Source organism: Microtus oregoni, unplaced genomic scaffold, assembly GCF_018167655.1.
Source record: "Microtus oregoni isolate MIOR12 unplaced genomic scaffold, Mior012 000014F_ref0000157, whole genome shotgun sequence".
In the NCBI taxonomy this organism is placed as follows: domain Eukaryota; kingdom Metazoa; phylum Chordata; class Mammalia; order Rodentia; family Cricetidae; genus Microtus; species Microtus oregoni.
In genome coordinates this window covers 18536171-18779963 of record NW_024543073.1, presented here as the reverse complement: position 1 = coordinate 18779963, position 243793 = coordinate 18536171, and the positions used below count along the sequence as shown (strand labels likewise).

General features: G+C 41.1%; 3 protein-coding genes and 1 pseudogene across 4 annotated transcripts; 3 read left to right on the top strand and 1 right to left on the bottom strand.

Moving 5' to 3' along the window:
* Window positions 1–671: 671 nt before the first annotated feature.
* Ankrd31 (ankyrin repeat domain 31) lies at window positions 672–165597 on the top strand. The gene is made up of 27 exons (XM_041663201.1): window positions 672–775; window positions 9619–9692; window positions 21906–22021; window positions 33581–33626; window positions 35906–35908; window positions 57435–57503; window positions 65164–65207; window positions 70083–70670; window positions 73060–73337; window positions 73875–73951; window positions 81951–82106; window positions 90024–90166; window positions 93665–93809; window positions 94080–94132; window positions 94669–94838; window positions 94893–96142; window positions 96647–96817; window positions 104132–104269; window positions 105057–105199; window positions 112862–113024; window positions 115676–115791; window positions 124356–124443; window positions 130761–130857; window positions 138035–138950; window positions 146688–146828; window positions 153373–153475; window positions 165452–165597. The coding sequence occupies exons 1-27, from the start codon at window positions 672–674 to the stop codon at window positions 165595–165597; spliced, it is 5538 nt and encodes a 1845-aa protein (XP_041519135.1).
* LOC121455813 (RAD51-associated protein 1-like) lies at window positions 27005–28051 on the top strand. The gene has a single exon (XM_041663504.1). The coding sequence runs from the start codon at window positions 27056–27058 to the stop codon at window positions 28049–28051; it is 996 nt and encodes a 331-aa protein (XP_041519438.1). The 5' UTR covers window positions 27005–27055.
* On the bottom strand, window positions 28428–28969 carry LOC121455814 (annotated as a pseudogene).
* Window positions 165598–188444: 22847 nt separating the features above from the next.
* On the top strand, window positions 188445–217245 carry Gcnt4 (glucosaminyl (N-acetyl) transferase 4). Of its 2 annotated transcripts, none has more exons than XM_041663165.1 (3): window positions 188445–188625; window positions 203562–203678; window positions 213441–217245. In XM_041663165.1, the coding sequence occupies exon 3, from the start codon at window positions 213442–213444 to the stop codon at window positions 214849–214851; it is 1410 nt and encodes a 469-aa protein (XP_041519099.1). In that variant the 5' UTR covers window positions 188445–188625; window positions 203562–203678; window position 213441; the 3' UTR covers window positions 214852–217245. The 2 variants fall into 2 exon arrangements, with proteins under 2 accessions (XP_041519099.1, XP_041519098.1); XM_041663164.1 differs by lacking the exon at window positions 188445–188625 and adding an exon at window positions 188865–188998.
* Window positions 217246–243793: the final 26548 nt, after the last annotated feature.

Below are 243793 nucleotides of genomic sequence, written 5' to 3'. Positions count from 1 at the left end.
TGGATCTGAAAACCTTTGATAAACATTTCTTTTACCTATTTAGGGCAACACTAAGGGAGGCTGCATCAAAGGAATTAAGAAGTAAGGAGCCTGCAAAGACTGCAAAGCCTTCTGCGTCTAAGATTACATCCTGGCTTCAAAATGTTCTGGAGCCATGGCCGCTGGGACGTGCAGGGAGTGTAGAGAACTGAGTCAGAGTCTCTAGCAAATGAGCAAACCAGCCTCGGGGACTGGCTATGGTGGACCAGAAACTCAGCGCCAACCAGCGCGTTCTTTGAAGAGCGGCTTTATTCCTCCTAGGAGTTGGGGAGGAGCCTCGGGAGCTTGGGGCGGGGACTGACGACCGGGGAGGAGCTTTGGGGGTTAGGGGCGGGGCTTAGGAGTCAGAGGCGGAGCCTCGGGCGGGGGCGGGGCGGGCCCCTGGGATTGCACGCTGACGCGTGGCTCGCGGCTGCGCTCTGCTGGCGCGCGCAAGCTCGAGCGCCGGTTAGCCCGTGCGTCGACGACGACGCTGCGCGTGCGGCGTTTGGCATCAGCGGCCCGGAGGGGCTTTTCCTCTTGGCTCTAGTTTTGTTGTTTTAAACTCCCTACCGCGAAAAGCAAGCAAAAGGCGTGCGGATAAAGGGAAACTAGAGGAGGAGATTACTATAACCCTCGAGTGAGGGGCGAAGATGGAGAAAGGTGCCCAGGCTTCAGAGTGTGACAGTGATGAAACAGTGATTGAGGGGTCGGTGACAGAGAACGAACTGGAAGATGAGGAGCTGCCCTGGAGAAGGTGACCGCCATTAGGGCTAGAACTCTTGCACCGCTGTCGTCGGGCTAGGCTTTCTATAGGTTTGAGTGGAAATGGCCGCCAGTAGGCGCCTTGGGGGACAACCGTGTTAAGAATTTACAAATATCTGGAAACAAAATGATGGTAGTGGTTTTATGGCAAAAAAAAAAAAAAAAAAAAAAAAACCTCCCTTGCACTGGGGCTAAGTACTTTGGACAAGGACCCCTTAACCTGAACTTATCTCTGGCCGAAGGGATAGTTCTTAGAATTTCTTTTAAGAACTCTAACGGGGAAATAGGTTTGTATCAAACTGAAACGTGTTATGAGAATAAGAAAGTACGGGGCTGGAGAGTGAATGGGTGGTTAAGAGGACCCAGGTTCAATTCCCAGCACCCACAGACAGCTCACGACTGTCTGTAACGCCAGTTCCAGGGAACCTGACACCCTCATGGAGACACACATGCAGGCAAAACACCACCGCACATAAAAAGTAGAAATACTTTGTTTTTTTAAAAAAAAGAATAAAAAATATTTCAGCTTATCAGAACCTTTCTTGAACATATCCTCAGTGTTAGGTGCAGGAACAAAAAGGTTGGAAAAAATGAGGCCACTACCTTTGAGAAACCTAGGCCTGGAGAACCATTTGAACAGCTAACTTCATAATAATGTGTGGAGTCTAAGTGTGTGGGTTTAGCAGGCCAGAGGAACTCCTACCTCAGGCAATGTAGCTGTTTATCAGAGTTTACTATGGTTGACTTCTGAGTAGAAGCTTGAAGGTGACATAGGAGTTTGCCATGTGACGAAAAGGTACTCCAGGGTAAGGAAGCTGAGGTATGTAGGTGTAGAGAGGTGGAACATAGCATCGAGTTATTCATTTTGAGATATATAGGCAGTTATATCTTTCAGAATTGTGGAATGGGCGTGGAGTGATAAGAGGGGATCCAGGTGAGGTTAACCTTGGTAGGATGCTTTCGCAGTTTTAAGTGGAGGAATATCCTAGTCAGATTTCTGTTTACCCTGCGTGCATTAGACTAAGGCTTTACATTTTCATGTGCTGTTGAGTCACCTGGATCCTGTTAAATTGTAGATTCCTGTAGTGATACAAAGGAGTTTTGCTTTCTTTTATGTTGGATTTGTTTAACTCTGTGAAGTTGTGCTACTTTGCCTGTCTAAAACACCCGATCCGTCAAATAAAGAGCTGACCGGCTAGTAGCTAGGCAGGAGAAAGTACAGGCAAGACTGGCAGGCAGAGAGAATAAATATGAGAAATCTGGAAAGAAGAGAGATCTAGGCTTGAGAGGAGGAGACCTCCAGGGTCCAGCTATACAGCAAGCCCCTTAGTAAGAAGTAATGAAAGGTATTTAGGATAAAGATAAAAGCCCAGAGGCAAAAGGTAGACAGGATAATATAAGTTAAGAAAAGTTGGCTAGAAATAAGTCAAACTAAGGCCTGGCATTCCTAAGAAAGAAAAAGCCTCAGTATGATTTATTCGCCCCCAAAGTGCCAAAGAGAAAACAGTAAGAAAAACCAACTATAGATTCCAGTTCAGGACTTGAGGTTGTAGGTTAAGATCCTGTATTTATAATGCGTGTCCATTTAAAGCTCTTACTGTAGTGCCCGAGTCGTGGAGACTCCAAGAAGACCACCAGAGACTCAGACTCACCAAAATGCAAGAAGCAAGGTTTAATTCTGTGGTACAAATTGTGATAGGCTCCTCATCTCGCACTCTGACGCAGCAGGGGCCAGAGGAGGTGGCCCACTGTTCTTAGGTAGGGTTTATAAAGGCAGAAAACCACAAATCCATTGTTATGGGCCTAAAGGGTACAGGTGATTCTCTGATTGGTTCCAGTCTAGGGAATTTCCCGCTCTGCTGCTATAAACCTTGGGGCCTAGCACAAAATGGAGTTGATTTTGTCCCTTCTTCCCCATCCCCTTCTTTTTTTTTTTGTTTTTTTGTTTTTCGAGATAGGGTTTCTCTGTGGCTTTGGAGCCTGTCCTGGAACTAGCTCTATAGACCAGGCTGGTCTCGAACTCACAGAGATCCGCCTACCTCTGCCTCCCGAGTGCTGGGATTAAAGGCGTGCGCCACCATCGCCCGGCTTCCCCATCCCCTTCTTGTAGATTGACCCAAACATGGGTCTTTTATAGTTAGCTCATAGGTATCTTCTGTCCTGAGGGGTCTATAGTTCTGAGAGTGCTGCACCATAAGTTGGATGGTCCCCAATCATTCCTTCATAAATTGGACTAGTCTATTGAGTGTACATGGTCTGAAAGTCAGCAGTAACAGCAAGATAACCAGGGGTCCTGTCAGAGTAGAGATGAAAGTAGTTAACCAGGGTTTAAACCATCCTTGGTTGGCTTCCCTTTCTCTCTTTCTCTTTTTAAGACCCTCCCACACATTGGCCATGATATCCCTTAGAAGTTTCAAATGGTCTACATAGAAACAGCATTCTTCTTCCAGGGCTGCACAGTCCTCCCTGCTGTAAAAGGATTAGGTCCAGTCCCCTTCTGTTTTGTAAAACCATTTCAGCTGGTGAGGAGAGGGAATGCTGCGAGTGGGAGGCTGAGGTCTCTAGGCGTTCTATGTCAACATCTATAGCTTCTCTCAAAGCAGAGTAATGTTCACTTTGGGACAGAAGAGAGGCAGTTCCTGTCCCCAACCCTGCGAGGCTTGCTCCCAGGAGGATGCTGAGTGTAAGGGTGCTCATGGGCTCCCTTTTTATTCTAGTCAGACCAGCATCCTGCCCCACTCTATCTAGGAGACCTTGGTAGTCATGGTAAAGGAGCCGGGGTACCAGTCTGATGAGGACACAGTATCCTTTGGAGTCCTTTAGAACTATAGTGTGTACACAAGGAGTTAACCTAGAGGAGCACGCCCACCAGGTGTCATTGTGGGGATTAGGTGCCTTGCAGTGGTTGTGATGGGGATGAGTTGAATTGCAAAGAAAAGCTTGGCAGTGGGAACTTTACCTATGCAAAGCCCTTGTCCTGTTACCTGTTCCAGGGTTAGAGTGTGTTGTGAATACCAGCAACATTCATCAGACTTCGCCACTTCTCGAATAAGGCCTGGACAGCAATTCTCTCATAATAAGGGGGAGCCACGTCTTAACAGAGCCAACAAGAGTTGGTTAGGGTTGGCCTTGAGGAGTTTAGAACCACATAAGTCTTAGTCAGAAGCTCCAGGAGGGGATGCTGTTCTGGCACCGAAGGCTTGGTAATAGCTAAAGCATCTGGGGCCCATGTTTTAGGTGCAAGTGTGGTTAGAGTTAGCGCTGAGGCACGAGTCTCTTTGTGGGTGAGGAAGTAGGATTTGGGTTCAATGCCTTATTGGGGCCTATTATTGCTGGTTTTATTAGCTCTATCTTAAGTCGAATTACAAGGGTGGTCGGGGCATGTTCCCCATATCTGTAGTATATTACACTCCAGTGTAGGCCTGATGACCGTCATGTGTCCCATCCTCCCTCACAGTGAAAGTAATCTTATCTGGTCTAGGTCACCTGTCCTGCAGGGTTTGTCAGGCTAAGGAAGAGGGGGGACACATACCAGATAGGTCTTATATATTTAAAAGTGACTAAGTCTGGTCTACTTACAGACCATCTCCATTCCCTATTATTAGAGGTGACACAGTCCCGACTTTTGCAGAAGGAGAATTCTAGGTCTCCACACTGTTTCTATTCCTGATGTGACCTGGGCACATCTAAAAACCATACTTCCTGGCCTCCGCCTAGCCTCCTGCTCTATAGATGTGGTTCAGGTCACAGAAGCAGAAATCTAGGTCAGGCGACAAGGTGTTCAGTGGGGCCGCACGGGTAGTCTGGTACAGAGTTTTGTATGATTCTCCATCCTCAAGAACCCAAGTCAGTTTAAAGGGTACGTGGGGGTTGACTTCTTTAGCAGGAGCAGAGGGAACCAGCATCAACATCAACAGGATCAGGAACGATGCTTGAGCCAGACCTTAGGGGGTTTGTGGGGTGTTTGGATGCCTCCCAGGTCTCGCTTCGATAGTCCTCTTGTAGGCGAAGGGATCACTGGGTGGGCATGTGAATAATGGACCCAAGAGGCGATGTCATCCACCTTGAGGGCTGTTGGTGTTGTCAGAACAACCACGTAGGGCCCATTCTATCTTGACTCCAGCAATTTTGGGTGATGCCTCCGGATAAAACCCCAATCTCAAAAAACAAAACAAAACAAAACAAAACAAAACAAAACAAAAAAAAAACCAATCTCCAGGCCTGAATTTAGGAGGGGTTGGAACAGAGGTGGGTTCATAAATCGCCCTAAGCTTAGGCCATATGGTTTTATGAACCGATTGGAGCCGCTGCATGGCGTTGAACAAGTCCTGATCATCTAAGTCAGCAGTCAGGTCAGTTTGTAAGCTAGGAATCATGGGGGGAGAGTGCCCACACATAATTTCAAAAGGGGTCAGACCCATTTGATAGGGGCATTTCTGACTCTAAAAAGGGCAAAGGGATGGAGAGTTGCCCAGCCAGTGCCAATCTCCAAGGCCAGTTTAGTCAAGGTCTCTTTTAGGGTTCTGTTCCTTTCTACCTGCCCTGAGCTCTGGGGGTCTATATGCACAATGAAGTTTCCAGTCAGCCCCCAGTATAGTGGCTAGTCCCTGCTTACCTGAGAGATGACGGCAGGGTCATCATCTGACCCTGTCATGACTGGGAACCCACGCCTAAGCAAGATTTCTTCAATAGCTTCTTTGCCACCACCGTGGCTGTTTTGTGCTTGGTGGGGAACGCTTCAGTCCACCCTGAAAAAATATCTATAAACACTAAGAGATATTTGTATCCAAATTTTCCAGGTTTGATTTCAGTAACGTCTACATCCCAGCACGTACCTGTTCTGGAATGTCAGAGTTCTCCACTGACATGCTCCTAGGTTGGAGGGGGTGCTCACCACATTTGTCAGCTGGCATGTCTGGCTTTGTGTCACTATCTGTTCAATAATCTGGCCACCATCTTGAATTTTGACCTGAACCCTTCACAATAGGTCCTGCATTCTACGTGTTCCCAAGTGTGAGGAGTGGTGTATTTTTTCAGTATCTCGTGTCCCAGTCTTTGGGCAGGATGACTCTCCCATCAGCAGTTTTCCGCCATTCCTCTATTCGCTGACCATGGGGAGAGTGTGTATCCAGCTAGATCTTCAGGTGTGGAGTGGGGGATCTGTGCCAGGCCCCTGGCTCCTGGGTCACTTAAAGTCACCATAGCCCTGGGGGCTGAAGCCACCTCTTTTGCTGTTTTAGCAGCCAGATTGTTTCCCAGTTGTATTGTTCTGGAGCCTTTTTGGTGTCGGGGCAGTGTATTATTGCCAACTTTGTGGGCCCCTGCAATGCTTGTAGGAGATCCAGAATCTCCTGTTTGTTTTTAATAGTTTTTCCTTCTGCTGTTAGCAACCCCTTCTCCTGGTAGATAGCCCTGTGGATGTGGGCTGTGGCAAAGGCATACCTGCTGTCTGTGTAGATGTTTAGCTTTTTGTCTTTCCCCATCTTTAAGGCTTTTGGAAGGGCTATTAACTCTGCCTTTTGTGCTGAATGTGGCCACTTCTGAAATCAAAGGTTACAGACAAACAAAAGACAGGGAAAGCTCTGTAACTCACCCCCCTAGCTGACTTAAACCTTTGGGATCTTGGGGTCTCTGGGGAACCTGGGACGAGCCCCCAAATGTAGTGCCCAAGTCGCGGAGACCCCAAGAAGACCACCAGAGATACAAACTCAATGAAATGAAAAAAGCAAGGTTTAATCCTGTAGTACAAATCACGATAGGCACCTCTCTCACACACTGATGCAGCAGGGGCCAGAGGAGGTGCCCCACCATTCTTAGACAGGGTTTATAAAGGCAGAAAACCACAGATCTATTGTTTTTGGCATAAAGGGTACGGGTGATTCTCTGATTCACTCCAGTCTAGGGGACTCTCCACTCTGCTGATAATCAACCCCAGAGCAGCTGGGCTGCAGTCTAGGGAACTTCCCGCCTCCTGATATCTACCTTGGGGCCTAGCACAAAATGCAGTTGGTTTTGTCCCTTCATTACTAATGAAGCAAGGACTCCCTTCTGCTAAGCCAGGTTGGAGAGCTTAGGTTTAGGACCAATTACAGACTGGGATGATGAGAGAGAGACCAGGTAGTGTAGTGGGGATGGCTGGAATAGTACACCTTTGTAAAATCTCAGCACGCGTTTGGTAGGAGATGCTGACTGATGAGGTGTGGGGGCACTGAGTGAAGGCTGTAACGAATAATATCCAGATTGCTGCTGCTGCTTCTCCTCCCTCTTTCTCTCCTCTCTGCTTCATTCATCTTCTAGGGTCTCACTTTATAGCCCAGGCTAGCCTTAAGTTCACAATGACTCTGCTGAGATTATATATGTGCACCATCACTCTCATTTTTAAAATGTATACACAAGAAGTATTTACTCTTGTTGGAACACAGGTAATATTTTAATAAATGCATGGAGTTTCATAATCTGCCATCCTAAAAAGTGGCTTGTGTTGTCTCTTAACTGGCTGTGTTGCCCCCATCTCTTTGGATTATTGTTCTCTAACGTGAACTATTTTTTCACCTCCCATCCTTTTTCTTATCTTGGATTCTCAGCAGTATCATTATGATATTTTCCGTTTATTTGTTTTCAGTCATCCAAGCTTCTTGAAGATGTAAATGCACTCACTCTATTTAGGAAGTTTTCTCTATCATGGTTTCTTTAAATAGTCTTTTCCTATCCTAATCCAATTTCCTTTTTAAAGTTATTGTATATGTATGTGAGCGAATGATATCTGTGTGGGTGCATTTGCTGTGGCAGATGTGTGGAAGCTGGAGGACAATTCTTGGAGTCCATCTTTCCCTTGTGCCTTTACTTGGGTTCTGGAGATGGAATTCAGGGTCGGCAGGCTTATGTTGCTGGCACTTTGACTTGCTGAGCTATTTTGCCAGCTCCAGTATATTTTCTTTCACTCTCTTTTTGATGTGCATTTGATCTTGATATATGGTTTCTCAAATCTCTGAACTTCTATTCTTTTTTTTTTTATCCTGGAGAATCAGACCATATAGTTTTTCATACTTTATCTTTAGGTTTATTCACACCCCCCACTTAAAAAAAAAACAAGGTGTTTCTGTCTTCCATATGCTGGCTTTGAGCACAAGGTGCTCCGGCATTAGCCCCCAGCACTCGCATTATGTATATTGAATACCTCACTTGACAGAACTAGCCTGAAAGGTAGGACACACTAGCACTGTATTCATGTGGTGATCAAGATAACCTGCGGGAAGGTTGGAGCCAGGAAGAAAGCATAGGAGACATAGGCTTAACTAGTCACTTTAGTATTAATATTAACAGACATAGACATAAATAGCTCACAGAATAACTGTTTTGATTGAGATATACACCAAAATAGGGTTCTACCTCTGATGAAGATAGAATGTTGTCAAACACTGTTTTGGGGCCATTATGTTGAAAGCATGTTTTAATTAGATATTTTTAACTGAATTAAAAGCTCAATATGATGTTAGAACTTGATTGCTAAAGTTTTTATACATATAAATTAAAACCTTTATTGTAATAAAAATTCATTATACTTTTAATAACCAGTGAAAAATTGTTTCAAATATCCAATCCTATTTTAACCTGAAAAACTGCGTTTTCGTTCAGTGTGTTAAATTCCTTCCCTTTTTAATGGCTAATACTTTTCAGTGTCTCATCTTTCTAAAATTAAGTTATAGTTCATTTTTAAATACCTCATACATGGAGTATTTGTGATTTTGGTTTTATTGTTTTGTTTTTCGAGACAAGGTTTCTCTGTAGCTTTGGAACTTGTCCTGGAACTACCTCTATAGACCAGGGTAGCCCTTGAACTCACAGAGATCTGCCTGCCTCTGCCTCCTGAGTGCTGAAATTAAAGGTATGTGCCACCACCACCCAGCTATGAATTTGGTTTTTAAAAACAGGGTCTCACTGTTATTTCAGACTGGCTAAAATATAACTCACTGCATAGCCCAGGCTAACTCAGACCTCTCAGAGCTCTGCCTACATTAGTCTCTCAAGTGCTGGGATTACAAGCGTGAGCCATAACTTAGTAGCTGATTTTTGGTGATTGACTTTTTTGAAGTTTGTCATATAGTTAAAAGGAATTTAATTCAATCAGAGGAATGAAAAAGTCCTTCATATTTTTTTTTCTTGTCTCAAGAATTTTTTTTGAAAACTCTCCTTTGGTGCTTACTAGTTTGAAATGGCACTTCCTAAAAAAAAAAAAAGCGTTTGTGTATGTGCATGTGTATGTATTGATGTGTATGCACCCGTAGAAGCCTAGGAGGGCCTAGTCTGCTCTGCAGCACTAGTCCTGGGTACGTGCTGCTGGATAGTATAAGAAGCAAATCATGGACAGCAAGCCAGTAAGCAGCACTCCTCGGTGGTCGCTGCTTCCATTTTTGCTTCCAGGGTCTTGTCTTTCTTGAGTTCCTGCCCTGACTTCCTTTGACCATGGACTATGATGTGGAAGTACAAGCTGAAGTAAATCCTTTCTTACAAAACTGCATTGGGTTATGGTATTTTATCACAGCAATAACCAAGATAATCCTAACTAAGACAATTAAGTGCTATTAGTATTCTGTTTCTTGTCCCCCTAAATCAAACATAATGACAAAATAGTAAAAATTAATATGACTAGTGAGCATTTTTCTTCTTGGATGAATTCTATTTTAAAGTTAATGTTTCTGAATTAGTAGTTTGAAATATAAATATTTATGGTAGTATAAAAGAATTTTAGCAATCTGAGTTTTACTAAAAATGATAAAATATTATTATATTTGGAAATATCTTACTAATCTGTATTTTCTGTTTTGCATTTGAAAGGTTGCTCTTGAATCGAGACCCGTCTTTTAAATCTGAGTTCTGTCTTCATTCTGCTGAGAATGGAATGTGGAAAGGTGAGAAACCTTTTACTAGATGTTGTCAGTGTCCCAAGTATTATCATTCTGTTAACTCCTTATTTTATGTTACTCTTCTTCATTAATGTCGCACAACTTCTTACATAGATTTATGACAGATCCTAAGATCCCTTAAAATCTGGAATGGGAATAGCAGTGGGAACTGTAGCTTCCAGGGGCCATGTAGGGCTCCTAGAAAAGGTGCAAAGCATTGGAGTGGACCTGGACTGCTCTCCTCATCATCTTATAATCTCTAGCTTCACTCTAAAACCTATTTTTAAAAGGTTGTAAGAGTACAAGATAACATTTAAAAATTTTCCATGGTTTATTATTTATTTTTAAAGCTTAGAACACAGTGTTAGGAATTTTCCTAATACAAGCTCTCTGCCTATGCAAATTCCCAATCAAGCCAAATCAAAACAAACCAAAATTAAGAAATATCCAGGTTTAATGGGATTCCTGAACTCCCCGGGGGGGGGAACCAGGAGGCCATGAACTTGACCACCAGGAGGAAGGAAAAGGAACCATGTGATCCTCTATTGGGAGTTTACTTAAATACTCTGTGGGAGTGGTCCTGATCCCCCCAGCGAGGGGTCAGGACCTGGCATGCTGGGATTTGGAGTCCAGACCAATACAACTCTCAGGCCTGGGGTCTACCCTCCCAACTTAACACACAGAGTAATGAATTCCTTTATGGCATTTTCATACATATATGTTATTAAAGTTCTTATTTAATCCCCCATCACTAAGACACATGTGTATGTGTGTGTACAGATATACATGTGTGTTTGAGTATACATGCCTATGTATATGCATGTATTTGGAAGGACAACTGCGGTGAGCTCCTTGATCAGCAGGAAGGAACAGCCACCAGACGAGGATTCTTCTCAAATCACGCTTTATTGGAGCCTATTGGTTGTAGGGAGAGCAGAAAGCAAGGGGCAAGGGGCTCTGAACTATAGCTGCTTATATAGGGAGTCTGCCTAGCAACTTTTGATACTTTGATACTTTAACTATTTTTCTGGAGACCCACCGGCAGGAAAGAAAGCAGGGGAACATCCCTGCCAATTACAGACCAGATGTTCCCCTGCCGGTCAGGGGAAGTGTGGGCAGCTAGATCACAACAACTCACCCTGATTTCCGGTGGAAGAACTGCAACCCTAATATGGAGTTATCTATCAAGCGAGGCTGGGGCCAAATGCCATCTTGTAATGGCAGCTATTCAAATCAGCTCCCAGCAGACAACTTCATGTGTCATCTCTCAGGCATACACCTTTTTTCTCCTGGAACTTATCAAGTTACACTGCTTGTCACCAGGGAATCCTCCTGTTGAGACTCTTGTGTCCCAGCATGTGGTCTGTTTTAGAGAAAGTTCCATGGGCTGCTGAGAAGAATGTGTATTCTTTAGTGTTAAGTGTCCTGTAAATACCTGTTAGGTCTGTTTGATTTATGATGTGATTTAACTACAGAGTTCTATTTAGTTTTTTTCCCAAATTACCTGTCACTGGTGAAGGTCGGAGTATTGAATACCCCACTCTCACTGTGCTGTAATCGATCTGTGGTCTTAAGTCTAATAGGGTTTCTTTTATGAATTGAGTGATCCTGTTTGGTGCATATATGTTTAGGGTTCTAATATCCTGCTGTTTTCCTTGTAATGAGTATAGAGTGTCTCTCCCATCTTTTCTTTTTTAAAGAAATCTTATTGATTTTTATTGAGCTCTACATTTTTCTCTGCTCCCCTCCCTGCCTCTCCCCTCACCTTCAACCCTCTCCCAAGATCCCCATGCACCCAATTTACTCAGGAGATCTTGTCTTTTTCTACTTCCCATGTAGATTAGATCTATGTATGTCTCTTTTAGGGTCCTCATTGTTGTCTAGGTTCTCAGGGATTGTGATTTGTAGGCTGATTTTGTTTTCTTTATGTTTGAAAACCACTTATGAGTAAGTACATGTGATAATTGTTTTTCTTTGTCTGGGTTACCTCACTCAAAATGATGTTTTCTAGCTCATTCCATTTGCCTGCAAAATTCAGGAAAGGCACCAAAGCTAGAGAGAAACCTTGTCTTGAAAACAACAACAACAAAAAACAAAAATTTATTAGATCTTGTTTTCTGATCTAATCTGTTAGTCTTTGTGTGTTGGGGGATTGAGACCGTTGATATTAAGCATTACTGAGCTGCATGTGTTATTCCTGACGTTTGTTACCACCCTTGTTCTGGAAATGTTGTTTCCTGTGTCTTCCTGAGCATGCTCTTCGATCTTCAGGTCTAAGCATTCCTTTCTGTATCCTATGGTGATCATAGTTTTTTTAAAATCTTGAAAGTTTTCATTTTCCTTCCACTATGACCAGAAGTTTTTCTGGGTTATATTTGTGCTCTTTAATAACTTGCAGAACATTGGTCCAATTTCTTCAGGCTTTCGGTCTCCATTGAAAAATCAGTTGTTAATTCTGATGGGCCTGTCTTTCTATGGGACCTGAGCTTCCTCTCTTGGTGCTTTCAGTATCTTTTCTTTGTTCTGTCACTTAGTGGTTTTTTTTTAAAGATTTATTTATTTATTATGTATGTATGTATACCTGCACACCAGAAGAACTCACTAAATGTAAGCTACCATTTGGTTGTTGGGAATTGAACCCAGGTCTTCTGGAAGAGCACCCAGTGCTCTTTGCCTCTGAGCCATCTCTCCAGCCCCCACTTAGTGTTTTGATACGGTGTGGGGAGTGTGTTTCCTGGTTCTGTTAGGTATTCTGTATGCCCCTTGGACCAATGGGCATTTCTTTTCCTTATAGTAAGGAAGTTTATGTTTTGTTGAAAATATTTTCTGTGCATTTGATCTCAGCCCCTTATTCCATTCTTCTTTTTCTATTATTAATAGATTTGGTCTTTTTATAGTGTTCCTGACTTCCTGCAAGTTTCATTCTCAGGTGGATTGTGTGTGTGTGTGTGTCTGTCTGTGTAATTCAGCATTCTCTCCAATCCAGTTCCTCTGTCTTCAAGATCTGATGTTCTCTCTTCTGTTTGATCTGATGTATCCAGTGAATCTTTACTCTTTAATTTTTGTTTGAATTTCCTAATTTTTTATTTCAAGTTTTATTTTATTTTGGCTTTTCTTTTTTTTTAAATTTCATTTTCATATATTGAGTTGATTTTGTTATTCATCTATTTATGTTTTATTTCCAGCATTTATTTGATCTTGCTTATTATTGCTATTTTGAAATCACTTTCTTGTATGTCATCTAAGTCACTTTTCTTTGGGGACATTACTATGTGAGAATCATTTTTGGAGGAGACCTATATTTTTGTTTATTCGTACTTTTGCATTTGCAATGGGAATTAGGTCATTGGTAATGTTTCTTGGTATGAGAATCTAGTTTCTCTGTTTACTGAGTGTTGGAGGTATATTTCCTCTTGCCCCCAACTTTTCAGAGGTTTGATCAACTGTGTGGGCCTTGGGGTCTTAGGAATGCCTTTAGGCAATTCATTGTTAATGGTCAATGGGGTATCAGAAGTAGACCCAGTCCAGGTTGAGCTAAGGAAGGTTTCTAAGCAGGATCAGACTTGATTCCCACAGCTAGTCTTCAGGAGCCTGGGGGAGGTGTTTAAAGCTTTTCCTCAGGCAGCCTGTGATGGATCCCTCCATTTTGAGAAAACTTATGCCTGCTGAGGACTTTCTTTCTGTGTCGTTTTTTTAAAAAATCATGATTCTATTTCCTTTAATTTTCCTGCAAATACAAAATTTGATTTTTTATTGATATTTTGACATGCATTTAATTAATTTTTTTTAAATTTATTTATTTATTAAGGATTTCTGCCTCCTCCCCGCCACCTCCCATTTCCCTCCCCCTCCCCCAATCAAGTTCCCCTCCATCATCTGCTTGAAGAGCAATCAGGGTTCCCTGACCAGTGGGAAGTCCAAGGACCGCCCACCTCTATCCAGGTCTAGTAAGGTGAGCATCCAAACTGCCTAGGCTCCCCCAAAGCCAGTACGTGCAGTAGGATCAAAAACCTATTGCCATTGTTCTTAAGTTCTCAGTAGTCCTCATTGTCCGCTATGTTCAGCAAGTCCGGTTTTATCCCATGCTTTTTCAGACCCAGTTGGTGAGTTCCCAATAGAACATCCCCATTGTCTCAGTGTGTGGGTGCACCCCTCGCAGTCCTGAGTTCCTTGCTCGTGCTCTCTCTCCTTCTGCTCCTGATTTGGATCTAGAGATTTCAGTCCTGTGCTCCAATGTGGGTCTCTGTCTCTGTCTCCTTTCATCGCCTGATGAAGGTTAATATTCAGGAGGATGCCTCTGTGTTTGTCTTTGGATTCACCTTCTTATTTAGCTTCTCTAGGAACATGAATTATAAGCTCAATATCCTTTATTTATGGCTAGAAACCAAATATGAGTGAGTACATCCCATGTTCCTCTTTTTGGGTCTGGCTTACCTCACTCAGGATAGTGTTTTCTATTTCCATCCATTTGTATGCAAAATTCAAAAAGTCCTTGTTTTTTACTGCTGAGTAATACTCTAATATGTATATAATCCATACTTTCTTCATCCATTCTTCCGTTGAAGGGCATCTAGGTTGTTTCCAGGTTCTAGCTATTACAAACAATGCTGCTATGAACATAGTTGAGCATATACTTTTGTTGTATGATAGGGCCTCTCTTGGGTATATTCCCAAGAGTGGTATTGCTGGGTCCAGGAATAGGTTTATCCAGAATTTCCTGAGAAACCGCCACACTGCTTTCCAGAGTGGTGGCACAAGTTTGCATTCCCACCAGCAATGGGTGAGTGTACCCCTTTCTCCACAACCTCTCCAGCAAAGGCTATCATTGGTGTTTTTTATTTTAGCCATTCTGACAGGTGTAAGATGGTATTATAAAGTTGTCTTGATTTGCATTTCCCTGATCGCTAAGGAAGTTGAGCATGACCTTAAGTGTCTTTTGGCCATTTGAAGTTCTTCTGTTGAGAATTCTCTGTTCAGCTCAGTGCCCCATTTTATAATTGGGTTGATTAGCCTTTTACGGTCTAGTTTCTTGAGTTCTTTATATATTTTGGAGATCAGACCTTTGTCAGTTGCGGGGTTGGTGAAGATCTTCTCCCAGTAAGTGGGTTGCCTTTTTGTCTTAGTGACAGTGTCCTTTGCTTTACAGAAGCTTCTCAGTTTCAAGAGGTCCCATTTATTCAATGATGCCCTTAATGTCTGTGCTGCTGGGATTATACGTAGGAAGTGGTCTGCTGTGCCCATGTGCTGTAGAGTACTTCCCACTTTCTCTTCTATCAGGTTCAGTGTGTTCAGACTGATATTGAGGTCTTTAATCCATTTGGACTTGAGTTTTGTGCATGGTGATAGATATGGATCTATTTTCATTCTTCTACAGATTGACATCCAGTTTTGCCAGCACAATTTTTTGAAGATGCTCTCTTTTTTCCATTTTATACTTTTAGCTCCTTTATCGAAAATCAGGTGTTCATAGGTTTGTGGGTTAAAGTCAGGGTCTTCTATTCGATTCCATTGGTGGACTTCTCTGTTTTTATGCCAATACCAAGCTGTTTTCAATACTTTAGCTCTGTAATAGAGTTTGAAGTCAGGGATGGTAATGCCTCCAGACAATCCTTTATTGTATAAGATTGTTTTGGCTATCCTGGGTTTTTTGTTTTTCCATATAAAGTTGATTATTATCTTCTCCAGATCTGTGAGGAATTTTGATGGGATTTTGATGGGGATTGCATTGAATCTATAGATTGCTTTTGGTAGAATTGCCATTTTTACTATGTTGATCCTCCCAATCCAAGAGCAAGGGAGGTCCTTCCATTTTCTGGTGTCCTCTTCAATTTCTTTCTTCAAAGACTTATAGTTCTTGTCAAATAGATCTTTCACTTCCTTGGTCAGAGTTACCCCAAGATATTTTATGCTATTTGTGGCTATCGTGAAAGGTGATGCGTCTCTGATTTCCCTCTCTGCTTCTTTATCCTTAGTGTATAGGAAGGCAACTGACTTTTTGGAGTTGATCTTGTATCCTGCCACATTATTAAAGGTGTTTATCAGCTGTAGGAGTTCTTTGGTAGAATTTTTTGGGGTCGCTTATGTATACTATCATATCATCTGCAAATAATGAAAGCTTAACTTCTTCCTTTCCAATACGAATCCCCTTGATCTCCTTATGTTGTCTTATTGCTATTGCTAGAACTTCAAGCACTATATTGAAGAGGTATGGAGAGAGTGGACATCCTTGTCGTGTTCCTGATTTTAGTGGGATGGCTTTGAGTTTGTCCGTTTAATTTAATGTTAGCTGTTGGCTTGCTGTAAATAGCTTTTATTATATTTAGGTAGGACCCTTGTATCCCTATTCTCTCCAAGACCTTTATCATAAAGGGGTGTTGAATTTTGTCGAATGCTTTTTCAGCATCTAATGAAATGATCATATGGTTTTTTCTTTCAGTTTATTTATATAGTGGATTACATTGATAGATTTGTGTATGTTGAACCAGCCCTGCATCTCTGGGATGAAGCCTACTTGATCATAATGGATAATTTTTCTAATGTGTTCTTGGATTCGGTTTGCCAGTATTTTATTGAGAATTTTTGCATAGATATTTATGAGTGAGATAGGCCTGTAATTCTCTTTCTTGGTTGGGTCTTTGTGTGGTTTTGGTATCAGGGTAATTGTAGCTTCATAAAAGGAATTTGGCAATGACTCTTCTGTTTCTATATTGTGAAATACATTAAGGAGTATAGGTATTAGTTCTTCTTGGAAGTTCTGGTAGAATTCTGCATTGAAACCATCTGGTCCTGGGCTTTTTTTCGAAGGGAGATTTTTGATAACCAATTCTAATTCTTCGCAAGTAACAGGTCTATTTAGATCATTCACCTGGTCTTGGTTTAGCTTTGGTATATGATACTTATTTTAAAAAATGTCCATTTCTTTTGTATTTTCCAGTTTTGTGGCATACAGGCTTTTGTAGTAAGATCTAATGATTCTCTGAAATTCCTCTGTGTCTGTGGTCATGTCCCCCTTTTCATTTCTGATCTTATTTATTTGCGTGTTCTCTCTCTGTCGTTTAATTAGTTTGGATAGGGGTTTGTCGATCTTGTTGATTTTCTCCAAGAACCAGCTTTTTGTTTCATTGATTCTTTGGACTGTTTTCTGTGTTTCTATTTTGTTGATTTCCGCACTCAGTTTTATTATTTCCAGTCTTCTACTTCTCTTGGGCGCGTCTGCTTCTTTTTTTTTCCAGAGCTTTCAGGTGTGTTGTTAAGTCCCCAATGTATGCATTCTCCGTTTTTTTTTTAAGTGCGCACTTAGTGCTATGAACTTTCCTCTTAGCACTGCTTTCATTGTGTCCCATAGGTTTGAGTATGTTGTCTCTTTATTTTCATTAAATTCAAGGAAGACTTTAATTTCTTTCTTAATTTCTTCCTTGACCCAGGTGTGGTTCAGTAGCTGACTGTGCAGTTTCCATGAGTTTGTCGGCTTTCTGTGGGTAGCATTGTTGTTGCCTTCTAACTTTAATCCGTGGTGATCAGATAGGACACAGGTGGACACTGATATTTTTTTGTATCTGTGGAGGTTTCCTTTGTTTCCAAGTATGTGGTCAATTTTTGAGAAGGTTCCATGAGCTGCAGAGAAGAAGGTATATTCTTTCCTATTTGGGTGGAATGTTCTATAGATGTCTGTTAAGTCCATTTGCTTCATTACCTCCAATAATTCTCTTAATTCTCTATTAGGTTTCTGTCTGATTGACCTGTCCCTTGGAGAGAGAGGTGTGTTGAAGTCTCCTACTACTAGTGTGTGTGGTTTGATGTCTGCCTTGAGTTCTAGTAATATTTCTTTTACATAAGTGGGTGCTTTTATATTAGGGGCGTAGATATTCAAGATTGAGATGTCATCCTGATGAATTGTTCCTGTTATGAGTATAAAGTGACCATCTCGGTCTCTTCTGATTGATTTTAGTTTGTAGTCAGTTTTGTTAGAAATTAGTATGGCCACACCTGCTTTTTTCTTAGGACCATTTGCTTGAAACACCTTTTCCCAACCCTTTACTCTGAGTAGGTGCCTCTCTTTGTGGTTGAGATGTGTTTCTTGCAAACAGCAGAATGTTGGATCCTGTTTTCGTATCCAATCTCTTAGCCTGTGCCTTTTTATAGGTGAATTGAGCCCATTAATATTAAGTGATATTAATGACCAGTGGTTGTTTACTCTGGTTATTCTTATTGCTTTTGGTAGTAGAGATTGTGTGTCTCCCTTCTTTGAGATGTGCTGGTGAAGGGTCACTAGATGCCTGAGTTATTGTAGGCAGTATTGGCAGTGTTGGATTCCTTGGGTTGCGATTTTCCTCCTGTTACTTTCTGTAGGGCTGGATTTGTGGCTACGTATTGTTTAAATTTGTTCTTATCCTGGAATGTCTTGTTTTCTCCATTGATAGTGAACGATAGCTTGGCTGGGTATAGTAGTTTGGGTTTGCATCCATGGTCTCTTAGCTTCTGCAGTACATCTATCCAGCACCTTCTGGCTTTCATGGTTTCCATAGAGAAGTCAGGTGTAAGTCTGTTCGGTTTACCTTTATAAGTTACTTGCCCTTTTTCCTTTGCAGCTCTTAATATTCTTTCTTTAACCTGTATATTTTGTGTTTTGATTATTATATGGCAAGGAGATGTTTTTCTTTGATCCAGTCTGTTTGGTGTTCTGTATGCTTCTTGAATATTTAAATGAGTATCTTTCTTTATGCTGGGAAAGTGTTCTTTCATAATTTTGTTAAAAATATTTTCTGGGCCTTTGAGCTGTGACTCTTCTCCTTCTTCTATTCCTATTATTCATAGCTTTGGTCTTTTTATTGTGTCCCATATTTCCTGAATGTTTTGTGTTGAGAATTTGTTGGCTTTGCTGTTTTCTTTGATCTGTTCGTTTATTTTCTCTATGGTGTCCTCAGAATCTGAGATTCTTTCTTCCATCTCTTGTATTCTATTGATTATGCTTGTTTCTGTAGACTCTGCTCGTTGACCTAGATTTTCCATATCCAGCTGGTCCTCAGTTTGTATTTTCTTCCTTGCCTTCATTTCAGTTTTCAATTCCTGAACTGTTTCCATTACCTGTTTGATCGTTTTTTCTTGGTTTCCCAGGGTATCATGTACGTATTTACTCATTTCTTCAAACTTTTTGTTATACTTCTCATCCATTTCTATAAGGGCGTTTTTTACATGTTGTTTAAGGGACTCTATTGCTTTCATAAAGTCAGTTTTTTCCACTTCTTCTGTGTTAGGTTGTTCAAATACTTCTGTTGTAAGATCATTGGGTTCTGGTGTTTTCATGTTGTTTTTCAGATTATTGGGTGAATTCTTGCCTTTGCGCCTGCCCATCTCCTTCTATTGATCCTATCTAATAGGTCTTTTAAAAACCGGATCAGGTTTCCCTGCTGGCCAAGGTCTCCACTTACAAAATGCCCTCACTCTGTTTCCTGGTTCCTGCCGCCGGCCAAGAACCCTCTCACCCCTCCGAAGGGTCTTCAGGACAGGATCAGGCTCCCCGTTTGCCAGTGACCTCGCCAACTAAAGGCCTACCTTTTTGATTTAATTGTAGTAGGGCGATCTGCTCTCATTATTGCAGGCCCGTCCCCGCCGCTTGCGTCTGCCTCCGCGCTGGTCCCCCAAAGCCTCTTCCTGATTGCGGTGCCTTTCCGCCGCGTCTCCAAAATTTGATTTTTATTTATGAATTCATGACATTGCATCGTGTATGCACCGCATTTTCTTCATCTCTTGACATGGAGGCTGTTTCTGCTCCTGGCTGTTGTTAGTAGGGCAGAGGTAAGTGTGGATGTATAAGTAACACTATGCTTTGTTGACGTAGAGTCCTTTGAGTATATGCTTAGGAGTGCGATAGTTGTGTCATATAGTAGTTCTACGTTTATTTGTTTGTTTGTTTTATGAGATAGGGTTTCTCTGTAGCTTTGGATCCTGTCCTGGAACTCGTTCTGTAGACCAGGCTGGCCTCAAACTCACATAACTCCTCCTGCCTCTGCCTCCTGAGTGCTGGGATTAAAGGCATACACCACCACTGCCCGGCTTCTACTTTTATTTTTTTATTTTATTTTATTTTTTTTTTTTTGATTTTTCGAGACAGGGTTTCTCCGTAGCTTTTGGTTCCTGTCCTGGAACTAGCTCTTGTAGACCAGGCTGGTCTCGAACTCACAGAGATCTGCCTGCCTCTGCCTCCCGAGTGCTGGGATTAAAGGCGTGCGCCACCACCGCCCGGCTCTACTTTTATTTTTTAAGGAACATCCATGGTGACTAAAAGTTTACATTACTACCAGTAGTGTATAAGGGTTCCTTTTTTTCAGATTCTCACCAGTATTTGACATTTGCTTTCTTGATGATATTATTACAACTAGGGTGAGATGGAACTCAGCAGTTTTAATTTGCACGTCTATGGCAGCTAAAGATGTTGAACATTTATTTCAAATATTTATTGGCTCTCTATGTTTGTTCTATTGAGAATTGTCTTATCCAGTTCATCAGTACTTTTTTGTTTGTTTGTTTGTTTTTTGTTTTTTTGAGACAGGGCCTCGCTGTGTAGCTCTGGCTATCTTGGAACTCACTCTGTAAACCAGGCTGGCTGAAATCTAGTAACAGAAATCCACCTGCCTCTCCCTCCTAAGTCCTGAGTTTAAAGGCATCTGTCACCATATCTAATTAGATGATTTTTCTTGGTGTTTGAATATACTTTATATACTCTAGATATCAGTTCTATATCTGATATGTGACAGAGATGTTTTTCCTAGTCTCTAGGTGGTCTTCACATGATGGTCATTGTTTCCTTTGATTTTCAAAAGCTTTTTATTTTCATGTAATCTTGTTTGACTATTTTTGAGATTATTTCTTGTGCTGTTTGTGTCCTTTATCGACAAATCACTTCTTATGCCTATATCTTGAAGTATTTTTTTTTCTAGAAATTTCAGCTTTAGGTCCTACATTGAGATATTTAATCAGTTTTGAAGTGAGTTTTTACATAGGCTGAGTGATAGGCTGTGGTATCTCTTTTTTAAACTTCATTTATTTGTGCCTCTGTGTGTCTTTGTGTGTATATATACATATGCCCATATATATTGGAGGATAGCCTTGGATCTCATTTATGAAATGCTGTCTGCATTTCAGACTAGATCTCTCATTAGCTTGGATCTCACTTATTGGCTAAACTGGCTGTCTAGTAAGCCCAGAGATCATCTTGTCTCTACCTCTGCAGTGCTGGGATTATAAGCATGTGCCGTTACACTCAGCATTTTGACATGTGTTTTAGGGCCAAACTCAAGTCCGTGTGCTTTTGGAGTGAATAAGTGCTCTACTAGCTGAGCTGTATCTCTAGCCTGCTTTCGTTTTTCTATGCTTAATAAAGGTAGAGTATTTTTGCATATGGGAAAAAGAAGAGTTCTAATTTTATTTTTTTCAAGTAGTAAACTAATTGTCCCAATATGATTTACTGAGTATTCCATTTTATTCTGTTTAAAACACTATGATCCTGATCTATTAAATTAATTTATAAATTGCTGTGTGTGTGTCAGAGGACAACTGTGAGAGCTCGTTCTTCCTTCCACCATGTGTGCCCTAGGGGTTGAACTTCGGTGGTCTACCTTGGCAGGATACAATTTTACCCACTAAGCCATCTTACTGTGGGCTATGATATATTAAATTTCTATGTGCATGTATGCAAATTAATATGTGTGATTATTTCTGTGTCATTAATATATTAGTATATTAAGATCTTAGTGCATTTGTGAGAAATCATGTAATTACTTCTGAGGCAGCTTTTTATGTTGAATGACAAGGTGTGTCTTAGCTTGGGCTGCTTTAACAAAATGACAAAAAGTTCTTTATTCATCAAGACATTTCCCCAGTTCTAGGATATAAAATTTTCTATACATACTCATTGCATTCCTTCAACCCGAGGCCAAGAAATAATCAAGCATTGTTATGTTCAGTGCAGCATGACCACCTACTAAAAAATAATAACCACTATTGACATATGAAAGTCACAGTTAAGAAACCATGATACATAATCTTTTGGACTGTGAACCCAGGCCTCTCTTATGCTAAACATTTACTTTGCCATTTAATAATATATAACATTAGTCCCTTGAGAAATGTTATTTTACTATATTTATAAAATTCTTAATTCATCTAAAAGTAGAATAATAAAATTAGTGCAAGTGATTGATTAATTATATTTCGTTACAGGCATGCCTTCTCCTGAGATCAAGCTTGGGCTCAAATTCCTTTCCAGAAAGGACTCAGAAGAGCAAAAGAATAAAAACAAGGTGATGCCAACTCTTAGTGAGGACCTGGTGTTGCAGGTACGTTGATGTTATTTGAACATATACCTGTCAAAAGCTGGGGCTGCTAGCTAAGAAATTACTAATTATAAGGTTTTGTTGTCTATTACTGTTTGTTTCTCTTCCTTTGTTCAGTTATACCTTTAAAAAGCAATCATTCAATTTCTTTGTTGCAAATTTGATGAAGGACACTGATTTTAGGACAGGTAATTAAAATATTTCCCTTTTTATTCTACCAGTTTTCTTTTCCAGTGGAGATAAGGTAGTAAAATAACAGAGGTTAGACATAGGATATAATAATTATGATTTTCATTTCAATTTTGTATCAGTTCATTTTAAAGTTTGTGAAGGAAATACCAGTCTATGTGGTGTAATTTGAGATAAGCAGCGATAAAGACCCACTGTTGTCTTGTATATGTGTGTGTGTGTGTGTGTGTGCAGATAGTCTAAGAGTTATTTGCTTCTCCTCAGTGCAAAGCTATTGGGGAAAGTAGGGGATGATTTAGTTAGCACTTTGGCTTGATTAAGTGAGCCAGCCAGGGATACCTAGCTACAAAGTCTTAAAGAATTGAAAAGCTACATATAAGATCTTACTTTGTAGTCCAGGTTTGCCTGGGACTCGTTAAGTAGCTCAGGTTGGCCTTGAATTTGGAAGTCTTCCTGCCTCTTTTCTCCCTCCTTCCCTCCCTCCTTCCCTCCCTCCCTCCCTCCCTCCCTCCCTTTCTTCTTTCTTTTTAAAGCAAAACAGGCTTATTGGAACAACTTGAACCAAGTACATGTGTATTGTCCAGGCACAGATAGCTGACGGTGAGAGAAGGAGCACTGCATGGAGGGTTTCTGAAGTCTGGGTGGTTATTAAGGTCTTTTTACTTGGAGTTGAAGTGGGCTAGCTTTAGATTCCTAAAAGACATCTCTTCCACACAGGGCAGGAGTTTTTATCTTAGATGGTCAGCCTGGGTCTATCATGGCACCATTTTGCCTAATGGAACTGTTAATGGGCGTTAACAGACCTAGAGATTACTCATTGCAGGGAGTTTTTGCTTTTAAAGAACAGTGAGCCAACACACACATTTCTCACTGCTGGAAAAATACCTGACCTGTGCAGTTTAAGAAAGAAAGGTTTATTCTGGCTTACCGCTAATGAGATCCTTACAACATGGTGGGGAAGCTGCCTCTGCCTCTTAAGTGCTGGGATTGCAAATAGGAGCTACCTCACCTGACTCCCCCCCCCCCACACACACACACTCAGAGAGAGAGGGGGGCATGCACATGCGTTTGTGTGCGAGTTTACTCGCACTTGGGTATGTGTACATTGAAAGTCAAAGTTTGACGGTTATTTTTGTTAGTCCCTTGCCACTATGTTTTTTGAGTGAATCTGGAATTAACTGATTCTGACAGACTGACTGGCCAACAAGCCTCAGGGATCTTTCTGTTTCTGCCTCTCCAGCACTGTCTTACAGTTGGAGACCACCACGTCTGGCTCTCATGTGGACGCTGAGGATGGAGCTCAGGTCCTCATGCTTGCAGAACAAGCACTGTACTGGCTAGACCCTCTCCCTAGTCCCCACCCATATGTTTTAATAGCAGGAATGGCAGGAATTCCAGAGGTGACTGAAGATTTATTTAATACCACACATAGGAAGGTTTATTTCATAAAGTATCGTTGATAAAAGGAGAAAATTCAATGCCAATTTTTTTTCCTTGAAACTGAGATAACTATATTTGGCTTCTGATAATCTGTTTAAATTTTTCTTTTGAAATTTCTGAGTTAAGAAGAAACAGTTTTTTAGCTAGCTTTTGAACTGAAATAAGAAGTGTGTATGCATGTATGACTATATATTCATATATATGTATGTTTCCATTCTCCTGTGGTTCTGGGGATTGAACCCTTACTCTTAGCAGGTGAGTACTTTAACAGTAAGCTATGTTAATAGCCCTTCAGAAAAATTTTCTGTTTATTTTTAAGCACTTACAGTGTGATTTTGTGTCAGGCTCTCACTTGCACCTTAGAATATGGATTTGAGTCTTTGATTATCATAGTACTTAGAGTAGTTTTTAAAAATACAATTACCAGACCTGTACTGAGTAGGAAACGTCCAATGTTGTCGCCTCCTAAGTAAATTCCAGTAATCAGCAATTTGGGCACAGTTGCCTTAGATGCTTCCGAGTTAGTGGATGTGCCTTTCAGAGGTTATCATTAGATAGTCAATTAGATATGTTCATTTTAAAATCAGGTTGTGAAAGATAAATGAGTAATTAACATTTGTCCCTCTTTTTAAAAAATTTTCAAAATTTCATTGGAAAACTAGAAACTTTTTATCTTTTCCTTATACCTCCGTTTGTTTGGGGCTACAGTGAAAGGTAGACAGTGTAATGACCTATTTAAATATCTGTAGCACATTTTAGTAAATCATTTTCTAAACTGACATATGTTGCTACTTTCATCCAGCTTTGTTTTTGTTCTATCAAAAGAAGCCTTTAAAATTTGATTGTCTGAGAGGAATTTAGTGTGTCAGAAATAAAAACATGGAGGGACCTGAAAAGATGCTTTCCCAGAGTTATTTAAAAGAAAACATACTATTTTAATAAATTGAATCAGACTTCTAAGTAAATTCTACCTAAGAAATCAAGTGCCAGGTGGCAGTGTCACAGGAGACTGTGGCTGTCATCCAGTGTTATAAGAGAGCAGACCAGGAAGGAAGATCTGTGGTGGGATTCGTACCATGCTCCTCAGTAGCTCTTTCCCATTGCTTTGTGCTTGGCATTGGAATAACCCTGTCTAATCTTAATATTGCTATATGACAAGCAGTTTATGTTCACTTTTTATCATTATGAAAAAATGCCTGAGAAAATGAAAGCAAAATATTTACTTTGGTTAACAGTTTCAGAGAATTCATTCCAGCATTCTGGCTCCATTCCTATAGACCTCATGACAGGGAGCATAGGTACAGTGGAGCTGCTCTTCCTCATGACGGCTGAGAAAGAGCGAGAGTAGAAGGGGGGCAAGGACAGGCTGACAGAACACAGGAAGAGCCAAATGCACTACTCAAAGGGATGGACTGCTTCCCTACAATAGGCCTACCTCCTAAGTTTCCACTACTTCCAGTAGTGCTACCAGCTGGTACCAAGCCTGCAACCTGTGAGGAGGGGAGCACCATTCCTGGTGCAAATCATGACACTGTCTTACATTCTTACATGCCTAAATTCTTGTTTGTTTGAAGAATTTAGTGATATGTCTAGAGAGAAAATTGGGAACATAGGTATCTATCAGAATAGTTGGCATGATAGTCAAGTACTAGGTATCTAGGTATCCTAGGCCAGTAGGTATCCAGGTAGTTGTGTAAATGAGGGTGGTTTGGATAAGACCAGCATATATATATGTCCTTTTTAATCTATATCCCTGTGCATGCTGAGTAACTGTCATTGAGCTGTATCCACATCCTCAGTATTTAAATGTGTGCACTTGAGTAAAGATGTCTGTGTTCTCCATATTATCTATGGGCTGCATCAAAAAGCCTGGTTTGAAGAAAGATGTCTACTTTTCCCAGAAAGAGAGAATGGTTCAGTTGACTGCCTTTGGACTTTATCAACACTGTTAGTTTGTTTATTTTAATTCATTGATTGATTATGTAATATGTGTATTTGTGGGCACATGCAAATTTGTTTTTGTTTGTTGGTTCTAACACATCATCTGCATTGTCAGCTCTCCTAGTTTCTCTGCTATGTCATTAATTCTTTAGGTCTCAAGCCCAACAATTTGCACTGCAGATTTGGACATAATTTCTATAATCATGGGTTTCAACTCTTTACAATAAACTATTTATTTATTCATTTGTCCTTTGGGGTCTGTTTTTCTGAGTGACCCTAACTAATTGCAGTGGGTAGCATTAATCTCATAATCCTTTTCTTGGTCATTTGTAAAAGATGCTTGCTTGATAAGAAATGATTATTCAGTCCTGCAGTTATTACCAGCAGGGCAGGTCTCCACATCTCCTCTTTGAAATACAGCTCAGTATTCAAGCAGGATGAATCCAAATTGAAGCCTTCCTCCTTCCGCTTCAAAAAACTGTTTCTTTAGTTTATGTGTAAATATGTATACAGAGGCCAGAACTGGAGTTGAAGGGGGCTGTGAGCCATAATGTGGGTGATGGAAACGGAACTGGTCCTCTGCAAGAACAGCAAGTGCTTTTTCTTCTGAGCAGTCTCTCCAGTCCATCCTCCTTCCTCTTTTATGCATACATGGAGGTGGAATCGGTTAACTTGAATCCCAAAAGGAATGTAGAAAGGGCACTGAATAGATCAACACTTGCTTGATAACATTTAATCGAAAGGAATTAGCAAGGTCAAGGAGAGGAATTTTTTTCCTTTTCTTTTCCTTTTTCCTCTTTTCTCTCATCCCTTCTTTTGCCTTTTTTCCTTCTCTTTCTTTCTTTTGTCTTTTTAAGCTCCAGTGAGCAGGTAGCAAGCAACCTTTCCTACCATCTGCCACTTTGAGGTAAAAATGCTGAGGTGCCCAAGTACGGGTGAGTTTTCAAAGCTCAGGGCACAGGGAACACTTTGACTCTACTGGGATGATCACTAAAATACTATTGGTGTCCCTTTTCTGATTCAGGAGCTCATTCTGATTTAATTCTTACAGTTCTGGAGTTGTCCTTGCGGAACTTTTGGTGGTTTAGAAGTATTTCTGGGAAGTAGTGTGATTAAAACAGGGCTTAGGACTTGGCCCAACTTGAGCCAAGAAAGTTCTAATTCAATCACTTTGTGTTTAAGTTATTCTTAAATACTAATAAGTGAAATGTCAAGCAACTCTTTCAGCATTTGTTAGTACTGAAGTAATGTATAGATGGTACTTTATGTATTATCTGTATGACAGCCCCTAATGAGCAGTCATGTGTATATGTAGAATAATTTAATATTTTTAAATTGTATAAACAAAACTAGGCTCCTTAGTCCAAGAGAAGTATGTGTTAAGGAAATGTTATCAATAATTTATAAGTAGGCCAGCGCCGCTCGTCTGCGCCCGGACGCTACAGCTCTAGGGTGAGGAAGGGCACCATGGTGCGCCCTAGCAGAAATAAAAAACCAGTCAATTACTCACAGTTTGAGGACTCTGGTGGTGACTCTGATGATGATTTTATTGAGGCAACCATGCCTAGAAACAAAAAATCCAAAACTTTGCCAAAGGAGTTAAAGCAAGACAAACCAAAACCTAACTTGAAGACTCTCCAGAAAGAAGACATCCTACCAGCGAAAGCCCCTAAAAAAAGGATGGCTTTAGATGACAAGGTCTTCCAGCGAGGCCTAGAAGTTGCCCTGGCTTTATCTGTGAAGGAACTTCCAACAGTCAGCAACCAAGTGCAGAACTCTCAAGAAAAACGCACTGACAAGCAAGGTGATAGGAAAACAGAAATGACGGATAAGTCTCCTGCTGTCTCTAACTGCAGTGTAACCAGTGATAATTCAGAAGATTTAGACAAGATGATGGAGGAGGGGGACTCTGGCAGTGTTGAAGGGGAAAGGAAAACATCAAAATCTGAGGCTCAGCGGAGTAGGGTGCCTTTGGAAAGCAGCAGTGCTGGTGACACTGAGCTGGACAGCGCCACTGGTGAAGATTCAGAAAATGATTCTAATTTTGAGGAGAGTGAAGGAAGTGATGAGGACTTTGCAGTGAGGAAAGGTAAAGCCAGAGAAAAGAAGAAGAAAGCAGTGCAGAGAAAAGCCGTGGTAGAGAAAGAAAAGCAATCAAAACAAAAAAAGGAGACCTCAGGTGTGGCTCCAGCTGCCATCAAGTCACGATCTCCATCCTTACCCGAGGCAGTTGGACTTTCTTCAGAGGCCGTTAGGAAACCAGCAAAGATGTGCAGCCCTTCAGCTGAAGGCAAGAGGCCCAAGTGGGTCCCCCCAGCCGCCTCCGGAAGCAGAAACTCCAACAGTAGCCCACTGGCAGGAGCACCCACCAAGTCCCCAAGTCAGAGCCTCCGCTTGGGCCTCTCCAGACTAGCACCAGTTCAGTGTTTGCACCCAAATGCCACAAGTAGCCAAGTGCGGTAGCAGGAAAGAACCCATGGGACCCTTGGTCCTGCAAGCCGGTTGTTGTGTTCAACTTGTACGTGGAGGAGCCCTTTATTGAGTCCAACAAAGGATCTCTGCCTGTTTTGTGATTCTTTTTTTTTTCCTTTTAAAGTATTTTTAAGAAAAAAAAGGCAGGGCCTTGGAAGTTTTGGTTTTTTTCCTCCCTTGTTGCAAATTCCTGTTGTGGTGGTTTTGGTGGGTTGATGAAGAGTGCATGTCGTCTGTGGGTGGCACTGCCCGCTGTGGGCGGGCGGGGCCTGCTCCTCTACTCGAAGGTGACCACGTTTAAATTCTGAGATGGGAAGTGGAGGGTGAACAGATGGCGGCGGCCTTAGTTTAGCTTTTCCTTTGCTGTCTAGTCATCCTCGTCAGTCTTCTGCTTCTTGGTGTCAGCATCATCATCCTCATCGTCTTCAGCTACCTGCTGCCCGTAGGAGCCTCAGCTTCCTCATCATCATCTTCATCTTCCTCCTCACCATCACCTCCTCCTCCTCTTCCTCCCCACCTTCTTCCTCTTCTTCATCTACCTCATTGTGGGCCTCCTGCCCCCCATTTTCCTCCTTAGCATTGCCATTGGCAGGTGCATCTCTTTCATTCTCTGCCTCCTCCACAACTTCTTTCTTCTCCTTCAAGTTCTTGGTGGTGGTCTCGGAACTGGTATCCACAGCCACGTCTGATATGGTGGGGTACTCTGGTGATCCGCTGCAGCGAGGGCAAGAGGAATCGAGTTTGAGGACTCTGGTGACAGAGTTGCCAGAGTCCTCCATGGAGGAGGAGGAGGTGGGCCACAAAGGCGGCTGCAGCGGGCGCCGAGCAGGACCGGGAACAATGTCCTGTTTGTGATTCTGGTCTCAAAGCTTTTCTGTCTTTTAGCAAAGGGTTCTTGGGGCTCCTCATGCCACTCCTGGCACATCTGTAGTTTCATGGTATGTCTCCCAGCTCTGTCTGGTGTACAGCACCCTAACTGAATTGTTCAGAGCGTCTGGCAAGTGGGCATCTGGGCTCCTTCAGGAAGGATTTCTAAAATTTTTCTCACCTCCATGTTTCTTTAGGTTGTTACTAGCTTGCTGTTTATCCAGGTCTTCCTTTGTAAGAATTCTTGTGTACATACTAAAATGATGACTATACTGTAGCATGTGTCCCCTACATGGGAACAGATGGTTATCTACAGCAGATAGAATTTAAAAGCACTTTATGAACTTTCATTGTCAAAATTTAAATAAAAATGGAAATGTTAAAAAAAATAATTTATAAGTAAAACACTGGATATTTGTTATGAGTAATCTGCTTTAGTGCATGTGAAAGTAGTTTATGTTAGATACTAAGTTTTCATAGAGAACCAAGGTGTTTGTTCTGATTTTTTTGTTTGTTTGTTTGTTTTTCCTGGCTTCTTTGCCAATCTCAGTAATCCATCTGAAGAGCTGAAGAGAGTGATAACACAATAAAGAGTAATTTCTTTAAAGACATAAACAGATTTGGTTCTTTTTAGATCCTCCAAATTGATTAAGTTAGCCTAATCTCTCACATCGTACTTTCAAAAAATAAAATAGTAAGACACCTATATAGTTTAATGTCTGGTCAAAATATGAAGATGTAGGAGCTAGAAAAAAATGTAGTCATGTATATAAAAGAGATAGATAGCAATTCAGGTCTCTTATGAAAAAAAGATGATGAAAGTGTGTTCTTCAGTTTATTAACTGATCAATGAGTAACACCAGCCACCATTGTATTAGTGTCTTTAGCTCTTGAGTGGAGTTGTGTCTTGTGGAGAAGGAAATGAAGGAAACAACTAGCTGTCTTTGTAATTACTTCATGTGAAAATGATCATGAGTAGTTGCCCTCCATAGGAAAGTTCACTGGCCTTTTATGAAGATAAGTGAAATGGGCAAGATAGTCATTTGATTGAATTGTTTTATGGAGATGCAGATATATTGTTACAGAAACCTTAATCTAGTTTCTGCAGGCCCATCAGGGACGCTATTTCTCTGGCCTGTGTGGAGGCCCAGCATTCTAAACTACTCAAAACATAAGTGCTCATCCAGATTGGGCTGGCATCTGGCGTACAACCAGCACGAGGAAGGGGGGCTCACCTTAACCCATGCTGAAGAGATAAGCAGGATACTGAATTATTTTAATGAAATACTATACTTTTCCTTCTCAGAATTTGCACTTCCTGGTACGGGCCCTGTGAGCTTCCATGTAGTTTGTCTGAGTCTGTCTGACTCAGAACAGTGTAACTTTACTTCTGTCTTTTTCTCTCAGCCCCTAAGTATGCTTTATTTATTTGTTTGTGTTAAGTTTAAATCCCAGTTAATGGAGATCTGCGATCACTGATGTAATAAGCCAATCCACCTGAATTAATAAATCCAAGTTTATTCTGAGTACAGCATTCCTAGGTGACCCTAGGAAAAGTTGAGGAGACCACCAGGGGAAACCATGAGGTGGGGGCTTCTTATGCCCTGTGGGGATCGAGCCACCAATGGTGGGCCTTCTGGAAGGGGGTAGGGGTTTGGGGATGGGGGGATTGGGGGGTAGGGTGTGGAGTAATGCCCCCTGAAGATGGAGCTCTCACCTGAACATTCCAGACTCATGGATGCCAGGAGCTGGGGTGACGCCTCCACCCAAACATTCCGGACTCTTTGGATACTTGGCTACCAGGGGCTATGGTGAAGCCTTCACCCAGACAGTTGTTTGTTTGTTTTTGTGCTCTAAGCTCTCTTGCTCCTCTAAAAGTTCCTTTTATGCTGTGTGGGTGACCTCTATGCCAACGTATTTAAAACATGACTCTACCCCCACTCCATGCTCTGATCAGCTGCTGAGATTTACAGCTTGTCTACCCTAGGGTTTTTCTTTAAATGCTAATAATTTTTTTCAAGTTTCCATTTGAGTCATTCTTAAATTATTTTATTAATGAGACTAAGAACTACAAGAAGGGACTCTAATTTACTCAATAGCAGTGCTTAGACGTATGTAGGTCCATTCTTAGTAAACTGATTCTGGGGTGAGGCTAGTTTCCTTTTATAACCTTTGAGTCTCTGAGTTTTATAAAGCCTGCGTAGAAGGATATACATATACATGGGACATGGGTGGGTAACTCCCATGTCTGTAGACTCCATAATTAGTGAATAGAATGAACATTAATTGGAGAAGATGAGGTGATTTATTTTCAAATTTTGAAATATTTATATTATTTGAAGTAATAGATGGTCATAGGACAAGGGAGAAAAGATTTTATTTTGATCCCCTTTGGCTAGCTATAGTATGCTTATAATTGTATTTGTTATCTCAAAAAATTTTTAAGGTATTTTGTTGTTGTTGTTGTTTTGTTTTTCAAGACACTGTTTCTCTGTAGCATTGGAGCCTGTCCTGGAACTCACTCTGTAGATCAGGCTGGCCTTGAACTCACAGAGATCCGCTGATCTCTGCCTCCTGAGTGCTGAGATTAAAGACATATGCCACCACCACCTGGCTTATTCACTTTATTTTTAAATTACAATGGTGTAGGAGGTTCTTCTATGTGTTGCTTTCATTGGTTGAATAAAAAAAACTACCTTAGCCTTTTAATAGGGCAGAACATAGGTAGGTGGAGTAGACTAAACTGAATGCTGGGAAGAAGGACAGAGTGGTAGACGCCATGAAGTTCCTGCCTGAGACTGACGCTGGTTAGGCTCTTTCCCAGTAAGCCATGACCTCGTGGTGCTATACAGATTATTAGAAATGGGTTGAATCAAGATGTGAGAGTTAGCCAATAATAGGCTAGAGATAATGGGCCAGGCAGTAATTTAATTAATACAGTTTCTGTGTGGTTATTTCGGGGGTTATTTTGGGTGGCCGGGACGACAAAGCAGGCCTGCTCCTCATATAACATTATAATACTACATAATTTCCTCCCTTCCCTGAGGAGGACTGTTTATCTTTCTTTCAGCATTCCTCAGTTGCCTATAGTTCTTTGTCAATGGTGGGGCACCATGACATTTTCCCTTTCCATGCTATGCATCTATTGGTCTATTTCTTTGGGTCTTCTTTAGACACCAGTATTGTTGATGTATCGTAAGTGAAGCATTCCTACCATTTCTAGGAGATATAATCTCACAGCAGCTTTCCTGGTCCTCTGGCTCTTACAGTCTTTCTGTTATCTCTTCTGTGATGTTCCCCAAGCCTTAGGTGCAAGAGCTGTGTTGTAGATGTGTGGATTGTGACTGAGCACCCCACTGTCAATTTGTTTCTCTATATTTTAATCAATTGTGCTTTCTGTGTTGGTCTTCTTTGGTTGCAAAGAGAAGTTTCTTTGAAGAGGGTTGAAAGTTACACTTTTTTATGGTTATAAGGATAGATATTTAGAATGCAGTTAGGAATTAGGCTGGTTTTATAAAGTGGTAGTACTAGGTTCTCTTCTAAGATCTATGACCTCACTATCCATAGGTGGTTGACTAGGTTTTCACTGTCAGGCATGTTTTCTTTCCTGTTAAGTGGCCTTAAGTTCAGTTAGAGAGCTGTTGGTTACCACTGGTACTTCAGGGCCACTCTTGCACCCCTAGGCCTTCCTGTTATGCTGTTATGCATTGTAGTTCATAAGCATTGCACTAGGTAAGACTGTTGGTTGCTTCCTACCTTGGAAGCTTCCATTGCCCCTCCTGATACTATGCAAACTTGTCCTTAGGGAAGAGGCTTTTAGGTCAGATTCAGTTTAGATCCTCCAGGTCTTATGTCTGAAGTACATGGTGTCTTCAGCAATAGGAACTTACCACCAGCCCCTCGGAGACAACCAAGGGCAGCAGTAATAGTCTCTCTATATAGTTGTGAAAGTCTCTTGAGCTCCCCTGACCTACAACTCCAAAGAAGATTTCCTGTGCCTGGTTTTGGAGTTTTTGTTAGATAGTTTGTGGGTTTTGGGCAGAGTATTATCAGCCCAAGTAGCAGAACTTTAGCTAGATATGCACTGAACATTAATTGGAGACTCTCATATACCATGATTTATATGTGTTTGTGTGCTTTTTCTAAAAAAATAGGATTGTATTGTTCTGTTGTTAAAATGTTTGTATATTAAGGCCAGTGCTTTATTCTCAGAAAGCTGTATCTATAGATCGTAGAAATAGGCAGGGGACTCCCAGAGCAATTTTTAAAAAAATATTTTTTTGACGATGACACCATATTTAAGGCAAGGTTCTTTTGAAAGTGAGCAAGGCAAATATACTGTGAAACCTTAAACTGAAAAATTGTATCAGTGAATTTTATCTTTTTTTGAACAGAATGCAGTAGCTTCAGTTTTTCTGGTCTGATATGAGAATAAAAGAAACTGCTGATCATTTAATGTACAGAAGGAGGCATATAAAGGAGATTCTGAAGGAAGAAAATATAAGGAGAAATGATATAACTATATTAAGATCTCAAAAAGAAAAAATGAGGAGCTAAGAAACACTTAAGAATTCTCTGGAATGCTTCACTTTTGGTTTGTTTCATTATTATTCCTTAGTTTGGAAAATAAAACCTACTCTTTCCCCCCCTTAGGATCCTCAAGATGAAGCAACACAAAATCAAGTTCTGTTACAGTTAAGTACAATGACTTATGGCTTCTTTATATTATAGGGTATTTATTTTGTTACTGTTTGGAGAGCTGAATCTGTTTTTATAGGACTTAAAATTATATATTCTGGAATGTTAGTGGGGTAAATAATAGATTGTTTTATAAGCATTCAAGATAAATTTAATTTAATATGAAAACTTAGAGTAAAATAACTTTTTTCTGTCTGCTAATTGTATTTAAAAAGTGAATTTATAACATAGCATAAAGGAAGATCTTGTAGAGTCTTTGGTGTAACAAAACTTTATACTCCTACGGTTCTTGAAAAACAGTGGTTCTCAAAATACAGCTTGCAAACTCCCTGGTAGTTCCTGAGATTCTCTTAAGAGCTATTTTATTAATAATACTAACATATTTGACTCTTTCTGTGGGGTTTACATTTGCACCAACAGTAACCAAGGAACCAAGGCAGCCGTGGCAGACAGTACTTGTAATCATCTTGTTTTTAACTGCTGTGTGCTAATTGTAAAAAGGAAATAATGTTAATTTTACTGAAGAATGTGTTTAAGGAATATAGGTAGGAAAGGAAGGGTGAAGGAGTTTGGGGAGACATCTCTTCTGGGAAGTGACCTTCCAGTGTGGCTGCTTTGAGGCAACAGACATTCTTTTGTACATTGTTCTTCATTTTCTCTGCCCTCCAGTGGCCCTGGAATTTGGTGTAGATGAAAGTCATATCAGTGTGATGGTAGAGTTTTATGTACATTGCTTGATTAAGATAGCAGGTCTGGACCAATCAGAACATCAGGCCTTGCCCCCAACTCAGGAAGACATCTGCTGCGCAGGTGTAGGTAACATCAATCAAAAGAACAGGTACAGGTCACACCAATCAGAAGATCAGAGACCCTCTGATGCAACAAAGGCCAAGATCTACTAGAAGACCAGTCCCCAACTTGTACAGAGACTCCCTATTAGTTCAGAGGTCATACCAGCCACCAGAAATCTGTGTCACAAAGACCAGAGAGGAAAGAGAAACCAAGGAACAAGATACCCATACAACAAAGACAATTAAGAAATCAGCACCTAGACCTATAACCATCCTAAACCCAGATGCCTAAACACCAGTGTAAGACTACAGTCAACAACAACCAGGTCAATATGACACCACCAGAGCCCAGCTATCCTAAGACAGCAAGACCTGAAGAAAGCAACCTTACAGACAACTACCATGGGAGCCCCTTCTGCTCCTTCAGCAAATAGCCTTTAAAATACCAGTCAACTTGGGTTTAGTCTCTTATACTAGAAATGCAGCTGTAAAACCTGCACTTGCTCTCTTGCTTCCTGCTCTCACTTCCAGCTGCTAGACTCTGTTCCTATTCCCCATTTGTGCAGAGGACTGTGATCCTAGGACAGTGATCTGTGAGTCTCCTTTTATAAATAACCCTTTATTATACAAATTCTGAACTAGTGTGGGATTATTTTGTAACTTTTGCCATCATATGGTGCCTGAACATGGGGACCAGACCACACTTTTTGGGATTGATCTGCCAGCTGCATGGTACATTGGGCACTGACTCCCGCCCACTACTCTAGTTGGCCCTCAGACACAGCAGGCTACTGCTTAGCACTCCTTGGCTCACGCCCCCATGCTACCTCTCTGTGTGTTACACACCAGCCCACACACTGCTGCCTGCGATCCCCGCAGTGTATACAGTCCACAACTCATATTGACGAAAAACTTTGTTTTTTTTTACTCCCTTGAGCCTCAACTCTCAGAATCGTTTGATCAGCTTAATAACTGCTCTTAATTTATTAGATAAAGCATATTTTTTAGTACCTAAGTAAGCAACATGTGTTGTTCGCTGCTGCTAGTGTCTCTCAGCCACATGGCTGCAACTGTGATACCTGCTGGCCCATAACGATTATTACACCTACTCCAATTCATTGTAGTTACTTTATGACAGGTAAGACCTGACAAACTACAAAAAAATGACTTATAGCATCCAGGAGTTCAGTAATTAGTTTGCTTGTACTGTGGAAGGTGTTGTGCAAGACTTACACTATTTTCCTTCCCTTTATTTGATTCTAGGAATTAGCTTTGCTTTCAAGATTATCTCATTAAAAAATGGTTCAATACTATGGAGAGGGATAGCATCAGTTTGACAAAATTATCTGAAAGAATTTGTGCTGTTGAATCTAACTATCAAAATCTGTTGTAAAGTTATGATATGTCCAAGGATAAGACATTATCTTAAATGTATAAGTTTCATACCTTAGAACAGAACACTGGACAGGAGATTCAGACTTTTAAAAAGCCAGTAGTAAAAAGATTCGAAAATATTGAGGAATTTATTGAAATGATGAGCAGAGACAGAAGATACAAGGACAGGATTTAGCCTCATCAGTATGTGCCAGACCCCTAGATGACTTACATGGAGTTTCAAGTGCATATCTGGTAATTTCCTCAGAAAAACCATCTGGCACACAATACCCTAAGGTAGTCAAAGAATATGCATGGGAACCAATACATATGAGTGATTTAAAAGAAATAAAGCAAGCAATAGTTTCTTATGGGCTACATTTACCTTTTGTCAGGGAAATGGTGAAAACGTGGGCTTCAAGTACTAAGCTACCTCACACGATTGGCTTGGCAAGGGTCATTACTCTGATCCTCAGGAACAGGCTCACTATGACGAATGCACCTTGTCCCTATGCAGCACAGCAACTTTAAATGCTTGGGACAGGATTCAAAGACTGAGTCATATATTAGAGTTAAACAGGGCCAGAGAGAACCCTTTACTGACTTCTTACAAAGATTAACTAAGGCTGTACAATTAGGAGTGACAGACCCTGAAACTAGATGTATACTAATTGAATTCTTGGCTTTTGAAAATGCCAACTTAGAATGTAAGAAGATCTTGGGTCTGTAAAAGTCAGATCAGCACCCATAGATGAATGGATCTTGCATACAATGAATGTTCAAACATTTGACTATAATACTGAAGCTTGGGTAGGAGATGCAATTTCCAATGGAATGAGGAGACAACAAAATGCCAAACGTTTTAATTGTGGAAGAATAGGGCATTTAAGAAGGGACAGTAGACAAGGAATTCCTAGGAATAATGTCTCCTCTAGGAATGACAAGAATAGGAGGACTTAGCCTTCTGGTATATGTAGGAGGTATAGCAAAGGCTAGCATTGGACTAATGAATCTAGGTCAAAAAGAGACAGACAAGGTAACCCGATACCACCAGGAAACTCTTTGGGGTGCCTCTCGCAGGCCCTGATGTTAAATAAGGCCCAGTCATTCCCAGTCACTATGGACAACATGTCTCACCAGGAAAATTAAACAGTCCAGTGCCTACTGTAAAAAACTATACTGTTCTGGATGATGGAATAGACCTGGGGGATGAGTCAAAAATTCCAGTAGGAAATAGGAAATGTATATTTTAGCAGACTTCTATAAATGATCAAAGACCAAAGCTAAGAGTGCGTAGAAGTGACACTGTAATTGAGGGATTACTAGACACAGGTGCAGATATGACTATCATTACTCCAGAATCTTGGCATCCAGATTAGCCTCTTCAAGTTGCAGATATTCAATTCCTAGGAATTAGAACCCTATTTCAAGTAAAACAAAGCACGAGGTGGGTCGAATGCATAGGGCCAGAAGAACAGAAAGGAAGGCTGAGGCCATATGTAACTAATATTGCAGTGAATTTATGGGACCGTGACATATTGGAGCAATGGAATACCCAGGTTAACATTCCTGCAGTCGCCAAAACTCATGTTTCTGGGAAGGATATTATATAATATTATAAATAAAGGTCACCAGCCATTCAGGCTGTACAAGAGCACAAAGCAGTTAGCAAACCTTCAGAGGTACTAACAGCCTTGCCTTTAAAATGGTTAACTGAGAAACCCATATGGGTTAAAAAAAAATGGCCTTTAATGGAAGACAAACTGCAGGCTTTAGAGCAGCTGGTACAGGAGCAATTAGATGCTCACCATATTGAAGAATCAGCCCGCCCTTGGAATTCTCCTGTATTAGTTGTTAAAAATAAATCTGGAAAATGGAGAATGGTGACAGATCCAAGAGCTATCAAGAAGGTTATCCAACCTATCGGCCCTCTACAGTCTGGAATTCCTCTGCCTTCTCTATTATCAAAAGGATGGCTTCTCATAGTTATTAATTTAAAGGATTATTTCTTCATTTATACCTTTACAAGGAAAGGATCAAGAAAATTTGCTTTCACAGTGCATAGTTATAATAATTCTCAGCCTAGTAGGAGTTACCAGTGGACTATCTTCCAACGGGGCATGCTCAGTAGTCCCACCCTGTGCTAAATCAGCCGTTGGAAATAATATGTAAGCAGTTTCCTAAGTCTATAATCTACCATTACATGGATGACATTTTGTTTTTTGACTCAAATTCAGATACTTTAGAATGTTTGAAGAAGTGAAAAAAGTTTTACCTAAATGGGGATTACAAATTGCTCCTGAAAAAAATACATAGAGGAGATTTTGACAATTACCTAGGTTACAAAATAGGTTTTCAGAAAATTAGAACACAAAAGGCACAAATTTGGAGAGACCAATTGTGATCTCTTAATGACTTTCAAAAATTGTTAGGAGATATTTCCAGTCAACGACTGGCTGTTGGGATAACACTTGACCTCATAGTTCATTTAAACAAGACCTTAGATGGTGACAAAGACTTACATAGTCTCAGAGAATTAACAGCTGAAGTGGAAAAAGAATTGATGGTCATTTAAGAGAAACTGTAGGAGGCACATGTAGATAGAGTAAATCCAAATCTTAATTGTATTCTTGTCATATTGCTTTCCAGAACTTCCCCTACAGGAATTTTAATGCAGAGAGAAGATATTATCTTAGAATGGATCTTTTTTTATCACATAAACCAAGTTAAAAAAATTAAAACTTATGTGAAAAAGTCTTTGGATCAATTATAAAAGGAAAATTGAGATTTCATCAGCTAGCAGGAATAGACCCAGCAGAGATTATAGTTTCTTTTACTGCTGGTGAAATTAAAAAATTAAGAGAAGACAATGAATCTTGGCAAAGAGCTTGTGCTAATTTTATGGGAGAAATTAATAGCAATTATCCCAAAAGTGATAGAACTAACCTCATAAAGAGAACACCTTAAATTCTTCCCTGAATTGTACGTGATGTACCAATAACTGGAGCCCATACATTTTATACAGATGCAAATAAATCAGGAAAGGCAGGTTACAGATCAGAAGAATTAAATAAGGTGAAACAAAGCTCTTATAATTCTGTCCAAAAGGCAGAATTATATGTTATTCTCATGGTACTAAAGGATTTTAAAGAACCTTTTAATATAGTTACTGATTAGTAGTATGCAGAAAGAATAGTCTGGCATATTGAAACTGCTGAGTTTATACCAGATGATACAGAATTGACTTTATTATTCATTCAGGTTCAAGATATAATCAGGACTAGGCTTTGTCCCATATATATAACATACATCCAATCCCATATGGGTCTGCCAGGTCCTCTAGCACAAGGTAATGCAGAAATTGATCGATTATTGATTGGAAGTGTGCTAAAGGCATCACGATTTCATAAGAAACATCGTATCAATAGAAAATGTTTAAAGAGCTTTCTATTACATGGCAACAAGCTAAGGAGATTATAAAGAGATGTCGTACTTGCTCTTTTTATAGTCAAACACCATTACCAGCAGGGACTACCCAAAAGGGTACTCAAATGAATGAGATCTGGCAGATGGATGTGTTCCACTTTACAGAATTTGGAAAATTAAAATTAAAACATGTACACCGCACCATTGACACTTATTCAGGTTTTCAATGGGCAACTGCCTTGAACTCAGAAAAGGCTGATTTAGTAACCACACATTTATTAGAAGTTATGGCCATCATGGGTATACCTGCACAAATAAAGACATAATTATCCAGCATATGTGTCTGTTAAATCCATTTGAGTCATAACATCTGTTAGTTCCCTTATTTCTCTGTTAATTTTTTGTCTGATAGATGTCTAGTGGTGAGAATGGGGTGTTGAAAGTCTCCCACTATTAGTGTGTGAGGTTTAATGTGTGATTTAAGCTTTAGTAGTGCTTCTTTTACATATGAGGGTACCTTTGTATTTGGGGCATAAACGTCCAGTATTAAGATTTCTTCTTGATGGATTTTTTTCCTGTGACTAATATGAAATCTCCTTTGTTTCTTGCGATTGATTTTAGTTTGAAGTCTATTTTATTACGTATTAGGATAGCTATACCAGCTTGTTTCTTAAGTCCATTTAATTGGAAAAATTTTTCTCAACCCTTTACTCTGAGGCAATGTCTGTCTTTGAGGTTGAAGAATGTTTCTTATATGCAGCAGAAGAATGGATTCTGTTATCATATTCAATCTGTTATCCAATCTGTGTCTTTTTATAGGTGAGTTGAGTCCATTTATATTAAGGGATATTAATGACCAGTGATAACTAGTTCCTGTTATTTTAGTTTTCATTGTTGATGATGTTATTATATGTACTTTTTCCTTTCTGTGGGATTTGCTGCTGTGAGATCATCTAGTGTCTGCAGTAGGAAGGCTGCTTGTTGGTTCCGGCCACTTAGCCCTGAAATAATCTCATAGAAACTGTATTAATTAAATCACTACTTGGTCCATTAGCTCTAGCTTCATATTGAATAACTCCTACATCTTAATTTAACCCATCTCCATTAATCTGTGCATCACCACAAGATTGTGGCCTACCAGCAAAATTTCAGCGCATCTGTCTCTGGTGGTGGCTCCATAGCTTCTCTCTGACTCTGCCTTCTCTCTCCCAGCATTCAGCTTAATTTTCTCTGCCTACCTAAATTCTGCCCTGCTTTAGGTCCAAAGCGGTTTCTTTATTCATTAATGGTAATCACAGCATACAGAGTGAAATCCCACATCAATTGTCTGTGTTTTGTGGATGTAGCTAACTTCCTTGGGTTGGAGTTTTCCTTCTAGTACTTTGTATAGGGCTGGGTTTGTGGCTAGGTATTGGTTAAATCTGTTTCTGTCATGGAATATCTTTTTTTTTTTGTACATCTGTGGTGATTGAAAGTTTTGCTGGGTATAGTAGTCTGGGCTGGCATCTGTGGTTACTTAATGTCTGCATAATGCTTGACCAGGACCTTCTGGCTTTGGTTGTTTCTTGAGAAGTCAGGTATGATTCTGCTAGGTCTGCTTTTATATCTTACTTAGCTGATGGGGGAGTGTCATATATCAATCTGTTGATTTCATTGGTTAAGCAATAAAGAAACTGCTTGGCCCTCGTAGGTTAAAACAGGTGGGAAGAGTAAACAGAACAGAATGCTGGGAGAAAGAAGCTGAGTCGAGGAGTCGCCATGATTCTCCCACTCCAGGCAGACGCAGGTTAAGATCATTCCTGGTAAGCCAGCTTGTGGGCTACAGCAGATTATTAGAAATGGGCTAGTCCAGGTGCGAGAGCTATCCTAGAAGAGGCTAGATAGAAATGGGCCAAGCAGTGTTTAAAAGAATACAGTTTCCATGTAATTATTTCGGGTAAAGCTACCGGGTGGCGGGACAGAGCCCGCCACACCTATTTCAACACTTAGCCTTTTTCCTTTGCAACTCTTAATATCCCTTCTTTATTCTGTATATTTAGTGTTTTGATTATTATGTGGCAAGTGGACTTTTTGGTGTCTGTTTGGTGTTTTGTAAGCTTCTTGTATCTTTATATCCATATCTTTCTTTAGGTTGGGAAAGTTTTCTTCTATGATTTTGAGTTGGACTTCTCCTTCTATCCCTATTATTAAGTTTGATCTTTTCATGGTGTCCCATATTTCCTGGCTATTTTGTGTTAAGTTTTGTTAGATTTAATGTTTTCTTTTACTGATGAGTCTATTTACTATATTGTATCATCAGTGCTTGAGATTATCTCTTCCATCTCTTGTATTGTCCTTTTATGCTTGTGTCTGTGGTTCTTGATTGTTTTCTCATATTTTTCATTACCATAATTCTCTTGGTTTGTGTTTTCTTTATTGTTTCTATTTTTGTTTTCAAGTCATGTATCATTTTTTTCATCTGTTTGATTGCTTTTTCTTGGTTTTCTTTCAGAGATTTATTGATATCTTCCATTTTTTTGAGGGAATTCTTCATTTCCTCTTTAAAGGCCTCAAACATTCTCCTAAAGTTATTTTTTAGGTCATTTTCTTCTGCTTTATCTATTTTTGTGTGTTCAAGTCTTGCTGTTGTAGAGCCACTTGTTTTTGTTGATGACCTGTTGCTCTTTGTGGTTTTGAGTGTGTTCTCACCTTGTCTACCCATCTTTTTCTCTGATTGGTGTAGTTAGGGCTGTGTCTCTGGTGATCAGTCTTCCAGGTGCCAGTGGATCCAAAGCTCACATGGTTGCTCCTCATGGTGTAATCAGGGCCATGTTTCCCGGAGGTTGCTCTGTGCTCCCAGGGGTAGCTCTGCATTCCTGGAGGTTGTTCGGGCCTGCTCCTATGGAGTTTGCTTGCTTGGGCCTGTTCCCTTGGAGGTTGTTGACTCACTCCTGGTCCCAAAGAGGTCTCTGGCTCAGGCCTGCTCCCTTGGAGGTCCATATACCCTTTCCCACAGAGATCTCTGTCTCAGGCCTGTTCCTTCAGAGGTTCCTGACTAGCACCCAGTCCTGCAAAGGTCTCTGGCTCAGGCCTGGTCCCTTGCCAGTTACTCTCTTTTTGTCTTGCAAACTCTTAAGAGACCATGTATGCCAGCCCAGACTACTATACCCAGCAAAACTTTGAATCACCATTGCTGGAGAAAAGAGAATTTCATGACAAAGCCAAATTTAAATAATGTATATCTATAAATCTATCTCTACAGAAGGTACCAGAAGAAAAACTCCAACCCAAGGTAGTTAACTGTACCCATGAAAGCACAGGCAATAAATAATCGCACACCAGCAAAAGCTAAGAAATTGGGACACACACACACACACACACACCCTCTACCACCACCACCACCAACAATAACAATAATAAAATAACAGGAATTAGCAATCATTGGTCATTAATGTCTCTTGATATCAGTGAACTCCATTTGGCAGTAAAAAGACACAAGCAATAGAATGGATGTCAATGCAGGATTTATCCTTCTGCTGTATATGGGAAACACACCTTAACATCAAAGATAGACATTACCTCAGAATAAAGTGTTGGAAAAAGGTTTTCCAAGAAAATGGACCTAAGAAGTAAGCTGGTGTAGCTATTCTAATCTCTAACAAAATGGACTTGAAACTGAAATTAAACAAAAAAGATGGAGAAGGACATTTCATTTTCATCAAAGGAAAAATCCACCAAGATGACATCTCATTTCTCAACATCCGTGCCTCAAATGCAAGGGCACCCACATTTGTAAAAGGAACATTACTAAAGCTTAAATTGCACATCAAACCTCCCCAACTCTCACCAGTGGATAGGTTATCCAGACAAAAACTAAACAGAGAAATAATAAAGCTAACAGGTGTTATGAACCACATGAACCCAATAGATATCTACAGAACTTTTCACCCAGACACAAAAGAATATATCTTCTTCTCAGAACCTCACAAACATTCTCCAAAATTGACTGCATACCTGGGCACAAAGTAAGTTTCAACAGATACAAGAAATTTGAAATAACTCTATGTATTCTATCAGACCACCACAAATTAAAGCTGGCTCTCTGAAGGGGACTCCTGCACAGCGGTGGCTCCCTTCCTGACCCCAGATTAGGTACAAACCATACCCACACCTGTTTTTACAGGTATATCCTTTTTTATTGGGGGGATTTTTCTTTTTTGGGGGACAGGATTTCTCTGTAGTTTTCGGGCCTGTCCTGGAACTAGCTCTTGTAGACCAGGCTGGCCTCGAACTCACAGAGATCCGTCTGCCTCTGCCTCCTGAGTTCTGGATTAAAGGTGTGCGCCACCACTGCCTGGCAAGATATCCTTTATTAAGCATAGAGAAAAAGTTTTCTGATTCAGGTAGAAAACCAGTAGCAAATGACCTTGCAGGTGTAATTCTAAGAGGAGAAGAAGGGGAGGTTTGTGTTAGAATGGGGTAGGGTATGATGATAAAGGAGATAGAGGACTAGGGAGAAAGGGACGGGGACACAGGAAGGAGGGAAGGGATATTTGTCCTGTATAGTGGTATTTTATTTATGCTTTAATAAATAAAGCTTACCTGAAGATCAGAGGGTAAAAGTAAGCCACTAGAGGTCAGGCAGTGGTGCCACACACCTTTAATCCCAGGATTTGGGAGATAGAATCAGAGGGAACTCTGAGTTCAAAGGCACACTGTGCTACACAGGATCAGTGCAGAAACAGATTCAGGTAGTCGTGGCTCACACCTTTAATTCCAATACTAGGAGTCACACACATTTAATCCCAGAACTAATGGGGATTATAAAATAAGAGGAGACAGAGGCTCAGGACTCAATCTGCCTATGCCCAGCCTTGGTAGAGGTAAGACTTTCCTAGTGGCTTGGCTGTTTTGCTTTCCTGATCTTCAGCTTGAACCCCAATATCTGTCTCTAGGTTTTTATAATTCGTGCTACAATCTTGAAGAAACAAATTGAAGAGATCTCATATTAGTAATTTAAGAGCACACCAGGAAGCTCTAGAACAAAAAGAAGCAAACACACCCAAGAAGATTAGATGGCAAGATATAATTAAACTGAAGATTGAAATCAATAAAATAGAAATAAAGAGAACAATACAAAGAATCGATGAAATAGGGTTGGTTCTTTATCAACAAGATACACAAACCCTTATCTAAACTAATTAAAAGACAGAAACAGTATTCTAATTAACAAAGTAAGAAACAAAAAGGGGGATATAGCAACAGATACAGAGGAAAATCCAAGAATCATTAGGCCATAATTCAAAAACCTGTATTTCATAAGATTGGAAAATCTAAAAGAAATGGACAATTTTCTTGATAGATACCACTTATCAAAGTTAAATCAAGATCAGATAAACAACTTAAATAGACCTATAATCCCTAAGGAAACAGAAATAGTCATTAAAAGTCTCCCAACCAAAGAAAGGCCAGGGTCAGATGGTTTTAGTACAGAATTCTACCAGACTTTCAAAGGAGAGCTAATACCAATACTCCTTAAATTATTATACAAAATAGAACCCAAAGGAATATTGCCAAATATATTTTATGAGGCCACAGTCACACTGATACCCAAACCACACAAAGCTTCAACAAAGAGAAATACAGACCAATTTCCCTCATGAACATTAATGCAAAAGTACCCAATAAAATACTAGCAAACTGAATCTAAGAATACATCAAAAATATCATCCATCATGATCAAGTAGGTTTTATTCCAGAGATGCAGGGATGGTTTGACATATGAAAATTGTGTCAATTTAATCTACCATATAAACAAATTGAAAGAAAAAAACCCCACATGATCATCTTTTTAGATGCTGAAAAAGCCTTTTACAAAATCCACCAACACCCCTTCATGATTAAAGTCATAGAGAGATTAGGGATGCAAGGGTCATATCTAAACATAATAAAGGCAAATTATAGAAAATTTGTGTATGTAGCCAATATCAAATAAATGAAGAAAAACTCAAAGCAGTACCACTGAAATCAGGGACAAAATAAGACTGTACACTCTCTCCATACCTATTCAGTATAGTGCTTGAAGTTCTAGTTAGAGCAATGCGACAACTAAAGGCGATCAAAGGGGGTACAAATTGGAAAGAAAGAAGTCAAGTATTGCTATATGCAGATGATATAATAGTACACATAAATGATCCCAAAAATTCTACCAGGAAATTTCAGCAGATAAACATCTTTAGCAAAGTGACTGGCTGCAAGATTAATTTAAAAAAATGAATAGCCCTCTTATGTATAAATAATAAATGGCTGAGAAAGAAGTCAGGGAAGCAACATACTTCCCAATAGCCACAGATAATATAAAATAGTTTGTTGGTTAGTAACTCTAACAAAGCAAATGAAAGATCTGTGTGATTAAAAACTTAAAGTCTTTGAAGAAGGAAATCGGAGAAGATAACAGAAGATGGAAAGATCTCTCATGCTTATGGATCAGCAAGATTAATATTGTAAAAATGGCCTTTCTATCAAAACAATCTACAGATTCAGATCAATCCCCATCAAAATTCCAACACATTTCTTTATAGAACTTGAAAGACCAAAACTTAATTTCATATGGAAAAGCAAAAAACCCAAGGTAGCTAAAACAATTTTATACAATAAAAGAACTTCCAGAGATATCACCATCCCTGATTTCAAGCTTTACTACAGAGCTGTAGTAATTAAAACTGCATGATATTGGCATAAAAGTAGACACATTGGTCAATGGAATCAAATCAAAGACCCAGTCATAAATCCAAACACCTCTGGACGACTCTTGATTCTTGATAAAGAAGTCAATAATATGCAATGGAAAAAAGAAAGCATCTTTAACAAATGGTGTTGGTCTATTTTGATGTCTGCATGTTGTAGAATGCAAGTAGATCTATATCTGTTGCTATTCACAACCTTCAAGAGTATCAAAGATCTCAACATAAAACCACATACATTGAACCTGATAGAAGAGAAAGTGGGAAATAGCCTTGAACCCATTGGTACAGAAGACAATTTCCTGAACAGAAACCAATAATGCAGTCCCTAAGATTACTAAATGGGACCTCATGAAACTGAAAAACTTCTGTAAGGCAAAGGACACTGTCAGTAGGACAAAAAGGCAACTCACAGAATGGGAAAAGTTTTCACCAAGTCTACAAATGACAGAGGGCTAATATCCAAAATATGAAGAACTCAAGAAACTGGACATCATCAAGCTAAATAATCCAATTAAAAATGGAATACCGACAGAGAAATCTTGTCTCGAAAAACCAAAATAAAATAAAATAAAATGGAATACCGATCTAAAGAGACTTCTCAACAGAGGACTCCCAAATGGCTGAGATATGCTTAAAGAAATTTTCAGTGTTCTTAGCAATCAGGATAATAAAAGTTAAATTGACTTAGATTTCATGTTATACCTGCCAGAATGGCTAATATCAAAAACACAAGTGACAGCTCATGCTGAGTAGGATGTTGAGTAAGGGGAACACTCTTCCATTGCTGGTGCGAGTGAAAATTTGGAAATCAATGTGGCAGTTTCTCAGAAAATTGGGAATTAATCTACCTCAAGACCCAGCTATACCACTTCTGGAATATACCTAAAGTGTGCTTTACCACACCACATGGACACTGTGTTCATAGCAGCTTTACTCAAAATAGCCAGAAACTGGAGACAAGCCAGATATCCCTAATTCAAAGAATGGGTAAAAGGAAATGGTATATTTACACAATGGAGTGTATCTCTTAGCTGTAAAAACAATGATATGAAATTTGCAGACAAATGGATAGAACTAGAAAAACATCATCTGTAGTGAGGTAACCCAGACCCAGAAAGACAAACAATGGTGTGTACTCACTTATAAGTAGACAATGACTGTAAAGTAAAAGATAGTCATGCTGCAGTCCACGGATCCAGTGAGGCTAAATAACAAGGAGGGCTTAAGGGGTGATGTTAAGCATCTCCCTGAGAAGGGGAAATAGATTTTGTGGGTTGCCTGGGTATAGTTGGGATTGGGAAGAACAGGAATAAAATGTGTCTAGAAGGAAAAAAATACTGGGAGATATTACTGGAATTGGGAAGCATTTCGAGGTTGAGGTAGAAACCTAGTGCAATGAAAACTCCCTGGAATCTACAAGAGTAACCCTAGCAACAGCTCCTAGTAATGGAGGACATGGAGCCTGAACTCTATAACCCCACAAGGCTTCGAGTGGAGGGATTGGGACACTAACTCAGTCACAAATGGTTGACCTACAGTCTTTCCTTCCTGCATATTGTTTTGGAACTGGAGCATGGGTGAATTATCATCAAAGAAAGCAGGGAGACTTCATCCAGCAACTGATGGGAGCAGATGCAGAATCCTACAGCCAAACATTAGGTGGAGCTCAGGGAGTCCTGCAGAGGAGGGGGAGGAAGAAGCAGAGGAATCAGAGGGGTCAAAGACACCATGAGAACATGGCCCACAGAATCAACTGAGACTCACAAGGGCTTCAGAGATCAGGGAAACAGCAGGGATCTGACCTAGGTGTTCTGCGTCTATATTATGACTGAGTAGCTTGGTGTTATTGTGGGACTTCTAATAGTGGGAGCAGAGGTGGTCTCTGGCTCTTTTGCCTGCTTGTGGAACCCTTTCCTTCTACTGGGTTCCCTTATCCATCCTTGATGTAATGATATGTGACTTGTCTTATTGTAGCATTTTATGCCATATTTGATTAATGTCCCTGAGAGACCTGTTCTTTTCTGAAAGAAGACAGAGGGTGAGATCTTGGGAAGAGAGGATAGATAGGGGGAGGAGGCTCTGGAGAGGGGAGGAAGGGGAAACTGCAGTCAGGATGTAATATATGAGAGAAGAATAAAAAAGAAAAGAATGTGTTTGATGAAATAGAAAAGATGCTGGGTTTTATGAAGTATCTACTTTTAAGTGTGTATCTTTTCAGTATTCTATGTGATAAAACGAGAATGTGAAGCAGTCAGGAGAGAAGCGCAAGTGCAGTTGCTTTAGTTGTAAACAACATAAAATCCACTCAAAAAATCAAAAGAATAATTGACAAGCCAGTTATTCACAATTGATTATATTGCTCAGTGGTTCAGAGTGCATACAACTCTTTCAAAGAACCCACATTCAATTCCTAGCACCTGTCTTGGACTGCCCATGTCTGCCTGTAAAGACAGATTCAAGAGATCTGACTTCTCTGACCTTTGTAGGGATTGGCACTCATGTACATACTCAAACACAAATACATACACATAATAAGAAGTAACTATTTTAATACTGAATAAAATAAGCTAATCATTTCAATAAAACAACTCTGATGTTGCTAATGAAAAACAAGCACAAATTTTTTATCTTTTTCATGAAAATTCCATGCACATATACAATGTGTCTTGGTCATACTCACCCCTCAGTCCTACTCCCTCCAGGATTCCCTACGCTTCTCCCTCCCAACTTCATGCCCTCTGTTTATAATTTAAAAAACTAACTAACCCACTGAGTCCATTAGTGCTGCCCATATGCGTGTGTGTGGGGTCAGCAACTGGGACATGGACAACCTTCCAGTGTCCACACTCTTGAAGAAAAGTGACTCTCTCTCCCAGAGCCATTGCCTGCCAATAACTCTAACTGGGGATGAGACTTCAGTAGCCCTTCCTCCCTCTGTGCTAGAATTTTAAACCGTCTTGATCTTGTGTACGTAACCACTGTTGTTGTGGGTTCATATGTGTGGCAGCCATTTCATATCCAAAGGACATCATTTCAGTGTTGATATTCCCTGAGCCTTTGTGGGGTACACTGATATAGATATTGCATCCATGGCTGAGTGTTGGTAGTTGCTTCTTCCCAATTTTGAACATTATGGTGTGGGACAATTCTGTCAATAAACACTGATTGGCCAATTGCCAGGCATGAAGTATAGGCAGGACAACCAGACAGGAAGTAGAGGCAGATCCATGAGAACAGGAGAATTCTGGGAAGGAGGAAGCCCATTCCTCCCTAGTCCTTTCCAGACATGGAAGAAGCAAGATATGACCTGCCCTGCTGAAAAAGGTACCAAGCCATGTGGCTAACATATACTAGAATAATGGGTTAATATAAGTTATAAGAGTTAATAAGAAGCCTAAGATAATGGGCCAGTCAGTTTATAACTTATGTAGACCTCTGTGTGATTTTCTTTGGGACCTTACTGGCTGTGGGAACTGGGCAGGACAGAAACCCCAACAAGCAGACCCTCATATTACAATTGTACCCTGGCATTAACTGTTACCGACTGTGATGCGAAGCTTCAATTTTAGAAAATGTGTATCATCTTTTTTCTTGATCTTGATGACTTAAGCTTTTCTGATGGAACTACTGGTAAAATTAATGACAATTTTTTTTTTGGTATTTTGTAATGAGATGTGTCAGATTTACATGACTTAATGAGTCTGCTCTGGTTTGCTTTCTGTTGCTGTGATAGTAAACTCTGACCAAAAGCATCTTGGAGAGGAAGGGGTTTATCTCACACTTCCAGGTCACAGTCATCAGAGGGCATTTGGGGCAGGAGCTCAAGGCAAGAACCTGAACCAGGGAACTAACTGGGGACATTGCCCTGGACACCTGGGAGCCACTCTAGGTTCAAGTCTCTTATCAACCCTAAGGTGGTTCCCTTAATTAAGTTATGTGATTCCCTGCTCCTCTATCCAACCTTGTTTTATCCCCAATCATCCCGTTTCCCCAAGTTCCCCCCCATCCTCCCCTTCTCACTTTTCTCTCCCCTTCTCCCCTTACCCCCATCCCACCCCACCCCCAAGATCCCAATTTTTTGCCCAGCAATCTTGTCTATTTCCCATAGCAGGGATAATAACTATATGTTTTTCTTTGGGTTCACCTTCTTATTTAGCTTCTTTAAGATCACAAATTATAAACTCAGTGACCTTTATTTATGGCTAGAAACCAATTATGAGTGAGTACATCCCATGATCCTCTTTTTGGGTCTGGGTTACCTCACTCAGGATAGTGTTTTCTATTTCCATCCATTGTTCTGGCTTTGTGGGAGCCTAGCCAGTTTGGATGTTCACCTTCCTAGACCTGGATGGAGGGGGGAGGACCTTGGACTTTCCCCCACAGGGCAGGGAACCCTGACTGCTCTTCGGACTGGGGAGGGAGGGGGAGAGAAGGGGGAGGGGGAGAGGGGCGAGAGGAGGGGGAGGGAAATGGGAGGCTGGGAGGAGGCAGAAATTTTTTTTTTCAATTAAAAAAAAAAAGAACGTGAACCAGAAACCATGAAGGAATGCTGCTTGCTCTTTGGCTCACTCACAGGCTTGTGATTCGGTAGCTTTCTTATGCAGCCCACGACATCCTGCTTAAGAATTGATGGGTCACTGTAGGCTGGGCACTCGTATATCAGTTAAGACCAAACAACCCCTCACAGATGTGGCCACAGCCAGTTTGATCTGGACTATCCCTAAGTTGAGACTCCCTCTTAAATCTGAATTGTGTAAGTTGACATATGAAGCTAAGTAGGACAAATATTAATGCATAATGTTATAGAATCATGCACAAATAGCTGATGTGGTCAAAGTGTAAGGTGGCCCAAATCAGTTGTAGTGTAGAACAAAAGGTTCATTGTCTTTCACTTTCTACATTTAAGTAATTTTTAAGAACCTTATCGTTGGTGGTGCGACAACTGTTGGAGGAATGAGGAGGAGTGGTGGATGGGTGGTTTCCTTGCCATGAATTGCAGCAGGTACTGGTTCAGTTCAGGAAGGGTTCATTCAGAGAGAGCACAGTGATACACACTACTAGTTCCAGAACAAGTTCTCCTGGAGGACGAGATTGATGGGCAGCATTTTGATATCTGGACTCTGAATAACGTTTATGCAGAAGCAGAGAATCTTGCAAGTCAGTTGTATCCTGAGGCCGTTTGGCTTGTTTAATACTATTTACTATCATCTTATGCATGCAAATTCACTATGTTTGAGGGTGTTCTGAAGAAAGCCAAATACATTCAAGAACAAAGGTTCTACTTCCACATTAAACTTACAATTTCAAGCCATTTTCTCCCATTTCTATGATCTCAAGATTTTAATTTGTGTCCTTTGTATTTTAGGGGTTTGACAGTGCTGTGTTTAAGAGAAAGTTAAGAAATATAAGTAATGGCTGATGCAGTTAAAGTTTAATTTTTAAAGACATTGTAAATGCTAATACTGAATTTAATCTTTCAGATTAATTTGTTTCTGGGCCTTTTAGTTATTTAGTAAATCTCATAGATTTCTGTAATAGTTTAATTGTATAAACTTCATTTGTTACTGTAAAGCCTGTGGTAGTCTCTCTGTCTTTTAAACTTATTGTGATATCTGCTGAAATAGTAGCACAACAGTAAAGCCTTTCTAAGCAGAAAAGAATCTTACTATTTGTAGAAGTAGTATAACCTATTAATACTTGCTAACATCATTTAATAATTTATTTTGTAACAGTTGTATAAACTTCGTTTGTTACTTTGAAGCCTATAGTAGTCTCTCTGTCTTTTAAACTTATTGTAATATCTGCTGAAATATTAACACAACAGTAAAGCTTTTCTAAACAGAAAAGAATCTTACTACTTGTAGAAGTAGTATAACCTCTTAATTCTAGATAACATCTATTAATAGCATCCATGATTACCCTAAGGTCACTAGAACATTCTTCAGTTTTTAAGATACCACTTAAGATACCCACTTAGACGTGGTCTCTTATAGTATAAATGCAACCATAAAGCTTGCCTCTCTATTGGCCTCAGTTCCTCTTCTCCCCTTTATGCAGAAGACTGTGATCTGTGAGTCTACCCACCCCTAAATGAATAACCATTTATTATACTCAATTCTGTGATAGTGTGAGATTACTTTATAGCATCCATCTTCATGGAATTATTACTGTCATTTAAAATTTAACAAATAAAAAATTTAAATTTCTATATTTAAATATAAATCTATATAAGCCACATAAATAAGTTCTTTGGGATCCTCAAGAGTGTAAGAATTCAAATATCCAAAATTTTGAGAACTATTATTATAAATAATAATTTTACTCAAATAGAATGTATTTCATTTATAGAAGTAAAAAAAAAGGCTAAGAAAGACTAATACACCATATAACCTAGTGCTTAGAGAAATGCTTTTAACATTTTGGAACATCTTATTTTATGTTGTGTGTGTGTGTATATATATATTATATATATAATATATATATGAATATACATATATTCATATGTTTTTGTTAAATTTTCCATAGAGATGGGATCATTTTACGGATGTGTTTTTAAATTTTCAGTCAACACTTTATCATAGTTATTTTCTCATATTGATATTTAGCATGCATTTTTAAAATTTCACAAATAAAATGGTGTCTGTTTGCTTTTGTTTTAAAAGAGATACACAAAATTATTTACCATGTAATACAATTAAAGTGCTTTTCAGCATGTTATACTTTATTGTCTAACTTATGATTTGCTGAATCATTAATTTAGATTGAACATTTATCTTGTTTGTAGTCTTGCTTAACAAAACTAGTTTTAATATTTAGGAGAGGCTTTTGTGTATTCAGGCTGTGTCTTAACACTTTTAATATAATTCTCGTAATTAGAGAAGAAAGTTCTTTTGATTCAAACTTTTATTTTGTCTTCAATTAGCTTATTCTCAAATTGGACATTCTTTATCAACCTCATAGAAATCGTCATCTGTTTTAAGAGCTTAGTCTACATTTCAGCATAACTTCTATTGACCACACTCAGTTTGGACAGAAGAAAATGCTGTGTTTGTTATTTGCTTAGGATTTGGATAGCTATGCCCAATACATTAAAAACTCTGGTTAAAATCCTGAAGCATGAGGACTTTTTATTTTGAATAGGAAAATGCCTTTATTGCATTTATGCAGTAAGGTATTCTGAAAAGTGAAATAGTTGGCTGATTGCTTTTGTCAGTGAGCTTTTTTTTCATTCTTATATGGATATTACTTTTATTACTATTATTATTTTTTTTTTAAATAATTTTTTTATTAAGAAAAGAAGAAAAAAAAACATAAACAAAAAACAAGTTTCCACCTCCTCCCAGCCTCCCATTTCCCTCCCCCTCCTCCCACCCTTCTCCCCCTCCTCCCACCCTTCTACCCCTCCCCCCACTCCTCTCCCCCTCCCTCTCCAGTCCACAGAGCAGTCCAGGTTCCCTGCCCTGTGGTAAGTCCTAGGTCCTCCCCCCTCCGTCCATATCTAGGAAGGTGAACATCCAAACTGGCTAGGCTTCCACAAAGCCAGCACATTAAGTAGGATCAAAACCCCGTGCCATTGTCCTTGGCGTCTCATCAGCCCTCATTGTTCGCCATGTTCAGAGAGTCCGGTTTTATCCCATGCTTTTTCGGTCACAGTCCAGCTGGCCTTGGTGAGCTCCCAGTAGATCAGCTCCACTGTCTCAGTGGGTGGGTGCACGCCTCGTGGTCCCGACTTCTTTGCTCATGTTCTCCCTCCTTCTGCTCCTCATTGGGACCTTGGGAGCTCAGTCCAGTGCTCCAGTGTGGGTCTCTCTCTCTGTCTCCATCCATCACCAGATGAAGGTTCTATGATGATATGCAAGATATTCGTCAGTATTGCTCTCGGATAGGGTCATTTCAGGTTCCCAATCCTCAGCTACCCAAGGAACTAACTGGGAACCTCATGTTGGGCACTTGGGAGCCCCTCTAGGGTCAAATCTCTTGCTCACCCTAAAGTGGTTCCCTTAACTAAGAATTGTGTTTCCGTGCTCCCCTATCCACCTTTCCTTTATCCCAATTCTCCTGATTCCCCAAATCCCCCCTCCTTCCCTTCTACCTTTTCTCTCCCCATCTCCCCTTACCCCCATCCCACCCCACCCCCAAGATCCTAATTTTCTCCCCGGCAATTGGGTCTACTTCCCTTAGCCAAGAGGATAACTATATGTTTTTCCTTGGGTTCACCTTCTTACTTAGCTTCTTTAGGTTCACCTATTGTAGACTCCGTGGCGCTAATTTATGGCTAGAAACCAATTATGAGCGAGTACATCCCATGTTCATCTTTTTGGGTCTGGGACACCTCACTCAGGATAGTGTTTTCTATTTCCATCCATTTGCCTGCAAAATTCGAGAAGTCATTGTTTTTTACCGCAGCGTAGTACTCTAGCGTGTATATATTCCATACTTTCTTCATCCATTCTTCCATTGAAGGGCATCTAGGTTGTTTCCAGGTTCTGGCTATTACAAATAATACAGCTATGAACATAGTTGAACAAATGCTTTTGTCATATGATAGAGCATCTCTTGGGTATATTCCCAGGAGTTTACTATTATTATTATTACAAATTTTCACCTCCTCTCCTCCTCCCATTTCCCTCCCCCCTCCCCATTCCCCCTCCCCATTCCCCCTCCCCCTCCCTCTTCAGTTCAAAGAGCAGTCAGGGTTCCCTGCCCTGTGGGAAATCCAAGGTCCTGCCCCCTCTATCCAGGTCTAGGAAGGTGAGGATCCAAACAGACTAGGCTCCCACAAAGCCAGTACGTGGAGTAGAATCAAAACCCAGTGCCATTGTCCTTGGCTTCTCAGTCAGCCCTCCATGCCAACCACATTCAGAGAGTCCGATTTGTTCACATGCTCCATCAGTCCCAGTCCAGCTGGCCTTGGTGAATTCCCATTAGATGGGCCCCACCATCACAGTTGGTGGGTGCAACCCTCACGGCCCTGACTTTCTTGCTCATGTTCTCTCTCCTTCTGCTCCTCATTTGGACCTTGGGAGCTCAGTCCAGTGCTCCAGTGTGGGTCTCTGTCTCTATCTCCATCCATCGCCAGATGAAGGTTCTATGGTGATATGCAAGATATTCATCAGAGTGGCTATAGTATAGGGCCAGTTCAGGTGCCCTCTCCTCAGCTGCTCAAGGAACAAGCTGGGGACATCTCCTTGGACACCTGGGAACCTCTCTGAGTCAAGTCTCTTGCCAACACTAAAATGGCTCCCTTAATTAAGATATATACTTCCCTGCTCCCATATCCACCCCTCCTCCATCCCAACTGTCCCATTCCCCCAATCTCCCCATCCACCCGTTCTCACTTCTCTCTCCCCATCTCCCCTTACCCCCGGCCCACTCCCACCCCCAAGCTCTCAATGTTTGCCTGGAAATCTTGTCTACTTCCAATATCCAGGAGGATAACTACATTTGGGGGGGGGCTCACCTTCCTATTTAGCTTCTCTAGGATCGTGAATTATAGGCTCAATGTCCTTTATTTATGGCTAGAATCCACTAATGAGTGAGTACATACCATATTCATCTTTTGGGGTGTGGGTTACCTGACTCAAGATAGTGTTCTCTATTTCCATCCATTTGCATGCAAAATTCAAGATTTTTTTTTTTTAACCACTGAGTAGTACTCTAATGCGTATATATATATTCCACACTTTCTTTATCCATTCTTCCATTGAGGGGCATCTAGGTTGTCTCCGGGTTCTGGCTATTACAAATAATGCTGCTATGAACATATATGAACAAATGCTTTTGTAGTATGATAGGGCATCTCTTGGGTATATTCCCAGGAGTGGTATTGCTGGATCCTGGAGTAGGTTGATCCCGAATTTCCTGAGAAACTGCCACACTGATTTCCAAAGTGGTTGCACAAGTTTGTATTCCCACCAGCAATGGATGAGTGTTCCCTTTATTCCACATCCTCTCGAGCAAAGGCTATCATTGGTGTTTTTGATTTTAGCCATTCTGACAGTTGTAAGATAGTATCTCATAGTTGTTTTGATTTACATTTCCCTGATTGCTAAGGAGGTTGAGCATGACCTTAAGTGTCTTTTGGCCATTTGAAATTCTTCAGTTGAGAATTTTCTGTTCAGATCCGTACCCCATTTTTTAATTGGGTTAATCAACATTTTAAAGTCTAGTTTCTTGAGTTCTTTATATATTTTGGAGATCAGACCTTTGTCAGTTGCGGGGTTGGTGAAGATCTTCTCCCAATCAGTAGGTTGCCTTTTTGTCTCAATGACAGTGTCCTTTGCTTTACAGAAGCTTCTCAGTTTTAGGAGGTCCCATTTATTTAATGTTGCCCTTATTGTCTGTGCTACAGGGGTTATGCATAGGAAGTGGTCTCCTGTGCCCATATGTTGTAGACTATTTCCCACTTTCTCCTCTATCAGGTTCAATGTGTTCAGATTGATATTGAGATCTTTAATCCATTTGGACTTGAAGTTCTAGCAATAGCAATAAGACAACATCAGGAGATCAAGGGGATTCGAATCGGAAAGGAAGAAGTCAAACTTTGGTTATTTGCAGATGATATGATAGTGTACATTAGTGACCCCCAAACCTCTACCAAAGAACTCCTACAGCTGATAAATAACTTCAGTGAAGTGGCAGGCTACAAGATCAACTCAAAAAAATCAGTAGCCCTCCTATACACAAAGGACAGAGAAGCAGAGAGGGAATTCAGAGAAACTTCACCTTTTACGATAGCCACAAATAGCATAAAGTATCTTGTGGTAACTCTAACCAAGGAAGTGAAAGATCTATTTGACAAGAACTTTAAGGCACTAAAGAAAGAAATTGAAGAAGACACCAGAAAATGGAAAGACCTCCCATGCTCTTGAATGAGTAGGATCAACATAGTAAAAATGGCAATTCTACCAAAGGCAATCTATAAATTCAACGCAATCCCCATTAAAATCCCAATAAAATTCTTCACAGACCTTGAGAGAACAATAATAAACTTTATTTGTCAGTGAGCTTTTAATACCCAAAGTAGAGGATCAAAATTGCAGATTACACATGACCTTTATTTCAAGATTTTCTGTTCCCCACCTTTAAACTAACTGTGAAAATTAAAAGCAAATATCTGAGAAATCTCTCTCGTGCCTCCCACATGTATCTAAAGAACAATACCAGACTCTTGTTGTGTTTGAAGGTAGCTGAGTCACATCATTTAGAACCATTTTCTTTGGTCTGCCACCCTTATTTGGTAGTCAGTCACCTCTCAAGTCACTTTCAAACCTGAATGTAGTTAAGATTGTTCATGCCACCGAATTTATCCGTTAGCCTTTTTAGCGCACTCCTATTTTGGATTTACTTTAACAAATTGATAGTAATTGCAATATATATATATATATATATATATATATATATATATATATATATAATAGAATGGTATAACCAATTATTTTTCCATTTAAAAGTCTGTTTTTTATTAATTAGTTAATTTTTTTATAACTAGAGAAGAATTCCCAGCATTCTCCCTGCTGTTTCCTCACCCTGAATTTTCCTGGAGCCACCAGAAGACTGGAGGTATGCTTTCATGAGCATCGGTGCGTAAGAGCGTCTTTCCTCACCAGTAGAAGACCACCTGGATATGGATTTGTTTACAACTAGGCTTGTGTAGCATGCATTTCAAGTATGAAATTAAGTTGTTGCTGACCTTTGATGGTGATTAAACTGCCCATTGGAGAAACAAGGCAGTTGCAGCAGTATCTGTTGTTACAAATGTCTACTTTTCACTTCTGATTTTGAGGATTCATAGTTGAGAAAAATAATCGCTTGTCTCCTCATGACCTTGTTAAAATGTATTTATGCCTCACGTAGACCCAGTTCACTAATTTTTTTTTCCTTTTCAGTGTTGCGATATTTTGTCTAGTGACTTCCTCAGAGTGAATATTTTGCCTACTGTTCCACAGTGGAGTAAACATGCATAGTGGTCAGTGACACCTTGTGCTATAACAGATGTACACAAGGGTATGATAAAAACTGCTAAAGTTTATAAACTTCTGTATTATCTTACTATTTCTGCTATTACCTACCCATACATGTACTTCTAGTACATCTATTTAATCCATGTTATTTTTTATTTCTCTAATTAACATTTATTGAATGATGTGTGAATGTTATGGGTGTATGAATTCTAAATACAGGATTACTTATCTGTCTTGAAACATGAAGATAACAAGATATATCTGAAACATGCCATTGCTTAGAAGCAAGGACTTTTCAGAATCTCTGTGGACAGTGCTGAGACCCTAGTCTATTCTTGTTTCTTCTAGCCAAGCTGTCACTATTTAAATACAGGGGAGAAAACAGTGACTTTTGTTGGGAGCAGTGAGACCCCAGATCCTGAATTTCTTGTAATCCCCTGATTTGAGTGCCTACAGCTGCTCTGAGCATGAGACCTTCAGGAGTTCCTGATGGCAGGAGAGTGGTTTCTGGTGGGTTTGGCTGGGGCGTGGCTATCTCTATATAATCTGTCCCTAAACAATAAAGGGGGCATTCTTGGGGAACTCAAGGATGACCTGTGTCGCTGTCTCTCTGTCTGTGTGTGTCTGTGTATTTTAACCTCCAGCCCCCTTGCCCGAAGCTCACGAACTGGGTGCCAGTGCATAGAGCACAGACACAGGGGCGCGGTGTGCGTGGCAGATTTTAGTGCATGGAAGTGTATTTTTTTAAAAAGTGCATAATAACACTCAAAAATGTTAAATGTACAAATGTTTGTCTCAAGACAAAAGTGAGTATAATAAGACCCTTTAAGTTTTCCGTGACTTGAAAGTAGGGACCTGTTAATACATGTGTAGTTTTTCTTTTTCATCTTTTACTTCTTTGCTTAGGTATTGAATCCAGAGCCTCATATATCCTAGCCAGGCATTGAATTACATTCCAACCCCTTTTGTTTCTTTATTGAATATATATATGCTCATAAAGCATAATACATTTTTGGTTATCGCTATAAGTAGAAAAAGAAGAGACCTGAGCATGTCAGGAAGTCTTGAAGAAAGTATAAATTATACCCAGAAAGGGAAAGGCCAGATAGATAGCACCAGTGTTGAAACACAAGATTATGTAAGCAGTAAAGCCTAGCCATGCCCCAAGGTAAGGAGACTTTGCCACAGTCTGCATCCTCTACTGATAGGAAGTAAAAGCTTTAAACAAGCCTGCTTTGTCATTATCAGATGCTGATAGAAAGTGTGAATTTGCACTAATATTAGCAGGTCAGTATATAATAACAAGAGGCGCTTTTCTAACACTGACCAAGTAAAACTTCTAGATTCTGAGACAATATGCTTAGTTATAAAGAAAATCCTTGTGAAGTTCAAACTGTTATAAGCCAAACTAGAAAGTGGAATATTCAGGTTCAAATCCTCTTGAGAGTCCCATGCCCCAGCAAAAGAGTCGATAGTCAGGACCCCAGACTCTGAGGCACAGTTGTCAAAGACATTTGTTTTGTGTCTGATGCAGTTTCTATAAGCCTTGAAGTTATCAAAATAAGTATGTAATATTTATGATGATAAAACATAGAATTACGCCGGGCGGTGGTGGCGAACGCCTTTAATCCCAGCACTCGGGAGGCAGAGGCAGGCGGATCTCTGTGAGTTCGAGGCCAGCCTGGTCTACAAAGGGAGTTCCAGGACAGGCTCCAAAGCTACAGAGAAACCCTGTCTCGAAAAACCAAAAAAAAAAAAAAACAAAAACAAAACAAAAAACATAGAATTAGCTGGCTGGACTCAATGTAGGAGATCCTAAGTTTTTAGCAGCGTTCAAAGCATCATAATCCAGAGTTAAACATATTCTGTTTCCTGTATCAGACATGACCAGGGTATTGGCTTTGGCCTCATCAGTGTTGTAGAGGAATGATTTCCAACCCAGGGATCAAATGACCCTTTCACAGATGTCATATATCAGACATCTGGCATTCAGATATTTATATTACAATTCATAACAGTTGCGAAATTACAGTTATAAAGCAGCAACAAAATTTTATGGTTGGGGGTTGTCACAACATGAACCGTATTGAAAGGTCGCAGCGTTAGTAAGATTGAGAACCACTGTTGTTGAGCTTCATAGCCTATTTGATCATGCACAGTAAACACAAGTGTGGTGTTCCTGTCTGCATGGCAGAATCAGTGATCAGAAAAACTCGATAGCTTAATAATCAAGCTTATTTTCTCTAAGATGGCTGCTCTGAGGAAGTTCAGAGTTCCTCTCTTATACACCCTTTGAGGTACACGTGGTTAGGTCCCACCCCCTGACTACTCCAAGGACTGTAAGGGCCATTTCCAGTGCCCTAAGATGCAGGTGGTCAAGTTCCACCCTGCAAGGAAAAAAACCAGGGTCAGGCTACAGAATCCCACCAATTCCAGGCCTTTCTGGAAATCATATATAAAGGTTTCTGCCTACGCTGCCCCCATGAAGCCCTCCATCTGTGTTGACCACAAGAAATCCTGTATAAAGCCTGCCTCCTCAGTTCTTTGCTGTTTCTCTCTGAGCAGAGGCAGTTACCCTCCTGTGTCTTTCCTAATAAATCTCTTGTGTGAGGTTTGTTGTGTGGTGTGATTTTGTTGTATTCCTTGGCTCCTGACTTGCAGGATACCAGGATAACACTTAAACTCCCTAGCTATAGTATCTCATGTCACTAGAAGGTGGCTGATGGGTGGTGAGTGGACTTTGGTGGGGGGATGGTGTATGCCTTTCAATGCTACCTTCTTGACCTTCAAAGTCTTGGCTTTGGTACTGGTCTTTCCTCTTCCTTCTCCTCTTCTTCCTCTTCTTCCTCCTCCTCCCCACTCCTTTTTTGTGTCCTCTTGGTAAAAGAGTTCAAAATAAATATTACTTTAATATTAACAAATTCCAGCAACATAAATAAATAAGAGTGAATCATATTAACATTGTTGCATCAGAATTTGTTGGAGATAATTGATGTTTTGAAACCATTGTATAAGATGTTTACTGTTGGGCTCAGTGGGCAAAGTGTTTGTTTAAGTATGGGAACCTGAGTTTGATCCCCAAAAACCCTGTAAAAAAGGTCTGTTTGGAAGTGGAGAGCTTGGTAGTGGTAAACAGCACTAGATGCTCTTCCATAGTACCTAGGTTTAATTCCCATCACCCACATAATGGCTCATAACCATCTGTAACTCTCGTTACAGGGAGATCTGATACTTCTTCTGGCCTCGGCATGCTCCAGGCATGTACATGGTATACAGACATGCATGAAGAATATCCATACTTATGGAAAACAAACAAAGCTGGATTTGGCACATGCTTTAATTCCAGTGTTGAGGAAGTGTTCATAGTGAATCTTTGGGGCTCACTGGCTATTCGGCCCAGCCTACTTTATTAGCTCCTGGTCTCAAAAAACAGGTAGATGACTTCTAAGGATTGAGGGGCTCACTGACCATCCAGTCTAGTCTACTTTATGAGTTCCTGGTCGCAAAAACAAGGTATATAGCTCCTAAGAATTGACATTCTGGGTCGACTCTAGTTCTCAAAGGCATGTGCACTCACATGCAACCCTATGAACATGCATGCCCTCTAACAAGTTTAAAAGTTCAATGTTGTAAAATATTTAATTCTGTTAAATTTGTAGTTTTCATTTTCCAAAGAAATCTCAGTTTGTAATCAACGTTTAAATGATGAAGAGGCAATAATTTTCAGGTTTTCATGCATTAGATACATGTGTGTGTATGTATGTACATGTGTGTTCGTACATGCATGTTGAGGTTAGAGGTTGCTAGCAGGTGTCTTATCAGTAACTGTTTGCCTTATGTTGGAGACTGGGCCAATCACAGAATGTAGGAACTTGCAGGTTTGGCTAGATGGTCTAGCAAGCAAGCCCCAGGAACCTCCCTATCTGCAACCAGCTTTTATGTAGAAGCCAGGAATCAAACTTAGGTCCTCATGTTTCTGTAACAAGTACTTCACTGACTGAGATATAGTCCCAGCCCCTCAAACCATATTATTTCCTTAAAATACCTGTTTTTCAATAAGATAATAAAATTACTATATGATAATTAGTTTCTCAAGCTTATGAAATTATCATAAAATAATAATCTTTATGATGAGACTGTTAGACAATATGAAGAAATATGTCTTTTTATTTTTTCTCTATTATTTTTGTTGAGTTACCTTTATTATTATTATTCAAAGGAATTATACACGATTTTTCAGTATTTTTTCTAATTCTAACTCCCAAGGATCTGAACATTTAAACAGACAAAAGAAAAATGCACCCTCCCTTTAAAGATAATTAAATCTGTGTTTCATTCATTAGAATTAACATTTAAATTTTTTTCACATATGACTTTTATTGTTTCTATATCTTGATTTTTTTAATTAATTTATTTATTAAAGATTTCTGCCTCCTCCCCGCCACCGCCTCCCATTTCCCTCCCCCTTCCCCAATCAACTCCCCATCCCTCATCAGCCCGAGGAGCAATCAGGGTTCCCTGACCTGTGGGAAGTCCAAGGACCACCCACCTCCATCCAGGTCTAGTAAGGTGAGCATCCAAACAGCCTAGGCTCCCCCAAAGCCAGTACGTGCAGTAGGGTCAAAAACCCAGTGCCATTGTTCTTGAGTTCTCAGTAGTCCTCATTGTCCGCTATGTTCAGCGAGTCCGGTTTTATCCCATGCTTTTTCAGACCCGGGCCAGCTGGCCTTGGTGAGTTCCCGATAAAACATCCCCATTGTCTCAGTATGTGGGTGCACCCCTTGCGGTCCTGAGTTCCTTGCTCGTTAACATTTAAATTTTTATGGGTACAGATGCTTTGCCTGCATGTTTGTGCCACATACATGCAGTACCTGTAGACGCCAGCAGAGGGCGTCAGATGCCTGGCTACTGGAGTTACAGATGGTTGTGAACCACCTTGCAGGAGCTGCCTTGGGTTCTCTTAAAGAGCTGTCAGTGCTCTTAATCACTGAGTTGTCTCTCCAGCCCCAGTGTTGATCATTTTAATGACTTAAGACACTTATCATTGCTGCTTGAAAGGACAGGTTCTAAAAGAACAATAAAATTAAATAGGTTTTTTTTTCCTGATACTCCTGTGAAGAAGTTGAATATCATGATTTTGACCTTCTTTTAAAGCTTTTATTTGTTTGTTTGTTTTTATGTGTATGGGTATTTTGCCTGCATGTATGTCTGTACCTTGTGTGCCTGGTGGCCATGGAGGCCAGAAGAGGGTGTCAGCTGTACTAGGACTGTAGTTACAGATAGATGTGAACTGCCCTGTCAGTGCTAGAAACTGAACCTGCATCCTCTAGAATTTTTACTTCCTTGATTTTTGTACTTTCATTATCAAATGTCGGGGTGAAATGACAAACCGAAGACTAAAACACCTGAAACAACCCCTCCCACATTATCTGCGCACACTACCCCCCAAAACTTGACATTTTTGAATGGTGTAATGTTCAGCAGGTATGTTTATGTTTAGTTTCTTTTCTGTAAACCTGTGTTGCCTGCAAGGATGCATGCTAAGATTCAGCAGATAATGACTTCCTGTTTTTTGTTAGCTGTGGAGATTTATTTATAATCAAAGGAGACCAAGAGAAAAACTCAATACTATTAGAAGCATCAGTAAGCTGTAAATTCTATATCAGATTACCACGCACTGCGCCACTGTGTCTGTGCTCTGTGCGCTAGAACCCAGTTCGTGAGCTTCGGGCAAGGGGCTGGAGGTTGAGAATACAGACGCAGAGACAAACCGACACACAGACCTTCTTACACTGATAACAAAACCCCAAGAATGCTCCCTTTATTGTGTTCAGGGGCAGATTATATAGAGATAGCCACACCCCAGCCAAACCCACCAGAAACCACTCTCCTGCCATCAGGAACTCCTGAAGGTCTCGTGCTCAGAGCAGCTGTAGGCACTCACTCAGATCAGGGGATTACAAGAAATTCAGGATCTGGGGTCTCACTGCTCCCAACTATTAGAAGCATCAGTAAGTTGTAAATTCTATATCAGATTACTTGTGTCTGGATGATAAAATAAAGGTCGAAGACAGAAGGGATGTGGAGTAGGAGCTTCACCCTTTTCTTGATCTTTCCTCAACCTAACTTGGTGTGAATTGCTTTGATCCGGCTCCTCTTAGAGGAAGTAGGCTGAGAACAGATCATAGAGTTGAAATCAGAGGCTAGATGAGCTCCCTGATTCCTCTCAGCACTACATGAGGTGTTCACATCCAACTCCAGATAGCTTATTCATTTCAGCTCTATCCGGAGGAGATGATGTAGTTATAAATTCTTTGTGTGTAATTATAAGAACTTAGACTAATGCAACAGAAATAGGTTTGTTTCTAGCTAAATTAATTTCAAGTAGTTGCAATTCTGCTTGGACTGTCATTGTTTACCACTCTAATTGGTGGTTAAACTGAGAGAGTGGAGTCTAAAAGTGGGATGGACTGAGGTCTCGTGTAATAGCCAACTTTATTCAGAGCACCAGCAGTTTGTACCTGGGGGTTAAGAAAGGTCACAGGAGGAAAGTTCTCATGAGTTCAAGCTGTGCACACAAGGACAAGCCACACATGGAAAAGCATGCTTTTCCAAAGAGGCATATAAACAAACTATAGCCAGTTGTAATGAATAATCTGAAGTAAACTCACTGTTTTCTGCTACACCTCGGAGGGGCACGAAAGCATATTTGAAGAACAATTCTGTGTTTTTGAAGAAACAGACGTCACAAACTGTTGTCTTGTTTTCTCTCAGGCACTCATAATTCTTCTCAAACTAATGCGTTCTTGGACTCTATTCTGATACCATGTAATTTTTTCTTTTTCTCATTTTAGAATTTTATTTTATTTTGGAAATGAAAACTGAAAGTGTCTGATGTAACTCTGGTTAGCTGAACTCACTGAGTAGCCTGGGATGACTTTGAACTTCTGAGCCCTCTCCTGAGTGCTGGAATATGAGCTGACACTGCCATTCCAATTTAAGGGGTAATAGGGCTAGAACCAGGAGACAGTCTGCCAGCTAAGCTACAACCCCAGCCCAAGAAATGAAGAATTTTATTATTTTCTAAATAATAATAAGTTTATAGCAATAGATGGATATATTTATAAAATCTTTGCTGTGTCTGTTGAATCATTTAAGAAAGCTCAACTTTTATTATTATAAAATGCTGATTGAGAAGGATATACTTTGTGGTTTAATAAAGCTATAATAAATATATATATATATATATATTGTTCTAGGTCCTGAAGTTGAAAATGGTGAAAATTTACCACATCCAGGAAAGGTTGGTTTATATAGCCAAGATTGACGGTGTAGATTGTGGATTTAGATTTTAAACATCACGTTGATTAAAGTTTCATACTCATTTAGACTGCCTGCTAGGCAGTAATCTGACTAAATCACATCATTAACTAGAAACCTATTTATTTCATATTTTTTGAAATTATAATTACATTATTTCTCCTTCGTTTTCCTCCCTTTAACCTCTCCCATGCACTCCACTTACTTTCTTTCAAATTCATGGCATCTTTGTTAAAAAAAAAATTGTTTTACATTATGTGTGCAGGTCTGTAGTCCCAACACTCCAAAGTTCAAAGTTCTAAGTCATATGTGTATATTCCTGTGTATATATTCCTAAATGTATAAATATAGCTTGCTCAGTTCGTATAATGTAACCTATAGGTATATGACTTCAGAGATAACCACCCTGGGAAAGGCCATTTCTTCCACTGTCAGCCTTCCCCAGTTGTCTGTAGTGCCTTGTTTAGGGTTGAGGCCCCACAAACTGCCCCCCTTCCATGTTAACATACTCAGTAATGTCATCATTGTTCAGGTCTTCTTGATAAGAATTCATGCGTGTGGACTCTGACATTTCTAGGAGACACAGTCTCACAGAAAACTTCTGTTGCTCTGGCTTTTATAATCTTTCTGTCCGCTCTTCTGCAGTGATCCATGAGCCTTAAGTGCAGGAGTTGTCTTGTAGACCTATTGGTTGGAGCTGGGTACACGCGATCTCTTGTTGACTGCTATTTGATTAATTTTGTTTTTTAACTTTTTCCTCTGTTGCAAAAGAAATTTCTTTGATGAGGGGTGAGAATTAGATGTATAAGTTAAATATTTAGAATATAGTTATGAATTATTCTGGTTTAGTGAAGTGGAAGTTGTAGGTTCTCATATAAGATCCTCAGTAGCTATAGGTAGTTGGCTAGGTTTCCAGTACCAGGCATGGTTTCCCTCTTGTCTTATGTCCCACCAGAGAACTGTTGGTTACTACCAAGGCATGAGTGCCACTACTGCACCCTTAGGATTATTGTGCCGTACTGGTCATTGTTGTGGTTCATAGGGATCATCGCTGGGTAGGACTGCTAGTTCCTTCCATGCTTTATAATTTTACATGATGCCATTTAGTACCATGAAAGAAAGTCCCCAGGGAGGAAAAATATTGTCTAAAAATCTATTCATATATTTATTCTTCCTTGTCTTTAATAATTTTGTAATTTTCTGATCTGTGTTTCTTACCCACTACGACAAGTCTCTTATTCTTTTTGTGTAGAAGTGTACATATGCCTATGATGGGACATTGTTTTTAATGTCAACCTCATTTCTTTAATATTTCAAGCTTGCTTTCTCACTGTCCTGTTGCTAATGTTTACCAAGGTGTAACATGTGGGCCTTTTTGTTGGGGTTTCTGTCTTGCCCAGTTCCCACAGCTGATTAGCCCCAAAGAATCACACAGAAGTCTACATTAGATATAAACTGATTGGCCCATTAGCTCAGAACTCTTATTAGCTCTTATCACTTATTCTTGTCTATGTTAGCCACAGGGCTCAGTACCTTTTTCAGCGGGGCAGGTCACATCCTGCTTCTTTGGTGGTCTGGGCAGGACTGGGGAGGAATGGGCTTCCTCCTTCCCAGTGTTCTCCTCTTCTCATTTCCCCGCCTCTACTTCCTATCTGGTTGTCCTGCCTATACTTCCTGCCTGGCCAATCAACGTTTATTTAAAACATGATTGACAGAATACAGACAATTCTCCCGCACCACCAAGGGCCCTGCTTTGTCTTTGTTTTCCATCTGGTGCTGTGAACTGGCTCTGCCCACAGTGGACTCATACTCTCCTTCAGGATATCAAATAGTAATAGACCTTCCCAGACCCACCCTATCTTACCTGACCATATCATTTCAGCTATATCTTCTATATATGCAGTTACCAAGTTTTTCTGCTGAAGTTAGGAGCCAGAAGGCAGGGAAGTTGGCATAAAATTTAGACTGGATATGACTTCAAGGGTAACTCTTGTTTACATCTGTAGTGCACGGAGAGGTGGATGTTGCAAAGAGTTGCTGTGAGGACCACAGCAGCAATGACTTCTGGCCTGGCTGGCACCTAGTCATGTTGGAATAAATAACTTGTCCTTTCCCTGCTTCACAAATCATTCACTTATGTCTCACCTCCTTCCTTGTTTTTGGGTCTGTGTCTGGTGACTGGTAATAGTGGCCAAATTGCTTCTTCTCTGATACTTATTTTTCCCTGGATATGTCAATATTTCCTAATAGAGCATCTGAAAAATATTTAATGAAATGGTTGGAGAGCATTGTGTCAGATATTTATATATTTAAAAAATTTGTAGGAAAGTAACTTGTTTGATTTTGTCTCACCAAATAATTTCAGCAAAGTCAGGAAGCTCTCTGTTGCCTGTTCTTCCCTGAGGGTTAGTGACTCTTGCATATGAGGTTTTGTGGGACTGTTGCTAGGTACACCTTCATATCTTGAATTTTATAAACATAAAAGGATTTTTAATAGCAGGGAACCCTTTAGATGTGACTCAGTGAGTAAGATACAGATCTTAGATTTCTTCTAATTTATCTTAGAAGAAAATTATAGTTAGTATTACAGATAAATAAAGGCATTTTCTTAGGCTCTATATGCTACAGATAGGGGATAAATAGTGGCAGATAGAATATGTTATTTTTTTTACTTCTTTTATTCAATTTAGAACAAATTATTAGTAGGCTTAGGAGACGATAATCTATCCTTCCAGAGAGGTAGTGGAGTTGTGGGGAATAGTCAAAATGATAGAAAACTATAAATTTCAATACCTGTAATATATGTTGTTTTCCTAAGTTGCACAGCAGTTGATCTGGATAGCAACTTTGAGAGGGATTCTAATATTTTGGCACTGAAAACGAGCACCTTTGAAAATAACGTACTGGGAAAGTAGGGTTTGTATTTTTCTGTTTAACAAAAATCCAGAGTTGGGACTCATAAAATTTCGTAGAATTGTTCCTTTATTTGTTGGCAGAGACCACTAGTTCGTTCCCAGCACACACATACTATAATAATCAAAATAATCACACAGAAACTATAATATTCGAAAAACTGTTTGGTCAGTAGCTTAAGTATATTTCTAGCTAAAACTAACCCATTTCCATTAATATGTGCATCACCATGAGGTTGTGGCCTACTGGCTTCTCCTTGACTCTGCCTACTCTCTCTCTATATTTCTTCCAGCCTGGTTATATTCTGTTAAGCCATTGGCTGAAAGCAGCTTCTTTATTAGCCGATGGCAATAAAACATATTCACAGCATACATCACCTCCCCTTTTCTGTCTTAATAAAAAGGAAGGGTTTAACTTTAACACAGCAAGATTACATATAACAAAACAGATATCAAGCAAGAATTATAGTTAAAATATTTATATCTACTTTATCTTTTGTCATAACTAAGGAAAACTTTAACTGTTCTACTCCATCAAAGACTCTAGAAGTATATAATATTAACTAAGTAAACAGGAAGTGCATTGTAAACAACTTCTAAAACTCTAGAATTGACAGAGACATCTTGCTTCCTGGACAATGTTCTTCTGTAACATTGGGGCACCCATCTTCAGCCTACAGGCCCATAGCGTCCAGCAGACTATTCCATGAAGCAAGAAATTTCAAAGACATTTCCACCTATATTGTCAGTTTGTCAGTCACATTTTTTGTGTGTCCTGCAGGATGTCTAGCAAACTCTTTCATGAAGCAGGAACCCTGAAGGACATCTCACCTTTAGGCAAGTCCATCAGTTATTTCTCTGTGGGTCCTGCATGTCCAGTTCATACAGCATAACATCAAGCAGTTCAGGCAAGAGTAGTTTCTTACCCAAATGGCTAGCAAACTCGATAAGGAGCCTCTTTAATGCCCATCATCCTCTTGAAGTAGATTGTTGCTGCCAGAAGCAGATGTGTCTTACTGTCATGAAAAGGCTTAAAACATTTTAAATGCCATACTCTGTAGTCTTTGAAAGATCTGAAGACTATCTATCCATCTGAAATACATCTCTGTGCATCTAGAAAACCTAACTAAGATGACCACAAGCTTGACTATTATAGATGACTCTCTATTAACCTATATTTCTTAATTATACATTACATTTTAAAATGAGCTGCACAAACTCAATACCTTAATCAAGAGCAGAAATATACATATAATAAAATTGGTATCTATAGACCAAGATCCATACCAGTGCAAAGTATCCATCTCTATAGCATATCAACCTTTAAATAGAAACAAACGATTTAAATTGTCATTTAGGGAATTTAGGTGTCGTTCTCGTCAAACTGCTTCCTGCTTTTTGTTAGTTGGAGTAATTTTTGGGGGTGTTCACGATGACCTTTCAGGGGGTCGTGGTCCATCAAACCACATTAGTCTGGAATGAATCCATAGGTTCTCATCTTTTGTGGAAACAAAAGAAGAACCTCTTTTCCAAAGAAACAAATCCTTATACCCAAATTTTGAAGTTGAGATATCTTAAAAATATGTATATTGATTTATCTTAGCAACCCATACAATGAAATGTCTCTCTGTACTTAGCTCATTCACAATCAATAAATTTAAAGAAAACAGAATAATATACATAATCCAGACTCTCTGTGTATATTCTGTCTTTATGTGGCTTATTTTTCTTTATTTCTATTACTTTTTCTACAAGTTTACTCTGTCTCTTTAAAGACTTTGTTTTATTTTTTAAAACAATTTACTTCTTTTTATAACTTTCATTTATAGTGAGAAGTTTTATTTATGGATGAGGGTAGACAGTTGGTAAAAATAAATTACTGACAAAATGAGTTATAAAACTAATTTTTAATTTTAAATGTTGCTTGTGTTTTCTGTAATACACAGGAACTAAGTGAAAACACAGATTCCCCTGAAATTAGTCTTCTCTCTGGTACTTCACTTATGGCATCTGATTTGGTTACACCAAAGGAGAAATCATTTGCAAAGCCAGTGAAGACCTTAGCTGTACCAAATACATTTTTTGAGCCTGAACAGGAAGTAACACTGACCATGACATCTAAAGAAACCAAAGATGAAGAAAGCTCTCTTGAAACATTTGTGTCTGCTTTAGAAAGATTACTAGAATCACCAGAAGGCACCCAAGAAGAAACACTGCTTGAAATAGCGAATGATTTCAATCCTCAAGAATTGAAGAACCCATTGAGCAACTCCTTGAGTTCTGTGTCAGTCCCTTTGAATGCCTTGTCAGCATGTTGTAGAGATGTACTAGAAAACACGAAGAATGATGGTGCGTTGCCTGCTGAATTGCTGGCAACCATCAACATGCTACCAGGTGACAATGTAGAACCTGGACCTGTAGGACCCATCTGTCAAGGACAAGAGAAAAGCAGCAGTGTTAGTGGTGGAAACGGATGTTTAGAAGTGCAACCTACCATGTCTCAGATAGATGAAGACTGCACACAAATAGTACAGGTGAATTCAGTCTTTTCTACCCTACCATATAAACAGTTCAGGTTATCCTAGTTGTGGGACAACATCTGTTAGTAGGACAAGTGGATGTGCACAGTATAAGTATATAGGTATAATTTTTGGAGTGTTTGGGAACAGTTGTCATTGTATTAAGTTTAAATCATCTCACCAAATACCAACATCTGGAAGATATTGTGTAACTTTCACACATAGATTGCTTTTTTTAGAAGTGCTGGGTAGAGTTTACAGGGGATTAAGTTAAAATTGTTTCTTCCCCAACATACATAAAAGGCATATTGTTAGTTTTTTATTATATAGGAAAGTATTTATTACCAGAAATTTCCCTGTTGTTTAGAATACTCTGTTAACTGAATTCAGAGTAGATACAGAACACTGTAGTTGGACAGAGTAATTTGGGCTTCTAATGTGGGATGGAGGAAGAAGTAAGCCTTTGCTAAGCCCTGTTTGCCTTTAGTATCTGAGTGGATTGCCAGACATAGCTCGTAGCTTTAGAATTCCTACAGCATTATGCCCAGAGGCCCTACAGATGTGCAACAGGAGCCAAGTTCCCTTTTCGTGTTTGTATTCTTATTATTATAAAGTTACAGGCAACTGTGTTGATGTATACTTGAAATGCCAGCACTGGAGAGGCTGAGGCAGCAGAATCAGTTCAGGAGTTCAAGGTTAGCATGTGACCATAGCAACACCCTGTTTCAGATGAACCAAAACCGAAAGAACACATCAAACATGGAAGATTATATAACAGTATGATAACAAAGTTCCCCCAAAATATAATTTCTAAATATTGTTAACAGTTTGGTGTAGCTTTAATTACTTCTAGTCCATGTAAATTTATTTTATTCAAATGAAACTGTATAATGCAAGTTGCTTTGCAACTTATTTTTTAAATCTAATGCATGTTGCTTTTTTTTAGTGTCAGGAAATGTAGCACTTTTCAATCTTTTAGGTTACTAAATGACATAAATGCATTATAAAAATAATTTATTGCTATAGTTTAATCAATTCATAATAATGGAAGCTTAGTTACCCTTTTTATTTAATCTTGGCAATTAACAAAATATTCCATATATATCCCCAGGAAGATTTAGAGAAAACTTGAGTGTATGTTGCAGCATACAAACCTAGAGTAATACTGATGTAATCCTGTTTGCAAATTTCAGATAGACATTATAGGTTTAGGAAAGCAAACAAACAAAAAAAAAGGCCAGATACCTTTGATCCCAGAACTCTGGAGGCAGTGGCAGGTGGATCTCTGTGAGTTCAGCCTGGTCTATAGAGGAAGTTCCAGAACAACCAAGGTTACACAGGGAGATCCTGTCTCCAAAAACTGACCCCCCCCCACCAAAAAGAGAAAAACTCAGAAAATGACACATTAATCATGGAGTGTTAAAGGTAATTAAACATTTACATGTTCTAGGATAAAGAGAAGGTGTTGTTTTTTTAAAAAATACTGCAAGATCCCCGCAGCAGTAGGCAGCAGAAATGTTGTAGGTCCCAAATGGTGGTAGTGGGCCATGTGGTGGCAGGCAGCGGGCTCTGGGAGCAACCAGTCCCAGGCAGAGATGGCTGCCTGTCCCCGAGCAGTGGCTGGTCCCAGGCAGGGAGACACATGGCAGGCTGGCAGGAGACAGAGACATGGATAGACATGACATGCAGGGTGAGGTTGAATATTTATTCAGGGGGTTATGGAGGAGGAAGGGTGAAGAGGTGGGGCAGAGAGAGAGGGAGAGAGAGAGAGGTGGAAAAAGAGACAGAGAAGGGGGATGCGAAGAAGTGGGGAGAGAGGTAGAAGCAAAGCTGCCTCTCGGAGAGGAAGATGGAAAAGAGAGCGAGCTCAGGCCAGAGCTGAAGATCAGCCTGCCTCAGCTGATGGGGGAGGGAGTGGGTGTGGCTTATCTCTTAAAGAGACAGAAAACCATAACAGAAGGGCTGTGAGTAAATGTAGAATGTTCTTATGTGGGTGTCTTATTCCAAACAACTTACTTCCTGCCAAATTAATGCACCAAAAGTGATCTTATATTTTCCTGTGAATTTTAAAGTTAAATATTGATGAAAATAATTTTAAAGTCTTTTCACTACCTCCTCTCCCCCAGGTCTCTCTATGAAGTCCAGGCGGCCTCAAACTCAGTTCTCCTGCCTTAGTTTTCTAAGTAGTGGATTATAGACATGCATTACCAAGACTAGCTGCTTATGTGTTTTCATAAGCTTAAAATCTACGTTGTTCTTTCAAAATACAATTGTAGCATTATGTTCATATATGCTTGTGAGAATTGGCACACTTTAATCTCAAAGACAATTTTATCAGAGAAGATAAATTTAATTTTTTGGTTTAATGTTATAATTATTTATGGATATGTGTATGTCTTTATAGACTATAGAAGACCCAAAACCATTTAGATTGCAAACAAGGACTCATGAAAATACCACGTCTTATGAGCAACTAAATGATAAGGGAAATTCAGATACCGTGAACAATACCTCTGTCCAGGAAACACCCCAAGTACTCAGAAGATCATCTAGACTGGAAAAACTGAAAGCAAGCAGAGATGTGGCACATACAGATGTGTTGAAAATGCCAGAAAGTATTTCATCAAAACCACTTAGTTGTGAGGATCAAGTACATAACATACTTGCAACTGAGAATTTCAGGTGTGTTGTTACATTGTATCTTGCTCACCAGATATTCTGCAAATCTAATCGATAATTGGGTGCTGGAGGATGTTAGAGGCAGTGTCAACTTACCCCTAAGTAAAAAGCATTTTTCTATTGCTGTTTTTAATTTTGCAATTTTTAATCAGTCCCCCACTACATAGCAGGTTCCTTCACCCCTCACACTCCTGCGGAGAGCCTCCCTCCTTCCCATATGCGGTGAATAGAGTGGATAGTGACATGTCAGCTTGGGAGTGGAGTGCAGGAGCCTGAGAATCCTCATATTTGTAGGGAACTACACTGAAAGTAACTAAAAGACTGGCATGGGCTTGGCTCTCACGGGGGTATCTATAGCTCACTTAAGGCCCCATCCCATGTTTAAGTTGCTTTGTCAGTTGAGAATAACTCAGTAACTATGTTTGGTTTTCAATAGTTGTCAAAGTTTTATGTGATTCTCCATGACTGCTTATAAAAATTGCAATTATTTAATAAGTCAATTTTTTAAAGAATGCAGGGTTCTGTCTTAAAGACTGACAGTAAGAGGAAGAATATGCATTTATCCAGATTCAAGAGTGAACAGAGAAAGAAAAATGAACAACTTAAAATAAAAAATGGTGAGACATTTTTTGAATATTTTTTTCATTTCTTTACATAGCTTATAGAAACAAATTGAAGTAGAACAATTTATAATATTACCTCAGTTTTATTGATGAGTTAACCATTTTAGTGATGGTAAGTAAGACTTTACCTACTAGCACACATAACTTCTTAGTAGCATAAATGGGATTTGAAATTAAATGGCTGCCAGGGTAGTATTGATTTCTATACTTTCCACTATAGAGAACAGCTAGATGATAATTTCATATTTGATTATATGGCTAACACAGCAAAAGACTGACATTGCATGAGAGGGCAAATTGCTGTTTCTATATAAACTGTAAGATTGAATTAAAAAGTTGTGTTACAATCAGGGTGGTGGTGGCGCACACCTTTAATCCCAGCACTTGGGAGGCAGAGGTAAGCAGATATCTGTGAGTTCAAGGCCATCCTGATCTACAAGATCTAGTTCCAGGACAAGCTCCAAAGCTGCAGAAAAATTTTGTCTTGAAAAAAAAAAGCTCTATTACAATAAAATAATATAGAAACTCAGTTAAAAGTCATAGTGAACTTGACAGAATTGAAATATGGGCAATAGATTGCATCTGCTTGAATTTTCTGAATCTGAAAATATTTTTTTTTTTTTGATTTTCGAGACAGGATTTCTCTGTAGCTTTTTTTTGTTTCCTGTCCTGGAACTAGCTCTTCTAGACCAGGCTGGCCTCGAACTCACAGATATCTGCCTGCCTCTGCCGTGGTGAAAATAATACTTTTAATTGTATAAGAGAATGTTTATATTTTTAGAAAATGCATATTAAGTATTAGTTATAAAATGTACGGTATCTAAAAGTTACAAACTATCATCCCATCTGTATATGCACAACAGATAAATAGGTAGGTAGATATACAGATATAGATAGATAGATAATAGATAGGATAGATGAAAATGATTTAAAATTGTGAGAAAATGTTACCATTGACTCCTTTGCTTATTTTTCTTTTCTACTCAGATCAAACTCAGGGCTTCACACATGCTAGGCAAGCACTCCACCACTAGGCTATATCCTTAGACCCTTTATTCTTTTTACATACTTTTTCTGAGAGCCTGAAATTATTTCAAAATAAAGTATAAAAAAATTGAATAAACTGAAAAATCTAGTGTCTCATATATTAACTAGATAAGCAATATAGAATACAATTTTATATAATTATAATTATATAGAATTATAATAATTATAATACTATAAAAATAAGGAAAATACATCTGTGACAATAAAACTTGTCACACCTGTACAAAGAGGGTTTAAAACAAAAAGGTGACTTGAACAAATGGAAACAAGAGACTAGTTCTCAGTTAGATTTCAAACTTAAGAAATCTCTCTCAGTTACTTAATAAGTGCATGGGATCTCAATCAAAAGTAGGTTTGGAACCTGGGGAGGTAATTCAAACAGTAAGTGCTTGCCAAGCGAATACAATGGCCTGAGTTTAATTTCCAGCACTGTGGTGGTATGAGTGGTCCTCACAGCCTCATATATTGAATGTTGATTCACCAGGGAGTGGAACTGTTGGAAGGATTAGAAGGATTAGGAAAAGTGACCTTGTTTGAATAGGTACAGCTGTGTTGGAGGAAGTGTGTTGATGGGGTGGGCTTTGAGGTTTCAGATGCCCATGGCAGGCACAGTCCTCCACCTCCACTTGAGGGTCAAGATGTAGCTCTCACCTGCTGCTCCAGTGCCTTGGATGTATGTTGCCATGCTTCATGATCATAATGAACTAGGCCTCTGAAATTGGAGTCCCCAATTAAATGCTTGGTTTTATAAGTGTTGTCTTATTCATAGTATCTCTTCACAGCAATACAGTAGTGACTAAGACAAACACATTAATAAAGAGAGAAACAGCGGCACATTCTTGTAATCCTAGCACTTGAGGAGGCAGGGAAGGAAGATTTGTATGTATTGGTGGCCAGCTAGATTTGTCAAATCCATGAGAAATCAGTGAGAAACCCTGTCCCAAGACTGAGTGATTGAGCAAGGACCCTTGACATTGACCTCTGTCTGGCCTCCATACACACCTATATCTGCTCATATATCACACTTGCATACACACCCACATAAAACCATATGTGTGTGTGTGTGTGCACACACACACATGTATGTATGCATTGCATGCATATGAGTATGTTGGTATGCATGCCTGTGCATGCAGAAGCCAGAGCAGGACACTGGGTGCCTTGCTTCACCATTGTCCATATTTCCTGAGACAGAACCCTCACTGGTCTGGAAGTTTGCTATTTCACTAGACTGGATGGCTACCAGATTACCTTCTCTTGCCTCCTACTGCTAGGGTTTCTGCCTTGTGCAGCTCTGCCTGTCTTTTTACATGGGTGCTAAGGATTTGATCTTAGGTTTTCATGACTGCAGAACAAGTACTCTTCCCCGTTGAATAATCTCCCTAGTCCTCCATATACAGAGTTCTGTCTGCTTGTTTATTTTCTATTATTTTAACAGGGCTGGAGGGTAGCTATGAGATCACTACAAAATGACACTAAGTTTCAGGTAGAAAAGTAAGTATAAAAAAACTAGCAAAAATATTCAGAAAAATTAAAGCAGAGCTAGTGTAAGAATTTGTTCTGTGTAAATCATAATATTTTAGAAAACCACTGAAATTAAAGTAATTTGTCATGGCATAGGACCAACAGATAAATCAGTGAAATAGAAAAGAGGTTTTAGATTTGGAAAGCAGATACAATGGAAATATGAGGATAATGAGTGATAACAACCATTCATATCTCAAAGTGTTGGCAAGAACTAAGCATTACATATAATATCCCCCCATTCAAATTGAATTTCTGGCTGGTCAGAGGTTTAAATGAAAACATTCTGGAAGAGAACAGATGTAAATCTTTTTAACATCTTAATATTGAAAAGTCCAAAAGCCTTTTAAATAATTATTCAAACAAAAACTAAGGTATAAGGAAAAAGAATGATAATACTTACTATATACATTTAAACATTTGTCGAAATACATTCTAAAGAAGACACAACGTGAAACAGAACTGCTAGTGATGTGACACAATGCTTTAAGTGCACTCATAGGGAAGAAACTCCTGTGAAACAGTAAGAACAAAGAAGAAGGGTGTCTGTGGCCTTGATGATGGTACTCTTCACACGTCTATTCTGTCTCTAAACTCACTGAGTTGTATACGGTTTAAATAGTGCAATTTTTAATGTCAAAATATTAATACCTAAATCTTTACTGTTGATACTGGCTTTAAATTCGAAAATTACTCACTACAACTTAGATTAACAATCTCAAAAGAAAAACTTATACAGATCGTTTTAACAGATGTAAAGAGGGCATTGGATAACATCAAACCCTCACTTCTAGTCGGAATTTCAGGAAACAAGGATAGAAGAGTTTCCTCAACCTGACACAGGCGTGTACGAAAACCCTATGACTAGTCTAATCATTGATAAGATAATAAATGCTTTCCCTCTGTCTTGCTTAGGGTTTCTGTTGCTGGGACAAAGCTCCATGATCAAAAGCAACTTTGGGAGGGGGTTTCTGCTTTGTTTTGTTTTCTTATGAACAAATTTCAAGTCACAATCTTCACCACCAAGGGAAGTCAGGGCAGAAACTCAAGGCAGGGACCTGGAATCAGGAACTGAAGCATATAAGCCTTGGAGAAACTCTGTTTACTGTTTTGTTCCCCATGGCTTGTTCAGCCTGCTGTCTTAGGCAATTCAGGACCACCTACCCAGGGGCAGGACCACCCACAGTGAGCTGGAATCTCCTGTATCACTCATTAGTCCAGAAAATGCTCCCACAGATTTGCTCACAGGGTAATCTGGTGGTGGCATTTTCTCAACTGAGATTCCCTCTTCTCAAATGACTCCAGCTTGTGTCAAGTCAATAAAAAAGTAAATAGCCAGAATATCACCTAATACCACTAATAAAAGTATCTATTCTCACTATTTCTTTAGAACATTGTGAAGTTTTAGCTAGTTATTATGTAGAAAAACAAAAAGCAGTAATATTAAGAGTGGATTTAGTCACAAACACAATTATGTATGTCAACAATTTGATGGAATCTATGATAAAAGCTACCTTACCTCTGAAACTGTAAGCCAAAATAAGCTGTTCTTTCTTAAGTTGCTTTTGGTTATGGTGTTTTATCATAGCAACAGGAAAGCAACTAATATATCTACTGTCATTTAATTCAGGGAAGTTTGTAGGGTACAAAATATGCAAATATCCTTATATACTATAGCAATAAATAAAGTGAAATTTGAAAACCACCATTATAATAGCAAAATGTGTATTTAGAAATGAATTTTATTAAAAAACGTCAAATCACTAAAACTTACCAAAACAAAAAAAGACAAAGAAATCAAAGAAAATTTGATGAACAGAAGAGAACTATTATTAAAGTGCTGCTTTTCAAATTTGTGGTTTGTATAAAATCCTAGTCAAAACCCATGCAGAGACTCTTTTGTCTTTTCTTTCCCCCACCCCCATGTCTGGCACATGCACACATGCACAGGTTTAGGCAGAGGAAAAAGGTGCACATGTCAAGGCCAGGGGACAGCCTCTCACTGGCCTGGAACTTGCCGAAGAAAGCTAAGTTGGCTAGCTAGGAAGCCGTTAGGAGCCCTGGTCTCTGTCTTGGATCTAACTCAGGTTCTTATGCTTGCTAGGCAAGCACTGCTGACTGAGTCATCACTCCAGCCTTCTCTCCACTCCATTCCCCTTCCTCCCTCATCTCTCTCTTTTCCTTTCTTTTTATAAGATTACTATTAGTCAATTTATTTTTAAATGCAAAGGACCTACAACAGCAAAGTGACTGGAAATAAAATTTGAGAGCTATTCTGATCAAGCTTTAGGAATTTTGTAGCTATCATAATAAAAAATAGCATGACCCTGGTATCAGTAGGAAAATAGGTCAAGGAAATTAAATACAGTCTGGAAATAAACATGCAAAACTGCTTTTCTGAAGTGAAAAGACAATGTGGAAAATGAGTCAATATTCATATGCAACAAAATATTTCTACTTGTGTGTTTTAAAAGTAGTGTTGAATTTTACTTTGGCTGACAAGTTACGTGAAGATTAACTTTTCAGTATAAAGATTTTGAATTTTTTTTTTTTTCGAGACAGGGTTTCTCTGTGTCTTTGGAGCCTGTCCTGGAACTAGCTCTGTAGACCAGGCTGGTCTCAAATTCACGGAGATCCGCCTGCCTCTGCCTCCCGAGTGCTGGGATTAAAGGCGTGCGCCACCATCGCCCGGCTCAGTATAAAGATTTTGAAAGGCATGTGTAGTGTTGGGCCCTGAAGAAGGGAGGTCATGAGAAATGACCATTCTGGGGTCCCTTAAATGCCCTGGATGTTCAGCAAGGTCTGTATACTCAGACTCCTAGGAATGCAAATGTCTCCTAGCCCTGTGTGAGAGCTGGCGATTCTCTACTTACTCATTAGTTGTTCTTGCTTAGCCTTATGGAAGAGGCCCCTCTTTGTGTTTATGTGGGCTATATGCATGTCTCTGTGCAGGTATGCCTGTCTGTGTGTATGCACGTGGAGACCAGATGCTGATGTATGTATCTATTCCTATTGTTCCCCGCGTTATTTTTTCACTTACTTTGAGGTTTTTGTTTCTGATAACCAACTAGCTAGTCTGTACCTCCCCACCTCTGGGGTCAGGCACATCCTGCTGTGCCTGGCCTTTATATGGGTGCTGGGGATCCAAACTCATGTTCTCACACTTGCTTAGCAAGCACTGTACTCATTGAGCCATCTCCCCAGCCTAAGATTACTCTTATATGCGAGCAATTTACTTAACCAATGACTCAAGGACACCCATGTAGATTTTTGATACCTTTTCTTTATTTCCTCTTCTGTGGTATCCCACTTGTCACATCAAGTTCTAGATACAACTGTCTCACCAAACTCTGATTCTGTTTCTAAGATTAATGGGATTACCTTACTTTGTAACACCCTTCCGCTGTACCAATATTCTCTGAAAGTTCATCTGAACAAAAGTCATAGGGACCTTGGGGCTCACTGCATTCATTTCTCTACATGCAGGGTCATAGATCTAAATTGCCAATTTTCTTATGGTGTAGGAGGCCCTTCTGTTTATGTGTTGCTTTCATTGGTTAATCAATAAAGAAACAGCTTTGGCCTGATAGGGCAGAACTTAGGTAGGCAGAGAAGACAGAACTGAATGCTGGGAGGAAGAAAGCACAGTCAGAGAGCCGCATGGAGCTGCTGGGTCAGACATGCTGAATCTTTCCTGGTAAGCCATGACCTCTTGGTGATAAACAGATTATTAGAAATGGGTTAAATCAAGATGTGAGAGTTAGCCAATAAGAGGCTAGAGATAATGGGCCAGGCAATGATTTAATTAATATAATTTCTATGTGGTTCTTTCAGGTGTAAGCTAGCCAGGCGGCCGGAACAAACAAAGGGCACTCTCTCTATCAACATTTGGCGCCCAATGTGGCCAACTAACTCCATGTAAAACTTATGTAAGAGGGCTTAAAAAGGAATTCTAGGAAGAACAGCCAGTGCTCTTAACCGCCGAGCCATCTCTCCAGCCCCAAGATTGAGCGTGTAGCACATAAACCCTTTTTATCTGAATTACAGCCAAATCTGCTATGCAGAGCACTGTGGAGCTGGAAACATTTCTGTGTATGGCGGCAGGAATCCGCCATGCTCTCCTGCCTGCCTGGGCCTAGTAGACTGATCCGCCATCTTCCCAGGCAGGAAAAGCCAAGCCATGGGCATGTTCTCGACCCCAAGTGGGAACAGAAACACCCCGGGTCCACAAATGCCATTGAAATGCTTAATAATTGGCATTTGTACTGGCAGCACATCCCAGGAAGCGACATTTTAAAACCACGCGGCATTTTTCCTGCTACGGCACTGAGTCAGGAAAATTTCTGGGTGCCATTCTGTAACAGAAGGAGTGGGCTACTTGTCATCCCAGCCACCCAGTTTTTTTACACCCAAAATAACCACACAAACTGTATTCATTAAAACACTGCTTGGTCCATTAGCTTAGGCTTCTTATTAACTCTTATATTTTATATTAGCCCATTATTCTAGTATGTGTTAGCCACCTGGTTCAGTACCTTTTTTAGTAGGGCAGGTCACATTCTGCTTTTTCAGTGTCTGGATAGGACTGGGGAGGAGAGCTTCCTTCTTCCCAGAATACTCCTGTTCTCCTTGCCCCACCTCTACTTCCTGTCTGGTTGTCTCGCCTATACTTCCTGCCTGACTACTGGCCAATCAGCATTTATTTAAAACATAATTGACAGAATACAGAATTGTCCTACACCAGATTATTTTGGATTCTAGATTTAGAGGGTGCAGTCCATGGATGATTGGACCTGTAATAATGGCAGAAGCACCTGGGGGACAAATCTGCTTATGTTATGAGCAGAAAGCATAAGAGAAGGTCTCCTTTGCCAATATACCTCCAGTAACCTGACTTCCTCTTAGTAGACCCAACCTCTTAAAAGCTCTACTATCTCCTAGTAACTAAAAAACTAAGCTTTTACCTCATGGACCTGCAGAGACATGCAGATAGATAATATAGCAGACAGTAAATAATTCTAGATTTAAGTAATCCTTTGCTTAGAATTTTTAAGAAAATCTGGCATCTTTTATGAGCACTTTTGTAAGGTTTTAATCAATGTGTATCATGAGTTTTAGTTTACTACAAATATTTTAAAACTAACACATCTTTACATTTTTTATATTTAGATAAAATTACAGTAAGGCTAATGGATAAAATACTCTTTAATAATGTAATACACCCACTTTTAATATTGACTAGATTAATCATAGTCTGTCCCCCGCCCTCTGCCCCATTTTGACAAAGGGTTTCTCTGTGTAGCCCTGGCTGTCCTGGAACTCACTTTATAGACCAGGTTGTCCTTGAATTTAGATCCACCTGCCCCTGCCTCCTGGGTGCTGGGATTAAAGGTGTGCACCTTTGTTCTTTCTCTCATTTTAGGAAAAGGGAAGATGAATAAAATGTGTCCTTGTAGTATAAACCGGAGAAACGTTTTTGGAGAGAATTTACTGTATAAAGCTGCTCTCCATAATGATGTTGATCTGGTTCGCTGTTGCATAAAAAATGGTGGAAATGTCAATCAGCTGAGTTATGCTGGTAAGTCAACCCACAGTTGTCTAGGGAGCCATCTGCAGTCTCAGCTGAACTGCCCACATGAGAGTATGACAAAGTGAGCCGAAGGCAGTATGCTCTCCAGTAACTTTCTGGCTCCTCATTATTTCTCAAGGAAGAGAATTAGTTGAGTGGTGGAAGAACACTGCATTTCTGATTAAAGATGTCAGGTAGGCCGTGTGCAGTGCATTATGCAGAAGGAAGGCTGGTTCCTGGTGCTCACTTTACATTATACAGAAGGAAGGCTGGTTCCTGGTGCTCACTTTATAAGAGCACTAATGTGAGACTTAACCTTGAATGGAGGTAAGAGGAGACCAAAACTGGAAGTAACTAATGTTAACCAAATCTCAAGGGAAAATTTGTAGTAATGGCAGGGATACAGAAGGTGTAAGACCAGGGAAACAGGCAAAATAGAATATGAGGTAGCAGGTGGATAGATTACTAAGGAAGGAAGCAGTCTTTCCTTGTGGCCGGTTCTGCAGTACTTTCTTCTGTGGAGAATCTTACATGTTTTCTAGATAGGACTGATTGTAAAGATAACTTGTGTGTTAGTGTATAAAGATACTTATGTGAACAACAGTGGGCCAGTCTGCGGGTGCTTTGGAGTATCTATACTTTTCCTTTAGCCTCTAGATTGCCTATTTATCAAACAGTGCAAAATCTCTGGTGCATAAATGATGGCATAGTGCAACCCATGGTTGAGCAGGTACTGCTCCAGTACTTAGAATATGAAGGCCTGATTTTGCAATGTGGTCATAGTTTAAAATGATTTTTGAAATGATTGATTTTTATTTAGATTGATTGATTCAGTGTGCATGTATGCATGAGCGTGGGTGTGCATGCACACTGTAGCAGCACATGTGTGGACATGAGAGGAAAATTTGTGAAAGTCAGTTCTCTCCTTCTACTCTGTGGGATCCCTGGATTGAACTCAGGTTATCAAGGTTAGCAGCAAGCACCTTTATCTGCTGAACTGTCTCCCTAGCCCTTAAATCATACACTTAGATTAATAACTAAGATTCTATAAACCTTACTCTTCTGCTTGCAAGAGATTTACTCTTTAAATTTTTTTAATTAACTAGCCAATTTTCCCAGCTTATTCAGAGTTTCCCTGCCTCTTCTCCCAGTCTCTTCCCTCATCCTCCTCCCACCATCCACTCCTCCTTTCTCTTCATAAAAGCGCAGGTCTCCCATGTATATCAGGCAGCCATGGCATACAAAGTTACAGCAAGACTAGGCATCTCTTCTCCTATTAAGGCTGGATAAGGCAACCCAGTAGGAGGAAAGGGTCCCAAAATCAGGTAAAAGAGTCAGAGATAGTCCCTGCTTCCACTGTTAGGAAGGAGACCAAGCCACACAAGGAGACCAAGCCACACAACTGTAACCTATGTGCAGAGGGTCCAGGTCAGTCCCATGCAAGTTCTCTGGTTGGTGGTTCAGTCTCTTTGAGTCACCATAAGCCCAGGTCATTTGACTCTGTGTGCTTTTCCATGGTGTTCTTGGCCCCTCTGACATTCATAATCCATCCTTCCCCTCTTGTACAGGATTTCCAGAGGTTCACTAAATGTTTGACAGTGGGTCTCTGTATCTATATCCATCAGGTGCTGGTTGAAGCCTCTCTGATGGCAGGTGGACTAGGCACCAGACTATGCGCATAGCAGAATATCATTAGAGATAATTTCATGGACTTGTCTTTTGTCAGTTGTATTTGATTCTATCCTGGATCTCTGGACTGCCCAGCCTCTGAGCCCCGACCCTCACATTTACTCTCTTGATTTTTAAGGGATTTGTAGTCCTTCTTCAGTACTTAGTGTTTCTTGAGTTCAAAAGTATCTCTACATGCAGCCAGATTTGACTCTATGAGTTTCCAATTACGTCTTAATGTATTTTTTCATTCCCCCTTTTCTTGGGACAGTGTTAACAACCTTTCTGGCTGTTCCCTATGTATCTTCAGCCAGTTTCCTCACTTCCCCAGGCACTTCCATGACCTTCCTGAATTAATTGTCATTATTTTATTTTCCAAGCTTCTCAGACTCTTATTATTCATCTTTCCTCTCTGTTGTGCATCATACCTCTGTTTTTATTGTTTGCTGGCATTTTTTTTTAGAGTCAGAGAACAGTGTTTCCACAAAGTAGTCAACAAGTCATTTTCATCAGAAATTAACTACATCTGTTTAAAAATACTAATCTCTCTCTCCTCTCCTCCCCCTCGTGTGTGTGTGTGGAACACACAAATCTGTAGTTTAGCAAGTTGATCAGACTATGTTTATCTTATAAAACAAGAGCTATTAACACAACATGATGGAAATCAATGTTGAGTGCCTTAAAACGAAACTGCCTACCATGTGCTTAGGAATGTAGATGTCACAGGTAGTGTCTGTTTGTTGGTGCTTCTGGGCGTGACTGTCACAGCAGAATAGGAAAGGTGTATGCCACCTTCTGAGAACTTTTAAAGGTAGATCTGCTCTGTTGGGCCATTATTTTGGTTTAGTTGGTTATACTATTCCTGGCAGCAAGGATGAAGTGTTTGTTGGAACCTGTTGGCCAACAGCTCAACTGTCTAGATACTGTAAACTTTGTTTGGTAGCAAGAGATGGCCAGTTGAAATTCTGCTTTGCCCATTATTTGGCAATTTCATATAGATTGTCTTTATAGATGTATATATTTTAGGAACTTTCTACTCTGTTAGGTTTACATACTAACCCTCAAATGGCCTTTAATTTTAACTACTTCTTAGTGTAGGAGATTTTTCTGCCTCTGTGTTGCTTTCATTGGTTGAATAAAGAAACTGCCTTGGCCTTTTGATAGGGCAACACTTAGGTAGGCGGAGTAGACAGAACTGAATGCTGGGAAGAAGGGCAGATGGAGAGCTGCCATGGAGCTGCCAGTTCAGATGTGCTGAATCTTTCCTGGTAAGCCATGACCTCGTGGTGTTATACAGATTATTAGAAATGGGTTAAATCAAGATGTGAGAGTTAGGTGAGCATCCAAACTGCCTAGGCTCCCACAAAGCCAGTACGTGCAGTAGGATCAAAAACCCATTGCCATTGTTCTTGAGTTCTCAGTAGTCCTCATTGTCCACTATGTACTAGATTTGGATGGAGGTGGGTGGTCCATGGACTTCCCACAGGGCAGGGAACCCTGATCGCTCTTTGGGCTGACAAGGAAGGGGGACTTGATTGGGGGAGGGGGAGGGAAATGGGAGGCGGCGGCGGGGAAGAGACAGAAATCTTTAATAAATTAATTAATTAATAAAAAAAAGATGTGAGAGTTAGCCAATAAGAGGCTAGAGATAATGGGCCAGGCAATGATTTAATTAATACAATTTCTGTGTGATTATTTCGGGTGCAAGCTAGCTGGACAGAATGAATAAAGGGCCACCCGCTCTCCTTGTAACAATTCTCCCATTATTTCTTCTCTCAATCGCCTCTCCCCATTCTGCACTTCATTTTTGTATCCCATCTGTAATTGTTCTATTTCCCTTTTTTTACTAGATTTTTCTGTTCCTTCTGGCCCCTTACTCTATATCTACCCTCTGTGGTTCTACAGATTGTAGCTTTGTTATCACTGACTTATGAGCTAATACCCACCTATAACCAAATTCTTACCAAATTTGTCTTTCTGGGTCTGAGATACCTCACTCAGGATGATTTTTTTTTCTGGCTCTGTCTATTTACCAGCAAATGTAATGATGTTACCTATTTAAGAGCTGAATAATACTCCATTGTGTAAATGTACAGCTTTAAGCACCAGTGCTTACCTACCAGGCCAAGGTTACTTGATAAGACTGGTGAGAAATAAATCTTGACCAGGCTCAAGGGGTCACAGCAAGACTGAGGCTATGACAAGTTAATTGCAAGCAATCAGACTTTTTAGTCCCTTTCGGAAACAATATAATGGTGAGGGCCAGAATCAATATAATGGTAGTTGCCAGAATACAGTGTTGTTTTCAGGTTATACAGGGCACACAAGATTAATGTCTAAGACCAATTATCTGGCCAATCTTCTGTGTGCTCATTGATTTCTAGGAACACAGAGAAGCAGAGTGGCATGAATGCTTCACTGCCTGAGGGAATGCCTGGGTTTCTCAGGAACCGAAAGGCATACAGTGCCCCAGGAGCCATAGACTCCAAAAACTTACAGCACATACCTCTCAGGGCAACTAACCTAGGCCGACTCCAGGATTCCCTGCTGCATTTTCTTTATTCATTCCTCTGTTGAGGAACATCTAGGTTATTTCCAATTTCTGCCTAGTAAGACTAGAGCAGTAATGAACATGTTCAAGCAAGTGTCTCTGTGGGTATATGGCCAAGAGTGGAATATCTGGATCTTCAGATAGATTGAACAGCTTTGCTGTTCGAGTTTGCACTCCCACCAGCAATGCACAGTGTTCCTCTTACTCTGCATCCTTGCCAGCATGAGCTGTCACTTGTTTTTTTGATCTTACCCACTCTGACAGGTATAAGATGAAATCTCAAAGTAGTTTTTTGATTTGCATTTCCCTGATAGCTAAAGATGTTAAACCTTTCTTCAAGTGCTTATTAGCGATATGGGAATTTGCAGTTGACTTTTTTACCTTTACTCTTTGGGGAGCCCACCACCCAACTCCAAAATAAATACACAAAGACTTATTCTTACTTATGAATGCCCAGCCTTAGCTTGGTTTGTTTCTAGCCAGCTCTTCTTAACTTTAATTATCCTATCTACCTTTTGCCTCTGGACTTTTATCTTTCTCTATACTGTATTTCTGTGACTGGCCCTGTTGCTGGGTGGCTGGACCCTGATGTCTTCCTCTCCTTATTTTCTAGCTCCTCATCTTCTCCTTTTCTCTTTCTGTTTATTCTCTCTACTTGGCAGCACCACCTATCCCTCTCCTCTAGCTATTAACCATTCAGCTCTTTGTTAAACCAATCAGATGTTTTAGGCAGGCAAAATAACACGGCTTCAGAGTTAAACAAATGCAACATAAAAGAATGCAACACATCTTTGCATCATTCAACAAATATTCTACAGCATAAACAAATGTAACACATCGGAAACTAATATTCTACAATAGGAATTCATTGTTTAAATCTATACCTCATTTTTATTGGGTTATTTGTTTTCTTGATATCTAGTTTCTTGACTTCTTTATATATTTTGGATATTAGCTATTTACCGGCCATGTACTTGGTAAAAAAATCTTTTTCTAATTTGTAGGCTGCCATTTTGTCTAATGATGGTATCCTTTGCAATGCAGAATCTTTTCAGTTTCATGAGGTCCCATGTGTTAATTGTTGATCTTAGTGGTGGTGTAACACTATTTTGTTCTGAAAGTCTTTTCCTTGCTGATAATCTCAAGGTTATTCCCTACTTTCTCTTCTACCAGATTCAGTTTGTCTGGTCTTATATTGATGTCTTTGATCAATTTGGAGTTGAGTTTTGTGCAGGGTGATAAGTGGATCTATTTGGATTTTTCTACGCGTAGCCATGCAGTCTGACTAGCACCATTTGTTGAAGATGCTGTCATTTTTCCAGTGTATATCTCTGACTTCTTTATAAAAAAAAAATCAGGTGTCTATAGGTGTGTGGATTTGTTTCTGTGTTTTTAATTTGATTCTGTTGGTAAATATTTCTGTTTTTTTGTGGTTTTTTTTGTTTGTTTTTGGCCAATATCATGCTATTTTAAACTGGGAAAATAATGCCTCCAGAAATTCTTTTATTATTCGGGACTATTTTAGCGTTCGTGTGTGTGTGTGTGTTTTCATATAAAGCTGAAACCGTCCTTTCAAGATCTGTGAAGAATTGTGTTGGAATTTTGAAGGGGATTGCAGTGAATCTGTAGATTGCTTTTGATAGGATGGCCATTTTTACTATGTTAATCCTACAGATCTGTGAGCATGGGAGATCTCTCTATCTTCTGATACCTTCCTTAATTTCTTTCTTCAAAAACTTGAAGTTTCTAATCATGTAAAGCTTTCATTTGGTTAGAGTTACTCCAAGATATTTTATATTATTTGAGGCTATCATGAAAGGTATTGTTTCCCTGATTTCTTTCTCAGTCTAATTATCATTTGTGTGCAGGAGGCCTACTGATATTTGTGAGGTAATTTTATATTCGGCTACTTTACTGAAAGTTTTTATCTGCTGTAGGAGTTCCTTGGTGGGCTTTTTAGGTTAACTTATGTGTACTACCACATCATCTGCAAGTAAAAATACTTTGACTCCTTTCTAGTTTGTGTGCCCTTGGTCTCCTTCAGCTGTCTTACTGCACTAGCTCAGACTTCCGGCACTATATTGAATAGGTATGGAGAAAGTGCACAGCCTTGTCTTGTTTCTGATTTTATTGGAATTGCTTTGAGTTTGTGTTAATGGTTCCTCAGTTGAGCTGACTTTCCTCCCAAGGGAACACTAGAGAATATTTACAAACATTTTTAGTTGTGAGCCTAGCCTTTAATGTCCAAGCCTTTTCTCTAGCCCTTGTAAACATTTTTAATGGTATTTCTGAAATAAGAGTGTCTCTTCAGTCCAGGAGATTGAGAAAGCTGTTAAATATTCTATGATGCTCAGAACAAAAATGAATTTTATAGCCTAAAAATGTCAATGATTAGATTGAGGCCTAAAGTGTAAGTTAAATATGATTTTACATGAGTTTTTGAACTTAATTAAACCTATCATATGTATTGAATTTAGTAATTGTTAACAGTGTACTGTTACCTCTGACTAATGAAGAAGATGATATTTATATAAAGACATCGTATATGGTTTGTTGGTTGAATTGCTGCAAATATAAACATTGTTTGTGTAAGTAAAAGGGAAATAAGTCTGTTAACTCTTGTGTATGTGGTCTGCTGGCTGAGGTGCTTTAATGGCTATCCCTTGAATTAGAAATAAAGCTTCTGCTTCCCTGCAGAAGCAGCCTGTAACCAGCATTCTCTACCCTTGGAAGCTGACCTGGAAGGGTTTTACGAATACTGTAGAACACTTGCTTTCTTGGTTGGCGTGATGACTCACCAGTGCTGAGTTCATAACGCTCTTGCACAGGGCTCAAGTTCGGTTCCCAGCACCCACATCAGGCAGCTCACTGCTGCCGTAACTCTAGGTCCAGGGATATTCAGTCCTTTGACCTCCATGGGCACTGCATTTGTATGTACATTCTCACAAAAAGACATATGTACATATATAATTAAAAATAAAAAATATTTATGGTCTTCCTTTTATATTTTTGCTATAGCAGGGCTGAGGGTTAAAAATTTAATTTTCTTCTTTTTTCTTTTTCCTTTTTTTTTTTTCAAAAAAAGACAAGGTAGCTTAGTTTGGCCTCAAACTTGCTGTGTAGCAGAGGATGACTTTGGACTTTATATTCTCCTGTCCTCACCTTCCATGTGCAAGGATTACAGGCATGCAGAACCATGACTGACTTTCGGTAGAACCTGTTCTTAAACCCAGGTCCTTGTGCATGCTAGGCACACAGTATAAACTAAGATACATTCCCAGCCCTCCTTGAATTCACTAAATAATACAAAATAGTTTGATGTAGATGTTATGTGTGCTCATGTAATCAGAATACTTTTAAGGAAACTATATAAAATTAGAGTGTTTTAAAATATGTATTAGTTTTAATTACATGTGTGTATGTATGTATGTATGTGTGTGTGTTCTGTGTTGAGGGTATGTGAATGTAAATGTAAGGGCCTGTAGAGACCAGATGGGGTGTTGCACCCGCTAGACCTGGAGTTACAGATAGTTGTGAGCTACCCAGTGTGAGTGCTGGGAACCAAACACAGGTCCTCTGCAACATTAGTATATGCTATTGACGGCCTAGGCATTTCTCTAGCTCCTAGAATTGTTTTGATTTTTTAAAAAGATTTATGCATGAGCCATTATTAAGATGTCAAATAAAAATGTCTTTTTCTATAATAGGTTGGACAGCACTTCATGAAGCTAGTGTAGGAGGATACTATCAGACAGTAAGTGCGCTATTAGAGGGTGGAGCAGAAGTGAATGTCAAGGGAAAGTACCAGATTACTCCCCTGCACGATGCTGTGATGAATGGACATTACCAGGTACTCGCTGCTTCTGGTTATAGAATAAACACACAGCAGGAAAGCAAGCTTCACTTTCAGTTCATTTGCTAATAAATGCTCAGAATTTGTAATATAATTCACCTTATGATACTTACCATTAGTCCCAATATGATGGATGCCATTGTATACTTTTTTGGTGACATTTTTTTATTTGTTTACTTAATACTATTATCCAGGCTGACCTTGAGCTCCTGGGCTCAAGGGCTCTTTTTGCCTCAGCCTCCAGAGTAGCTGAGATTACAGGAACTTGCCATTTAACATACTATTTGTATATAGTCATACAGAACATTTTTTTGCATAGTATGGTTTTCAGTGTGTACTCCTTTAAAGCTCTTTTTATACAGTGATTCACACTTTCAAAGGATGTTTCCTTCTATAAACAGTGATGTTCAGTCCAGTAGGAAACCAGCAACCTCATGGACTGCAGTGGAACATTCAGAACAGGGTGGGAGAATGCCAGAGTTAGCCACAGTTGCCCTCATGGTTATAATTCCATTCTAGTGCAGGAAAATATTAAGGAAGGTAATGAATCCAGTGTCCATGATTTATCTCAGAAACTACAGGCACTATATTAGTGAATTGAAGCTTTGCTGTAGATGTTGCTCCTTTTCCTGTTCCTCCTATTTGCCCTCCCTGCCCTCTTTCTCTACCCCTTTCCCATTCTTTCCCCTTCCTCCTTTCTGTAGTGCCTTACATCTAATCTGGGGGTGCCCATGGTAGTAAAGCATGTTATCACTGAGCTATACCGCCACTCCCTGAAGACATTTTACTGTTGATTTTAGGGATGAGAAGTTATGGGTTAAAAGCTCCTGAGGTACAAATGAGCTAAATCAACTGACCCTAGTACGATCTTTTCTTCATATGTTTAGAACAAATACCTAGCAGAGAGAGACTAAAGAGGCTTCTGGGAGTTATGAGCAGACTTATTTATGGTGTGGAAGAGTGTTTAAGGAGAATTTAGACAGTTTTGCTTATTTCGATAATGTATTTGATAATGATGGTGGATGGGGACACCATTTGTGAAAACCTGGGGAAAGAGAATTCCACATGGGACATAGTTAATGTTAGAAGAATGACTCTAAGACAGTCCCAGTCCTTCACCATTGTTTCAAAGATTGCCGTCAATCAATCTCCTTTCTCCCAAACCAGCCCTTCATGCAGATTATCTGATTTCTATTGTAATTCTATCTTTTTCAGAATATCAGAAATATCAGAATATTTTCTGTTGTGTTTACCTTTTAAAACAGCATAATGCTTTTAACATTCTTCTCTGTTATATGATGTTAAATAATTGATATCTCTTTATTCTTGAGTAATATAATATTCCGCTCCAAGATCACCAGGATTGTAGATTTTGCTATTACATGTAAAGCTTCTATCAATGCTCAAAATAGAATGACAGAATACAGAAAATACTTAGGAAAGTTTTAAAATCAGTCTACAAATTCCTTAATACTCCCCTCTCAAAGCATAGAGCCTAATCTCCCCCCCCCAAGGAATAAAGGATGACATTGTGATGGCTGGCTTCTAGCAAATAAGATGTGGCAGCATGTGGGTTCTAAGGTTATGTTAGAAGATACTGGAACTTTCAGTTCTTTCTCGTGACTCATTAACTAGAGAGGGGTAACTGTTTATCATATAGACACCCAAGCAGCTATTAGAGTAGCCCACGTGGCAGTGATTATTGTTTCTGCCTATAGCCAGGTTACTTAACCATTTTAGAAAAATATCTTCCAGCCCTTGTCTAAGTATAATATGACTATGTGTCCAGCCAACAGCTTGACTACATGAAAAACTATTGGACAGAACCACCTACCTAGGCCATTCTCAAATTCCAGGTTCTTAAGCCAAATTTTGAGGTTTTTGTTTTTTTCTTTTGTAGCAGCAGTTACTGAATAGATAATCCAAATGTAGATTGAAAGTAGAAAGAACACTCAGGGAAAGTTTGCTTTATTTGCCACCCTTCAAAGTTCCTATCTGGAATAAAAGTATAGCTCAGTGATAGAATATTGTTAGCTTTTGTGAGGCTCTGGGTTCAGGACCCTGGCAGGGGGAGGGAATTGCTGCACGTAGACATTTAGTAAGGCAGACTATCTCTTATCCACAACAAGTCTTGTCAAAGTAGTGTATTCAGTCCTTGTCTCAACCCAGATTCCACAAGGTCACCTGACTTCCCTGTCTAACCCAGTCACCTTTTTCTTCCTCCATCTTCTCATGTTATATATCTTGTTATTGGACACCAAATCTCAATAGCTGAGCAGCAGAGTCTGTTCCATGTCAGAGCACTCTTCCTGAAAGAATGCAGTGTGCTCTGTGCTTTCTTTGCTGAACTGTATGGAAATACATATTCTTTGACTTCTTCCTCTGACTGCCATATGTGTAATCTTAATTTTACCTACTGTTGCTTTGTTTTTGTATCTAACATTAAATCCCCATTGTAAAGCACCACATTGCTGATTCTTAGTAATTTTTAAAGGATCTGTTTTTGTCCTGCACACACTACCTCTTTTTCTAGGAGAATGTCTCCTCTGTTGTAACTTCAAGTCTTACACTTTCACTGTAAATTTTATACAACTTTATTGTTTAAACTGAAGTGATTCACATCAGATGTTATTGACAATCATGCTGATTAAGCTCATTAAAAGATTAGGTCCTTTTTATTGATGGTCAGACCAAGAGCAAGTTTGTGCCTCTCAAGTCTCTTGGTGCCCACGCTCAGGGATGCAGTTTTAAAAGGCAAAACCCACAAAGACTGTAGTTTACATCAAAGTTAGATGAGGGTCAGAGTAACCTTGAAGCATTCATTCCTCCAGAGAATGGTAATTATTTTAAACATAACTTGCTAGTTATTTTGGTGAGTACATCTGGACCATGGCCAAGGACATGGAAAACTCAAATGTGTTGCCAAGGCCGATGTGACCATTGAGGGTGGGGGATAGAGGGCTGAGAATTTTCTAAGCACACAAAATGGAGTCAGGACAAGATGGCGTTATATTTGTCATTTCTTTATTTCCTTTAAAATCATTGCTCTTGGCTAAAGGGTAAATACTGAGTCCTGAGGAGCATTAGCTTAACTACGGCAGTATTTGCCCAATGAATTTTAAAAGGCAATTTACTTTAGCTGGTACTTCCTATTGACCCCCAAGTCTTCCAAGCCTATGAACCCATTTAGCTGCTGTCTCTACTGATTAGACCAAAGCTGTGGGCATGGGGAAGAGGATGAAGGACGTTCCCTTCACAGCACACTGTTCCTTTCTCTTTTCCCTTCCTTCTCTTCTCTCCCTTATTCTTGTTTTGTTTGTTTGCTTGTTTTGTTCTTTTATAAGAGAAAGGATTTTCTTTTTAAACTAATTATAACTCGGGGCAATTACTAATTGCTCTTACTGGGCAAATATTTTATAGGTAACCCCTGACTCGGCGTTGTTGAAATAATACACCCTCTGTCTGGGCTCCTTTATGTGAACAATCTTTATCTAGGTGGCAGAGTTACTTCTTCTGAATGGAGCTGACCCATTACTTAAAAGTGACCATGGAACATGTGCTTTAGATGAGGCCAAGGATTCCTTTATGGAGAATCTCCTTAGGAAATACATTCCTAAACATAAAAACCATCACCTGTCAGGTAAGATTGAGCCACTTTGTTGTACTTTGATCATGTTGATAGAGTTATAAAAACTGAATTTAGAATTGTAGAAACTGAATTAGTTTCCCACACAAGTTTTCAGAAAGTACATTCAATGATACCTTTGTTTCATCCTTTTAATAAAACTCACTGCTTGTTGCAATTGTACATGAGAAGAGGCCCCTCAAATCAAAAGACTTGTAGGTTTTAAAAGTTTAGAGTCTTAACAACTGGAAGATGTTTACTTTCATTTTCTCCTTTTGTTTGCAGCTCAAAGGAAGAGCACTGACCCAACATATGTAGACGATATATTCCAGTACAAGGTATATATGTCTTTAGCAATAAACTGTTTTTGCAGGTTTGCATCTGCTGGTTGTTTTTATAGATTAGCTGAGGGAAAGAAAGATTAGTGAAGCATTCATCAGGCTAGTAACTTCACCTTTGGTTTAAGACATTTTGAAATAATTGCATGAGATACCAAAAGGTTCTAGCCTGTTAATCTGAGAAGCAATTAGGTAAGTGTAGCACACCACAGTAATGTACTGTAAGCAGTTTCCTTTCTTTTGTTCTTTATGGAGTCTGGGATTTTTCAACCATGTCAAAATTTTTCTGATTTAAGAGTAATACAAGAGTAAAAATTACCCTTGTCAGTCCAATAAAGTTTACATTAGGTGATTATGATTCATCTGCTATTTCAGTCATGGCTTTACCCATAATTCTTCTAGAGAGGAAAGGAAGAAACTGGCCTAATTCTAGTCTTGAACATACTCCTGTAATGCTCCCTTAAAAGTGTATCACAGAGTCTATAGATATACATCTGAAATTGAAACTAATCATTTTGTTGTTGTTTTTTTTATAGAAACCAAAATTAAGTTCTAATAATCACACTGAGTTTATTTGTAGTGAAAATTCTAATAGACAGGAACCAGAACATGTAGAAATCAATAAAGAAAGAAACAATTTACCTGTAAATAAAGAATATGTATATGAACATTGCCAGAAAAATACCATAGAATTTGGAAATTCCAAGCCTAGGCAATCAACTATTAACCAAATAGACTGTACAGGACTCAGAAGGAGCAGAGTCTGCAGTGTGAAAGACAGCAGAACTAATGTGTCTAAAAGTAAAAGAGGAAGAAATACACAACATAAAAAGACTCAAGCAGATGACAGAGACTGCAGTTTAAGTCAGGGAACAGCTATTTCCTCTTCCAGGGGAATGGATAAATTAGTCTCTCAGCAGCAGCATATCGCTCTAACCCTTGATGACCTTCCAAAAGAGTCTTGTGAACTTTCTACCCCAGCTCTACCAAGCTTGAAAAATGATGCAGATAATAATAATGAGGCTTGTTTAAATTCCAAAAAGCCAAATACTAGCAATCTGGATTTATCAGATAGTCAAGAAATGCAATTCTTAGAGTCCATTGATCAAACTAAAGCTGTTCCCTTTTCCGAACTTTCATTATATAAAGAAATAAAATTACCATATGTAACTGCAGATCAACAACCTCACACTAACCAAGAGCAATGCAGTAGCCCATGTAAGCCCCCTGAAAACCATAGCTCAGATGAAAAAGGCAAGAACCTTAATGAATGGGAAGATTATTTCCTCTCCTTCATAAAAGGACGCTTTGCTGACAGTGATAGTGATTGCCACAACTCTGTCAAGTCTGCGGCATCTCAGGAAGAGTGCATGGCTGTCTGTCAGAATGAAGAAACCACAACAGATGGAGAAAAAATAAACTCTCGATGGTTTTTATCTTCTGAAAACTATTCTTTACAAGAAAATGAGCTAAAAGCAGGTGGCCAAACTACACATCCACAGGAGAAAGCTGTTAATTATTGTGACTTGAATGATACATTAATTTATGAACAACCTATTCCAAATCATAAACAGTGTACATATGGGATTTCTTTTCATCACTCATATGCAATTTCTGAGCCCAATTCTACGTCTTGTACAAGATCACCTTCAAAACAGCAAGTTTCACAGTTGACTGGTCAAGTGGAGCTATTAAAAGTATTCCAGAATAATTCCCACAGTGAGCCAACTCTGTTAGTTAATCAAGTTAATACATATAATGTGGAAAAGAAGCAAGACACTGAGAGGAATTATACCATAGAAGGCCAAAAACCAAGTTCTTCACATAGTCCTTTACACACTCATTCTCAAGTAGTAGAAGTAACTAAAGCTGAAGAAAGGAGTCAAGACCTTCCAGAGAATGAGCTCGTGAACAATACAAATTTTCATCCCACTGACAATGTGAATAAAGAATTGACCAACTCTATACACCTTGATCAAGGAGAAGAGAAGGAAATTGCTCACAAATCAGGTATTAGTATTTCTCAATTTGTACATTACTTTTACCTCTCCTGTAGTGACCCAGCTGATGAAGCCACCATACAGGTTGTGATTTGGGAAGTGGATAGGCTCAGTAAGGTATTCGTGCTTGACTGATGTTGAGGTGTATGCTCTGTCATCAGGGCTAGCCAGATGACTAGCACTTACTTGGAAATTCAAACTGTTATCAAAGATCATTACTAAACTGGTACCAGCGAAACTTAATGTCTACAAATTTTTTTTATCTCTTTTTAATATGGCACTAATTTAGTATTCAAACCCTAATATCATTTTCATGGCAGAAAATTGGTGTTCATTGTGTCTCCATTATCACTACAACCAGCACACTTAGTCTACTCTGTGAAAACATTCTAAAGGCTTCTCACAAGGAGTTCTTCTTGAAACAGAAACTCTGGAAGAACAGGAGTTTTATTTTCCTGTCATAAGGTAAGTAAGCGGAACTACAAGACTAATAATCTAAATGGTTGTGTTTCAGATGAGGAGTTAACTACGAATACCAATAGAGCTGAAAGAACCGTAAGAAATTGCAGGGAGGAAAAGGAAAATGTGGGTTCAGCAACTCAAATGCCTTGTGATACCCAAGACCATGGAAGAGACCAGAATTTCAGACAAAGAAAAGGTTCCTTGAAAGCTCCCTGCAGCCAAGGTTTGTATAAATGTTTATATCAAAGTTTTATAATTAAACCTCATTATCTACTTTACTTCAAAGAATTCCTATGTTTAATTAAATTGGTGGGTAGTTGTTTGTTTTTTATGCTGGAGAACATTCATTTAGATGTGAGATTATTTCAGTTATATTTGTTGTTAAAGTTCCACTTGAGGATAGCCAGTAGTCTCCGGATACGTTTTGGTCATATTGCTGACTATGACTTTCAGTTTGTGACATTAGAGGAGATGAACAGCAAAGATGAAAAGAATATTCAGTGGGAGGATTAGGATTATGTAATATCTCAGATTTTCAAGACACATCTATTTAGCCCTTTAATGATTGTTAACGAAGTATGGACACTATTTTTGTCACATTAATCAACTGTATATTTGTCTGGCAAACTACCTCCTCTCTAGTGGTTCTTAGAGCTAATCCTGTGATGAACAACAACCTGGACCACCTCAGGTTAAGTATTAAGTACTGAAAAGTCAGTTTATATGTTGTTATGAGGTAGAAAAGGTGCTGGACAAGGCATTTTCTGTGTGAGCCTTCTTTTATTTTCCCTTTCTTGTATAAATTGAAGACCTTTGTGGGCATATTTTCTACATTTCTACATGTTGAGTGATGAGCCTTCCATAATGAGGCTCTGGAACTAGTGAATAACACCTCTATGGTAAATGACTTCTTTAGAAAAGGAATACTTATAAAAATAATCAAATTAATATCTTTGGGATGGAACCATTCTGAATTATCTAGATGAACCCTAAATCTAATCAAACACTTCTTTATAAAAGAAAGAGGGAAATTTGAGACATAGATCAAGTAAAGGAGTTCATGTAACCTCAAGTTGGGAAAGCCAAAGAATGTCAACAGCCACTAGAATTTAGAAGAGGCAAGGAAGACTTGTACCCTAGTGCTTCCAGTTATGTCCTTGCTGGTACCTTGATTCTAGATTTCAGATAACAGAATAAATTTATGTTGCTTAAATGCAACTGGCTTATAAGATGTTATAGCTGACCCAAGAAACTGATATACTTCCTTGGTAGCATGTAATCATGTTAAGTATAATTTTGTATATGTATATCCTTCCACTAAATTATAAGCAACTTGGATAGGGGATTGAGAATTCTCGATATTGACCTCAGGAGATTCCCTAATACTAGCTTATCCCCCAACTGTCCAGCAGTGAATTTAACCACGCCTTCTCTTCTACTGCACTCTTACCAGCCACAGCTTTCCGATCTGTATTTTAATTTCCCTCACTTAAATATAGACAAAGATCACCAGCTATTTATGAAGTGCTCCAATATGAAAGAAACATCAAAGTAAACTACACAGATCAAACATACACCAGTGAAACAGAATTCAAGAATATTTCATTTTTAAATAGGAAAAGAGAAGGAATTATCACAACAATACAGAGTTTTAGATGTTGAAAATGTAATGGCATAGCTGAGACTGAACGTGCATGCCTTTAACCCCAGAACTCAGGAGGCAGAGACAAGCAGATCTCTCTGAGTTCCAGGCCAGTCTGTAATATGAGGGCTTGCTTGTTGGAGTTTCTGTCCTCCCACCAGGTCCCACAGCCGTTTGGTCCCAAAGAAATCACACAGAGAGTCTCCATAAGCTCAGGCTTTGTATTGGCTCTTATAACTTATATTAGCCCATTTTAGTATATGTTAGCCAAATGGCTTGGTAACTTTTTCAGCAGGGCAGGTCACATCTTCCTTCTTCCGTGTCTGGGCAGGACTGCGGAGGAATGGGCTTCCTCCTTCCCAGAATTCTCCTCTTCTCCTTGACCCACCTTTACTTCCTGTCTGGTTGTCTTACCTATACTTCCTGTCTGGCTACTGGCCAATCAGCGTTTATTTATAATTGACAGAATATAGACAATTCTCCAGTACCACTTCCCCATCTTTTTTTTTAACAAAGGAAAATATCCATAGTTTATTTTTTTGGGAATGTGGGCGTAGTTTTCCAGGCTACTTCCTGCTGGTTGGGGGCACTGATAATCTTATGGAGACATAAAGAAAATTTATAATTATCCTCAAGTAATGACTGGAGTATCCTGTGAGGCTACATCATCTCAGGCAGCAGTCTTGAATCTGTTCTGGATGTAGAACTCAGACATCTGGGCCATCTGTTCCTACTAGAGATTTCTCAGGTGGTCTTCCTTGATCAAACCTGATTTTTCTTAACTCAGAATGAATCCACAGCCTCTCATTTCCTGTGGAAACAAAAGCAAAATCTCTTCTCCAGAGTAACATACCTTTTGACTTCAATTTTGAAGTCAAGTTATTTTCAAAATACCTATCTTGGATTAATTCAGCAGCATTTATAAGCAAATATCTTTTAGCAGCTGTTGCTCCTTCCTCGGCATTCAAACAATTCAAAGAGAGCATAATAACATACAGTATCAAGATTCTCTGTGTGTTTTCCATCTATATGCGGCTTTATTTTAAACTCTATTTTTTTATTTTTACTTTTAACTTTTGGACTTTTGAGACAGGTTCTCTCTGTAACTTTGGCTGTCCTGGTACTCCCTCTATAAACCAGGCTGTCCTTGAACTCACAGAGATCTACCTGCTGGGATTAAAGGTGTGTACCCTCACACCTTGAATTCACAGAGGTCTACCTGCCTCTGTCTCCCAAGTGTTGGGATTAAAGTTGTGTACCACCATACCCAACTACTCTTTCTTTCTTTTTTATTTTAAGGACCTTAACCTTTTGCCTGCATATATTTTTAACATACTGTAAACCATTTATAGGTTTTACTTACCTTTGAATCTCTCTTTACTGTATCTCTCTCTCTTTTTCTGACCACATGAGTCTTTAATTTGTTAAGCAATATGGGTAGGATTAAAGCCATGGCTTTGATGGCTGGATATAGTCATTTCTTAGCTTTCTGAGATTTTAGCCTAATGGCACAGGTACCACTGGAGCCATGTTTATTGCCACAACTCTGTGGCGTTTCAAGGTCCCTGCTAGCAAGCAAGCTGTAGCAAACCATACTCAAATGTTCCATAGTTGGACCACCTGCCTGAAAGAGTCAAAGATTGTCCTGGCAAGACTTCCCAGAAAGCCCACATTTTAAAACGGCATGGCTTTTTTCCTGCTACAGCTGAAAATCGAAAAGCAAGCGGTCAGCTTTTCATCAACACCATTTAAGTGTTTTGTGGCAGGACCTCTTAAAGAACTGCAGGGTTTTGCAGCTAAAGCTGAGTCAGGAAGCCTCTCTTAAATGAGAGCACTTGCCTTTAGCAAGCAGAGCAGACCCAAGCAAGCTGTCTCAGGTTTTATATGGATATAGTTGTCCACATGTTGGAGCTATTTGTAACATGAGGACCTGCTTGTTGGGGTTTCTGACCTCCCACCAAGTCCCACAGCCGTTTGGCCCCAAAGAAATCACACAGAGATTTTCCATAAGTTATAAACTGATTGACCCATTAGCTCAGGCTTTGTATTAACTCTTATAACTTATATTAGCCCATTATTCTAGTATATGTTAGCCACATGGCTCAGTACCTTTTTCAGCGGGGTAGGCCCTCATGTTACACCAGTCATGTCTACACGGCAAGTTCCAGACTAGCATACATGAAAATAGCTTTGAAAATATTATAATCCCTGTAACTCAAGAACCTATTTTATAGAGAATCTTTTTTTCAATTTTATTTTTTACATAAGTTGTATCCTGACTGCAATTTCCCCTACCTCTACTACTTACAGTCACTCAGATCCACTCCTCCATTTCCCTTCAAAAACAAACAAACAGGCCTCCCATGGGTTTAAACCAAACATGGCATAACAAATTACATTAAGACTAGACACAGAGGCTAACTGGAAAAGGTGACCCAGTGGGAGGATAAGGATTCCACGAGCAGGCAAAAGCGTCAGATATCCCCCACTTCACTGTTCAGAGTCCTATACAAACACCAAGCTATAGAACCATAATGCATATACAGAGGACCTCGGTCAGATCCATACAGGGTCCATGATTGTTGCTTCAGTCTCTATGAGCCCTGCTTAGTTGAGGCTGTGAGTCATGTTCTCATGGTGTCCTTCACTCCTCTGGTTCCTAAAATCCTTCTTCCCTCTCTTCACCTAGTATTTGGCTTTGGGTTATTGCATCTTTTGCCATCAGTTGCTGGACAGTGCTTCTCTGTTGACAACTGGCTAGGCACTAATCTATGAGTATAGCAGAATATCATTAGGAATCATTCCATTGAGTTTGGAGGGTTTTTGTGTTGTTGGCTTGTGTATGTTTATTTGGTTGGGTGTTTTGTTTTCTTGTTTGTTTTGGCAGTCATATTTGGTTCTCCCCTGGGTCTCTAGGCTTCCCAATCTCTGGTTCGTGGCCATCCATGAAGTGTCAGACATAGTCTTCCTCTCATGATGTAGACCTCAAGTTGGACTGGTCATTGGTTGGCCACTCCTACAAGTTCTGTGCCACCATTACCCCAAGACATCTTGCAGGCTGGACATATGGGTTGAACATTTTGTGGCTAGGTTGATGTCCCAGTTTCACTACTGAGAGCCTTGTCTGGTTAAAGAAGATGGCCAGTCTGGCCCTGTATCCCCCATTACTAGATTTAGCTAGGATCATTCTCATAGATTCCATGGAGCTTTTACTGTGTTGGTTTCTATATCACCCCCGCAAGTGTCCCCCAGTTCTAGTCATCTCTTCCAGTACTCTCTCCATTCCTCCCTCCCCATGCCTGGACCATCCTGTTCCCAGCCCATCCACAAAATCTGTTCTATTTCCCCTTCCCAGGGAAATCCATGTATCCCCACTTGAGCCCTCCTTGTTATTTAGCCTCTTCGTGGTTATGGGTTGTAGCATGATTATCCTTTACTTTATAGCTAATGTCCACTTATAAATGAGAACATACCATTTTGTCTTCAGGATCTGGCTTACCTCACTCAGGATGATTTTTTTTTGGTTCTGTCCATTTGCCTGCAAATTTCATTATGTCATTATTTTTAACAGCTGAGTAATACTCCATTGTGTAAATAAATATGCCACAATTTCTTTATCCATTCTTTGGTTGATGGAGAGAATTATCTTTTATCTGTTACCTTAAAGTTACATGTTTGATTGCTGAGGTTTGGCAAATAGTAGGAAGAGCCTCATGCTTAATGTGGTAGTTCTCCAACTTTCACTTGCAACAGACCACTTGTTAAAGCACAGATTTCCTGGTCCTGCCTTAGAGAGTCTGCTTCAGTAAGTGAGATGCTATTACAAACTTAATAGTTTTTTTTTAAGCAACACACATTTGTCTCCCAGTGTCATAGATCAGGAATTGACACCACTTTGCCAGGTCCTATCAGTAACTTTCACAGGGCTTCAGTAGAGGTGCTGTTGGGACTGGCTCTCACCTGCAGCTCAGAGTAGGGAAGGACTTCCAAGGTCATGCGATTGAGGAAAAACAGTTCCTTAAACATGTTGTACTGAAGTCATCAGTTCCTGTGGACTGGGGGCCATCATCAATTTCTTGCTGAATGGATTTCTCCAATATAGATTCTTCTTCATCAGAAAGTGAAAGCTGAAGGCAAGGGAATGAGTCTGTAGGAAGATAGCAAGCATTGTAATCTTTGGTGACCTCATGAAAGAAGTTAATATTATACTCTTAACAGTGTTGAAGTGTTCTTTTGGTTGGAAGAAATTATTCAAGGGAGATAATTCCACAAAACCACAAAGATGAGAAGATAGAAATCTGTAAGAGGAGGTTTTAGAGTTTGCTCTCTAGGTTTGACCTGGAGCATCTGTCTTTGTGGCAGATTTACTAAGTGGCACTAATGAATGTTCTTTGTTTCTTACCCTAACTCTCTGTTTTGCTTTTATGTCAGTCTCCTTCTTCTCTGATGTGTTTAATGTGGAAAATAAACCTCTAGGTTTCTGGATTTCGGGTGGGTGTATAAGATAAAGTGTGTGGTTGCCAGTCAACTCAGAGTCCCAACTTTACTCTGTATTAGCTTTTGGTCAGTTTTCCTGTGTTCACACATATTTCTTCCAGGGTAACTTATGACTCCAGGTGCTCATTGCCTGGGTTCAGAAAGGCTTTTTCCATGATTCTCCTTGCAGGCCATGCCACACTCTGTTAAGGCAATTCATTCTTTATCAGTGACTTTTCAGTTCTGCTTCCCAAATCTGTTCAAATCTATCCTATGTTCTTTTCTCCTGTATTTTCTTTGATAGTTTAAAAAAAGTTAGCCATCACTGCAGTGTAGCAAGTATGGGGAGAAAACGAGGGAAACAGATCTGTTCATTGGTTTAGTTCCCACTTAATCTCTGTAATTTACACTGCAAAGAAATGACTTTAAAGGGATTCTTTAGAAAATGATTTTGTGCTGAATTTTTTATATAAAAAAGTAGAGAACCTCAAAGGTCACCTTGTTACTTGGTACCATGTGTGTCAGGGACACATACATTGAGAAACAGCTATAAGAAGAGGGGTTTGGTTTGGTTTTTGAGAAGGGTTTTACTATATAGCCCAAATTGACTTAGAACTCATGATTCTGATGCCTCGGCCTCCCACTGAGTGTTGAGATACCAGGTGTGCACTAATATACACATCCTGAAAGTTTCCATCAAACCAGAGCTTGGTTATCTTAAGGGAGATGTATCGGTTGTTAGAGGGTAACTGAGAGTGCAATGAGTGCAGAACGGAAGCCAGTGTGTCTAGCTGTGCTTGACTGACTGGTTGCTAGAATGAGCGCAAAACGCTATGATTTCTGCTCAAACTGGGATTAAACCAAAAGCAGCAAACAATTTTCTCAGTCCTCTGATATATGCCCAAAAAATCAAGATACAGTTTTAAAAATAAATTATTTCTTTATAACTCAGCTACTGTGAACTAACTCTGAATGTTAACATATAGGTTCCCAGTTTAGAAGCACCTTAGAGGAGAGGGCAACTAGCAAAATGATACATGGTATCCAGTAGGCAGTGTCAATTTTATCATTAAAGTGTTCTAGGGTTTCAGAAGTTTTATCTCTTATATGCCTTCTGAATACTTAAATATAGTCAGTTTACAAGATTATTAACCAGTTCTTTCAAACTCCTGTTCCTGTATACCGCCCCCAATGGTGATGGACTCTTACCATTGACCTAAAATAAACACTTTCTCTTTCTTTCCTTCTTTCTTTCTTTCTTTCTTTCTTTCTTTCTTTTTTAAAGCAGTGTTACACATGTTTGGTGTGGTGCATCCTGTTGAGATATTATTAGACAGTAGAACTATATTTTCTAAAGTCTTTTATAACAATAAGCATCTTGCATAAAATAAGTCTCAGATTTGCTTGATACAGTTGCAGAAGTGAACACAGCTGGAATCAGGAAGAGGAATGCCAAAGGGGAGAGCCTGCTGCATGTGGCTTCCAGAGGAGGAGATCTGTCCCTAGTGAAGGTTCTAATAGCATCTGGAGCAGACATAAATCTAAAAGATAATACAGGTTGGGTCCTCTTAACTGTTTGTGTCTTTAATTTTAACTCACTGAAATACTATTTTTTCCTTTGCCCCCAATTTTGATGCTGGCTGGTAATTGACTAACTTTGAACTGTCTTTTTATACCATATTTTAATTTGATGAATAATAAGATTTGTCACTGTTGAAATGACTGTCTTGTTTGAAGCAGTTCTTATAACAGGGAACATTCATTCAGAGGGTGCACAGAATGGGGGTAAAGGAAGTTAGTCGGGCTTTTCCTTGGAAGCCTTAGTCCCATGCCCTGACTCCAGAGAAAATGCACTGACCCAGCTCTCTGCCCATTCTTCTCCCTGCTCCCTTTATATCACTCCTTTCCTGTTTATTTCTTATTCTAACCCTGTTCTAAAGAGTCGATTTTGTGACATTTTGCTTATACATAAAATAGTCTTGTATAAATAATTAAAGAAGGGAATTGAAAGGTTTACAGAATCAGGTGCCCTTTAAATAGAAATGTAGCCACACAAACCCGAGATATGAAGCTAAATACTGTCAAACCTGAGCTGAAGCAGGTTGAACTATTAGCATTCCTTCTATCAACAGCATTTATGATGGCATAATATTTTTCTCCAAAATGAAGCCTGTATGTCTTAAAGCAGTAATGTTAATACTATTTCTTGTTCAATACTTAGTGCATGTACATATATTTCGGTAGAGTCATTCAGTCCACTAATACAAGAGCCCCTTAACACATATTACATGAATCTCAGTAGGTATGGAACAGCTTTATTATTTCTTCTTTTTATCTTTTCCAGGTTGGACACCCCTTCATGAGGCATCTAGTGAGGGATTTAATGATGTAATTATTGAGCTATTAAAAGCTGGTGCAAATGTAAACTGTGAAAATGTAGATGGAATGTTGCCTTTACATGGCGCTGTTGTGGGCAATCATTTAAAGGTAATGGCACTTGTCACATTAGGGTTCTGTTTGCTTAGGGACACAGTGGAAGAAATGAAGGTATTTTAAAGTCAGAATTAACGTGATTGCTTATACTAATACATGGTTTTAAAGCCTGCTAAAATTATGAATGAAGTTAGAATGTTGTATGTTGATTAGAAAATCAGTAAATAGTTTAATAACTCATTTTTTCATTGCTTAGCATGTATGTCATGTAGGTCAGAAGATAACGTTCTGTAAATCTTTATTTTTAGTTGTCTAAAGTGATTTGCATAAAGGGTCTAATATTAGTGTTAATACATATAATAATTATTTTGTTTTTTGAGACAGAATCTTAACATATAACTGACACTGGCTTCAAACTTAGAAGGCTTCTACCTCAACGTCCTGCGTACTGGGAGGCAGCTTGAGCCTCACACCCACCCAAGGTGTTCTTTTCTGACCTGGGTGAGGGGATGGCATGAAGTGATTGCTGCTTGGAAGTTTGTTGTCGCTTACTTTACCTTCCTCTCCCAGGCAGTGTAGTAGACATGTCACAAGACACTGCAGTATAGTAGACATTCCACAGGACACTGCAGTATAGTAGACATGTCACAGGACACTGCAGTATAGTGGACATGTCACAGGACACTGCAGTATAGTGGACAGACCACAGGACACTGCAGTATAGTAGACAGACCACAGGACACTGGCAGTATAGTTGCTATTATTTGCTTTGTGTATATGGTATGGATTTTGCTTTTATATCTACAGCTGTGATAGGCTGTTATTCTATCTTTTTTATCTCTTGCCGCAGTTGCTTTTAAGAACTATTTATTTGTTTGTTATTTCCAATGTAAGTATAGCTGCTCTTGTTGTCTTTTACTTTCCATTTGCAGGAATACTTTTGCCGTCTCTTCCCTTGTCGCCCATGATATAAAGGATTAAAATTAAAATGAGTGGTTTTTTTCTATTCTGCCACTCGGTAACTTTTGTTGGATAATTTATTCCTTTTACATTTAAACCAGCTATTGATACAAAAGTTCTTATTATTAACATTTTGGTTCTTGTTTTGTTATTTCTGGCTGTTTTGAAGGTTTTTTCCCTTTTTTTCTCATTCTCTATGATTTGGTGATTTATCTAATGCTATAATTTGATTAACTTCACTTTTTCTATTAAGTGCTTACATTTAAAAAATTAATGTTTTCTGTTTTTAATGATAATTTCAGCCACATAAATACATAATATTTTCCTGACCAAAAAATAATATGTAGTTTTAAAATGGAAGAAATCAAACAGAAAGAATAATTAAAATGAGAAATTTGTTGGTTATTGTACAAGAAAGGTCAGTTGAATAAGCCACATAAATAAATTTCAACATTTTTAGACTGTTATCTTTTAAAAGGCCACATTTAAAAAAGTTAATTCTTTAATTTGTATTTGTATTAGACAGCTGGAGTTTTATTTTTAAAAAAACTTATTGAACCTGATATATAGTAGTTTATCACATCACTGTATTAAGGATATACCTGTGGTTCATAAGGAAAAGACAGGTGTAATGTGGTGGTATCTATGTGGGGTTGTCTTCTGTTCTATTCTTCACAAGACACCACACAAAGTCTTCTCTTCTTCAACAATGAAATGTATGAATATAACTGCAGTGTTTCTGCTTAGGGAAGCTATTTAGATGACTCAGCACACAGTATTTTTACTTTAGATAACTTTTTAGCATGTAGCAAAAATTAATACTCATAGAAGCTGAAACTACATTGTGTGTGTGTGTGTGTGTGTGTGTGTGTGTGTGTGTGTGTAGATGCATGTGCATGCACATGGGACCCAGAGGTCAGCAACAGGTTTCTTGCTCAGTCACTCTCTGTGTTAGGTTTTGAGACAGGTTCTCTCAGTGGACCTTGCATTTACATACTGAGATAAACTAACTGGCAAGAATAACACAGGAATCTTTGTTACCACTCCCTTTTGAGATTTCCTTTGTTTTATGTGTTTTAATGTTTTGCCTTCCATGTGTATCTGTGCGTCATATACATGCAATGCCCACTGAAGCCAGAAGAAAACATCAGATCTTCTGGAACTGGAGTTATAGATGGTTATATATCTTAATTTGTTTCTTTTGGTTGAGTCTAGTCTTTAATGGCTGAGCCATCTCTCCAGCCCTATTTTAAAATTTTTAGACAATGAATATGGAACACAAACTTTTTTGAAATAAGCAACGGCTAAGGGAATTCATTTCCTTTATTGTTGCATTAAAATAGTAAAGCATGAGACTGCATATATGGTTCCATATTAAGACACTGGCTACACCTTCCAAAGGACCTGGTTACTCACATGGCAGTTCTCAACTGTCTGTTACTCCAGTTTCAGGGGATCAGATGCCCTATATGTCTTCTGAGGGTATGCATGCATAGGGTACATAGATATAACAAAATACTAGTTAGTACACATAAAAAATAATATGCAGCAAAGTTCTGATATATATATACAATAAAGTAATTTTTAATGTTAGGAATTGTTAAAATAATCTAGAAGAAAGATTATACTCAAGGAAATTCATATTTATAAAAGAATGAAATTCTACATGTGATAATTATATAGATTTGAAAAAGAATTTTTTTCACTTTATAAATATCTTTAAAAGAAATTTTAAATGCTTGTAATAAAATAATACTGCACTGTAGAAATAATGTGTTCAAGTAAAATGAAAGATATGCATAGCCAAAATAGTTATGAGAAATTGAAATATTCTATTGTAAAATCCATATAATAAAGAAAATTATTTACTACTTGAAGAAATAGGTAACAACCTAACAATACATCATTCAAAAAGCACCACGGCATGGTTGTTTCTGATCCCTTCATGGAGCTGTCATGTAAAGATGAGGGAGGGGCGAGAGCGTGCTTGCAGGAGCAGCAAGAGAATGATCAGAGCAGCCCTAGTCTGTGCTGGCGTTCAGTTATGTGCCCCTCTGCATCACCCTCATGTGATGTTTCCCTTGCTAAGACTCTGTCTCACAGAAATAAATAAACGGACAAACAAACCCAGACTTGGTAATTATAATTTCCAATGTAAATGATCCAATCACTGATAGCTTTCTATTGCTGTAACAGATACTTAACATCTTATAAAGAGAAAACCTTTATTTTAATTTATGGTATTGGAGATTTTAGTCTGCAGCTGATTGGGGCCCTATTGCTTTAGGCCTGTGGTGTATAGAATAGTGTCAGAAAGTGCATGGTTAAATAAAGCGAAAGTGAGGAAAAGACATACCATGTATATTCCCAGTAGCTGGAAGACTTTCCACCAATATTAGAGTTTCTACTAAGGAGTCTCATGTATTCCAGGATGGCCTTTAACTTGTTTATAGCTTATTGCTTGAACTCTGGATTCCCCTGCCTTTATCTCATGTGTGGAGTAATGAATTCAGAGTTTCTGCATGATAGAGAATGCTCAACAAATAAAGTTATATACCCAGTCTAATGAAATCTAGAACTTTAATTTTTCACAACTTCAAATTTTGCATTAGCAAAAAGAAAACAACTTGAGTGACTTCAGATTTCTCTTAAACTCTAAAAATAACGAAAAGACCAAAGTAAAGACAATAGAATTAGTAAAACAAAGCAAACAACAAAATTAACAAAAGGAAAGCTTATTCTCTGAGAAAGTTGACAACATTCTGGAAGTTTTTTTCTGGCCAGATTTTAAACATGACAGACATTAAGAGGCTGGTAAAGGACTGTTGTTAAAATCTTACTTTACTAAGTTTAACAACTTAAATAAAACAAGCTGTTCCCTTGACACAAACTACCAAAGCTTACAAACAAAGACTGAAATAATCCTTATAACTCTACATCTGGGAAAAATGAATTTATGTTTAAAAAAAAAGATAAGCCCAGGTTCAATTCCCAGCACCCACATAGCAACTCACAACAGTCTATAACTCCAGGTTCTGGGGATCTGATGTCAATGCATATAAAATAAAGTTAAATAAAAAAAAGATAAGCAAACTCAATACCTTACAGTAGAGGTGTCAGGTTCAGGTAGCTTAACTTCCTCACTTAGAGGGGAAAATGATACTAGTTTTAGTAGACAAACTCTTCCAGAAAAAAATAAATAGTTCCTAACAGGTTTACAAGTCTAGTGTGATTTTCACACCAGTCCAAGCAACAGGCAAAGGAATTGTAAGTAAACAAAAATACAAATTAACATCTCTTAAGAAATATTACACACATGCAGCAACTACTTCTGTTGCATATTCCAAGGGAGCTTCAGTCAGCTTGCTCTAGAATGTAAGTACATGTTTATTGATGTGCTATTCACAATAGTCATATAAGAGACCAGCCTGCATATCCAGCAACAGAGGAATAGAGATGATGTGGTGTACACACTCAGTAGAATTTTATTCAACTGTAAAGAAGAATGAAATTGTTTTGTGTACATAGAAATACAAATTGTTTACTCAGAAAGACAAATATTGCATCTTTTCTCTCCTATATAGATTCTAGATTTAATATACGTACATACATATATACATTCATGCATATATGTATGTGCAATACATACATATTCAATATGGGGTAAGGTGAGGGAACAGGGAAAGTAATGGAAAAGAAATTTTAAAAAAATTCCATTTTATCTACTATGCAGAATCTAGATTTAATTATATGTATGGACGACTATTACGGAGGAAGAAGAAAGAGAGAGGAAACAAAGAGGAAGATTCGTGGTGTGCATGTTTGGGTGTTTGTGTGTGTACAAGGTACAATAATATATATGCATGATAATTTCATAATGAAATGCATTACTTGTATTTATCCAAAAAATTAATTTAAATTAGGAAAACAAAATTACAAACCCTATGATCAGTAACTTCTCTGAAACTATAACAAACATGCCTAAAAATTAAAGCATCATTTTAATAAAGAAACATCTCTTAATACAATAATACTATATTGACTACAATTAAATAAACAAACTTAAGCTAATAGAAAGAACATATTTGTTAAAATAGAATGTTGACTGTAGATTATATATAATAATCTAGACCAAATGGAATTATATCAGGAATGTGAGATTAATCTGTGTTTGAAGATAAATGTAATTTACCTAATTAATAGACTGAAAACAGAAAATGCCTGATTATTTGGAAAGTTGTACCATGTCCATGCCTTAAAAGACTTACTATTGCCTTTATGTTTGTTCTAACTAAATTAGCACATAGATTTAATGAAATTCAAAATCTCAACAAAGATTCTCATAGAAATTGACCAGCTACATATTGAGTGAGGTGACCCAGAACCAGAAAGATAAATATGATATGTATTCACTCATAAGTGGCTTTTAGACATAAAGAAAAACAAACCTAAAATTCACAATCCCAGAGAACCTAGACAACAAAGAGGACCCTAAGAGAGACATATATGGATCTAATCTACATGGAAGTAGAAAAAACAAGATATCCTGAGTAAATTGGGAGCATGGAGATCATGGGAGAAGGTAGAAGGGAAGAGGGGAGAAAGTGGGGGGAGTGGAGAAAACTATATAGCTCAATAAAAACAATAAAAGAAAGAAATTGTTAAGCTTATTTTGAAATTTATGTGGAAATGAAAAGATTGAAATACCGTAGACAGTTTTGAAAATGCAATCTTAAATGGTTCAACACTGTCTATGGAGTGTAGATACTTTTCTATACCTGTAATAATAGAGGAATGTACTTCAGGTCAGGGTATCTCAATATCAGTACTACTGACATTTAAAACTGAATGTTCCTTTGTCATCGAATGCCACCATGTACATGAATAGGCTGTTGAACAGCATCACTGTCTTCTACCTACTCAATGCTGATAGCCTCCACAACCTCCATTTGTGATAACCAAAAATGTCTCCAAACACTGCCGAATATATCCTGCTGAATACATCCTGAGGACAAAATCAGTCCCAACTAAGAATCACTGAGTTTTGTATACAAATCAGTTGAACAGAAAAAAGCATGTAGAAATAGACCCACAAATGTGGTCAGTTGACTTTTGACACTGATACCAAGGTTTGGATAAAGAGTTGAAATCTTTAGATTTCTGTTGTAGACTTTTAAAATCCTTTAATCTTTTACTATGTATCAAAATTAATTTAAAATGTGTCATAAGCTACATGAAAGAGTTAAGACAACCTCCTAAAAGAAAACAAAAGAAAATTTGATTTTTCAGATAGGCAAATATTTCTTAAATAGACATGAGCTTAATGACTGGCTATGGTGAGTTAAACTATGAAAATTAATAAACATTCTTCAAAGACATGAGCAAAATAAAAGAACAAGGTTCTCAGATTAGGAGAAGCTGTATTTCCTAAGTAGAATTTTTTCCTGGCTCAGTGGCTTCTAACTGTCTCCTTTACATCTACTCAGCAGAAAAGTAAATATCTATTGTCACATGGTCTGCCTCCACTTTACCCAAAGTGTTCTTCATGCTCTGAGTCACTGCTTCTCTGTGCAGGTAGGATCACTGGCTATTGGACAGCTTGACACATACTAAAATCAAATTGTTAGCTGTTCTAATTTTGGTCATTTTCAAACTTAACTATAACACACAACTTCTTTCAACTTTTTTCATTTTATTGTGTGGGTACGCGCGTGTGTGTATGTGTGTGTCTGTCTGAGTGTGTCTGAGTGTATATGTGTACCACATGTGTGAACCTGTGGAAGTCAAATAGATCACCTGGAACTAGAGCTACAGACAGTTGTGAGCCACCATACTAACATGTGACTTTTTGTTTTAGTTTAGTTTAATTTTTATTATATTTGCTTATTTATGTATGGGCAATTGTAGGTTACTTATGGCATGTGCAGATGTCCAAGGACAACCTGTGGTAGTTGATTCTCTTTTTCTACCATGTTGATTCCACGTATCAAACTCAGGTTATCAGGTTTGGTAGCAAGTACCTTTCATCACTGAGGCAACTCTCTAGCCCCTCTAACATTCAACTTTGAGTTACTCTGAGTAACCTTATTCATAATAGAAATGCTTTCTCTCCAAAAGTTATAACCTTTTTGACTTGTTAAAATACCACCTCCATCTTTGATATCTTGTGATCATAATTATTAGGTGACATATTTCTATAGGGAGAATTTTAGGTCTTTATTAAACTACACTGAATTGGTCCTGAAGCAAGGCTTGCCATCTTCTTTACTCTGTCCTCCAGCATGGTGGGAAAAACAGTGGGACAGTATCAGAGACTCCACATTTGCATACAAGTGGCTGAATCTTCAGGGTAAACCTGTGCTGTCCAGTACAGTAGCTGTGAGCTATATTTTGCTGTTTGAATTTGAATTAATTTAATAAAGAATCCTGTTACTTAGTCATATTCACTGTGTTTCAGCAGGGCATACATGGTTTGCAGCTACTTTTGGGGAACAGAAGAAGTGCAATTCTGGGCAGACGTGATCTATAAGTGGTATTACCTATGCTTACCTCTTTACTGCAGGGAAGCAGCATACTGTGTTTATTACTGTTGTTTGTGTTTCCCTACGAGGCCAGTCAAGTCAAATCAAAGTTGCAGTGTCCATATCAAATGTAATTGAAATGTTTATTGTTCATACTTTGAAGAGATGTGCTTGGTGGTGGAGTCTTAAGATAAAAGCAGATATATGTAGACATAACTGAATGATTACCTTCCAGGCAGCTGAGACACTTCTAGAACATGGAGCAAACCCTAATCAGAAAGATCAGAAACAGAGGACTGCTTTGGAGGAAGCAGATGATGAAAAAATGAAAGACCTACTAAGATCTTATGGTGCTGTTGAAACCAGTAATGGAGATGAGATTGGCTCTACAGTGCCTGGTATACACGTCAGCATTACTTTCTGTTTTATAGAGGTGTATGTCTCTGCTTAGTAAAAGAAAACCTTTGCATATGTAATATGATGTTATTTCCTAACTTGGGGTAGATGTTTCTCTGTGTTCATTGAATTCTTAAATATTCATCATTTATTTCTAGGAATCAGTATTCTAAAATTTGATTTAGGGGCTTGGAGAGATGGCTCAGCAGTTAAAAGTACTAGATGCTCTTCCAAAGGACCCAGGTTCGATTCCCAGCAACCACATGGTGGCTCACAACCATCTATAACTCCAGTTCCAGGGTCTCTGATGCTCTCTTCTGGCCACTGTAGGCTGTATACACGTAGGCAAACACCCATACACATAAAATAAAAATAAATAAATCTCTAAAAATAGTAAGATTTATAGATCTTTTATTACTACTAGTTTTCCTTCCCCACCTTCCTTTTACATTTTTAAGTTTTAGTTCAAAGGGTGCTATTTTATTAATACTGTCATAGTATTATATCAAATTTTTTTCCTTAATTTTAAATTTTTTTATACAAATTTCTCCTGAGGGGCAGTGCAGTTAGACATTTGCCTCATGCTTGAATCTTACAATCATTTTGGAAGATCTGTCTCTAGGTTCACAAACTCTTCTGTGGCCCACTGGATGGTTACATTTGTTGTTACTGGTCTTCTAGAAAGAGTATCCTAGAATGTCATCAGAAACCACCTGTTTGAATGTCTGTGGGACTTGCTGGAGGTTTTGTACTTCTCTATCTTTGCACATTTTTATTCAGAAAGACACCCAACTGGCCATTGAACACATAACCTAGCAATGCAGAACGCCGTGGAGCATCAGCTATTCATCTGAGGGTTGCCTAGATGACTGGAAGCTGTTTGTAGCCTATACACCAAGAAAATGGATCAGCACATACTGCTTGCTAGGGGAGAGACCCAAATCCAAATTGATTTCTCCAGAATGTGTCCTACTCCTGCGCCATCATAAAGCTAAAACCCATGCAAGTCAAAACATTATTAAGTCTGGGCTATCTCTGACTGGAAGAAGCAATAATAGACAAGTGACATCATAGCTATAATTTATTGGTAAAATAAATAATAAGCAGCTATTAATATTTTTATTACCCAAACAGTATAAACTAGTGGTGTTAAATTCTGGGAGAAATTGGAGATTTAAGAACTAGTATGTGTATGTTGAAGATTGAAGGGCAAATAGAGCCTGGATATGGAGAAAGGAAGTCAGTGAAGAACCCTGTGGATGCAAGACAGTGTGAATGAGGAATGAGCGCTAGAAGCACAGGGCAGATGAACTTGGTGTGTGCTGTGTGAGAAAGGAGCAGTAAGGTACTTAAATGAAAGGCAGATTCATCCTGTTATCAAATATTACACATTTTAAATTATGTCTTCCATAGATAAGCTTTTTCTCCTACAATTCCCATCTCCAGGGCAGGGAGTTCGTAAGTGTAGTGTTAGGGATTGAACCAGGGATTGTGCGTGTGGATGTTAGGAAAGCCTTTATTACTAAGCTGCATTACCAAGCCCATATGATGCTGTTGGTTTGGGGTTGTTGGAGTGAAACACACACCAACTGTTAAACATTAACCTCCCTACCTTTGTTATGAGACAGATAATTGAGACCAAGCTGCTGATTTACTTGTAGAAGGGCCGGGAAATGTGACATTGTTTGAAAGCCCTTGCAGCTAAGATTTTATTACCTTAAAATTGTAATAATTCCTGAATTTGTTAGATTCATAATGAAGAGAATATTTCAAGAAGATGTATAGCTATGGAATTGTGATGCAGTAGTTCCTTCTTTATAGTGTTGGAAGAGAATTGTTTTCCCTTTTCCTCTTGATTAAACCTTGACTCAGAAGAAAGTCAGTAATGTGTCTGCTCTTGCTGTGGAGAATGCAGTAGTGAGAACATGTCTTCCCAGCCTACCATGCTCCTCACCAATTGAATTTTCAAGAATAGATGACTTGCTGATGTGATTGGTTAAAACCAAGAGTATTCAATATGTAATAATTTGTTAGTGATCTAGATCACATGAAGATCAAGGTTGGAATTACTAAAACTCTTCTCTCTCTTGGGTCCCCAGTGTTTTCTCCTCCTTTCTACAATCACACCTGGAGATTTTAGGACTCTGCTGTAAAGCACTTTCTCAGTCCCTATGTGTATTGTTTCTTGAATGTATTCTTTCTTGGTCAGATTCCCAGAGGAATGAGGAGCATAAAGTAATAGAGCATAGGGCAAAGGAACCCATAATAGGGGAAGAGCCCAGGAGAGCACCACAGAGCAATGAGTCCGAGCAGTTGAAAGCGTGGACTTGGATTCACATAACATCTGTTTACAGTAACCAACTGTGATACCGCACAATTTCCTGAACTTTTCTGACATTTAACTTCTATAACATTTGTAACAAACTACCTATCTCAAAGGGTTCATTGAATATTTGCTAAGATGTTACACTAAAAAATAATCTAGTATGTGATAAGAGCTCATAAAATGTTGCCATAGTTAATAGTAATGAGAAGCTACCTAGAATAAAACAATAATTGTAGTCTTAATTTATACCTTTCATCCTTATGACAGTTAAAACTGATAGAACAATATTTTGAACAGTCTTACTTTCCAACTTCATTTTCTTTAAAGTAAAACATCCTGCTCTCCGACCAAAAAGATATAAGCCATGTCCTTGTGATGATGGAAAAACCATTGCTCCTCCTTCCCCCTTACGCAAAGCGAAGAGAAGTGAAAACCTCCCTGCGGTGAGTGGCATTGAAGTTCTTTGATTCCTCAGCCTAGAAATACCATTCCTTTGACTAGCCAGCCATTGGGCCTTGACAGCAGTCATGGGTTTTCATGTCGATGGAACAGAGTGGGTTAAGAAGATATACTCTGATTAACTCTGTCTAGGGGAGTATAAATTAGCTGCTCTCCTTCCACCCTGCTCAAGTTATTTGACTGTTTCTTTGTCCACAGAAATTGCTCCTGTACATTGTGTCATCATTCACTCCCCAAACTATGACATGTAGTTCATATTTACAAATGAATCGATTTAATAATCATGATATTTTCAGTGGAAAACCACTAAGTTTATTCCACAAACTTAATTAAGGTACCATCTTCAATATTATTTTGGATATGACTTAGTCCGTTGTGTTGAAGATTGGGTACATCTACAATATAAGCAAGATAGGAAAGTCTTGCACAGATAATACCTTTTTGTAGATGTTTAGCCTGGGCACAAATTTAGACCTTCTGTTTGCCTCTGTAATCATAAACACTTTACCGATAGACCTTATGGTTTTTGGGTTTTTTTTCAGTTTCATATTTTGTAGTTTTACTGTGATGCATTTAATAAATGGCAGCTCAAAGATTGCTTTCCCGGGTCTAGTAAGACACCTCACTGGGTGAAGGCACTTCCCACCTAGTCTGACAACTTGAGTTCCATCCCTAAAATCCACGTGTAGAAAGACAGGACCAACCTCTGAAAGTTGCACACACACACAAATAAATGTAGAAATTTGTCTATAAATTACCAAATGATTTTATTCTTTGTATATTCCACATTCCTTGTAAACACCAGAGTAAGAGTTTGGGGCAGTATACTTTAGGAGGCTGTGACACATAATAAAAATCATAAATATTTATTGAGAATTTATGAAAAGATAGATCGTATGAGTCAGCCCACGAATCATTACTTATGCATGACAGTTATGTACACAGGATTTTGGAAAGCATACACAAAAATAAAAAAAACATGTTTCTGCTTCTAACAACAAATGAGAAAATGTTTTGTAAAAGGCATTACGTGGTCCTGAAATAATATATTAACTTACCAAAAGATAATCATAAGGATTATGTTTAGCAGAGGTTTTCTGTATGAGATAGATTTTATGGAACAATAATAACCAATTTTTTTGAGTTCTTAGTTTATAATACTGTTGTTGTTCACATTTTACATGAATAGATCCTCTCAGCTCAGGGATAGGAGGAAGAACCTGCTGCAGTCAGTCAGCTGGGAAGAAGCGGGGCCAGGAGCACACACAGGCAGCCTGACTCTGGAGCCCACTGCATGGTTCTCAGAAGAAAGAGGGAACTAGGCAGAGTGAGCTGAGTGCATTCCGGCAGGAATTCATATCGCCACGCTCACAAAGTCATAGAGCTAAACCATTTCTTGTGCCTTTTCAGAGTAGTGTTTGATATATCTAGGACTGTGTGTGGGATTTTAATAATATACAGAGACAGCCCCCCCCCCCCTTGCTCCATTCATCCTGTTGGCCCTGGATCATTGGGCTACCGGCGGCCCTGTTTAGTTGCTGAGGAATCCCATCAGGACGGGTGAGTGTGTGCTACCCAGGGGCGGGCGGACTGTCCCGGAAGAGAGCACAACCCCCCTCCCCCAGCTCCTTCTGCAGGGCTGTCTTTCTTTCGCACGACCCAGCACCCCCAGCACCCCTCCCCAACCCTGCCCCGCTGTATGCTAGGACCAGTGCTCAACTACAGTCTTAAGCTCCTAAACTAAGGCGACCCACCCAGAGCGGTGAGTGCCTGCCAGCCGGGCAGGCCTCAGGGTCCCCTGTAAGGGAGCTGGGCACCTCCAGCTCCGGTGCCAGGCTTCCTGCGTGCTCCTGGATACCACCCCCCCCCACACTTGCTCCATTCATCCTGTTGGCCCTGGATCATTGGGCTACCGGCGGCCCTGTTTAGTTGCTGAGGAATCCCATCAGGACGGTTGAGGAGGAATCCCATCTGGACGGGAACGGTTCCTGCTTCTACACTGAAGAGATATACCCTGAGAGTCAATCACAGCAAAGTCTGGACCAAGAGACCAGGCCTCTCCTGGCTCCATTTGAAGGAAGAGATGGGAAGGCGCCAATACAAGAATTCCTCCAATAATCTGAAAGGCAACATGACACCACCAGAAACCAGGGATCCCGAAATAAGAATTGTACACCCTACTCCTGAAGAAATAGAAGAAATCGACTCAAAAGTGAACTATATGAAAATAATAGAGGACCTTAAACAGGAGGTGAAAAACTGCCATAAACAATTAGAGATTACAAACAAAAAGGTAGAGGAAATGAATAAATCGCTCAAAGACACGCAAGAAAACCAAGAGAAACAAGAAAAAGCAATCAAACAGGTTAGGGAAGCGGTTCAAGACATGAAGAATGAAATGGAAGCAATGAAGAAAGCACAAACCGAGGGAAGAATGGAGATGGAAAATCTGGGTAAACGAACAGGAATGACAGAAACAAGTACTAACAACAGATTACAAGAGATAGAAGAGAGAATATCAGACACTGACGATACCATAGAAAAAATAAACACACTGATCAAAGAAAACAGCAAAACCAACAAATTCTCATCACAAAACATTCAGGAAATTTGGGACACAATAAAAAGACCAAACCTAAGAATAATTGGAGTAGAAGAAGGAGAAGAAGTGCAGCTCAACGGTACAGAAAATATACTTAATAAAATTATAGAAGAAAACTTTCCCAACCTGAAGAAAGAGGTACCTATGAAGGTTCAAGAAGCATACAGAACACCAAATAGGCTGGATAAAAAAAAAACATCCCCTCGCCATATAATAATCAAAACACAAAATACACAGAATAAAGAAAGAATATTAAGAGCCGCAAAGGAAAAAGGCCAAGTTACTTATAAAGGTAAACCTATCAGACTTACACCTGACTTCTCTATGGAAACCATGAAAGCCAGAAGGTCCTGGATAGATGTACTGCAAAAACTAAGAGATCATGGATGCAAGCCCAGACTACTATATCCAGCCAAGCTTTCGTTCACTATAAATGGAGAAAACAAAATTTTCCAGGATAAAAACAAATTCAAACAATACGTAGCCACAAATCCAGCCTTACAGAAAATTATAGAAGGAAAATCACTAACCAAGGAGTCCAACAATGCCCACAATAACTCAGTCATTTAGAGACCTTTCACCAGCGCAACTCAAAGAAGGGAAACACACAAACCCTACTACTAAAAAAGTGACCGGAGTTAACAACCACTGGTCATTAATATCACTTAATGTCAATGGGCTCAACTCACCTATAAAAAGGCACAGGCTAAGGGATTGGATACGAAAACAGGATCCAACGTTCTGCTGTCTACAAGAAACACACCTCAACCACAAAGACAGGCACCTACTCAGAGTAAAGGGCTGGGAAAAGGCTTATCAAGCAAATGGTCCTAAGAAACAAGCAGGTGTGGCCATACTAATTTCTAACAAAGTTGACTTCAAACTTAAATCAATCAGAAGAGATGGAGAGGCACATTTTATACTCATAACAGGAACAATTCATCAGGATGAAGTCTCAATCCTGAATATCTATGCCCCGAATATAAAACGCCCACGTATGTAAAAGAAACATTACTAAAACTCAAGGCAGACATCAAATCACATACACTAATAGTAGGAGACTTCAACACTCCTCTCTCACCAATGGACAGGTCAATCAAACAGAAACCTAACAGAGAAATTAGAGAATTAATGGAGGTAATGAAGCAAATGGACTTAACAGACATCTATAGATTATTCCACCCGAAGAGGAAAGAATATACCTTCTTCTCTGCAGCTCATGGAACCTTCTCGAAAATTGACCACATACTCGGTAACAAAGCTAACTTACACAGTTACAAAAAAATATTAGTAACCACCTGTGTCTTATCAGATCACCATGGATTAAAGTTAGAATTCAACAACAATGCTACCCCCAGAAAGCCTACAAACTCGTGGAAACTGAACAGTCAACTTCTGAAACATACCTGGATTAAGGAAGAAATAAAGAAAGAAATTAAAGTCTTCCTTGAATTCAATGAAAATAAAGAAACAACATACTCGAACTTATGGGACACTATGAAAGCAGTGCTAAGAGGAAAGTTCATCGCACTAAGTGCCCACTTAAAGAAAACAGAGAAAGCACATATTGAAGACTTAACAGCCCACCTGAAAGCTCTAGAAAAAAAAGAAGCAGACTCACCTAGGAGGAGTAGAAGATTGGAAATAATCAAACTGAGGGCTGAAATCAACAAAATAGAAACACAGAAAACAATCCAAAGAATCAATGAAACAAAAAGCTGGTTCCTGGAGAAAATCAACAAGATTGATAAACCCCTATCCAAACTAATCAAATGGCAGAGAGAGAATACGCAAATTAATAAGATCAAAAATGAAAAGGGGGACATAACCACAGACACAGAGGAAATTCAGAGAATCATCAGATCATATTACAAAAGCCTGTATAACACAAAACTGGAAAATGTAAAAGAAATGGACACTTTTTTAGATAAATACCATATACCAAAGTTACACCAGGACCAGGTGAACAATCTAAACAGACCTGTTGGTCGCGAAGAATTAGAAGCTGTTATCAAAAACCTCCCTACCAAAAAAAGCCCAGGACCAGATGGTTTCAATGCGGAATTCTACCAGAACTTCCAAGAAGAGCTAATACCCATACTCCTTAATGTATTCCACAATATAGAAACAGAAGGGTCATTACCTAATTCCTTTTATGAAGCTACAGTTACTCTGATACCAAAACCACACAAAGACTCAACCAGGAAAGAGAATTACAGGCCAATCTCACTCATGAACATCGACGCAAAAATCCTCAACAAAATACTGGCAAACCGAATCCAAGAACACATTAGGAAAATTATCCATTATGATCAAGTAGGCTTCATTCCTGAGATGCAGGGCTGGTTCAACATACGAAAATCTATCAATGTAATCCAGCATATAAATAAACTGAAGGAAAATAACCATATGATCATCTCATTAGATGCTGAAAAAGCATTCGACAAAATTCAACATCCATTTATGTTAAAAGTCTTGGAGAGATTAGGGATACAAGGGTCATACCTAAATATAATAAAAGCTATATACAGGAAGCCGACAGCTAACATCAAATTAAATGGAGAGAAACTCAAAGCCATCCCGCTTAACTCAGGAACACGACAAGGATGTCCACTCTCTCCATACCTCTTCAATATAGTACTTGAAGTTCTAGCAATAGCAATAAGACAACATAATGGGATCAAGGGGATTCGAATTGGAAAGGAAGAAGTGAAACTTTCGTTATTCGCAGATGATATGATAGTGTACTTAAGCGACCCCCAAAACTCCACCAAAGAACTTTTACAGCTGATAAACACCTTTAGTAATGTGGCAGGATACAAGATCAACTCCAAAAAATCAGTCGCCCTCTTATACACAAAGGATAGGGAAGCAGAGAGGGAAATCAGAGAAGCTTCACCATTCACGATAGCCACAAACAGCATTAAATATCTTGGGGTAAATCTAACCAAGGAAGTGAAAGATCTATTTGACAAGAACTTTAAGGCATTGAAGAAAGAAATTGAAGAGGATACCAAAAAATGGATGGATCTACCTTGCTCTTGGATTGGGAGGATCAACATAGTAAAAATGGCAATTCTACCTAAGGCAATTTATAGATTCAATGCAATCCCCATCAAGATCCCATCAAAATTCTTCACAGATCTGGAGAGGACAATAATCAACTTTATATGGAAAAACAAAAAACCCAGGATAGCCAAAACAATCCTATACAATAAAGGATCTTCTGGAGGCATTACCATTCCTGACTTCAAACTCTATTACAGAGCTACAGTAATGAAAACAGTGTGGTACTGGCATAAAAACAGAGAAGTCGACCAATGGAATCGTATAGAAGACCCGGATTTTAACCCACAAACCTATGAACACCTCATTTTTGATAAAGGAGCTAAAAGTATACAATGGAAGAAAGAAAGCATCTTCAACAAATGGTGCTGGCACAACTTGATGTCAACCTGTAGAAGAATGAAAATAGACCCACATCTTTCACCGTGCACAAAACTCAAGTCCAAATGGATTAAAGACCTCAATATCAGCCCGAACACACTGAAAAGGATAGAAGAGAAAGTGGGAAATACCCTACAACAGATGGGCACAGGAGATCGCTTCCTATGTATAACCCCAGAAGCACAGACATTAAGAGCAACATTGAATAAATGGGACCTACTAAAACTGAGAAGCTTCTGCAAAGCAAAGGACACTGTCACTAAGACACAAAGGCAACCTACTGACTGGGAGAAGATCTTCACCAACCCCGCAACAGACAAAGGTCTGATCTCCAAAATATATAGAGAACTCAAGAAACTAGACTTTAAAATGCTAATTAACCCAATTAAAAAATGGGGCACTGATCTGAACAGAGAATTCTCAACAGAAGAAGTTCAAATGGCCAAAAGACACTTAAGGTCATGCTCAACTTCCTTAGCAATCAGGGAAATGCAAATCAAAACAACTTTGAGATATCATCTTACACCTGTGAGAATGGCTAAAGTCAAAAACACCAACGATAACCTTTGCTGGAGAGGTTGTGGAGGAAGGGGTACCCTCATCCATTGCTGGTGGGAATGCAATCTTGTGCAACCACTATGGAAGTCAGTGTTTCGGTTTCTCAGGAAATTCGGGATCAACCTACCCCTGGACCCAGCAATACCACTCTTGGGAATATACCCAAGAAATGCCCTATCATATGACAAAAGCATTTGTTCAACTATGTTCATAGCAGTATTATTTGTAATAGCCAGAACCTGGAAACAACCTAGATGCCCTTCAATGGAAGAATGGATGAAGAAAGTATGGAATATCTACACATTAGAGTACTACTCAGCGGTAAAAAACAATGACTTCTCGAATTTTGCTTGCAAATGGATGGAAATAGAAAACACTATCCTGAATGAGGTATCCCAGACCCAAAAAGATGAACATGGGATGTACTCACTCATAATTGTTTTCTAGCCATAAATAAGGGTCACGGAGTCTACAATATGTGAATCTAAAGAAGCTAAGTAAGAAGGGGAACCCAAGGAAAAACATATAGTTATCCTCTTGGCTAAGGGAAGTAGACAAAATTGCCGGGGAGAAAATTGGGATCTTGGGGTGGGGTGGGTTGGGGGTAAGGGGAGATGGGGAGAGAAAAGTTAGAAGGGAAGGAGGTCGGGCCTTGGGAAAGCAGGAGGATTGGGATAAAGGAAGGTTGGACAGGGGAGCACGGAACCACAATTCTTAGTTAAGGGAACCACTTTAGGGTTGGCAAGAGACCTGACCCTAGAGGGGCTCCCAGGTGCCCAAGCTGAGGTCCCCAGTTAGTTCCTTGGGCAGTTGAGAATAGGGAACCTGAAATGACCCTATCCTTGAGCAATACTGACGAATATCTTGCATATCATCATAGAACCTTCATCTGGTGATGGATGGAGATAGAGACAGAGACCCACACTGGAGCACTGGACTGAGTTTCCAAAGTCCCAATGAGGAGCAGAAGGAGGGAGAACATGAGCAAAGAAGTCGGGAACACGAGGGATGCACCCACCCACTGAGACACTGGAGCTGATCTATTGAGAGCTCACCAAGACCAGCTGGACTGTGACTGAAAAAGCATGGGATAAAACTGGACTCTCTGAACATGGCGAACAATGAGGGCTGATGAGACGCAAAGGACAATGGCACGGGGGTTTGATCCTACTTCATGTTCTGGCTTTGTGGGAGCCCAGCCAGTTTGGATGTTCACCTTCCTAGATATGGACGGAGGTGGGAGGTCCTAGGTCTTACCACAGGGCAGAAAACCCTGACTGCTCTTTGGACTGGAGAGGGAGGGGGAGAAGGGTGGGAGGAGGGGGCGTAGGGGGGGAGGAGGGGGAGGGAAATGGGAGGCTGGGAGGAGGTGGAAACTTGTTTTTTTTTCTCCTTTTCTCAATAAAAAAAAAATAAACATCCCGTCTAAACCTAAAAAAAAAAAAATATACAGAGACAGTCATGAAGTCTTAAAGTGAACTTTTGCATATGTGATCATAAAATAGTATATGTTGGGTTGGGGTTTTTTCTACTATAGCTATAATTTCAAATGAAGTAAAAAAATGATATAATTCCTTGTATAGTTACTCCTTTTCTTCTGTTTTTCAGTAGAGCTAAATCAAGATATATTTAAATTGTTTATGTCTTCAACATTCATTTATTTAAAGTTACATAAAACATAAGTGCATTTTGAGAGCAAAGACAGATGAGATTTTAAGCTATGTTTATTTGTATTTATCAGACTGTCTGAACGTACATCTTTCCTTTTTTTTTTTTGTTATTTGGATTTTTTGAGACAGGTTTTCTCTGTGTAGCTTATCCTGGAACTTGCTCTATAGACCATGCTGGCCTCGAACTCTGCCTCCCGAGTGCTGGTGTGCCACCACCACCCAGAAACATGTTCCTTCTTATAATGGAATTCCTAACGTTTTTATCTGGCAGCATCAGACCATCAGTGCTATTTTACAAGACATAGAAGAAAAACAAGAAAACTTATTAAAGCTTGAAATAAGAGACTCTGAAGATGCAGGTAAATATGTATTTCTTATTTCAAAGTTCATTATAGCTGAGAGTGCGGACTCGTGTGTGTGTGTGTGTGTGTGTGTGTGTGTGTGTGTGTGTGTGTGTGTGTTTTCAGGCAGTCAGGCCATGGCGCATGGATGGAGATCAGAAGACAACCTCAGGTGTGTTGGTCTTCATCTTCCATCTTGTTGACACAAGGTCTCTGTGTGACTTGCTGCTGAGTTATGCCTACCAGGCTAAGTAACCCAGGAGTTTCCTGGATTTCTCCCGTCTGCACCCCCCCCATCTCTCCTTGGGTGCACTGGGGTTGTAGACACATACACCCACACCTGGGTTTATGTGGACTCTAGGGATTTGTACTTGGTTCCTCATATATGGCAGGTTCTTTCACCGACTGAGCCATTTCTCCAGCCCTACATAGACTTTTAAAAAATATGACAGTATCTAAGGTGCTCAAACTTTAACGTGAGTCAGTAATGCAAACAAGTAATTTCTGGAATTTTTGACACAGACATTTCTGTGCAAAGTCAAAATATCATGCATCATGTGAGAGGCGTTCTGGACCGTAATAAGAGGTAAACAGCTACGAAGGATATGTTCAGATGAAGGTGTGGCTTCATCCTTAAGCCCAGAATTAAGGAGTGTTGAGCTTGCTGCTCTTTGATGCTGTCTTAGCTTTCCTACTACTGTGATGAAAGCACGCTTATCCCCTAAAGTATTGGCTCTGATAAATAAGTACACAGTATCCATTTACATGTGAAATATCTTCATGACCTTTCTTCCAGCAGCAGACTACATTGTGCTACTGTGGTATTATTTTTAATATCTGAAATTGAAAATTCAGTTAGAAAACCCAATGTTAAGGATGTGTGTATAAGCAAATTTATTTCTAAATTTTTAATGATTTCACACATTTTGCTCTGTTGTTAGCATATAATTCATACAAAAACTAATTCTTCACCATAGTATTAGAAAGATAGAAACTCCCCTGAGGACACTGACCCTAGATTTTTCTAGTCATTTGGTTTGCACATGGAGATTCTGTGAAGCTCAGGCATCCAATTAATGGTGCTGTTGGTTATTTTTGATCTTTTTATTATTTTTGATCTTTTTATTATTTTGGCTCTTTTGGGGGAAGGCCCACTACCCAGCTTTCAGTAAACCACACACAGAGCCACAGAGTCTTATCTTTTTTCTAGTTTTTTTTTTTTTTTTTTTTGGTGCTCTGTTTGGTTTTGGTTTGGGTTTTGCTTTTTTGTTTGTTTTTCAAGACAGAGTTTCTCTGTGAAACAGTCCTAGCTGTCCTAGAACTCAGTCTGTAGACCAGGCTGGCCTCAAACTCACTGAGATCCGCCTGCCTCTGCCTCCCAAGTGCTGAGATTAAAAGCATGTGCTAACACTGCCTGGCTGACTTATTCTTAATTAAGAGTGCCCAGCCTTAGCTTGGCTTGTTCCAAACCAACTTTTCTTCGCTTAAATTATCCCAGCTTCCTTTTGCCCGGGCCTTTTTCTTTTCTTACTTCTATATATTATATTTCTTCTTAACTCCATGGCTGGCTGGGTAGCTTGGTGACTGGCCCCTACCATCCTCCTCCCTTTGTTCTCTTGCTGCTCCCCTTTTCCTTGTTTCTCCTTCTATTTATACTCCCTGCCTGCCAGTCCCACCTATTCATGCTCCTGCCTCACTATTGGCCATTCAGCTCTTTATTAGACCATCAGGTGTTTTAGACAGGCAAAGAATCACAGCTTCACAAAGTTAATCAAATGCAGCATAAAAAAGCAACACATCTTAAAATAATTTCCCCAATGTTTCCCCATTTTGTTTTTCTAAACAAACATGAAAAGTTTTAACTTTAACAGAGTAAGATTGTATAAAATAAGACAATTACCAAATAAAGATTACATTCACAGTGTACTGAATTGCAAATTATTTGTGTCTGGTAAATTTTAAGAAAATAATTCATAATCTATCCTATCTTGGTAAATCCAAAATTTTATACTTAACTTACTTTTTATCATATTTAAGAAAAACTGTATGTATAGCTGTCTAATCTCCAATTCCATCAAAGGCACCAGGAGGATATATTATTTAAGTAAGAAAAAAAGTGCATTACAAACAACTCCACAAACTCAAGAGATGACATGAATATCTGTCTGCCTCGACAGTCATCCCAAATTTCTTTGCAACGTTGGGGCATCCATCCTCAGCCTTCAGGCCCAAAGTATCTGAGAGACTTTTCAATGAAGCAGAAAATTTGACAGACTGTCCCACCTATATTGGCAGTTTGTCAGTCACTTTACTCTGTGTCCTGCAGAATGTCTGACAGTTTCTTCTGTGAAGTAGTAGCCCTGAAGGATCATCCTGCCTTGTTTTGGCAAAGTTTAGCAGTTACTTTCCTGTGAGTTCTGCATGCCTAGTTTATACAACATATTGTCAAGCAGTCCAGGCAAGAGCAGCTTCTTGCCCGAATGGCTAGCCACATTGAAAGAAAACTACATAAGGAGTTTATTTGATGCCTGAAGTAATTTTCTGAAGTAAATTGGTGCTGCCAGGAGCAGATGTGTCTCATTATCATAAAAATCCCTAAATTAACAAAACATTTTAAATGCCATATTCTGTAGGTGTTTGAAAGGTTTGAAGACCATCTATCTACCTAAAATATATCTTTATATGGTATGGAAAACATACCTAACATATCTATAATTTTTATTATTGTAGAGGACTAAATACTGACCTGTGTTTGTTGATTATCCTAAATAGTTCATCATTATAGCTATCAAAAACAAGGATTTTACCTTACATTTTTAAATGAATTGCCTAAGTAAAATACCTTAAACAGAAGTAGAAACATACATATAATATATTGTAACATAATAACCTTAAATTGGTATCAATACACAAAAATCCTTGTTTAAAAAATAGAAACCTTGCTGGGTGGTGGTGGCACACACCTTTAATCCCAGCACTAGGGAGGCAGAGGCAGGCGGATCTCTGGGAGTTCGAGGCCAGCCTGGTCTACAAGAGCTAGTTCCTGGACAGGCACCAAAGCTACAGAGAAACCCTGTCTCAGGGAAAAAAATTAGAAACCTTGTTTCAAGAATAGAAACATATACAGTGTGTTGTAATAAAAATTACCTTAAATTTGTATCATTATACAAAAGTCCTTTAAACAAGAGTAAAAACATATATACAGTATAACAAAATTGACTTTGAATTTGTATTCATATACCAAAATCCATGCCAAGACAAAATATCTGAGATTAATAGTGATATTTTTATCCTATATTCCTACATTCCCCTAAATGACAGCAAACATATAACCAAAGACCTCCCACACTCCCTTTTCTCTTGGAAATGTGGGTGCAGACCTCTCCATACTGCTTTCTGCTGACTGTGGGTGACGACTTTTTTAGGGTCCCTGAGAAAATTTGAGTTAATGACCAAGTCCTAGGAAGACCAGCAGTAACCTTTGTTGATAGATATAACCTGTCAAGTCTCCCCTGATACATATCAATCTGGAACAAATTCACAGCCTCCTGTTTCCTGTGAAAACAAAACAAAACAAACAAAAAAACGCTTCTCCAAAGTAAAGCATCTTTTAAGTTCCATTTTACAAATACATTTTTTGACTTCTATTTTAAAGTTAAGGCATTCCTAAAGTATATAGATTGGCTTACTTCCACACTTCCTTTCAATCCCATGTCTCTTAGCAGCTGTTCTTTGCTTATCATTCTAAAGATTCAAAATCAGCACAATAGCCTACAAGATCCAGATTCCCTGTGTATTTCCCATCTCTGAGTGGCTTATTGGTTTTTTTTTTTATTACTTTTACTCTCTTTAAAGACTTTAATTTTTAAATTTTAAACTTATTTCTTTCGATAACTGTCCATACCCTTTGTCTCTCTTTCTTAAGTCACTGTAAAACACACTGATTAAAGGTTTTTCCATCTGGACCTTTTTGGTGAGTATCTCTTAGTCTTTTTTGACTGCATGAGCAACATTAGACTGTTAAGAAACACCTGATCCTCCTCTTGCCATAAGAGCTGACTCTGCCACTCTTGGATCAGGTCATGAAAGGCAAGCCTAAAGCTTGTGCCAAGTTGGAGTTGCGTGACCAGGAACTGCATTCAACCTTCCTAGAGCTCTAGAATGCTGATGCTTGCGGTGCCACAGGCATTTTTACTTCTTTTGTTGTTGTTGTTGTTCCTACTTAATTTACTGGCTGGTCAAGGGCTGGCCAGCAGACACAAACTCTTAAATAAGCTGTATAATTTTTTTAAAAACTTTTTTGGTTTTCTTAGGCCCTACATGGAGATACAGCCTCACATTGAGCACCAAAATGTTGTTGGTTGTTTTTGATCTTTTTATTCTTTTAGTGGGGAAGGGGGGGGTACCACCCAGCTTCCAAGTAAACCATACACAGAGGCTTATTCTTAATTATAAGTGCCCAACCTTAGCTTGGCTTGTTTCTTGCCAGCTTTTATTAAATTATCATGACTACCTTTTGCCTCTTGATTTTTTTCCTTTTCTTATTTCTATATATCTTATATCCTTCTTCCTTCATGACTGGCTGGGTGGCTTGGTGACTGGTCCCTGACATCCTCCACCCTTTGTTCTCTTGTTTTCTTCCTTTTCCTTGTTTCTCCTTTTATTTATACTCCCTGCCTGCCAGCCCCACCTATTCATGCTCCTGCCTTACTATTGGCCATTCAGCTCTTTATTAGTACCATCAGGTGATCACAGCTTCATGCAGTTAAATGCAGTATAAAAAAGCAACACATCTTAAAATAATGATTTTAAGTTTAGTTATCTAAGAGAAAAGGGCAGCCGTTCAAAAAACATTAACAAAGATCTTAAGAAACAAATACAAAAGTTAAATCAATGGCAGGTAGATTAGTGGGAATGCCATGCATTAATTTCAGCCTTTCAGTTCTTACTTGGGAATATGGATTTGGGCATAATCCACATTTATGTATGTAAGTCAGACTCCTACCAGTGATACTGTGTTGCTGTCTTTCTTTGGGTACCATTTTTCTCCTTCCAGAAAATGCACTTTATACATCATCAGTGTCCGCTCCTTGAGACCAGGGGCCAAAGTAATGTCTCAGGAACATAGATCCAACATGCTTTTATCCTCTTTCATGGTCACCATTCTGTAGTGTAGAAAATAATCTTCAAAAATAAAAGAAGAGTTAGTGTAATTATTTGAAACTTTGAAGAAAAGTTGAATTCTTGAAGGATAAAAAGAAGAATGATGGAACTTTGACCTTTAATTAAGCCATGTTTCCAGGCTGATAGATAAACTATCAGTCTTTTTGCAAAGACTAGAAAGAAAGTTGCTTCCCATAGAAGTGGTCATTATTTTCCTCAGAGAGCATGGTCTTTGTTCTAGAAATAATAAACATGATGTATTGACAACATGCATCACTTTCATCTGTAGACTGAATACCTTGTCTTGTTTTCACTGTATGTGGTTTGCTTGAGGATTGTTTGGGAATGTCTTGTTTTATGATATTCATATGCTTTTGAAAAATAGTTGGGAGTTCCAAATTATAGTGCATAACATTTTATTTATGGAAAATTAATATTCAGTCATTTTAGCCAAAATAGTGAGCTTCAGTTTCAGTAAGGAGTCGAAGCTTTTGTTTTAGTGAGGGACCGTGTCTCAAAAAAAAAAAAAGGTGAAATCCAATGAATTCCCTCGGGGCTTGTTGCACAAGTCTGGCAACCTGAATTCCATCTGTCCTCCACATGCCTATGTATGGTGTGTGTATCTGTCTGTCTGCACATAGACATCTGCATATATCACATATACACAACATCACCACATGCAAGACAGACAAGAAGAAAAGATAGCTGATCATAGAAAGCCCACGAATCCCAGCTCCTAGACCGTAAGTCAATAGGGTCCTGCAGAATTAGAATGTAAGATGGACTGCTCTCTCTTGGTACAGTGTTATCTGAGTACCTCATGCATTTCATAAGGATGATATAATCAGATAAGCCTTGATTTGACTATGTAGGCCACTTATGTTAGAAAGTTGGCTGGGAATAATGAGTTTAAACCCTAACTCAAAAAATAGATGTTGAGCCAAGTGGTAGTGGCACATGCCTTTAATCCCAGCACTTGGGAGGCAGAAGCAGGTGGATTTCTGTGAGTTTGAGACCAGCCTGATCTACAGAGCTAGTTCCAGTACAGGCTCCAAAGCTACAGAAAAACCCTGTCTCAAAACAAAAAAAACAACCTTGGATGACCAGATTCAGATTAAGCATTTAACTGTTCTTCAATTAACTGACCTTTTATTTTATCACTGTGTTTCTAGAACAATACATTGGAAAGATGTTAGAGATAAAAGAAATTATGGATGATATACTTGCTCAACAGAAGACAGAAAGGGATGATCTAGCTAAAAAATACAGGTGAGTAGGGAAAAGGACTTGGAGCCATTTAAATTATTATAATGCCAGAGTTTAGATTTGGAATGTTTCCCAAAGGCCCATGTATTAAAAGTGTAGTTTCAAGGTTGGTTCTATCAGAAGGTGGTGGGACCCAGAAGGAAGTTTTCCGTTTGTTGGGGGTACAAACACCTTTTGTATGATGGAACCCTAGCCCCTTCTTCCTCTCTTTTGCATCTTGACCATAAGGTGAATAGCTTTGTTTTGTCACACACTCTTGCCATGGTGTGTGGCCTCACCACAGGACAAGAATAGTAAGCTGGCGATGACTGAAACCTCCAGAAGTCTGACCCCAAAACAAATTTGGGGATTTGTTACAGCCACTGAAAGCTGGCTGATATTAGTAGTTAGGCTGAGATATCTCTTTTAAATCTCTGATTAAATCTGTTCTCTGACAGCATTATTTCAGTTTCTAGCTTCTCACTAGTGCCCATAGTGGTGGCACCAGTTTTCACTCCCAACAGTAACACACAAGGGTTCCTCTGTCCCTATATCTTCTCCTGCATTGGTTGTCATTTTTGAAGATTGTTATTCTAACTAGGGTGGGATGGAATCTCAAAGTGTTTTAATTTTCATTTCCCTGGTAGGAAATGTGTTTTAACTTTGTTAGAAATGTTTATTAGCCATTTGTATTTCTTCTTTTGAGAATTCTCTGTTCCAACACATGGTACATTTTTAAAAAATAGGTTGTCTTCTTGATGCTTGGCTTATTTCCTCCTTGTATATTGTAGAATTGATCCTCTGTTGGATATATAGATGGCAGATATTTCTCTTATTGTATGGGATGCCTGTTCACCTACTTAATCTCCCTTGCCGGACAGAAGGTTTTAAATTTCATCAGCTATCATTTGTCTGTTATTGGATGTATTTTCTGAAGGACTGCAATCCTGTTAAACAGTCTTTCTCTATTTCTGTTGTTGTAGGGCACTTCCCATGTTTTCTCTAGAAGTTTCAGAGTTTCGGGTTTTATGTTGTAGTCTTTGATAAACTTGGAGGTGATTTTTGTGTAGAGTGAGGAAAGGGGATCTAGTTTCCTTCTTCTACACACAGACATCTAGCTTTTCTAGCATTAATTCCTTGAACATGCTGTCTTCTCTCCAATGAGTATCTTTGGCAAAGATGAGGTAGCTGAAGTTACATGGGCTTGTGAATTTCTTTCTGGTCATGAATTCTGGAGTTAAGTTTCTTTCCTACATGTGATGGTTAATTTCATCAAACTGACTCAGTGTGGAGTCACCTGGGAAGAAAGCCTCACAGAGGAATTATCTAGATCAGGTTAGCCTGTGGGCATGTATGTGAGGGATTATCTTGATTGTTAATTGATGTAGGAGGATCAAGCTCAGGGCAGGCAACACCATTTTAGAGGATGGGCCCTGCATTATATGAGAGGAGAATGCTAATGAAAACCATGGGTGCGTGCTCTTCTTTCTGCCATTCGCTGCATAAGTGGTGGGATCAACTGTCCCAAGCTCATGCCTCAGTGAGTTTTCTGAGTATTATAACTTAGAATTGTAAACTGAATAAACCCTTTTCTTTCCTGTGTTGTCTTTGGTCTGGTTACTGGTCAAATTAACTAAGCTACTGAAATTTTCATTAATTCAGTTTCAAGGTTTTTGTTTGTTTGTTTTTGTTATTGAGACAGAGCTTCTCTGTGTAGCCCTAGCTGTCCTGGAACTCACTCTGTAGACCAGGCTGGCCTCGAACTCACAGAGATTCACCTCCCCTTCTGCCCTCTCCCATGATCCCCACGCTTCCAATTTACTCAAAAGATCTTGTCTTTTTCTACTTCCTATGTAGATTATATCTATGTATGTCTCTCTTAGGATCCTCTTGTTGTCTAGGTTCTCTGGGATTGTGAACTGTAGGATTGTTTTACTTTGCTTTGTGTCTAAAAGTCAATTATGAGTGAGTAAATATTATATTTGTCTTTCTAGGTCTGGGTTACCTTACTCAATATGTTTTCTAGATCCATCCGCACAAATTTCAAGATGTCATTATTTTTTACCACTGTGTAGTACTCCATTGTGTAAATGTACTGCATCTTTTTTATCCATTCTTTGGTCAGGGACATTTAAGTTATTTCCAGGTTCTGCTGCTATGAACATAGTTGAGCACATGTCCTTATGGTATGATTGAGCATCCTTTGGGTATATACACAAAAGTGGTTTATCAAGGTCTTGGGGTAGGTTGTTTCCTAATTTTCTGAGAAGTCGCAATACTGATTTCCATAGTGACTGTACCAGTTTGCGCTCCCACCAGCAATGTAGGAGTGTTCCCTTTACCCCACAACCTCTGCAGCATAAGTTGTCATCAGTGTTTTTGATCTTGGCCATTATTACAGGTGTAAAATAGACTCTCAGAGTTGTCTTGATTTGCATTTCTCTGGTGGCTAAGGATGTTGAGCATTTCCTTAAGTGTCTTTCAGCCATTTTAGATTCCTCTGTTGAGAGTTCTTTGTTTAAGTCTGTATCCATTTTTTTATTAAATTATTTGTTCTTTTGATGACCAATTTCTTAAATTATTTGTATATTTTGGAAATCAGACCTCTGTCCAATGTGGGGTTGATGACGATCTTTTCCCATTCTGTAGGCTATCGTTTTGTTTTATTTGACCATGTCCTTTGCTTTACAGAAGCTTTTCAGTTTCAGGAGGTCCCATTTATTAATTGTTTCTCTCAGTGTCTGTGATGCTGGGGTTATATTTAGGAAGTGGTTCCCTGTACCAATGAATTCAAGTGTACTTCCCACTTTCTCTTCCATGAGCTTCAGTATGGTTGGTTTTATGTTGAGGTCTTTGATCCACCTGGATTTGAGTTTTGTGCATGGCAATAGATATGGATCTATTTTCATTCCACATAATGAGATCCAGTTATGCAAGCACCATTTATTGAATATGCTTTTTTCCATTTGATATTTTCTGCTTCTTTTCAGGTGTTCATCGGTATGTGGATTGATATCCTAGTCTTCGATTTGGTTTCATTGGTCCTCGGGTCTTTGATTCCAATAGTAGGCTGTTTTCAGAGCTATCGCTCTGTAGTAGAGTTTGAAGTCAGAGATAATGATGCCTTCAGAAGTTCTTTTATTGTATAGGATTGTTTTGGCTATCCTGAGTTTTTTGCTTTTCCATATGAAGTTGAGTATTGTTCTTTTAAGGTCTATGAAGAATTTTGATGGGATTTTTATAGGCATTGCATTGAATCTGTTGATTACTTTTGGTACGATTGTCATTTTTACTATGTTAACTCTACCTACCCAAGAGCATGGGAGATCTTTCCATTTTCTGATGTCTTCTTCAATTTCTTTCTTCAAAGATTTAAAGTTCTTGTCATACAGGTCTTCCACTTATTTGGATAGAATCACTCCAAAATATTTTATGTGTTTGTGGTTATTGTGAAAAGTGATGTTCCTCTAATTTCTCTCTCAGCCCATTTATCATCTGTGTAAATAAGAGCTACTCATGTTTATTTTGAGTTAATCTTGTATCCTGCTACATTACTGAAGGTTTTTATAAGTTGTAGAAGTTCCTTGGTAGAATTTTTGGGGTCGCTTATATAAACTATCATATCATCAGCAAATAGTGAGAGTTTGACTTCTTTTTTTCCCCAAGTTTTACCCCCATGATCTCCTTTTGTTGTCTTACTGCTCTAGCTAGAACCTCAAGTACTATACTGAATAGATATGGAGAGAGTAGACAACCTTGTCTTGTTCCTGATTTCAGTGGGACTGCTTTGAGTTTCTCTCAATTTAGTTTGATGTTGGCTGTTGGCTTGCTGTATATTGCCTTTATTATGTTCAGATATGTTCACTGTATTTCTGCTGTCTTCAAGACCTTTATCATGAAGGGACGTTATATTTTGTCAAAGACTTTTTCAGCATATAATGAAATGATCATGTAGGTTTTTTTCAGTTTATTTATATGGTAGATTACATAGATGGATTTTTGTATGTTGAACCATCCTTGCATCTCTGAGATGAAGACTACTTGGTCATGGTGGATGATTTTTCTGATATGTTCTTGGATTTGGGTTGCCAGTATTTTTTGATTGTTTTTGTATCAATATTCATGAGTGAGAATGGTCTGTAATTCTATTTCTTAGGTGTGTCTTTGTTTGGTTTTGGTATCAGGGTACCTGTAGCCTCAAAAATGAGTTTGGCAATGTTCCTGCAGTTTCTATTGTTTCTATTGTTTGGAACAATTTGAGGAGTATTAGTTCTTTAAAATTCTGGTAGAATTCTGAGTGAAACCATCTGGTTCTGGGATTTTTTTTGGTTAGGAGAATTTTGATGACAGTTTCTGTTTCTTATAGGTTTATTTAATTTGCTAATCTAGTATTTAATTTTGGTAAGTGATATTTATCCAGAAAGTTGTCCATTTCTTTTAAGTTTTCCAATTTTGTGGAGTACAGGTTTTCATAGCATGACCTGATGATTCTCTAGGTTTCCTCTGTGTCTGTTGTTATGTCCCCCTTTTCATTTCTGATTTTGTTAATTTGGTTATTCTCTCTCTGCCTTTTGGTTAGTTTGAATAAAGGTTTGTCTATTTTGTTGATTTTATCAAAAAAAAAACAACTCTTTGTCTCATTGATTCTTTGTATTGTTTTCTTTTTTCAATTTTGTTGCTTTCATCTCTCAATTTGATTATTTCCTGCCTATTTCTAGTCCTCCTGGGTGAGTTTGCTTCTTTTTGTTCCAGAGTTTTCAGATGTTAATGCACTAGTGTGGGATTTTTCCAGCTTCTTTATATAGGCATTTAGTGCTATGGACTTTCCCCTTAACACTGCTTTTATTGTGTCCCGTGAATTTTGGTATGTTGTATGGTCATTTTCATTGAATTTTAGTAAATCTTTAATTTCTTCCTTTATTTCTTCCTTAACCCATTGATGCTTCAAGTGAGCATTGTTTAATTTCCATGTGTTTGTGGACTTTCTGAAATTAGTGTTACTGTTGAATTCTAATTTTAAGCCATGGTGATCCGAGAAGATACATGGGGTTATTCCATTTTTTTTTTATCTGTTGAGGTTTGCTTTGTTAGTAGTATGTGGCTAATTTTGAGAAGGTTCCATGAGGTGCTGAGAAGCTATATTCTTTTATGTTTGGGTGGAATGTTCTATAAATGTCTGTTAAGTTCATTTGATTCATAACATCTGTTCCCTTATTTCTCTGTTAAGTTTCTGTCTGGCATGTCTGTCCAGTGGTGAGAATGGGGTGTTGAAATCTCCTCCTATTAGTTTGTGGGGTTTAATGTGTGATTTCAGCTTTAGTAGTGTTTCTTTTACATATGAGGGTGCCCTTGTATTTGGGGCATAGATGTTCAGTATTGAGATTTCCTCTTGATGGATTTTTCCTGTGACTAATATGAAATCTTTTTTATCTCTTTCGATTCATTTTAGTTTGAAGTCTACTTTGTTAGATATGTGGATAGCTACACCTGCTGTTTCTTAGGTCCATTTGATTGGAAAATTTTTTCCCAACCCTTTAATCTGAGGCAATGTCTGTCTTTGAGGTTTAAGTGTGTTTCTTGAATGCAGCAGAAGAATGGATTATGTTTTCATATCCAGTCTGTTAGCCTATATCTTTTTATAGGTGAGGTTGAGTTCATTTATATTAAAGGATATTAATGACCAGTGATTGCTAGTTCCTGTTATTTTAGTTTTCATTGCTGGTGATGTTATTGTCTATGTTTTTCACTTCTTTGGGATTTGTTGCTGTGTGATCCTCTATTGTCTGTGTTTTTGTGGATGAGCTAACTTCCTTGGTTGAAGTTTTCCTTCTAGTACTTTGTGTAGGGCTGGGTTTGTGGCTAGGTGTTGGTTAAATATGGTTCTGTTATGGAATATCTTGGTGATAGAAAGTAGTACTGTGTATAGTAGTCTGGGCTGGCATCCATGGTCCCTTAATGTCTGCATAACACTTGACCAGGACCTTCTGGCTTTCATTGTTTCCATTAAGAAGTCAGATGTAATCTGATAGGTCTGCCTTTATATGTTACTTGGCCTTTTTCCTTTGCAGCTCTTAATATTTTTTCTTTACTCTATATGTTTAGTGTTTTGTTTATTATGTGGCAAGGGGATTTTATTTGAGCTAGTCTATTTGGTGTTCTGTAAGCTTCTTGTATCTTCATATGCATATCTTTCTTTAGGTTGGAAATGTTTTCTTCTATGACTTTGTAGAATATATTTTCTGTGCTTTTGAGTTGAACTTCTATCCTTATTATTCTTAAGTTTGGTCTTTTCATGGTGTCCCATATATCCTGTATATTTTGTGTTAAACTTTTGTTAGATTTAATGTTTTCTTTGACTATTGTATCTTCAACACTTGAAATTCTCTCTTCCATCTCTTGTATTTTGCTGTTTATGCTTGCATTTGTGGTTCCTGATAGTTTCCCCGTATTTTCCAGTTCCAGAATTCTCTTGATTCGTGTTTTCTTTATTGTCTCTATTTCAGTTTTCAAGTCTTGAATTGTTTCTTTCATCTGTTTCTTTAAAGGTTTATTTATATCTTTCAATTTTTTGCTTGTCCTTTTCTCCATTTCTTTGAGGGAATTGTTTATTTTCTCTTTTAGGGTCTCTAACATTCTCCTAAAGTTATTTTTTAGGTCAATTCTTCTGCTTCATCTATATTAGGGTGTTCAAGTCTTGCTGTTGTAGGACCACTAGTTTTTGTTGGTGTTGTGTTGCTCTTTGTGGTGTGTTCTTACCTTGTCTACTAATATTTTCCCTCTGATTTATGTAGCTGGGGCTGTGTCTCTGGTGCCAGTGGATCCAAGTCTTAGATGGTTGTTCCTTGTGGTGCAGTCGGAGCCATGGTTTCAGTTACCCTAGAGGTCACACGGCACTCCTGGGGTCACTCTACAATCCCAGAGATCATTCAGGCCTGCTCCCTCTCCAGGTTGCTGACTGGGGCCTGGTCCTGTGGAGGTGTCTGGCTCAGGCCTGGTCCCATGGAGGACACTGACTCAGGCCTGATCCCTCAGAGATCACTCTCGCGTACCTGCTCTGGTGGAGGTTGCTGACTTGGACATGCTTCTGTGTCCCTGGCTCAGGCCTACTCACGCGGTGGTTGCTCCCTCTGAGGGAGTATCTTTAATATTAACAGTGTGTGAAGAAAATTTTCCATTAATATTCATTTTCTTTTTCTTATAGGGTATCAATGGAGTCATTTAAGCATGGGGCCCTGAGAGAACAACTGTCTAACTTGGCCACAAGACAAAAGAAGCTTTTAGTTGTGGCAAAGAAACAGAAAAAGATAAGACTGAAAATTCAAAACTATAAGAATTCCAAGCCATTGTCTGGTAATAGGAAGCGTACATGTAGCTCAGACATCTCTAGTGAGAAGAAGAACCAAGAGTCTCCTAGTATGAAAAACTCAGTATATCCCCAGTCAGACTTACTTTCTCCTGTCAGTCTTTCTGCTATTTCTCCTGTCAATAAAAACATGGAAGAAATATCATTGTCGATGGAAATGGAAAGAGAACTCTCTGGAAATGAGATGAATTCTAAACAAAATGTCCAGGATTGTGCCTTGAATGGACTGTTGAAATCCAGACTCACAGATGGCACTGAGAAAACTGAATTATCATCCCAGCCTGTTGCTTTTGTTCCTCAAGCAGGAAATTCACAAGCAGAAAGTAGTTTAACAGAAACTCTGGTCAAAGGCTATGAACCTGATGGTTCTCCTGCAGTGACTGGCACTGTAAGTATTTCAGAAGATAAAAGTGTGCTTTCCCAAAATGATGCCTGTCCCCCAGCTGTTCCTCAGAATTTGGACCTTTCCCGTTGTAATCCAAAAAGAAGAAACAAGAAAGCAGCTTCCAATCAACCATCTGTAGGAACATCAGAACCTCTGGCTCATCAAGCGGTTACTGTCTTAGACACTGATACTGTGCAGCATGTGAATAGCATTCCGATCCCTCCTTCCTCTGGGTCTGTTCGTCAACAACCTATTAAAAAGCCGCCTCACCACAGCACAGCTCCTCAAAAGAAAAATATGCAGCTGAAAGATTTGCTAGTACGTGGAAGAATTAATACAGGAAAGGACATTCTGGAATTCAAAACACAGGTATTTTTTTCTCTAAAGTCTTGAAAAATTTATAAGCAGTGTTGGTGTAGCATAGTATAGGCAAATGGAAAATAAGATTTGACTGTTTTCTAAATGTAGGAACATATGATATTCTTAGGAAGAAAATCCACACCTTATTCTGGAATTTCCCTGATAGGTTTCAGTTATAAGCACCTTTTGGTTCTCAGCTACTGTCAGTCAGTTATTTTGTAGCAGGAGGGGTTTCAGAGCAGAGACAGGACATAGGAGCTGTTATTAGTTCTACACTAGGTTCAAGAGCTATCAGTGTACTGCGAAGCCATTCCTAGGGATGTATTAATTTGTCTTCCATAGATGTTCAGTTTAAGACAGACTTGAAGTTTCAGTAAGGAACTCAGTTAAAAATATAATATTTGCATAAAAGTGAATTATGAGAAAAAGGTCTGTTAGATATGCCTATTAAAATACTTCATATATTCTCACTTTTTTAAAGAGGAATTTAGAAGTGGCAAAGATTACCAAGTCATTGAATATGCTTCTTTGCTTGTGAACTAATATTCGAGAAATCAGCCCAGCCTAACTGGAATTTAACTTAAATGGTTGTGTTTCCTACTCTTCCCATTTCTAGACTCTGACTTTTCCTACTTCAGAAGCTTTACTTCTAAGTTAAGAACAAAAGAGTGTAATGGTAAAATTTCAATTAGAGTTCAGTGCTCTCATTTCCTTCAGTGCTCCAGTTTGCCTGCAGCCCATTCATTAAGCAATGCCTGCCTTACAGTGACCAGAGCACATCCGTTTTTAGTAGATTAGTTCTGTTTCATCAGATTTTTGACAGTGTAGTTACTGGGTCAGCTTAATAAATCTTCAGTAGAGTTTTTCATAATTGTAGCCATTTTAAACATCTTTATTGGGGTATAATTTGTAGAAGTTGCACTATACATACTCAAAGTGTAGTATTTGACAAGTTTGACGTGTGTATTATCTGTGAAATTCTGCCATAAATAATAAACCATCCATCTGCTCCAGAAACTTCTAATACCTGCTTTCTTTTTTTCTTCTTTTTTTAAACAATCTTTTTTACTTTACATACCCGTCCCAGATCCCCCTCCCTACCAAACTTCCACTCCCCAACCTTTTTCCCACCCTACCCCGTCTCTTTAGTTATCTTTAGCAGTTGGTCACTTCTGTGACTCAGAGGTGTCACAGCCGTCTAGGGCTAGTGGTTGTCGTCCCCACCCCCACCCCCATCAGCTTGCACAGCACCTTCTGGTACTGTGAAAGCTAGTCCTCGGGGAGTAGGCTTTCAGGTCAGAGCCAGTTCAAGTACATAGTGTCTTCAGTGATAGGGACTTACTGCCAACCTCTGGGAGGCAACTAAAGGCAACAGTCGCAGGAAACATTGTTTTGAGAGTGTCTTGAACTTCCCTGACCAACAAACAACTCAAAAAAAGATTTCATTCAAAGTGAGCATGTGTGTTATTTATCCCTCCCTACTTCTTTTCCTTCTGTATTGACCTCCCTCCCTGCTTCCTAACTAAAGGCCACCTCCCCATTTTCCCTATATCCCTTTCATATTGCTTGTATTCTGCTAGTCCCTCTCTAGAAACCCCTCCCCGTCATTCTTTTTTTTTAATTTTCTGGTTTCCAGGTTATATATTCACATCTGAAGATTTGGATAGATACCCCAGATGGTCAACACTAAAATAATATACATAAAAAGCAACATTCATCAGGTTTTATTTATGTATTTATGCATTGCCGTATGTACGGTTCTCTAGAGGTACAGAACTGATAGACTTGACATGGAAGAGATTTACTAGACTGGCTATAGGATGCTGCTAGATAGTCCAACAATGGTTGTTGCCTCATAACAGAAAGACCAAGAATTTATAATTGTTCAGTCCATGAAACTCAATGCCTTAGCACTCCCAGTCTGGTACTGGAATCCTGGAGGATTCCTGGAGAATTTCTGGTTTTCAGTCTACATTGGAGTCCTAGAAAAGTTGGGTTTAATACTTGGCACAGCAACAGAGGAGGAGACAAATTTATTTGCTAGTCAGAGTGAAGGCAAACAGGCAAAAAGTGAAGCTTCCTCTTCATTGTCCTTTTTTGTGGGCCACCACTAGAAGCTGTGGCCAAATTTTGAGTATCTCTTCCTACCTCAAATTATGTTTAATCAAAGAATAATTTGATTAGGATGAGTTCGTAAGATTTTAACTTTAATCAAATTAAGAAAGTCCCTCACAGCATGCCCAGTATTTGGGCTCTAGTTGATTCCAGACGTCATCAAGTTGACAATGAAGATGAGCCATCACATGCACATGTAAGAAAAGGAACCATGAACTTGAGAGGGAATAGGGGAGGAAATGTGGAAGACAATGGAGAGAGAGGATGGTGGAGGGGTTGGAGGGAGGAAATGATGGAATTATATTTTAATTAAAATTTTCTTTAAAAATCTGTGTTCCAAATGAAAGTGAAAAAAAATGATTTGTCTGACTCAAAGCAAAATCAGTGAGTTAATATATTGAGTAGCTGCAGTTATGGGGATGTGACGGTGGTGCGTAGGTGTCTTCACAGTGAGTGCTTATGACCTTATGACTTCATAAATTATACTTCTCAAAGGATATAATTTACCACCAGGGTAAAGATTAAGCATAATTCTTACAGTTTGGGGCTAGGATCCATCCTAAATTAATTTTCTATTTTATCTATTTTTAGGATTCTGTATCCCAGGTTGGCCTGGAACTCTTTATGTAGCCAAGGCTAGCATGCAGTGACCCTCCTGCCTTAGCCCTCCAAGTTCTGGAATTACATGTGTGACCCACTATGCCCAGGCCCATTCATATTTCCTAATTTGGATAACTAGTTGGTCCAGCAGTGTGTGTTTAAAGAGGCATCTTTGTTTCAATGAGTTGCCTATGAGTCTCTTAAAATATCAGCTGCTCATATGTGTTTCTATTCCTGGACTCCCTATTGTTTCATTATTTATTTGTCTACATTCACATCAGTATTAAACTGCCTTGATTATTGTTGCTGCATAGTAGACCTTGAAATTAAGTTAATGCTAGCCTTCTGATCACGTTCTTTTACAAACATGTTTGGCTATTTTATGTCACATATGAAGTTTAGAATGAGTTTTTCTACTATAAAAAAGGCTGTTATTTTCATTGATATTTCATTACATGTGTAGATTAGTTGGGAAGGAAATGGCAGCTGAGCAATATTGTCTTGTTGAGCCCATGAATGGAGGATGTCCATCCATTTACTTTGGTCTTTGATTTGTCTCAGCAGTGTAGGGGTAACTCTTATCTTTTATTAGATTTGTCTATACATATTTCGTATCATTTTTGGTTTTTTTTTTTTGAGACAGTTTTTCTGTGTAATTGTCATGGCTGTCCTGAAACTCGCTCTGTAGACCAGACTGGCATCAAATTTATAGAAGTCCTTCTACCTCTGCCTTCCACATGCAGGGATTAAAGATGTACTCCACCACCCTCTGGCTAATGTTTCATATTTTAATAACATCAGTTATCTGTTTTTTAATTTCAATTTCTAGTTGCTTATTACTAGTTTCAAGAAATTGACTTTTAGGTATTGAAATATTTTCCTACAACTTTTCTAAGCTTACTAGTTATAGAATGTGTTTGGAAATTTTATTGAACTTTCTTCCTTTTTTGGGGGGGGGGGGTTACCTTACTGCAGAGACCAAATTGGGTAGAATAAAAGCAACCAGTCTTCTCTTTCCTAAGCTAGTTTCACAATTAAGAATATGTTAGCTCTAGATTTTTCAAAGATGTTTTTTATCAGCCTGAAAAAGTTCTCTTTTACTCATAGTTCATTGGGTATTTTTATCAGGAAGGATGTGGGATTTTGTTGATGCTTTATATTAATTTATTGGGAGGATTCCGTGGGTTATTTTTGTTCTGTTGATATTACAATGCAGGAAAACAAACAGAATCCACATCTTTCATCTAAGGGACTAAGACAGTTTATTCTGTAGTCATTTTAAATGCCCATGGCCCAGAAACACAGATTTAGGTTAACTCAAATTCCATGTCCCAACGTGGAAGCAGCTTTGGGAAGTTTGTTAGTTTTGCAGACCAAGAAAGCCACAAATCAAGTCAAGTTTAAAAATACATGGGTGGTTGTGTCAGAAAGGCAGGAACAGCAGGATGGGGGAGCTTTCTATAGGCCCAAGATGCCATCTGAGGTTTTGGGTTGGTGGAGGCTAGTGATCTGTTAAGTCAATAGATTTTTAGAGGTTTTTATCCATTAGTCACAGGGTCTTGGTTCTGACATAGAGGTGGACAATGAATGGCTACCCAGGGCCTAAAGCTAACCCAAGATGATGGTAATTAGCCCTTTGGACCGTCAACATTCCACCTTGTCCACATCACTGCCGTCTAATCAGTCAGTCCCTACACACACAGCTTCTCAGACAGCATTAGTTGACTTTTGGGTATTCACACCATATGGTAGACAGCATTAGTTGACTTTTGGGTGTTCACACCATATGGTAGACAGCATTAGTTGACTTTTGGGTGTTCACACCATATGGTAGGCAGCATTAGTTGACTTTTGGGTGTTCACACCATATGGTAGACAGCATTAGTTGACTTTTGGGTGTTCACACCATATGGTAGGCAGCATTAGTTGACTTTTGGGTGTTCACACCATATGGTAGGCAGCATTAGTTGACTTTTGGGTGTTCACACCATATGGTAGACAGCATTAGTTGACTTTTGGGTGTTCACACCATATGGTAGGCAGCATTAGTTGACTTTTGGGTGTTAACCCTTGCATTCCAGAGATAAATTCTACTTGGTTGTGGTGTAGAATTCTTCCGTGATGTTGAATTTGACTTTCCAGCATATGTTAAAGATTTTCTCTATCCGCATGCACCAGAGTTCTGAACTGCTATGGTTTTGGTGTCAGGAGTACACTAGCCTAACAGAATGAACTCACAAACACTCCTCTCTCCTGACTTTTGGAAAAGTTTGTGAAGTCTTCTTTAGCATTTTCACAGTATTAAGCAGTGAAGCCATTTGTACCTGGGCTTTTCTTTGTAATGCCTGTTACTAATTTGTTTGCTTCAGGTATTTTTAGAATGTTTGTTTCTTCTTGAGTCAGTTTTGACAGTTCATTTATTTCAAGGAATTTGCTAATCTAATTTATCAGTGTATAATTATTAATAGTATTCCCTTACAACTTATTTCTGTAATATCAATATTAGTATCTCCTTCTCTTTTGACTGACGTTATTTGAGTTGTCTCACTTGATTTTCTTAGTCATCTAGCTTACAGGTTTGTCAATTTTGTCCATGTTTTTTAAAAAACTTTTCTATTGCTTTTTCTCAACTGCTTTTTTATTGTCTGCTTTGTTTTTACTGTTTGTTACTTTTTTAGTTACTTATTTCCTTCTGCTTTGTTTTTTTCAAGTACCTTAAAGGTTAAACCATCAGATTGAGATTTTCTTTTTTAGTATTATTATTGTATTTACAGTTGCAAACATTATTCTAAAGCTAGGTGAGGTAGCACATGTTTGTGATTCCAGTAGAATCACAGTAGACTGAAGCAGGAGGATGGTGTAGTCTAAGCTAACTTGAACTACATACTGAAACTGTGTCCAACTCCACCCTGCACCAAAAAAGAACACCCTGTTGTCTGCTGCTTTTGCTGCATCTCTACATTCAAAATATTAGACATTTTCATCCATTTTAGAGTTATCTGTGTGTGTGTGTTGTATGTATGTGTACTTGTGTGTGTGCAACTATAGGTGTCAGGAGTCAGTGTCAGGTGTTTCCTCTATTGCCATCATCTTTTCTAAAAGACTGGTCTGTCCCTGGACCTGGAGTTTACTGTCTCTTCTAGGCTGTCTGGCCAGAGAGCCCTTAGGGTCCATCTGCCCCCACACCATGCTGTGTTAAAGATACAACTGGCTTTTATGTGGATGCTGGGATCTTTGTGTATCCACTGGGCATTATCCCAAGTATTTTCTAATTTGTAATTTGGTTTCGTCTTTGATTCACTGGTTACTTAGGAGTATGTTTAATTTTTATATAATGGTGAGCTTCCTATTATTTTCTGTTAATAATTCCTACTCATATTTTATTGTGGTTAGAGAACCTACCTTACACTGTCTCACTCCTTTTGAAACTTTGTAAGGCTAATTTTATGGCTTACCTAGCAAGTGTCCTCTCCTAAATAATATTCCACAGGCAGTACAAGGAATTACTATTTTATTGTTAACTGGTTTGCCTTTCTTTTTTGCTAATTTTCTTTTGCAGTGCTGAGAACCTCGTATATGCAAGGAAAATAATATTTCACTGAGCGATATCACCAGCCTTTGGTGTTTTTAATACATAATTTTGTTATTTTGCTTTCAGCCCAGGCTGGCCTTAAACTCACAACCCTTCTTTCTCAGCCTCCCGGGTGCTGGGAGTATAGATGTATATCTATAATCCACTTATGTAGAGATTTCTGTATATTCTTGCTTAGTGTTCAATTTTATAGTGGTTGAGTCTTGTCTTCTCGCATTGCTGTTTTGCCTATGTGATCATTATACCTCCTTGTTGAAAGTAAGACATTGAAGTCTCCAACATTTCATGTTGGTTTGTCTGTTTTTTCCCTTAAGTTTTTTTCCTGTGTTTTGGAGTTCTGGATTTCCACACACGTGTCTATAATTGTTGTATCTGCCTGATGCAGTAACCCTTTTTAGTATTGTATAATGTCTATTTCTAGTAACTTTTGGTTTAAAGTATTTCTGCTATTAGTATAACCAGTTCATTTTTCTTGTGCTTTTTGTTTGTATGATATGTTTAGCCATCTTTTAATTGTCAATTTACTTACTTCCTTTAATATAAAGTCTGCCTCTTGTATATATTATATAGTTGGGCCTTATTTATTTAGTCTAGTCTGACAACACCTGCCTTTTGATGAGCTATTTAAACAAGATAGTAAACAAGAATTTATTAATATTGTTGGATTTGCACCTGTTAATTTTAATAAAATTAATTGGATCCCATCCTGAAACTTGCCTCATGAATGCTGGATATCTTTACATCCTTTCAATTATTTGATATATTTGTTCCATAATATAAGTAAGTTGCTTAGAGAGTCTTTGGCCTTTTGAGGTTGTTTTTTAAGTTTTGTTTGAGCAGTGTCAAATTTAGAGCTAATTATTTTTTCCTACTGAATCAAGACTTTTTGACGAAGTTTTCTTGATGACACCATTAGTCTTGGGGTTTCTAGTTTTACGGTGGAGAAAGCACTGGTCCCTGTCCTGTGAGAGTGCCAGCGTCGCCTTCCAGTCCCTTCACATGCTGCCTCTTCTTCCATTCTTAGGCATGTGATAATCTCCTCTCATATAGATGTTGGTCACTGCTTAGCTGAACCCTTCAGGAGGCCCCGATGAAGAGCTAACGATTGCTCTTCTTCTGACTCTGCAGCACTTCGTCCTGCTGTGACCCTGGGAATCTAGACTCCTGCCTGGATTCCCCTTCCTTGCCAGGCCTGGGATCTGGACTCTGGGACAGGAGGCTGAGGCAGTGGAGGCCCCACATTTAGTTCTTCTCAGTGTTCAGTGGATGTTATTTTGCCTGGTACTTGGCATTTTACAAGCCATTGTTTTGTATGTTTTGTTGGGTTTTGGGGGGTGGGGGAGTCAGGTGTAAATCCGATCTCTCATATTTCATCATGGCCAGAAACAAAAGTTTATATATTTCAGCAATTGTTTATCTTTATTTTTGTTTTTCTTCAGGAGACTACCCACAAAGCCAGTATTTTACTGAGTGGTAAACTTAAGGTAGAAAACGGTCAGATTTATCAGAACCCAGTTACCTGGCTCAAGGATCTTCTGGGAGGTGGCAATTATGTGACCTGGAATTATGCTTGGAGTAAGGTAATTCTTAAATTTAACTTCATAATGAAATAGGAAATGTTTATTTTTTACTTTCAAACATCTCTACAAGAAATGTGGATGATCGCTGATCTGGTTTGTGCCCTGCGTGTGTCTCCTGTGATGTGCTACTTCTTTTCCACAGAGTGTTTGCCACAGTGCCCAGGGCATGTAGCACAGCTGACTGCACCCCCCTCCTTGTTTTTATCTACTCTCAGAAACGTCATCACACCTGTGCACCTCTTTTTTTTTCTCCCAAGAAGCTTCAAGTTTCTGAATCCATATCGAAAATAGGGATCATAAAGTAGCTGTGTTCTTACTAGTATCATGAAATAAATTCCCTAAGTACAAAGGGGATGGGCGAGAACCCTGAGGCTTACAGACATTCCATTACACTTTCCCTTTTGAACATGGCACTATCCTCAAATCACTCCACGATTATTTTTCTCATTTTCACTTAAACTCTAAGACTAAGTAGCCTGGCTACTAATTCAGTCCTGTCTTCTGAATTACAAACTCAGCTAAGATCTCACTACTTTAAGAACCATCTTATACCATAGTTGGCCCAGACAAGCATGCATCATCAAATCCATCTGTGCTGGATAGTTTTACGTCAACTCAACATTAGCTAAACTCATCTGAGAGGCAGGAACCTCAATTAAGAAAATGCCTCCATGAGATCTAGTTGTGGGCAGGCCTGTAGGGCATTTTCTCAGTTAGTGATCAATGCAGGAGGGTCCAGCCCATGGTAGGTGGTACCATCCCTAGGCTGGTGGTCCTGGGTTCTATAAGAAAACAGGCTGAGCAAGCCATGGGGAGCAAGCTAGTCTTGGGACTCCGCATCAGCTCCTGTTTGAGCTCCTGTCCTGACTTCCTTTGATGATGAACAGTGATATGGAAGTGTAATTCAAATAAACCCTTTTCTCCCTAAATTGCTTTTTGGCCATCCCAGCAATAAAAACCCTAACTAAAACACTGCCATTGTCATTTCAAAGAATAGATGATACACTTAAATTCCACTTCCCTTCAGCAAGCCTCAAAGCACAAATTAACAGAGGTTGGCTTCTCATTTTGTCCAGCCTAGCTCTGCTTACACCCTCCTAGCTCCTGCTCTGCCCCCAACTCTGCATTTTTCTAAACAGTTACCAGAGTAGCTTTAGTAATGTATTTTAGCTCTTTCACTTGTATCAGCATATTTTGGATTTTGTACCTTATGTAGTTTGTCTTCCATGCCTTCCACTCCCCTCTCCACCAAAGGATTAACTCCTCCCTCCTTTGGGAATCACATATCTACTTTCAGTTCATCCTTAGTTTGTTTGCCAAGTCCTTTTCATGGATGTATAATTCATTACAAATGTTAGCAATCAACATCTTAATAATTTGATATTAATAATAATTTAATAATAGTCCCTTTCATTGCAATATTTTTAAAAATTATGATAGATTATACTCTGCTGACACAGACTGTTTCCTCATGTTGTGAATCTGGCAGATTGCTTGCTTTAGGTCATTTGACTTCAGCGTACTCATGTTACAGTGAACCCAGTGAGGACTCACTGTCTCCTCTCTTTTCCTGCATTGGAACTACTACTGTGTTTCCTGCCTTTGAGTAACTGATTATGACATATGGCTCTTCTGCTATACTAGTGCCTCATTAATGTATCATCTTGCTTCTGATAATTTCATGTCAGCTAGACCTGTGGTTTAGCACCTATATGGTAGTGAAGCAAATGCAAATGTGGGCCCTAAAAATAGGACAGTTCTTGATGTGAGATACCTATCCAGGTATGAGCAGCCTTAGAGTATTACTCTTTAAAAATTGTTAAAAGAGAAGAAAGCAGAGCTTTAACACTTCCTACGGGGCACTCGTGCACTTTTAGTAAATGCTCAAGGCTAAGAAACATGACATCTATGAGGTTGGGTTTTTTTGTTGTTTTACAAGTGTTTATAAAAGTTTACCATAAAACTTGCTTCTTTGGACTTTAGGAGAACTCCTAAAGTCACAGTCACTTCTGGATGCCAGGGACTTTTTGCTGTGTTTGTAATTAATTGTATGTATTTCTGCTGACTAGTTCTGAGAATGGTGATGGTGTACAACTAGGGATGATTAGCTGGCCAGTACAAACACCGGGAAACTAAGGCTTGTTCTGCGTGCGCAGTGTGGCAGAGCCACTGCACAGAGCTGATTCTACCTCCCACACAGAGGGTAGACTTGCTCTGCATCTGCAGAGCCACTGCACAAAGCTGATTCTACCTCCCACACAGAGGGTAGACTTGCTCTGCATCTGCAGAGCCACTGCACAGAGCTGATTCTACCTCCCACACAGAGGGTAGACTAGTTCGTTCCAATGGGCAGAGACACCTCTGGTAAGAGACCAGATCACCCTAGTACCTGGTTCATCCATTCTTCTTAAGTTATGATCAGAGCAACAGTTTTTACAACAGCCATACATTAATCACTTTAAAAACCAGAAGCGGTTAGGTGTGGTGCCTCATACCCTTAGTCTTAGCACTGGGAGGCAGAGACAAGGGGATCTCTATAAATTTGAGGTCATTTTGGTCCACACAGAAAGTTTCAGGGCAAGTAGAGCTATATAGCTAGACCTTGCCTCAAAAGAACCAAAACAAGCAAAAAATAAAAACTGCCAGACCCAGTTCCATAGCTTCTGATCTGATAAAGTGGTATTAGGGGAGGGGCACTTGCCACAGACCATGAGCGTCAGTGACCACACTATATGGTGTTAACAAAACTGGATATCTAACTGCAGAAGAATAAAATTAGATACATGTTTTTCACCTTGTACAAAAGTCAGTTTGAAATAGATCAGAAACCTTAATTTAAACCTGAAATGTCTAAAACATTGAAGGAAAACATAAAGCATATTCTTCAAGACAGTGGGGTCGGCAAGAATAGAGCACCAGCAGTGTAGGAAGTAGCCAGAGTAGCAGGAGATGGTCTGCTTGAAAGAAAAGGTCTGTGCAGCCAATGGAACTCAGCAAGCACACAAACAGCCCACAGAATAGGAGAAAATCTCCGTGAACTGTGCTTCCAGACAGAGGGATGATCTCCATAATTTACAAAGAACTGCAAAAATTAAACACCAAAAGAAATACCCTCTAATTACTAGTTAACAAATGGACTAACGACATAAACATACCATTTTCAAAAGAAGAAACACGAATGACCAATACTATTTTTTAAGTGTTCGCCATCCCTAGTCATCAGGAAATGCAAATCAACTACTGTGAAATGATTCCTACTCTAATCAGAGTGCTGATGTCAGGACATCTGAAAGCAGATGTGGAGAGGATGTAGGAGAAGAGGAACCCTTATTCTCTGCTGGTGAGAGTTCAAATTAATATGACCAGTGTGAAAATCAATTTAGAGTTTCCTCAGAAAATTAAAAAGAACTACCATGTGACTCTACTGTTTCCTGGGCACACATACTCTGAGCACTCCACATCCACCAATAGAGACAGCTACATATTCGTGTTCACTGCTGCACTGCTAAAGATAGCAAGGGACTGCAGTCAACACAGATGGAAACCAGCAAATGGCTCAATAATGAAAATGTACACATACAAAGGGACTGTTATTGAACTGTAAGGAAAAATGAGTCAGGAAAGTAGAAGCAGAGTAGATAGAGTATACATATTATTATAATATTATTGTTATTATTTGAGCTCACTCAGATTCAGAAAGGAAAAAATGCATATGGCATGAGACTAAGAAAGGGGACTCCGGTGATGTTACGGGATGCAGGCAGGACACGTGAGCTGCGAGAGAAGATGCAAAGCTAGTTGTTTTTCCAGCCTTAACCTCATCATAGTTTTTTCTTCTAATTGATAGTGGAAGTCTAAAACCCTGAGCAGCGCTCCTTGAGAAGGCCATTCTGACTGTGCAGAGGTCTCTGGGATGCATAGTTTAGAGCGAGGCAGTGTTTGCTTGAGTGGTACTGTAATACAGCTATGTGATATCATTTCTGAGTTCAATACAATAAAGCGATTTTGAAAATTCACACTTTAAAAAAAAATTCACAGCCCTAAACAATCTGCTTTGGGCACTGGAGAGATGGCTCAGCAGTTCAGAGCCCTGGCTGCTCTCCAGAAGACACAGGTTCTATGCACAGCACCCACATGGCTGCTCACAACTGTTCACAACCAGGTCTGGGAATCAGTGCCCTCTAACCCCTAGGGCATGAGCACAAAAGTGGTGCCATGCGTGCATGCAGGCCACAGGCTCATACACAGAGAATAAAAAAGCAAATTTAAAAATCTGGTTTGTAGCATTTATATTGTAGTGAAGCATATTTTGTTTTTGGTTTTATAAGAACCTAGGGAGGTTGACAGGACCAGGCTGGCTTTTACTAATTTACTAATAGAATTTACACAAGTCTCTTTTTTTAGCTATATCATATTTAATTTTTAGCTGCTTGTTATGTTATCAGTCACAGTTTAAAAATTACTGACTATACTTGAGGCAACATTGGTTACACCCCTTACCTAACCACATTCCATTTCGATATTTCCCCCAGCACACAGTCATTCTGTCAACACTTGTTCCTCACCCTCACTGACTGATGAGAATCCACAGCTTCACCAAGATGATTTTTCTCCAGCTTATTTACTTTCTTACTAAAATATATTCTTTTTCCTTAGTATAATTGTCTATTCTTTTAACTCAAAAAGAAAAGTCACATGGATAATGTTTTGCTGTAGAATAAGAATGAAATGCAATCCCTATACAACTGGCTCTCTGGAAATTTTTATATGTTTCCTACCAATTTGAGAAGACAATAATAGCCAAAAAAGAAAAAGAAAAAATGGGGGAAGGAAGGGGGAGAAAAAGGAAGGAAGGAAGGAGAAAGCCTAGTGATTTACCCAGCTTTCTATGAGACACTGAAAGTGCTTCCAGGCAAAGCCTGCAAGCATTTAATCCATTGTACTACCTCATAGGTTTTCTATAAGGATTAAATGAACTAGATATTAAAAATGTTTGAGAATAGCCTGTGACCCATAGCTAGATTTCAAAATGCAGGCTAATGTATAAAGCTGTGGGGTTTTGGATGTTTTAATCACTTACAGCGTTTATGTTTGCCACTTCACATTAGCTACCACCGTAGCATTACCCAGCACTTCTGGTAGAAATAGTGGTTTAGTCTGAGGTGCAAGAGCAAACATACTCAGCCTGTTCTTTGGTGAGTGTAAAGTATGTTGGACATTTCCAGGACACTAAAAATATAAGATCCATTGTTTCTAATATTGCTTCTTTGAAAACTGACTCATAATTAGGGGCCTGTTCACTCTGTGACAAGAAAGAAGGGGTTGGCACCCTGGAGAGGTCCAATATGTCCCTTTTTTCACCTTCAGACTTAGCTCTATGAGTTGAGCCCACAGGGTCCCTTCACCTTACAGATCTACCTGTGGGTCACTCTGTTCAATTTAATAAGAATTATTATTTTATAATTTAATAAGAATAATTATTGAGCACTCAGAATATACAAGCAACCATGTCAAATGTTTGCTGGATATTATCTCTTTCAAGCCTAACTCAATAAGCTGCATATAATTCTTTAAAAACAAACTGAGATACAGATTTAAGAGCCATTCTTAAGAATTGAAACTTAAAAGTCTTTCATTCCATAACAGCCAGCACTATGTGACATCTAAGGGTATAAAAATGCATATGGCACAGACCATGTCCACAAAAAGCTCATGATTGAATGGAAGCAAGACACATTAGCTCATTTAAATGAAATAGTTGCCGTGACAGAAACAGGAGCACAGAAGTTATATAAGGCCGATGTGGGTATCATTCTTAAGTTTAGAAGTTTCAAAAATGTGCTTAGAGAGAAGAATGTTCATATTGAAACTTGACACACTGTCTACATGAACCTACCCTCTGGGAGTGAATTATTAGAATGTCCTAGCTGAGAGTAGCTAGATATGCATGAGTCTGCCTCTGCCCTCCCTTTTACACACAGATATTTTAAAGCTCTGAGCCTTTAAGCTGATAACACATTAATTAATAGCTAAATTCACAAGCACCTTTTTAAAAGTACATATAAACCTAAATGTTATTAATGTGATCAATTAGCTATCTCATTTCTTGAAAACTTCAGTTTCATGGTTTGGTTTTATTATAATGATCATGTTTAGGTTATAAAGCAGCAGGTACTAGATTACTGGCTGTTGGACATTCGTGAGTGATGAGAGAATTGGTGGTAAACAAAGGTTGACAGACTTTTTTCTGTACAGGAGCAGATAGTGATGATAATCAGGCTTCACCGACACATGATTTCTGCCACAAGAGCTTAACTCTCTCCGAGCTGCTCCAAAGAAGCCAGAGATGTTAAGCAGATGAATGAGAACTATATCCCAACAAAATATTTTCATAAAAATAAAGGGGACGGGTTAGACATGGCTGTGATCTGTGATGTTATGAAACAATAAATAGTTTACAAAAAATCACACTTTTTCATGAAATAAGTATATTTGCCTCTTACAGAAAATATGATTTTTAAATTCCATTTTCAACTCCTCACAGGTAACATACCTTGGAAAGGAGCTTTTGAAGTATGTTTCCGAAGAAGAGCCTGTTCCTCCAGAGCCATGTAACACACCTCAGCAGCAGCAGCCTTGCCTCGCAGGTACATGGAGCCCAATACCTGTTTTGTAGTTGTGGCATGCGAGTATCCAAACGGACAGGAGCAGTCCTACTTCTTTCTCCCCAATTTTAACGTAAAAATCACATGGTACTTAGTGTATTCACAGTGCGAGCAACCACTGCCTCTGTGTAGTTTCAGAACACTGTTGTGGTCTCCAAAGACTCCTCTTCCAAGTCAGCAGTCACTCCTCATCCCTCACATCCCCATCCTCCACATCCCCCATCCCTAGGAGCTGCTTTCCATGAATGGATGTGCTCTTCTAAATGTTTTATAAAGTGGACTAATGCACCGTGGCGTGACATCTTCTCAAGTCATTTTTATAACACACATCACACCCACAGCTATGTCTAGGAAAGTCCAGCAAACCTTTCTCCTCCTACTTTCTAACCTGGAAATCAAAAAAAAACTAGATGTATATTTTTGTTTATATCATGATGGCTATCTGCTCCTCATTTGTTCCCATATTTCTTATAATATAAACAATTTCTTACTATTAATTTTTTTCCAAAAATTCTGATTTTTCTTTACTTCAGATACTTCAGAAATGTGTGTGCTAATTTGAAAGCTGTAGCTGTACCAGCAGGGCATCCAACTTCTCTCTGCTTGATCTAAGCCTGTAAATTCAGACAGACCCTTAATAGATGCCACAAGCTGCTGTTGGAGTTGCATTTCAGTTTTCTTTTTTTATTGATTTTATTGAGCTATACATTTTTCATTTTATACCTGACAGTTTAAGTTTAAAAAAAATATAAAATGCTTTAACCCAACTGCAAAAGAAACATTGAAGAGAGAATATTTCTCTTTTCTTGCACATTAAGTTAGGGAAATAAAGACTTGTCTCTGACACTGTAGAGACCAACCAACCTGTGTGGGGACTTCATGAGCCCACCCCAGACCATAACCCAAATCTGTTCTCTTATCTTTCCAGTGACCATTCTTCAGAGTGGTTTTTTTTTTTGGAGAAATGAGGAAAGGGGGGATGTAGAAAGAGCATTTTACACCTCTTACAGCTAGGACAGCTGTTGGTGGTTGATTTGCTCTTCTTACTTAACTTTTGGGGTTTTTTTTGGGGGGGGAGAGAACAGCAACCAGCCCCCAAATAAATCACACATGGAGTCTTATTCTTTCTTATAAATGCCCAACCTTAGCTTGGCTTATTCCAAACCAGCTTTTCTTAACTTAAATCATCCCATCTATCTTTTGCCCCTGGGCTTTTACCTTTCCTTACGTCTGTGTATCTTACTCTTTCACTTTTACTCGGCGGCTGACTGGGTGGCTGGCCCCTTCTTTTCTTGCTACTTGATATCTCTTTCTTCTTCTTCCCTCAGATTTCTCCTTATGTTTGTTCTCTCTGCCTGCCAGCCCCACCTATCATTCTCTCCTGCCTCGCTGTTGGCCGTTCAGCTCTTTATTAGACCATCAGGTGTATAAGGCAGGCAAAGAATCACAGCTTCACAGAGTTAAACAAATGCAACATAAAAGAATGCAACACATCTTTGCATCATTAAACAAATATTCCACAGCATAAACAAATGTATCACATCCTAAAAGAATATTCCACAACAGATGGTCATCTATTTAGGTTTGACCAAAGCAATATCTAAGCTACAAAAACTATTATAGAAGTGTGTTGCTTCAATGACTCAGTATAAAAGACAAATTGTTGTTTAAGAAAATAAAATCTGGGGGCTGGAGAGATGGCTCAGAGGTTAAGAGCATTGCCTGCTCTTCCAAAGGTCCTGAGTTCAATTCCCAGCAACCACATGGTGGCTCACAACCATCTGTAATGAGGTCTGATGCCCTCTTCTGGCCTGCAGGCATACACACAGAAAGAATATTGTATACATAGTAAATAAATAAATATTTAAAAAAAAAAGAAAAGAAAATCTGGAAGAAGGAAAGCTGAGACTGTTTTCACCTTCTTTTATAAGTAGTGTATATAGACCTTAAAACATTGCAAATAGAGTGTCAGACCTTATGCCTGTCATTCTTATTATCAATCATTGCTGATTGCCAGGCTTTTATCCTTCTGAGAGATTGAAGAAGTCTTTGAGTTCAAAAAGATTTTTATAGGCTCTTATTTCATATACTCCCATGTTTACCACACCTTAGCTTTCAATAAATATCTATTAACTAATATTCATTGAATGTATGAATAGATGAATGTAAGCATGAATATGATCCAAAGAACTCTTCGATAAAACAGGATTTAGTTGGATGATCTTAATAAGTAAGCATGTCAAGATCTCAAAGACTATAGTAGAATTTGAAGGAATTCAACAAATGGTAAATGGAATTTTAGTTACTATTACCTCTTTTAAAGCATTTATTTATTCTCTCTCTCAGTGTGTGTGTGTGTGTGTACACTTGTGCACATAACAAGCATGCCATGGTGTGCATGTGGAGGTCAATGGACAGCTAGCAGCAGTCAGTTCACTTCATCAACCATGTGGTTCAGAGGATCAAACACTGGTCCTTTACCTACTGGCCCATCCTGCCAGCATAGTTAGTACCTTCTCTTTCTGCCTCTAATTGTGGGGTGGTAGAGGTAATGGTCCTTCCTATCTTTTCAGTCAGAAATTAGAGAGCACACACATTCACTGTTGTATTCCCTCTCTTCCTCTTCATGAGAAGTATTTTCAGCTTTGTTCATCATTGTTTCTTAAATTTAAAACAATCAGATGACATCTATAACATTTTACAGAACACACAGCATCTTCCTTAATGTATGTATGCATGCATGTGTGCATATATGTATGTATCATTTGACTTGTATCAAGAGAATCTTAAATCATGGAAATAATAAGATTCTAAGTTTTTAATCTGGCCATTTTAAGACTTTCTTGAAGCCATATGGAATGTGGTGCAAACTTATAATTCTAGCACACAGGAGGCCAAGGCAGGAGGATTGCAAACTCCAAACCAAACTGTGCTATGGAGTGAGATCCTGTCTCAAATAGTGCAGACCCATTTTATGTATTTGTGTTTCTTGTCGGTATAGTACTGAGATACTCAAAATACATCAACATTAAGCTAATCATATATAGGAAAGAGAAAGAACATTGAGATGTTTTAAAAGCCATCACTTTAACATACTAATTATGTATTATAGAGTCCTGCTGTCTTGTTTGTCTCTTAGAAACAATGTGCTTTTCCAGGAAAAACATCATAACATGCTTTTCCAGATTATAACAAAATGATCATTGATCTACTGGTAAGGTTATCAAAAATGACTCGAGAAGACAGAGTCATGCCAGTGCTGCTGGTTTTCTTTCTTTGTCTGTAAGTGTCTGTGAGAGCGCTGATACAGTCAAGGGGGTTCCTGCTTTGTGTGGTTAAGAACCAAAGCCTCAAGGAAGATTAGTACCTAGCAGCAGTACCAAGGTTGTTTATTCCGGCTCTTATTTACAACTCTAAATTATTTTTCATTGTTTTAATCACAGTTTCTCACTCAGATATCATGATTAACACTACTTGAACCTAACTCATAAGTTAGAGAGAGAGACAAAGAGAGAGAGAGAGAACAAACATGAAGGTTTGCCTTGTCTACAGGCCTCTGAGAAGTATATATATTAAATCTCTTACTTCTTTACAGTAATTCTGGGTTTCTTTTTTCTATTTGATCAAATGGACAAAAACCTAAACAATTTACATTTCAAATCAATTACTCCAATCTGTCTCTCTCTCTTTATCCTGTCAAGTTCACAGTGAACACCAAGCATCCTGCAACCTGTTGAAATAATTGTTGATCATTTGTCAGTGATAGAAATTACATTTGTCATGGGAAGAATTTGGTTTGTCTCTGGTTCCTGGTGCAGAACTCCTTAAGCCTTTGGAATTTCTCAAATGAAAAGGATGACGGTAATGTCTTTTTCTGAGATGAGTCGTGACTGGTTCCTGGATAGCTTCAAGAGGGGAGCTGATCTTCAGAGAGACCAAGCTTTGATTGGAAACTTAGAGCCTTTAACTCTATCTTCAGGCTTTATGAAAGAAAAGAGCTAATATTGAGTTAACCACTAGTGGCTAGTGATTTAACCAGTTACTTTAGGCCTGTGAAAAGGTAGTTATGCTATAGCAGGAACATGGGGTAACCCCTTTTACCTCATGGCTAGCTTGGCCAAGAAGCAAAAGAGAGAGGAGGTATGGTCCTGCTGGATCCAGGGGCATGTCTTCAGTATCCTAGAAACCTTACTTAACGTGGGCCCCACTTTTCAGAGGTTTCACCCCCACCTCTCAACACCATTACGCAGAGTCGAACTGTCAACATAAAGGCCTGTGGAAGACCTTCAAGAGTCAAACTACAAGAGCTATCGAGTTGCTGTCAGACAGTTGGTCAGTTGATATGAGGGAAAAATAACAAAAGTCAAAATATCAAAAGTGCTGGGAGTAAATAGAGCTCATTAGAATGGAATCCATCTGTAGGTGTTTTCCATTTAGAACCAGACTGAGTCAAGTTTCATTCCAAAATCCTAATGCAATGTAGTGCTTAGCTCATAAGACCAAGTCCTGGAAGTCTGAGTTAAACTTCACCATATGGAAATATGAACTTGGGGCCTGCTATACAGATAATAAGTCTAAGAACTAGAGAGGTAAACTAGGTTAATTGAAAAGGACTGATAGATTAGTGAGATTTCAGAAGTAAGCTGAGGTGAGAAAACAAATCTGATTATTTTTATTTTTGTTCTATTAAGTGAAAAAAACTAAAACATGTGGAGAAAAAGCCAAAAATAAAAATTACATTAACCTAACCAAATTAACATATCTGCTGAAGTACTTACTAATTCTGGTAACTAGTTAACATGAAAGTTGCCTTTATATTATTTTGCCTAGTTATTGAACCTAGCAATTCAGTTTGAATATACTTGTAAAATAGATAGCATCTGGTACTGTTACCTGAGGAAGATTTATTTCTCCCCACCCCATTCATGGACGTAACAGGCCCTTGCCTGCACAGTCCTTGTTGGAAAGGGAGCATGACAAGAGTATTAAGCGTTCACTTGCATGTGCTACTGTTGGTTTATAGGCCTCGGACGCAACAATCCTGTTAAGAATTATACCTTAATAACAATGAAAATTAAAGGACAAGGTGTTTCTACCTATCAACCAAATGATTGCCTTAATTCAGCTATCAGTGCAAACGTTGTGGTCATCACTACAAAAATATTCAACATCTGACTCAAGAAGGGATTGAATCCCTTCTCAGGGTCCTAACTTCCTCTCTTTATTCACAAAAATTCTCTCAGAGACAGAATTTCTTCTTTAATCCTTCACTAACACTTCTTGATAATTTGTCCCTCGCACAGACATAAGATAAGAAGGGAGGTTTTTCTTTTTATTTAATAATGGGTTATATCTTGAGTCATTAAACATAGGAGATCCATGGAAACCCCCAAGTATAGTAAGGCCGCTATACTCCTAGATCAGAACCTTCCTCAGCCCTCCTCAGAGAAGCTTCTTGCCATAGATGAAAGCTAACACAAAGACCCGAAACTAAACCATGTGCAGAACACGGAAAAGTTGATGCGGTCCCTGACTAGAAACCTCAGCCCTGTTGACTAGCATTCATGATCCTGGAAGGTACTCTGCACATTGCCAGAGGAGAAAAGTAATTAATAGTGTCTCCCAGCTACAATCCCTGCAATCTGCAACAGTGACCTGCTTGCAAGATAAACTGGTGTAATAGTATGGGAGCTACCAACAACTTTCTGGTTGGATTTAAGGCCCACTTGATGAGGTGGAACCTATACCTGACACGGCTAGCATGAACCATGGACATGAGACTAGGTAGGTTATGGACCTAGAGGAAACCCAAAATATTATTCTACTAAAGGAATATGGTGATAAAATTACTCCTGACACCATATCCTATATTCATAAACCAGTGCTTTGCTTGGCCCTCGTCAGAGAACCTTCTTTCAGGAGATAGGAGCTGACATAGAGATCCATCACTAGATAATGTGCAGAGAGTGAGAAACTTGGGAGCACTCGGTCTCACAGAGACTGTGGCAGCATCTCACTCACGAGACCCACACAGGTTCAAGCCAGACGGAGTCCCAGCACTGAGAAGGAGAAGTGGATGTGGACTTCCACCAGACGGGGTCCCAGCACTGAGAGAGGGAAGCAGACGTGGACTTCCACCAGACGGGGTCCCAGCACTGAGAGGGGGAAGGGGACGTGGACTTCCACCAGACGGGGTCCCAGCACTGAGAGGGGGAAGCGGACGTGGACTTCCACCAGACGGGATCCCAGCACTGAGAGGGGGAAGCGGACGTGGACTTCCACCAGACAGGGTCCCAGCACTGAGAGGGGGAAGGGGACGTGGACTTCCACCAGACGGGGTCCTTTTTACCTTTTTACTGATGGAGTCTCACTGAGTAGTTAACCACTTCAGGGCAGACCCATGCTCAGGAGTAGTTGGCCAATACAAAATGAATTCAGTCTTATTTTTGTGGACTTTTTGTCTCATTTTTCTCTGTTTGAACACTTTTTTGTTTATGTTTATCTTCATTTGTGTGGTTTTTAGGGATTGAGTGTGTTTCTTGGGGCTTTGTCATTTTGTTTTTGTTCTGTTTTATTTTTCTAAAGAGAAAAAAGAACATAAATTTGGGTGGTTAGAGAGGTGAGGAAGACATGGAAGGAATTAGGAAAGGGGAAAACATGACCAAAATACTGTATGAAACTTTTTTCCATAAAAAGGTTTTTTTAAAGCTGAAAACTCAGCAACAAAATCCCAGAAAACAGCAGGTGTTAGGATAGGAACAAGCCCGAACTGGAGTCCCAGAAGAAACATTAATTCTGGAACTGTGTTTCTGACTACTTACTTTTCAAAAGACTGTTTCAAAATAGGCATTCAAAACTACATATGCATTTTTTTCAGAAAAGAAAAAATATAACTGGCAGTGGGCAGGGGAATTTTTTTTTTTGGTTGGTGTGATGGCTCACCAGATAGTACTTTCTGCTAAGCCTGACTAGTTGAGTTCAATCTCTGATATCCACAGGGTAGAAGGAGAGAGCTAACATCCAGAAATGGTCCCCATGTGCTCTGTGGCTTCTGCATGCCCTGCCCCCACCACACACACAAAATATAGACAGTTCTGTCAGAGGGAAGTTTGTATATTGGCAATGTACAGCAAGTACAGTGGCAACACAGTCACCATTTCTGCTCTGTCGTCTTTACTATGTTCTTAGCTCAACTGGAGCCATCACATCTGAACTCTAGACATTAGGAGGCAACCTTAAGGAATTGTGCCAAAAGTCTAACCCAGAACACTTCATCGGCCAGGATTTAATCAAATTCCACACATAGCTGCCAGGAAAGTTTCCCATATAATGTATTAGCCAGCATTCTGTCAGCTGGCGGAAGAAAAAGCCAAAAAGGAACGAACCAATAGTTTCTGCCAAAAGGGTTCTTAAGGTAGCAAAATACACCTGTCACTTTTAATGTCACTGAAGTGAAATGCTGAAAGAAACAGCTGGGGAGGAGCGAGCTTTCTTTCCACTCACAGTTTCAAAGTCCATGGCTGCTTAGTTCCATGTGCTTTAGAAAGACACAATGGTTCCGAAATGTCCCCTTCATAGCTGACCAGGAATCAGAAAGCAGGAGAGGAGGTAGCCAGGGGTGACATGTGCTCTAGGACCTTCCTTCAGTGACCTACTTCATCACCAGGGCTCTACCCACTCAAGTTTCCATGACCTCCCAAATTAGCACTGTCAGCTAGCAACCAACAATTCAAAATAAGAGCCTGTGGAGAACATTTCATATCCAAACCACAACACTGTAAATAGAGAAAATACTAGTTTAGACACAGCAAATTATGTTGGATAATTTCACATATTACAAAAAACTTTACACTGGAAATTGAAGCAGTGGGCCTGTCTGAACACTGGATTTTTTTAAAGGATGTTATAATTAAGAGTTGGGCCAGTTGTAAAGACCTTGAGTCAATAAAGGAGTCTTGGCCTGAGGTCGTAGGGTATTGTGCATCGGCATCAGTATGTGTTCTCTCAGCTGGGGCCTTGCTGCTCTGCCCCTTTAAAGCCACATACAGGAATCCCCAAGTTTGGTGTGCCAATAGATCCCTGTTTCTCCCATAAGTTCAAGACCAGCCTGAGCAGTATAATGAGATTTCATCTCAAAATAAACAAATAAAACACCCTTTATTTTAGTATCCATAGAATGAGAGCATGAGACAGAGTCTCTGGAACTGTTCTTGTATATAGAGCTGCATCAAGTCTCTTGTTAGCAGACATGCAACAAGTTTCTCCCTCTTGAAACACCAGATTTAACTAAGCATTGTACTCATGCCCAGTGAGCAGAGAATACAATTTTAAAGCAGAATTTTGATCCATATACAGATTAAATTCCTGACATACTCTGGTTTGCTATCTACTCAGCCACTGCCAACAGAAACTTTAGCAGGCACCTTCCTAGGTCTACAGATTTTAAAGGGCACTAAGTCCATGTAAAAGATGCTCATGCTAGCTATCAGGAAGGTATCAATGAAAACAGTAGTTTTATTTTGTATAACCAGAGTGGGATTGCTTTTAAAAATTCATACTATGCAGTGTCCATAAGGATATGGAGAAGAAAATAGGCATCGTCATAGATAACATATGCTGGCAGATGTAAATGAGGACTTTAGGTGGACACTGGCAGACATGTCTGAAATATGAAGTATGTACACATCCACAGCCTAGTCACTTAGCTTACAAATAGCAGTCCTGCAGAATTGCACATTACTGAAATAAAGTATAGATTAGAAACAGACTGTCACAGATGTTTTGAACACTCAGAACATAACTAATGTAGGTGCAGTGTCTGTCTGTAGAGACAAGGACGGGCAGTGCCGTACTGTTGTAAATTTTACAAGCTTAGAAATATCTCCCATCCTCAAGTTTTGTGGGATACCTTGTTTCTGGAAACGGGGTTTGTTGATACATGCCCAAAGTCTCAATTACTTAGGAGCTTGAGCCGGATTCCCAAAGCCCATCTGTTCAGTTGGAGATCTATGAAAACACAGCTTTACAGCCAGCAGGGAAACAGTCTGGGTGAGGGAAGAATGAAACTCTGTTCAGCCCAATTTAGAAAACCAGTGCTGGACCAAGACTTCAAGAGTCAGATGTCAGGTTGTATGTTTTTGCACATTTAAGCACGGCACAATTTTGGGAAGAAGCTTTTATGTAACAGTTAACTCAGACCGGTGAATGCAACAGAGCTTAAAACATGTTTACATTGAAGCTCTTTGAAAGGACGTACAGCTTTGTAAGATGGGTTCTGTTGACTTCAAAACATTGTTCAAAATAAGTGTGTAGGGAGTGTGACTGAGGTGAACACAATCCCTGTAGGTGTCAGGCCGGCCTGGCCCTAAGATGACATAGAAGTCACTTGGGTTGTCATAGAGTACAAGTAACATCTCTCCCAAGGATGAGTTTTATGTCTTAGAAGTAGTGCTCAGGATTTATAGGGAAAGGATCTGGGATAAATAAAACATTAATTCTGGGAGATACAGGCAGAGTCTGGCTCATCAAGCAGCAAAGGATCACCAGGTTGTAAACTACATCTCTTTCCTTTTAAGGATGCCTATGAGTTTAACTTTCCTGGCTTCCCCAGTGCTTATCTATGTATTTTTGCCCTCTACAATTAATATGAGAATTATATATTTATATAAGGAAGGTATTTTAAAATGTAAAAAGCATTCGATTGTAGTAACAGGTTGTGTGCTCAGATGTGTGTAGATGTGTGCACATGTGGCCGCCAAAAGTTAACCTGGCTACTGTTTTTCAGCTGCTGTCTACCTTAGTTTTTATTAAAAGTTAACCTGGCTACTGTTCTTCAGCTGCTGTCTACCTTAGTTTTTATTTTCTTTAATTTTTTTCCTTCATTTATTTTGCTTTATTTTGTTTTGGGTTGTTTTGTTTTTTTGTTGTTTGTTTGTTTTTGCTTTTGCAACAAGTTCTCATCGGCCTGAAACTTACCAAGAAAGCTAAGCTGGGTGGCCAATGCAGGGATCCACCTGCCATCACTGCCCCCTCTCTGCTGGGATTACAAAAATATACCACTGCCCTCTCTGACTGATTTGGGGGGCTTTGTTTGTTTGCTTTTCTTTCCTTTCTTCCCCTGAGTTCTGGGGAATCAAGCTTAGGTCTTTATGACAACAGTCAAATGAGAACGTTACTGACCGAGCTGCCCGCAGTCTATAGGTGACAAATGAGAACGTTACTGACCGGGCTGCCCGCAGTCTATAGGTGATAAATGAGAACGTTACTGACCGGGCTGCCCGCAGTCTATAGGTGACAAATGAGAACGTTACTGACCGGGCTGCCCGCAGTCTATAGGTGACAAATGAGAACGTTACTGACCGAGCTGTCCGCAGTCTATAGTGACAGTTTAAACCCCACTCAGACTGACCTAAACCACTAAAGTTGGAATTTTATTGATACATGTACATGTCAGTAAAGGCCAGGGAAGATCTACAGGCTTTATTGAGGTTTCAGACAGCATCACTAAACAGAATTTTCCTCTTTCAACTTCTAAATGCAATCCCAGAAACCTGGTATAGTGATAAATACCCGTGATCCTACCATTCAGGAGGTTAATGCAGGGGAGATCAGAAGTTCGGGGTCATCCTGTTTTGTGGTGAATTCAGGCTAGCCTGGGATGCATGAAACCATTTTTAAAAATGGATAGAGGTGGGCAGTCCTTGGGCTTCCCACAGGTCAGGGAACCCTGATTGCTCTTCGAGCAGATGAGGGAGGGGGACTTGATCGGGGGAGGGAAATGGGAAGTGGTTGTGGGGACGAGGCAGAAATCCTTAATAAATAAATAAATTAAAAAAAACATGACAGCCTCTCTTTACCCAAGGCTGTCTGCCTGTTGGCTCAAGTCTAGAAGGGAGACTTATCTGTGACTCTTCCCCAAAGACTCGGCAGAGATCTCATTGTATCCCACCCCCTCTGAAGGGATTGTGCTCCTGTCACTGAGTTAGCTCCTGATTTTGTACAGATGTAAATGAATCAAGAAGTTTAGAATAAATACAGCCCAAGGCACATGAGCCAAGTCAGGTGAAAGGGAAAGTCACAGCCAGGCAAGTTCTGGGGGAAATATAGATGGGCACTGATCATCAGAAGCACCACTGCCCCTAAATACCTGACTTTATGAAACATCTGTAGCCATAGGATATGGATAAAATCAATGGACTACTTGGTGTGTCTAGCTAAAACTGCCTTGGTAAAGTTTTAACACACTGACCATCTCTGTGGAGAAAAAATTTGATTTGGAATTGACAAGTGACTCAAATAACCAAACTCGGAGACTACTGGAGATTGAAGCAACCAGTTTAACATCATTCACCCTTTCAAGAGGCAGAGGCACAAGAACCCTCTTCCTTATCAAAGAGCTATAGAAGTGATATCATTGCCTTGAGACCACGCTCCACATATATGGTGGATGAAGGACTAGAACATTGGTCATCTGTCTTCTATTCTGAAACAGCCTAATTAATAATTAATCAGTAATCAATAGTGATCATTATAATGGCAATGGTTATTTTCTGTTTGTCATCTGCCAAGTAACAAGTATACATGCAAAGTTTCATTTAGTCTTCACATCTGTTTTATTCATAACTTATTGGAAATTGAGGGCCAAGAAGCCTTATTCAGCTACCCTCCAAAGTTTCCTTCATGCTTTTTCTGCTATAATTTTAGATTGCAAACAGCTCTCTTCTCCTTCTTACCCTCCTCTCTCTGATCCCACCAGTTCATGCTCCTTTCCTCCCTCCCTCTTTTCCTCCCTCCCATAGGTTTGTCTCAGGTATAGAAAGTAAAATGATGAATGTCCTGGTCAGAAAACTTATCAACTATGTTCGGGTATGGACTGACTGGATTCTAGAATATGTAATAACTGTGTTTAACTCTTACATTATAAAAGGCTGGTTTTAATTTTGATTCCTGTTTTAACAGGCACTTCCAGAAAGTCAGTGCAAAGTTTCCCTCATTATCTACAGATAAAAGAAATACTTGCAATCAGCAACCAAGAGCTTCTGCCAAGCCATGTAATGGAGCAGTACTGGAAGTTCTATGTGGAATGTAAGACGCTACCATTCTGAAGCCTGGGTTCTTGGTAGCCTATTTCGTATTGTTCTTCTAATCAGCAGCCAGCCATCCCATCTTTTGTGGCAGGAGCTGTGTATTCACTGTGATAAGAAAACTGCTAGGCCAGGCTAGTGCTTTCGTGCCAGTGAAATAAAGGCATTCCTGAAGAAGACTGGTGAGTCTCTTGCTTTAGTTTTATTGACAGAAACTTAAAACTAACTTTGCATTCGGCACTTCTGCCTCTGCGTGAGTAACAATTCTTGTGAGGGAAGTGAAGATACACGTAAAAGTGGTTCACAGGTAATTATCCCCTAAGAGACCCTGGGTTGTTTTCCCCAGTTACTCTGAACTCTAGATCAAAATATATATATATATAATTATGAAGGAAATTTAAGTCCTATATAAGATTAGTATAGGCAGGGGCTGGAGAGATGGCTTAGTGGTTAAGAGCGCTAGCTGCTCTTCTAGAGGTCATGAGTTCAATTCCCAGCAACCACATGGTGGCTCACAACCATCTGTAATGAGATCTGGCGCCCTCTTCTGGCATGTGGGCACACATGGAGGCAGAATGTTGTACACATAATAAATAAATAAATCTTAAAAAAAAAAAAAGATTAGGCAGTGCTAAATCTTAGAACAGAACTGACCAGTGCTGACTGGGGCTGACTGTCCCTGAAGGATGCGCCTTTGACGTCTACACTGCCATGAGCATTTGGAAGAACTCAAGAGCTTTATCAGTTTTCCCAAACTCCTTACTATTTTGGTAACCAAATTATTCTCATCCTTCATTCTCTCTGGCTCCCAAATAATCTTTGGCCTGACATTCTTATACTGTTGCTTCTCTCTCATGTAGAAAAGTGGAAATTGCTATAAAAATCACTAGAAGGCTGGAGAGATGGTTCAGCAGAATTCCAGTACCCATGTGGCAGCTTGCAGCCCTCTCTCCAGCTCCAGTTCCTGGAGATCCAGGCTCTCTGGCTTCTGTGGGCACTGGGCATGCATTGCACAGGCATGCATGTACACAAAACACCAGTACACATAAAATAATTGTTCAACATTTTTCATGAGCAGAACATGTTTGGGGAATATTTTATAGGCTTTGGATGTCTTTCTTCAAATGCATAGAACATTTAGAAAACATCTTTGTACTATGCAGTGGAGAACTGACTCTGAGATGCTGGGACACAGATCTGGGCAACTTGGAACAGGAAGGGTCTGCTGCACCCAGAGCTGGCAAGAGCTGCTCTGCCGTGACTCTTCTGAGAGACCACAGGACAGTGTAGGGCATTTACAAGCTGTTCTCTCTATTCTGGGTTCTCAGTGAAGCTCGCAAGCTTCTGACCCTCAGCCATACACAGTACACTGAAGACTGTCCAGTGATCCAGTCTACTTGATCTTTGTACTCTTTCTGTGAGACTGCTATTAATAATTCACTGCGTATATTCATTGCACATAGTACTGTATGATATAAGGATACTTTCATATAAAAATATGATGGACATTGAGTATTTTACCTTTCATATGCCTCTTTCCTCTTTTTCCCTCTTCCTCTCTCCCATTAATCCTCCTTTTTCCTAGAGAGTCTTGCCTCCCCCTTCATATTTATATAACATTATTTTACCTATTTAAAATATATAGAGGGGGCTGGAGAGATGGCTCAGTGGTTAAGAGCATTGCCTGCTCTTCCAAAGGTCCTGAGTTCAATTCCTGGCAACCACATGGTGGCTCACAACCATCTGTAATGAGGTCTGGTGCCCTCTTCTGACCTGCAGACATACACACAGACAGAATATTGTATGCATAATAAATAAATAAATAAAATATGTTAAATAAATAAATAAAATATATAGAAACTATTCATGAGAGGAGACATATTTGTCTTTTTGAGACTAACTTAATTTCCTTATTTTCAGTTACTTCCGTTTACCTGTGATTGGCATAACTTTGCTCTTTATAGCTGAAAACACTTTCATTGTGGCTATGTACATTTTCTTTACCCATTCTTCTGCCGTTGGGCACCTGCTATTGTGGACAGTGATGCAGTAAACATGGCTCTTGAAATATTTTTATGATGCGTTGACCTGAGCCCTCTGTTCCCCTCACTTCAGCCCTCATCAGCACCAGTGTAGACTATTTATACAGCAGCAGTTCTAACCAGTTACGCTGGCTGTTGATGAGCACTGCTACTGACAAATTATTCTCGAGTATCTACATTGCCCCCTTTCCTGCTGCAAGAGTGAAAGTGTAATGGCTCCAGACCTTAGCACCACTGACAGGGTGGTGGAAGTACCACTCCAGCCTTAGTACCAACCCAGCACATAGGAGCAGCACCTGCCGGAATCACAGACCTCATCCACCACAGTTCATGGTTCTGGGAGACTCCCTCCGTGTACTGACCTTGCTTTCTGGCTTCTGTAGTCCACTTTTGGCTAACTGTTCTTGATGACTTAGTATGTCAATCTAGGATTTGGATTTGTGCTTAATTAAAAGCTCACCCTGAGACTGTACTCAGGTCCCAAACATCCAGTGTAGTCACCAGCCAGCTAATAAAGGCTTTCTATTGACTTGAACCCACAGCTAAGTGGTCTTCTCTCATGGATACCTCACAACAAAATCTAGGCCAACAATTCAAATCCTAATGTAGTCTTCCAATTTCATCTCCCAATAATCTCTAACTCTTAAATATCCTTTTTTTTTTTTTGGTCCCTGTTTTGAACTGAATTGTGTTCCTCAAGATTGATGTGTTAAATCTCTAGTCCCCAATTTCTCAAATTTTGTGTTTGTAGATAGGGCCTTTAGAAGGTTGGTTAAGTCAGATAAAGTCATTAAGGCGGGCTCTGATCCGTCTTCCTCGAGAGACACCAGGGATGTGAAAGCACAGCAATAGGCATCCGTCTGTGAACAAGTGGCCCCAGCACAGAATAGACAGCAGCGATACTGACTGTAGACCACGATTTTGAAAGATGAATTTCTGTTGTTTTCAGTCACCCCATATATGCTGTTTTCACACTGTTGACCCTAGAAATGAATACAACCTGAATCCCCTCTCCCTCCTTTACAGTTTCCCCCACCTAGAACATTCCCTCTCTTCTGCATCCAGCATGGCTCCCGGGACTTGAATCTAACTGAGGCGGTGAATGAATGAAAAAAACATGGCAGATGGAGAAGCGGGGTCAGGTGGTCTGGGCTCTCGGCTGGGAAAGCCTCAGCACCCAGAAGCTCAGAGTGTTCAGTATATAGAGTTGAACAATGACAGGGTTATGGTCGACAGCCAGATCAAGGGGATAGGCTTAGCTCTTCTCTGTAGGAGTGATCTCTGTTGTGGAGCAGTCTTCAGGACATACCTGTCTGGGGAGGGGAAGAAGCTATGGTGGACATTTTTCTGTACACACTGTCAACACTCACACTTAGTTCCTCAAGAAAGGCACTGCCATTTCCTTCTGAGCCTCCCAGGTGGCAGGGAGGTTTTGCCATCCCTCCAAGGTGCTGAGGCTCTGGGGTCCTTCACATGGACATGCCTGTGTCAACAGCACAATTCACTCGGGGCTTCCTTCACTCCCCTGTGCTTCTCTCCCCTGCCCATCTATAGCTTTCATCATATAGTTCATCATGTAGTTCATCATATAGTTCATATAGTTTGTAATATAGTTCATCATATAATTCATGTAGTTTGTCATATAGTTCATCATATAGTTCGTCATCGTATAGTTCATCATATAGTTTACATATGAGGCCACTCTTCATTTAAGACCTCCTATATTGTCTTGTCAGTTTATCTTTAATCCAAGCCCTTAATAGTTGGTGCCTGCTATTCCTAGTTTGAGTTTTCATAGTTTGTCTCCCTGAAGTATTTCAAAAACCTTATTGAGAATCCAGTTCACAGCTGTATAGTTCATGCTTCCTGTAAAGTAACTCAAGCACAGCAGACACTTAAGAACTTCCTGTCAGTTACAGTACTTTGAAGTCAGTAACGAAGAATCCTACTAAAAATGGCTTAAGCAATAAGGAAGCTTCACTTCAACGAGCCAAGGTGTGGGGACGTGGGAATGGCTGTGTTTTGGTTGAGCGATGCCGTCATTATTTGTTCTCCACGCTCCCGTCACAGGGGCTCTGCTGCTACAGTTAGAAAACTGTCATTTGAAATGAAACGAGTATCTTTCGGTGCACTTCTTTTGGGAAGTAGCTCTGCTGAACACTGCCATTTCAAGGAAGTTGTATTACGGTCTGGCAAGATGGCTCGGTGAGACAGGTGCTTACCAACAAGCCTGGCAACGTGAGTTAGAGATTCAGTGGGTGAAGGAGAGAACAGAGTGCCCCAAGTGATCCTTCATGGCATGCACACACACATGTGCACACACAAATAAATATAATCTTTTTAGAAAATTGCTTTTCCTCAACCACAGTGAATCACCAGCCATTCCTCAGTAGGTCACTCCCTGAGAAGTGATGGTACCTTGATTTGCTGACAGAAAGGCATGCCCAAGTGTGGGAAAGCTGCACAAATCATCCACTGTACCGCTCAGGAAACAATGGGGAGGGGAGACAGGAAGTGTAGTTGGTGGTAGGTGTAAGTGGTTGGAATAAGAACCAATATGTCATTAATAATGCATACAGTGGGCATTACAAGCACACCATATGAGATAGGAAATGCTGTCACTCATTTTGAGATGAGTGAACTGAGGAAAGAACCACGTCACTTGGCCAAGAGTTAGAGCAGCTTCTAAGAGGTAGAACTAGAAACCAAACCTAGGAGTCTGGCTTCAGAGCTCACGTTATGTGCCGTGTCTGTTTGTTCTCTCCACCAAAGTTGCCGAACTCAAAATGCACAGTAGGCTATTGGAACAGTGTCACCCTCGTGATGGTCATTTCATTGGCTCCTGCTGCCTACACATTCTGTGGGAGTCCATTTGCTCACCGCAGTAGCACAGACTGATTCTCACTGTTAGCCAAGGGAGTGCAGCACTCCAGCTGACCAGTTCTAATACAAGCGCATTGGTATCTACTCTTTGTTTTCCTGACATGCAGAGTTCTCGATATGAACAAACTAATTTGTGTAGAACTGTCTTGCTGCTTGGAATGATTGCACCCATAGGCCCTGGCTTGCAAGAGACTGGATTTCTTGTCTATTGGAAACTAACAGCACTTAACCTCCCATGTATTTTTGGATTCTGGTCCTAATTTTTGTTGTTGTTGTTGCTTTAGTGATGTTTGTTAAAGCCTATTTAACACAAGAAAACTTATTATCCTTAAATACATAAAAGCCAAGAACTGTGATTTCGTCCCACTGAAACCATTGTGTTCTCACATACTAATTATTTTACCACCTAAATAAGAGGATCAGAGTGGAGGCCATGCCAAGTCAGCTTGCCTGACTTCATTTAATCCCCAAGTGCAGGGCTATGGTTAACTACTAAATCCCTTAGCGCACTTGTAAGTTTATATTCTTTCATTTGGTACTACTTTACCAGGAGTTTTTGTTTTGCTTTCGAGTAGTCTGGCCTTAAAATCACCTTGTAGTTGGGGATATGACCTTAAATCTCCCTCCCTCTACCTCCCAGATGTTGACCTTACAGGTATGCCACAGCACCCCATTTGTGTGGTACTGGGGTGCATGCCAAGCAAACACTCTTATCAAATGAGCAGTAGCCCAGTCCTCCTTTTCCAGGAGTTTAGAGGGAAGCCCGGCAGGTGCACACTTAAAATGCTGCAATGTCAATAAAGCGCTTGTTGGTGGCCAAGCAGCGGGCGGCTTTTTGTGTTTCCACAGGACACCTCTAAGTTCCATGACGTCTGACAGTTTGTCTGAGATAGGAATTTGGGTCATGTCCTTCAGAGCTGAAGGCAGGGAAATGGTAAAGCAAGTTCCTAGCTGGTCGTTGAGCCTTGCCAGTCAGCTCCCATTGCCCAGCAGAGCATTCCCCGTACCATGGTCTATACAGTAACTGCTGTGAACTGAGCCAACAGAACAAGCCGAAATTGTCTTTGTATGTGTGTGTCCCCAAAAGAAATACACTGCTGATAAAATGATACAGCTGAAGAGAAATGGTGGTTCTTAGGCAAAACATAAAAAGAATAGCCAACCCAACTTAGAAGATGCCAGCTCTGTGCCACAAAAGATATGCTCTTCAACAGTACAAACCTAGAGAACTCCTAGCCCCTGGGATTGGGGGTGTCCTTTTCCTCTAGAAGCCAAGTAGGGTGGTTTGAGCTGAGCCTCTCCATCCATACAGAGGGCAAAGCCAACCAGCCCCACAACGTAGTTGCCCCACCCTTGTTTTTCTGTGCTTTCCCATTGCATCTCTTTCTTTGATAAAATATTCCTTTGGCCTGATGCTCAGCCTGGTTCCTGGTTCCATTGGTGCCATCAGCTCTGCCTTGGTGCCTCACTCATGCCTCACTCCACTTGGCCATCTTCCCACCCAGCCCCTAACTGCATGAAGCTGGTAAAGGATAAGAAGCTATGCAGCACACAGCCCAGCCAACAACAGAAAGCAGGTTGCGAACTCTGCCATGTGACCTCCTCCAGGAGCTCTTCCTTGGTGTCCATCCTGGCCAGGTTTACGTCAACCTGACTTAGTCAAAGTCATCTGAGAGGAGGGAACCTCAATTAAGAAAATGCCTTCAGGGGCTGGAGAGATGGCTCAGAGGTTAAGAGCACTGATTGCTCTTCCAGGTGACCCAGGTTGATTCTCAGCGCTCACATGGCAGCTCACAACTGTGTAAGTCCAGTTCCGGGGAATCTAGCACCCTCACACAGACATACATGCAGGTAAATCACCAGTGTACAAATCACCAGAAGGGAGGGAGGGAGGGAGGGAGGGAAGGAGGAAGGGAAGGAGGGAAGGCTTCCATAAGAGCTAGCTGTATGTAAGCCTATAGGGCATTTTCTTAATTAGTGATTGGGTTTGACAGGACCAAACCCATTGTGGGTGCTGCCATGCATGGGCTCCTGGGTTCTATAAGAAACCAGGCTGACCAAGTTATGGGGAGCAAGCCAATAAGCAGCACCCCTCCATGGCCTCTGCATCAGCTCCTGCCTCCAGGTTCCTGCGCTGCTTGAGTGCCTGTCCTGACTTCCTTTGATGATGAACAGTAAGGTGGAAGTGTGAGCCTAATAAACCCTTTCCTCCCCAACTTGCTTTTGGCCATAGTGTTTCATCCTAAGACAGTGCTCCTTTCCAGACCTGCCTTTGGTTGATGAAGCCGACTGGCACCTGGGTGTGAATACAGCCTTTAGGCTGGCACCTGGCCTCTGCAGTTGCTAGCTACAGAGCCTGCAACTCTCCCTTATCTCGGGGCTCAGTGTCTGTAAATGGAGCCATAGAGGTCCTGCAGGGAGTCTTTAGGAAGTAGGCCTCTGTAGCAGACACACAGCAACTGCTCAAGGATAGTTGTCCTTATGAGGGTGACATTAAATTATGTGCCTTGGCTTCCCTCTTCCTAAAGCCCTGAAAAAGAAGTCTGCTGTATTACAGTACACACACACACACACACACATATACACACCATACACATACCACACATGATACATACCACACACATACCACACTACACACACACATACACACAAATTCTTTTCCTTTACAGAAATTCTGTTCCTGTACAGAAGAATTTTTGAGAATGAGCCTGTGTATCATTAGTTTCTTTCTTTTTTTTTTTTGGTTTTTCGAGACAGGGTTTCTCTGTGGTTTTGGAGCCTGTCCTGGAACTAGCTCTTGTAGACCAGGCTGGTCTCGAACTCACAGAGATCCGCCTGCCTCTGCCTCCCGAGTGCTGGGATTAAAGGCGTGCGCCACCACCGCCCGGCTATCATTAGTTTCTTAAGCTTCCCAGATGGTTATAACATGCAGCCAGGTTGGAAACTGTGCTCTAGATCCCTTTGGCTTACTCCACTCTCTTTTCTGAGTGAGCATGTAGCCACCTTATTCCAGGCTCTGGAGAGACATGCAGAATGTCTTCATTTCTCAACCCTCTGTCCTCCTTCCTCTCTCCTTCCTGGCCTCTAGTGGCCGCTGTTCTGCGCTCTGATGAAGACAGGAACCCAAGTATTAACCATTTTTAGTTGAATAACTTGTAATTCATTCACTTACTAAGCACACATCTACAATGTGCCGAACCTTGTGTTAAGTTATAGAAACAGAGTCAAGAGCAAGACAAAGTTTATATGCTTGTGGGTATTATGTCAAGAAGCTTGAAACAAGCAAACAACTGATTTTTAGTGTCTCTTAGACAAAAATCACAGCTCTTTGGGGTGAGATATGGTGCAGGAGGTCCTTTTGTATTTGTGTTGCTTTCATTGGTTGAATAAAGAAACTGCCTTGGCCTTTTGATAGGGCCAAGCACTTAGGTGGGCGGAGTAGACAGAACAGAATGCTGGGAGGAAGAAGGCAGACAGAGAGCCACTATGGAGCTGTCAGGTCAGACATGTTGAATCTTTTCTGGTAAGCAACAACCTCATGGTGACATACAGATTATTAAAAATGGGTTGAATCAAGATGTGAGAGTAGCCAATAAGAGGTTAGAGATAATGGGCCAGGCAGTAATTTAATTAATACAATTTCTGTGTGGTTATTTCAGATGTAAGCTAGCCAGGCGGGATGGAACAAAGGGCCCCGCTCTCTCTTCAACAGAGATACAGGCCTTGGACCCTTGCATTCAGGAGGTGGGGGCAAAAGGATCAGAAGTTCAATGTCATCACCCATGTTGTATATTAAAGGCCAGACTGGCATACACAGACTCTGTCTCAAAAATAAAGATTTAAAAAGATGAAATTGCAAAATACCTGGCTTAGGCATTGTTTGGGGTACAGGTGAAGGGCCTGAGATGAGGTACCTGTGCTGGCTAGGGTTTTGTTAACTTGACATAACAAATTTGGGAAGAGGGAACCCCGAATGAGAAAATATCCCCACCTGATTGGCCAGTGAGTAAGTCTTCGGGACATTTCCTTGATTTGTGATTGCTATGGGAGGGCTCAGTCCATTGTGGGTGATGCCATCCCTGTGCAGTGTTTCCCAAGCTGTGTAAGGAAGCAGGCTGAACAAGCCATGGGGAGCAAGCCAGTAAGCAGCACTCCTCCATGGCCTCTGCTTCAGTTCTTACCTGGAGTCCCTTCCTGTCCTAACTTGTTCAGATGATGGACCACAAGCTGTAAGGTGAAATAAGTCCTCTCATCCCCATGTTGCTTATGGCTGTGGTGTTTTATCACAGCAATAGAAACCCTGAGATAGTAACTCACTTTGTATCCTAGGCTGGCCTGGAATTTGCCATATGGCTCAGCCTGGCTTCGAACTAACGTTAGTCTGCCTCTGCTTCCCCGGTGCTGGGATTAGAGAGGAGAACCACCCTGCCTAGGTCAGATTTGCAGATATCAATTGCCTCTTACCTAGATCCAGTCAGGCAGTGGTCTAAACCAAGAACAATGATCCTTTAGAAAGCCACATACCACCGCAGGTGCACATTCGCTTCCAGCCAGAGAAACAAAAGCAGCAAGCAGAAAACAGAAGTGAGAAGTACCTGGATCAATCACAACTTGGCATTTGTCTTTTTTAAATATAGCCTAAATAGTTCACTGTTGTAGTTGGCTGAGACCCAACTATTTTTTGCAAAAGCAAATGCCCAGGTGTTCACATTCTCGGTTAAGCTGCAGTTCACAGTGTAAGTACTGACTTAATTCCCTGCAGAGCTACACTCAGGTCAGACTTAGTTTGACCTATGTGCCCTGAAGGTGAAGGAAGCATGAAAAACGGACCAAGGTGATACAAGGATGAAGGAGGCCATCACTTAAGAAGCTAATCAAACCAGGACGTGGTATAGAACACCTATAATCCCAAAAGTGGAAACAGGAATTCAAGGCCAACCTGGGCTACAAAACAAAACAAAAGAGTGGAGGAGAATGGCAAAAACACTTTAAAAATCATTTTAAAGGGCAGCCCAGGAAAGCCTGATTTTGAGAAACAGAATCTGCTTACAAATTCTTTTACAAATACACATAGAATGTTGTCTAACTATCTCGTGCCTCCTGGATTAAATGGGGGTTTTTCTTAAAGTTAGGGACTGTCTTTTATATTTCTATATTCTCTTGTAACAACCAGTGAATCAGTGCAGGAGCAAGAATGCAGTGGCTAGCAGCAGACTCAAAAGTGTGTCAACCTCACCTGCCTGTTTCTGTGAAGACAGCCTGCAGGGGCCCAGCAGGTCACTGGCTTGCTAAGTAAAAGAAAATCCAGGAAAACCCAGAAAACCATACACAAGATCCGCAGCCTCAGGCTAGACTTTCTGCTTAGCCACAGCTGCTTGGCATGGTTGCAGACTCTCCGAAAAAATCTTCAAACTGCACCAAGGTCACACCAAGGTCTGTTTGCGTGGGTGCTGCTTCACCTGGGTAAGACTAGACGCTAGGGTGTGAACACCAAGTTCTGCTGGCTCACATCCTTCCAGAGTGGAGGGTCCTGAACAGGATCGTCCAGGCTGTTTCACACCACCTCTGATCCAGTGTTCAGCCTGGGCTAGTCAGCTGACTCCTTTGGGCCTTGGGATCCTGGATTATAGGACATACTGTTCTCTCTAACAGTGCTCTGGACCATCAGAAGATCCCATGGAACTACTGAAAGTGAGTGCTTGTCTTCTTGCCCTCTGTGCTCAGCTTCTTACCACTATCTCTGTGCGCCTTCAGCCCCACTTCCTTAAGGCAACTAAGTTCTGCAGAAAGGATCCTATCCCGAGTGGTAAAGCCCATGGGGACTCTTCAGTATACTAGGGTGAAGCCTGCTCAGGTCTCTAGGAAGGCTTGTCCCTTTCCCGACTGGAACTCATGCCACTTAAGAGGCTGTCTGTGTTTTCTCCAGGGACTTTTCCTTGGAGCAAGAGCAGTATAGTCAGTACTGGGAAAGCAACCCAGGAAGCAACATCATCCTGTGTGGGCAGAGAGGTGTGGCAGGGTTCCTGATGGAGCAATCTCCAGAGTGGCATCACACAAGAATTCTAGGACCTGTCTGTGACTTAGCCCGGGCAAGTTATGCAACTCCTTCAAGCCTTGAGGTCCTTGATTATAAGAGATGGCATTTCTCTCTTTGACAGTTCTCAGGACTTTCTAAAAGAGCAAAGCATTGAGGGTGCTTCCCCATCCCTTGCCCTACCCGATCCTGTAGAATGAACTCAGGGCCTTGTGAGTCTAAACCAGCACTCTGCTGCTGAGTTGTACCTTCAGTCCAGGGAGCAATATATGCTAGGAGATGCAGTTAAAAAGCTGCCGACATGAGCACTCCACTATATGGATAAGGGTTTTATTATAAATAAGAGAGCATAGCCAGAGGCGTAGGCAGAGTTCAGAGCAGAGAGAAGTAGACTGGAGGTGGCCAGGGCTTTGTGTAGGGAAGGGAGAACAGCCAGAGATGGAGAATAGAGAAAACAGAAGCAGGAGCTGAGAATAGCGAGCAGAGTGAGAGCAGCGAGGGTTGTAAGGAAGTAGCTGCTGGAAGCCTCTGCACTAGAAGGGTGAAATGTGTTAAAGACCAGCCTCGGTGGAATTCGTACATTCCAGGGTAGGAGCACGAGGATTCTAACTATTAAGCAAAAGGAACAGAGCTATGAGAGACTGAGAGGCAGAACAGCATCAGGAGGGACATTCAGTGAATACGAATCCACCTCGTTTATTTTCCACACACTTAATATACTTCACTCCAAAAGGGGCCGGGGAGGTAACAGACTTCATTAACATGATATAAGGAATAAACTTGAATTCTCCGACCTTTGATCCAGGTGGAATCTATCCACCTTTATACCCAAAATACTAATTAACCTCACCCTAGGTCAGGATCTCTTGTTGGTAGCCACGTCTGTTGTCAGCAACTGTGAAAGAGCAAATTCTGTGACCTCCAGTTAAGGTGGAATAGGCTCACATTCGTGGGCTCTCACAGAAATGGGTAACAAGTGAGTAGGGATGGGGGCCTGGAGGCTACAGTGACCTTGGTGTGTCTGTGAACTGAAGAGCCTTATATCCCTTTTGCTAGAGGTAAAGGAAATGACTCCTTTGGTAGACAGGAACACTGGGCTTTAGCTAATCACTAGAAACCCTCCCAGGCTGAGTTCATTTCTGAATAGCCCAATGCCTTTTGGAGTGTGGGACATTGGAGGGACCTTTGGGCCTGACCTTAAGCGCTCTGATGCCACAGCATGCTATTATGGCAGTAACTCATGGAGTTCTTCCTCTCTGTGCAGTAAGCGCTTACGTTCCCTCGGCACCTCACTTCTGGCTGTGCTGCAGACATGGGGTGCATCCAGGCACACTTTGCCCTCGGAGGTGTGCATCAGTAAGCTTCCCTTGATTGTTTTGCTTTTTCGCTTTAAGAATGTGCTTGGATGCCGGGCAGTGGTGGCGCACGCCTTTAATCCCAGCACTCGGGAGGCAGAGGCAGGCAGATCTCTGGGAGTTCGAGGCCAGCCTGGTCTACAAGAGCTAGTTCCAGGACAGGAACCAAAAGCTACGGAGAAACCTTGTCTCGAAAAATCAAAAAAAAAAAAAAAAAAAAAAAAAGAATGTGCTTGGATTACTTTAGCCTTAGAGTAAGGTTCCTGGTGGTATCCCTAGCCTCCGTCCCACAGCTGTTATTTGGCCCGTAGATTGTCATTTGGCCCCAGTCCTTTGGCTCTTAGTATCTCCTTCCTTAGTTATTTATGTTCGTAGTGCAAGGCCTACCTCTATAGCCAGAGTTTCTTTGAGGGCAGCCAGCACCTCATTTATGCCCCTTTGCATCCTCAGCTCAAACACTGTATCATTAACTGACTTTTGTGAATTGTACCAGGTTAGTGTTTCCCCCAAATCTGTGTCCTCTTGAACCCCATGAATGGACCCTCGCTTGAAAAGAGAAGCTGCACAGATGTAATCCAGTTAACACAAGGTTGTATTGGATTAGAGTCGCCTCCCGATCCAATGTCTGCTGTTCTTAAATCAAAGAAGAATTTGGAAGCAGAAGAAACCTTAGAAGGAAGGCCAGACGGAGTACAGAGGAGGCAGAATCGGAGGGCTACAGCTTGGAGCCAAGCACCAGCAAGGATTCCTGGCCACCAGGAGGAGTCAGAGGATTCTCCACCCAGAACCTGCAGAGGAGTCACAGCCCTGCTATAAAACACTGGCGGAGTGTTAAGGCACCTCATTTGTAGGCAGGTAAGACACATACAAGTGAAAGGGACACTCCTCCTTGGAGGTCACTTGGGCAGCCCTCTTTCAGATCTGGGGGGACTGTTTGCAATAAGATTTTTAAGTCACTGAAAGAAATGGATGGAGAGAAAGATAACACTGGATGTGACCTGAGTAGAAATAATAATAATCAAATAATTAATAACAATAATCTAAAACTGAAGGCGTAAGTCACAAACAATGCCACACCAGTTTGGAATTATAATTAATAGGGTGGTATTTATTTAAAGGGGAAAAAACTTACAGATCACTGTCCCAGGCAACAGCCCTCTACGCAACCAGGAAGGGAGTCTAGTCGCCGGTGGAGCAGGAAGTGAAGAGAGAGAGGAGAGGGAAGTGGCCTCTTTTTTAAAGGGAGAGAGACCACGCCCCAATGGGCTGGTATCTCAGCAGCTATAGGCTGGAGGAGTGGGAAGACCTCCCGTAACACCTCCCTCTTTTGTTTAAATAAGAGAGTTCTAAACCTACTATGAAATTATATACAATAAGTACAAATATCCCATTCTAACTAGCTTGGTCTTGTATAATAAATAACTTGGCCAAGTCATGAGAGAAAGTAACTACATTTATATAGTCTTCAACCCCATCGAAGATCTGAGAAGGGAAATAATGTTACCTGGGTAATTAGGAAGTTCAGTAAAACAACTTCCAAAACATGCAACAAATCACAGAGACAACTAGCTGCCTGGGCAATCACCCAAAGTCACATTAGCAGCGTTGAAGCAACCAACTTTGGCTAAGGCCTAACATAACTGACATACCATTTTCTAAGGCAAGCAACTTTTCAAAACTATCTTACCCTGTCTTGGCAGGATATGACAGTCCTGTTTTATCCATTGATGCATGCTCTGTATCTTTGTCAGTCGTTGAGGTATGGGCATTTCTTTGCCCAAAGGCCAGTTCTGCCAAAAAGAAAGGTTCCAGGTGGAGTGTCTTTGGTGCTCAACATTCTCTTGGGAATAGAATGGTGTTGCCAGGAGCAAGTGTGTCTCACTACCACAAAACTCTGAGTTAGATTAAAGGCCATTTTCTACAGCTCATTGAAGAAGTTGAAGATTATCTATCTATACTGAGTATAATCTCTATATATCTAAAGAACCTGATTAGTCTAATTATAAATGACAAACTTAGATGACTATTAATCTATATAATTCTCAATATCTATCTGACTTAAAGACTAAGAAAATAAACGACTGTGAAACAAATGAGGACAATGACTTCCAAATATAAACAATGTACAAATATACATTGCAGTAGGTAAATATATATCAATACACAAATATTATATAAGTATCTTAATCAGAGGTAGAAATGTACACTGCAATATGGTAAATATATACAATATATATATCAATACAATATATGTCAATACATAAAAAAATGTTTTAAACAGAGGTAGAAACATGCATGCATACAATAGTCAATATAATTTAACTTTGTATCAATATACAAGAATCTATACCAATATATTTGTCTAAAAACAGTAACTCACAATTACAAATCTATTATCCCATCATCCCTCTTTTTTTTTTCAAAATGATCCCTAAGCTTATAAAATTCCTCCCCCAACCCTCAATCATATACTAATTATAATCAACCCCTAAATGATGTCCCTAAACCCAAGGGCAAACTTTACTGGGAGAGGGGACGTCATCCTCTAGAATTACTTCCAGCTGTCATGGGGGCGACGTTCTTTCTGGGGGATCCTGTGAAAGTAAAATGCTGGTTAAATTTCATGATCAATGTCTTTTAAAATTGCAAATAGTCTCTGAGTATTTTGTGCAGGTCTGGCCAAAATGTTGTATAAGATGTGCACCATTTCAGCTAACCAAGTTGGAACTGTCTTGTGCAGCTGGTACCCAAGGCAGGTCTTGTAGTAGCGCTATCAGTATCATGACGTCATATCAACCAGGTGGAGTTGTTGTTATGGGGCCCCATCTTCTTCCTGGAAACTTCAAATGTCACTTCAGGAAAAACTCATTGTTCATTGTGAAAAACTTAAACATTAATCATATAAACATATATGTATATATTCACTGAAAGTCATGATAGATATATTCAATGAAAAGTATGATAGATATGAAGAAAAGCAAACATGTTTTCTAAACTCATATTTCTTTCTGTCCCATATCATGGCTCTTGACATGAGACAGAAACTCCAGAAACTCTGGGTTTTTCTCTAACAGGCTTGGAATTGGAGAGGGACTGAGCCAGAGACCAACTTCAAAACCAGCTTTATAAATTTAGAAATATGGTTTAATATTACTTACACAACCCATTCAGTTGTCTTGATATTTCCTATTGGGCAGGTATTTTTCCATCTGTCAGTATCCAAACATCCAGGGTCCCTTGAAATTTTCAAAGATGAGTGTTTTCCTGTGGAGATAGGAACAGAACCCTGCCTCCATTCTATATGTTTTTCTTACCACCTGTATGAATATCATCATTGTGGATGAGTTGTCATTTCTCCTTTCCAAGGGGTTTCTCCTCTTCAAATCGAAACTTTATTAATTTTGATGGTGTCCACAATTTTTCTTCTCCTGTGGAAACAAGAGCAAAACCCCTTCCCCAACGTAGCACATCTCCTGGCTTCCATTGAGAGGTCAGCACATCTTTGAAATAAATCGGTTGATTTAGTTCAGCAGACTTTTCCATTATCCAATGTCTTTCTGCTGCTGTTGTTCCTTTCTCATTAGCGTTAAGAAAATTCAAGGTTAATAAAGCATTATGTAATCTATTTCTGGGGGTATTTTCGGTCCCTTTCTGTTTGTTCAGCATATCCTTTATAGTACGATTTGATCTTTCTATAATTGCCCGACCTGTAGGATTATTTGGTATACCTGTAATGTGTTTTATATTATAATAATCAAAAAAGTGTTTCATTTTCTTAGATACATATGCTGGACCATTATCTGTCTTTATTTGTGCAGGTATACCCATGATGGCCATAACTTCCAATAAATGTGTGATTACTGAATCAGCCTTTTCTGAGCTTAGGGCAGTAGCCCATTGAAAACCTGAATACGTGTCTATGGTATGGTGTACATATTTTAATTTACCAAATTCCATAAAGTGGAACACATCCATCTGCCAGATTTCATTTCTCTTAGTAGCCTTTGGGTTACTCCCTGCAGGCAACGGTGTTTGATTATAGAAAGAACAAGTAGGACATCTCTTTATAATGTCCTTAGCTTGTTGCCAAGTAATGGAAAATTCTTGCTTTAGGCCTTTACTATTGACATGATGCTTCTTATGAAATTCTAAGGCCTGCAACACACTTCCAATCAATAATTGATCAATCTCAGCGTTGCCTTGGGCTAGAGGACCAGGCAGACCTGTATGGTACCGGATGTGTGCTATGTACATCGGACAAAGCCTGTTCCTGATTATGTCTTGTACCTGGATAAACAATGAAGTCAACTCTGTGTCATCTGGTATAAATTCAGCGGTTTCAATATGCAAGATAACTCTTTCTGCATATTGTGAATCTGTAACTATATTAAGAGGTTCTTTAAAATCCCTTAGCACCATAAGAATGGCATATAATTCTGCCTTCTGGACAGAATTATAAGGGCTTTGTTCCACCTTACTCAATTCATCTGACTTGTAACCTGCTTTCCCTGATTTATTTGCATCAGTATAGAACGTACGGGCTCCAGTTACTGGAGCATCGCGTACAATTCTAGGAAGAATCCAAGAAGTTCTTTTTATGAGGTTAAGTCTACCACTTTTGGGATAGTTGCTATTAATTTCTCCCAAAAAATTAGCACAAGCTCTTTGCCATGGTTCATTGTCTTCCCATAACTTTTTTATTTCTTCAGTAATAAAAGGCACTATAATTTCTGCTGGGTCTATACCTGCTAGTTGACGAAGTCTCAGCTTACTTTTTATAATTAATTCAGAGACTTTTTCCACATAAGTTTTTAATTTTTTACTTGGTTTATTAGGTATAAATATCCATTCTAAAATAATATCTTCCCTCTGCATTAGAATCCCTGTAGGAGAAATTCTGGAAGGCAATATGACTAGGATGCAGCTAAGATTTGGGTTCACCCTATCCACATGTGCCTCCTGTAATTTTTCCTCAATCATTGTCAGTTCCTTTTCTGCTTCAGCTGTCAGTTTTCTTGGACTGTTCAAATCTTTATCACCATCTAAGGTTTTGTTTAAATGAACTATTAGATCAGGTGTTATCCCAACAGCTGGTCGTAGACTGGAAATGTCTCCTAACAATCTTTGGAAGTCATTAAGAGTCTTTAACCAGTCTCTCCTAATTTGTGCCTTTTGCGTTTTAATTTTCTCTAACCCTATTCTGTAACCTAGGTAATTAATAGAATTTCCTCTTTGAATCTTTTCAGGGGCAATTTGCAATCCCCACCTAGGCAAGACTTTCTTTACTTCTTCAAACATCCTTTCTAAAGTATCTTTATTTGAATCAGATAACAAGATGTCATCCATGTAATGATAAATTATGGACTTGGGGAATTGTTTACAAATTATTTCCAATGGCTTACTTACAAAATATTGGCACAATGTAGGACTATTGAGCATACCCTGTGGGAGGACAGTCCATTGATATCTCCTACTAGGCTGAGAATTATTATAAGTAGGCACTGTGAAGGCAAATTTTTCTCTATCCTTTTCTTGTAACGGTATAGTGAAAAAACAATCTTTCAAATCAATAACTATAAGAGGCCATCCTTTTGGTAACAGATGGCAAAGGAATTCCAGATTGTAGTGGGCCCATAGGTTGAATTACTTTGTTGACAGCTCTTAGATCTGTCACCATTCTCCATTTACCAGATTTCTTTTTTACAACAAACACAGGAGAATTCCAAGGGCTGGTTGATTCTTCAATATGGTGAGCATCTAGTTGCTCTTGCACCAGCTGTTCCAATGCCTGTAGTTTATCTTCAGCTAGAGGCCACTGTTTGATCCATATTGGCTTCTCAGTTAGCCATTTTAAAGGTAGGGCTGTTGGTACCTCTAAAGGTTTGGTACTTGCTGTACGTTCTTATTCAGCCTGAATGGCTGGTGACCTTTTTCCATAATACCTCATCATATCCTTCCCAGAATTATGAGTTCCTGGAACTACAGGAATGTTAATCTGGGTATTCCATTGCTGTAGCAGGTCACGGCCCCATAAATTTATGGCAATATTGGCTATATATGGCCTTAGTCTTCCTATTTGTCCTTCGGGCCCTATGCATTCAACCCATCTTGTGCTTTGTTTTACACGAGATAGGGTACCAATTCCCAGGAACTGAACATCTACCTCTTGAAGAGGCTAATTTGGATGCCAAGATTCTGGGGTAATGAAACTTACATCCGCACCTGTGTCTAATAAGCCTTCAATAAAAGTGCCATTTATACAGACTCTTAGCTTTGGTCTTTGATCATTAATAGAAGTCTGCCAAAATATACATTTACTCTGTCCTACTGGGTTTTTTGACTCATCCTCCACACGTAATTCATCATTTAGACAAGTATTACTTCTTACAGCAGAAATTGGAGCTTTTAATTTTCTTGGTGAGGCACGTTCTCCACTGTGACTGGGAATGACTGGGCCACTGTTGGCTTGGGGGCCTGCGAGAGGCCCCCCAAGGAGTTTCCCGATGATATCGGATTGCCCCGTCTGTCTGTTGTTGACCTGCATTCGTTGGACCAATGCCTGCCTTTACCGCATCTCCTACATATACCTGAAGGCCGAGGTCTCCTATTTTTGTCATTCCCAGAAGAGATATTATTCCTAGAAATTCTTTGCCTGCAATCCCTTTGCAAATGTCCTAATTTACCACAATTAAAACACCTGGCAGTTTGATGTCTCCTCATTGCTTTGGAAATCGCTTCTCCTACTCAAGATTCATCATTATAGCTAAACATCTCAACATTCATCGTATGCTGAATCCGTTCATCCATAGGTGCTAATCTAAACTTTAAAGGCCCAATTATCTTTTTGCATTCTATGTTTGCATTCTCAAAAGCTAGAGATTCAAGAAGTATTCGTCTAGCTTCTGGGTCTGTTACCCCTATGTCCAGAGCCTTAATTAATCTTTGCAAAAAGTCAATAAAGGGTTCTCTCGGTCCCTGCCCAATTCTGGTATATGATTCAACCCTTTTTGCTGGATCTTGTATCCTATTCCAAGCATTTAAAGCTGCTTGGTGACATAGACACAGTACTTCATCGTCATAAAGAGCTTGGACCTGTGGATCAGCATATTCTCCTGCACCAAGAATTTGATCTTGGGAAACCTCAACACCTTTTGCTCTTCCTTGCTGTTCCATATGTTTGGATTCTTCTCTGAAATAAATTCCAAACATCAAGGAAGGTCCATTATCTAAAACTGCAGACACTAACTGATGGAAATCATGGGGGGTAGCTCTAGCATTAGAAGCCCAAGTCCTTATCATTTCCTTTACATATGCATTGTGCAAGCCAAAATTAACAACAACTTGCTTAATTTCTTTCAGATCATTCATTGCTATTGGCATCCATCTAGCTTCTCTGACTCCCTTTGAGCCTTTAGAAGTTGACGCTTTGTCAGAATTAAGTATAGGGTATGTTGCTAGAACCCTGGGTAAGCCAGTTCTAATAGCTGGTGGAGGCATTGTATCCTGTCCTTGTGCCTCCTTACTCTGTTCACCAGCTGCAATAATTCCTCCAATCTTTTCAAATCTTTTTATCATTGTCTCTCTTACATCCTGAATCTCCTGACCTGTATATATTTCCAGTGATTTCACTGAGGCATCAATTTTTTGGTCCCCATTCTGCACCTGTGATTCCAAAGCTTTAATTTTTTCTTTCAAAGATAACATGTCCTCCTTAAACTTTTCTTGTATATCATGTAGATTCCCATCTTGGAGGTACATTCTGTCTGTTACCTTATCAAAACTTTGTGATAAAGTCTGAACGTCAAATTCAACAGCCTGAACCCTTTCAGGTAACTTTCTAATACCCTTGGATATGGAGTCAATTTTGTCTGTCATAGTATCCACTTGTTCAGATAACCTCTGATTTTCAATAATTTTAATCCTGTCAATTAGTTGTTCATTATTAGTTCGTAAAGATTCTATCGTTCTTAGGAGTGCCATATTCTTCCTTAATGATAGAATATGGAAAAGAAAACTGAAACCTAGTAACAAGCAAATCAAGGTATCCCCATAATCATATAAACCTTGTATGACGTAATCCATTGTATTAGTAAATATAAATTTACTAATCCATTGTATTAGTGAAAACAAAGCAGTAAAATTTGTGTGAGAAACGAAAACTGCCATATTACCTATTGTCCAGCAGGTGGTGCTGTTGCCGAGTCGCGATGAAAACGGGGTCCTGTTTCAGTGCCTTAGTAGATTTTAAAAACTGGAAAATGCAAGTTTCTCAACAAAGTAAATGTAATTAAATCAATTCCAGAGACAGAACCAGAAACCCAGAATCCAGGGGTAGAGAAGAGCAACCTGGAAGCCGCTTATGCCTCCACGTGACAGAGTCACCCTGAGGGGTTGCAGCTTTCAGCAACCGCGTGCTCTGGTTCGCGCCACTTAAGAGCTGTGCTTGCAAGGGAGATTTTAAAACAACGCGGGCAGAGACTACGCAGGCCTGTGGAGTTTAAATCCACGTGGGGAGGCCAAGGCCGCCTGTGGCGGCTGAGGAAGGGAGGGCTCCCGCCAAGCTGAACTCGCTGCTGGCAGCCGAGCCCGAGCGGGGAAAGGAGAGGTTCTAAAACCAAACGTTGGGCGCCAAAATGAAGGTGTAAGTCACAAACAATGCCACACCAGTTTGGAATTATGATTAATAGGGTGGTATTTATTTAAAGGGGAAAAAACTTACAGATCACTGTCCCAGGCAACAGCCCTCTATGCAACCAAGAAGGGAGTCTAGTCGCCGGTGGAGCAGGAAGTGAAGAGAGAGAGGAGAGGGAAGTGGCCTCTTTTTTAAAGGGAGAGAGACCACGCCCCAATTGGCTGGTATCTCAGCAGCTATAAGCTGGAGGAGTGGGAGGACCTCCCGCAACATAAAACAAAGTTTAGGAAGATGAAGTTAAGGGTATTTTTGAATGGCTTGATGGCTAATTTTGATTGTCAACTTGGCACACCCACAGAGGAGCCTCAGGTGAAGAAATGCTGCCATTGGATTGGCCTGTGGGCATATCTGTAGGGCACTTTCTTGATTCTAGTTGATGCAGAAGGGCACAGCCCACTCTGGGCAGTACCATCCCTAGGCAGGTTGGGAAAGGCTGTAGAAGAAGGCTGTCTGTAATATAGAAGCAACCAAGAAACAGCTTTCCTCCAAGGTTCCTGATTGTTACTTCCCTCAACCATGGGGTGTGATGGGGATGTATAAGCCAAATAAACTCTTTCTTCTTCAGGTTGCTTTTTCATGGTGTTTATGACCGCAATAGAAAGGAAGTTAGAACCAAATGTTTGATCTCTGGGCTGTTGACATGGTTCACAGGGAGGGGCATTCACCACTAAGTCTTACAGTCCATCTCCAGGATCTGCATGGTATGGGGAGGGAACTGATTCCTGAAAGTAGTCCTCTGACTTCTTTGTCCCGAACAAATAGATAAATGTAAAAAAATAAAAGACAAAGGGCGCATCATAGAAACCACTTGCGTTACAGTAAAATAATTGGTCAAAGATCTGGGGCTAGGAGACCTAGGGAGTAAATGGGTTTTCATTTTGATATGTTCAAAATAATAAAAACAGACGTGTGTGTTCCTAGTATGCCTTCCTTGCCTGAGATCACTGGAGGCTCCTGTGGTTTGAGCTGGGCCTGAGGATGGCTGCTGGTTCTTATGAATTCCAGCCCTGTTAGCATGAGTTCCTCTGTGGTTAAAGGCACACACCCAAAAGACCACGAAGTCTACATTCTGGCTCTCGCCTCTCCAACCCCACCCCTCACCCTCACCCCCACCCACGTTACTTGAGCCCCACTTCTCATCTGAAAAATCGGAGTAAAAGCCGTTCTTCCCCCTTCATAAGGTCGTGACGATCTACTTAAATTGCATTAAAGCTGAGAACGGGGCACAGAACCAGGGACGATTAGAAGCCTTGGTTTTCTTCTCCTTAATCTCACAGATGACGCCAGCTTGGAAAAGGTGAATTATTGGGGAGATGAATTGTGGAGCTAATTTAATGACTTCTCCAGAAAGTAGAGGTCCCACCAGGAAGGAGAGGTGGGCAAAGCCGGCCTATTTGCCTCTCGGTAACTCTTTAAATGAACATGAAGACACTTGCACACTGAACACAGAACACTTTTTAAAGCCAAGGCAGGGAAACTGAGGCTCTCTGCTGATGTGGGCACTCTGACTGGATCTAGATTCTAGGTCCTGCTCAGCTCCTCTCCTCCTGCCGAGCTTTCAGTCCGTTTCAAAACATGGAACAAAGAATAAACCTGTTGGGGCTGACTTGCTTATTTTACTCCTTGCCCTCTAGGGCAGATTCCAGGAACAGTCCTCTACCCCCACGTCCACCCCCACCCCACGCAGAAGACTTTACAAAGTGAGCATACTCACAGGACCCCTTACAAAGACCCCGCCCGGCTGATTTAATGGGCGTGTACCATTCTTTGATGCAGTTATTCTGTGAGCCCCATACAGCATCACCCCCTGCCACCCTCACGTCCGCCGGAGGGGAAAGAGGAAGCTTACTCCGCACGTAGGCACTGATTAAAACACAACTTTGTACTCTAATTATCCTGCAAGACTCCACCTTCCCACGCTGCTGATAACGCTCGCCAGGCAGCTCAGGCCATTGCTGGCCTCGCCCTCAGAGCCCACTTACATCTAGGAGACTCCAGCCGGCCCGGAACCCAGCGTGCTGGGGACAGCCCGGAGTAGCAGACGTGAGTTGCTTTGTCACCGCCCTCTCGGCGACTTTGGGCAAAATTACTTAGCAATCCCGTTCCTCCGGCATCTGGTGTGTGTCCTGCGGGCGGGGCAGCTGCAGAAAACCGGTACCGGGGCCCAAGAGCCAGGACCTGCCGGCGTGCGCGCCACGGAACTTGCGCGGGGACCCCGAGAGCAGGGCGCGGAGCTTCCTCTGCGGGAGCGTGGTGGTGGCGCTCCTCCTTTCTCCGGCGTCACGGGGACCTCCGCGCTGTCCCGCTGATCCGGGGAGAGCGACTCCGGGGTAGCGCGCGTGGCAGAGGAGAACCGGTCTCGGAGCGCCGGTGTAGCGCAGTGGCGGGGACCTCCGCCCCGGGCCCCCGCTCCCCGGTAGGTCGGCTTGGACACAGAGGCAAGCGAGGGGCGCTGGGGTGGGGGCGGGGACGACCCCTCCTGCCCGCCACTTTCACTTTCCCTCGTGGGAAACTTTGTTGCTATGGGGCGGGGGCTGCGCGATCCGGAACTAGCTGGGTTTAGGCTTCTTGGCGGCGGAGCCCGTTGGGCCCCCCTGGAGTAGGCAAGGGCGGCTGCAGCGGGCGCCCAGCAGATGCTTCGCAGCCCCACGCGGCAGTCGCAGCCGGGAGTAGGACGCCGCAAAGTTCCCGCGTGGGAGCCTCCCCGGCTTTGGCCACCGAGACCCGCTCCTCGCGCGGCTTCTCCGTAGAGTGGCGGGGACAGAGGTCCCGGGGGAGTCAAGCTTCAGGTCGCGTGTCCCAACCCGTGGCCACTGCAGGGACAAGCTTCTGCGCGTTTTAAGGTCAAGTTTTCGTGCTGCGGAGCGGGCCAGATATCGTACCCCCCTGCAAAGTGGAGGCGTCTTGCTGGAGGCCTGGGAACCTCTGGGGGAATCCCAGACGGAGGGAAGGGACTCCAGAGCGAAGGACGTGGGCGTGCCTCCAGGGTGGGCACGGTGTGCTAATGAAACCGCCAAGTTTCCAGGTAGAGGCTGGGAAGAAATCTTAACGTGTTTATCCCAGTGCCAGGCAAGTGGAGGGGTGATGCCAGTTTGGGGGCACATGCTCCACACCTTTTTTAACCTTTAAAACTTAAGAGCAATAAACAAGAAAATTAAGGAGAGATGAAATAAAATTAAAGTCTTTTGCATGGTTTGAGAGACATAGAAATCACCTTTTATCTTATATGCATATAATGTGCCCTTGTTACTTATTAAGCCACGTAAAAGCCTAGTCTAGAAACTAATAGTCTGTTTTGGCAGCTTCCGTTGATAGTGCCTGGAGGAAGTAGTCTTTAAAAGTGAGTTATTGCGGAGAACCGTCTGTGTTGCACTTAACGAGTATCCACATCTGTGAGGGGGCTGGATTCAGATGGTGCTGGATACCGCCTATTGGTGTTCGGAGAGAAATGGCTGAAGAAGTGTGTGGCCCAGCGAAGACTGGAAGGAGAGTTCCCTTGGGAAGGAGTCTCCCCCTTTCCTTTGAGAGAAAAGGTTTACTCGCTAAACATTGGCTATGCACTTCGCAGAGGTGGGCAGGGTAAGGGGTGAAATTAGCCCGATAGTGAGTAAGTTCCATCGGCCTAGGCAGGCTGGAAATACTCCAGGCAGAAGGAACTGGGAAGTCTCCATGTGACACTGTCTGTTCAGCTCTGACCTGAGGACACACTGTTGTTGGGCACGTCCTGGTTTCCTGGGGCTTATCACTAGCCCTGCATTGTGTGAGTTAAGCTGAATAAGCTTCAGAGATTTTTCTTAGACTTGGGCAGGAACACCGCCTTGAGACAATAAAAAATTGAGCAACACTGGGGTCATAAAGTCAGTTGGATAAACCGAAGTCTTGTGCACTTATTGTGAGCTGGGCTCTTGCTGTGGGGCACAGATGGGCACAGCTCATCTTTTGGGGGTGCAGGCCCCTTACTGGGGAATGGAAGGTGGGCTAAGGATGAGTAGGAACTGTTGAAACTCAAAAGGGATCAGTGTATCCTCTGAGCAGAGAACAGGAGCCGTCTGTGCTGGGAGAGTCCCACAAGAGCCAGAAGGGACAGTGGAGACGGCTGCTGCTGAGATCTGGTGGAATTTGGGGCCAGCCACATAGGGTAGGTGGATCTCCTAAAGGCTTCACACCTGTGAGTCTCCTCATAAACCCGGCCAGGTGGAGATGCCTCCAGGCCCAGCCTCCAGGAGGCTGAGGTGGGAGAATTGTTGGAGCTCAGATGGCGCGGGGACTGAGGTAGTGATGACTTGTGGGTGGACTGGGGCGTGTCACGGAGGACATCTGTGGAGGATGTGAGTGCAGAAAGGGTTCTTAACTTGGGGTGCTGCTATTCCAGAAACAGGGAGCACCAGGGAGGGAGCAGGTTCCAGGAAGGAGGACACATTCAGTTTTGCTGAGTCTGAGCAGCCCCTGAGGCTGGAAAGGAGCCCTGCAGCCCCTGTGGCCAATAGAGCAGAATCTGGATGTTTTTCCAAGATGGCTGCTCCGCAATCAGGATAAAGTGTGGAGAGGAAGGAGTGTAGATCAGGAGGTGGAAGAGTAGATCCTGAGGGCAGAGCATCTAGAGAGGTGGTAGCCAGCTCTGCTGGCTGCTTCCAAGGTGAGAAGGAAGCCAAGGAATGACTTTTTTATTTTGGTTTTTCGAGACAGGGTTTCTCTGTAGCTTTGGAGCCTGTCCTGGAACTAGCTCTTGTAGACTAGGCTGGCCTCGAACTCACAGAGATCCGCCTGCCCCTGCCTCCCGAGTGCTGGGGTTAATGGCGTGCGCTGCCACCACCACCCGGCTGGAATGGCTTTTTGCAGCTACTTAAATGTGAATAATACGGAGCCAGTGGAAGAAGATGGCGCCCAGAAGAGTGGGAATTACTCTTGGAATATCAAGTAAAAAAAACGTTTTATGGTGATGATAGTTCAATCAAACTCTATCAACAGTCAGTGCCTTAAAGAGACAGTGTTTTGAAGCAAGTGTGACTGCAGTTTGACATTGTAGATCATCCAAGTTTAATAATGGCAGAAATACAGAGGTGATTGCAGAACAAAGCTGTACTGTGATTGGGGACAAGGTCCCTGGAGTGAGGCTGTGACCAGCTTGTCTCTTGGCTTTGTCAGCCCCATGCTTGCTTCCTAGCTCAAGCTTCCTGGCTTCTGTGACTCCTTGTCCTGGCTCTGAAGTGACCCCACACCTAAGGGCTCTGTTCTTCCTCATGGACTGTTTGCAAGGATTTCATGTTTACAGCACACATGTGTAGTGTGTGCCGTGTGTGTGTGTGCACGTGTGTGTGTGTGTGGTAGCTGGCATACAGTTGTGTGTGTGTGTGTGTGTGCGTGCGTGTGCGTGTGCGCACGTGTGTGGTAGCTGGCATACAGCAAGCACTCGGTAAGCCCTGTGTTGCTGATTCAAATATGGTGATAATGTCCTTCCTATGCTGTCTTATCTATCATTTCCAAAAACATAATCAGAGACCTGGAGAATTCTGAGATGACAAAGGCCACAGAACCATCAAGCAGCAAGTTAACGCCTGTGTTTCCAAGCCATGGTGCTTTCCCCAGCATGTCAGTGTCAAGATACTGAATGTGGCTGGAGACAGCTGCAAGAAGAGAATCCAAGCCAGACACGGTACTCTTATCTGTAGCTTCAGTACTTGGGAGGCTGGGGCAGGAGGAGTCACGGCTAGCTGGGTTACAAAGTTCCAGAATAGTCTAGAGTACAAAAAGGAGGAGGAGGAGAAGGAAGAGGAGGAGGGAAGGAGGAGGAAGAAAAGAAGGAGGAGAGGAAGAGAAGTAGGAAGAAGAGGAAGAAGAGGAGGAGGACGAGGAGGAGAAAGAAGAAGGAGGAGAAGAAGAAGAAGAGGAAGAGGAAGTAGAGGAAGAAGAAGGAAGGTAACAGGATCCACTGCAGGTGAGACAGGTCATCGGTTTAGTGGGGGCTTACAAACTTTGCCCAAACCTTTTAGACATCTACGCCTGGTATTAATTTGCATCTCTTTGCATGTCATTTGATATGCATTCCCATATGCTGGTAATTTGCCTAGCAGGCTCTGAAGTCTGAAACTTCAGGGATAAGAGGAAAAATAAAATTAATTGGGAACTAACTGCAGTTTAATTAAATGTAGTTCAGTCCTAATAGACAGGAGTGGCGGGTTCAGCGTGGGTTTAGGGTGGGGGAAGTATTAGGTTTGTATTCACGGTTTCAGAAGTGGGGAAGCCAGATATCATTTGGTAAAAGCAGGTCACTCCTTAATATGTTATGAAACTTGTTCTGCCGAGCATGTAGTGAAAAAAATATAGGAAACCGTAGAAGACCGGAGGGAAAGTGAGTTGTATAAAATGCCAGGCAGTGCCGCACAAACAGAGCAGGTCTGTTTTAAGAGGCGGGCTGACAAGGAATCCTAAGGTGGTCGGAAGGGAAAGGCTGGATTTCTGCTGGGCACTCTGAATGTTAGAGAGTTTATAATCTTAGATGCAAATGTATGAGGATTGTGCCGGATATCGCCTCTTATCCCAACACTCCAGCACTTGGGAAGCAGAGGCGGGGAGATCCCTGAGTTCAAGGCCAGCTCCGGCTACAGAGTGAGTTCCAGGACAGCAAGGGCTACACAGGAAAACCCTGATAAACAGCCTGAGAAACGAAAGATACTTTTAGTTGGAGCAGTGCTCACGACCTGGGCCAGCTGCTTCCGTGTGGTCTGAGCCCTGAGAAACAGGACTTCTGTGACTGCCGGGGGGCTGTGTGAGAACCTCTGCAGGTGACTGGCCCAGCTGCTAGCTTTCATGGACTCTTTAGATTCTCCCAGCAGCTTTTGTATCTCTTGATTTTTTTTACTCATTGGCTCTTCATCTTCCGGTTTCCCTGCTGAGGGTCGCCAGCTCTATGATAGGCTCTTTCGGGTCCCTCCTTTACCATCTTTGGCGAGGATTCAACGGAGAGACACAAAGCCACTCCTTAGGGTCATTTGCTCAGGACAGTGCGGAGCAGCGTGGGCTGTCCCTCCCTGATATCTAGGTCCGACCTCCTGAGGAATGCTTTCTCAGATCCCTTAGGGCGGCAGTCTTCTGCAAGCCTGTGGTTCTCAGCCATCCAAGGCAATGGCGGTTTTGTATTGCTACCTTTTTCTCTTCCCCCTTTGGCAACTTCATTCTGAACAGTGACTCATGCCAAATGCAGTCAGCCAAAACAAAGAACAACCCGCCCGCCCACGGATGCCCCTGCAGTGAGCGCTGGTCCGTGGAGGGAGCACAGCTGATGTTTGGGGCCCATGCCTTTCTCTTGCGTTTCAATCTCATCATTCCAGATCCAGGTGCCACAAAACCGCCTGGGTCTCGCACCTATCAGCTGACCTGTAAACCACGCCTAACGCCGGTGTCCTCTGCCAGTTGGGTCACTGAGGTCCAGGCCAAAGAATTAATGACATGTGAGTGTCTTTGTGAGTGGCCCTCCTCACAACTAATGAGACACAAAACTAGGGCCTCTTTTGCAGTCCTGTGGAGCCAGCATGAGAAGAATGGCTGTGGTCGGTCCTGGCAGTAGCTGCCTCTGAGTCTCTCTGCTGTTCTGAAAGTCCTCCTTTTGTGCTCGCCCTGCCGATGTAACCCCAAACAGGTACTCAGCCCCTGGTCACACTGGTGGGCAACTGCCAGTGAGAGCGGCTTGCTTCTCTTGCTAGTGTCTCTACATAGGCTTAGGGCCTATGGGGGAGGGTGAATCTGCGGGGCGCGAAAGTGAATCCAGGAAGTGAAACTCGTGCCTTAGAACCCCTCTGTGAGTCGCCTTGGTGTCTCTGCTGGAGTCTAGATTGAGTCGGGTGTCTGAGACGATCCAGGACTTCAAGTGTAAAACTGTGCCCCTCTATGATCCTTAAAGGAGGGCAATTAGGTGATAAAATGCATTTTAAAGGTCATAAGGTTGCTGGGCGTGGTGGTACACGCCTTTAATCCCAGCACTCAGGAGTCAAGGTCACTCGGGTCTGCGTTGTGAGTTCGAGGGCAGCCAGGACTACGTAGTGAGACCCTTTCTCAAAAACAATGATAAAATTTCAAAAGGCAAACAGCAGAACAGCTGTATAGCAGGAATGCATTTAGCCAGGCTCTCTAGAGTATGCGCTGTTGTAATGAAGTTCTTACCCCCTGCTAGTCTCCCCTTGCTTGCAGTAAAGCTTCCACTTAAACCAAAATCTAGAATCCCCAAAGTCAAGCTTCCGTTTTCCCTCCAAGATGCTACCACCTCCACCCCCTTGTTTCTGGTTTGTTTGTTTTTGTCTTGTGTGCTTGGGATGAACGTGCAGTCTTGGGCATGCTGGACTCATGCCCTGCCAGTAAGCTCCACCCCAGCTGCCGCTAAACCTCTTGGGATAGGACGGTCTTCCTTACTTCTGGGATGAGAAGACGAAACAAAACAGACAAAAAGAAAAGTACCTGGTGGTGATGGAGTTTTCTAGTATTTGAAGTAAATCTCCCCTGTGCAGGAGTCAGGCTTGTTGCTTCTGTTCTCTTAGGCTATTTGCAGGCCTTAAGATAGAATCCCTGTTGCATGATCAGTAGCTATGGCTGCGTGCAATAGGAGACTTATGTGGCGAGGGAGATCCCATAAGGAAAGGAAGAGCAGAGAGGAAAAACTGACAGACTGTTTCCAGCTATGAGAACAAGACCAAGGCGAGAGAGTTGGCCTCAGGTGGTGGGTGCAGTAGGAAAATGTCCAGTGTGGAGGACGAGCGAGCACAGCAGGCTTTGCGTGGTTTCCACAAGAAGCGGGGCGCTTGCTTGTTTTGTGTGGGAACTTTGTCTCCTAAACTTAAAAAAAAAGAAAAAGTAGTTGTTTTTATTTTATGTTATGAATGCACGCTGTATACCACATGCCTGCCTGATGCCCACAGAGGCCAGAAGAGGGCACCAGATCCCCGGAACTGCTGTGGAGATGCTGGGAACCTGACCCTGGTCCCCTGCAAGAGCAGTCAGTGCTTTTAACCACTGCCCATCTCTTCAGTCCCCTTGCCTCCTGCTTTTAAGAATATGAAGGCTAAAGAACTCTTGCCCCTCTGACTGTCAAGTGCATTAGGTCCCAAAAGAGTGACATTTGACGGTGGCGTATTGTGTCCTAAACATGACTGCTCTTAACTTCTATTTCTTGTACTTGGCAATCCTCTCTGCTATCCAGGTTTTACCTTTTTCTTCTAATCTAGAAAGGGAAGTTAGTGTGTGGGTGCACCCCTCGTGGTCCTGAGTTCCTTGCTGGGACAATGGGGATGTTCTATTGGGATCTCACCAAGGCCAGCTGGCCTAGGTCTGAAAAAACATGAGATAAATCCGGACTAGCTGAACATAGCGGACAATGAGGAATACTGAGAATTCAAGAACAATTGCAGTGGGTTTTTGATCCTACTGCACGTACTGTCTTTGTGGGAGCCTAGGCAGTTTGAATGCTCACCTTACGAGACCTGGATAGAGGTGGGCAGTCCTTGGGCTTCCCACAGGTCAGGGAACCCTGATTGCTCTTCGAGCAGATGGGGGGGGGGGACTTGATCGGGGGAGGGGGAGGGAAATGGGAAGCGGTTGTGGGGACGAGGCAGAAATCCTTAATAAATAAATAAATTAAAAAAATTAAAAAAAAAAAAGAAAGGGAAGTTAAATGTGGTTGTCCCTTTGACCGAGATCTCCTAATTGCACTTAGGCTTGTCCCATCAGCCTGTCTGGTATCTTGGATGGGTTATGCTGTGTGGGGACTTTGGTGACAGGCCAATGATGTGTGGGTGGTGAAAGAATTCAAGACAAGGCAAAACAAAGACAAGAATAGACTTTATTAGATACACTCTGGCGTAACTATAGCGAGCAAGACAGTAGAGAGACACTCTACACAAAGGCATCCTAGGGACTACAGTTATACGTGGATTCTATTGAAGCAGTGTTTCAACGTGACTGTGCCCTGGGGCTTATCAGGTGGATGTCTGTGTGGGGCTCATATCTGGATGTGTCATTATTTTGCTTTCTAGTGTGGGTTATCTCTCCATGGGATTGGCTGTCTGTGCAGTGCAGCGTGAGTCACTAAGGGTCTAACTCCTGATGGACTAAGCTGCTCATTAAAGCCTAGGATTCTCTTCAGTGTGTTCTGAAGGTCGAAAACAGATTGCAGCTAACACACTCTTTAAGGCTAACCCTTTCTGGTCCTGCGGGGGGGTAGCGGGGGGCCTTGCTCTGTGCCATGGCCTATTTTGAGAAAGCAGCCCTGTTCTGTGGTTAGAAGGGTTTGGCATAGCCATTCATCCCAGAATTACAGCCACAGCTTAGATCTGTTTCAGGGGTCAGCAAGCCTTGTCGTTTCTCCTGGCGGTCTGCAAGATGGAGAGGATTCAGGACTGAGCAGCGCCTGGTGGGGGCAGTGGGGAAGCAGCTATGGCAGACCCTTGGCAATAGCACAGAAAGCACACCAAGCTTCCCTGCCTCCCTTCCTTCCTTCTGCTTGCCTGTATGGAGGTGATACAGCCGAGAGACTAGGCTGACTGCATCCACCCCACATTCCACCCTGGCAGACTAAGGGCCTGGCTCTCCCCAGGCACCATCCTGCCTCCCCCCCTGCCCCCCCCCACTGCCAGATTCGGAGACTTTCAGCAGATGGGTCCGAACAGAGATGTGGGATGGTACACAGGACGGACATGGTTTAGGCTGCCAAGACTAGACAAAACACGGGGGATGCGGCCAAGATGATAAGGAGCTGGCAGAGCTGAAGGAAGAGTGTGGGATGGGACAAGAGAGCCTGAGAAAGGATCCTAAGAAAGTCAACACCACAGCAAGAAAAATACCCATGAGAGACATTTCCAAATGCCATCTACCAACATGTCTGTAAAACTTGTCTCTGCTATCTGTGATGCTTGGTCTCGGTCAGCCACTAACTGAACTGAGGAGGTCATCTGAACTGTGAAAGTGGATGCATCTTTAAAAAGGACCGACATGGGGGGGGGGGGGCAATGGCACATCTTCAGGGCGGCCATCACCTTGATCCTTCCAGATAAAGGGGCCCAGGTCAAAGCAGGGCTCTATCCGTTCCTCTCTCCCCTAAACAAGTGCAGCTTTTGCTGCTGGATTCTCCGCTGATTCCAGACTCCAGCCTCTTGGACTTTCTCAATACCAGCCGCTCTTCAGGGCACGTCCAGTCTCCCAGCCAGACCAGGACTGGACCGGGATGCTCCCCAGCTCTCCAGCTTGCAAATGGCCCTCATTAACTACTTCACCCCCATCGTATGTGCTTGTTTTATGTCCCTTTTATCGTCGGTGTGTGTGTCCAGGACCTCACTCCCATTTCCAAGTTCAAGGCAGCACAGCAAATAGATGTGTCTACACGGTGCCTCTGACCGTGTGGTAGGCACACAGGATGTGTTCCTTGGGTGGGCGGACAATGAGATGATGGGGCAGTTGATTGCTGCCAAGAGAGGGAGGGTCAGTTTTCTTTTGGGGTGTGGCCCCTGGTAATTTCCACACTGCAATGGAAAAACCACAGATCCAAAAATATGTGAACAGCACATAGGAGACCTGGATTTAAAAAAAAAAGACACAAAACTGGACAAATGGGGAAGTGGAGGTTAATCTTAGTGGGGCTGAATTAGGGGTAAATGTGATCAAAGTGCATGGCATAAAAATCAAAAAAAATTGTCATTGTTTTTTTACCGTTGAGTAATACTCTAATGTGTATATATTCCATACTTTCTTCATCCATTCTTCCATTGACGGGCATCTAGGTTTTTTCCAGGTTCTGGCTATTCATACTACTGCTTTTGTAGTATGATAGGACATCTCTTGGGTATATTCCCAAGAGTGGTATTGCTGGATCTTGGGGTAGGTTGATCCCAAATTTCCTGATAAACCGCCACACTGATTTCCAGAGTGGTTGTACAAGTCTGCATTCCCACCAGCAATGGATGAGTGTTCCCCTTACTCCACATCCTCTCCAGCAAAGGCTATCATTGGTGTTTTTGATTTTAGCTATTCTGACAGGTGTAAGATGGTATCTCAAAAATTGATTAAAAGCTCCCTTAGGAAAAGCAAGGAATAAGGTGTATATTCTAAAGAAGGCTGTAACTGAAATTATTCATGCAGCCATGTTCACAGCAACGTGGAAACATGCCCACTAGGTACTGACTGGAATGAGTGAGAGAACTATGTCATGGCCTACAGGGGGGGATTATTCAGGCTCCAAAAGGGAAGACGTTTGGGCACATGCTTCAACATGGGTGAATCTTGAAAACATTACGTTGGGCCAAATGCTGCATGCGTCCTGTTGTGTGGATTCTTGAGTGGTTAAAGTCCTAGAAACAGTGGGAGGATGGTGCCCATGGGCTGGGCATATGGGAGAACTGGGAGCTCGTATCCAGTAGGCACGAAGTCCCTCTGGGAAGGGATGCAGTTCAGGAACGGATAGTGCTGATGGCTGCACAGCACACGGGAGTCTTTGCTGCTGCAGAGCTGTGCTCTGGCTAAAGTCACCCGCTCATGCTTGGTGCCTGTGTATATAGGTGCAGCATGCTTAACCCCATCAACAGCAGTAGCTGTCTCTAATGTAAAGATGTAAATTTCACATGTAAATGAGCATTTTAAAATGGTGAAAGTGATCAATTTTGTGTTCTCTATATTTTACCACCAAAATTAGAAAGCATATCTTTTTTAAATTATGACATTTAGTGTGCTGTGTGTGTATGTGCGTGTGTGTGTGTGTGCGTGTGTGTGTATATGCATGTGTATGTGTGTGTATGTGTATGTGCGTGTGTGTGTGTTCGCACATGTGGAGACCAGAGGACAGTTTGTGGCAGTCACTTCTCTCCTTCTGTCATGTAGAGTCTGGGTATTGAACTTAGGTCATCAGCTTGATAGCAAGTGCCTGTAGCAGATGACCTAGCCAGCTCCAAAAAAAAAAGGATCATTATGGTCCTCAATTACTTTATAAATAGAGAATAATGGAAGTTTTAGAATAAAAGAAGGAATAACCACGTGAATTACTGAGAAAGAAGCAATGATAGTAGACTTATAACCAAGGCACCAAACATGTCGCAGCATGGAGCAGGGTCTTTAACAGGGTTTTAATCCTGTCTATTCTGCCTTTCCCATGATCCCTATGATTACTTTATAAAAATGTATTTTCAAACTTTCAGGCTTGCAGAGATAGCTGTACATACAGCTGTGGACCCCTATCTGACAGCCCTGGACCACAAGAAGCATAGAAACCTTTGTTGTGACTTTGGCCTCAGGTACCTGTAGAGCCCATGGTGGTCACCTCTCAAATACAGTTTCTGGGTATGGAGTGGGCAGGGCGCCCTGAGCAGGACTCCCTGTTCTGGTCACTGGACCAGCTGCTTTAAATGCCTTAACCTAACCTAACCATCAGCTATCTGATTTTCCTGTCACGGCACACCAAGGGTGTCAACTCAACTCACCATCTCATCGCCATGGGAACCAGAGCTCTTATTGCTCCTCCCTAGCCCAGGAGGGAGAGGCCATCTAGTCATGACATCTCCTTGGTGACAGACTTGGGACTCAAATTTAGAACCATTGATTTCCAGGTCCAAACTTGTAGGATGTACCCAAAGGTCAGATGGAGGGGGCAAGTGGGTGGCAAAAAGAGAGACGCAGCCATAAGGCAGGGTGAGGGGCACACCTGTGACCTGATCTGCTCAGAGTGGTTTTGAGTCACATGGTACTGACATCTTTTTATTGAAAACCTGCCTCTAAAGTCCCCGTATGAGAAGAGCCTTTCAAGAAGGGAGCCCTACAGGGTGATGCTGGGACTTTGTGTGGACCGCTCCCTTGCCTGGCGATCATGGAGACCAAGCTTGCCATGTGGTGAAGGGTGCCTGTCAGTCAGCTGCAGCTCTCGCCGGCACTGAAGTTAATTTGGTAAATCTTGCCAGCTGCCATCCTTCAGATGTTTACCTAAAGCCTCCATCTACCTCCAAATTTAGACAGATGAGAAGTTCAGCATATTTGAGACATATTTTTGCACTTGACTGTGGACAGAATTGTGCTGTTGAGCAAGTACTCACTTCAACCTGATTTAAATTTAATTTTGCTATTTGAGAGAGCAAGACGCATCATTACCCTTTTCCTGTGTTCATCCTTCAAAGTGCAAGTTGCCTAAATATGTCAGGGCTTGCTTTTCTCATCTAACAAACGCTCAGAGCAGGGGGTGTTTGCTGTTATTGGCTCGGTGGCTTGAGGAGTGGTAGGCTGAGACCAACCGTCTTTCATCTGTACGTCTGTATGCTTGTACCATCTCTTTAAAAATGGCTCTAGGCGTCATGTTAGGTTCCAGGCAGAAAAATAGAAAGCCAGAAAAGGACAGAAATTGGACATCCTTCCTACAGAGAGCCACACCTCCCCGCTTTCACAGTCTTTCCATTCCTGGCTCTTCTACATGGGAGGTGGGAAGAAAGTCTTCAAAGTTGCTCATTTCTGTTACCAGCCACAGAGGGACTCTCTGAGAGACCAAAGTCCCCCCTAACCCGCTGTTTCTGATGTCACCACACCTCTGTTCTAGCACATCTGTCCATCAGACAACTGGCGTGTAGGCTCGCTTAGACATTTAGTAAGCTAAGCAAGCCCGTGTTCGTCTGTCTCACCACCTGCATATTCCAGCCCGCTGTCTGAGTGGGAACTGTGGTTCCAATGCACCCTTGCCAGAGATGCCTGCTGCACAGTGACCACAGGGTTTTCTGGATTGGACTTTGGCAAAGATTAAAAATCCCTGCTTTGGAAGTTCCTATCTTGGCAATATCGACTCAGCTGCTGCGGATCTTCTTCTATCTCTCCCACTTAATTTTGAGCTCCTGGGTTTTAACTCAGTATTCTGTGTGTACACAGGATTCCAAGGCAGTTTGCGCTTCTGAGCCGACAGATCTTCGACTAAACAGTACAGTCATGACAGAAGTACCCCTCCTGGTGCACATGTATTGTGTGTGCTCATATGTGTGTCTCTCTTTCTATATGTGCATACGTGTATGTGCCCATGCCTAGAAGTGTACATGTGTCTCTGTCTGTGTGCACATGTGTAGTGCGTGTCTATGTCTGTGTGTGCCTGTGAGTGTATGGGAATGTGCATGTGGGTGCACACGTGTGTTGGTGTGTCTGTGGTGTTTACCAGTGCATGCACAAATGTGTGCACGGGTGCCTGTGTGTGGTGTGTGTGTGTTTATTTTGAGAACCTCACAGTGTAGCCTAGGCTGGCCTCTCACTCATGATCCTGCTGCCTCAGACGCCTGGGTGCTAGAATTACATATGTGGGCCACCCTGCCGAGATGATCTTGACTTGATTAGTACAGGAGCAGTAGTAATGTCATTGATTCCCACTGTTTAGACTGAACCCCGAGAACAAACGGGCAAACTCTTCTAACTTGAAATAGAGTGTGTTCATGCCAGCCATTAGCGGCAAGGCCTGGGCCTCCGCCATTTCTGATGGAGATACCCTGATTCACATCTGTTTGTCCCGGGCTTTCCCCTACATGCAGTTATTTCAGGGCATAAATGTGCATGCAGAAATCAGTCACTCACACGTCTTCAGCGAGTTATGGAGCTTTTGAGGAATTAATTCCAGGAGAAAAATATAGAGTTGAGGGGTTGGAGAGACGGCTCAGTGGTTAAAAGCACTGGGAGATCTTCCAGGAGATCCGGGTTCGATTCCCAGTACCCACATGACAGCTCACAACGTCTGTAACTGCAGTTCTAGAAGATCTGAGACCCTCACACAGACATGCATTCAGGCAAAGCACCAATGCACATAAAATAGGAATAAACAAAGAGCTTTAAAATGTTTTTTTAAGTAGGGAATTGATTCTATGACACCAAAATGAATGCTTCCAGAGATATAAGGGGAGAGAAACCATCACACCTGTACACATTAGCTGAGGGAAGTTCTTTTCTTTCTAACACAATAAAGTTCATTTTAATAAAATAGACAAGGGCTGGGGAGGTGGCTCAATGGGTAAGCAGGTGCTGTATAAAAACATGAAGACCTGAGTTTGACAACATTCGTTTGGAAACCAAATAAGCCAGACATGACTGTGTGTGCCTGTAACCAGCACTGGGAGGCAGAGATAGTTGGATTCCAAGTGTTCAGTGACCAATCAGTCTAGTTGAAGTAGCGGGCTTCCAGCTCAGTGAGAAATCCCGCATCCAGGCAGTAAAAGAGAGTGCCATGGAGGAAGACACCTGCCCTCCTGCTCTGGCCTTTGCCTGCACATGCAAGAATGCATGTGCACACACAACTAATGCTTTTTTGATTCTATTTTTCTGCTTTATAGAACAAGGAATCGAAAATATTCTTGACCCACATTTTAAGGTTAAAACATGAAACTTCAAACACAGCTTGATTTTCTTGGTACCTAAGCTAAATGAGGTGGAGAGGTGGAGAAAGGAAGGAAGGAAGGAAGGAAGGAAGGAAGGAAGGAAGGAACTCAAGGGTAAAGGTTTAATGCATCCATCCATTCCTTTTCTGCAGTCCCTTGTGGCCAGACAGGAAGGCATGGCACACAAGCCCCCAACAATCTTAACATTTGAGGGCATATAGATTTGGGGAATCTATCCTTTTTAAAAAAATTTTTAGAGGAAAAATTCAATAATCTACTCCATGATAAGGGCCATGGAGTGCTATGAACTGAAAATCTCATTGGCTTCACAGCCTCTGGCATTTTTGACTCCTGCTAGGACCTCTTGGCATTGAGGTGACCTTGCTGGCTGGATCATGAACTACTTCCGTTATTTACCTTGAGACCATATAAGAGAAGCCAAAAATCAAGTCGACTCCCCAGGTTGCCGTAACTACAGAATATTAGCTGGTTTCTATGCCTCTCTGTTGCATTACTACGACCCAGATATCCCACAACCTCAAGGGATCGCTATCAGTGTGATCAAAACATCTTGGTATGAATTACTCATTTCCCATGTAACCTTACACATCTTGTGACTCTCCCTAGACCTGAAAGACTCCGGAAGAGGCACTGCAGGAAGAATCGTGCTCTAAAGAAGCAGTGTGGAGAATGACTTTCACGTCCCGCATTTCCACTGAGGCCTCTGTTCTTGTTGCTCTGCAGGTAATGTAACTATTTTATAGCGAGAAAGCTGTCGGTGGTAGCTCGCCTGGCAAGCGCCCCTTTGGAAGACAGCCTAGTTAACCACTCTGAGACAGTGGCACTGGCTGTGATCCTTGCAACAGGGTACTGCAAAGGCCCTGTCTGTGAGTGTTTTGTGTGTTCATAATGCTGTAAAAGACTAGGGACGGTTTTGTTGGTTATGTGGTCCTTAGGGATGACTTTTCCAAACCGAGGCCAACACAAAAACCACTGCAGAGAGTCACCTCTAAAAGAGTGGGGAGGGGCTGAGAGCAGAGACCTAAAGCTTCTGCTACATAGAACATGGCCAGCACCGCTCTATGGGGCACTAGAACCACCGAGGCTCTGCTCGGGAGGGCTCCAGTGCACTCCTAGGTGCCTTTGGAAGAAATCCCTCGGCAGCCAGTGTTTCAAAGGAAAGGGGGAACCACCTCAAAACCTGAACTAGAGCTACTCTCTCCTGTCTCTCACAGTTGGGGCAGGTCTGGGTCTACATGGCTGCGAAACCCCAGGGAGAATTCTGAACCTAAGTTCAAATTCCTGTCAGCAGAAACATGTTGCTGAAGAATAAAGAATGGAGAATCATTTAGGATAGCGGGGACAGGGGTGACAATGAACATGCTTCTTCAGAAAGACAGAAGGGAACTAAGTATTGGCTCTGGGTTTCCCTGGAGACCCACTCTTCTTACAGAGAGCCTAAAATCTGATGTTTGCAGACCAACATTTTTTCCCTATAGTGCTTTTGCATGCACTGTATCATAGGACTTTCACAATCACTGTGTAAAATAGAGAACCTGTTATCCTGCTTAATAGCTTAACACTTTGGGCATAAAAGCATACCTGTGATTAATAGCTTGCTGGGTCACTTGAGGAAGCTTTAGATAGGAGAGCCCAGACTAGAATTTGGGTCTTTGGGCTTTGTCCTGTTGATCAGCTGCAGTGTACCAGGATAAATGTGCTTGGTGCTGGAGCAGGGGGGTGGGGGAGATGACATGGATGGACAGACAGCCAAAGCCTTTGAGGTCCTTGTGTTCCTGTCTAAAGACAGATTACAAACAAGTGCAAATGGAGTATTGTCTGTGGCGATGGCTCAGGAAAAAGTGCATGAGTGTGGGTAGGCTGGAGAGAGAATTGAAAAAGGTAATCAGAGAGAACCCCAGGGAATGATATATTTGTTTTTCCACAGTGTGAGAACCCTAGCAGGCTAGGGTCCAGGGAAAGGTGGTCTAGATTAAGGAACAAGCACACAGGTCGGTCCTGAGGCCATGAGGAGACAGGGGTTCTAGAAGGTCTCAGAAGACAGTTGTCACCTAAAGCTCAATGAGAGAGAGAAAGAATAAACTGAACTTGTAGAGAAAAGCAGTCACAGGAAAGGAATTCTGGCTTTATATGTTAAATGGCAACCCAGTGAAGGGTTTGGCACACAGGGAGCAGGTGTGCTTGCAGGGCGTGTCTTATCCACTCGTGAAGAATGGACTAGAAGAAACAAGGAAGCCATCCATGTAGGAGGTTGTTTCTCATGCAGGCAAAGTTGATGTGGCTTAGGTTAGAGAGACTCCGTCAGAGCGGGAAAGAGAACCAAGGGCTCCTATAGTATAGGACTAATATGCCTTCCCAGTATGAAATCTCAGAGATTAATAAACAAAATATCTTCAATAGTAGCACATGACTGGTTCTGGCTAATGCATCAAAGGGAACTAGCCCTGAGCTGAAATCCCCCATCAGTTTCGTGGCCCCAAGCTACACTTTGGACAATTAGACATGTTTCACAGAGACAGAAATTCTAAGTGTGGTTTCTTGGACAACTGGGGAGGTTTCTAATGTAAAATATTGTCACAGTTATCCCAACACAGTCCTTGCTGCTTTCTCCACACAGGGTCACCCTGCCTGCTGGGCAGGATCACACTCTTCCTGAGGAGAAGACCAGGGACGGTCCTTTAGCTAGGTTCTACTTTGTATAGTTTAGCATTTCCTGAGCACACTTAGTAGACCCGTATATCAGCCATTTATTAGTCCCAGTTCCGCTAGACCACTGAGCGGCTGGAGGGCAGGGTTGGGTTGTGGTTGTAATAATTGGGTCATGATGGAAAGTCCTGGCTCCTCTACACACTGTAACCCAAAGTAGGTTGTGTATCTTCTGTGACTCATTTCCTCATCTGAAAAAGCAGGAAGAGTGATAGTGCCCAACCCATCAATCTGCCAGTAAGTACATACAATTAACACTGACATTCTGCAAAGACCATTAAGAAGGGACAGGCCTGAGTCCATGGACTCTGACAGTATGAAGATATTTGTTGTCTGGTAAGGACCATCTTAGTGACTGGTCAAGCCAAACTGTGCTAGATGCCACCATGAGGGGCCTACATAAGGGACTGGGGATCCTGCCCCCTGTTGAGTCCCTTGATGGCCAGCAACGGTTAGCTGAACGCAAATTACTACAATCTGAATGTGTCCTCTTAAAATTCGTGTTACAACTTAACTGCCAGTGTGATAGAAGATGTCTAGGAAGTTCATCATGCAATGGGTTGAGCTGTCACGAAGGGAATTAGAGAACTTCTCGGAGGTGTGAAGGAGTGGCTCACCTCTCCCACACCTATGCCCTCCTGCCTTCTGCCATGGGGCAACACAGTAATAAGGGACCCTCTTGAAAGTTGGAGTGAGCCAGCCCTAGATATGATCTGCACTTTGAGCTTAGCTTCCCAACTTCCAGGACCATGAGAAATAAGTTTCAGTTGTTGGTAAACTCCCCAATTTATGGTATTTTGTCATAGCAGTGGGAGCAAACTAAGCCACATGTGTAGTGGAGAAAACGTGTTCCCAGCATCCCAGCCCTGAAGTGAGGGTCTGTGATGGGCAGCCACCTTTGGAGGACTGGAGTCTCTGTCACCTTGAAAGTCTTTTCAGTCTCAAGATTTTTTCATTTGGGTTTCTTTGGGAACTGTGCATTTGTTAACTAAGCACTGGTGGGAAAGACCTAGAAAAAGAAACTATGATTGCATGTTTTTGTTCCTGTTGAAAAGCATAGTATCTATCGTGGGTGAAAGAAAAGGGTAGGACAGTGCCTGTATAGTGAAGCCGCCCTTAAGGGCCTGGGGAGCACGGAGGACATCTTAAAATCAGGCTGGAAGGACATGGTGTGTTGTAGGGAGAGCGGGGCCCCGTGTTTTGGCCGCCCGGCTAGCTTACACCCAAAATTATCACACAGAAACTGTATTCATTAAATTACTTCTTGGCCCATTAGCTTTAACTTCTTATTGGCTAACTCTCACATCTTGATTTAACCCATTTCTTTTAATCTGTATATAACCACTAGGTCGTGGCTTACCAGGAAAGATTTAGCATGTCTGACCTGGCATCTCTATGGCGGCTCTCCCTCTCTACTTTCTTTCTCCCAGAATTCAGTTCTGCCTTCTCCGCCTACCTAAGTTCTGCCCTATCAGGCCAAGCAGTTTCTTTATTGATTAACCAATGAAAGCAACACATAAACAGAAGGACCTTCTACACCAATGGTGTCCACAGAATGTCACGCCAAGTTATGGATCACTGCAAGCTTTGTTCCCTACTACTGGCTTCTCTGACTTCCTGAGTTGTTGTTTTTTGTTTTGTTTTGTTTTAATGAAATGAGAATGAGGTCTTGCCTTTCCAGGGCTGTCTTCATGTACCTGGAGTTTTTTAGGCGCTTGTGTTTTGCATAGGTACCGTATTTACCTGCTCCACACTGGGACAGGCATTGGCCTTTGCCATGTTCTTTCTAGACTAGAACAAAGAGCGAGTAAACTCGGAGAGAAACTTGTCCTCCAACTCCTTTGCACAACTCTGAGTTACTGTGGGGGCGTTGCAGAAACGCGCTGGAGCTGAGTCATCCTCGCACCTGAGGGCCGCAGTCCAGAATTTTCTGTGGTAGGTGATGAGTGAGGTGATGAGGATCATGGCCTCATTGAGATCAAACGCCTGGGTAGCACCTTAGCTCATCCGGCCATTGCACACCAGATTCCCTCTGTCTAGGAGGAGATCTGGGTTTTTATTTACTTTTGTTTTTTTTTTTAAATGTGCTCATTTTTTTATTTCTGTCCTTGTGTGATGAATGATGGCTCTACTTTGTAAGAAAAAAAAAATCCTGCCATTTCCAAGTTAACAAGCTTCTCATTCCCTATTTTTCAAGCTGACACCTAATAAAACAAAGTGTAAAGACTCAAAGGTGCGTGGAGGGAATGTTCTCTTCCTGGAGAGAGATTTCATCTAGAAAGTCTGAAAAAACACTCAGGAAGTCTCAGACAGCCCCAACTGCATAGTGACAAGCTCTGAGCCTGGGCCTGGGGCTTCAGGAGACACCACCTAGGTCCCCAAAGGTTACTTCTCCATGCAGGTTCTGGCTCAGACAGGTTTAGTGTCTTATGAGTGGAATCCATTTATCTCTGCTTTAGGACAGTTATGCAAGACTTCCAGTGGGAACGTCATTCAAGGGCTAAACTATTATGGGAAAAGCTGGAGACTGTTCCTCCTCATATCCAGGTGATGGGGTTGTGTGTGCCAAGACTTCCTGGCTCTAAGCTCCAACACTACACTTTCCATATCTGGTTCTTGGACAATGTGGGGTTTTGTTTTGTTTTATTTTTGGAGATTTTCTTTTAAATTTGAGACATTAGTAAAACTGAGTTTAGAGTCGGGGAGACTTAACATAAGGAGAAAGCCCGAGGAAGGGACATCCCTGCTTACCCAGCCATGACCAGAGAAGCTTTGCAACCACCATCATGGAAAAGGCCCCCTCTGTGGGAGGAGAGGTTTCAACCCCTGTTCTTGGGTAGTTTTTTATTTGTCTCATATGCCTCAGTTTCTTTTCTTTAAAAAGATGGATATTGGCAGTTACCATCTCATTATAAAGTCTGTTGAAGGGATTGAGTTACGCATATAGAAATCCGGAACCACGTTGAGTAAGTCCACCTCCAGAGCAATGCTATTGAATTAACAAAGAGTTTGAGCTGGAGGTTGTGGGGCACTGACTTTAAAATACTGGGCTTGTATTGAAGCTTCAGGGGTAGATTGAGAAGATAGGCAAAAGATGGAGGTGCAGTGGAACTGGCCTAGCTTACATGGGGCTCTGGGTTCCGGCTCTAGGGCTGCAAACCCAGGTAAACGGCATTAACTGTGAGTCTAGGCTTTGGGAAGGGTTTGCCACTCATCCTTGTGGCATTGCCACCTCCTACCTTGTTCAGGAATAGGGCATTCATGTTCTTAACATTGTCCACATAAAATGGCCTTACAGATTCTACTTTTAAAAGCCCGGGTGCTGGTGAGATGGCTCCGTGGTTAAGGACATATACTGCCCTTGCAGAGGACCTGAGTTCAATTCCCAGCACCCATGTCAGGTAGCTCTCAACCTCCTGTAACTCCGGCTCCAGGAGATCCAAGGCCCTCCTCGGGCCTCGGTGGGCACTTACGCATGTGCACATTTCCCCAGACAGGTGCACATGCATACACATAACTACAAAATAGAAGTCAAGCTTTTAAGATAGATACACACAGTGAATCCTGTATAATGAGAGAACCGAAAAGGCTCCAAGATGTGTTAAGCAAGCTGGTCATGAGTTAGAAGAAGCCTTACAGGAAAACAAGGGAAGTCTTTTATTTTACTAAATGTTTCATGAACTCCATACTCAGCTATGGGCCCCCATATGCAGCACACAGTTTAAGACCCTGGGGGCTGGAGGGCTGACTTTCTAAATCCTGTCCTAAGCAAAAACAGCTGACCTTCAGAGAGGTTAGCTAGACACAGCTAGCTACTGAGTTCCCCAGGGTCCTCAAGCTAAACTCCGTGACATCCTAAAACCCACCACTTCTCTCTCCCTCCCTCTCTCTCTCTCTCTCTCCTCTCTCTCCCTCCTCTCCCTCCTCTCTCTCTCTCTCTCTCTCTCTCTGTGTCTTCTCTCTCTCCCTCCTCTCCTCTTCTCTTTCTCTCTTCTCCTCTCTCTCTCTCTCTCTCTCTCTCTCTCTCTCTCTCTCTCCCTCTCTCGTGTCTGGTAAGCTCCTGAGAAGCTCTAGCTCTATAAGAATGAAATTCTTTGTTTATTTTATTTTATGTGCGTGGGTGTTTTCCCATATGCATGTCTGTGCTCCACATGTGTGAAGTGCCCTCGGAGGCCAGAAGAGGATATTGAATCCTCTGGACATAGAGTCACAGATGGTTGTGAGCTCCCATGTGGATGCTGGGGCTCTAACCTGGGTCCTCTGGAAGAGCAGCCCGTGTTCTTAACCACTGAGCCATCTTTTCAATCCTCAGTTCTTGATCCCTAAAAGCTGTAACTTACTCAGTACTTTTCTCTCCTGTCATCTTACTCTTGTTCCTGATCTACTAGTCCCCTTCCTCACCAGAGGAAGGCGCATCCTCTTGCTCCGATGGCCCTGGGCTCCAAAGATGGCTGGACAGCTGCTGGTGACTATAGTCTTTGGCCCTGCATGCAAGCATTGGTACTTAGCCTCTGTGCATCCTGGTACTCAATGTTGCTGCCTCCTAGCTCTAGCAATGCCAGGAGAGCTGGGGAGATCACGGATTGAGGAAAGGCTTCATGTCTTTCCTGTTGGGACTTTAGTAAGGAATGATCTCCTTCGGAATCATTATAGGAACCTTGCTGTCATTTTCTTCTTCCGGTTTGATTGTCATGGCTAGGAACTCATGTCTTTATGGTAACAGACTTCACAAGACAACTTCCTTGTCCACCCAGTTAAGAAGGGACATTCTCTTCTTCTACTGGAAGTCATTCAGAATGTAACTGTTTTATACTCCCAGCCAGCAAGCTGCTGCCTGCCCACCAGCCTAGAGAGGAAAGTGGCCAGCGTATTGTTTACAGGAGGTACTGAATACTGATCAGTGGGGAGCAGTGGAGAGCAGTGGGGACAGCTTAGCTGAGCCCACCCTTCAGCCTCAGGTAGGGTCTCAGGGCTCCTTTACATCCTCAGTACCTGAGGTGCCAGGGTCTCCCGGGTCTGGGCTGCAGGTGACAGGAGGATGGGGGACTGTAATTTATAGGTGCTGTTCACCTTCACCCCTGCAGCTGCGAGTGGGATCATGCTGTCCTCTGCAGAGCCCACTGGCTAAGCCCAAGCTCACTGTGTGCAGGAGCAGGAGGAGGCCAAGGCCAAGCCAACGCTGGGGATTTTAGTCTCCTTGGGCCTCCTAGAGGAGCTTTCCCTCAGCTGGGGCCCAGGATACAGGACTGCTTTCTCAGCACGGCCAGCAGCTTGGAAACAGGCCAGTGTCCCTGTTTAGGAACTGGCAGGAACTCATTAAATCTGAGGGCATGCCACCTCCGTGGCCTTTTACTTTTTTCTTTTCTTAATTCCTCTTTTTGCAAGCTCCTTCCTTGTTCTTTGTGAATTTTATACCACATGCTTTGATCATATTCTCCTTCCTCCCCCCAATTCTTCCCAGGTCCCCCCTCTTCCCTAGCCACCCAGCTTTGTGTCCTTCCCCCCACACTGAGGCGCTTTTAGTTAAAGGACCATGGTTGGGATAAGAATAGTTTTATTTTGACTTGGGACAGGTTACTAATACTGGAAGGTGCCTCTTGTCTGGCCCTAGCCAGACAAGCTTATCTTCCTGAAAGATCTCTGGGGAGCAGACAGACATTCAGAGAGCCAGGACAGGCCTGGGCTGTCCCAGTACCTCCCCTTTCTCTTTTGGAACTCACCCCTGTCCCTGACCAGAAAAGGCCAGAGCAGAGAGTAAGAGCCAGTTCCAGAGGGCTTTTTAGAGTACACACACCCCACCTGCCATTGCCCAGTCCTCTGGGACTGGCCTGTTTTGAGCAGCTAGCCCTGGCTTCCTGGCAGCTCAAACTCACTGAACCCAAGAAAGGCAGGAACGTAGATGCTGAGGCCCTGGCAACAAGCAGACAGCTGGCCCTTATCTCTTTATGTAAATCTGAAGCTGGTTGTTAGGTTAACCACTGTGTGCTAGCTCTGGGAGCCTGTGTCAGTCTCTTTAAACATCTCACTTGGCCAAGGGAAAGATTAATTTATGCTAATTAAGAGCCGGGGACCCTCAAAGCGCACTGGGAATCGACTCATCTCCTGTCTCAATTCATCAAAGCACAGCATCTCTGCACATGTGTGTTCAGACTTCCGAGTCTGCAACTTGGTGCCCTTCATCTGTGCTGCAGGGTTACATTTCCTCGAGCCGCTTCCCAGCCTATGCTCTGCGGCTGCCTGGAGTCCCTTTCTCAGCTCACTGCTGTCTCCTCCGTACTCAGCCTGACCACCACGGTTTTCAATTCCATTTCTCTCCAGCCCTCACCTCCCACCCAAACTTAGGTGGTGGCCGTTCTGGTCCCCTGGTGGGCATGTCCGTGTGGAAATTCTGAAGGCACTTGGGCTCAGTGCAGTCAGAACGGGGCTTGCCCTCCTCGCTGTCCTGGTGTCTGTCTCCACACATGGTGAGACCATCCACTCGGAATCTAGTGAGAGTAATCGCCTTCCGTTCAGCTCACGTGTGCACTCACAGATCGGGTAATAAACACGCTTCAGATTTACCCCATCTTCTCCATGCCACTGCCGGGTCCAGACAGCATCTTTGTTGAATGAGGGCCTCAGCTCCGAGGTCTTGGTCTACTGTCAGGTCTTAGTTTTTGCTCTTCCAAATACACACAGTAATTGAGTCTTGGTCACTCTGGCTCAAGGTCGTTTCTGCCTACTCTTACAAAGCTGTGGGGGGAAAAAAACTGACTCTTTCACCTTCAAGGCAACACACTGTAAATCCAAGGCCACTTTTATAACTCTACCCTGAACGAGTGTTGACCCATTCCCAACCTGAAGATTATATTGCAAATTCTGAAGGTTATATTGCGAATTCCTATGAGGAAATGGGGACTAACAAGTAAAGAAAGAAGGTTTATGCAGTTTTTACAGTCTGTACATCTCACAGTCTGTCTGATGTGACTCCTGAAGTGGGGTTTTCTGAACTTTTCCTAACTGACCTCTGGCCTCCATCGTCAACATCCAAAGGTTGGATGAGGCTCAATGATCGTTTGGGCTTCAAGTGAGTCACTGCATCTCTGAGAGCCTCTTGATTCATCTAGTTCTCTCAGCTGCTACCCAAACCATGGTAACCCTGCCTCAAATATGCTAAGACGAGATGCAGACTGTACGAGACGCAGTGTGTAATCAACCTTTCGTATCTGTGGGCCACTTGTCTGCAAATTCAGCAAAACTCATTAGAAAACCTGAAAAGGGAAATTATAGGGAGTTCCTAGAAGCAAAACTTGAATTTGCCCTGAACCCGGTGTTGTGATGAATCCTCGTGAACAAGCATTGCGCGGGTTCCGCATTAAGTATCGTAGGTTGCCTAGAAACAGAGAAAGGCATGTAGGAAATTGTGTATAGGTTATATGCAAATATTAAGCCATTTTATCTCAGGAACTTGGGCTTCTGCGGATCTTGTCCATCACCTGGAAGTCCTGGAGCCAGCCCTCCACTGTACCAGTGAACGGCTGGTTATTATCATCCGCTCTGGTTGATAACCAGCATCTCTCTAAATGAGCTAATGTCAGTTAACACCGACCTTCACAAAGTTCCCTGACAATATAGTTCTATTTCATTATTTCTGGATTTGCTCAGGACTTTGCTTCCTTTATCTTTGGATTCAGCCCTCTGTGTGGCATGTAGTAGGTGGTACCCAATAAACTTTAGATTAAACTGAATTTTTCTCGTCAGATTAGTTAATAACAGCTGCCATCCCTTTCTCCTCTGCAGAATGAAGATATTCAGATGTTGCTCTAAATACACACTCCAGCAGAAGCTCTTCGTCCTCTTCTTAACACTATGGCTGCTCTCCTTGTTAAAACTTCTGAATGTGGGCCGGCTCCTCTTCCCTCAAAGAGACATTTACTTAGTTGAATATTCCCTAAGTACCTCCCCTTTTGTGAGGAACAGGTTCCCCCCCATCCAGGATGAAGTCAGGTATGAAGTTAACTGCTCAGGGATCTACGAGCAGGAGCCTTTGGAGATCGGCAAGAGTTTGGAAATCAGAAGACAAAACATCATAGACCTGGAGGATGGCGACGTTGTGGCGATGACCAGCGACTGTGATATTTATCAGACCCTCAGACGGTACCATGAGAAGCTTGTTTCAAGAGAGGAAAAGAGCTTCCCAATAGCCTACTCGCTGGTCGTCCACAAAGATGCGATTATGGTTGAGAGGCTAATTCACGCTATTTACAACAAGCACAATCTTTACTGCATCCACTATGACCTGAAGTCACCAAACGAGTTCAAAACCGCCATGAACAACTTAGCTAAGTGCTTCTCCAATATCTTCATCGCTTCCAGACTGGAGGCTGTGGAGTATGCCCACATATCCAGGCTCCAGGCTGACTTGAATTGCCTATCAGACCTTCTCAAATCTTCAGTTCAGTGGAAGTATGTCATCAACCTGTGTGGGCAAGACTTTCCCCTCAAGTCAAATTTCGAATTAGTGTCGGAGCTGAAAAAACTCCAAGGCCAGAATATGTTAGAGACAGTGAAACCTCCTACTGGCAAAATGGAAAGGTTTACCTACCATCATGAGCTCAGATCGGTGCCTTACGAATACATGAAGCTCCCAGTAAGGACAAACATCTCCAAGGAGGCTCCACCTCATAACATTGAGGTGTTCGTAGGCAGTGCCTATTTTGTTCTAAGTCAGGCATTTGTTAAATATATCTTCAACAGCTCCCTTGTTGAAGACTTTTTTGCCTGGTCTAAAGATACATACTCTCCCGATGAACACTTTTGGGCTACCTTGACCCGGATACCAGGAATACCGGGAGAAATTTCCAGATCGGCCCAGGATGTATCTGACCTACAGAGTAAGACCCGCCTGGTCAAATGGAATTATTATGAAGGCTTCTTCTATCCCAATTGCACTGGCTCGCACCTTCGAAGTGTGTGTATCTACGGCGCTGCAGAATTACGATGGCTTATAAAAGAAGGGCATTGGTTTGCTAATAAATTTGATTCTAAAGTGGACCCCGTCTTGGTTAAATGTCTAGCAGAAAAACTTGAAGAACAACAGAGAAAGCTCATCACTTTGTCTTCACAAAAGTTCATTACAGGTAGAAAACCCAGAGTCACACGCCATCGTAAGAGCACCATGGAGCTGGGAATGTCTAACACAAAGAGTTAAGATGGAATTGTGGACCCAAGCCTTGCCCAACACCATCAGAACTTAATGCTTTCCAAGGTTGAACCTTCTCTAGAATTCCATGCATGGACCGTGAGCCTGCAGTTGGTTGGGTTTTGAATGTTGGTTTTGCTTGTTCTCTTACTGAGTCAGAGATCTCAAATGTTTAGTGATATCACATTTATTGAGCACCTGACACTGCTCCAGGCACTTTACGGAAAGACATGCAGGGATTAAATTCAAGTCATAATGAGTTGTGCCCTCAGGAAGCACTGCTCACCCTCCTAACGTGGCCACTGTGGTGTTTTCGTGTTTTCCATGTAACAATAAGGGTTCTACTGGAGAGGACTTTGGAGTATGTGCTGATCACAGCCACTAGTCTCTGAAAGGGTGTGAGTGCGAGGCCAGCTCTCTACCTGTTCCTTAGTCCAGCAACCGAGACACTTTTGAACTGTTAGACTATTAGGATTCCACTACCTCAGAGAAACGCAAAGAATTGTCTGATCGCCTGCTTGCCAAAGTGTAACTTACCTTTCGGTGCCTCACTTTTTGATTCAGGACAGACAGAATGCTGCTGGAGTGATATTCGTCGGGTATGACTGTCTGAGAAGGCAGAGGGCCCGGGTGGTAGGTGGGTTGGGACAGGCGATGTCCGGAAGAGGAGCAAAGGGCCTCTTTACTCATCCTTTGCACAATGGTGTCATGAACAACTCTCTTTCTAATTCATTTGTTCTTTATAGCACACATACTAATGAAAATCAAACTGACTACTAGTTCAAACTGTCACCCAGCAGAACCTCAGGCCTAAGGTAGGTTGACATTGATAGGTTGACATTGTGGATGTGCCCTTGCCACAGTAGCACGCTTCTGATGGAGTTGCTAGTTCTTTCTTAGGTAACTCAGCCAGGAAGTTATTGTGATTGCTTACACATTTTTCTTTTTCAGCAAAATGGAATCCAAATTCAATTCAAAATAATAAACACTCCAAGTTAGTGTAGTCTTTTTCTCAACTGAGCATCAAAGGGGGTATTGTTTTCTTTATTTTACAAATACTAGCACTTAAGAGAATCATTTAATGGGCACACACAGATAAGTTTCAGGGGAACTGGAGGGTGTCTTGACAGTTAAGAGCTCTTAACTGCTGCTTTTGCAGAAGACCCAATACCAGATAGCTCACAACTGCCTGTAATTCCAGCTCTAGAGAATAGAGTGCCCTCTTCTGGCCTCCAAGGGCACCTACACCCATCTGCATACACATACACACACACACACACACACACACACACACACACACACAAAGATAAATTATACATTTTTATTGAGTTTGAGTTTTGCAGAGAACCTGCCCAGTTCTGTTGGAGGGTGAGGCCTGAAGAAGCTATCATTCCACTCTCCCTGGGCTTCTGTGCACTGAGCACACAAATACTTGTGGCTTCCTAACAGGTTTTTGTGCGACTCCAGGGAAATGCCACATAAATTGGAGAGAAATGTTGAAATATCAGTGTGATAAGAGTATAAGACAAACACAGGTCCCAACTTTACTGTGAGACTTAAACACAAAGAGAGGCCTCTGCCTTGAGGGAACCTCTGTCACCAAATTCAGGTCTGAGAAAAAGCCCTGCCAGGGCATGGGAGTTTCTTCTACAGCCAGTAGCATTGACATGCTGTCTGGCTGGTTTACACAGGGAATGAGGATAAGATACACTTCACTAGCCATCCAGGGTCAAACTCCAAAGGTCTTGGTTTAATAAGAAAAAGATTCTCTTTTTGTTTTTATGACTTTAGTCAAATAGAATGTAAGTACAACAGATGAGAAGCAACTACGTGGCCCCTTGTTTTTCTGGAGAGAAAGGCCCCGCTTCCTGTTTATTAGAAAGTGGACGTGATCAGACAAAGACATGGTAATGCCTTCTTTTCCCTGTGGACATGCTTCTCCGGACCCAGAAACATTAGCTGCTCACGTTTTGGGGAACTTGCCAAAGCACAGGCTCTTGGGAACTTTGCACGTTCCCTGTTCGCCTTCAGAACTGATTCTTACAGAAACCTTTTGCTATACAAGCCCTTCCCCAGTCTGAGCCTGCTCAACACTGCTTTGTAATTGTTCTTTGTATAGTATTTATTGAACTTAGACTCTAATTTACTCCAAGATGAGAGTTTACAAATCATGTGTGAATATTAGAAGAATAATGAAAGCCTTCACAATATATTATGTGATCAAGCTACTGTACCATAGATGTGTATGTACTGAAAAGCCAGAATTGCTATTTTTGTTTCATCTATCTTAAATAAAAATATCATTGAAAGTTAAAATTTCAGAGCTGGAGAGATGCCTAGCAGTTAAGAGCGCAGGCTGCTCCTCCAGATGACCCAAGTTCAATTCCCAGCACCCTCGTGGCAGCTCACAACTGTCTGTAACTCTAGTTCCAGGGGATCCAACATCCTCTTCTGGCCTGGCACCAGGCACACACATGACGCATGGACATGACATACATGCAGGCAAAACACTCATGCACATAGCATAATAAGGTGAAACAAAGATTTCTCTTGACTTCCTGAATGTGAATATATACATGCTTCTATATTTCATAGAAAATAAAATGACAGTCTGGGGAATGTAAAGTGAATGTGTTGTTAAGTAAATTAAAATCGTTTCTGTTGTTGATGTTCTTCAGTTGTTTTCTTATCTCTCTCTGAACTCCTTCGATTGTGTTGTCCGTGTTTACCATTTCAGTAATAAATTTCCCATGGATGCGTTTGAAATAGCGATTTATTGTTCTAATTATGCTGCTAGTATGTGCTGGTGCTCCTCCAATCAAGCTCCGTGGGCGGTTGCACTTTCCTGTCTGTGCACATGCTGGCCCCCACGGTTGGTCTCGCTGGCCTAGGAGGTGAAGAGAGCGGAGCTCTTTTCTCTCAGGTGAAAAGGGTTTGCAGGGCATCACACTAGGGAGACAGACCCAGGAACTCAACCGCTTCATTTGATGAAGGCTCAAAAGAACCCTCCAGGCTTGCCTGTCATCGTTCTCCACTTTGGTTCCTCTCCTAAGATTAATTATCTAGGTTTCTGAGATTAATTATCTTGTTTGCCTAATAACTTTCCAGAAGTTCTGGAAAGAGCGCTCACTTTTTAGCCCCTTAATCACTGGAGAAAGGGGACTTTTTTCCCTTGGAAGAGTTCTTATCATCGTTGAAAGTTCATAGAGAAGCAGGACTGGCCACCACTGGTGTGGACCAAATGTTTTCTTTTAGGCCAACAACCAGCTCCCAAATCATGACACTTTTTATTAGTTATGGATGCTCAGCCTTACCTTATGCTTGTCCCACCAGCTATTATAACTTAAACTGTTTCTCTTCATCTACATTTTGACCCAGGGCTTTTTACCTTTCTTTCCTTCTGTATGTCTTCCTTTCACTGCTTCATGTCTGGTTAGCAGTTACCTGGCTTTCAGCCCCAGGTGCATCCCTCAATTTCCCCCACGTTCTCTTCATTCTTCTCTTCTTCACTTGAGCCTAGGTTTCTCCTGTTTATTCCCTCTGCCCACCAGCCCCACCTATTCCTCACCCGGCTAGCTAATCACCATTCAGCTTTTTATTAAACCAATCAGGTGCCTAAGACAGACAAGGTAAAACAAATGCAACGCATCTGTACATAATTAAACAAATGCAACACACCTTCACATAGCTAAAGTAATATTCCACAGCATAAATATATGTAACACATCTATACCTTGTTCAAATAATATTCTACAACACCAGTGCCTGCAGGCTTTGCTAATGCAGTAATAGTCACACACCTAGCTTTTCTGTAAATCCCCAAGGGTTTTGTATATCCTGCACATAGATTATGAACCTTTTCAACAAGACCATTTTAGGAACCATCAACAGAAGAGAAATAAACATTCTGCTGCCCCCAAAGGTAGGTCTAACTCTCGCCAAATGCAATCATCGGAACTTCAGGAAATGTTGGGCATGTTTGCTGGTGGGTGGGTACAGAATCACGAAAGCTCTAAGCTAGAGGTTGTGATGTATGTCTGTATTTCCAGCACTTGGAAGGTAGAGGCTGTAGGACTGCAAGTTTCCGTGGCCAGCCTGGTCACTTCATGGTGAGACTATCTCAAATGCACAAGGAAAAGGTACTATGTTTGGATTTCTATGGGAAGTTCCAAACACTTTTGTTCTCCTTGCCATCCATAGACCCGTATCCACATTAGAAAATTATAGTTTCCTGACACTAGTTATGAGGAGACCCTGGCATGAAGATGTTTCTCTAATTTCCTTTTCAGACCGTTTGTCATCTGTATGTAGAAGTTTACTGATTTTGTTTTTTGAGTTAATACTGTATCCAAAGGGGTTTCCCTGGTGGAATTTTTGGTGTCACTTATGTATACTATCATATCATCGGCAAATAGTTAAAATTTAACTTATTCTTTTCTAATTTGTATCCCCTTGATTTCCTTTTGTTGTCTTATTGCTTTAGCTAGGACCTCAAGAATCATATCTAATAGATATGGAGACGGTTGACAGCCTTGTCTTATTCCTGATTTCAGTGGGATCACTTTGATTTTCTCTCCATTGAGTTTGATGTTGGCTGTTTGTTTGCTGTACATTGCCTTAATTATGTTTAGGTATGTTCCTATATACCTGCTCTGTTTAAGACTTTTATCGTGAAGGGGTGTTGAATTTTGTTGAAGGCTTTTTCAGCATCTAATGAGTTGATTGTGTGATTTTTTTTCTTTCAGTTTGTTTATATGGTGGATTATGTTGACAGATTTTAGTATGTTGAACCATCCCTGCATCTCTAGGATGAAGCCTCCTTGGTCATGATGGGTGATTTTTCTGATGTGTTCTTGGATTCGATTTGCCAGTATTTTACTGAGTATTTTTCATCAATGTTCATGAGTGAGATTGGTCTGTAATTCTCTTAGTTGTGTCATTGTGTGGTTTGAGTATCAGTGTAACTGTAGCCTCATAAAAAGAGTTTGGCAATATTCCTTCTGTTTCTATTGTTTGAAACAATTTGAGGAATATTGGTATTAGTTCTTCTTTGAAAATCTGGAAGAATTCTTCACTGAAACCATCTGGTACTGGGCTTTTTCTGTTTAGAAGACTTTTGACAACTGTTTCTATTTCTTTAGCACTTATAGGTCTATTTAATTTGCTTAGCTGGTCTAGATTTAATTTTTGTATGTGTCACTTATCCAGAAAATTGTCCATTTCCTTTAAGTTTTTCTTTTTGTGGAGTATAGGTTTTTGAAGTATGACCTGTTGAGTCTCTGGACTTCCTTTGTGTCTGTTGTTATGTCCCCTTTTCCATTCCTGATTGTGTTAATTTGGAAATTCTCTCTCTGCCTTTTGGTTAGTTTGGATAAAGGTTTATCTATTTTGTTGATATTCTCAAAGAATCAACTCTTTGTCTCGTTGATTCTTTGTATTGGTTTTGTTGTTGTTGTTGTTTCTATTTGCTAATTCAGCTCTCAGTTTGATTATTTCCTATCATTTAGTCCTTCTGGATGAGTTTGCATCTTTTTGTTCTAGAGTTTTCAGGTGTTCTGTTAATTCACTAGTGTAGGATTTTTTTTAGCTTTTTTATGTAGGCATTTAGTGCTATGAACTTTGCTCTTAGCACTGCTTTCATTATGTTTTATAGGTTTGAGTATGTTGTGTAGTCATTTTCATTGAATTTTAGGATGTCTTTAATTTCTTTATTTCCTCCTTAGCCCAGTGGTGATATAGTTGAGCATTGTTCAGTTTTCATGAGTTTGTGGATTTTCTGCAACTAGTGTTGTTGAATTCTAACTTTAAGCCATGGTGATCTGTTAAGATACAGGGAGGGGGTTATTCCAACTTTTTTGTATCTGTTGAGGTTTGTTTTGTTACTGAGTATATGGTCAGTTTTAGAGACAGTTCCATGAGATACTGAGAAGAAGTATATTCTTTCGTGTCTGGGTGAAATGTTCTATAAATATCTGTTAAGCCCATTTGAGTCATAATATTTGTTAGAGCCTTTATTTCTGTTAAGTTTCTATCTGGCAGACCTGTCCTGTTCAGTGGTGAGAGTGGGGTGTTGAAGTCTCCCACTGTTAGTGGGCGGGACTTGATATGTGATTTAAGCTTTAGTAATATTTCTTTTACAAATGTGGGTGCCTTTGTATTTAAGGCATAGGTGTTCAGTACTGGAATTTCATATTAACGGATTTTTCCTATGATGAATATAAAATGACCTTCTTCATCTCTTTTGAATAATTTTAGTTTGAAGTCTGTTTTGTTAGATATTAGGATATAGCTACCCCAACTTGTTTCTTAGGTCCATTTGATTGAAAAAGTCTTTTCCAAGTCCTTTACTCTGAGGTAATGTCTGTCTTTGTAGTTGAGTTGTGTTTCTTGTATGCAGCAGAAGGATGGATTTTGGTTTTGTGTCCAATCTGTTTGCCTGTGTCTTTTTATAGGTGAACTGAATCCGTTGATATTAATGACCAGTGATTGCTAGTTTCTATTAGTTTTGTTTTTGTTGGTGGTGACAGTATTGTGTGTGCATGTGTTTCTCTTCTTTTGGATTTGCTGATGTGGGATTATCTATTGCCTGTGGTTTTTGTGGGTGTAGCTAATCCTTGGGTTGGAGTTTTCCTTCTAGTACTTTCTGTAGGGCTGGATTTGTGGGTAGATACTGATTAAATACGGTTTTGTCAAGGAAAATCTTGTTTTCTCCAACTATGTTGATTGAAAATTTTGCTGAACATAGTAGTTTGGGCTGACATCTGTGGTCTCTTAGTGTCTCACAATGCCTAACCAGGACCTTCTGGCTCTCATTGTTTCTATTGAGGAGTCAGAGTACTTCTGATAGGTCTGCCTTTATATGTTACTTGACCTTTTTTCTTTACAGCTCTTAATATTCTTTCTTTATTCTGTATGTTTAGTGTTTTGATTATTATGTAGTGAGGGGACTTTATTTTTTTTTTGGTCCAGTTTATTTGGTGCTCTGTAAGCTTCCTGCATTTTCATAGGCTTGTCCTTCTTTAGGCTGGAAAATTTTTCTATGATTTTGTTGAGTATATTTTTTGTGCCTCTGAGCTGGACTTCTCTTTCTTCAATTCCTGTTATTCTTAGGTTCAGCATTTTCATGATGTCCCATATTTCCTGAATATTTTGTGTTAAGACTTTGTTGGATTTAGCATTTTCTTTGACCAATGAATCTATTTTCTCTGCCGTATCTTCAACACCTGAGATTCTCTCTTCAGTCTCTGGTATTCTGTTATTTATGCTTGCATCTCTAGTTCCTGGTCACTTACTCAGATTTTGCATTTCCAGATTTCCCTCGTTTTTTTTATTATTATTATTGCCTGTTTTATTTTTCAGGTCTTAAACTATTTCTTTCACCAGTTTGATTGCTTTTCCTTGAGTTTTTTTTTTTTTTAAGGAATTTATTGATTTCTTCCAACTTTTTGGTTGTCTTCTCCATTTCTTTAAGGGATTTTTTTCATTTCCTCTTTAAGGGCCTCAATCATCTTCATAAAGTTATTTTTAAGGTCATTTTCTTCTGCTTCATCTGTGTTCAGGTCTTGCTGTTGTAGAACCACTGGTTTCTGGTGAGGCTGTAGTGCTCTTTATGTTGTTGAGTGTATTCTTATCCTGCTGTCTTCCCATCTCTTCCTCCAATCGAAACAGGTGGAGCCTGTGTTTCAGGGGGGTTCCTTTCTTTCCGGTTGGTTTAGTTGGGGGCTATGGCTCTGTTGGCTGCTCCTTCAGGTGTAAGCAGAGTCGAGCCTTCAGTGATTGTTCCTTCAGGTGCCTATGGGCCCAAGGCTCAGATGGTCATTTCTCCTGGTGTTGGCACGGCTGTGGCTGAGACTCCAGTGGTCAGATAGTTTCTGGAGGTCACTGCTGTCACCACAGCCTGCTGTGCCGCTGCTCCACACTCCTCTTCCCCGCAGTCCGGCGCGGCCTGCCACACTGCTGCTCCCGCTTCTCCTCCTGGTGGTCTCGAGTGGAAGATAGTCTTATGTTGTACATAATACCTTGACCTTTTCTTCAGAGATGTGCCTGGGATGGTTCACCTAGGTTGCTATATAGGAGCCTCAGAAAGGCCACTCCGCCAACCCTATCCCAGAAACCTTCCCACAACAGCAAAGGCCTCTTGGTGAGAGTCTCAGTTCGAGCAGTGAGGAAGGGAAGCTGAGCGAGAATCATGGTCAGTAGACCTGGGTAAATGTATTTATGTCGTCATAACTGGTGTTATGTGTATGCATGTGTGTATGTAAGGAAGTTAAACAGAGACAACTTGTAACCATGATTCTAACATGCTGATAATATCACTGTAGCTCCCTAAATGCTCTTCTAGTCTGAGGCACATAGACTTCTGATGTCTCTCCCCACTGCCCATATATTGACCCCACTTCACTATGTGGCTTCACAGCCTTTACGGCTATATAACAGTTATGATATAGTTCATTCAGGCTCTCTTTGGTTGTCGGTCATTTAGGCTGTAAACCACCTGATTTTCTTTTTTTTTGCTGTCATGGATAGCAGTATTGTAAACAGCTTTGCAAATACAGCTTCTCCTTTTTTAGTTATTTCCTAATTATGTATTTTTTTTCCAGTTTAACTTTTTATTGACTCTTGGTGAATTTCACATCATGCCTCTCGATCCCATTCATCTCCCCATCCCTTCCTATCTGCCCTCTACCCTTGCAGCAACCGCCCCAATAAGGATAAAACAAAATAAAATTTAAAAGAAAAGAGAAATCTCGTCGTGGAAGCTGTAATGTGACATAGTGAGTCACAAGTCATACGGCGCACCCGTAGTTCATACATCATAATTTGCCAGTGTTTACTGCAATGAATCGTTGGTCTAGTTTGAAGTCTCTGGTTTTTGCTACACTGTCGCTACTGAGCCCTCACTGGGACTCCTCTTGGATAGACTGTTGTTGTCCTATGCCATGGAGTTCCTGCTACTTTGGGTCTGCAGGACCAGCCCGCTCTTGTGTTTCAGCAGATCACAGATGGGGTGGATGCTAGGATGGGCTGGTTCCTAGCTCTGGTTTGGGGTCTTGGTGGTTGCTGGGTTGGTCGTTCTGCCAGCTCTCCCTCATCCTCAACACCAGGGTGAGCTCTCCAGCCCCACTCTGTCTATCTAGCCCTATATAGTAAGCAGCAAGGAGTGGAGTCAATTATTCCGCTCTCCTGTCCTAGGGCTAACTTGCCCACACCTACACCAGCAGGGCCAGCTCTACTGTGTTGCCCAGGGGAGGTGTAGGGGGCACTCCGCTCAGTATCACCACTTGTGAGAGGCGGGGCCAGCTCTTTCACTCTCGTAACCTCAGGATAGTTCTTCCACCTACCACAGGCCTTGAGCAGCGGTAGGGTAGGGGCTCTTCTCCTTTGCCCACAGCACCATATGGCGATGAGGGGATGGGACAGATCTCTCACGCTTACATTTTCAAGCCTGCTCACCCACACCCCTGCTAATGGGTTCCGCTCTACTGTGTTGCCCAGGCAAGGTGCAGGGCCTGCTGCATGTGGTGAGAAGCAGGGTCAGCTCTCTGTCTGCTACAGGTCACAAACGGGGAGCCCGGAGTAAATCTTTCCCTCGCCCTCGCCACCACATGGCAGTCGAGGGATGTAGGACCAGCTCTCTCACTCTCACGACCTCAGGGCAGGTTCACCCACGTCCCCTCCAGCAGGGCCAGCACGACTGTGGTGCTGAGGAGAGGCTCAAGGACTGCTCTCTGAGTGCAGCTGCTGGCGAGGGGTAGGACTAGCTATTCCACTCTCATGACCAGGAGCCAGCTCTCCCTCGGCTGTAGGCAGTGAGGGGCCAAGGGTAAGAGAACATATCGCTCCCCTGCCTGCGCCTGCGCATGACAGACCAGCATTGAGGCTAACTCTCCCACACTGCCCCGCACCATTGCCAGGAGCATCAGCTCTACTGTGTGGCTCCGGTGAGGTACAGGGCCTGCTCTCTCCGGTGCTGCAGCCAGTAAGATTCTGGACCATCTTCCTTCACCAGTTCTCATGACCTCAGGGCCAGCTCTCCCATCTGCCGTAGGTGGTGAGGCTGGAGGGGGGACATCTCTCCCTCACTCATGCCATCAAATGGCCGATGAGGTGCACCCCTGGCAACGGGGTCATCTGCACCATGCTGCCTAGGTGAGGTACAGGGTCTAATCTCCCTGATGCTGCAGTTGGTGAGGGTGTAGGTGGTTGGTTTTTTTAATCTTTACTCTTTGGGGGCCCACCCCCCTGCTCCCAAACAAATACACAGAGGCTTATTATTACTAAATGCCTGGCCTTACCTTGGTTTGTTTCTAGCAAGCTTTTCTTAACTTTAGCTATCCCATCTACCTTTTGCTCTGGGCTTTTACCTTTTTCTATTTCTGTGCTTCTTTTTTCTTCTTATTCCGTGTCTTGCTGTGTTGCTGGATAGCTGGCCCCCTTGCTTCCTCCTCTCTTTCTTTTCTTCCTCCTCTTTTCTCTCGCTCTCCTCCTATTTATCCTCTCTGCCTGGCAGCCCTGCCTATCTCTCTCCTGCCTGGATATTGGTCAGTCAGCTCTTTATTAGACCAATCAGGTGTTTTAGGCAGGCAAAGTAACACAGCTTCACAGAGTTAAACAAATGCAACATAAAAGAATGCAACACATCTTTGCATCATGGAACAAATATTCCACAGCATAAACAAATATAACACATCTTCAACTAATATTCCATAACAGAGGGCCTGGATCAGCTCTCTTGCCTACCACAGGTAGTGAGAGAGGAGCAGGAGTAGGGAATCTTTCCCTTGCCTATACCAGCATGTGGAAGATGAGGAGCCCAAGCTCCCTCCCCACCCCCACCCCCAACAAAATAAGCTCTGTCATGATGCCCAGGGAGGTGCAGGACCTGCTCACTTTCTCCAGGGCTACAGCTGATGAAGGGTGGACCAGTTCTCCCTAGTGTTGCAGTCAGTGGGGGGCAGGTCCAACTCTGTGCAGCTCTGTCCTCTTGGCCTTTTGGTGGTAACAGGAGCCACAGACATCAACACAACCACAGCTGTGGCGGGTCCATGGGCACAGACATGGCCGTTGGCTGCAGCTCATCCTGGATGGCACCATGGCCTTGAGTGGCATGCAGGTTGCCCAGGTCAGCCCACTCCTCACTGTCTTCACCTTCATATCTGCCTCTATCCACAGGACATGAACGGTTCTCTCTCTCTCTCTCTCTCTCTCTCTCTCTCTTTCTCATACCCCACCATACATTTGCTCACCATAGACAAGCTCATCTCCCAGCACCTTGTGATGGCCGTATATTCTCTCCCAGGCCCAGGCTAAAGCGTCCAGGACTGGCATGTGGATATTTGTCTCCCGCCCAGTTTCCTAATTCTGCATTTCTAAGACGCAAAGTGCAGTCCTGAAAGGGATGGATTTTTTAAAATTTATTGCTGTTCATATATTACAAATCTCTATGTCTGGGAGCTATATTGATTTATTGATGTGTCTCAACTATAATCTCTTACTTATGAAGTAGAGTGTCAATTTGTTTATTCTAATAAATAGCAATTCTGATTCTGAAAACAACCAAAGACCTTTGCCTAAAGCAGGAACATAGATCTCACCTAAAAACCCAAAGACAGGATTTGAATGCATGAGTAACACAGAGCAGCCTTCCCTGGCTACTGTCTGACTCCACGGCCCTCCCCCTCCTCTAAGGGCTCAACCTCCTTGGCCCACTCTGTCCCCTCATCCCTCCCACCACCTTGAACTCTGTTTCTTTGCCTATTCTGTGTGATGCCGCGTTCCTCCCACACAGCCTAAACGTCGTCAGGATAAAGTATAGATTCACAGCTGTTACTGATGTTCTGCTAGTTCCTAGGGTCCGATCACTGAGAAGATAGGAGGCATGTTTTTAATGAACAAACTTCCCTCACGCAAAGTACCTGGCTCACTTATAAGCATCTGAACCATCTGCTTCTCCCTCGGCTTGATGCCTCTTGTTGGAGTTGGACATATATGCAAGAGGCCAGGTCTCTGGATCAATATGATGTGAATTTCTAAAAGCAAGTAAGTGCTTCAAAAACATATCCTAGGTGATCCCGGGATAAAATCCCGGGCAAGTGGGCTCATGGAATCAATTCTGAGACTCCTGGGAATTGAGGAAGAGCACTTACCATCCCTGAGTAATCTAGCCAGAAGCCCCGACTCTGAACACTTGCCTGCTTTGAATATGGGCTCTTGTGATTCTAAGCGGATAAGGGAAGCACTTTAATTTATCACCTTGAGGCTGTACATATCCTCTTGTGAGGGTGAAGGACAGGCTGGGAAGCGTTTTTTTGCAAGTGCAATCACAGACGTTGTAGTGTGTGCAGATGGAGACTACCGTGTCTGTCTGTGCTGGTGCCACTTCGCAGCGCGGCACAGTTCCACACAGTGATGCTCCTCCAGGGAGCCCTTCTCCTATGTGCAGCAAATGCCTTGCAAATGAATGCTGGGCACCACCATGTGCCTATCTAAATGTCTCCTAGGGCTGGGTACCATCTTGTATAACATCTACTACAACAGTGGCTCTCAACCTTCCTAGTGCTGCGACCCTTTAACACGGTTTCTCATTTTGTGGTTTCCCAAACCATAAAATCATTTTGTTGCTACTTCGTAACTGTAGTTTTGCTACTGTTATGAATCATAATACAAATATCTGTGTTTTTAGATGATCTTAGGTGATCCCTGTGAAAGGGTCATTCAACCACCAGAGAAGTCGTGCCCCACAGGTTGAGAACCACTAATCTACAGTAAAGACAAAGAAGATGTGGTGGTAATGACTGGGAATACAGAGGCCTGTGGCCAAGACGGGAGGGAGGGAGGGAGGGAGAGAGGGGCAGAGGAGAGAAGAATTCCTATTCTCTGAAAAGACACAGGTATGAGTAACCCCCCTAGATAAATTTCCACAGGGTGATCCCAGAGGCTGATCCACTATATGGGTTTTAAGATAGTTTTCTTTCTTTAACCCAAATGGTGCCATTTAGAACTAAGATCTGAGGAATTCTTTCCTCCAAGTCTGAAGGTATAATTTAAAAAATTATAAAATGGAGGGAGGATTAGATTGACGGTCTACCAGAGAACTGCATTCAGTTCCCAGCACCCATGCGGTAGCTCACAACTGGCTCTAACCCTAATTGCAGGGGATCTGATGCTCTCTTCTGGCCTCTGTGGCCACTGCACACACATATACTCAGGCATACACACATACATACACACAAAATTTTCAAAGCTAAATATTTCTAAAAGTATTGCAGACTGAAAAAAGTTCGAGAAAGGGTGTTGAGAGGAGAATTTCTCCATGCAGGGTGTAAGAGTTCTGGCAGTCAGCTCCCAATCCTGTGTACACAGGATCTAGAAAAGCTTCTGTGGAAACCATACTTGTTCAGGACATAGCATCTGTGCCCAGTCTGAGATAGATATCAGGGTTCACAGTCAATAGTTTCCAGAGACAGCCTGCAAAGCTGGAAGTATTGAATGATCTTTAAAGAAAACATTCGCTGAGCTTTGGAAGTTCCTCAAGGAAATCGTTAACTACCCAGACTCTTGTGGTTTGGATGAAATATTTCTGAGGAATCTACAAGGCTCTTTTTTGTTTTGATTCCCTCTGTGGCAAGTAACCCTCTAAATGTAATTGTATTTCTGACGTATGCTTTCTTACTAAGAAAATCCTTGGGTTTGTTAATGAGAGTTCCCCACGATCCTGGACGGCTGTGTTCTTCCCTGTAAATGGCTGATTGGCCTTGCAATACAGTTCCACAGATTCATACACAGCTCCCCAGACCTCAACAGCTCCAGCATCCCTAGCATCTACCTGCCACTGGTCCAGATCTACAGGGTAGAAAGACGATGCTGTGGATGTGGGATGACCCCACAATGTCAGAGCCCAGTGGAACCAGAGCATGTAGGATAGTTATATTGTATCCTTTGGGAAATAAGGTAAGTCTTTGGTGTTTGTTACACTCTAAATTTCGAGACTTTTTTCTCTTTAGTGTGTCTTAATTTTTAAATCAAAGTAATTTATGAATAAAAACAAATGGGTACAAGACTGAAAAATGCTGCTTCCCAAAGACCTTACTACCCATCCGCAACCCTTTTCACCATGTGTTTAGCTTTTTGTTGTTGTTGTTTTAAAGGGTTGTTTTAAGTAATGCTGGGGATGGAACGCAGCATCCATGCCAGGCATCTCCACCCCTATTACTTATTTTCCTATATTCCTTCCTCTTATCTGTGGAAGATTGATTTCAGCCACCCCCAGAGACAGAAAATTCTGCATATATTCAAGTCTCTTACACAAAATGATATAATATTTAAATTTTAATGGCAGATATCATCTTAGATGCTTTAAATAATTTATAGATTACTCATATAAAATACAGTGTAGATGTATTTAAATAGTTGCTACATTGTATTACTTAGGATGTAATTATAAAAACTGTCTATATACGGATACCATTTTTAGAACATATTTTTTAACTGTGGTTGGTTGAATCCAAGGAGAAAGGAACCACACATAAAACAGGCCAGCTACAGTTCTTTTGATCCCCTCTGGAAGGCACCCTTGGAGGCTGATTATTCTGTACTTTCCTGGTGATTCAGGGTGACACAAGCCTCCACTCTGGGCTGCTTGCCGCCTCCACCCCCCCCCCACACACACACACACAAACAAGTAGTCCAAATAAGTTCTAAACTATGAAATTTACACAAATGTTTGTTAAAAGCAAATAGTTTCTTCTGTGAAAAACACCCAAGAGAGAGAGCTATCTTTGCCATGGTTTTCAGAAGTTCCATTCCATGGCCAGTTGGCTCCATTATGTCTAGGCCTGTGGTGAGACAGAGAACCACAGAAGAAGCACATGGTTAAACAGAGCTTTTTACCTTACAGAGAGGCCAAAGGGCTGTCACAAGATATACCCTTTGAAGAAAACCAACCTGGGGCTAGAGAGATGGCTCAGTGGTTAAAAGTCCTAGCTATTTTTCCAGATGACCAGGGTTTGATTCCCAGCACCCATATGAGAGTTCACAACTATCCCTAAGCCAAATTCCATGAGATTCTACAACCCTTTTCTGACCTCTTAGGCACCAAGCACACACATGGTGCACATACATATATGTAGGCAAAATATTCATACATATAAAATAAATAAACCTAAAAAGAAGAAAACCACCCCCACACCCTTAGTGACCTACGTCCCCCCCATCTTTCACAGTTCCTGCAACCTACTAACAGAGAAGTCGATTTAATCCATCAATGGATTAATTCATTGATCACCTCTCAACAACTGACCCTGCCAGGTAGGAGCTAAGCTATTAACACGTGAGCCTTTGAAGAACACTTCATATCGAAACCATAATATCCCCAAAAACAAGTAAAAATATAATATGCTGTTGTATCAATTCCAATACAGCAATCAGAAGGAATTGGAAGGTCTGGTTCTGTGCCAGCCACGTCCTTCACTGGTAGTGTCTGGGAGGCTGTGACCATTTCTGACATGAATATAGTTAGGTAGGATTGAATAAATTCTAGCATCCTCTTCTTGGGTGCATTAGACCAGAAAATAATTCCTTGTGCCTGATGCCAACTTCTGACACCTGACACTTGTAGCTCACGAATTGTTTTGCTTTAAGTCCTCAGTCAAAACAAAAGATAAAAATAGTTGACCGTCAGCCTTTATAAGGTTCTGGAGTGCTCCTCCTCCTTGACTCGTTAAGAAAAGTTCTGGAGCCAGAAAAAGTACAGCGCCGTCTAGACTGATTACCGTAGGCGAGGTTGGCGCTGCTGGCTCTGGTTGGTTGCAACACACTGCTCATGCATTGCAGGAAACAGACTGCTTGCAGCTATGGTCAGGTGAGTTGTGCTCCCAGAAATGATAGCTCAAAATTCCATCCTCTGGTAACTCAGAATGAAGCAGGGTCATTGTGAATAGATTTAGTTAAGATTTAGTTAAACAGGGTCATTGTAAATAGATTTAGTTATCATTCTAGAGTCTTGAAGCAAGAAAGGGGAGCCTGGCCCTTCTGGTGCTTTGACTGCAGATTTCTGTTCTCTAAGGCAATGAAAGAATACATTTCTTTGGTCTTGAGCTATCCAGTTTGTGAGGCTCCTTTCCTTGTGGCAGCCCTTGGAATTTAATACACAAGATAAGCCTGTGAAGCCAGCCAAGGAAAGCAGCCTTCAGTTTCCACGTAATTAGACAGACATCAACACAGTGTTGGAGCCTGAGAAACCCTGAATGTGATTAAACGGTCATCAATTTTCAAATTCTCAGAGCTGGCCAGTGAGTGAAGGGGAGATGCTGTATCTTCATGTTATACTCTTGATGAATCCCTGTCATCAACCCCGCTATGTTTAAAACAGAGAATTTGACTTCTTCATGCTGTCTGACTTTCTGACCAGCATGTGTGTTAATACCTCATCTCTAAAACATTAAAAACAGAAACCTAAACCCACACTACCCTGATGTGGAACCTTTGCCTTAGTGCTCACACCAGAACCAACATCAAGCTACCCCTGACACTGAGGGGCATCCAGAGAAGCGCTAGTCTGTCCACAGACTGGCCTTTGGGTGGCCAAGAGACATCCAGACAGGCGCTAATCTGCATGCCCTGCTCCCCATAGACTTCCAGCTCCCCGTGGGCTCCCGGGTATTCTTGAGGATCTCACTTACTGACGGGCCCTGACAGAGTCTTTGCCAAATTATCATCAAGTTTATATAATGCCTGAGCAAGCTGAGCATTTCTTGGAAAGATCCAGGGTCCGTAAGAGCCCAAGTAAGTGAGTATAACAAAATGCCCTCCCAACATTTGATCGCCATCCATATGGGGTCAGTTTCCTCAACTCTTACCTCCCCCAGGAGACATCTGTCTTCATCAAGGATCTGTTAAATCAGTTTCGCTACAGTCCCCCACCTATCCCTAATGTTTTCTCTTAGTAATCTCCCATCCACCAGCACCCACCTTGCTCCTTGGTCGCAATTCCTACCAGCTCATGTCAAGCTCAACCTCTCTCTTCTGCCGCAAGGTGCAAGGTGCATTGTAACGGGCTTTACCTCTTGCAATGATCCTGAATCACGTCTTCCTGCCCTGCGTTAGCTAGCATCCGTGACTTTTTTTTTCCTTAAGAATCCCTAACCTTTGTTTGACACATGGGATATTAATAGCACATGGAACTGGGAAAGCGTCCACTGCCCTGACTCAGTGATATTAACTTTCGTTTAGTGCCTCAGCTAGAATTTTCATTGCTTGGCTGCTGCTCAAAATCGGGAACATCACGGAAATAAAAAAAACCTCACAGTTCCTCGTGAGTAAGCCTAACCTAAAACAAATTCAGCATTTCGTTTTTAGCACACACCAGGGAAACTGTAAAGTTGCTATTCCAGGCATGCCCACATGCAGAGAGAGAGAGAGAGAGAGAGAGAGAGAGAGAGAGAGAGAGAGAGAGAGAGAGAGACTGGTTGAAGTTAATGCACGTATATTAAATAAGTCATACATCTGAGAATTATTTATGGCAAATAGGGTCACTCTTCTTTGTTTCGGGAGAATGGTGTTTAGTGTTAGCTTTGTGACTCTGAGAGAAAATACCCATCTCCTAGCTACTCTCCAGCTCTGCTATCTCATTCATAAAACATGAGAGAGGCTCTGTAGGTAATTCCAGCCGTACGCATTAAGTTCCCACTCTGCCTGTATTCTCTCTGCTATCTGAAAGAAATAAAAGTTAGAAATGAAAAACTGATAAAAAAAAAAAAACCCACACCTCACGGACACACACTGGAAAGCGCCCAGCTTTGGGAGTCAGGACTCTGAGGCTTTGGGACTGTGTACCCTGGGCGAGCCCTTCCATTTCTCTAGGTGTCTGCTTCTGTATCTGTAGAACACAGAAGATCACGGGCACGGAGTTTCCATCCTAAGAGAGCTGGCCAGATGGCTCAGCAGGTGATAGCTCATGCCTCCGAGGTTCAACACCCAAGTGTGAGCCCAGGATCCACATGGTAGATGAAGAGAGCGGACTCCCACAGGTTGTCCTCTGACCTTCTCACAGGTGCTGTAGCAAGCACTCACGTGCATCCACACACATGTGCGAATGAATAAATGTGGTGTTTATTTAAATGGGTCGCAGACCCACGAGGAAGACTTTGGATGCCAAATTTTAACATTCTATGGTTTTCGGTATGTGAGCAAGATGTCGTACCTAGCAGAAGTTTATGCTTCCAGCTTTAAGCAACAGAAAAACAACATGACTTCCTATGACTTTACTATTGAGGATTTCTTTTTTTTTTTTTTTCTTTTTGGTTTTTGGAGACAGGGTTTCTCTGCAGCTTTGGAGCCTGTCCTGGAACTAGCTCTTGTAGACCAGGCTGGTCTCGAACTCACAGAGATCCGCCTGCCTCTGCCTCCTGGGATTAAAGGCGTGCGCCACTACTGCCCAGCTTATTGAGGATTTCTTTGTAATGAAAGGATTTGGAGCTAGCTATGCCATCGATTTATTGGTTCAACCATGCCAGGAATAATAAATTCTTCGTCTTTTTTTAGGTAGCTTTTTCCAACATAACTTTTTATTAATTTTATGGGAATCTCACATATTAAACCCCAATCACACTCACTTCCAAATGTTCCCAGTCCACACCACTCCCTTATGACCTCCCCACCCCACTAAAAAAGAAAAGAAAAGAAAGAAAGAAAAGGAAGGAAAGAAAGGAAAGAAGGAAGGAAGGAAGGAAGGAAGGAAGGAGAGAAAAAAGAATCCAATTTGTATTGCCCATATACTCACTGGAGTGTGGTCAAATTCCCAGTGGCCACCCCTTGAAGAAAATTCAGTCCTTCTCCACCCCACCCCACCCCCACCCCATCCCCACCTCCCTAGAAGTCAGCAATTGTGGAGGGCTACACCTCAGCATCCTTATCACAATTTATTTTATTTTTTAAGTTTCATTTTTCATTCCATCCACAGTTCTCCCCCCCATCCCTCTTTTCACACACACACACACCCCATTTCCCCCCCTTATCACAATTTTTAAGAGTTCTCTTCAATGGCTTTCTGCCTAGGCTGTTACTCTTTTTTTGAGAAGCCTTCTATGTCCCTCTATTTCAACTGTGAGTCTGCAGTCACCAACACAACGCAAAAGTAGCTTCCTTGCCCTTTGCAATCAGGGGGAGCACGGACCATGCTCTTCCACTGTGGAGTCGGCACATACCGCAGACCTCAACATGGTCTCCAGTGCCAGTGCTGACCGTAGACATCAACACAGCCCTCTGCCACAGCACAGGCCAAGGATGTCAACATGGCTTCTGGGCCAACACAAGCCACAGCCCAGCCATGGATTGCAATGTGACTTCAGACTGCAGCAAAGGCCACAAACACCCACAAGGCCTTAGGTGGCAACACAGGACACAGACATCAGCATGACCCCCCTCTGCAACAGGACCATGGACCCTAACGAGGCCCCCGGCAGCAGCATTGCCTATGACATCAACATGGCTACAGGTGTTAAATAGTTTTTAAATAGTTAAATAGGTATAATTGGCAGATAATAAACTTCACATGGTTGAAGTGTACAATTTGATAAATTTTGACCCTTTATATAAGCATGAAAACAACACAACAGTAGAGACAGTAAAAACCCCTCATTGCCCCATGTAGTCTCCCATCTTTCCTTGTACTTCCTAGGCAACCATGAGCCCGCCTTTCGCTTCTGCAGGCCTGCCTCAACTTAAGCCTGTTGCAAGACAATAATTTTTCACTATACCTAACCTGCTGAACCTCACTGTTAGCAAGCGGGGCTCTGCAGCTCCGCTGGTCACCCTGCGATTGTGTATCTGAGTGGCAGGTTGGCCAGTTCATACCACTTTTGTACCGCCATAAAATTGGGGGGGGGAGGGGGTGGACAGCCTCTACCAAATCAAGGAAATTCGGGAACCGGGTGTATGAATAGTTCAAATCTTCTAGAATTTTAGGTATTTGGGATGAAGAGGGTGTACTCCAGTCTGTCTGGCTTTTTCATTCAACATAGTTAAGCTTTATCTGCACTGTGGTATGTATCAATGGGTTGCTTTGTAGACTGTTTTGTTCTTTGGATATGTTGCAATCTGTTCATTCATTCATTGTGCTGGTTTGAATAAGAATGTCCCACATCCGCTTATGTATTTAAGCATTGGTCTCCAGCTAGGGGTGCTGTTTGGGGAGCCTATGCAACATTTATGAAGGGGAGCCTTGATGGAGGAAGATGTCACTGCACCCCCATTTCACTTGTTCTGCTTCTTTACAGATGAAGATGTAATCTCTCAACTTTCTGCTGCAGGAGCCTGATAGCTACCATGACTTTCTTGTCACTGTGGAATCCTTAGCAAAAATAAACTCTCCCAAAGTTGCTGTAGGCGGAGTTTTCCCATCCCACCAGCCACTTCCAAATTACCACTCTAAATCTTATACTTATAAATGTTCAACCAGTAGCTCAGGCTTGTTACTAACTAGCTCCTACATTTAAATTAACCCATATTCCTTATTTACTCTCTGCTACATGGTAGTACCTTCTTTCCCCATGGCACGTTCCTCTCCTGCTCCCTCTGCATCTGACTGCCCACTCTTCCTCATCCCATCATTCGCAGTTTGGCTTTCCCACCTAACTTCATCCTGTTCAGCTATTGGTCAGTGAGCTTGTTTGTTAAACCAATCATAACAATATGTACTCACACAAGGTAAAGCAATATTCCACAGCAAGTCACCTTTGGTCACAGTGTTTTATCGCAGCAAGAGAGGTAACTAGTATCCTTACTGGAGAGTGTTTGGAGCGTCTTGTCTTTCCCTGCTATAGATGTGGGTAAAAGTCAGGGCACAGAATCCCTTTTCTCCTTCTTGGTATCTAGGAGAAGGATGCCTGGACTATACCGCACCCCTGAACTGATTCTGCCATTTTCCATCCCCCCAGCAGCTGCTTTAGAATTCCAGTTCTACATCCTTGCCAACACTTTCTCTCTAACCATTCTCAAGCTGGGCATTGAGCATTTTCTCAGAAAAGTGACTACCCAAAACTTTGCCCACTTTTTAATGTCTTGTTTGTATTTGATTGTAGTCCATTGTTATCAAGTTTTAAGAGTCATAAATTCTTTTTTTTAAATATTTATTTACTTATTATGTATACAATATTCAGTTTGTGTGTATGCCTGCAGGCCAGAAGAGGGCACCAGACCTCATTACAGATGGTTGTGAGCCACCATGTGGTTGCTGGGAATTGAACTCAGGACCTTTGGAAGAGCAGGCAGTGCTCTTAACCGCTAAGCCATCTCTCCAGCCCCCATAAATTCTTTAATATAAGATATAGGATTTGCAATATTGCTTCCTAATATATGACTATGTTTTGATTGTACCTTTCAAAAGGGGAATTTGATTGTTGTTATTCATTATTATTATTGATGTATTGTTGTTGTTGTTGTTATTGAGTTGAGGACCAAACCCAGGGCCTTGGACTTGCTAGAAAATTGCTCTACCACTGAGCTACATCCCAAACCCTCAAAACACGGTTTTGAAAGGGTCAGTTTGTCAGTCTCTTCCTTGAAGCGCCATGCTTGTAGTGTTGTGGCTGAGAAATCTCGTGGTGCAAATTACAAAAGCTCTACATCTTTCCTTGGAAGTTTTAGAGGTTCAGACTTCACGTTTTTATCTATCGATTTTGTAGATGGAGTGTGGTATGAATCAGCCTGTCATTTATTTATTGATGTGTGTCTGTGTGAGTGCACGCATTTGTATATGCATAGAGGGGCCAAATAGGGCATCGGGGTCCTCCTCTGTCACTCTCTACATATTCCTTTGAGGCTGGTCACTCTTTCTACCTGGGGACTGAGTTTTCTCGGCTAGGCTGAAAGCCAGCAAGCTCCAACCATCCTTCTATTGCCACCCCTGTGTTGGAGCTGGACAACAGGCACTTGTGAAACACCAGCTTATGTCTCTGTGCTAGGATCTAACACAGCGGTTCTCATGATTGCATAACACACTCTTAACCCTTGAGCCATTTTTACAGTGCCCACCCCCTTCCTTTTTTTTTAAGATGAATATGCAGCATTTTTTGTTAGAAAAACTACCCTGTTTTTTTTTGTTTGTTTGTTTTTTGTTTTTTGAGACAGGGTTTCTCTGTGTAGCTCTGACCATCCTGGAACTAGCTCTGTAGACCAGGTTGGCCTTGAACTCACAGAGATCTGCCTGCCTCTGCCTCTGAGAGCTGGGATTAAAGGTGTGCACCAACATCGTCCTGAAGAAAAACTGCTTTTTCAATTGAATTCCTTCTGTATTTTCATGAGAAAGCAGTTGTCAGTGCGCACTGAGATTCTCCTTCCATTCAAATAGTTCCATTTGTCCAGCTTTATTCATATTTTCCTGTTCTAGTTGTAGCTGTATAAGTCTCAAAATAAATTAAGTCAAACTGTTTACACAAAGTTTGATTAACTGTTCACGGTCTTTTGTGTTGCAGTGTGTTTTAGAATCAATTTGTCAACTTTAATCTCCACACATACTGCATACCTTTAATCCCAGCATTTGGAGGACAGAGGTGGGCAGATCTCTGTGAGTTTAAAGCTATCCTGGTCTACACAGTGACTTCAGAACAGTCACATAGAGAGACCCTGCCTTTATATATATGGAAATTATTAGAATGGCTTACCAGCTGTAGTCCAGCTAGTCTAGCAATAGCAGTCTACCAACAGAAGGTCCAAAAAAACTCCAGTAGTTGTTCAATCTGTGAGGCTGAATGTCTCAGCATACACCCTAATTCCATAGATGTAGGCTCTAACACCAGTGAAGGAATGGACTTGCTAGGCAGAGCACGAGCAAGCAGATGAGAGAGCTTCCTTCTTGCATGTCTCTTATATGGGCTGACAGCAGAAGATGTGGCCAAGATTAAGGGTGGAGCTTCCCACTTCAAAAGATCTGGTCTTCATAAAGCAAAGAAAAACCAGCCTACAGGCCACAACCCCAGAGAACCTAGACAACGAAGAGAACCCTAAGAGAGACATACATGGATCTACATAAGAAGGTGGGAAAGACAAGATCTCCTGAGTAAATTGGGAGCATAAGGATCAGAGGAAAAAACAGAAGGGGAAAGGGGAGTGGAGAAAAATGTATAGATCAATAAAAACAATAAAGAAATGCAAGAAAAGATCTGGTCTTCATAGTTCACGTGATTTAATTAATAAAAAAAAAAAATCTCTCACAGGTGTACCCAACTGCTTGGGGTTTTGTTAATTCCAGGTGTAGTCAACTTGATAACCAAGAATGGCCATCACAACTTGTGTTCTTCTGGCATCAATGAGTTACATATAGCAGCTTTGGGGGAAAGGTTGTCTTAGTCTCAGGCAGGTGGGCACCAGGGTGATTCACTAGTCTTCAGGCATGGACACTTCTGGAACACGGGCTCTGAGTATGTTATCTTGGTCTGGAGGACACGGAGTCACCCAAACCAGTGAATCTAAGAAACCATATCTGTGCCGAGGTTTGTGTTTGGTTTGTGTGTGGCCAGTTTCCATCACAGCCATTTCCATTAAAGCCTTTCTCCTAACTTAGCAGGGGAAAGGGCCAGTGTAGTTACTCATTAGACATAGATCAGGATGTGGGGGAAAAAAAAACAGTTAACACTATAAATTAGGAAGAGAAAAAAAATCTTTTGATTGGGTGCAGCCTCGGGTTCTTTTAGTTGGGCTAGGAATTAAACTGACATAAAATAACAGGAAAAACATAATAAGCTATGAATGTATGCACAGGAGTTCTACAAAATGATGAGGCCAAGAGAAAGGGCAGATGACTGAAGCTTATATCACCATTTTGAACCACTAAAAAGAGGAAGGGCTGGGAACTTCTGGGGGTGACAGAAATGAGTTGTGGGAAGAAGGAAGGAAATGCTTGGTGAACAAAAGCCATCTCTGGTGGCAGAACACCCGCGGTGTAGGCTTCCTTTATGAGTATATTTCTTTTACAGAGGGACAGCATTTCAGAGGTACTGGGGTCCTCAGTTTTTCAAAATAATCTGTTCACCCTTTATTAAAGAAGTGTGTTGGGGGGGGCAGTATAGTTACACTTTCCATATCATATTTTTGGGGTACTGCACTTTGAGACCCAATAAAAACTGAGATATTTACTTCAAAAGCTTCTTTTTTGGTAAAATGTATGTTTAGTGTTATGAGTTTCTTATGACTAATGTTTATGTGATATTATGCAACATTCAATATGTTCTTATTGTATCTCTCTCTTCTTCTGTGTGTGTTGTTGTTGTTTAAATTACTTTCAATTTTTTAAATTCTTTTATTATGGGTATTTAGTTCCCATATACTTGGGTGAATTTCCAGAGCTTTCTGTTATTAGTTTCTATTTTGATTCTGCTGCAATCAAACAGCACACTGTGGTCCATCTGGAAGACTCTTCCTGGCCTCTGGTGCCTTGCAAACATGTCTTGCTGGTTGGCTGAAACCCAAGGAGAGCCCTCTGCAGCTTCCTGCTGTTCTTTTAGTACAGCAGCCTCTTCTCCAGTGCTTCTTCTGCCCTGGAAACCATCTCTCTATCCCTAATGAATCATCTTTAATGATTCATTAATAATAACCATCATCTCTAATGAAGAACTGCAGTAAGTCACTCATGACTTGGAATCTTCAGTCATACAGGGTGAGCATCTTTTTCTCACACAGCTTCTTGGTATCACTGTTCTTTACTATCTGATGTCTTGGTATCTTTAAAAAAAAACCTATCATTTCCTGTAATTTTTTAGCTTATGTTTATTTTAACAAAAAGTACCTCTTATCTCATTTTGACTAGAAACCGAAGTCAGCGAAGGGCCTGGAATCTTAATCTACCTCTGGAAAAACCTTTATTATGGTTTGAGTATGAAATATTCTGTGAACCTCATGTGTGTGAACATTTTTTCCCCTGTCTGGTGGTGGTGTTTGAGGAGGCTGTGAAACCTTTAGGAGGAAGTACCTAGCTGGGAAAAACGGGTAACTAGAGGGGCCTTGTGGTTTATAACTCATCCTTGCTTCCAGCACCCCCTTCTGCTTCCTGATCTGCCTAGATGGATTAGATTTCTGCTGTAACAACCATGAGCTCCTCCAGCTGTCTTGGCTTTCCTAGCACGATGACTGTATCCCCTTAAACCATGAGCCCAGATAAATCCTTCCTCCATGAAGTTGTGTCTTATCATATATTTGGTCACAGACATCATAGTAAATTGGTACCAAGAAATGGGGCCATTGCTGACCAAGCAGGTCATGGACTTTAAGAACAGGTAGCTATGCTACAATCCATAGACCCAGAGAGACTAGGGAACAAGGAGTGCTCATGGGAAACAGATCTCTAGATCTCCCTGGAAGATGAAATAGAAGAGCTTTTGTGAGTGGACTGAGGGCAGGTGGAGATGGGAACAGGAAGGATCAGGTTATGGGGGACACGGAGAGGGAGAATACTGAAAGAGACTACTGGAAAGAGGGGGGCATTTGGGGATCAGGTAAAAACCTGGTGCAAGGGAATCTCCCAGAAGTCTACAAGGATGACCCCAGCTAAGAGTCCTAGCAATAGCAGACATATAGCCTGAACTGGCCATCTCCTGTGACCAGAGTGGTACCTAGCCTAGTTGTCATCAGAGAGGCGTCACCCAGCAGCTGATGGAGACAGTTGCTGACCCACAGCCAAACATTAGGCAGAACTCAGGAATCCTGCAGAAGACAGGGGAAAGGATTGTAGCAGTCAGAAGGGCCAAGGACAATACAAGAACACTCACAGAATCAACTAACCTGGGCTCATAGGGGCTCATAGAGACTGAACCAACAACCAGGGATCCTGCATGGGACTGACATAGGCCTTCTGTATGTGTATCAGTGTCGTGTAGCTTTGTCTTATGGGACTCCTCACAGAGGAAAGAGGGGCTGTCTATGACTCTCTTACTGACTTTTGGGACCCTACTCCCCATACCTTGTCCAGCCTTAATACAAGGGGAGGTTCTTAGTCTTACTACAACTTGATATGCTATGTTTTGTTGATGCTCATGGGAGACCTGCCCTTTCCTGAACAGAACAGAGGAGGAATAGATTGGAGAGTGGGAACAAAGGGGAGTTGGGGAAGAAACTGGGAGGAGGACTGCAACCAGGATATAAAATAAATAAATCAGTTTATTTAAAAGAAAAAGATGTCCATGAGTCTATGTGCACCATGGGTGGAATAGCATAGCTTAAACATGGAATGTCTCCCACAGTCTTGATTTGTTTTTTTGTTTTTTTATTTTATTTTATTTTATTTTTTCGAGACAGGGTTTCTCCATAGCTTTTTTGGTTCCTGTCCTGGAACTAGCTCTTGTAGACCAAGCTGGCCTCGAACTCACAGAGATCTGCCTGCCTCTACCTCCCGAGTGCTAGGATTAAAGGCGTGCGCCACCACTGCCCGGCTCTCCCACAATCTTGAATGTTTGAACATTTGGTCCCTAGCTGGTGATGTCTTAGGGAGGCACTTTGGGACCTTTAGGAAATAGGGCCTTGATGGAGAAAATGGGCCACTGGAGGCCAGGCCTTGAGTGTGAGGCTGGCCTTGCTCCCACCTTGCCCTGCTTCATCATCTGCCCAGATGTTACCAAGTTTCTGCTACCACACCCACAAGTGGCTTCGGCTGTCATGCTTTCCCCTGTGATGGATATATCCTCTTAACCCATAGAACACAGCAGTCTTTTCTCTTCTACATTGCTGCTTACCAATGTTTACCAGGTATTTGGTCAAGGTGTTCGATGAGGCAAGTAACGAATTCACTTCCTGTAAGCAGAAACTCTTCTTTCATTTTCTGGGTACCCAGACCCAAATAATCAGACAAAAACTTTGTTAATTACAATACTGCCTGGCCAATAGCTCAGACATATTCCTAGCCTACTCTTATATCTTAAATTAACCCATTTCTATTAATCTGTCTATCACCACAAGGCTGCGGCTTACTGGTAAGGTTCTGGCATCTTTCTACTTCAGCAGCTACATGGTGTCTCCCTCACTCCACCTTCTTTCCTCCTCTATCTCTGCTTGGATTTCCCACCTTGCTATGTTCTACCCTGTCATAGGCCAAAGCAATGTCCTTAACCAATGGCAATAAAACATTCACAGCATACACAGGGGAACCTCACATCGTGCTTAGGTCTTAATAGCCAACAGACAGGGCTGTATCACGGAGAATTCTGTTTAATCTTGCTCAGCACTCAACACCACATGCTTGTTGCTTGTCTATTTCCTTACCAATGGATACTCTTTTCCCAAAGTCCCCCAGCACATGTGACCACAGTAAGGTCAGCTGTCTATCCTCAATTGTAAGGGTGTCTGCAGAAGCAAGAAACAGTGTTGTCATGAGTGACCTCACCAGCCCCAGTTACATCACCCCAAAAACTAGAGAAGAAGATTGGTGATATGGAATGTTCTATAGATAACTAACAGGAAGATGCCCGAACAGCCAACAGTGCCCTCCTCAGAAACATAAAATCAGCTTACCTCTCCTCAAGGACTTCTTCTTGGCCCTGCATGCAACCCACCATGGCCTTTGTGAAAGTCTGCTTTCTCCTCTTTTCATTTCAGAGAACAGTCCCTGTGTCCTGTGGGATATGGTTACACTGGTGTCCTCAAGGGAGACATTGCATCTGGAGGGCAATCTCTGAAGCTCCAGAATCTCAAACTGACCTCATCAACCACACTACAAACCAGGCTCCTAAGGAAAGTTCGACTGGTCAGTGAACATCAGTCAGGCCATATCTACTTCTCTTAACTAAACTTTACTCAGCAGATTTCTTTTTCTTTTTGGTTTAACTTTGCATAGCCTTGGCTGTCCTGGAACTCACCCTGTAGACTGGCCTCAAACTCACAGAGATCCTTCTTCCTCTGCCTCCTGAGTGCTGGGATTAAAGATATATATATATATATATATATATATATATATATATATGAATCTGAGCAAGCCAGCAAGCAGTGTTCCTTACGGTTCCTGCCGAGTTCCTGCCCAGTCTTCCCTCAGCAATAGACTGCAACCTCTAAACTGAAGTAAACTCCTTCCTTCCTTAAATTGCTTTTGGTGAGTGTTTTATCACAGCAACAGAGATGAAAAGAGAACGCGACTGAGCAGTGGGCATCCATCTGCCTCCAACTGGAAGATAACCACATCTAGCTGATAACTGTAATAAGCAATCTACTCTAAATCATAGCGCTGGGGTGGGGGTGGGGTCTGTGCCAATCCTCAGAACTTCTTTCTAGAAGGGACGGGGCAACCTTCAGGGTTGGAAGAGGTGCTAAGGGACCTGAACTGCATTAGCATAACAGGATAGCAGGAAACAATATTTATATAGGCCGATGCTCTTCAGGCAACTGGGAGAGATGCTAAAGGAGGCTCCGTGTGAGTGAGGAGAATCCTCCAATTCTACCCACCCCCACCCTTCCAGTATCACAGCATCATCATAAGTACTCTTAACGTGACAGTGGCCACATGGATATGTGGCAACAGCTAAAGTCCCCAACGGGCAGAGCATCAATGGGATACAGTACAAAGAGACACCTCCTCCCATGGTACCTCAGCCTGGGCTGCTCTTACTTCCACCTCTGTTATCACTCATCAGCAACTGCCATCCTGCATTGTAGTAATGTATCTTCTCAGAAAAGCAACCGGAAAAGCAAAAGCAATAAATTAGATTCCTGCTGCCTCCCCCGGAGTTCACCTCCAATTAGGAGTGAGACAGTCCGCTCTGTCTGAGGAGCGAGCGCAATTACAGTTTCCTCAGTGGGGAAATGGTGCTAAGTACTCAGGTCAATCAATACAGAGGGAGGTCAGACAGGAAGATGGGCAGTCAGACCGTTCCCATCCCCTCTCCGCCGAGAGCCTCTTGGCACCCTGGAAATCAGAAATCAAATCTCATAAGGACCCACAGGGAGGTATTTCTTATTCAGGTGGGTTTGGAAACCATTT

Bases quoted from the DNA above. Each gene is read 5' to 3' on its own strand.
- Ankrd31 (XM_041663201.1), top strand. From the start codon at position 672: ATGGAGAAAGGTGCCCAGGCTTCAGAGTGTGACAGTGATGAAACAGTG. The intron at 65,208-70,082 runs GTTGGTTTATAT...TGTAATACACAG, and splicing joins ATTTACCACATCCAGGAAAG to GAACTAAGTGAAAACACAGA. The intron at 90,167-93,664 runs GTACTCGCTGCT...ATCTTTATCTAG, and splicing joins TGATGAATGGACATTACCAG to GTGGCAGAGTTACTTCTTCT.
- LOC121455813 (XM_041663504.1), top strand. From the start codon at position 27,056: ATGGTGCGCCCTAGCAGAAATAAAAAACCAGTCAATTACTCACAGTTT.
- Gcnt4 (XM_041663165.1), top strand. From the start codon at position 213,442: ATGAAGATATTCAGATGTTGCTCTAAATACACACTCCAGCAGAAGCTC.